The sequence below is a fragment of the Adiantum capillus-veneris genome, chromosome 23 (genome assembly GCF_014529385.1).
Source record: "Adiantum capillus-veneris isolate H3 chromosome 23, ASM1452938v2, whole genome shotgun sequence".
Taxonomy (NCBI): Eukaryota; Viridiplantae; Streptophyta; class Polypodiopsida; order Polypodiales; family Pteridaceae; genus Adiantum; species Adiantum capillus-veneris.
Window position 1 is genome coordinate 87,072,957 of NC_140953.1, and position 288,358 is coordinate 87,361,314.

Consider the following 288,358-nt stretch of genomic DNA (forward strand, 5'->3'; position numbering starts at 1 on the left):
TAGTGTATCCACAGCAGGACCATAATACCAAAGACATACGACAAAAATTGGTGTTGCCTAGCATTGTACAAACAACTAGAGCACACTCTAAAGTAGAAAAAACGAGCACACCATATCTACATGGGCTAGCAAACTTCAAGCCAAAAAACTCCTTTGAACGTTATGACCCTCAAACGCCTTGCACATGCTGCTCGCTAACTATCTGCATATGCCTTGTTTTATGTACATGGTTTCTCCTTGCACTCAATGTTCACCTTGATGTGCATGTCGGTTCCATGCACAAGCATCCCAAAGAGTAGATTTGCATGGAAAAATTTACAAGATGAAACTTTGGTCATCATAGCTCTTCACATGGTGGATTCACTAGTAACAATATTGGCATGTCCTGTGTGCATCACATGGTGCCTTTTACCCCTATATACATATATATGGATCATTCTTTGTAAAATGCACCTTTCCTCCTACCCCCCCCCCCCCCCCCCGAAAAGTACGTGTTACCATACGGAAACCCTCAATAAATCCCATGAGGTTCTTGATGGTGACCATCAATGTGTAGAACCTCAAATTATTGATTGTTCTCTCTCTCTCTCTCTCTCTCTCTCTCTCTCTCTCTCTCTCTCTCTCATGCAACGACTCATAACATGCATTAGCTATACAAAAGAAAACCCATTTCTTGTGGGGGGGTGGGGGGGGTGCTATATCTAAAACATATATATCACATGTTTTCAAGGACTATTTATATAACCCATTAGCTGTGAGTTTTTTACAGATAAAAGGGATCATTTTCTTAAACAATTTGTAAATATTTTTTCAAGATCATTTTTTCAACACCCTTTTGTATGTGAAAAAATGTAGAATAAAATAATCCCTACTAATGAACCCACATGATAGGCATTTTTTAATTGTAATGACCCCATATCCGTTTTCATATTGCATATGTTTAGAAATCAAGAGGAAACCTTCAATGTTTAAGATTGATTTTAAAAAATTCTTGGAAGCATACACACTTTTTTGGGAAATGTGTCAAAGAGGACGTGAGTGCATGAAGCAATTTCATAATTGAAAGGAAGTAATAGGAAGAGCTTGATTTTGTGAGCAAGAGGTTCTTGTCATCTTAAGTGAGTAGAACTTAAGTAATATAGTGGTGGTTATAGCTCGTCTTAAGCTCATTTCTTGTTTGTTATGTAGCTGCTTTCTATTGTCGCTCTCTTCATTCTATGATGAGGATTCCAAGCTGGAAGATCACTGCTTCCAAACCTCAACCAAAGAAAAGGCCTAGCATGAGGGGTGAGCCAAGACACCAAGCCTAAGTTTCATTTATACGCCCGTACAACAAAAATTATACGTATAGTTCAGTATTGTACGTTGTATACCCGTATTGTATGTGTATATCTGAATAAAACATATTTAGATCAAAATATATTATACTCTAATAAAAAAAGCACCGCTATAGTTCGTTCAAACTGTTGCGGTTATGACGCTTGCGATAGAGACAGAGAGAGAGCAAGTAGCAACAAGTAATCATTTTGCTACTTCTTTTTGTTTTTTTCTCTAACTTTGTCTTTGCTAGCATTGTTGTTGTGGAGCATTGCTCACACCTCAGTGTTAGTTTGTAGGTCAAGGCCTCTCTTTGGCTGTGTCACACTACAAAGCGTGAGAGAGAGTTTAGACACCCGTCATTGATTGTGTTGATCCTCGTGTCACATTGCAAAGGGGTTTAGACTATAGATTCTCCATCGCTAACTATTGCTGACCTCCGTGTCACAATGCAGGGAGTAGCTTAAGATGTACAATTAAATTTTCCATCTCTGGCTATTGTTGCTGACCAACGCGTCGCATTGCAAGGAGCAGTTAGGTATCTTAGATCCTTTGTTCCTAGTTGTTGGTGACCATCGCGTCGCACTGCAAGAAGATTGGGTTTAATAGATTCCTCATCTTTGACTATTGTTGATGCAGGGAGGGGTTAGGTATTTTAAATCCTTTGTTCTTGGTTGTTGCTGACCATCGTGTTGCACTACTGCAAGAAGATTGGATTTAAAAGGATTCTCTGTCTTTGGTTGTTGCTGACCACCATGTCGCACTGTAGGGAGAGGTTAGGTATTTTAAATCCTTCATTCCTGGTTGTTGTTGACCACCGCGTCGAACTACAGGTTGATTGGATTTAATCAATTCCCCATCTCTGGCTATTGCTTACCACCGTGTCGCACTGTAGGGAGGGGTTAGGTATTTTAAATCATTTATTCTTGGCTGATTGGGTATAATACATTCCTCGTCTCTGGCTGTTGCTGACCACCACGGTGCACTGCAGGGAGGGGTTAGGTATTTTAAATCCTTCGTCCTTGGCTACTGCTAACTACCACGTCGTGCTGCAGGGCGATTGGTTTGAATAGATTCTTCGTCTTTGGCTGTTGCTGACCATCGTGTCACATTGTAGGGAGAGGCTATATATTTTTAGATCTTTCGTTACTAGTTGTTGTTGACCATCGCGTTGCAGTGCACAAAGAGGTATCATATCATATAGTTGCTCATTTTCAAATGTTACCTGTCATTGTGTTGCTTTGCAAAGAGGACTATTGTAATTTTATAATTGTAAATAAGAATTTTGATTCATTAAATGTTTTTTTATTTTTCTATTTGTAATCATATAAGTCAAAGTTATATATATTCTAGATCTATCTTAATTTTATTTGCTTTGTGCATTTTCAGGCTTCAGTCATGGTAGAGACAAAGTTATCACGTCAGCATCGCAAAATCATTTGTGATGCTCTTATTTTATCTTTCTATGGAGCTTCAAACAATCATTTGTCTCGGGCATTTGATCCACTTCATGCAAAGTTTAATGATTTTGTGATTCAACTTGTAGAGCAGTGTTGGTTGAATTGTGCAATGCATTCCCTGTTTCATTTGACCCAGCTCAGCGCACTAATGGAGTTATGCACAACACAATAAAGCAATTATTAGGCCAAGTCACTAGAAATCTTTGAAAGTATGTTTCATCCATAAATCCAAGCCAAACCTAAAATCAAAGAGAAAATGCAGGTTGTGTCATAGCTACATTCAGCATTGAAGAGCAAGAATAGAGCCGAAGGCTCTTCTAAACATCCTAGGACCAAAGAGGATGTGCCTCCTCCTTCAGATGTTGAGCCCTCATATATACACCTGGACGATACTACATGTACTCCTGTTCTACACTTACTTGGGGACCTTCTATCTTTCACCTGCAAGCACCCCAGTTAGGTGAAGGACGTTTTGCAAATGTTAAATAAGTTTCAGTGGTCCATCCCCTCTTCAAAGACCTTGTCTATGTGCAAAGATCTTCAAGGACCAAATAGGAAGTAAGCCAACTTTACAAGCAGTGCTAGAGGAAGCAACAGCTACTACTGTCCAGCACCGTTGCATGATATTGCCCCGTGCTCTTGTTCGTTATAGCAAAAGGTCCATGTTGATCTTCAAGCTTTGGAATGGATTCACCTTGAGCAGTGGATTCAGGTCTGCCATCATGATGGAAGCAAGCATGCAATCAAAGAGTTTCAGCACACATTTGGAATTGTACAATAGTTCATAGACAACATTTGGCCAATCTGCAATGCTCTTTTGTAGACCATGAAATTTGTGCATAGTCACAAGACCTACACACTAGAAATATTCTACTACATTTTGGCCAGAGAGGAGTGTATGATGGGATCGCGGACTGGGGACAAAGTACACCATCGAACACTTTGGCAACATTTCCCAAGCTCCCAAATCTCGTCCCTCAAACTAGAACTCAATTCGAGCAATGTTATCCATGGACTACCCCTGAACATATCAACATCAATCCTCCTCCTTTCACCAAAGCGTCTAATGTATATATTCTATCATATATTCTTAAATGCTGGTGGTGTGTATTCCATATTTCTATGAGGTCCCCAAGCGCAAAATTTTTGCAAAATGTAAACAAACATCTTACTAGTGGAAAATTCCCCAAACCCTTAGATAGGCATAAAATATGGGATTTAAGTCTTTGTTTGAATGGAGCCCATAATGTTGGCTACCATGTTGTAACGGATTCTGGCTTGAGGTGTGTTGATGATAAACAAGTAACAATATATCTTGTCGTTGATGGTGTCCAATGTGTAGTGTTATTTTAGACTAGATCTTTGAACTTATTTTCAATTAAGTCTTTAAAATTCTTCAAGTTAGGGTTTTAAAGTATTTCAAGTTTGATCTATAAAATCCTTTAAATTGTCTCTCTTTTTTAAGTACATATAAACTTCGCTCATTAAAGTTTATTGTTTTGCAATTCAGATATGGAAGATATTGCTCCCGACTAGAACGCACAACATCCTGATAATCCTTTGCTAAATCATGCATTGGCACAAAGCGGAAGAAATCCAGGTGGCTCAAGGGGATCTTAGGGCTTTGGCTACGTCCCAAGAGGACAAATCAAAACTTCAAGGAAAGCCATTGAATTACAAGCAATGCAATTGTGCCCAAAACATTTTGTACGCAATAGATTGTTTCGAGCTAGTGGAAATGCTAAGGCACCTTCTCCCTTAAAAGTTTCAGATTTGCAACACATTGTAATTGCAAGAAGTATGCTTTCAATATTTAGCCAAGTATAGAGATCGCCACCATTTACTTTGTGCAACAATGCTATGTATTACGGCTCACAGTAGATTGGAATGATCATCTCATTACAGGGGCGTTAGCAAAGGACACCCGATCGAGAAGATTCATGCCCGTGAGGCCAATCAAGAAGACCCTCCTCACAAAAGGGGTTACACATATTTGCTCGAGGAAACAGTGGTCATTGAGCAATTTGCAAACCAAGGCATGGATCTGGCAAGATGTTGCAATTTTGTAAGTCTTATTCTCTCTCTCTCTCTCTCTCTCTCTCTCTCTCTCTCTCTCCGACAATGATAGAAAGTGGAAAGAAAGAGAGACAATGAGAGAGGGAGGAAGAGAGAGAGAGAGAGAGAGAGAGAGAGAGAGAGAGAGATTTGTGAAGCTAGACTCCACACAACTTTTGCATTACAAAATTGATTGTGAATATAGTACAAACTTTATAGCGTATATGCCCCCTCAATCACAGGCACCATGTCATCAATTTCTTTGACATCTGAACATTCCGAATCAATGTCTTTTGGATTCCATTCCATTTCATCTCATTGGAGTTGAACTCATTTGCGATTGCTTCGTGTGTTTCAAAGTACCCAAAGCTTTCTTCAGTAGCACGTGGCCTTTGTTGGCTTATGTATAAGTCGCATGTTACAAAATACATACACTAAGTCCGGAGCTCGTTTTGGACTTAATTGATTTTGTTTTTTAGTATGCATGAAAGTAAATGAAGACCAATTTATTTCACAACTACCACTTGAGGTGGCAACAGACAATACTCTCACAGCCACATGTTGAAGTTCTACTTTTTCTCCACCATATTCCTTCCACCAACCTGGTGCGCTCATCGTCTTAATAGCATCTATATGCCAAAGATCCCCAAACATTCCTTCTCTACTAGTATATGCCGTTTTCTATGTGTATGCCACATGTCCATCCACATTGCCCAATAGTTGGACATAGACTTTCTTGAAATCACTGATCACTTCATTCTTTGAAGATTGATCATGCATCTGGAACTTGTGATCTAAGATGAACCCTATTCCATGTAAAGGAGTATGCAGCTACTCCCATCATCTTTTGACAAACGACATCATCATGGATTTCTCCTTTCCTACATAAGATGTAGTCTTTTATCTTGCAAGAGGCTTCATGCATGTACCAATACATCGTCCAAATATAGAGGCTTATTTATCCATTAATCGTATCAGGTGAGTGAAGGGCTCTGTGACAGTAACAATTTTATCTATATTTCTCTAAAAAAACAAGAGAGTTTACAAGATAGTAGCATTTGGAAGCGGTAGGTTCATATTTGGGATATTTATCAAGCCAGATGTCCCATCTTCTATTTGCCTGTTTCAACAAGGTCTGATTTAACCTGTTGTAGTGTAGAGAGAACGTAATATGCTATCGCAAACCAGATCACACAAAAAAATTATAAATTCTTGGTTGGGGACTTTGTTCTCAAAAATGAGTAAGAAAATCAGTGCTCTCTTATAAACTTCACCAAGTGGTTTGCATCTAGAAGAGTTTGTGTAATAGAAGGAACTTTTCTAAAGTCCTTCAAGAGAAGATTCAAAGTGTGGGTACCACGTGGAACCCATGTAATCTCTGGATACTTTGCTTCATTTGCTTTTCAAGATGCTTTGTAGGTAGATGCATTATTTGTGACAATGGTTGTCACATTTTTAGGCCTCCCTGCTCTTTTGATCTAACACTCATATACACCAGCAAGATATCCACTAGTTTTCTCTTTTAGGGATGAGTCGATCGCTTCAAGAAACATGGATCCTCTTGGACGAATCAACATCACATTAATCAATGGTTTCTTTTCACGATTTGTCCAACCATCTAGAGCAATTGTGCATCCATATTGTGGCACATAATCAAGAGTTGTGCGCTTTAAAATATTCTCCGATGTAGCTTTCACCTTATCTAAATATTATGTATACATCTTAGTGTAATCAGGTACCACAAAACCCTTCTTCATTGTGCTCATTAAAGCATCTTTGAAGATAGGATTTTGAATGATGTTAAAAGGAATTCCACATGCAACAAATGCTTGCGTTCACTTAAGATGGAGTTCAAGAAGCCATTGTTTATCAAATGCCTGATGCAAAGTAGAACCATTTGGTGCAGGTTCTCCTCCAATCCATGCTTCATTTAAGCTTATGTTAACAGAGCTTGTAGTGGGATTAGAGCTACAATCCCCAGCAAACGATGAATGACACCCTTGATTATAAGCAAGGGTCGAGGGAGGATTTTGATCATTCTTGATTGTCATCTCCACGTCCCTAGCCATAAATGGAGCCATCATTTTGGGACCACCCTTTTTTTGGCCCTCAAGATGTACTCTCTTTGCCTTGAGCGCCCACTCAGGAAATTTTCTTCAATACCTCTAGGGGGTTTTGCAAGCTGCCACGTTTCCTGGAATTTTGTACACATGTTCTTTTATCATGTGTGCATTTTCGCTAAAATGATGGTCGCAGGTCTTACACCTCAACTTTGATGTAGTCTTTCCACTTAGCAATTCCTCTACGTAGCTCCACTAATATCCTTTCACCACCTTCTTAAGATCTACAAACTCAAACAACATTGTTTACTAAATACACATCTAAACTCGAGCTCTCATATCATCTACATTACTATATTTGCTATTGTTTTCAAAAAAACATAGATTTTCAACCTCTTTCAATTTTAAATACCAAAAATAATTTTTTTTCCAAGTGTGAGCTTTCACTCTATACCTGAATCATGATTAAAAAAATCACTTAATACATCTTAAAAACTTCCAAGTGTCAGTAAAGTCTACACAAAGCAAGATATCTTTAAATATCCTACCTAAATTATCTCCAAGTGTGAGTGTAACTCTACACACGGCAGGCAATCATAATTCACTAATTATCTAAATCTCTTCTAGGTGTGAGAATTCTTATTACACAAAGCAAGAGATTATTATTTAATCTACCTAAAATTTCTCCAGTGTGAGTATTACTATACACATGACAGACAACCATTAGATAAATCTAGCCTAAGTTACTTCCAGGTGTGAACATAGTTCAACACAAATCAAGTAACTGCTAACTTTAACTATCCTAAATCACTTCCAGGTATGAATTTCCTCTACATAAGGCAAGCAATCACTAACTACTCTACTTAATTTACCTCCGAGTGTGAGATATACTTCACATAAATCAGGTAAATTTTAAACTAAAGACTCCATAACCTTAAAAAAACACTTAAATCTATATTTAACTACTTTAACTTTTTACTCTAAGCTCTAACTTTTTACTTAAATTGATAATTGATTATAAAATTCATAAATAATTTTTTTTATTTTTTTAATATTTTTTTTCATGTTTTAAATCTCACCTAAAGATGAGACAAGGGGAAAGAGAGCTCAAATAGAATGAGAAAAAAAATCGGTTTTCACGTATATAAAGGACTATATTTCGATCAAAATATACATTTCAATCAAAATATATATTTCGATCAAATTTCTAAGAAATCATATGAGACAGTGTTTTTGTTGTGATGTGGCACTGTATAATATGGCCAAATAAAGATAGTTGTCGTATAATACGTCCGTTTAAAGTTTATAATATTGTGGTGTGCACAAGAAGAGAGAGATGTACTCCAAACTAGCTTGCCTCACTATGAGTCGGCAACCTCTTTTATAAGGAGAAGAGAGTTGGTTACATATGCCAAGAACCTACTAGTGTCCTCCCACACTAGGTGGTCGGACACACCTACAAGACCCACACACCACATCTCCCCCCTTAGGGAGAAAAAGATGGACATCTTTTTACAAGTTTGGACTGGGAAAGGACGCGACATGACTGAAGGGACTGCATCAACTCCAACGCCTCATGTGGGGAGAGTGATCTTACGACGACTCGAGTTGGACAAGAAGGTCTGACGACTCAAAAGAAGGAGCATCAACATAATTGACATCTTGCTCGTGCATCAACATCAGGTTGCTATCCTAATGTGATGGACAAGACAAGGAACAACTAGGGGCTGCATCATAAGGATAAGGATGCGATCTTTTTGTGACATACATCTCTCCCACAATGGGTTTAGCATGGTAGTGCTTCTTCAACCAAGATACATGCTAGAAAGAGAATGCTAAATAACGATGGGAAAGTAAATGAACTAACTAAATGTGAAAAACTGAGACAAAAAATTGGTATGATCTGTAGCTTCTAAATTTTTTCGTTGTCAAAAGGCTCCTCTGCAACACCGTTGCGGCAACTCTTGCTGACAAGAAGAAAGCTCCATGCAATTGCAAATTTATCTTGATATTTATTTGAGAAAGGGCTAGAGGTGATCAGAGCCTCGCCACGAAGTTGGGCATGCAATTGAGGCTTGGACAACACCTTGAACTACACCCTTTAGCAGTATCTTCGCTCGCATCCTCAGCTTGCTAGGAAAACTTGATTTAGGAAGATAACTGCTATGATTGCAGCAAACCAGGAGTTGGAGGAGTTCGAACTAAGGTCTCTGACCTGCAAAACTCCATCGGGCTAGCCTGCGAGAGAGCGGAGGCTACAAAAGTGCTTGAGCTCAAGAGAGTTGCCACCAAGACACTGGTGATCAGCTAGCAAATTTGAATGTCGCAGCCTACTAATTTGATCCAGATTCGAGCTTGTTGGTGACGCTCCTCTTGCAGCCCTCCACTAATCAGTAATAGAAAGACGTCATGAGGGAGGGCAATCGACTGTGTAGAGCTTGGTGCGTGCAACTTTGAATGTGAGGTGAGGTCAAAGATAGCTACGACGGGCCTGCAAGAAGATGAAGGTCTGCAAACCAAATGGTCAAAGCGAAGTTGGGTTGCGCTTGCAACCTTGGGTAGGGTCTTCTTTTGAGAGAGAGTGGGAAAAAGAACTAGCAAGAAGCTTTAGCCTGTGTCGAGCAAGAACCCCATGGATGCTAGTGGAAGGAGCAAGAACTCAAGTGAATAAGTGAGTGAGAGAGCGCCGGCCTCCTCCACCAATGTGGTGTGCAAGAAGAGAGAGATGTACTCCAAACTAGCTTGCCTCACTATGAGTCGACAGCCTCTTTTATAAGGAGAAGAGAGTTGGTTACATATGCCAAGAACCTACTAGTGTCCTCCCACACTAGGTGGTCGAACACACCTACAAGACCCACACACCACAATATGTACAACGTATAATGTACAGTATATATGTACAACGTATAATGTACATTATACGTTGTACATATATATTGTACATTATACGTTGTACATATATACTGTACATTATACGTTGTACATATTGTGGTGTGTGGGTCTTGTAGGTGTGTTCGACCACCTAGTGTGGGAGGACACTAGTAGGTTCTTGGCATATGTAACCAACTCTCTTCTCCTTATAAAAGAGGCTGCCGACTCATAGTGAGGCAAGCTAGTTTGGAGTACATCTCTCTCTTCTTGTAGTACAGTATAGCCTCTCCCTACAGTATAACTTAGTACCCAACAACACCCACAAGACACCACAAGTTATGAGAGAGAGAGACTTTGTACAGTTGAGATTTGGAGCAAGTTTTTTTTAGATATTGCCATATTAACGAAATCTTAAAAAAAACTCAAAGCTCGCTCCAAAACTTAGTGCTTGGAGCAAGCTTGTACAGTGAGCTTTGTTTTTCTCTCCCTTTTCACTCCCTCTATCTTCTCTCTCTCACTCCCCTTTTGTCTCTCTCTATCTCTCCCTATCTCTATTTCTCTCTATCTTCCTCTCTCTCTCTCTCTCTCTCTCTCTCTCTCTCTCTCTCTCTCTCTCTCTCTCTCTCTCTCTCTCTCTCGCCCCTACCTAGTAGACAACAGTTCACTCTTTTGATCATAACTTCTTCATTCAAACTCCAATTTTGGTGATTCATAGCCTCAATCAAAGGGCACAATTCCCTCTACAAAATGATGTAAAAATAGAAAATTTCAAATTTATAGAAGACTTTGTTGCAGCAATATTTTTTAAGTGAATAGGTTTGGGAAAGTTGACTCTCATCTCGTATTTTACATATAGTGTCTTCTGACACTCCTAGGGGTTATTCTTCTTCGACAAGGTCCAAGTGCTACCATTGTAAAAAATGATCCAAAATCTCTTAAGTGTGCAGATAGCAACACAACCACTCAACAAACGACATGAACAACCATGATTATGACATACTTGGTATCATTTCAAGAGACCATAAACAAGCAAGGTGAATACTTATGGGCACTTGAAAGGGAGAATAGCACGTTAAGGTTTCTTGTTGTTGAGAATGAGAATCTCAAGAAGAAATTTGAGATGCAAACAACTGCAGCTTGAAGAAGAATTCAAGGAATGTAAACACTCTCTCATGGATTTGAATGCTTTGAAGGAGTGCATGAGAAAAGTGGTGTTTGACCATGCACTGAAAGAGAAGAAATTTGATACCATGAGTGGGGATGTATGTGACATGAAAGATGTATGCACTGTGAGGGCCATGCCAGGGACCGTGGGCTGCATCATCTCCAAATGGATACACCACGATTCTTACATCCCTCCTGCTTGAGACCGACACCAAGACAAGACTCCTCTTGCTCTTTGATGCCAACCAAAGGGGGTGATAACATTCACTTTTTCTCTCATATGAACCCTTAATCCAGAAACACCTTTACCTATCGGTTCAACTTTTTAATCAAAGTCATCACACTAAATTTGAACATCAACCTTCTAGGGTCAACTAGTGGGAGTTCTCTAATTCACCCTTGGTTCAAGGTCATTGACACCTTTTTCTCGCTTATGATCAAGCACAACGAGAGCAAAAACGCCAATGCATTATCCTAAGATGAGTGTATATATAACTACATGAATCCCTCGTTCTCGAGTTTGATTTTTTCTCTATAGATCGGGATCCCTTTCACCGTTATTGACTTAACTTAAGGGACAATATGAAACTGAGTTCAACTTTTCGGCCAACAAGTTTACCCTTTGGAATTCATCCTCCCATTGAACCATTTGATAAATACACATTTTCAAGGTAGTACTATGATACTAGGAAAACAATATTCCAAACATGTTGATCCACGAATATATTTTAAGCATTTGAAAGGAGCATGCAAATTGTTGCATACCCTTGCAAGTGTGCATTTATTAGATGGTTCCCACCTTTTTCTTTTTAGAATATTTTACTTCCTTTTTCCTTCATTATTAGTAACGTTATCTAGTTATCTTTCAAGCAATCACATATACTTCTCCAGTCATATCCATGTCCTCCTCCGAGGACTAGAGAATCTTGTCTCCTCCGCCATGTGTGGAAGCGACGTCTTTATAGTATTTCCAATTCTTTTTTTTCTTTCTCTTGTTTGGGAAAGGCTTATAAAATTAATTTACCTTAACTTTCTTTTAGATTATCTTGAGAAGCACAAAAAAAATCTAACTGATGAAAACAATTGCGAGATAGCCCATTTAGGTTCCTAGCCTTTCCAAGGTTCCTTTTTACCAAACAATTAGAAGATTTACTTAATTAAATCACATCCACCTCCCTTATTTGATGCCTTCTTGGGTTCATTTTTTTGTCTCCTTTTCCCATCAACATTAAGCCTACTCGGATTAAGCTGATTTCCAAACGCATCCGTAGGTCCTCCCACCCGATCGAGACTCACTTCAATCCAATCTCAATTGCAGAGTATTAAATGAGCCCGAGCTCAAATTATAGACCAACAATTATTTTTTTAGCCAAAACAGACCGTCCCTCATTGCATCCCATAGGTAAAACACCTACGCCAACCTTTTCCAAATATGGAAGACAAATTTTACACTTAAACTTTTATGTTATGCCAGGGCTATCCATGTCAAATATCATCGATAAAGTTTTAATTCTAGTTGAAATTTAGATTAGGTTCATTTGAGTTATAATCCTTTAATTTCTATTTTCTTTTAATTTCTACTTAAACAAGAAAACAACAAGTCTCTTAAAAGTTAAAATTTTGTTTCAACGTAAGTTTCAAACTAACCGCGTCGTGGATGAATTCCATTTGTTTTCTTTGCATCATTTGCCATTTATAGAGCATTCCATGGAAGCGATGGGAGTTTTATGTTCAACCACACGGTCATCATTTCTGTGAAGCTATCCCCTTACCCCTCCCTTCTTGGTAGTTGCAAAACAAACTTGAAAGTAAATAAACTTGAAATGAATAATACAGATGCCCTATACAATGACCTTTGCTTAAGTGGAAACCGTGAGTAGTAAACACTAACATTTAGAATGCATCAACTTGTGATCTTAAGATAAATAATCTAAAAATTCCTTTAATTGATTATGCTAGATTAAATGATGGTTTATGCAAGAGTAGAATCCTTTGATGAATGGTAATGTAAGAGTAATTTGCAAAATCATAAGTGGACATGCTAGTGTAGTGAAAGTTGCTCGTGCAATGGAGTATGAACGATTAACAAATTTCTTCTTTAAGATGGGTTTAGGATTACCTCAACTATCATGGAGAGGATTAATCATGTAGCTAGGAGAGGCTTAGAGATTTAGGGATTTTTTAATTTACAAGAGGGTGATAACCTTACTTGGAAGGCAAATCCCCTTTTGATTATGATAAAATTACCCTTCAAAACTCAACTTTGTCTTGAGAGAATTAGATATTAACTTAATTTTATCACTAAAAATCTTTCACATGCATAAAGACAAAGATGTGATCCTTTCATAAGAGCGCTTCATTTTAGAGAAATTATAATGTCTCTTGTGAAAAATAAGGTTACTTTCATATATTTGAATACTTAATTGCCTTTGATTTATGGCAGTTATCTTTATTAAGTAATTTAGGTAAGAGAAAAAGAGAAACTTAAAAATTGATAAGAAATTGTTGCGGGGGTTTAGGGGTAAGCATAATTATTAGTCACCATTCATCATGCATACTATTTAGATAAGTATGATCTCTCGGCACCTATGGATAAAGAGAATGTTTTCTACTCTCTCTAGCTAGGCCATATTAGTCTGGTACTTTAAAGACCTTGAAATAATTAAACTTGAAATAACATTGTAGTTAGTGGTTAGAAACGTTGTTAGTTTAAAAATATAAATAATTTGTATAAATAATTTGTTCTTTTAAGTAAGAAGTTAGAAACGTTGTTAGTATAAATAATTTGTTCTTTTAAGTAAGAAGAAAGCTTGCTTATGGAAACATGAGAGGTTAAGCATGAATTAACTTAGAATAAAAGTAACCCAATTGGTTAAGATGTGCAATAACATGAAGATGATAAGAAAACCTTACCATGGTGTACGTGTGGTAGAGTCTTCTCCCTGCCTTGCGGGAGTATTGAAGAAGTGTGTTGACATAGTCGGCTCTTTCCCTTTTCACTTGGCTTGAAGACCACCAATTACTCTACTTAAAATGAGAGAATGAAAAGATACAAGTGAGATTTAAGCTATGGAAAGCAGCTTGAGGGTGAGGAGAGAGGATAAGGAGAGTGTAATGAGGAGAAGAAGATCAAGGTATGACAAACTTGATTAGGGTTTTGGCCATAGCTTCTCTTAGAGAGGGGGGGGGGTGTAGGAGGGGTGTGTAGGAAGTGTGTATGAAAGAGGCTTATCTATGGCTTTCCCAAGCTTACTCTCAAGTTTGCACCTTAAAAAATGAAGGAGAGAAGTGTAAAATGAAAAGAGAAGCTCTCTTTTTATGCACATTTTAGATAAATGCCTTCACCTATCTCGATAGCTTATCTTCCTTATTGATATGTTTTTTTACTTATCTCGATAACTTATCTTGCTTTTCAATATTTCTTTAACAAGTTACTTATTTTAATCTCCTCTTTTTTTTTTCTTATCTTTTTCTTTTTGTTTTTCTTTATCTTATCTTTTCCTTTTTCCTTATCTTTTTCTTTATGCTATTTTTCTTAAGATAAGAAACTGATTTTTCATACATTGGTTAGCCTGTGTTCCCATGGTGTAAACTTAAAGTGTCTCATGAGAAAATTTTAGTGCTTGGATTTAGCCCAAATTTATCCGGGTTTTTTTTTTAGTCGATGGTTTAGATGCGTTGGTTAAGAGTAAGGACTAGGAGAAGGCTCTTACAAACTCCCAAACAAAAAGGAAGAGTTGTCCTTAGCTCAAAACAATAAAGGAAAGTAGTAAATCTTCATCCGCAAGTTACACCATTACGCTAATTCATTCTTTGTAGTTTGCTCGTCTTTATAAGGTACAATCTATATCATCTCACATCAATTTTACCTCCATCTTTCTCTTTTCTTTCCATCTTTCTTACCAAGAGCTTCTTAGGATTATCTCTTTCAATCCTTTATGGCATCTCTTTCTTCATTACCTTTCTTTACGGACCGGTGGCGGCAGGAGCTCGTTTTATATGTGTCCATTCCTTATCTTCAACAAGCAATTCAATATGTAAGGAGAGATTTTGTGGAGCAATATGAGCACCTGCTGTTTCCTCACTTGAAAACTTCAGTAGCACAAATCCAATGGTGCACGTTTCGTGGCATCACAAGGGTGACACTTTAGGATCGGGATCACTTTTGCAAAAATGTTTGCTTGGCTATGGTTATAGAAGCTTTGGTTTTGGGCCCTCGATATTACTGTGTGCTAAGTTCGATGCATTGTGGGTTCTAAGCGAGTCTCTTTTGCTTGCATAGTTCCTTCCTCATCACAAGATATGCTTTTATCTCCATTTTGGCTTGCCCCTTAGAGGTCCTTTTAGCATATTACCTCATGCTAATGAGGCGGGTATTATGATAGCATGCCGCATTATTCCAGTAAATGAGCTACCTACTAATATGTGCCCTTCTTGTGATAGTTGCTTTTGTGATCATGTGATGAATGGGCTTATTGACCTACAGAAAAAATATATCTTTGTTGTATCTCTTAACAAGTTCATTGAATATTAAGATCCGGGTTCTTGTCTTGAGTCCTTCTTTCTCTGATTTCACCCCACGGAGTCCACTATGTAAAAATTTCATATAGCACGTGAGAATAAGAGGTATTTAATTAATCCCTTACATGTATATTTTCAAGTATTATAGGTACCCCTTATTTATGCATTTTTGTAAAAACATTGGCCCTTATGTATGAAAATTTTTACTTTCTCAATTAAAGCACATATATGTGAATACATTTTTCTATAAATGTATTTAATTATAAATCTCTTTATTTTGTTCACAAATGCTATCTTACATATTTCCTAGTGGATGCCCCGGGGATTTCACTTGACAGATAGAATTAAATTCGTTCTTAGTTTCTTATATCTAGTATTTGTAGAAGTCCCTGAGAGAATTTCAAGCGTAAATAAATTTATTTATATATTTATTTTGCAATTCCATACAGCGACCCGAGCTATAAGATTTAAAGGATAACACTAATCTTGCTATTATTTACCCAAAACAATTGTATTACAAAAGGTTGCATTACTTGAGTGACACAAAAGATAACAAGATGAAGCTTGTACTCATTGACTTCATCAGCTGGAAGATTAATTAGATCACAAAAAGGAGAAAACACATTACAAAAGTTGAGAAAATTGCAAAATAAGACGTTCCTAGTCCTTCTAAGAAGCATCTTTAGTGGGATAGCCCTTATACTGTGCCAAAAGCTCCTGAACCATTTTGTGTAGCAACTTTGGCTCCTTCATATCTAGAATTTTCTCTAACTTCATCCTCATACTCTCCCTTTGTCTTGAGAATGAGGAATTGTTGATTCCGGTCACTAGGATCTAAGGCAGCATAGACATCAGCTTGTTTGTCTATCTCATCCTTTACTGAAATGAAATTTATTGTTGCTGATATAGGGTTGATGGTTGGCCCTAGAGCACAAAAATGAGTGGTAGGGGGAGTTCTTGCTTGGGTTGGGTTTCTTCCTCTTGCTCCAAGGTTTTTAATTTGTTTCCTATTTGTGAATCTGTTGCTAAGAGAAAGTAGTTTTTTTTTTTTGCCACAACCATAAAATATGCCGCATAAACTCCCAAGAGATAGAATTGCTCGGGACTCGCTATAGCTAACACTTTAGAGTCTATGCTTATTGATACCCGAGCACCACCAACCCCTCAAGTTGTCTCTATACCAAATCAGATGCCACTTTCTATAGCACTTGTAAAGGATTTTGGGCGTGACAAGGATCTGAACTTGCTCAGATTTGTTCAACCATGTCCATTTTAGACATGGATGATGATGTGCCTACCCAACTAGAAGAATGGATAATTCAAATGGATTACTTTTCTCTTGCCGGGCTACAATGCAATTGCTCAAGGGATAATGGGGAGAGCTAAGCGGAATCTCAATTGGCCAATCTTGCCAGAGGTGACCTAGAGTTGGGATGAGTTGAAGCATCATCTCAAGGAGCAATATCTTCCCCTAGACTACTCCACCAGATGAATGAGCTTCTTTCTTGCAAGCTAGTGAACATGTCTGTTGAAGCTTACTACGAAGAGTTTTTGTGACTTTCACAACATGCTCCTCTTATGACAAAGGAACAAAAGCTAAGTCACTTCTATTAGGAAATATGACGTAGCTAAATAGATATTTGAGTAGATTACTTAATGGAGAGAGATAGATTTCACACACAAGAGATTATAGAGTAGAGAGAGAGAGTACACACGATATACGTGGTTCACCCAATGTGGGCTACGTCCACGGAAAGCAGCCACTCAATGGCTTTAGTACTTCAAAACAAGAAGTAATTTACAAAGGGATTATACCCTTAATAGAGCTCCCGCCTTGCTTCACTCTCACCACCTCACACTCACCTTGTTGCATCAACTTCACACTATAAAATGTGTGTAGAAATGGCCTCCTTTTATAGACCAAAAGGCCTGCCCTCTCTCATGAGAGGCAGCCATGTGTAGCCTCCCTTGTGTAGATAAGTCCAAATTGGACCCTCCAATCCGCCCATGTGTAGCCGCCCTTGAGAAGACAAGTCCGCTTTTGAATTCGATCACCGGCCATTGAATTCGGCCACCGGCTACCGGCCATTGACTTCCGACCATCGGCCACCGGCCATTGACTATCGACCACCGGCCAACCGATCGGTCGACCACTTTCCGGCTATCATCCAGCCATAATATTTCGATGAAAAGGAATATTCCGACGAAGGGGTAAATCAGGTTCCATACTTAACAATCTCCCACTTGGACATGGAGAAGATTTGGCTCCCGAAGTAGAGTCCTTTCAACCTACCTCATTCGCAAAGGCTCTAATCTCGGCCAAGTCAAAGCATAAGATTATTTTTAAGGGAGGTACCACAACAAATAGGAAACATGAACTCCTTTCTTATCCTAATCAGCCCTACAAAGCACCCAAAGTGCCATTTATTCCAAAGCCAACTGCCCAATCCCAACGGCCACCGCATTTTGTTCATGTGAATGCTCTTCTAGTCACTCAAAGTGAAGGAAAATTGAGTGTTATAAATGCCTAGAACTTGGCCATAAGAAGACCGAATGCCCATAAGGAAATGACCCCAATCTTTCGGCTACCCCATTTAACTTTCAAAATCGCCCCAATCAAGGATAGATTTAAAATTCTATAAAAGGCAGACATTTCAAAAGATGGATTCTCTTTATCTCATCCAAAATATTGGAAAATAATTAATCGTCAAGGAAAGCACTTCTTTAGCATTTTGTAAATGCTAAGTCATTAAGATTTGTTTGGGGTCTTCTTGGACCCTTTAAATTGGACGCTTAGTGAAGTGCTTAAAATGTTAATAAAGGTTTGACCAAGCTAATGGCATAGGCCTGAAAATATATATTTGCATTTCTTCAAAAAAGAAAATAGGTATCAATCATACCTAATCACTAGATCCTCTCAGCTTTTTGGGTGTTAGTGTAGCCCCACATACCACTCCCCCACTTTTGAATTTGAAAATTTCTGTCACTTTTTCCATTCGCCTTTTGGAATATATTTCTCTCTCTACATCCTCTCTCTAAAACAAGTTTGGGGAGTTAGGTTTAGGCTTCTTTTTCCTTCTCTAGAAGCCATAGCCTTCATATCTGAAGCTCCTCTACCTCCCTTACTCTCTCCACCCCTCTATCTCTCTTGTAATAGCTCACCATAGCTCTTTCTCTCTCTATTGTGCATTGGTATAGACCTGCACATCCTTGCAAGCTCCATCTCCATTGGCATCTTCAGCTCCACCTCCATCTCCAACTCCACCTCTAGCTCCAGCTCCATCTCCATCCTCCAACTCCATTTCCATCTCCATCTCTAGTTGCACATGCACCATAGTGGCATCTCCAGCTCCAGCTCCATCTCCATCCTCCAACCCCATTTCCATCTCCATCTCTAGTTGCACGTGCACCTCCATCTCCATCTCGAGCTACAATGTCTATGCAGTACATACCCAACAAGCATTCAAAGTTCAGATTACATGTCGATTTGGAGCAGGATTTTTCAACTTTGCGAAGCAATTGAGACAATGGGTCTATTCCGATATACATGCTATGATTGCAAGGGAGGAAAGCTATTGGCCTTTGGATGGATGGTGCGATTTACCCCCTTGATCCTCAAATAGGTGCATCTCCACCATTTCGCAACATCACGTAGCTCTTATGCTTTTTGGGTGATAGCTACGACGTATTGTTAGGCTATTGCCAAATCCTTTACACTTTGTACTTGCAGGAGCTCTCGACACGTAATCAGATTCAATCAAACTAGACATGCTAGAAGTCGCAAACTTAGCTGAAAAGGAACAACTTTGGGCATCAGCCTTGACAACAAAGGAGCAATTCATGGTGCAAATAGTGAATTAAGGAAGCAACTTGCATAGCAGAAGGTGAATCTTGACAACGATAAAGAAAGCATCGATCGGGTTGTAGAATATTACATGCGTCTTTGGCATTCAACTCAAAATCTCAGATGGTGCGTCGACCTCTTTACTCACCTTCCTATGGGATTCAAAAAGAGACAATGAAAGCGTAGGGCTATGGAGCTCCTTGTTAAACTTGGAGGTTCTCATAAGAGACATGTGCACCAAACAAGGTACTTACAGGTTGTAAGAGTGTAATTTGTTAGTAGAATTTAGTAATTGACTCCTTTTCTATTTTCATTTTTGAAGAGAATGTGCAAAAGCAATTCTAGATTACAACAATATCGACGAGTCGATCAAGGTATCCATACTCTGGTATGGAGTGATGAGAAAGACATTCTAAATATGATCTCTGATCCCACAAATGCTACATTGCGACAACCCTTCAAAAATTGTTGATGAAGAACTTTCAAAATATTATTCCCCCTTGCAACATGCCTATAGTGTGCGACTCTGCTGGGATCAATGATAAGGGGGTACAGAACATTGTATACATGCATAAAAAGGCATCTACGCAGCAAGTGAATGGCTAGATTGATGTTATCAACCCCATACAAAATGGCTATGGAAAGAAAAAATGCAAACAACAACATTTCAACCCTGTTAGGCGGGTACAAGTGGGTGGATGGCAGCATGCCAATGTCCTCAAAGAGTTTTGCTTACAACAGGCTCAACAATTTTTACATTGAAGTAGAAGCACTACAACGAGCTATGATCCAATATTATGATATCACAATAGAGGATGTTAGGTTTCGGGCCCTGTGGTCGCCGATCTCGATCGGCGCACTCGCCCATTACCATTCATTTGTTCATAATGCAAATAAGGACTAGAGAGGATTATTCTCTCTAGTGCTCCACGAAGTGACTATTTCTGCTCCTTCTCCTTTCCCCCCTCTCTTGCACTCACCATTGCAACTCCCACAAGGGGTATCAGAGCTCAGGGAACTCGTCGGCATCCCTGCTCCTACCCGCATGTGCAACGACTCCAAAAAGACTTGTTATTCTTGGGAGATGGCAAGCTCTACAAAATCGAAAAAAGTTGGGATCTACTCAGGCATCGAGCAGTGCAGGTGAGTAGCAAACGCTTGAAGAAATCAAGCAAGAAAAGCCAGTTTGGGTAAGCACAACTTGAAGACACTAAGCACCACCAGTTTGATAGTTTGACTATAGAAAAAAAATTAAAAAATTACTTTGAGCTTTGTGTGCAATCCTTCACTCCCACGGGGCTCTCCCCCCTGCTCGCTCGAGTGTCAACGTGTGTGTGAGAGGGAGAACGACAAATATCTAGAGAGAGAGAGATCCTCTCACCGCCAGAGAGAGTGAGCAAGTGAGCAAAAGAGAGAGAGAGAGAGAGAGAGAGAGAGAGAGAGCAGGGCTTTGATGACCTCGACTTCGGTGATTCCTCTTTGGCTTTTACTATGACATTCCAATTGAGACAATCTCTCCCGGACGATTCCTTCTCACTTTTGTCAGTTGGCGACATCGGCCTTGGCTTTGAGCATTGACGGCTCGACGCATCATTTTTGACACCAATCAGGCAATTTCTCGACTTTGACACTCTTCTTGACATTGGTAAGTGCTTTCGTCCGATGGCGGAAGGCGACATCAGTTTTACTTTTTGGCATCAACTCAGATTCTCGACGACCTCGACGTCTTGACACCTCTCATTATGGATTTTTGACATCCGACCCCGACACGAGCGTTCCTACGGACGAGCATTTTCTTGAGACATGCATGGGTGAGGTACCTCTACCATAGAGGAGTGACACGCGCCATCGGCCTCGAGCGCACCGATTTTGCTCTATGGCACAGTTTTTGGCTTCGACTCTCTTGGTGGCTACTCAACTAGCACATTTCCGTCCGACGATGAGAATCGGCACTGTCATTCCTATTCTACACCAACACGCAGGTACACAAGGGGTTTTTGAGCCCACATACAACAATTTCTCTAGGTTTCTAGACACCTACAAGCACAAAGCCTTTCAGGTGATTTTGGCAATCATTTTGACAGCAGTTTCTTTGCGGACAGATGCGTTGATAGATGCATGTTTGTTTGAGCACACATAGTGCTATTGAGCTCTTTTGAGAGCAGGTATCCCCACAGGGATCCTTTTTTACTACACGCAGCAGTTCTTGGTACATGTTCGTGTGCAAGCACTCATGTACATTGAGTTGCAGATACTGTCTTCTATACTTCTTTTCTGGCACCATTTTGGCTTGACATTTTGGTAGTTTTTTTTTGCCATTTCTAAGATTCGGATCAGAAGAGCCCTTTCTAAGTCTGTGGCTACTCGTTTTGAGTCTGCTTTAGGCTTTTGGAGGGTCGTTGCGTGAGATTTTCTTTGAGCTGGGGTAGTTTCGACTACTGAGATACCTTCAGTGATACACGTAGCTGAAGTTCCCCTCTTATGGTACCCTTGCCATTGGATATGTATTTGTATGGTTTCTTGTGCTTTTGATGCCGAGTTGGTGGCGGTCACACAATAGTGATTTTGAGCAGTCTATGCCCAGTGGTTGTTTTGAGCAGTTTATGCACTTACTTTTGTACTGTCGGGTTTGAGAGTTTTCTCCCCATACAAAGGAGACTCTACCGGATTTTTCTCGCGAGTACATTTTATGCATTCTTGGCACATTCAGTTATTGGTATGAGTTTTTGCTCCTGTTTTATAGGGAAAACTCTGTTGAAATTATCCTAGAAAATTCGCCATAAAGTTTTTGGCCCCCATTCTCTTGAGTCATAGCTGTGAGTAGTGCTTCCAAAAGAGAAAAGTATTACATCAAAAAGTTTGATGGCACAAACTTTGCTATTTGGTGGCAGCGTATGCAAGGTGTTTTGGTTAACAAGGCTTGATAGCACTCGTGCGTGGAAGAAGAGAGAATGTGTTGTTCAAGATTGTTTTGTAGATCTTTGAATTTTCCTTAAAAGGACGAAGGAAGAGTGAGTGTGAATGCGTACTTTTGTTAGCCTCATGGTCAAGCTCATTTTGCAAATCTTTGGTTCTCCCTTAGCCACTTTCTCCCATGCCACATAGGTTTATTCTTGCTTTATCTCTTGTTAGATCTGCAATTCTACCTCACAATAATCGATACTCTGTAGGTAGGTGAGAAGCGCTCCAGTTGTCTGCTACCAACTCGAGCTGAAGGCATTCGAAAAAGGCTAGTCTATTGGATTGTAGCAGTGATGTCAATAGTGTCAGTAGGCCATGGCCATTTGCAGCACCAATTAACAATATACCATCAACCGATCGAGATTAATCAAACCCATTGTTGAAGTGAATTCCATATGGCAGCCTTTGACTTGAGTCTTGCATTACTCCAAAGGTTGGGTGGTAACCTTTTTGTAGGTTGAATGGTTTAGTGTTAATTTGCAAGCTCTTGATGGTGGGATTCGGTCTTGGGCAATGGCCAAGATCATGACAAGTGGCTGATTGTAGGATCAAGAAGCCAAAAAAACTCACAAGGCTCACCTTCAAAACACAGGAGACTCGACAACACCCACAGGCCCCCTCGGCATTAGTACAACTTGACTGATGACTCGTCTGAGAAAGCATTGATCTTTGAATTTGACAAACTGAGTTAAGTGCCACAAACGTCCAGATTATTGTAGCGTTTGCGGGCTCTCGAGCAAGTCCATTAGTTGTCCTGCTCGATGAAACGTCCTACCGTGGGCTCGAGCTCGATGGAGGCGTCAACCTTGTCGCGCCAAGAAAAGTCCATGGCATTGGAGAAGGAGAACCAGTAGTTGTAGATCTGCTGCACTTGCGACGTCGGGGTGGAGCAGCAGTCCAGATCAGAGTGCAGTTGCTGGGAAAGAATGCCATTGCCATTCACAAGAAGTTTTGGACAAATTCTCACAATAATTCCCACATATGAGCTTCTGTGAGGGAGGCACCGCATGCCTAGCTAGGTACGATTGGGGGCAGGGGACCGCCGGCCCGGTGGTCCCTTGCCCCCAATCGTACCTAGCTAGGGATGTGGTGCCTCTCGAGCAGAAGCTCCTGATGTTATTCATTGTATGAAAAAGACTCCGTTTTCCTACATGACAAAAATTCTAAATCTTCTTGTGATTGGCACCTGCTACAAATTCCATCTCTGATTGTTCCTGCGCTTTGGAAAAGATGTTACCATAAACAAGGAAATTATTGCTAGAAGATTCTTTAGCGTTTCGTAGAAGCTGGCCGTAGTAGAGGAAGAAATCCCTCCCCACCCTCAACTTCCTCCTCGGTAATGCAATGAAGTAGACCTCGTGGGCGGCATAGCCTCCACCGATGAGACATAGGGTAGAGGCTCGATATGGGAGAGCTCTATGGTTGGTTGTCGAGGGTGAGGTTGTGAGAGAAACACTGGAGCGGGTCACAGAGGATTTCCTAGGCGTGCATTAATTTCTGGAAGATCGTGCTGCCATCCTCAATGTCGTGGTTGTGCTGCTATCGTTTATCAGAGTGCCATCTGAAGGCGAGCTTGAGATAGGCAGCATGGATGTCCTAGGCTGCTGGCTGTTTCGTCCACCCCTAGCTAGAACACCACACAAGCTCTAATGAGAACCCATGGTATCAACCGTGATATAGAAAAAAAAAGCAAGCATTGCGAGAGCATTAATCTACATGCGAATTTGGTCTTGGGCAATGGCCAGATCATGACAAGTGGTCGCCTATAGGATCAGATAGTGCAAAAAGAGCTTTTGGCTCACCAAGTAAACAGGGGATATTGATTACGAAAAATCGTTTTTTGTATGGAATCATTGAATATTCAATACAACACATGATGTATAAATCTTGGAGTATTGTGTATGCAATTGCATGAAGAACTACAGTGACTTGTGTTCTAATCTCTCTCACTCTCTCTCTCTCTCTCTCTCTCTCTCACGCGTGCATAGGATGTGTTGTAGTCTTGCACTTCATATAGCGGTAAGCATTGGGCAGAGGTGCGATGAAGGAGAAAAATAAGGCAGTTATGGGGTTGATGTATGGTGGGAAGGGTTGTTGCACATTGGAGACCTACGTAGGTGGAGGCGAGAGGGAGGAGACGACCTACAAGGTGGGGAAAGCGAGGTTGAAAAGTAGGGGGGGGAGAATATTTGTTAGTATTTGTATTTTAATTTGAAAGGAGTGAGTATGTGTGCTCAAATGTGTCAGTTTTGGACGGCGGTCGGGTGCGAGCAAGATGGTGATATGGCAGTGTGGTCCACGGGGCGCATTCACACGTCCCCAAAGCTTTTATTGAAGGCAAAAGTGCTCAAAAGAGCAACAACGGCACCGTCTTGCCCCCCATGAGTAAAAGCAAGGCTCATGTATACTAAAGGGAGAGAGAGGTGCCGCACCTGGTAATCACATTTTGATTACAAACCTTGCAATGTGTTCTTGTCTAGACCTTACGAGAGTATTCTAGACCAAAGGGCAACCTTTCTGCTATGTTCTATTGCAGTTTTCAGGACCTTGATCATGATGGATTGTGATTTTGATACCTCATTGGATTGCAACCAAAATTGGTAGGTTAGTGCCCCTAAGTGTCTTAGACCTCCTCCCAAAGTTTTGTAACATTTGGATTTCATTCGAGTGCCGAATTGGTGTAATGATTGATTGTAGGTGACATAGGACATAGGCAAGCTGCCAGATCCAAGAGTGATAGATTTACTAGTGCTAGAGATATTGTCATTCCATAGGTTCCCTTCTTGAGGTCGACACCTTAAGAATCTCCGTGCCCTATCCGAGTCGATTCCCTGAGTATTAACATATGTTAGTGCCAGATAGCTATGCTAAAAACGTTCGTCCCGACGACCTGCTAACATTGGCACTGTTGTTGGGGAATGGTGATCCTTAGGTGGTGACTGACCTAGTCGTAGCTTTTTACTTATAGACCTTTGATTTTGATTTCCAACTCATTCAAGTAGCTAGACACAGGGTTTAGTGCTTGGTAGAGGCTAGAAGTTGGGGACTTGCTAGGTCTACTCTTGAGAGGTATTAAGAGTTGTGAGTGAGACATGAAAGCATTTCATTCTGCACATTTTTTGATGCTTTAAAAGTACTGCTCCATATTCCATTTTTCTTTCAATTTTGCACCAATTAATGGTTTTCAGTCTCATAGGACTCAATTTAGTATTTAGAAGTAGGTTAGGTAATATCAATAGCCATCAAATTGAGCAAAAAGGATTAGAAAAAGAACAATCAATGAGCAAAGAAAGCCGAGCAAAGCCAATTTCTAAGCAATTATGAGCACCACCCTTGATAAATTGATGTGAGGGTGAGACATTGGAAGAGACCCTTCGAACCAACGGCGCTTGCAATTGAGAAGTAAATAGAACCACCTTGTAGAAATGAGAAACCACATGATCAATAGCATAAACATACTCTCCCATATTATTTTCTCTGCGCTCAAGCTTTACATGCTCTCTTGACAAAGTAAGATGACCTCACATGTTTAGATGTGCCCAAAAATGCACCTCAAGTCTTTGGCCTAGTCTTTGGCCCAATGGAATAGTGCCACCGTAGGTAGCTAAGGTCTTTTGCCCTCTCATCTGAATCCCTTCCCTCATCAACCAAAGCTTGGCTTGTTGAAATTCTTGCCTTGCATTAAATGGACTAAAAACATGCATACCAACCAGCAAAAAGCATTGCATGTTAGAACCTTAAAGGGCTTACAGGTTGACATGATGGACCTTTTTTTGAGGCTAATGGGCATGTTCTTTTTACTCGGACATGTAGGCCAAGTTATTAATCTTACGAACTGGAGAGCCTGGACGAGCAATCAGCTTCCTTTAACTCTTCCTAGGCTTGCAAACTGCAACTTTAATGTACTTTTTGTACACACAGGCACACCCAGAGAGAGAGAGAGATCTATGTGTGTATGTGTTTTTGTCCTCTTTGTGAGGGTGATAGAGAGCAATTACATCTTGAACGAGCATGGCCTGAGCTCTCTTACTTTCTCGCTCGATTTTTCTATGGATGGTGTGTGGGAACTATAATCCACACCTAACAATCTTCTTCTTCTATTTGAAACTCAAGTTTGGGATGCCTTTGGTCCCAACCCTGAGTCACCATCTTCTCCAACTCCTGATATTGCTACTTCCTTCTCTATATGGCATGAATAATCCATAGCAATAGTCTTGTTACCATTCTGCTTACACCCTCTCTTTGTCTATCTCTCTCACATGTGTCCTCGTTATAGGCAAAAACAAGTTGTTTGACGATGTAGAGTCAACGACAATTGGCCGCCAAGCCTATGGATTTGTATTGGGTCCTCTCTCTCTCTCTCTCTCTCTCTCTCTCTCTCTCTCTCTCTCTCTCTCTCTCTCTCTCTCTCTCTCTCACTCAGTTTCTGGATGGTTGCTTGAGTTGGGAATTTGAAGAAAGTGGTGCTATATGATGGGTTCTCGTTTAAATCTCAGTTATGCCATCATATAATTAGAGCACCCAGCAACCCGAGGCTTTGCATAAGGGCTATGAGATGGAAGTTGAAAATGGAAGATATAATATAGTGTGAGGGCATGTGTGCGTCTCTGTATATGTGTTTGAGAGAGAGAGAGAGAGAGAGAGAGAGAGAGAGAGAGAGAGAGAGAGAGAGAGAGAGAGAGATGCTCCAGTGTGCAATGGTACCCTAGCCAAGACTAATACCCTATGCGATGGTACCCGTGACCTGTCCCAACATGCGATGGTACCCTAGCCCAGGACTAATACCCCGCGTGTTACCTACCCCAGTGTGTGTGACTTTGCACACTCTTGCTGAATCATTGAGAGCATGCTACCTGCAGCAGCAGTGATGGCGGACTTCACCTGTGATGGAGAACTCCCCCTTTCGTTGGAGGAATTTGTCAGTGCACCCTTCCACCTGCTAGCCACTATCTCACCGCTGCCCCTGTTGTGTTGTTGCTGTTGCTATTTCGCACACTCCTCCACCTGCTCCCCACTATCTCACTGTTGTTGTTGCTCTAATTGCATGTAGAGGCACAATTATCATAAAAGAAGAAGAGCAATTGAGATCCTCAGAGCTCTCAGCTCGATAATGGTGGTCAAAGTCATACGCGCGCGCTCTACTAAAGCCCTTGTGAAACTTGCCGAAACCAGCCTGCGGCGGCACGGACTGGTTCTAGCAGTTTTATGACGATATAGGCCTAGAATGCTCGTCAGCACGCTATACAAAAGCATTAGGCAAAATTTGGACTCACAAAGGGGCCCTTTAAGGAGTTTGACTTTACCTCTCTCTACCAAAACGGGCGCATGGATAAATTTTTGCAAACAAACTCCAAAGTTGGCGGAGGTTTGATAGTTAGAATGTGCTCTTCAAGCTCTATCTACTGATATATAGCACGCCATGAGATTCCTCATATGTTAGAAGATTCTTTTTTTGATTCAATACGTGATCTTCTAACATATGAGGAATCTCATGGCGTGCTATATATCAGTAGATAGAGCTTGAAGAGGAAATTCTAACTATCAAACCTCCACCAACTTTGGAGTTTGTTTGCAAAAATTTATCCACGCGCCCGTTTTGGTAGAGAGAGGTAAAGTCAAACTCCTTAAAGGGCCCCTCATTGAATAAAAAAAAGAATCTTCTAACATATGAGGAATCTCATGGCGTGCTATATATCAGTAGATAGAGCTTGAAGATGACATTCTAACTGTCAAACCTCCGCCAAATTTGGAGTTTGTTTGCAAAAATTTATCCATGCACCCGTTTTGGTAGAGAGAGGTAAAGTCAAACTCCTTAAAGGGCCCCTTTGTGAGTCCAAATTTTGCCTAATGAATTTTTTGTTTTTTAAGGCTCCAACATGTATCTACAATTTAAATTTTTTTATCAATTATATAGAATGTATGAAGATGCAGTGTTATGTGCCTATGATTTACAAGGAAAAAAAAAGAAGGAGTGTATATCGTGCCAATTGCATCTCATGCCGCCTACCAATTTTGGTACTCATCACGCCGCCTGTCAATTGCTTCCTTCTATGTATGCATGTAGTCCATTAGTTTCCACGCAATTGAATGAGGGGCCAAGAGGGGTTGCAAGATTTGGTTTGATTATTTTTAAATTCAAAGTGTTGAGGATTGGCCGTTGACAACAAAATCAAATGGGCAAGAATGGGCAAGGAGGGCGGTTAGTGCACGGAAAGAGAAGCTGGCTTGCTTGAGCTCAAATCTGAGCAACAATCGTATTCTTGTTGTGCATCTCCGCCAAAGACAGTGAAGGAATTGAGGAAGGTTCTGTGCAAGAAAATATGAAGGCTATCAAACATGTGGTACACATCTTATAAAAAGGATTGATTACATAAATCTCCCTGATATGCTCCCTCTGATGGAAGTGCTGTGAGTCACTGAGATTAGCATGTGCCAATGAGACGACCACGAGCTAGGGAGTCGTGCACAAGCAGGGAACACTGCTCAATCTTGTTCTTCGGTGTGGGCACAAGGACTTGAGGGGGAGCCACATCGTCACACAGCTACATGAGGAGGTAGAGGTTGGAGGAGAGTATTTTTTATTTAAAGGTCTATGCTTTTGATAACTAGACTAGATGGGTAGGGTGGTCACTAAAGATGGCTAGCGAAGGATATGAAAGGCCATAATTCAAGGTAATTTTTTCTTGCTTCATGCCCCTCTCTTAGAAGAGGTATCCACTGAATCTGTGGAGACTTCATGCTACATACACTAATTGGGAACAAGGTAACCCTAACCTAGGGAACATAAGCTATCTGCACTCACTACTCCATTGGCGGTTTAAAGAGGTGCAAAGAAAATGAATCGCAAGCTCTACAACTCCCATCCTTGACCGACTTGTTTGGAACATAATGGTTACACTTTTCTACTTGTGCAATGCTCAATTTCTCAAATGCTTCATGGACTCTTACTCAATATAATATGGAATGATGTAGCCACCATATGCATGCACCAAGGAGGAAATGTGTGCACATTAGTGATCAAACAAGTGCGCTAGAGCACAACCACTTAACCAAAGAGAACCATGCAAGGATTAGGCATAAAAAAAAGCATACTCTATGACCACTTATCATCATACTGCTATCAGCTTATTATTTCTCTTTTCCCTTATCAATTTGGAAAATGTCTCTAATTCACAAATAAATTTATTCACGGACTTGCTCATTTTTTTAATTGCTCGAAAAAAATCGCTTGTCGTCTTATAAGACTCGAAAAAAAACTATCAAAACCATATTTTGGTTGCTGAGACCATAAACTCTGAAATCTTAGAAATTTGATGGTCGGAGCTCAAAAGCAAATATGAACAAAAAATATGTAGAAAAAGGGGTGAACCAAACCAAAGAAAGCTGATCTGGAAAGTTTTAAGCCAAAATGTGCAGGAACATGGATCGCAATCCATGACCCCTTGAGGCAACTTAGCTAGAAATTGATACCAAAGGGTACTGTGAGGTTCCAGATCACTAGATATACATTTTTGGTGGAAAACAGACACATCAAACGCATCCAAATCAAGAAATTGGGCTAAGAGTACACAAACCTAGAAAATAGACCCAAAATTGGGGCTTTTTGATTTTTTGGTGTCCAAACTCAAGAATAAGTGGAAATCTAACATTAAAGAGGACAGGCATACAAATGACCAAATTTCATGTCCAAATGAGGTAAAACATGGATCGGGATCCATGATCCCCTTGAGGCATTTGGAGCTGAGATTGAGACAGTGAGTAGCTGACATCTTTTAGGACACATCATAGCAAGAAACAACAAAAAGTTGACCAGATCACCAAAATACTAGTTGCAAGTCAAAAAACCACAAGCAGCCACAAAAAAATTCTTTTGTCGAAGAAAAAGGTTTTCAAATCCAAAAATAAGTGAGTAGGTGGACTTTGTAGACTGCAGGTAGTCACCAGACCAAGCTTGGGGTTCAGATCTGATGAAATATGGATCGTGATCCATGTCCTCATGCTAAATTTTTGGATAGAGACGATACAACCTTGTAGTAGAGACCAATAAAAACAATTTATCCAAAAGCAAGGGTACCAAAAAACTTCAAGAAGAGAGCCAAATAGGATGAGAGTCATTCAAGGCAAAAAATTGTCAAACCGATCTAGAAAATGACTTTTGGATGATCAAAAGGGATTAAAACCACATAAAATTCACATGACAAGGATTAGGAGACTGTGAAAGACACGTGTGCCAAATTTCAAGATATTTTGACACTAGGGTACATGGATTGTGATTCATGACCCAATCACAGAAAGAGCACAAAGTGGTACTAGAACTAGCACTACTCCCTGGGAGCATAGTGGTGGTTTTAAAATTCAATTTGGACTTGATTTGTGCATACTACAAGAAAAATAGGATTTTGTGTCGAAAGTGCGATTGAGCCTAAATTGAAAAAAGAGGAACAACATAGAAGCATTGGTGATGATAGACATGATAGCATAAGTGAACGCAAAAATCGACACGATGAAAAGCTATTGTAGCAAAGATAGTGAAGCAATAGTCAAGGGCTCTTAGAGTATCATGCTGTGCTTGGCAATTCTTTGTTCGATATGCATGACAATTTTAATGATGCCCTTAGAAAAGCACAAAAGTGTGTATCTTGGCTCATGCCCCCCAAATGAGAACTTCATGGATGCATCAAACAAAAATTTTAATGGCGTCCTTAGAATACAACGTTAATACTAATTGAGCCATTCTATTGTAGTGATTGTGTTGGAGCTTATGAACTGAGAACTCAGCACTACAATAAACCCTATACCGTTTATGATGTAGAACATAAAGTTACCTTTGCTTCTTCTTAATTTAAATCTATCTTTTGTATTTGTCTTAACGTGCATTTTGTGTCTGATAGAGAGGACATATATTCATAAGTAGTGGATGTTTTGATTGCACAAGCATGACTCTAGTTCGACAACACTGCAAGGTCCGCTATCTGCATCTAATTCTCCATGCGTATGCGTTTGCAAGGCGCAACACATAAATGCTATGGGGCAGCAGGCACGGCTTTTGTATCTTATAATTTTTTGGAGAGACCATAGTGCCAACTCTCCACCATGCTTTTGTATTGCACTTCTACATGACATGCACTGTATATTTAGCATTTTCACTCTGTGATGCTTCATGGCAAGACGAAATGTTTAACTATTCACATTGCTTTTATGTAGCTTGACTCAAACATTGTTCTCTGACTTGCACAATTGGACGACACTCGTACACGATTATCATGTCAGTAGTGGAGTTTAGTTTTTATAGTCTGTTGATGATTTTTTTATTTTTGGATTTTTCAATGCTTCCTTAACTTTAGTTTAGCTACATGTTTTCCTCAATAGTACATGCTCAATCTCGATCTCGCATCACTATATATTAAATAGATTGTACGTACTTCTTTTATCACAGTTGATTAATTCAACTTATGTACTACAATACTCAATGCACCCCACTCAGTACATCTTTACTTTATTCCTAGGTGCTTGATGTCAATCTACGTATGTCCTTCTTTGGCAATGCATCTTATATATTATAGGCCGTTCTCCTCTGCATAACCGTTTTGTAGCAGGAAGACAATTCTTTATCCTAGTGTTTTCCTCCTCAGATATGTTTTTGCACAAGTTCTGTGATGAACATCCAAGACCCTCCAACTCTGACAACACGTATTCTCTCTCTCTCTCTCTCTCTCTCTCTCTCTCTCTCTCTCGCTCTCTCTCTCTCTCTCTCTCTCTCTCTCTCTCTCTCTCTCTCTCTCTCTCGTGTTCTATGAGAAATAAGAGAAAATTGACCGCTTGATTCAGAGTACGATGGGTGCCTCAAAGATGGATCCCCGGTCTAGAGACTCAATGGCCGATGATATTACTAGGCTGCATGGCAATCTACAAATAAACTACCAAAGTAGGTTAAGGAGTAGTATTTAAGCATAATGATTAAGCTGTAAATTTTGTTATCCCCTTTATTAGCCCACTGTCGTACAGTGAGCCCTATGAGACACAACTTGCTTCGTCATCAAGCCCCAATCTAAACAATTGCTATTGCCTACCAATTGGTTCTACTCATCCGCTCGTGTTCCACAACAAAAGCCGAGCGACAACAATCACAACCAAGTAACCAACTGTGCTCCACAATCTATTAGAATAAGTATGGTAAAGAGCAGTGCCTTAGTCTTACTGCTCAAACAATTGTAGAGAAAATTGGACTATTTTAGAGAATTATTATGTTTAATAAATACACATGTAATTCTTTAATTTTTTTTTTATCAATGCACTTTCTACTTGTTTAGTTCAGTGTTAGATGCTTGATGTTAATCTGTGTATGTCTTGTTATGTTCTATAAAGAGAAGTTGGTTCATGGTATGTCTTGTTATGTTCTATAAAGAGAAGTTGGTTCATGTGATTCATCCTCGATTCACCATTTTTTGGGAATATTTGAAAGTGCTTTAAGAACGTGTACATTGTATTTGCTGTTAAGCTGCATGTTGCGGTGGGCTCGAGTACGTGGATCGTCTCATCAGTGTAATCAAAGGAGGGCCTGTGGATGAAGAAGGCATAATGAAGACAATGGCGCCAACAATGAAGTATTGGGATGATTGGGCCGATGCCAAAGATATGGAGGCAATGTGGAATGACACTGATGTTTGTGCCGAGTGGGTTGCAGCTGGTGAAAAGCAAGGCGTCAAAGTGCACATGTCTCGTAATTCCAGTGGAAAACCTTATGTAACGCTGACTGAGATGATGGTAATATTTTCTTGTTAAACTTCCATGGCGGTTTTCTGTTCTGTATTGTGCTGTTGCCTCACAAGTGAGCCATGAAGAGCTCTTAGATTTATGGGTTTTTTCTTGCTTGCATAGTTCTGTTTTGTTCTTCAAGGACAGTTAGTTGGGTGGCTGGATGAGAGCAGGCAGTTGGCCTTAACTGCAAGGAAGGTGTTAGGGACTTCTGGTCTAGTCAATCTATGCAAGCCTTAGTAATAGGCACCAATTATAGTCTACAAGTTGGGCTTACCCTGACAAGTTCTAGAGGAATACTTGTTGAGAATTCACAAAGATCCTATATTCTTGCTCATTGATCAGATGTGTGTTAGAAGCACTTTTTTTTCCCCACCCAAACAAAGGTAAGTTAGCGTTACGCATTCGTTTCAATAACTGGATCGCTGTCTATGGAAGGGTATATAGTATATGATGCATGGTCAGATATGTTGTGAACAACCGGGTAGGATGGCGAGAGGATTTGCAAAAGCTTGAGCTCACCTCTCCTCCTTTAGAGAGAGAAGAAAAAGAAGAAGAGCTGAAAATGTGGGGAAAGCAAGCTCTAATGTATAAAAAACTGAGCACTCAAGTAGGGTGTGATGCTTAGACTCGCAAACTTTATGGGGGATAAAGTGCATACCTGATGAGACTCCTTGTTGGTGCCCCAACACCCTGTCACGCATCATAGAACATGAAAGCTAAGCTGGATGGAGGCGATAGTGCGGATCACACGCAAGGGGATGGCTCAAGCATGTAAGGATGGAAGTGTGAACCGTTGGATTTCTCCCAAGCTGTGATATATTGGCGTTGTAAAAAAACCTCATTTACTTTGGTGGCTATTGAGACATTATGAAGCAAGTGTAATGCATCCCATCTTCAAAACCCGCTTCTTAATGTGTGCATCTATCCCGAACTTAAGATTTTGCTTTTGTGCATCTTTAAATTTTTTTAACTTGCTTTCTATGCAATTCTTGGAAGTCAATATGAAGGGTGGGTTTTACCACATCTTAGCCATGTACACCACGATTCTCTTTGTCACAAAGTGATGAAGGAAAAAGATCAAGGAGAGAATGCACGAGAGAGAGGCGTTCTTGTAAAAAGGACCTATGTGGCCTATTGGAAATAGCGAGATGAACAACTTTGTAGTTCAAAGTTTTTTCATTTGAGGATCGCAAGAGGGAGTTTTTTTTGTTTTTTTGCAGGGTTGCACTGGAGAGAGCAGGGAAACTTTTGTCTTCCTGTGTCATGAAGCTCCATGCAATCCTCAGCCAAAAAGAAGCTCTCCATGCTCTTCTCAAGGCTCATCTCTCTCTCTCTCTCTCCCCCCGCCCCCAAACCCCCCCCCAAACAAGTCTCCATAGGTATGGCTGCTTAAGTTTATACATAATTAAATATGCAGGTTACTACTTCTTAATGCTTACATATCTTCTTTTCAACGTGATTCTTAATCTCCGTAGATCGTATCACCCACGAGGTGTTTAGGGCCTTGGGATTGAATTCAATGAGGTGTTTTAAGTGAAAAGACTACTCGCAAACTTTGCTGAAAGCTTTTATCTCTTTAATTTGTGCAGTTAAAAGTGTGATTAGCCGGTTGTATTGATCAGAAGCTTTTCTGTGAAAGAAGAATTTATTAATACAAAGTCCTTTCGGAAGGGGGGGGGGGGGACTCCAAAAAGTCCGACCCTCAATTGGGGTCGAATTCTTCTCTCTCTCTCTCTCTCTCTCTCTCTCTCTCTCTCTCTCTCTCTCTCGCGTGGTTTAGGTACATGTATGTTATGTGTGATTGAATCTAAGTTAATGCATGCATTGCAATTGTGATGCTTGAATATACTCAATGTTACACAATTGATTGATTACTCTAGTTAATCTTTAAATTCCACTGTACTTTAATCCCAATTCTCTGACATTGGTATTAGAGTATATCTAGGTTATCTCTTTCTTTTTGAAGAAAGGGCGGTTCTAGGATTGAGCATGAAGAGTTGAACCTTTTAATTAACCATTGTAAGGCCGACATCTGCAAGTTGGCTCCATTCTTTAGGACATTGGCACGCCCGCAATTTGTGACATCCCCCCTTCCTGAAAGAAAGTAATCGTCCGTGATTACAACAATTTTCCGAGGGACATTCAGAGGGACAATTAGTTTACTCTTTTGTTTAAGGAGATAGCTTCTCCTTTCGGCTCTTTTGATCGAGGAGTTGGTTTCTCCTATCAGCTCTTTTGATCAAGGAGTTGGCTTCTCCTTTCGTCCAGATCGTAACTCTTGATATTCCGGCGTAGTAAAATTAGCCATCACACCCAGACCACACTGATCTTCACGGGTGTCTTGATGCACTAAAATTACATACCCAGGCGATCTCATCCAATTAGGAATATTCAGTGGTTGGCACATCACAATGCAACAGAAATGCTCACATATGCATTTTACAAGACATAGAAATATAAAGCCGCCGATGAACACTCCTCTCGCATAACCTAACAAGGTCCGGGCCTGCGGGAGATATTCAACGACTCCCTCATCACTCCTCCCGCATAACCTAAAGAGGTCCAGGCCGGGAGATATAGAGGCCTTTTACAATCAAACGCCCCCCAGACCGCAGCCTGCGTCGTTTGGAGGTGCTGAGAGTAACCACTAATACTCCTCCCGCATAACCAACCAGGTCCCGGCTCGGGAGTCACAACAACAACAAACTCCCCCCGTAAATAACCACAAGGGTCCGGGCCATGAGTAAAAACCACACATCTAAATCATCCAATACCCCCCCCCGCAAATAACCACAAGGGTCCGGGCCATGAGTATGAACAAGCATTCTCAAACATCATTTCTCATTACACTCGGGAGTAAAATCACCAATCATTGAAACCAGTATTAAAATCAGAGTCAAACAATTCAAATCGGCACCAAGACAGGTTCAAAACAGATACCATCCATTTCAAACAAATTTCAAACAGGATAAAAAATAAGTTCTCAAATAGAACTCAAACTTAAGAAAAAAAATCTCGACATCAATCGAGCTCAAAAAGTCGACTGACTTTCCATCGTGAAACCTGCACCAAAAATTAGGGTTAGGTTCTTTCCATAAGGTCGTAGCTGACTGCACCATGGTCCATAGGCTTTTGGACAGATAGTGTTCCTGTGGCGGTGATGATAGTCCCAAGACATAGCAGTCACACCGAACCTCCGAGGTTATCAACAAGAGACATCTACTGAGAGATGTCGAGAAATTTCAAGTTATAATCTGTTAGGGTTTTCCATGGCAAGCATTTCAAGATACCCCACTCTGCCAAAAGTTGCACTCAGAAGGAAGATGTCAGAAACCATATAACTTCGGGCAAAAATTTTCTTGAAAGCTTGCCACAGTCCTTGGAGTGTGCGGCTTGGAGCTGTAGACATCAACATCTGCATGGCACTGCTTTTGAGAAAAACAGTGACTTGAAACAAATCTTGGATCCTTCTCTTGCAAGTGATCTTTTTGGCTTATGCCCTGTAAGACATGAGCGGTGAAGACGGGAGCGCGCCCGATGCGCGATGTAGTAAGGGTAGGAGTGACTAGTAAGTCCGGGGTCGGTACCCGAAGATACTTTCATATAAAATTCCATCAGTCTTTGGTTTGCTTTGTTTGCTCTTTGGTAGGACCGATATGCTTTCAGAAAAGCACACGATTGATGCTCTGATACCATGTCACAAGACGGGCACCACGTGCCAATTGAAAAGAACAGACTGAATAGACTTTTAGCACTTCAATAACAACGGAACTAAGAGACAGAGACGACACGCGACACGGAGTGGCGGAATTCCACCCAAGAGAGTATCGGCCCCAAACCTTGGCGTCCCTTTCGGTATTTCTTTATATTCCATCAACACAGTACAAGCCGATACTCCAGACTCTGCACCTTCTCCAGGTGGCATGCTAGAGAATGAGCCCTTAGCACATATTTAAAGGCCCTTGGCGTATGAAAAGCAGTTTACATGAAAAGCCTTCAAACTCAAAAGCTTCTGGTCCAAAAGCAATGCCCAAAAGTTGCCAGCATAAATCACGAAAATCTGTACAACTGCCACGTCAGCAGTCAGCGCAAAATGCGAAAATCCGTACAATTGCCACGTCATCATGTCAACAGAAAATCCAGAGCGTCCGTACAATTGCCATGTCATCAGCTTTTGCGTGGATCCTGCTTTATTTTAGTTCCTTTATGTCATTGGGGCCCCATCGGACAGGTCCCCATAAGTTGGTAGGACTTCTTCTTCTGTTACTTGTTCTTCTTAGGGTTTAGGCCCCTCGGTCGGCATCTGCAAGTTGGCTCCATTCTTCAGGGCATTGACACTTCAGCAGTTTGTGACAGCCTCTCTCTGGATGAAGCTGATGGCGGCACCAATCTCCCTGTGACTAGAAGGCGGGAGTCCGTGCCAGTGTAGTCACCACCACACCAGCAGCCTCTTTGTTGTCCTTTCCTAAGTCACTATCACTCCTTTCTTCTTGATGCTTGCTTTTACCTTTGTCCTTTGTAGAATCTCTGTCTTTGCTTTTGGATCTGCAATCCCTTAGCCAAATGACGACGCTTTGCACAATCGTAACAACTGTTCTTGGTCTTTTTTCTGGAATCCGAAGCAGCAAGTGCTTCCCCACCTGTCTCAGAAATTTGAATTTTGCCTTGAGTTATCAACATGGCTTCCTCCTCAATGAGAAAAGTGTTGAGATCATCAAATTCCAGTTTTTTCTTCGTGATTTGTAGCCGAAGTGTCCTAGACATAGTTTCATACACCTCGTGCAACTTCATGAGAACCAAAGCAGCTAACTGAGTACTCGTCAGTGCACTTTTCATAGCCCATAGTTGATCATGAATAACTTTGACCTTCATAAGGAATGGTTGCATGGAAGTTCCTCGTGGAAACTGGATGGATAATAACTGTTTAAGAAGGGTGACTGCTTGTATCATAGAATCCTAATCAAATATTTTGACGAGCTTGAACCACATATCGTTGGTAGTCTTCAAAGTCTGAATGGCTGGAGAAATGTCCTTTGTAAGAGATTCCGCAATTGCCAACATTGCCTTCGCATTAGCCGCATCCCACTCGACACACGATTTGAGATATTCGTCATCTTGAAGGCGGATGTACTTGTTTTTTTGAGGAAGAGCACTTAGTACATTTGAAACAAGTGTTTCATTTGTTACGCCAAAATCAGTTATATGCCAAGGAATCCAAATGTGATTTCCTCAAGGAGGAAATTCACTACTTGGGGCATGTTATTTCGGCTGTAGGGTTACACATGGATCAATCCAAGGTGGATGCCATTCGGAGGTGGCCCTCTCCCAAAAATTTGGAAGAGCTCCAGATTTTTTTAGGCTTTGCAGGTTTTTATCGTCGATTCGTTAAAAACTATGCCCATATTGCTGTTCCCATGAAAGATCAACTAAAAGCCAAGGGCAAGACCTTTCAGTGGGGATTAGAACAACAGCAAAGTTTTGACAAACTTAAGGACACATTAGCCACAGCTCCTATTTTGGCTATTGTGGATCCCTTAAAGCCATTCGTTTTGGAAACGGATGGTAGTAATCGTGCGATTGGAGCAGTCCTTCTACAGGAGAGAAGGCCAATTGCATTTGAAAGCAAGAAGCTGGATTCAGCACAGCAGAATTACTCTGCTTACGAACGAGAGGTCTATGCAATCTTGTCTGCTTTAAAGATATGGCGATATTATTTGTATGGTGCACAGTTCGAGATTGTGTTTGACCATGAAAGTATAAGTGGTTTACCCAACAGAGTGATTTGAAGGGTCGCAAGGCCAGGTGGGCTGAGATTCTTCAGGAGTATGATGCCAAGCTACGATATCGCAAAGGGCGTTACAATGTAGTGGCTGATGCTCTCAGCCGAATGCCAGAGATCAACTCTCTCCTTTTCACGGAATTGCGGAGTGAGTTTTGGAATCGGATCCCTTGTAGGACGGGGCTCCGAGCCGTCAACAATATCCCATAAGCCTTTCTGTGAGAACTAGAGTCGCATGATGAAATTCCAATGAGCGTAGTTATTGCCGTTCAATTTGTCGCTGGCGCTCGAGCAAGGGGGGGCCTATGTTGAAGTTGCAAGATCTGGCAATCTGGTAATCCTTCTCGCACTACAGGGGTGGCCGCACTAATCCCAAGCCGCAAATTCTCCAAGCTAATCCACTCTTGTACAATGAGGGGTGTTGGCAATGAGGTAGTGGGTGACCTTGTAATAAGAGCGTTCTATAACGCAGGCAATAGCAAGCCATTGAGAGGGTCTTGGACGCCGGGAGCGTCTCAAAACACAAGAGGGAGACTGGACAACGTCAGACGTAGCGTCTTAAAACTCTGTCGGGAGTGGGGGACTTCAGTGCTGTCACCAAGGAACAATCACTTTCGGGCTGTAGCGTTTCAAGACGCTGTCATGGGCAGCAAGTGCCAACGAACAGTAGCGTCGAGACTTTAGCACGACACGGCGTCTCAAAACACCAATAGGAGCAGTGGGGAGGGGAAACTGGCGCTGGCAAAGGGTTGTGTTTTAAAACGCAGGTAACAGGAGAGTGGGGAAGTAGGACGCCGATGACAAGGGGATCTTCTCAAGCTTCGTGGATCTTCTCCTCTCAAGGTGCAACGTCGGCCTTCACCAAGGTTATTCAACGATACGGCTCTGATACCATGTCAAAGTCGACGATAGGGAAGCGTAGAGAGAGAGAGAGAGAGAGAGAGAGAGAGAGAGAGAGAGAGAGAGAGAGAGAGAGAGAGAGAGAGAGAGAGAGAGAGAGAGAGTCCCCTGAACCAATCAATCTTGGCAATGAATAACTGAATGTGTGATAGAATGGAGGCAAGGGTTGCATACATACCAACCTCAGTAAATTGCCTTACCCAAACTTTGACAAATAAGTAAAATAAATACCTAAGAGCCAAAATAAGTAATGGGGTCACATTGTGCTGTTCACTTGAGATGCCAAAACTCTTAACAAAAGCTCGGAAGGATTTTGTTAGCTTCAAGACAGGCAATGTTACGACTCTGCTCTCTACCTTGATTAATTAAAGGAGTTCAAACCAAGGGTGTGTAAGATCCAAAGAGCTTTCTCTTGATTCACAAAGGGGAATAGTTGCGATTGTTCACACAAAATGGTTATATTTCGTAAGGAACTTCTGATTGGCAAAGCACCATCATTATGTTTAAACATCGGTTGCTTACTCAGAATCCTTGAGAACCAAGTCACCTTCCAGTCTTAGGGCATGTCATCCCTATAATGCTATTTTGACACTGTTCCTTTGTAAAAATCTAGTATCCTGGACACGAAGTCCTCCTTGGAAATCTCTACTTCCTGATCCCAATTCAAAAGCCTACACTTTCAGATCTTTGGATCTACTCCCAATCTCAGGGTGCGAAAACCTTAGGCTGATTTGGTTCTCTTTCCACAAAGCGCTTTTCTCCTGCAGAGGCTCATGCCTTTCTCTTCTCCTAACATTACAGGACATCACATGACAAATCACATTCAACATTCATTAGGATCTCAGACGATGATTTATCGGCAACACAATTAGCAATCGCATCTAGATCCACTCAGGACCTCATAGATGTCCGATTGACTAATCCCTATTGCAACCATGTCTATCGAGATCATTCAGACCAAAATGCTGCAGTCATTTCGTCTATCAGTTCCTGCACTTAAACAAGTCAAGAACAAATCAATATCATATTATCGGGAATTCCAGTTCATAAAGTCATTATAGCAGAATATTGTCAGCTCATAGTATCCTGAAACTCAAAGAGACATCAGTGACTTAATATCAAAAATCGAGGCAATCCATTGACAAAGGAGTGGAGCGACTTCCCTCTTGTGCATACCTGCTGCACGAGATTCCGCCCAAGCTGAGTTCGGGATTCCATTTAGAATAGACTATGCTAAACCAAACGCTGCGAGGTAAAGATTCACAATCCGAGGAGTATCTGCCAAGTCCTCCTCCTCCATTCACTTCGCATCCAATGCGGAATTAGGTCTTGAATTTAACCAAGAACCGTCTTATCGCTTTACCTTTTATCTTTCCATCTTTTTGTGCCAATATCTGTTCTAAAACGAGTATCTGCTCGTTTTCCTCCAATTCGGGTTGCTCATCTGGCTCCCCATCATAGAGCACATCGCTTCAAGAGACTCGCATGAAAAACATTGTGAATTCTCCAAGTATCGGGCAGCTTCAGTCTAAAGGAGACATGATTTATCTTTTCAGAAATCTGGAAAGGTCCGTAGTATCGCATACTAAGCTTTGGAAAAAAAAGCCTCTCCTTTCCCTTTTTCTTTCTCAGGCGTGTCTTCTCAAAACGTAAGAGCACCCAATCGTTCTCCTTCAATTTCAAATCACGACGATAGCGATCTACTGCCTTTTTCTGAGATTTATGCAAAGCCTTTTGGACCAAGTGCTTTAACAATCCCTGTGCTTTATGCCTGTCAAAACTTGACCTTCTGGCATATCAAGCAATTGCGTACAAAATCGTCCACGTCCTTCTTGAGTCTCGGCCAAACAAATAGTATCTCTCCACACCTTTCAAGGTGGTAACAATGCTGCGGTGACGCACAACATGGTTTTTCTCATCAAGTAGCCATCCCGAATGGAATATTCCGTTCCCATTTTGTATTCTACTGAATACATCTCTGTATCTGTGGCGTACTGATCTATCGTATCCTCGAAGCTTCTATGATGTATCGTGGAAATAGCCAGAACCAACGGCTTCTGAGACAAAGCATCTGCCACCGATTTCTTCTGTCCCTGCACATGGACAATCCGGAAGTAAAAGTGTGACCAGATGTTTGCCCACCGCATCTGCTTTTCCGATAGCTGCTTCTGTGACAAGTAGCGTAACTCCAACCATCTGTAAAAACCGTAAAGTTGGCTTCGAGTAGGTAATGTCGGCACTGAGTAAGAGCATGGATAACCGCCAAAAGCTCTTTCTCACATATATGTACTGTCAATTCCGGCCTTGAAAACAATCGGCTCTCATAGGCAATGACATGGCCTTCTTGCATTAAGACCGCATCCAGACTACGATCACAAGTATCACAATATACTTCAAACGACTTTTGCAAAACCGGCAAAGTCAAAACTGGTTCTATAGTCAAAATCATTTCGTCACAACCTCCTAAGGGAATTACGTAGAAATCCTTGTGCTCTAAACACCCTTGACCTTGCAAACGAAGTTTGCCAATGATCGGTGTAATGGAAACATCCCGTCCGGGTGCCGCTAGAACTACCTCCGCCTGTGGCCTCAGCCTGTCGGGCGTATTTCCAAATCGAGCCGCCAATTCAAAGAAGTTGGCCTTGGCTTCTTCATCCAAGAAAAAGAGGGCCACCTGATCTTTCACGTTGCCCTAAAAGCGGCAAAGTTTTGTACTTTCATTCATTTGATTCGGTTCGGGCCCCACGCAATGTGGTGCCAGTTCTGCTTTCATCTGCCTTTTTGCCACGTTCCTCAGCTGCTTTCGAACTCTTTGACCTTTCTTCATCTTGTTCATTCGGTGCCTTTTTAGGGCACTTCGTGGAGATATGCCCAGTTTCCCCGCATCCAAAACACTTCCCCTCTTTGATGTAGAGAGCTCTCTCTCGAAGAGTGAGCTGGGGTCGTGCATCCTTTTCTTTCTTTTCTGGGTTGCTCTTGTTCTTTCTACTTTCATTGTTCGAAGTCTGTTCGGTCCTTTCATCTGTGGGGTAGGTCAAACTGCGTGAGTGAATGGCAAAACCCCGTTTCGCATGACTCATCAATTCCTGAATGGAATCGGAATTTTGCTCTAAGCAGTGATCTTGGATCTTTGTAGGAAGTCCCAAGGTAAACCGCTCAATCTGTTCTTTGAACGAGATCTTCTTAAATGAAGAGGCTGGTAGAAAAGAGCTCGAGAATCTCTTGCAATATGCGTCCAATGAATCTCTCTTGGTCATCTGAAGATGGTTCCAAGCAGTTCGTATGTCACGTTCGTACTCTCGAGTCAACCAGGAAGAAATAAAAAGCCTTTCAAATTTCAGCCATTTAACTGGCGATTTCTTGCTCAATAGAAGTGTGGACCACCAAGTTTGAGCATTTCCCTGTAGTAAGAGGTAGCCCTCCGAATGTAAGGTGCAGCGGAATGAATGTTGAACTTTGCTCAAGATGAGTGCTCCGAACTGTGCTCAAGGTTCCTTTTACTTATGGAAGGGAGAGCCTTCCGTTCCTTTAGTGAGAGAGTGCAATGGACACAAACTAACTGGATAAACACTGTGAATGAAGGTGCTGAGACTGAGAGATAGAGAGAGAAGAATACGACACCAGAATGTTGTCAAACCCTCATCTGAAGGCCCCACTCTCTATGGCGAGAGCGGTCTACTTATGATTGCACAAATCTCTACAATGCTTGGACTTACCGACGATGTCGACGACGAGACGGGCTGAAATCTGAAAATGCTAATGGCTGAAATGTGCAAATCTTTATCTGCTGAATTTTGACTCTATGTCAGTGACGATGTCGATGACGACGATGCAACGACGACGCGTTGAAAACACAGATGCTGAAATCTGCGTTTTCCGGGCTGAAACTGTTAACCTTGCGGAAACTGACCGTGCGGCGAGGAAGTGCTTCGGGAAGGTGAGGTCTGCGAGGTTCGGGACTCGATCTGCAGTGTCTAAGGGCTGAAAACTGAAAACGCTGATGGTTCTTGATGTTCCGTCGCGGTAAATCTGCAAAACGCTGGGGCTGATCTGCAAATAAAAAACGCTAGGGCTGAAAATGGTTCTGCTGTCGCCGGATGGCCTGCAACTGCAAAACACTAGGTCTCTTGTTGAGTCTTCTGTCGCCAGGGATCTACAAGAGCAAAAACGCTGGTTGATCTGGTCCACAAACGCTAGGTGGTTGCTGCGGAGCAAAAACGCTAGGGCTTGGGGTTCTGCTGAGAAGGTGCCTGTTGAACCGAAGCTCTTGCTGCCTCTTCTACCAAATAGTGCTAGCCTAGCTTTGCTTATATACAAACTTAGCAAAATTTCCCTACCTACTTTCCAACAAAAGTCACTTAAAAATAATAAGTGAAAAATGTCAAAAATAGGGAAAATAGGCTAAATGCATTGGAAAATTCCCTTGAAGGATTCTGATGGATCCTGATGGAAATGCTTATGAAGATGCTGTGTGCAACCAGAGATATGCATCTATACTAAGTGTCTGGGCATGCACGGTCTACGAATAGACTCACAAAAGTGCCATATCACTGCTAAATCTAGACTGATTGGATTGACGGAACCCTTGTCGTGCTGTAGCTTGTCCACAAACACATAGGGTTGGATGTGTCACGTGACATCCCCTCCTTTTCAAAGTGAGGTACTGGTATCGGACTGTATAGCGTCGAGGGAGATTGCCAATAGCATCCGGAATCCTAAAAGGGACTCTTCGCCGGCCCACTCTAATGTGTGGTTTGTGCGGTACTTGAACTTCATAAAGGTCTGCAACGCTTGCTTCTTTGGGCCGCGCCGAATGTGACACAAAGTCTTCTGTGGCTCCTTCAATGCTTCAACTTCGTCAAGAGTCCTGCTTCTTTCTTCTTCAAGAATCTCCATGGCTGAAAATTCCTGAAACCACTTCCAACACAAAACCATGAACATACCTATTCCATGTAAAGTGAGTGGAAAAAATCCTGTTGTCCTAATAGACTGTGCATGCAATGTAGATGAACAAATAGACGGAGTGCTAAACCGTTTACTACATACACGCAAACAATGAGATCGAATCTTTCTCTTATGATCTAGAGCAATCAACTGTGGCAATTCACAACGGAAATGCCCATGCTTGGTGCTCATACTTTCATGTGCTCTTTCTATAACTGTGTCGTGCCAAGGAAGAGACATGGAGTGTGACTTCCTTGAATGCATACTTTTCATCTTTTTATTAGAAATCCGCATATATCCGTGCTCATCCATGAGTGAAACGTGCTCAACGTACAATATGTCATGCCTAGGAAAAGGGATGTCACGTGACACATCCAACCCTATGTGTCCGTGGACAAGCTACAACATGATCATGGTTCAATCAGTCCAGTCAGTTTAGATTAGAAGTGATCTGGCACTTTTGTGAGTCTATTCGTAGACCGTGTATGCCCAGTCACTTAGCATAGATGCATATCCTCTGGCTGCACACAGCATGATCATCAGTATTCCCTTCAGAATCCATCAGATTCAGTCAGGGTAATTTTCCAGTGCATTTAGCCTATTTTTGGTATTTTTCACTTATTAATTTAAGCGACTTTCCAACAAAAGTAGGTAGGGCAATTTTGCTAAGTTAATATATAAGCAAACCCAAGTTAGCACTTTCTGGTAGAAGAGGCAGCAGGAGCACATGCTCAACAGGCACCTTCTCAGCAGAACCCCAGCAGTACCCCCAGCGTTTTTGGTCTCCATCCTCACCACACATCAGCCCCAGCGTTTTCCAGTCTGTAGCATCGCCAGCAGTACTAGATCATTGGCGTTTTTGCACCAACATATCCCCGCCATCACCAGCATACCTAGCGTTTGCAGATTTCTCTCATCGCCAGCACCTCAGATTGCATAGCGTTTTCACTAACACTAGGAAGGCAGCCATCGTTTTTGGTTTTCAGCCATAAATGCGGCAGATGTTCAGCGCTTTTCCAGCAGTCCACACGACAGCAGATTCAGCCCTAGTTGGTTGCAGAGGACCCCCATTTTCAGCCCATAAAAACGCAGCCAAAACAGTCATTTTCAGCCACCGAAACAGTCCCGAAATTCAGCAGATAGAAGACCACAGATTTCAGCCTTAAAGTCGTCGTTGTCATCACCGTCGTCGTCATCGGCATAGTCCTAAGTTGCATCAGTCCATTGCATCGTCATTGTACCACTTGTGCAATCATAAGTAGACCACTCTCGCCGATGAGAGTGGGGCCTTCGGAGGAGGGTTTTACAACGTCTCTGGTGTCATATCTCTCTTCTCTCTCTTTCTCTCAGTCTCATACACTTGCACGCACAGTGTCCATTCACGTTGTTTGTGATCATAGCATTCTTTCATTAAGAACGGAAGGCTTTCCCTTCCATAAGAACAAAAGGAACCTTGAGCATAGTTTGGAGCACTCATCTTGAGCAAAGCGCAAACAATCATTCCGCTGCACCTAACAAGGGATCACATAAAGACGCTGACTAAAATACAGGAAACGATCGCGAATGAAACACTTGAACAATGCGTGCGTATCAATCATGCGAACACATAATACTTCCTGTGAGGGTTCTTTGGACCTAGGCTCGAGAGCCAAGATCGGTTCTTCCTGAATGATCGAATCGTCCTGTGAGGGTTCTTTGGACCTTGACTCGAAAGCCAAGATCGGTTCTTCGTGATTGATCGAATCTACAACGAGGTTAGCTTCGCTAGAAAAAGCATCCATTAACACATTATCCTTGTGAACAATCACATCATCTTCATGCAACTCACATGCTTGTGAGAAATCACATCTTGATCATGCAAATCATCATGCTTGTGAAAAATCACATCTTGATAATGCAAATCATCATGCTTGTCAGTGTCATCCAAATCATCATGCAAATCATTGTCATTCAAATCTTCACGCTTCTCAGAATCATGCAAATCATATGTGTCATGCTTTGGAGAAGAAGAGACTGAGAGAGTCTCCTTTTCCCGAATCTCTTCCATTTGTGCCTGAACTTGAGAAAAGTGTAAAGTGTAGCGGAATGAATGTTGTATTTTTCTCAAGATTAGTGATCTTTATTGCTCAAGGTTCCTTTTAGTTCTTTAGGGAGAGAGAGCTTTCCGTCTTGTAGAGTGCTGTGGTCACGAACAAAGTGAGTGGATATTGTGCGTGCAAGTGAATGAGACTGAGAGAAGGAGAGAGAAGAGATACGACACCGAGAGGTTGTAAAACCCTCCTCCGAAGGCCCCACTCTTGTCGGCGAGAGTGGTCTACTTTGATTGCACAAAGGTGTACAATGCGAATGCAATGGACTGATGCAATGGGACTATGCCGATGACGACGACGGTGATGACGACGACTCGACGACTGAAATCTGTAGGTTTCTAATCGCTGAATTCGGGGACTGTTTTGGTGGCTGAAAATGACTGTTTTGGCTGCGTTTTCTTGGGGCTAAACTTGGGGAACAATCTGCAACCTGATTGGGGCTGATCTGCTACTGAGTCATGGCTGAAAACTGCTTTTGTAAAGGGCTGAGATCTGCGTTTTTACCCATGCCGGAAAACGCTGGATAGGCTGAGATTCTACTTGCGTTTTTGCACTGAAAAACGCTGGGCTGAGGGTGCTTGGGTGATCATGCAAGGGGAGGAATGCGGGGGAATCTGCCTGGTAGGAATCGCCAAGGGAGGGATGGGGATGGTGAGGATCTACTGCTGCTGGGGGGGTTCTGCTGAGAAGTTGCCTGTTGAGCGGGAAGCTCCTGCTGCCTCTTCTGCCAGAAAGTGCTAACTTGGGTTTGCTTATATATTAACTTAGCAAAATTGCCCTACCTACTTTTGTTGGAAAGTCACTAAAAAATAATAAGTGAAAATAACCAATAAATAGGAAAATAGGCTAAATGCACTGGAAAATTCCCCTAATTGATGCTAATGGATTTTGATGGGAATTCCGATGATCATGTTGTGTGCAACCGGAGGATATGCATCTATGCTAAGTGACTGGGCATGCACGGTCTACGAATAGACTCACAAAAGTGCCAGATCACTGCTAATCTAGACTTGACTGAACTGACTGAACCCTGCTGTGGTGTAGCTTGTCCACAGACACATAGGGTTGGGATGTGTCACGTGACATCCCCTCCTTTTCAAAGTGAGGTACTGGTACCGAACTGTATGGCGTCGAGGGAGATTGCCAACAGCATCCGGAATCCTGGAAGGGACTCTTCGCCGGCCCACTCTGATGTGTGGGTCGTGCGGTACTTGAACTTCATAAAGGTCTGCAACGCTTGCTTCTTTGGGCCGCGCCGAAAGCGACTCAAAGTCTTCTGTGGCTCCTTTGATGCTTCAACTACGTCTAGAGACCTGCTTCTTTCGTCTTCAAGAATCTCCATGGCTGAAAATTCCTGAAACAATCTCCAACACAAAACCATGAACATACCCATTCCATGTAAAGTGAAGGAAAAAAATATTGTCTTCTCGAAAGACTATGTATGCAATGTAGACGAACACAGAGACGGAGTGACAACCCGTTCATCAAACACATGCAAACAATGCAATCGAATCTTTTCTGTTTGATCAAAATCAATCAATAGTGGCAAATCACAATGGAAATGCCCATGCTTGGTGCTCATACAATCATGTGCTCTTTCGGAAACTGTGTCATGCCAAGGAAGAGACATAGAATGCGACTTCCTTACATACAAACTTTTCAACTTTTCATGAACAATCCGCATACGTTCGTGCTCATCCATGATAGAAACGTGCTCAACATACAATATGTCATGCCTAGTAAAAGGGATCACATAATGATGCTGGCTAAAATACAGGAAACCTTCACGAAACACTTGAACAATGCGTGCGTATCAATCATGCGAACACATAATACTTCCTGTGAGGGCTCTTTGGACCAAGGCTCGAGAGCCAAGATCGCTTCTTCGGGATCTATCGAATCTTCTTTTGGGGGATCTGTGGACCTCGACTCGAAAGCCAAGATCGATTCTTTGTGATTGATCGAAGCTACAACGAGGTTAGCTTTGCTAGAAAAAGCATCCACTAACACATTATCCTTGTGAACAATCACATCATCTTCATGCAATTCATCATGTTTGTCTTTTTCATCCAAATCTTCATGCAAATCATTATCAATCAAATCATCATGCTTCTCATAATCATACAAATCCTGTGGGTCATGCTGTGGAGAAAAAGAGACTGAGAGAATCTCCTTATCCCGAATCCTTTCAACCTTGTCCTGCATATTAGCAATGAGAGATGGAGAAGGAGCAATGTCCTCTCCATGAATGACAATAGAAGAATCACTTTTGGCATTGAGAGTTATAGTGTTAGTCAGAAAATCCATGAGAGCGTCATTAGCACGAAACCATCGAATGCCCAAAATCATATCACATCCTGAGAGAGGAGAAACAACAAATCTTCTAGTGAAGGCAATCTGTTTAATTGCAAATAACACATCAAGGCATTCTTCGGTGATGAGAGCGTCCATACCAGGACGAAAGCCAGAGACCTCGATAGGAGATCTCGGACTAACTTCGAGGCGGGCTCTCTCAACAAGAGAGGAACTGATCACATCATGCATACTACCTGGGTCAAACAATATGACAAAATGGTGCCCCGACGTACGACCATAACATTTAATGAGAGAATCATCAATGGGAGGGTCCTGAGAAACTTTGGGCACAATCGTGTTATCATTCATTGCATTGACAGATGTAGTGGGTGCTGTGGGTTCTTTAGATTCATTCGATTCAAGCTTAGGACATGTTCTTTTTATGTGACCCTTAATGTGACAATGAAAACAACGACCTTCTCCTTAGAATACGTGCTTTGTTCTTCCGAAGTGATGTAACCTCCTATAATTCCTTGTGCTACCTTTTCGTCTGAAGTAAGCTTAGGTTTAGCAGTTGTGTTAGCCTTACCCGTAGATTCATTGGAAGAATTCTTTGATGAGAGACTGTTGGAAGATTGGTTAGAAGAGTTATCATTCTTACCATTCTTACCGTTCTTACCGTTCTGAGGGTTCTAAGAAGTTTGCGAGGTACTGGTGGAAGTCTTGTTCTCCTTAGGCTTTCCCTTGTTGTGCTTCATCTCCTGTGCGAGAGCAATCGCTACCGCCTTGTTGAGATCGATTGGATCAAATACCTCGACATCGTACTTGATATACTCGTCCAATCCAAAGAGAAAAGCCTCTTTGCGCTCTTCATCCGACATGCTTAGTTGGGTACCTAGCTGCAAAACACGATTAGAAAAAGACATGACCGGCATATCATTTTGCTTGAGAGTGCGCCAATCGTCTTTCAACCGTGCAAGGTACTGAGGTGGCATAAACCGCGCCTTGAGCTTGTCTTGGAAATCAGACCAACTAAAAGAGAGGGGCGTGAGATTGTCGGCTGCCTCTAGGTGCGCGGCTAGCTGTGCCTCTTGCCATGTGTGGTACCAATTAATGGCATCACCGGCAAGGTACATAGCTGCTGTCAATACTTTGCTATTTCTTGTCTTCTTAGTTGTCGCAAAATAAGCATTAAATTGATGCAACCAAGAATGAATAATGTAGCATCCATCTTACCGTCATACTTACTGAAAGTCAACTTTTCTGTGACTGGATGGTTGGAATCCGTGTCGTGGCTTGCGCCACTTGACGAACTCCCACGATCTTTGGGTGGTTCGGTCTTCGAGGCTAGGATGTGGGAAATAAACTCTTGATGACGAATCTCCCTTTGAGCCTCTCGTTCATCGCGCTCGCGTTCGAAAGAAAGTCGATTTTCTTCTTGTTTTGCGGCAAGAGCAATGCGCTCACGTTCCTGAGCAAGGCGATTTTCTTCTTGTTTTGCGGCAAGGGTGGCGTTTCTTTCATCGCGCTCGTGGTCCTTGGCTTCTTGTGATTTTGCTTTGCTTGTGAGTTGTGCCAATGCAACTCGATTTTTCTTGTTGTTGTGCCATCATGTCAAACAGCGACTTGACCATCATCTCCATAGGAGTGAGTGCAACTCGTGGCGTAGATGGCGAAGGGGGAGGGTTGAAAAAGTCTCCTGGTGGGGAAAAAACTTCGCCGCCTCTCTCATGCTCATCACTTGTATGCGAAGTATCCATTCCGCTTCGGGTGACGACCATGCACTATAATCTTGGGTTCTGAAGTTCGCGAGGAACTTGGGTTCTTGAGGGTCTTGAGGTTCTTGAGTCTTGAGGGTCTTGGGTTCTTGGGGTTCGTGAGGTTTTCTTTCGCTTGCAAATCACGTTGGAGAAGGATCTTCTCTTTACCTGAGTTCTACCCTTTTTTGCGGGCGCACCCCTTGGTAGCCTTGCGCTCACACCAAGGTTGCTTTTTCCCGCCTCACGTCGATTGGCCGGCCGCTAAGTGCACGGTCCGCTCTCAATGAGTGAAAAGAGACACAAGGGGAGGCTGGACAAGCCCTTCTTTCTTGGGATTCCTGTCACTCTTCAACAAAACACAATTAGGAATCGCCACGCCCAAGCAAACTTGGGTTCGTGCGATCGCAACAAGCAAAAAAAGATCTTGTGGTTCTTTCCTTGAGTAATGCAGAACACTTTCAAAGCTCTGATACCAATGTAAGGTGCAGCGGAATGAATGTTCTATTTTTCTCAAGATTAGTGATCTTTATTGCTCAAGGTTCCTTTTAGTTCTGAGTCATGGCTGAAAACTGCTTTTGTAAAGGGCTGAGATCTGCGTTTTTACCCATGTTGAAAAATGCTGGACAGGCTGAGATTCTACTGGCGTTTTTGCACTGAAAAACGCTGGGCTGAGGGTGCTTGGGCGATCATGCAAGGGGAGGAATGCGGGGGAATCTGCTTGGTAGGAATCGCCAAGGGAGGGATGGGGATGGCGAGGATCTACTGTTGTTGGGGGGGTTCTGCTGAGAAGTTGCCTGTTGAGCGGGAAGCTCCTGCTGCCTCTTCTGCCAGAAAGTGCTAACTTGGGTTTGCTTATATATTAACTTAGCAAAATTGCCCTACCTACTTTTGTTGGAAAGTCACTAAAAAGTAATAAGTGAAAATAACCAATAAATAGGAAAATAGGCTAAATGCACTGGAAAATTCCCCTAACTGATGCTAATGGATTTTGATGGGAATTCCGATGATCATGTTGTGTGCAACTGGAGGATATGCATCTATGCTAAGTGACTGGGCATGCACGGTCTACGAATAGACTCACAAAAGTGCCAGATCACTGCTAATCTAGACTTGGCTGAACTGACTGAACCCTGCTATGGTGTAGCTTGTCCACGGACACATAGGGTTGGGATGTGTCACATGACAAAAAGAGTCGCAAGAACTCTTTCATGTTATGGTCGCTCTTTTCTTTGACGGTGGCTGCCATTCTTTCTTGGTGTTTGCGCTCCTTTTCTGCTTTTCTTTCTGCTCTTCTTTCTGTGTGTCTGCGTTCCATTTCTACCATTCTTTCTGCATTTCTTGCTTCGCGTTCTAACTTCCCTCCCAAAAACATCTGGTCCAAAGTCTCCATAGGAGTTAGGGCAATCCTTGATGTAGATGGGGAAGGGGGAGGGTCGGAAAAACCTCCTGGTGGGGAAAAGTCTTCTTCGCCTCCCTCATGCTCATCACCTCCAAGCCAAGTATCCATTCCGCTTCGAGTGATGACCATACACTGTGATCTTGGGTTCTTGTGGGTACTTGTGGTCTTGGTTTCTTAAGTTTACGAGGAACTTGGGTTCTTGTGGGTCTTGGGTCTTGAGTTCTTGAGGTCTTGAGGTTCTTGAGGGTTTTCTTTCGCTTCCAATCTGTGTTTGAGAAGTATCTTCTCTTCACCCGAGTTCTGCTCTTTTCCGCGGGCGCACCCCTTGGCGGCCTTGCGCTCACACCAAGGTTGCTTTTTCCCACCTCACGTCAATTGGCCAGCCGCTAAGTGCACGGTCCGCTCTCAATGAGTGAAAAGAGGCACAAGGGGAGGGTGGACAAGCCCTTCTTTCCTGGGATTCCTGTCACTCTTCAAAAACATGATTAGGAATCAACACGCCCAAGCAAACTTGGGTTCGTGCGACCACAACAAGCAAAAAAAATTCTTGTGATTCTTGTGGTTCTTTCCTTGAGTGATACAGAACATTGCCAAAGCTTTGATACCAATGTTAGGTGCAACAGAATGAATGTTGAAGTTTGCTCAAGATGAGTGCTCCGAACTGTGCTCAAGGTTCCTTTTACTTATGGAAGGGAGAGCCTTCCGTTCCTTTAGTGAGAGAGTGCAATGGACACAAACAAACTGGATAAACACTGTGAATGAAGGTGCTGAGACTGAGAGATAGAGAGAGAAGAATACGACACCAGAATGTTGTCAAACCCTCATCTAAAGGCCCCACTGTCTATGGCGAGAGCGGTCTACCTATGATTGCACAAATCTCTACAATGCTTGGACTTGCCGATGATGTCGACGACGATGAGGACGACGACGAGACGGGCTGAAATCTGAAAATGCTAATGGCTGAAATCTGCAAATCTTCATCTTCTGAATTCTGACTCTATGTCGGTGACGATGTCGATGATGACGATGCAACGACGACGCGTTGAAAACGCAGATGCTGAAATCTGCGTTTTCCGGGCTGAAACTGTTAACCTTGCGGAAACTGACAGTGCGGCGAGGAATTGCTGCAGGAAGGTGAGATTTGTGAGGTTCGGGACTTGATCTATGGTGTCTAAGGGCTGAAAACTGAAAACGCTGATGGTTCTTGATGTTCTGTCGCGGTAAATCTGCAAAACGCTGGGGCTGATCTGCAAATTAGAAACGCTAGGGCTGAAAATGGTTCTGCTGTCGCCGGATGGCCTGCAATTGCAAAACGCTAGGTCTCTTGTTGAGTCTTCTGTCGCCAGGGATCTGCAAGAGCAAAAAGGCTGGCTGATCTGGTCCAAAAATGCTAGGTGGTGGTTGTGGAGAAAAAACGCTAGGGCTTGGGGTTCTGCTGAGAAGGTGCCTGTTGAACCGAAGCTCTTGCTGCCTCTTCTGCCAAATAGTGCTAGCCTAGCTTTGCTTATATACAAACTTAGCAAAATTGCCCTACCTACTTTCCAACAAAAGTCACTTAAAAATAATAAGTGAAAAATGTCAAAAATAGGAAAAATAGGCTAAATGCATTGGAAAATTCCCGTGAAGGATTCTGATGGATCCTGATGGGAATGCTTATGATCATGCTGTGTGCAACCAGAGATATGCATCTATACTAATTGTCTGGGCATGCACGGTCTACGAATAGACTGACAAAAGTGCCATATCACTTCTAAATCTAGACTGACTGGATTGACGGAACCCTTGTAGTGCTGTAGCTTGTCCACGGACACATAGGGTTGGATGTGTCACGTGACACCGAATCTTGGAGTGCTCTGAGTAACTCTCTCTAGAGAAAGCTATGTCAAATTGCTATATGAAGGCCAAAGCCTTCGAAGCATCTCGAAATCCAAAACGTGTCAAATTTAATTGACTGTCCACCTTCTTTAAACTCTCAAACTTTCTTGCTTTTATCTTCCAAAAATCCATATTGGTGGACTTTGTAAAAATTCTTCTTCCTTGCATAAAATCTACTGTCATTGGAGTCCGAACTATCCGAAGGCGAGTCCTCAGTAGAACTGTCCAAAACTGGGTGAGATTTTGACTTCTTTGCCTTTTTCTTGCCCTTTCCGAAGCTTTGCTTTTTGCTTCGCTTTTTGCCTTTTCTGTCTTCTTCGCTCGAATTAGAAGAGCTAGAAGAATTCTCAGAAGAACTAGGTAATCCTTCAAACCGCACATGCTTCTTCTGCTTTGTTGCCGAGGCAAAAGTAGATTGACGACCCAAATATCCCGGGGAGTCAGTTCCTTTCTTCTGCTTTTTGTCGTGCTTTTCAGTTTTGTTCTGTGCGTAAAAAATTTGAGGAATCCGTGCATCAACTACCTCTTCTAATTCTTGCTCAGTAAACATCCTTGGAGTAGGAGGTTTCTTGAGTACTGGTTTGGGGGGTGGTTCTGTGGTTTGCTGCCACTGTGCATACACCTCGTCGAAGGAGGTCTGGGTCATAAATTTTGCAAATTTCGGGTCCTTCGCAAAATTTAACATCATCTTTCCTGCGTCGTCGATCAATCGTCGACGCTCCATCTCTTCAAGCTCCGCCGGAGTAGGCCGAGGCCGGCCGTACTCCTCGCGTGAATCTTATTCGTGATCTCTTCCCGCATCTCCGGATGCAGAGGAAGTTGACTGATCTTTGTGTGAAGCCTTAAGTGCCGCGTAAAAAGGATCGGATTTCCCGGTAGAAGAGAAATCAGCCGCACTCTGATACCACTGTAACAGACTTTGACACTCCAAGTCGAGATTCTACCGCGACACCACAAGAATTCACTTCAAAACAGTTCATAGTTCACAATTGATTCGACACTGGCCCGACGGAGTTCCGTGCCTAGAGATGTTGGCCCCAAAGACTGACGTCCGTTTCGGTATTTCTTTTTTGTATTAATCTGTTGCACAAAGTACACTAAGTGGTTGGGACTCACTCTCAGACTCTGCGTCCAGATGCTCTGAGAAGTGAGAGCCCAACAACACTTATAAAGAGATTACAAGGGATGCCAAAAGCAGAGCCCCAAAAGCTTTCAAAAATAAAGCATGGCTCTCTCTCACAAGCTCTCTTGAGTAAATAAAGCAAAGCTTTTAAAAAAAGGTAAAGCTCTCTCTCTCTCTCTCTCTCTCTTTCAAGCATTGCGTAGACAAAAGCAACTCCTTGTGTAGAATACAGCTTAGATGAAAAGCTACCCACGCATTTGCTTTTTCTGTACTCTACTGCCATGTCAGCATTCTGCGATTTGCACCGCATTTTCCAGCCAGTCCGTACGGTAGTGCCACGTCATCATCTCTGCCGAGTATTCCGCGGGACTGTCCATGCCAGCCGGGGGTGGGTGTGTTGTGTGTGTACTGGGCAGCCACGTCACCAGTTTGTGACAGTAACCTTTGTGGACATCCCGCCATTCGCTCTATGAGCATCCATCTGGTTTGCAGTTTCGTTCACACCAACCAAGTTGGGGCAGCAAAGGTTATTGTTTGCCGGTAACCAACAAGGGCATCGTTGATCCAATAGGCAGTCCATGGTTTGCAAGTAGATGCATCATCACCATCTTTGTGTTTTGGACATTTCCTCGTCAGCTTGTCAAAGGTGCAGCGGGCAGTCCATGGTTTGCAAGTAGATGCATCATCACCATCTTTGTGCTTTGGACATTTCCTTGTCAGCTTGTCGAAGGTACAGCGGAAAAGGGTGAATCAGGTGATGAACTTGTCTTCAACTGCGAGCAAATCTCCTCTCCGTACCGGGCAACCAATAGATCTCGTATCTATCACGATGGATCTCCTCGTCGTGAAGCTCCTTGCGTACCGCCCACCGAACGGGCACAAAAACTGATCGCACACAATGTCACATCGAGAGGGTGTGCACACTGAAAGGGAGAGGGAGCGCTGGCACCAAGAAGAGAGATCGTTGAGAGAAAAGCGCAAGAGAGAGAGATCGATGGTGGAGAGAGAAAACATTAGAGAGAGAAAGTGGCCGCACACTGCAAACGCTAGCGAAGGAGAAACTCTAGAGAGAGAGTGTGCCCAAACGTTGGATCTTTGCATTGATAACACATGCCAAAAGTTGGGGGGGGGGGGGGGGGGGGGGGGGGGGGGGGGAGAGGGGCGGTCTGCATATATAGGCAAATCTTTGATTTGTCCTATGGGCAACAAAACCCCACGATCCGATAAATGGCCTAATAAATGCTAATGAATATGTAAACTCACTAAAAGTGACCTGACACACATATTTAGTAGCAGAACAGCAGAAGTCTCGAGATTTTGACCTTGAAAACCCCCAAGAATGGGGGTCCCGCCTCATGCACATAGTGATGTGCACTGCCGTGAACAGGTACGTCTATCTCAAGTACGGCTGGGCACAGCCACAAAACAACCCTCACTCCCTAATCTGCTCCTTGGAGATACTGGAGCTAACACCGGACAGGAAACTGAACTCTTAACACCCCCTCTTAGCTCCTGGATGGGAAACGAGTCCAAGGGAGCTGGCATGAGAGGATAATGTCGCCTGTGGAAGAGGTTTGGTGAAGATATCAGTAGGATTATCCGAAGTCGGAATGTACTCTAGTTGGATAGAGCCATCCTTGGTCTTCTCGCGAACAAAATGGTACTGTATCTCTATATGCTTGGTCCAGGTGTGGAACACCGGGTTCCTCTCAATGGCTATACAACTCTGGTTGTTTGAGTACATAATGATCGTCTGCTGGGGAAAGCCGATCAAAAGTAACCTCTGAATCCACACTGAATCACATGTAGAATTGCAAATAGCTCGGTATTCTACCTCTGTGGAAGATAAGGCAACCGTTGACTGTTTCTTGCTGCTCCATGAAATTGCTCCCGAGCCATCTCTGTCTGCCATATCTCCAATCCAAGAAAATGATGAAGCAGGCCGAGATCTGTCATCCGATTTTTGAGAAGGCATACGACAGAGTTCGACCTGGGACTTTCTAGAGGGCACGCTACGCAGGATGGGATTCTCAGAGGCTTGGATCAGAGGGTGTCAGCTTTGTACAGACAGGCTCACAGTCAGGTGCTTTTGGCAGGAGGTAGAGGTGAGCGCTTCATGCTCACACGATCGGTCAGACAGGGTTGTCCTCTTGCCCCTTTTCTCTTTCTGTTCATATGCGGAGGCGATGAGCAGATTTCTTGGTGTCACAGCAGGTTGGTTTGAGGGCTTAGCACTCCCTATTCAGGGAGATGAGCTTCTGGACGTGAGTTTGCCGACGACTAGCCTTGTACTTAGAGGGCCAGGAGGCCAATTTACGCAGATGTGGGCAGGCTTTGGAGACCTTCTGCTGTGCATCGGGCGCACTGATCAACTGGAGAAAGACAGTGGCTTTCTCGTTGGTAGTGCTCCTGTGCCAGATTGGATGCCAGGAGAGGGTTTCAGGTGGATTCCTCCAGGGACTACAGTTCGGTACTTGGGTTGTCAGGTTGTTTGAATTTGTCCCCCGAGCAGCAGATTGCTCCTCTTCTCCTGTCCATCCAGGCAGAAAGCTGTTAACATTGGAGCTCAGCTCGACTTTCGCTGGCTGGTAGAGTAGTAGTTGCCAACAGGTGTTGTTGGCGACTATGTGGTACATCATTTCTTGCTGGATCTTCTCGAGTTCTTGCATCAGCCAGGTACAGAGGCTGATCAGGAACTTCCTTTGGTCAGGTCGCGACACTCAGATTTGACCAAGCCAAGGTGGCTTGGTCGGTCATCACACTTCCTTGTTCTCAGGGAGGGCTTGGGATCATTGATTCCAGCACAACAGAGCAGAGCCCTTCTTGGAAGTTCGTCGTCAGAGGACTTCTTCCAGGCGGGAGCCCTGGAAGGAGTTCTTGTTGCAGAGGCTTCTGCCAAGGTGCCTCAGTCCAGGAGGCCCTTGGCAACCTTCGACCAGATGGATCTTACAGAGTTGCGTCGAGTTGGTTTGAGCAGTGAGACTGGAGGACCGATTCGCTGTGAGTCTGCTTCGTTCTTGGGAGCTATTACGGCGTGGCCTAGAGCAGAGACCTCGCGACGTGCACGAGTGAGCACGCCCCTACTACGCTAGCCCCTCGTCTGGAACCCCATGGTTAGCACTCACTAGAGGCCACTTGGTTGGGAGTAGGCCTCATGTTTCTTACGGGTCCCATGGCAGCAGGTCCACCAGGCGAGCTCTCAGGTGACTGGCTAGAGTTCACAGGTTTGTCAGAGGAGTGCAGTTTGTCCAGCTACAGGGCATGAGAGGGGTTCAGAGCATGTGTCAAGGACATCTCAGAGTCAGTTCCAGCTGGACTGCTCACGCACTCTCGAGCCGTAGCACCCCGATGGATGGGAGCCTTCACACGAATGGAGGTTCTCATTTCAATCAGGGCTTGCTCAGAGACTGTTCCAGCCCTGTTCTTCGAGCTTTCAGGGTGGGGGACGACTACTGAGAGTTGCAGTAGAGGCCCCGCAGGTAGCAGCTCGTGTTGTTTCCAGATGGATCCGAGTTGTGGGCATCTGTGGGAGGACTTGCGTCATAGACCCTGACCCAGGCAGTCTCTTGAGACAGGACACTGGAGGCGATGGGCTTGGGAGTGCTGTCCACTGGCACGAGTATAGTGGGTTCCAGTGTGAGTGGCTATGGAGAGGACCCATACTCTTCTGCCAGACCGCCCACGAGTCCCTTTCTTTCAGTACACTGTTCGGCTTGGACGTCATATACTTGCAGCACAGAGTGAGGCCCGCCCCGCTGCAGCACGTCATTGGCAGGAGGAGGGTCTCAACAGTTGAGTTCTTGGCAGTTTTTGGTAGAGGCTGTGGGACTCCAGACAGCCGAGGCGCGTAAAACTTGTTCCAGTGGTTGGTTGCACACAGAGCCACAGCAGTAGGGAGCTGGCTTGTATGCATGTGGTCTCTCGGCCACATGTACAGCTGTGACCAGTTGGTGGAGAGTCAGCGTCACTGTCTTTGGGACTGTCCCTCGGCCCAGCAGGTGTGGCTACGAGTTTCTTCGGCTGATGCCTGCCCTCTCCACGGCTCGACAGTACACTTTGGGGGCAGCGGCTTGGTCCACCCTCACGGGCCCGGCACTTCAGTTTGAGCTATTTCCACCAGCAGGGGATGATTGTGATACAGGGGGGTCGACCTACACTCCAGCCTGTCTACAGACCTTACTCCTCAGGAGGTGGAGCAGTGAGAGAGCGGAGTGTTGGAGCTCATCAGCGGCCTAGCTCTCTGGTTCATAGGCGGGCCCGTTTGTATCCGTTCTTTGAGGCTCGCCTTGTACCTCCACAAAGACTGTCAGTTTCGTGACTTTTGGCTAGAGCTGATCCTACTCTCCCAGAGGACGCTTGAGGGACTACAGGCAGCTCGATCCGCAAGGCGGGAGAGCAGGTGGCTTTTCCTTCGACTCTGGCGCCACTGGGACGTTCTCACCATGGTACAGGGGGGTGCCCAGATGGCACTACTGGCCACCAGTGTGGCTTCTCTTTTTTTTTTTGAGAAAAAGATCCTTCTATTAGTTAATGAAAACTGCCCATAGGGCTACATCCATCTCTTCAAGAGAGGGCTACAACAAGCATGGTGGGGAGACTCTCCCAATGAAAAAACAGCATATGTACAATGGGGCTAAATCAAGAGATGGGAGGAGGGAAAAGCCACACAGGTGGACAGTAGTGCCATCTGAGCACCCCCTGGACCATGGAGTAGAACGGCCCAGGGCGCCAGAGTCGAAGGAAAGCCTCGCGGCTCTCCCGCATGCGATCGGAGCTGCCCTGTAGTCCCTCAAGCTGTCCTCTGAGAGTATGGATCAGCTCTAGCCAAAAGTCACGAACAGTCTCTGTTGGTGGTACAAGGCGAGCCTCAAAGATGCGGAAACAACGGGCCCGCCAGATGAACCAGAGAGCTAGGCCGCTGATGAGCTCCCAACACTCCGCTCTCTCACTGCTCCACTCCTGTGGAGTAAGGTCTGTAGCAGGCTGGAGTGTAGGTCGACCCCCCTGTATCACTATCATCCTGCTGGTGGAAGATAGCTCAAACTGAAGTGCCGGGCCCGTGAGGGTGGACCAAGCCGCTGCCCCCAAAGTGTACTGTCGAGCCGTGGAGAGGGCAGGCATCAGCCGAAGAACTCGTAGCCACACCTGCTGGGCCGAGGGACAGTCCCAAAGACAGTGACGCTGACTCTCCACCAACTGGTCACAGGCTGTACATGTGGCCGAGAGACCACTATGTACAAGCCAGCTCCCTACTGCTGTGGCTCTGTGTGCAACCAACCACTGGAACAAGGTTACGCGCCTCGGCTGTCTGGAGTCCCACAGCCTCTACCAAAAAGCTGCCAAGAACTCAACTGTGAGACCCTCCTCCTGCCAATGACGTGCTGCAGCGGGGCGGGCCTCACTCTGTGCTGCAAGTATATGACGTCCAAGCCGAACAGTGTACTGAAAGAAAGGGACTCTTGGGCGGTCTGCAGAAGAGAATGGGTCCCTCCATAGCCACTCACCAGGATCCCACTATACTCGTGCCAGTGGACAGCACTCCCAAGCCCATCGCCTCCAGTGTCCTGTCTCAAGAGCTGCTGGGTCAGGGTCTATGACGCAAGTCCTCCCACAGATGCCCACAACTCGGATCCTCTGGAAACAACACTCTGCTACCTGCGGGGCCTCTACTGCAACTCTCTGTAGTCGTCCCCCACCCTGAAGCTCGAAGAACAGGGCTGGAACAGTCTCTGAGCAAGCCCTGATTGAAATGAGAACCTCCAGTCGTGTGAAGGCTCCCATCCATCGGGGTGCTACTGGCTCGAGAGGCGTGAGCCAGTCAGCTGGAACTGACTCTGAGATGTCTTGACACATGCTCTGAACCCCTCTCATGCCCTGTAGCTGGACAAACTGCACCTCCTCTGACAAACCTGTGAACTCTAGCCAGTCACCTAGAGAGCGCGCTGGACCTGCTGCCATGGGACCCTAAGAAACATGAGGCCTACTCCCAACCAAGTGGCCTCGCTGAGTGCTAACCATGGGGTTCCAGACGAGGGGCTACCGTAGGTGCTCCTCCGTGCACGTCGGCTGTCTCTGCTCTAGGCCACGCCGTAATAGCTCCCAAGAACGAAGCAGACTCACAGCGAATCGGTCCTCCAGTCTCCTGCTCAAACCAACTCGACGCAACTCTGTAAAGATCCATCTGGTCGAAGGTTGCCAAGGGCCTCCTGACTGAGGCACCTTGGCACGAAGCCTCTGCAACAAGAACTCCTTCCAGGGCTCCTCGCCTGGAAGAAGTCCTCTGACGACGAACTTCCCAAGAAGGGCTCTGCTCTGTTGTGCTGGATCAATGATCCCAAGCCCTCCCTGAGAACAAGGAAGTGTGATGACCGACCAAGCCACCTTGGCTTGGGCAATCTGAGTGTCGCGACCTGACCAAAGGAAGTTCCTGATCAGCCTCTGTACCTGGCTGATGCAAGAACTCGAGAAGATCCAGCAAGAAATGATGTACCACATAGTCGCCAACAACACCTGGTTGGCAACTACTACTCTACCAGCCAGCGAAAGTCGAGCTGAGCTCCAATGTAACAGCTTTCTCCTGATGGACAGGAGAAGAGGAGCAATCTGCTGCTCGGGGGACAAATTCAAACCAACCTGACAACCCAAGTACCGAACTGTAGTCCCTGGAGGAATCCACCTGAAACCCTCTCCTGGCATCCAATCTGGCACAGGAGCACTACCAACCGAGAAAGCCACTGTCTTTCTCCAGTTGATCAGTGCGCCCGATGCACAGCAGAAGGTCTCCAAAGCCTGCCCACATCTGCGTAAATTGGCCTCCTGGCCCTCTAAGTACAAGGCTGAGTCGTCGGCAAACTCAGCGTCCAGAAGCTCATCTCCCTGAAGAGGGAGTGCTAAGCCCCTCAAACCAACCTGCTGTGACACCAAAAATCTGCTCATCGCCTCCGCATAGAACAGAAAGAGAAAGGGGGCAAGAGGACAACCCTGTCTGACCGATCGTGTGAGCATGAAGCGCTCACCTCTACCTCCTGCCAAAAGCACCTGACTGTGAGCCTGTCTGTACAAAGCTGACACCCCTCTGATCCAAGCCTCTGAGAAGCCCATCCTGCGTAGCGTGCCCTCTAGAAAGTCCCAGTCGACTCTGTCGTATGCCTTCTCAAAATCGAGAAGAAAAATCACAAGGTCCTCCCCACGGAACCGTGCAAGGGCAGAAGCCTCCCAAAAAGTGAAGATGTTGTCAAGGATACTGCGTTCCTTGACAAAACCTGTCTGAGTCCCATGTATAAGGCTCTCCAAAAGTGGCTGAATCCTCAAACTCAGAGCCTTGGCAAGAATTTTGTAGGCTGAGTTGAGATTGGTGATGGGGCGCCACTGTCGAATCTCATCCAAGGAGCCACCCTCCTTTGGAATGAGGTAAATCAGGCCCTCACTCATGCTATCCGGCATCACTCCTGTGTGCAGAATGTACTGAAAGGCACTACAAAGATCTGGGCCAAGCAAGTCCCAGTACTCCAAGAAGAAGCTGGGAGTCAGCCCATCCTCACCTGGACAGCTACCACGAGGGAGGGCCCTAAGAGCCGTGTGCAACTCCTCAAGCTGAAGAGGTAACTCAAGCCTCTGCCGCATCTCCTTAGTCACAAGACAGGGCATTTGTGCCCAAACCTGCTCCCTGCATGCATCCTGTCTCTCTGACTCGGGCTCAGCCGACAGTAGCTCACGGTAAAAGTCAGTAGCGACTGCACGCATATCCTCAGGCTCACAAACAACTGACCCATCGGGTCTCCTCAACTGATTGACCTTGGCATGCGAGTGCCGAGATCCCACTGTCTCAAAAAAACCACCTGTCACCCTGTCACCCACCTGAGTCCACTGAGATGCCTGTCGATGATAGGCAAACTCATGGCGCCTCTCCTCTGTGCAAGCAAGCTCCTGTCGAGCCTGCTGTAACTGCTCCTCCAACCATGGACTGTCTGGATGCTGCTCTTGCATCCTCTGTAGTGAAGCAATGCCTCGTCTGAGACGCTGCTCCTCCTCTCTCGCTGCAGCCCGTCGAGCCAGAGACTCCTGGAGAAAGAAGTGGCTAAGCTGAGCTAGGCCTGAGGCCACTCTGTCTGCAGGTGGAGCCTGGCTGTCCATGCCCTCTGTCCATAGAGCCTCGACCCTCTCTCTGAGTGCTGAGTCCAACAAGACCCGCTCTGGGATGCGAAGCCTCGTGCTCCCACTCCTCTGCCTATCTGCCACTGTGAGAATCACTGGTGCATGGTCCGAGAAGGATGTCCCTGCCAGGATGCCCACTGAATCCCCCAAGTCACTGAAGTGGTCACTAGTGTAGAAGCGATCTATGCGCGATAGATTCACTCCTCCCACTCTGCGGTCCGATCTAGAGAAGGCAAGACTCTCTGGAGGCCTCACAAAGCCAGAATGCTGCCATGTATCCGAGACCCTCAGCGTCATACAAAACCTCTCCCAAGCTGCTAACTCGACTCCATGCACAGTAGCATGGCTGCCTCCGATCCTGTCAGAAGGGTCCTCCAACATGTTGAAGTCCCCTCCTACACACCACTGGTCAACCTGTGGCAAAGACTCAACAATCTGTGACCAAAACTCTGCACGAGCACTCGCCACATTGGGCGCATAGATGTTCAGGAAACCCACAAGGCTACCCTGAACCTGCATAGTAATCCACTGAGCCTTGCCTGGTACAATAATCCCTCTGCCCACAATGGCCTGCTGTAGTGAGTCTGCAATAGTCATGCATACCCCACCCTGGATGCCTCCAGGTCCAAAAGCAGATGACCAAAAGGTATCATAGCGTCCACGCAAAATCTGACCACATCGCCGAATGCGGCTCTCAGACAAATGGTGCTCCTGAAGCATAAGGAGATCAATCTCTCCTCCCACAAGGCAACGCTGAAGCTCCTGACGCAATCGGCCCCGCTGTCGGCCCCGCTGAAGCTCCTGACGCAATCGGCCCCGCTGTCGCTGAAACTGGGGCCCACCTAGTCCCTGCACGTTCCACGAGACGATCCTCATGGGGAGCGAGAGAGAACAGATGCTGCCGCAGCAGCAAGACGAGCTATCTTCGAAGCAGGCTTGGATGGGGAGTAATCCGCATCCGAGCGTCCTCTAGATAGACGAGACTGCAGTGAGTGCCTGGTCCAAGCCCAAGCAGAGCGAGCCGTGCGTAAAGCAACCTCCTCTGTCCAGGAGTCCTCATGAATGAATACATAGCAAGGCAAACACTGCGTATCAGCAAAAAAGTACACCACAATGTGTCTACATCCTGTCGAGTCTGGGGGTGTCACCGCAAACTTGGCCAGTGGCCACAACGTCTGCAGCAAATCTGTAACGCCAAGTTCTCCCATGTGGTGAGAGAACTCGAGAACCTGTGTATGCAACCATCCCACCACTGAGTCGAGGGACCACTCTGTCTCAGTCCTGCCACAGAGGGGGAAGGAGAAACCAACTGCTGAGTCCAAGGCCTCTGTCCCCCTAGAGGCGAGGAACAAAGCGTGGACTCTGAAGCAGGCTGCCTCGTGGTCTTCTGCGGAATCATCGAGAAAACGAGTGAACCCATAGTCGAAAAAATCCCTGCGGCGTCGGAGGTCAATGCTCGTCAGACCACGAGGGATAGCTGCAAGGGAAGATGTCTGAATCTGCAGAGGGGGCCGCATGAAGGGATGACCCTCTCTCGCTAGGCGACTCGTGGCAAAGGCGCTGCCAAGAGATCTCCTAGCCGCCGGCGAGGGTCCAGTCTCCTGAGCCGACTGAGGTACTGAAGCAGGAGGAGGGGGAGAAGGGGCTGGGGGGGGCGGGGGAGAGGAGAAGCGGGGTGGGGCGGCAGAGACATGGGGGGGCGAGGTGGGGGTGAGCGGTAGCAGAGGGCGGGGGAGGGCATGAGGAGGAGGAGGGGAGATCGGAAGGCGGAGCGGCTGGCGAGGGTGAAGCGGAGGTGGAGGCTGGCGAAGGAGGCTCCTCCTGCTCAAGAGGCCCAAAGCGGTTCCCCGTGGGAACCCACTGCTGCTGAGTAGGCACCTGGGGGCCACTCTGAGTGCCAGGCTGTCGCTGTGGCCCCTGGCGTCGACGGCCACGGGCCTGCTGCCACCCCTCCTCCGCTGGAGCCCCAGGCTCGGAGGGTGGCGCTGAATCTGTGCTCTGTGTCGCTGGCTGTGGCTGCGGCCCAGCCTTGGCAGGTTGGGGCTGAGGCTGGGGTGCGGGTCGTGGTCTCCTCCGTGGACAGGCCTTCGCTAGGTGGCCCATCTGTTTGCAAATGAAGCACTGGTTCGGGAGACCCGAGTACTCCACACTCTGTCGAAACCAACCCCCACTCACTCGAGGCAGAAGGATGACCTTCGGGAGCGTGTGGGTATCTCTGACCAAAACTCGAACTGAAGGGATGCCAGCCGCCTTGGCAGCTACTGATGCTGCCGTACGAGGTGTCTCTAGGACTGTCCCGATGGCGGAGCCAATCCTGGAGAGAAGTGGAAGGTACTCCCTCCGTAAACCCGGAAAGCAGACTGAGATGGGGATGTCTGCCTCCTCTACTAGCACATCCGAAGTCGGATCAAAACCATGTCGCCACTGTCGAAAGTGGGCGCGTGATGCTCGGATGGCCAGTGGACTCATAGCAATGACCTTGGAGGCCATCTCGGAAGTCTCGAACTCAATCTGGTAGTACCCCCGTCTGAGAATCTGGACATCCAAGATCTTGCCCACCTCTGCGAGAAGGCGGGCCTGGAGAAGGTCTCGCAGCTCTCCTCTGCTAGGTCGAGTGCTGAGAACCTTGCAGATGACCGAAGTCGCCTGCAAGTGCTCTACCTCTGCGGCAAGGCTCGCTTGCTCTGTCGGCGAAAGAGCAAGTCGAATGGTGGGCTCAGCGGGGTCGGGCGAGGGGGCTTCAGGCGAGTCCCTCTGTGGCGAAGCTGGATGAGGGCGTGAGGCGGCAGCATGGGATGAGGCTGAGGGCGGGTGGCGGCAGCAGGGGGCTGAGGGCGGGCAGAAAGGCTGGAACAGGGCAGCGCGAGGGGGGGGGCAGCGGGGGCTGAGGGCAGCACGAGGACAGCGGGCAGCACGTGAGGGAGGGAGGGAGGGGAGGGGGGGGGGGGGGGGGAGGAGGTGATGGCGATGGCGCAGCATGAGAGTACAGCAGCAGCGAGCTCACATCCCTCTAAACATCACCAGTGTGGCTTCTCCCTGCTCCCATCTCGTGATTTAGCCCCCATTGTACATATCTTTTTCTCACTTGGAGTGTCTCCCCATGTTTCTGTTGTAGCCCTTTCTCATAGAGGTGGTTTGTAGACTTCGTGCAGTTAACATTAACTAATGGAAGGATCTTTTTTCTTGCAAAAAAAAGGGGGGGGGGGGGGGGGGGCGGAGAGAGATCGCCTACTAATAGAAATAGCAACACATGGGGTGCCTTGTTTTTCTGCTGGACTCTTTTTAATAGTGGCTGCCCACTTATTAAGTGGGCGAGTGGACACTTCTGAAAAAAGGTATAAACCTGCCAAAAACCTCAATAAAAACTTATAAGCTGAAAACCATGCTTACACATTCACAACCCAAGCGTCCCTGCACGGAGTCTCATCCACAGATACAATGCTAACATTGATTCCTTTATGGGAAAGCATCTGCTTTTCCGGAAAGCACTCAGCAACTTTCTTTTCAGAAAGCAACTGCATTTTCTCAAAGCTTTAAAAAAAAAAAAAAACGAGAAACAGATCCTTCTATTAGTTACTGAAACTGCCCATAGGGCTACAACCACCTCTTCAAGAGAGGGCTAACAACCATGGACTCTCCTAATGAAAAAACCAGCATATGTACAATGGGGCTAAATCAGGAAATGGGGGGAGGGAAAAGCCACACAGGTGGTCGGTAGTGCCATCGTAGTACACCCTGGCCCAGGACGCCAGAGTCGTAGGAAAGCCTCTCTGCGCTCCCGCATGCGGTCAGAGATGCCTTGTAGTCCCTCAAGCTGTCCTCTGAGAGTGTGGATCAGCTCTAGCCAAAAATCGCGTACAGTCTCTTCTGGTGGCACAGGGCGAGCCTCAAAGATGCAGAAACAATGGGCCCGCCAGATGAACCAGAGTGTCAGGCCACTGATGAGCTCCCAACACTCCTCTCTCTCGCTGCACCACTCCTCTGGAGTAAGCTTTGTAGTAGGCTGAAGTGTAGGTCGCCCCTCCTCCATCACTATCATCCTGCTGGTGGAGGATAGCTCAAACTGAAGTGCCGGGCCCGTGAGGGTGGACGAAGCCGCTGCTCCCCAAGTGTACTGTTGAGCCGTGGAAAGAGCAGGCATCAGCCGAAGAACTCGTAGCCACACCTGCTAGGCCGAGGGACAGTCCCACAGACAGTGATGCTAACTCTCCACAAGATGGTCACAAGCTGCACATGCGCCCGAGAGACCACTATGCACTAGCGAGCTCCCAACTGCTGTAGCTCTGTGTGCGACCAGCCACTGAAACAAGGTGACTCGCCTAGGCTGTCTGGAGTCCCACAACCTCTCCCAAAATGCTGCCAAGAACTCAGCTGTGAGACCCTCCTCCTGCCAATGAGGTGCTGCAGCGGGGCGGGCCTCTCTCTGTGCTGCTAGTATATGACGTGCGAACAGTGTACTGAAAGAACGGGACTTCTGGGTGGTTTGCAGAAGAGAAGGGATCCCTCCATAGCCACTCACCAGGATCCCTCTGTACTCGTGCCAGTGGACAACACTCCCAAGCCCACAGCCTCCAGTGTCCAGTCTCAAGAGCTGCTGGGTCAGGATCTATGAAACAAGTCCTCCCACAGATGCCCACTACTCGGATCCTCCGAAAAACAACACTCTGCCACTTGCGGGGCCTCTACTGAAACTCGTTGAAGGCATCTCCTACCCTGGAGCTCAAAGAAAAGGGCTGGAACAGTCTCTGAGCAGGCCCTGACTGAGATGAGAACCTCTAGTCGTGTGAAGGCTCCCATCCACCGGGGTGCTACTGGCTCGAGAGGCGTCAGCCACTCAGTTGGAACTGACTCTGAGATGTCCTGGCACATGCTCTGCACCCCTCTCATGCCCTGTAGCTAAAGACCCTGCACCTCCTCTGACAAACCTGTGAACTCTAGCCAGCCACCTAAAGAGCGTGCTAAACCCGCTGCCATGGGACCCTAGGAAACATGAGGCCGACTGCCAACCAAGTGGCCTCTCTGAGTGCTAACCATGGTGTTCTAGACGAGGGGCTGCCGTAGGCGCTTCTCCGTGCACGTAGGCTGTCTCTGCTCCAAGCCACGTCGCAAGAGCTCCCAAGATCGAAGCAAGCTCACAGCGAAGCGGTCCTCCAGTCTCCTGCTCAAACCAACTCTGCGCATCTCTGTGAAGATCCATCTGGTCGAAGGTTGCCAAGGGCCTCCTGCCTGAGGCACCCTAGCACGAAGCCGCTGTAGCAAGAACTCCTTCCAAGGCTCCTCACACCTGGAAGAAGTCCTCTGACGATGAACTTCCCAAGAAGGGCTCTGCTCTGTTGTGCTGGATCAATGATCCCAAGGAAGAGTGATGACCTGCCAAGCCACTTTGGCTCGGGCTATCTGAGTGTCACGTCCTGACCAAAGGAAGTTCCTGATCAACCTCTCTACCTGGCTGATACAAGAACTCGAGAAGATCCAGCAAGAAGTGATGTACCACATAGTCGCCAACAACACTTGGTTGGCAACTACTACTCTGCCAGCCAAAGAAAGTCGTGCTGAGCTCCTATGTAACAACTTTCTCCTGATAGACAGGAGAAGGGGAGCAATCTGCTCTTTGGGAGACAAGTCCAAACCCACCTGACAGCCCAAGTAGCGAGCTACAGTCCCAGGGGGAATCCACCTAAAACCCTCTCCTGGCATCCAATCGGGCACAGGGGCACTACTAACCGAGAAAGCCACTGTCTTTCTCAATTGATCAGTGTGTCCGATGCACAACAGAATGTCTCCAGAGCCTGCTCACACCTGTGAAGGTTGGCCTCCTGGCCATCTAAGTACAAGGCTGAGTCGTCAGCAAACTCAGCGTCCAAAAGCTCATCTCCCCGAATAGGAAGTGCTAAGCCCGGCAGACCAGCCTGCTGCGACACCAAAAACCTGCTCATCGCCTCCGCATAGAACATAAAGAGGAAGGGAGCAAGAGGACAGCCCTGTCTGAGCGAGCGTGAAAACATGAAGCGATCACCTCTACCTCCTGCCAAAAGTACCTGACTATGAGCCTGTCTGTACAAAGATGACACCCCTCTGACCCAAGCATCTGAGAAGCCCATCCTACGTAGAGTGCCCTCTAGAAAGTCCCAGTCAACTCTGTCGTATGCCTTCTCAAAGTCGAGAAGAAGAATCACGAGGTCCTCACCACGGAGTCGTGCCAGGGCAAATGCCTCCCAAAAAGTAAAGATGTTGTCAAGGATACTGCGTTCCTTGACAAAACTTGTCTGAGTCCCATGTATAAGGCTCTCTAGAAGTGGTTGAATTTTCAAACTCAGAGCCTTGGCAAGAATTTTGTAGGCTGAGTTGAGGATGGTGATGGGGAGCCACTGTCGAATCTCATCCAAGGAGCCACCCTCCTTGGGAATGAGGTAGATCAGGCCCTCACTCATGCTGTCAGGCATCACTCCTGTGTGCACAATGTACTGAAAAGCACTACAGAGATCTGGGCCAAGCAGGTCCCAGTACTTCAAGAAAAAACTGGGAGTCAACCCATCCTCACCTGGACAGCTACCACGGGGGAGGGCCCTAAGAGCTGTGTGCTGCTCCTCAAGCTGAAGTGGCAGCTCAAGCCTCTGACGCATCTCCTCAGTCACAAGACAAGGCATCTTTGCCCAAACTTGCTCTCTGCATGCATCCTGACACTCTGACTGGGGCTATGCAGACAGTAACTCACGGTAAAAGTCAGTAGCAATTGCACGCATATCCTCGGACTCAGAAGCAACTGACCCGTCTGGCCTCCTCAACTGACTGACCTTGGCATGCGAGTGCTGAGGTCCCACTGCCTCAAAGAAAGCACCAGTCACTCTATCGCCCACCGGAGTCCACTGAGATGCCTGTCGGTGAACAGCAAACTCATGTCGCCTCTTCTCTTTACTAGCAAGCTCCTGTCGAGGCTGCTGTAATTGCTCCTCCAACCAAGGACTGTGTGGATGGTGCTCCTGCATCCTCTGTAGCGAAGCAATGCCCCGTCTGAGACGCTGCTTCTCCTCTCTCGCGGCATCTTGGCGAGCTAGAGACTCCTGGAGAAAAAAGCGGCTAATCTGGGCTAGGCCTAAGGCCACTCTGTCAGCAGGAGACTCCTGCCTGTCCAAGCTCTCTGTCCAAAGAGCCTCTACCCGCTCTGTGAGTGCTGAGTCCAACAAGACTTTCTCTGAGATGCGAAGCATCGTGCCCCCACTCCGCTGCCTGTCTGCTACTGTGAGGATCACTGGTGCATGGTCCGAGAAGGAGGTCCCTGCCAGAATGCCCACTGTCCCGCCCAAGTCACTGAAGTGGTCACTAGTGTAGAAGCGATCTATCCGCGATAGATTCACTCCTCCCACTTTGCGGTCCGCCGACCGAGAGAAGGCAAGGCTGTTTGGGGGCCTCACAGAACCAGAGTGCTGTCAAACATCCGAAACCCTCACTCATACAAAACCTCTCCCAAGTTGCCAGCTCAACTCCATGCACTGTAGCATGGCTGCCACCAATCGTGTCAGAAGGGTCCTCCAACATGTTGAAGTCCCCTCCTATGCACCAATGTTCTGCCGACGGCAGAGACTCAACTATCTGGACCAAAACTCTGCACGAGCACTCACCACATTGGGCGCATAGATGTTCAGGAAACCCACTAGGCCACCCTGAACCTGCATAGTAATCCATTGAGCCCTACCTGGCACAATAATCCCTCTGCCCACAATGTCCTGCTGTAAAGAGTCCGCAATAGTCATACATACCCCACCCTGGATGCCTCCAGGTCCAATAGCAACTGACCAAAAAGTATCATATCGTCCACGCAAGAGCTGACCACAACGTCTAATGCGGCTCTCACACAGATGGTGCTCTTGAAGCATAAGGAGATAAATCTCTCCTCCCACAAGGCAGCGCTGAAGCTCCTGACGCAGTCGGCCCCGCTAACGCTGAAACTGGGGCCCACCTAGTCCCTCCACGTTCCATGAGACGATCCTCATGGGGAGCGAGAGAGAACAGATGCTGCCGCAGCAGCTAGACGGGCTATCTTCGAGGCTGGCTTGGATGGGGAGTAATCTGCATCCGAGCGTCCTCTAGATAGGCGTGACTGCATGGAGTGCCTCTCCCAAGCCCAAGCAGAGCGGGCCGTACGTACATGGACCTTGAAGCAGGCTGCCTCATGGTCTGTTGAGGGGTCGCCAAGAAAACAAGTGAAGCCGTAGTCGAAGAAGTCCCATCGGTGCCGGATGTCAATGCTCGTCAGACCACGAGGGATAGCTGCAAGGGAAGATGTCTGTACCTGCAGAGGGGGTCGCAAGAAGGGCTGTCCCTCTCTCGCTAAGCGACTCGTGGCAAAGGCGGTGCCAAGAGATCTCCTAGCCGCCGGAGAAGGCCCTTCCCTCCTGGGTCGATGGTGAAGGAGTACGAGCGGAAGTGTGACGCGAGAGAGAGTGCGAGAAGAAGAGCATGACGATATGGTGAACTCGCTCTACTGTAATGTGTAGAGCATAGTGAGTTATTATTAGGTTTTTACAAAAGAATATGTGTACATACCTGGCGGCCCGTCCACTTACCTGGGCGACCACATTGGGCTTTATACCCCAACAACCTCCCACTTAAAGTCCAATGTGGTACTTTAAGTGTGAGAGAAGCTACTATACAAGCTAATATACAAGAGATGTAGAGAAGTGATGTACTACCCTACACCTAACTGCTTGCGAGAATGCGCAAAGCTCTCTGAGGGAAGTCCTTTTGTAAGTAGATCAGCAGGATTTTCTGTGGTGTGAACTTTGACAAGCTGAAGTTGCTTATCCTCGAGCATTTCCCTTATGAAATGATACTTCACATCCACATGCTTTGTCTTTGAGTGATAAACTGGATTGCGAGCCAATTGTATAGCACTTTGACTATCACAATATAACACAGGCATCTCTTCTTTGATTCCCAAATCTGTTACTAGTCGATTAAGCCAAATTGATTCTTTGCATGCCTCTGATGCTGCAACATATTCAGCCTCTGTAGTAGACTGAGTAACACAATCTTGTAATCTAGAACGCCATGATACTGCTCCACCAGCCAATGTAAAGACATACCCTGACGTAGACCTTCGGTTGTCTAAGTCACCTGCATAATCTGAGTCTGTAAAACCCTTTACACTTAGCTCCTGACTCCCATAGCATATGCGCATACTCTTTGTAGCTTTCAGGTATCTCAATATTCCTTTCACTGCCTCCCAATGTTTCTTGCCTGGGTTTGACATGTATCGACTTACTACTCCCACTGCAAATGCAATGTTGGGCGAGTAGCAATCATTGCATACATCAAACTACCCACTGCAGACGCATATGGAATCTTATCCATTTCAGCCTGTTCTTCCTCAGACACAGGACAATCTTGTTTGCTAAGTTTCACATATGGTGGCAATGGAACAAATGCCTTTCCCTTCTCCATATTGAAACGTTGCAAAACCTTGTCAATATACTCTGTTTGAGATAACCAAATCAACTTCTTTGATCTGTCTCTCTCAATGCGCATACCAAGTATATGACTTGCCTCACCCATGTCTTTCATGTCAAACGATTTTGCCATCTTTGACTTCAAAGCTGAAATTTCTTCCAAGTGCTTGCCAGCAATCAACATGTCATCCACATACAAAATAAGGATCAGCCAACTACCATCCTTAGCCTTCTTGTATATAGACAGTGATCGAACTCACTACGTTTGTAGCCTTGAGAAAGCATAAACTTGTGGAATTTATGGTCATAAAGACTCTTTAACAACTGGCATACCAAATCTTCCTTGCCTTTCTCAACAAACCCTTCTGGCTGCTGCATGTAAATTTCCACATCTAAATCACCATGCAAGAACGCTGTCTTGACATCCATTTGGTGCAACACCAAATCTAATATGGCAACCAATGCAAGAAAGCATCTCAATGTAGTCATCTTGACCACGGAGAGAAGACTTCATCAAAGTCAATGCCTTGTTCTTGCTTAAAGCCCTTGGCAACAAGCCTTGCTTTGTACTTTGGCTGACTATCATGAGCGGTGATCTTATACCTGTAAACCCATTTACAAGGTAGAGCCTTTTTGCCCTGTGGTAATTTAACTAGCTTCCATGTCTGGTTTTTATGCAGAGCTGTCATCTCTGACTGCATGGCCAATTGCCAATTCCCGGAGTCCTTCATTTGCACTGCTTCCTTGTAACATGAAGGCTCATTGCAATCAGTCAACATGACATAGTTCATAGATGGAACAAACCTATCAGGAGGTCGCGTGATACGTCCTAGATCTACGCACAATAGGTGGCTCAGGCTCAGCCACAACCTGTGGTTCCACTCTATCCTGTCCTTGCTCCTCTTGAGCCCTGACATTTTGTCTTGCACGTGCAGGTCCATCTTCTTGGAAGACAACTCTTCTAATCTCCTCAACCCTCTCTGGTTTAGAATGATATTTGGTTCATTAAAGTGAACATCATTGCTGCGGACAACCTTTCTGGATTCGGGATCCCAAAGTCTGTACCCCATCTCACCAGAATTACCATAGCCTAGAAAGATGCACTTTCTACTCTTTGGCTCAAGTTTGTTCCTAAATTCCTTTGGAACATGAGTATATGCCTCACAGCCAAAGACTCTGAGATGCTTGTATGAGGGCATTTTGCCTGACCATACCATCTCTGGCACTGAATCCTTCTGCAAAACCTTGCTAGGAGATCTATTTATAAGATGAACAGCTGTTGATACAGCTTCAGCCCAAAACCCATTTGGCAGTGTGCATTAGACAACATACTTCTGACCTTCTCTTGTATGGTCCTATTCATCCTCTCAGCAACACCATTTTGAGGAGGATTGTAAGGAGCAGTAAGTTCACGTTTTATACCTTTTGACTCACAAAAGTCCTGAAAGGCCGTTGAAACATACTCTCCACCATTGTCAGTGCGTAAGCATTTAAGCTTCTTGCCACTGTGATTCTCCACGAGTGTCACAAACGTTTTGAAAACACTAAACGCTTCATCCTTGTGCTTGAGAAAGTAAACCCATACTTTCCTCGAGTAATCATCTATAAATGTCATAAAGTAAGAAGCTCCCCCTAGAGATAGGTTAGGCATAGGTCCACACAAATCACTATGAACAAGTGCGAACTGTGTATCTCTTCTACTGCTTCTATGCTTATGTGGCTGCTGTGTTTGCTTACCATACAGACAATGTTCACAGAATTCAAAATCATTAAATGAAAAGCCAGGCAAATAACCAGAACGAGACAAGATTTCCATTCCCTTCTTGGACATATGTCCTAACCGGCTATGCCACAAAGAAACGTTCGGCTGCTCGGTTACATTGATTACATTTTTAGAGACATTTGATACATAAATCATGTAAAGTCCTTCAGACTTTACTCCATGTGCTACTGTCATAGAACCCTTGGATATCTTCCACATGTTCTGTCCAAAAGTGGTGACGTAGCCAGCATCATCAAGTAAACCTGTGCTGATCAAGCTCTTTGTAATTGCGGGAACATGTCTCACATTTTCAGCGTGAAAGAAGAGCCATTCTGAAACTTCAATTGAACATCTCCAACACCTAAGATCTCACATGTCTGCCCATTGCCTAGCCGAACATGATCTTTAGTGGTCACATAAGAGGTAAACCACTCCTTGTTTGGAGACACATGAAGTGATGCCCCTGAGTCTATAATCCAGTCACTCAGTGCATTTCCATCAGATGCTGTAAGAAGAGCTGAGTCCATTGTATTTTCAAGAAGTAGATGTCTCCTGACACTAGACTGTCATCCTCTGCAACAGTGTTTGTCACATTTATTTCTTGAATCTTCACTGAGGACTTGTTCTTCTCACCATGGTCTTCAGCTTTCTCTTTGCCTTTTTCTGCTTTCCATTCTCTGCAGTCTCTTTTCATGTGACCCTTCTTGCCACAATGGTAGCATTCTATGTCACTCTTGCCTTTAGCACTGCGGGACTTGCTACGAGACTGATCCCTCTTTCCACCTTTGTACTTTTCTTTGGTCCTTCCCCTGACAACTAAGGCTGTTCCTTTGCCTTTGTCCATTGTCTTTCTATTGGTTTCTTCAGTAAGCAGACTGCCTTCTACACCTGCTATGGTCAAACCATCTGGAGGTGCAGAATTACTCAAAGCTGTGCGAAAAGTGTCCCAACTTTCCGGCAATGTGATCAACAGGAACATAGCTCTAACAGGTTCATCAAACTTGACACCTTGAGCTGACAACTGACTGTAGATGGTGTTGAATTCATTCAGATGATTGGACATAGGTGTCCCTTCTTTCATCTTCAAGTCAACAAGCTTCTTAAGCCAGTATACCTGTGAAGCTGCACTCTGCTTCTCATAAAGATCACTCAGCTTTGTCCATGCTTGATAAGCCGACATCTTGTCTGCTACATTGAAGTAAACGCTTTCTGCCAAAGTCAGCATAATGGTAGAAAGTGCCAATTCATCCATTTCGCTCCATTCATCTTCGTCCATATCTTGTGGTTTTATCCCCTTGAGCTTTATAGGTTTTATCTGCTTCTTTTGTACCAACACATGCAAAATCTGCTTCTTCCACAATGGGAAATTGGTTCCATCCAGCTTCTTGATATTGTAAAGAGCCGTGTCCTGTGATCCAGCCATAGCTACGCTTCACAGTGGTTTACTTTCCTGGGAAAAATTCGGCAGAGTTTCTCCTGTAAACTAACCTCTGAACCAATATCAACCTGTCAAATGAACCAATAAAGCTTCAGATTCTGCAGAAATTTCGGTAGAGTCTCCTTTGTAAAATGGCTCTGGTGTACTAAAAACAGACAAAAAATAGCTCAAAAAACCACTGTCTCTCTAACACTGTAAGCTGTGGGTAAACCTGTCTAACACCTGTACTGTCTCTCACTGTCCTGTAAGCATAGACTGCGACAATGCCTCAACGGCAGTAAAGCAAAGATGCAATCCCAACTGTCTAACTCACAGTCAATACATCCTAGCTACCTATCTAAGGGTGCTCGAGGGATCGCTCCAAGACCTGTATCACCGAAAGGATCTCAACATTCGAGAATACCTTAGCTCAATAAAACCTCACTCGACCCTCAACAAAGGCTGCAGTAAATCTGACAGTACATAGACTTCCTACAAAGTCATACATTCACAAATTTCCCACTGTATGCTGTAACCGCTGCGGCGGTTGTTAGCTGCATGACTCACAGCCAGCAAACCCTCAACAGACATACATCATCTCTGACAATACATCCCATGTGGAAGTACCTGCAATGTCAGGTTGAAATCTGGAATATCAAGCAACAAACACAAGCTACCTGATGAACTAGTGGATGTCGCCTACAGTCTGTGTGTAGGTGCGCCCGTGTCGTATGTGACACGCCTCCAAGAACTGTAAGCCGTCCTTCGTTGTGTAGATAGCCACAAATCAGCACTCTGGAAGTGCAGATATCCTCAGCACTTGCAGTCGTAGGCCGAAACCCCAAAATTGCAGAGTCGGATCTGCACCCGCCGAGACCACGTAGTCGAAAATGGTGTGCGCAGATCTTTGTTGAAGCCGAACGGTGGCCGAGATGACCTCAGAATGAAAATCTGAGTACACCAAGCCCTTAGGGCACCCCCACAGGAATTAGGGCCGTGTCTTCGCGTGTCGAATCTCACTCCAATCTGAGCAGGTGACTCTGGCTACCTGCAAATGCTGGCCCGAGCCTCGATCCCTAGCTCTGATACTAGTTGAAGGAGTACGAGCGGAAGTGTGACGCGAGAGAGAGTGCGAGAAGAAGAGCACGACGATATGGTGAACTCGCTCTACTGTAATGTGTAGAGCATAGTGAGTTATTATTAGGTTTTTACAAGAGAATATGTGTACATACCTGGCGGCCCGTCCACTTACTTGGGCGACCACATTGGGCTTTATACCCCAACAGACGGTGGAACTGAAGTAGGAGGGGGGGGAGAAGGAGCTGGGGAGAGTGGTGGAGAAGAGGGGCGGGAGGGAGCGGCAGAGGTAGAGGGGCGGGAAGAAGAGGCGGCGGGAGCAGGAGGCGGGGGGGAGGATGAGGAGGAGGGGGGGGGAACTCTGTGGGGGGGGGGAGGGGTTGTCGAAGGTGAAGCTGGGGAGGGGGCTGGAGCAGGGACCTCATCCTGCTCAAGAGGACCAAACCGGTTCCTTGTGGGAACCCACTGCTTCTGAGTAGGCGCCTGGGGACCACTCTTGAGTGCCAGGCTGACGCTTTGGCCCTTGACGTCATCTACCACGGGCGTGCTGCCATCCCTTCTCTACTGGAGCCCCAGGCTCAAAGGGTGGCTCTGCATCTGTGCGCTGTGTCTCTGTCTGTGTCTGCTGGCCAGCCCTTGCAGGCTGGGGCTGAGGCTGTGGTGTAGGTCTAGGCCTCCTCCGTGGACAGGCCTTCGCTAGATGACCCATTTGTCGACAAATGAAGCACTGGTTCGGGAGGCCCGAATACTCCGCACTCTGTCTAAACCAACCCCCACTCACCCGAGGTAGAAGAATAACTTTTGGGAGCGTGTGAGTGTCTCTGACCAAAACGCGAACTGAGGGAATGCCAGCGGCCTTGGCAGCTACTGAGGCTACCGTGCGAGGTGTCTCCAAGACAGTCCCAATGGCTGAGCCGATCCTCGACAAAAGTGGTAGGTACTCCCTCCGCAAACCCGGAAAGCAGAATGAGATGGGGATGTCTGCCTCCTCTACTAGAACATCCGAAGCAGGGTCAAAACCATGTCTCCACTGGTGAAAGTGGGCATGTGCTGCTCGGATGGTCAATGGACTCATGGCGATGACCTTGGACGCCATCTCGGAGGTCTCAAACTCGATCTGGTAGTAGCCTCGTCCGAGTATATGCACGTCCAGGATCTTGCCCACCTCTGCGAGAAGGCGGGCTTGGAGAAGGTCACACAGCTCTCCTCTGCTAGGTCGGGTGCCGAGAATCTTGAAGATGACAGAAGTCGCCTGCAATCGCTCTACCTCTGCAGCAAGGCTCGCTTGCTCTGTCGGCGAAAGAGCAAGTCGAATGGTGGGCTCAGCGGGGTCGGGCGAGGGGGCTTCGGGCGAGTCCCTCTGAGGCGGAGCTGGAGCCTCCATCTGTGTCTACTGCTGTGGCGAAACGAGCGAGCGGTGGAGAGAGACTGCAGACGAGCTCCGAGCACTTGCCCAAAAAGAACAGTGCTACACGAGCCAATGTGCAGGAAGGGTGGGGGGGGGGTGTGTGGAGTAGATGGCTAATGTGCGCAAGCGGGATGGGGGGGGTAAGGCAGCGCGCAGGCAGGCAGTGGGCAGCCCGCGGGGCAGCGAGGAGGGGAGGCAGCGGGCGGCTGTGGGGCAGCGCTCAGGAGTGGCAGGGGATGGGGGACAGTGCGCAGCGATAGGCGAGGGTGGAGGCAGCGCAAGGGCAGCGGGGGGGGGGGGGGGGGGGGGGGGAGGCGATGGCGCAGCGAGGGGGGGGGGGAGGAGCAGTCTTTATTTTCTCAAAGCTTACTCAGAGCCCATCTTCATTCAAGTGCTTGACCATGTGTCGTTTCTCACCGAACTTACGGAACAACTCGTTCGCGATGCTCTATGCCACCATCCCATGAAGCATCAGAGATGTCCATTTTGGATGGTTGAATGCTTCTTCTCAAAGCTCTCTGTCATCCATGGGATGTGACGCATTAGAAGTATCTGTTCTTGGTGGCCTACAAATATTCCCGTTCATAGTGCTCTTGCCATTCCTCTGAATGATGCACTAGAAACATCTGTACTCGGATGTCTCAAGTGAGAAAACCCTCTCACTTCTGGATCCAATTATTTCCAATAACTCATTTAGAATTATATTTATTTTAGATAAAGCTAATCTAGCAACAATATCTATAGCATTGGCATGGCATTTTGTAGCATTGACTTGATTCTAGTGTGTCAAACTTTCTGACTTACATGAGAGAGACTAGATATGTGGTCTTACTGCATCAGGTAGATGTCATGACCAAGAAGATCACTATGTGGGGATATCGACAGATTTGACGAGGATGAGATAGCTAGACTGATTTGGATTTTGGAACGGGATTTTGTGTTGATGCATGCTAGAGAATGTACTGTCTAGTGGTGATGCTCATTGGGATGCATGCATGAAATCAGTGTCTGCTCAAGAATTGGATTGAATTTTGTAGGTGTAATTGCGGCTGATTACCTTTCTATAGGGGGGGGGAGGGGTATGTCACAAACTGAGGCAGTGCATGACTATGGACCGAAAGAGATAGGAGTGAGAGAGTCAACCTAGATGAGCACCAAAAAGCAAGAAAAACTGCCATGAATTGCGGCAGGATCTGCGCCGCAATTCAGCAGGAAAAGAAGATTTCCGTGGAGTTTGCCAATGTGGCAGTTTCGAGCCAGCTGGAAAATGTGGCAGGATCTGCGCCATGTTTTGCATTAGGAAAAGCAGATTTCCGTATAGTTCGCAAATGTGGCAGTTTCGGGCCAGCAGGAAAAGCAGTTGATTGTAATTTCTTGGAACATAGAAGCTGTAAGCTTTTTAAGTGTAAAAAGCAAGGCTAAGGGCCTATAAAAAGAAAGCCTCAGGGGAGTAATTATACAGTTGGGGAGTTAGAGGTGTGGTTCTCCCTGGCTGTTGTACTATAGTTTGCAAATGTGGCAGTTGCGAGCCAGCAGGAAAAGCAGTTGATTGAAATTTCTTGGAACATAAAAGCTGTAATCTTTTTAAGTGTAAAAAGCAAGGCTAAGGGCCTACAAAAGAAAGCCTCAGGGGAGTAATTATACACTTGGAGTTAGAGGTGTGGTTCTCCTTGGCTATTGTATCTTGTGAAGATCAATATATCAATATAAAGAAATACCGAGAGCGGCACCAAGTTACGGGCTAGTGCTTTTGGGAGTGGAACTACACCACTTGGTGTACAGTCTCTAGTGTGGTATTCTCTTTTCAATCCAAGTGTTTCAAATGCTAAACTTGTTTCAAGTTGTTCTTTCTGGTCGGCACGTCGTGCCTTGGTGGATACAACGTCTATCCTGTGTGACCTGCCGCTTTATATACTTATTGCAATGAAAGAGTTGACGAGTCTTGTGGCACCAAAAAATCAGGAATTTATAGTACATTATGCTTGTTAGGGATTCAGACTACATTACGACTGTTAGTTATTTTCTTTACAAGCTTATATGTCACTTGAGGACATGTTGCATATCTAAGTTTCTTTGGAAGTTGATCCATATTGTATATGAAAACAGAAGCAGACACATTGGAGCTGTAACTTTACTCTGCTGTTGATTTTATCTGTTTGCTTTTGGGCTGTACAGGCAATGTCAAATATAATCATCAAAAGGCATTTTGGAAACAAACTTGATCCAGTGAGTTGCTTGTTCCCACTGGCAAGTTGAAAAGAAGTGGATAATTTTGGAACATACATATGCATGTATGCATGTATGTACATATCTTTTGTAGGTGAAGTTTTATCAATTGAATGCCGTATGCCATGAAAGTTCTAGTTTTTAATTTAAGGTTTTGCATATGGTTGTCCTTAATAACAAGCCACCATCTCTCTTTTGCAGTTGATGATTTGTGCCATTGCAGAGGTTGAGAGTAACCGACAACCTCTTGCTTATCGTTTTGAGCCCAAACTTGGAGAAGCAAGCACTGGGCTGATGCAAACACTTCAGTCGACTGCGGAATGGCTTGCTAGGTAATGTGCGCTTGGACTTCGAATGATAACATCCAAGGCTCATTTTGAGTGCCAAAATCTGGTCTCATGATATAAAAATCTCTACATCACTGTGACCTTTCTATCAGTATTTACTAACTTTTTCTACTGTATTGTAAGCCTTCTGATTAAGTGGTGTTGGCTTACGAACTGTAGGGACATGGGCTACACTTATTACACAAATGAGTTATCTCCGTCAATGCTTTATAGGCCATTTGTCAGTGTGTACTTCGGTGGATCTTTTTTGAAGTGGCTTTCCACTTACAAGAAAAAGTAAGGTCTTACCTTTACTACTCTTAATGATGTTGGGAGGAGTTAATTTTTGGATGGTATGTTTTTTTGTATCAGAAAAATTATGCACCCAGGTCTTGCCTAATACGTGCAGGCAGGTGCAAGATTCCTATCTAAACTAAATCTGGAGATTCTTATCTAAACTGCATCTGGCACATCACCTAGAAATGTTATCTAGTACACAAAGTTTGGACCGACAGAAATGCTGCTAGAGGTCCTCTTTGTGCATCCATGACATTGTGTATGCCATTCCCTGGATGATGATGAGTACACCTTGATCATAAGCTTACGCTATAAATAGATGCTGAATCCTATTAGATACCAACAAAAAGCTGCAGAGAGGGAGCCCACTAACTTCACTGACCACTGGTCATCGTCCTCTACGCTTGCTCCTCTGCTGCTCACCCCTGCTCGCCTGTTCGCAGCTTCACCACCCCCCCACCCCAACCCCAATAACCCCCCCCCCCCCCCCCCCCCCCCCCGCTCGCGCTCCCCTCTCTCCTCCCCTTTCACCTCGCCCGCAGCCCCATAACCCGCCACATACGCAGCCTCCCCTCCCCCCATTCTGCCAGTTGGCCTGCACTCCCCCTCCCCTTCCCGTCCATCCCCTTCCCCCCCTCATCCCCTCCCCATTTCCCCTCGACTCTTGTCGTGCTCCCCTTCTCTGTTACGGCCCCTCCTTCTGAGGGAGGTCTTCTGGAGCAGATAATGGGGGTCGACACTCCGTTCATAAAAAATAGCAGACATAGATGGAAGCTCATGCTCCGCCACAAAGGGATTCAGATGAAGCCCCCTTGTCCGACCCCGTCGAGCCCACCGTCTGACTTGCTCTGTCGCCAGCAGAGCAAGCGTGCCTCGCAACAGAGGTGGAGCGCCTTGAGGCCACCTCTCTCATCTACAAGATTATTGATAGCCGTCCCAGTCGAGGAGAGGTACGCGACCTTCTACAGGCCTGCCTTCTAGCAGAGGTGGGGAAGATCATTGACATTCAGCTTCTCGAGTGGGGATACTATCAGATAGAGTTTTGAGACTCCCGAGATGGCGGCTAAGGTTATCTCGATGAGCCTGTTGGCCATCCGAGCAATCAGAGCTCATTTCCGACAGTGGCGCCATGGGTTCGATCCCACATTAGATGTTCTTGTAGAGGAGGCAAACTTGCCTATTTCGGTCTGCTTGGCCTGAGGCGGGAATACCTATCGCTTCTTTCCAGGATTGGTTCCGAGATCGAGACGGTCTTGGAGACCTCGTGTAGGACAGCTACAGCTGCAGCCAAGGCTGTTGGTGTGCCTTCAGTATGCATTTTGGTTCGTGGCTCATACTCTCTCGAAGGTGGCCTTCTACCTAGGGTGAGTGGGGGATGGTTACGCCAGAGGGTGGAGTGTCCGTCTTGGGGAGGCAATTCTCAGGAGTGATAGTGGATGGTGGATTTGGCATCAGCTCATCGGTAGACCATGGCTACGACACACTAAAGCACTTCATGATTGGGGAAACGACGCCATGTGGATACATACTCCTGGCTCCTCGATGCAACCCATTCGCCTAGAGGGAGGCATGGATCCCGTCGTGCAACATAGTTCTTTGTCCCTAGCAACCAGCCTTGAATTGGAACAGCCTACTCCACCTGACGGGTCAGACGAGGATCTGTTGGAATGGTTGGATGCTACCAAATCTATGCCTTGTTATGGAGTCTATTCACTCTTTGCCTGAAGGTACACCCTCTTCCAATGTTCCACAGTAACTAAACCTAATGAGCCACCTAAGCCAGCTCAAAGGTTGAAGGTCACAGAAGCTACTCCCCATGCGCCCTTGGTGGAAGCCTTTGGATTTGGTGAGCCTATGAAGAATCATAGAAGCGGGAAGAAATCTCTTCTACAGGATTTCACCCCCCCTCCCTCAAACATCAGCCCCATTGGTGTGTGCTTCTCCAACTAGGACAAAGCTCTCCTCTGTGTCTAGCGAACTCCTTTCACAGAGCTCCCTCAAGACGGGATACAAAAAAAAAAAAGTATATTTCAAGCTTGATGAATTTCCTGCTCATGATATTTGTCTGCTCATGGACATTCCCAGCCACACCCCTCTACCCTCGCCCCTTCACCCCTCACTACCCCTCTCTCCCTCCTCGTCCCTACCACACCCTCCTCCCTTAGTATCCTCTAGACCCTATCCCCTCCTCGCCCTACCACCCTCACACCCTCTCCCCCCTATCTACCCCCTATCGCCTTGCCCCTAACCTCCCCCTACTCGCTCCTACCCACCCCCTCACACCCTCTCGCCCCTATCTACCCCGTATCCCCTCGCCCCTACCAACCCCCTCCCTTGCCGTCGCCCCTACCCTCCCCCTACTCGCCCCTATTGTCACAAAGTGATGACGTGGTGGACAGTAGAAACCCTAATTTCTGACTGAAACCCTAAAATTCCTGCGAACCCTAAAATCTGCCAGAAACCCTAATTTGCAGCAAACCCTAATTTCAGGCTGAAACCCTAATTTAGAAACCCTAAAAGCTGCCGGGAGTGCCGTGGCAGGGCCGTACGGATTTCCGGAATTTGCGCCGCAAATTGTGCTGACAGCTTTTGGCTTGCTTTTTGGGCTCCACGCCAAGAGAGAGAGAGAACCTGCTTTTTTTTGGTAAAAAAAAAGATACTCTCTAAGAGAGGGAGAGAGAGAACTGAGGCTTTTTAATTTTTAAAAGCTTTTGGGGCTCTGCTTTTGGGCATCCCTTGTACCTTCAAATATGTGGAGAGGGCTTCACTTCTCAGAGCATTTGGACGCAGAGTCTGAGAGTGAAACCCTAGCCATACTCTTGTACTTTGATCTGATTAATATAAAAGGAAATACTGAAAGGGGCTCCAGTCTTTGGGGCCAATATCTCTAGGCACGGAACTCCGCCGGGCCAGTGCAAATCTATTGTGATCTGTGAATTGTTTTGAAGTGGTTATTTGGTGCTGTCGCGGTTGATTCTTGACTTGGAGTGTCCAAGTCTGTTACAGTGGTATCAGAGCACGGCCGATTTCTCTTCTACGGGAAATCCGATCCCCAATTTTTTTCCCGTGGCACCTATGACTTCAGGCAATGATCAGTCGACTCCCTCTGCATCTGGAGATGCGGGCAGGGATCACAACGAAGATTCCGACACGGAGTATGGCCCGCCTAGGCCTACTCCAGCGGAGCAACGAGAGATGGAGCGTCGAAAATTGATTGATGATGCAACAAAGATGATGCTCAATTTTGCCAAGGACCCGAAGATGGCAAAATATATGAACCAGACCTCTTTGGAAGAGGTACAGACGGAGTGGCAAAGAACCACAACACCACTCCCGAAACCCGCTCTCAAGAAACCTTCTGCCTCCAAGAAATATACGGAGGAGGAACTGGAGAATGTGGTTGATGCACGGGTTGCTCAGCTTTTCGACGTGCAAAAGCAGGGCAAAAAGCAAAAGAAAAGCACTGACTTTCGAGGTTATTTGGTTCGTCAGTCGACTTTTGACAGGGCAAAGAAGCAGAAGAAGCGTGTTCGATTTGAAGGAGTACCCAGTTCTTCTTCTTCTTCTTCTTCTTCTTCTGACAGTTCTACTAGCTCCTCAGACTCGAGCGAAGAAGACAGAAAAAGCAAAAAGCGAAGCAAGAAAGAAAGCTTCGGAAAGGGCAAGAAAAAGGCAAAGAAGGCTACATCTCGCTCAGAGATTGACAGTTCTACTGAGGACTCGTCTACAGACAGCTCAGAACTTTTATGCGAACAAGAAGAATTTTATTTTACAAAGCTAACCAATATGACTTTCTCGAAGATAAAAGCAAGAAAGTCCGAGAGTTTAAGGAAGGTGGCCACTCGATCAAGTTTGATACTTTTTTAGGATACTCAGATGCTTCGAAGGCTTTGTCGTTCATACAGCAGTTTGACATCGCTTTTGCGGGAGGACGCTATTCAGAGCACTCCAAGATTCGGAGAGCTGCCTCTTACTTTAAGAGGAATGCTCGTACTTGGTGGTCCACGCTTCTTTTAAACAAGACTGCGCTAGTTAAATGGCTGAAATTTAAGAAGCTTTTTATTTCTTCTTGGTTGACGCAAGAATATGAACGAGATATACGAGCTGCTTGGAACCATCTTCGGATGACCAAGAAAGATACAATCAATGCTTATAGTGAAAGATTCTGGAGCTCTTTTCTACCCGCCTCTTCATTCAAGAAGATCTCGTTTAGACAACAGATTGAGCGGTTTACCTTGGGTCTACCTATAGAGATCCGAGACCACTGCTTGGAACAGAAGTCAACTTCTATTCAGGAGTTGATGAGTCATGTGAAGCGGGGCTTTGCAATTCACTCTGGTAGTCTGACCTACCCCACAGATGAGGTCACGACACAACGAACCGGACAGGCTTCTTGGAATGAAAGTAGAAAAAGAAAGAGCAACCAAGAGAAAAAGGATGCACGACCCATGCTTACTCCTAAGGAGCGGACTCGCTTCATCAAGGAGGGGAAGTGCTTTGGATGCGGGAAATTGGACATATCTCCGCGAAGTGCCCTAAAAAGGCACAGAAAGAACAGAATGACAAGGACGACGAAAGGCCTGAGAGCTCGAGAGCAGCTGAGGATCGTGTACGAAAAGGCAAGATGAAAACAAGACTAGTTCTAGATTGTGTGGGTACTGATCCCGACACCATGGATGAAAGTACAAACTTTGCCGCTTTTTGGTGCAAAGTGAAGGATCAGGAAGCTCTTTTGAAGGAGCCAAGGCCAACTTCTTTTTACTTGGAATTGGCGGCTCGATTTGGAATTACGCCCGACAGACTGATGCCACAGGCGGAGGTAGTTCGACTGGCACCCGGATGGGATGTTTCCATTACACCGAGCATTGGCAAACTTCGTTTGCAATGACAGGGGTGTTTAGGGCACGCGAGGGACGTTCTACTCAGGATCCCTTGGTACCACAAGAACTACGCCGTGGTTAACTACTCGGCCGAGAAAGCGACTTTGATAAATGAAGGGCTTAGAGATTGTACTTGATGAACTTCAGTTTCTTACTCATAATTTTGGGAGAGAACTGAATGATGGATAAAGGTTGAATATGTTTTGACCTGATCAAAAGAACGCCAAGATTTTTCTCCACACTCATGCCGATTGCTTTTCAGAGGGCCTGAAGATCATACCATTGATCTGATGCCTGGTAGTACACCACCGAACCGGCCACCCTATCGTGTGAGCCGAGCACAAAATGAAGAGATTATGAACCAAGTGAAAGACCTCTTGGCAAAGGGTCTTGTCCAGCCTAGTACTTCACCGTATTGCTCTCTAGTGTTGTTGGTTTTGAAGAAAGACGGATCTTGGAGAATCTGCATCGATTATAGAGCTCTCAACAAAATCACCATCAAGAACAAATTTCCGATTCCTCGGATCGATGATATACTCGACAGGTCACAGGGATCCTTGTGCTTTAGCAGGATTGACTTGAACAGTGGATATCATCAGATCAGGATAGCGCCGGGAGACGTCTACAGGACAGCTTTTCGGGCGACTTTTGGGTTATTTGAGTTTTTGGTGATGCCTTTTGGCTTAACCAATGGTCCTGCGAAATTTAACCGGATGATGGATAGGATTTTTCGAGAGTACTGGCTATTTGTTGGCACTTTCTTTGACGACATCATTGTTTTCTCCAAGAATGAGGGAGAACACAGAGATCATCTGCTTTAGGTCGTTAAGGCATTACGAGATCACAAGTTAGTGATTAATGCAAAGAAAAGTGAATTTTTCCTAGCAGAGATACACTTTTTGGGACACATTGTGTCAGCAGCAGCAGGAGTGCAAATGGATCCGGCCAAGATAGAGACTATCCGTGATTGGCCCGACTTGAGGAATGTCCATGAAGTTAGAAGCTTCTTGGGACTGTGTTCGTACTACAGGCGGTTCATATGAAAGTTTGCAGAGGTTGCTTCCCCTTTGCATATCTTGACATAGAAAGGAGTACTTTTTTCGTGAGGACCCACAGAGGTGACTGCCTTTCAGACATTGAAAGAGAAATTGACTACGGGACCTATTTTGATTTTGCTGGACTTGCAGAAGTCATTTGAAGTATATTGTGATGCTTGTGGTCGTAGTCTGGGTGCGGTCTTGATGCAAGAAGGCCATGTCATAGCTTACGAGAGCCGTTTGTTCTCTAGGCCGGAGATGACAACACAGATTTATGAGAAAGAGCTTTTGGCGGTTATCCATGCTCTTACTCAGTGGCGGCATTACCTACTCGGAGCGGATTTTACTGTCTTCATAGACCATCAGAGTTTGTGCTACTACTTGTCACAGAAGCAGCTTTCGGAAAAGCAGATGCGGTGGGCGAACATCTTGTCACAGTTCCACTTCTAGATTGTCCATGTGCAGGGACAAAAGAATGTGGTGGCAGATGCTTGGTCTCGGAAACCGTTGGTTCTGGCGATTTCCGCGATACATCATAGGAGCTTCAAGGATATGGTCGAACGGTATGCCACAGATACAGATTTTGCAGATATTCTCACACGGATATGGGATGGGGAAACAGTAGCTAGATACTCCCTTTGGGAAGGCTACTTGATGAAAAAGACTATGTTGTTCGTTACACAGCCGTTGAGGGAAAAGTTTATGACTGAATGCCACTGTCCACCTTTTACGGGTCACCGCGGCATTGCTACCACCATGAAAGGGGTAGAGAGATACTTCTTTTGGCCGAGACTCAAGAAAGATGTGGAAGAGTTTGTGCGCAGTTGCTTGGTATGCCAGAAGGTCAAGTTTGACAGGCATAAGGCACAGGGATTGTTACAGCCTTTACCCATACCCACTCGCCCCTGGGAAAGTATAGCGATGGATTTAATTTTTTATCTCCTGAGAACACAGAGTGGTCAAGATGGTATCTGGACTGTTATTGACAGATTTAGCAAACAGGCTCATTTCATTCCAGTGAAGAAAACAGTCAAGCCGGATCACTTAGCGAGACTGTTAGTGGCCCAGATTTTCAAATTACATGGCATGCCTGAGACGATTGTCTCCGATAGAGACCCCAGATTTACGAGTTTATTTTGGAAGGCAATTTGAGAGAACATTGGCACGCGGTTGCAGTTCTCGTCATCGTTCCACCCGCAGACTGACGGGCAATCCGAGATTGCCAATTCAGTGGTTCTAGATTTATTGAAGTCTTATGTTTCAGATCAGAAGACTCAATGGGAAAGATATTTACCTTTGGTGGAATTTGCCTATAATAACACGATACACTTTTCAACGGGGAAGGCGCCATTTGAGATTGTTGAAGGTGCTGTGAAGGTTCCACCCTTCCTGAGCACGAAAGATAAGATCTTTGAAGCGGATGAATATATGCGAGATCTGGATACGGCTTTTGCCAAGGTTCGCGAGACTTTGCAGAAGTCTCAAGAACGATAGAAAAAGGCAGCAGATCGCCATCGGCGCGACATAAAATTGAAGGAGGATGATTGGGTGCTCTTACGTTTTGAGAAGGCACGCCTACGAAAGAAAAAGAGAAAGGAGAGGCTTTTTCCAAAGCTTAGTATGCGATACTATGGCCCTTTCCAGATTACTGAAAAGATAAATGATGTCTCCTTCCGATTGAAACCGCCAGAAACTTGGAGGATTCACAATGCTTTCCATGTGAGTCTCTTGAAACCTTTTAAAGGTGATGTGCCTGATGATGGGGAGCCTGATGAGCAACCCGAAGTGGAAGAAAACGAGGAGATCCTTGTTCCTGAACAGATTTTGGCACATAAGGATACGAAGAATAAGGGTAAAGTCCGACGGCGGTTCTTGGTTAAGTTCAAGAATTATCCTGCACTTGATGCGAAGTGGATGGAGCAGGAGGACCTAGCAGATACTCCTCAGATTGTGAAACTTTACCTCGATGCTTTTGGTTTAGCATAGTCTACTCCAAATGGAACCTAGAATTCAGCTTGGCCGGAGATCTGGTGCAGTGGGATGCACAAGAGGGGAGTCACTCCACTCCTTTGTCAACAGATGCCTTGATTTAGATACTAGAGTCACTGATGTCTCTTTGAGCTTCAGGGATACTGAGAGCTGACAGTATTCTGCTGTATGACTTTATGAAATGGAATTCCTGATAATGATACTGATTTGTTCTTGACATCTTGTGAGTGGAGGAACTCATAGACGAAATGACTGCAGCATTTTGGTCTGATTGATCTCGAATAGACATGGTTGCAATAGGGGTTAGTCAATCGGACATCGATGAGGTCCCGATTGGACCTAGATGTGATTGCTAGCTACATTGCCGATAAATCATGGTCTAAGATCCGAATTAATGTTGAATGTCATGTGATGTGACTGTCATTTTGGTACATGTGCTAGATGTGTGTTCCTAGTACGTAGGTACTAACAGTCAGTGTCTGCTAAGATGGTTTATGGCTTTTGTCGGTTTTGCAGGCGTAATCGCAGTCGATTACAATGCTTTCAAGAGGGGGGTATGTCACAAAGTGATGACGTGGCGGACATCAGAAACCCTAAAATTATTGCAAACCCTAAAATTTGCCAAAAACCCTAATTTTCAGCAAACCCTAATTTCAGGCTGAAACCCTAATTCAGAAACCCTAAAAGCTGCCGGGGGTGCCACGTGGTAGGGCCGTACGGATTTCCGTAATTTGCGCCGGATTTTGTGCCGCAAATTGCGCTGACAGCTTTTGGCTTGCTTTTTGGGCTCCACGCCAAGAGAGAGAGAGAACCTGCTTTTTTTTTTGTTAAAAAAAAAGATACTCTCTAAGAGAGGGGGAGAGAGAAGTGAGGCTTTTTAATTTTTAAAAGCTTTTGGGGCTCTGCTTTTGGGCATCCCTTGTACCTTTAAATATGTGGAAAGGGCTTCACTCCTCAGAGCATCTGGACGCAGAGTCTGAGAGTGAAACCATAGCCACACTCTTGTACTTTGATCTGATTAATATAAAAGGAAATACGGAAAGGGGCACCAGTCTTTGGGGCCAATATCTCTAGGCACGGAACTCCGCCGGGCTAGTGCAAATTATTGTGATTTGTGAATTGTCTTGAAGTGGTTATTTGGTGCTGTCGCGGTTGATTCTTGACTTGGAGTGTCCAAGTCTGTTACACCTACATCACCCCCTCACACCCTCTCGCCCCTATCTACCCCCTATCCCCTCGCCCCTACCCACCCCCTCCCTTGCCCTCGCCGCTACCCTCCCCCTACTCGCCCATACCCACCCCCTCCTTCGCCCTCGCCCCTATCTAGCCCCCGTCGCCCCTTCCCACCCCTTTCTCCCCCTCTGGCCCCTATCTAGCCCCCCCCTTGCCCCTATGTGGCCCCCCCTCGCCCCTACCCCTACCCACCCCCTTTCCCCCCCTCACCCCTACCGACCCACCCTTCTCCTCTCACCCCTATGTAACCCAACCCCCTCACCCCTCCCCTACCTACTTTCTACTTTCTGGTCAGCTTACCTCATTGAGCCGGGGTCATTACTTCTTCAGCACATCATTACTTTGTCGATGTTCATGCTGTTCATGTTCAGGTTTTGCTGAGTCTTACTGTTATTGCTGTGTTGCTCATTGTCTTCTGTGTTTGCATTCTGTGGAGTGAGACATCATGCACATTGCGCTGAGGAGCACCCACTATAGAGGGCACGACGCATTATCTCCGCTACAAGCTGCCATGTCATCAATCATTGCAAAACGTAGATTGTCCGTACAACTGCCACGTCAACACCTCTTGCGCAATTTCATCTCCTTGGCTTATTTTTAACAACCTTGTGTCCCTTGGGCCCCATCCGAAAGGGACCATAGGTTGGGTCAACTTATAGAGTCATAAATCATCTGCTAGGGTCTTGCCACGTCATCACTTTTTTTTTTTTTTGTTTTTTGTGACATGTGCCGTACCCTCCTCAATGATGGCTCTGAGTGTCAGAATATGGTAAAGAGTGGAGAAGCCTCTCCTAAAACTGGCCTGTCCCACTGCTCATATGTCCTCACTTTCTGCCCATATGCTCAACTGCTGCTCAAGGATAGATGCATACAACCGTGCCAATGTGTGTCGAATCATAATAGTACAATAGTTTCTAGGCTTTGTAGGATCACCTGCCTTGAGGATAGGCACAATAGTAGACAGTCTTCAAGTCTCAGGTAGACCCTCACACGTGACACGATTGAATAGAATTGCAAGAATCTGTGCCAGCACATCTCTAGCATGTATAAGGTGCTCTGCTATTAGACCATCATGATCATATGCCCTCTTGGGCCTCATCCTGTCAATGGGCATCTTTACCATCTCAGTGGTAAAGAAGGTACTCGTAGATGGGCATGGCTCAGGAGGATCTGGAAGGGGTGTCAGTCCAGGGACTGTATATAAGGATGTTCCATACTCACCCCACACATCAAAAGTAATCACTGGGGGATGGGAGTGTTCATGAAAGAACGCCATGTCTCTCTTGAGTCTCTACTAGAGAGAGAGAGAGAGAGAGAGAGAGAGAGAGAGAGAGAGAGAGAGAGAGAGAGAGAGAGAGAGAGAGAGAGAGAGAGAGAGAGATGAGATGAGATGAAATGAAATGTTATATTTATTATTAACGTCTTCAAAAGGCCAGAGTGACCTATGAGACCAAACTGATACAAATGTGGTGAATCTGGTACAATGTCTGAAAAGTGTGAGATTGTGAAAATAAATGCGAAAAACTAAATACAAAGTATTAGATAAACTTCTTAGGAGCATTCTGGGTGTCTGGCTAGAATGATTCTAATCCTTTGTTGTAGTCTCCTCCGGTGAAGCGTGCTTCTGCATCTCGGTCGTGGTCGTCTCGATTTCCTAAGCTAAGTCGCCCTGTCAATGAGGGTGCCTTTGGTATGAATGTGGGTATTCCTTTGTGCTCGCTTCTGGCCTCTTGCTTCTCCTTCCATTCCTGCTTCTCCCGATCCGAAGAAATCTGTGATCTGCCTCTGAGGTTGTAGTGCTCTTTTTCTTCTCATTAGATTATCCCTGTGCCGATGTAGTTCCAGTAGGTACAGGCCTAGGCACCTTTGATCTTGGTATTGCATGACTCTATCTAGAGGTCCAAAGACTTCTTTAAATAGGCAATGGAAACGCCCACGTATCTCATAGTATACGGTGCAATGGCATATGTAGTGTAATTCTGTCTTTGGCTCCATTCCGCATAACTTGCAAATTCTGCTCTCAGGTGGGATTCCCCTAAATTTGCCAAATTCAATTTCCAGCTGGTGTGAGGATGTACGAATCTGACCAATAGCACATCTCAAACCATGCGACAGGTGGGTATCCATGTAGTTCGGGTGAATCACAAAACCATCTTCAGATAGCTGTAGGAAGTTTTCTTTGTAGTCGGCCATCTTCGTGCCCAATTCTTGTGTAGGGTCTACCCATGTCCTCTTAGTGTCCAACTGTATAAGATCTTGGCGGATGATTTTATTAATCTCCGTTCGTGTGATTGCCAGTGATGAGCCTCAAGAGAGTATTGGAAGGGGGGTAAGAGAGAGTGATGTCTGCTCCTCTGGCTGTCCCATATCTAGTGAAAAGAAATCTGTAATCTGTCTCTAGGACTCTCTCTCTAGCTCTCCCCAGTAAAGTGTCTCTATATTTGTGTAACTCAAGTAGATATAGCCCAAGACATCTCTGATCCCTAGAGAAAGGACCGAAACCCTCTCTGAATAAGCAGCAGAAACGGTCCCGTATCTCATAGTACATTGTCCAATGACATATATAATGTAGCTCTGTCTCTGGCTCTAGCTGGCATGAGCGGCATATCTTGCTGTCCGCTGGTATCCCTCTGAATCTACCAGTCTCAATCTCCAGTTGATGTGAGGATGTGCGTATCTGACCAATCGCACACCGCAACTATTGTGTCCATGTAGCTGGGTTAAATCACAAATCCATCTCCTGTGAGGTGGAGAAGATGCTCTCTGTAGAAATCCATCTTCGTGCCCAACTCTTGTGGTGGCTCTATCCTTGTCCTCCTGGTATCCAGCTGGATCAAGTCCTGATGAATGAGTCTAGTAATCTCCACCCGTGTAAGAGACATCAAGGGTCCCTGAAGAGAGTACTGGAAAGGGGGCAGTCTGCTGTCCATAGTGAAGCCATGCGTCTGAAACCATGATGTCATCTGTGCATATGTGAGAGAGAGAGAGAGAGAGAGAGAGAGAGAGAGAGAGAGAGAGAGAGAGAGAGGTTATATTAACGTCCTTAAAAGGCCAAAATGACCTATGAGACCAATCTGTTACAAAATAGTGAATCTGATACCATGTCTAGGTACAAAAGAAATAGAACAAAATTACTACTACTACTAGAATCCATCCTCATCTGCACTCTGGATGTCGAGAGAGTATGGCTCGAATCTTTTGCTGTAATCTCCGTCGATGCCGTGTAGCCCCTCTCATCAATCGTGGCCGTCTCGATCTTCGTAGCTCTAGTGCTCGGTCGATGAGAGTGCCGGTAGTGGTTGGATGAGTGTGGGCCGAGCTCTGCAGTGATGGCTGCTGCTCTGGCTGTCCCATATCTAGTGAAAAGAAAGCTGTAATTTGTCTCTGGGACTGTCTCTCTCTAGCTCTCCCCAGTAAAGTGTCTCTATATCTGTGTAGCTCAAGTAGATATAGCCCAAGACATCTCTGATCCTCATAACTCATAACCCTGGAGAAAGGATCGAAACCCTCTCTGAATTAGCAGTGGAAACGGCCCCGTATCTCATAATACATTGTGCAATGACATATGTGATGTAGCTCTATCTCTGGCTCTAGCTGGCATAAGCGGCATATCCTGCTATTTGCTGGTATCCCTATGAATCTACCAGTCTCAATCTCCCACTGATGTGAGGATGTGCATATCTGACCAATGGCACACCGCAAACCATGAGATATATGTGTGTCCATGTAGCTGGGTCGAATCACAAACCCATCTCTTGTGAGGTGGAGAATATTCTCTCTATAGAAAGCCATCTTCATGCCCAACTCCTCTTGCGGCTCTATCCATGTCCTCCCGGTATTCAGCTGGATAAGGTCTTGAAGAATGAGTCTAGTAATCTCCACCCGTGTAAGAGACATGGAGGTTGCCTGAAGAGAGTATTGGAAAGGGGGCAACCTGTCCATGGTGAAGCCATGCGTCTAAAACCATGATGTCATCTGTGCATACCAGCATGAAGTGTCCCCTTGAAGAGCTAACTGCCTAGAAGACTCAAGGGCCAGTCTAGCATATCTGTCTCTAGTACTATCCCACAAGGTGTGCACAAAGGAGACCTGGTAATTGCCTTAATCTCCATAGGAGGGGCAACTAGCTCTGCTCGAATGATAGCGTGGGGTACGGAGGACTTGGCTCTGATCAGTCAAGAGAACATAGATACCAAGGGCCTCTACATACGTCTCCAACCATCCTGGCCTACCGAAGGTCCCCATATCTGCACCCCATACAACATAGCTGAGGCTACTAAAGTGTCACGAGGACGTGGCAACTGCTAACCTTAGTTGTTGGTTTGTTTCCAATGATTTTTGTTTAATTTTTGAGACCCTCTTTTTGAAGTTGTAAATGGTCGGACATTGTATGGCCAATGTGAACGGTAGTTTCACCTGCATATGGGAAGTTGGTCGGCATTGGAACTCATAAAGTAAAAGGATGTCTAGGTTCAGTTCAAGATCATGTAGGTACCCCCGTCGCACTTAGTAAGTTGGTGGATACTAGGAAGTGAACTCAATAAAGGTACAATGTCAAGGTGGGGTCACCAAAGGAAAGTACCCGACAACTGGCCTACATTGCATTTTTGGATGCGGTCCCAGTGGGGATTGATGGTTAGATAACCAGTGGGAGTCCAACGGAAGCATCCCCTAAAATTTAGGGAACTGCTATTTTGGGCCACGAAATCTATTCGCGTCATTAGCTTCAGAATGACTCTGCTGCAAAGTCAACCGATGCACCAATTGAGAGATTTTTAAGTAAGAAGCCCAATGCGGGGAAATTGCATGCATGAGTGCCAAGGGGCACTTTTTGACCAATTTACCAAGTCTGGGAGAACAGAACTCGTAATTGACTTTTTGGAGCAGTTTTGGAGGCTGATAACTCTGATTCCAGCCTTTGCTGCGTTTTCATCGATATGTAGGTTTTGGCAGCCATGAAACTCTTCTCTTTTTGCATCTATTTGTTAACAGATACATTACAGGTCGAGCGCAAAAGAGGGGGCGCTCGATTTATGCTGGGGGGATGCCTCATTTGTGAAACCTGTCATAGGTTAAGAGTTATGGAGTGCTTCCTTTCCACTCTATGTACAATGTGGTGCTAGGAGTGATGACCTGCACACTACACAGTGCTCTCTCTCTGCCCTACGTGCAGTTATGTGATGCCCCACAAGAGGGCTTTTCATTTGGCTGATGTACAGCTGTGTGGTTTCATGCTTTTGTGCTGAGGCAAGAGCCTCCTTGAGCAGGAACAAGGGTAGCTAATTGCAAGCAGGCACCAGTGAGGGTCATAACCTCACCGTACAGGTGCATTTTCATCGCTGGTTATGAGCTGTTTTTCAGCCATACGGACACGAGAACCATGGGTAACAGTGCCCCACTGGCAGAGGACAGTTCGGGGACTGTTTAGGGCTGAAAACAGGGCAAAAACCAGTAAATACAGCGTGCTGAATTTACTGTTTTTGGGTTGGAACCAGAGGGTCTATGCCAGTGGAAGTAAGTTCCAACAGGGGAATTGGTTTTGCGCAAGTTTTGGGGTTGTTATGCTGTCGAAATTTGACCAAAACAGGTGGTATCTAGTTGGATACAGGTGAAGAATTCCCAGGACTCTACTTTGTAATTTACCCTCTCAAAGTATAAAGAAATACCGAAAGGGGCGCCAATTTTGGGGCCTACAGGTTGTCGGCATCTGCTCGGAGCATTCTAGCTTTCGAGCTGTGTGTGTACTTCAGTGTTAATTCCCATCGCAGGTTCCTTTTGCAACGTACTCTCTCTCTCTCTCTCTCTCTCTCTCTCTCTCTCTCTCTGTGTGTGTGTGTGTGTGTGTGTGTGTGTGTGTGTGTGTGTGTGTCTGAAGTAAAGTAAAGAATTTCGGGTGAAAGCCAAAGCCTCCCGCCCTACGGGCCAGTTCAAAAGTATCAAAGAGCCATAACTTTGTCCGAGTTTCCTGGAACTGAACCTGCGAACACATCCTCTCCAAGTTTCCCAAGGCCGCATAAGCTCTAGTCAATCTAGTATCTGCTGCTCTCCCCAAAGAAAACCTCGCCCCAATGAGGACAACCGCAAGGTAAGTGTATGCATTTGTATACTCTACTATCTCCCGACCATATGTGAAAGTCTGTGCTGATCTCCTGGTCCACTATGGTGTGGTGTTAAACACCATAAACTTGGTTTTACCAAGGTTTACATATAATCCACTATCCTTTGCAAAACTGTGTAATGCACGCAGCTGTCGCTGCATACCCTCTGGTGAGTCAGAGAGCAACACAATATCATCAGCAATGTTATATTAAACGTCTTCAAAAGATGAAATGAATTGAAATGTTATATTGAATGAAATGAAAGGTTATATTAAATGAAATGTTATATTGAATGAAATGAAATGTTATATTAAACGTCTTCAAAAGGCCAAAATGACCTATAAGACCAAATTGATACAATCCTTGTGGATCTAATCCAATGTTTGGGTACAAAAATAAAATGAAGTATAGTGAAAGATTAAACCAAAAGACTAAAATTGTCAAACCATCATCATCATCATCAATGCCAGAGGATGCTCGGCATCGGGTGTTGTCCAAGAAAGTATTGCATTGGTCTCGAAAGAGCTTTGTCAATGTCCGCCTCTGTAAATAGTCGTATTGGGCGTCTCCCATGTTGTGCTAGAATAGTCTTGATCCTCTGATAAGGCCTCCGTTGATGTCGTGGTTGCCCTCATTGATGTGGGCATCTAGCTCTCTCGAGCTCAGTGGCTCTGTCCACTAATATACCTCTGGTATAAGTGGGCTTTGAAGTCTGCTATGAAGCATGCTTATTTGGCGGTTGAGTCCCTACTCTAAAGAAGCGAGTGATTTCCCTCTGTGAATGTCTCCCACTGCGTGGTCTCCTTAAAAGACTCTCCGTGTGTTTGCGTAGCTCTCGCAAAAACAACCCAAGGCATATGTGATCTTGATATCTCATAACTCTAGCCAACAATTCAAATCCCTCTTTGAATAGAAAGTGAAAGCAGTCTCGTATCTCATAGTATACCCGACAATGACAAATGTGATGTAACTCTATGTCTGGCTCTATATGACACAACTGGCATATCCTGGCTTGCTAGTACTCTCCCAAATCTGCCAGTCTCAATCTCTAGTTGATGCGATGATGTGCGCATTTGACCAATAGCACATTGTATCCCAAAGGATAAATGAGTGTCCATATAGGCCGGTCTGATCATCCATCCTCTGGTAGTTGGAGAAGATGCTCTCTATAGAAAGCCATCTTCGGGCCCAACTCTTGTACCTGCTGTATCCATGTGCTTCTGGTATCTAATTCAATCAAACCCTAACGTATAAGTCTAGTGATCTCTGTCCGTGTGTGGGTGCATCCAAGGAGTACTGGAGGAATGGATGCAGTCTATGCTGAAGCAGCAAGCCATGTGACTGAAACCATGATGTCATCTGTCCATACCAGCATGCTGTGTCCCCCTGTAGCGCTAGCTGTCGGGATGACTCAAGGGCTCGCCGAGCATATCTGTCTCTGGGGAGGTCCCATAAATGATGCATGAAGGAAACTGATCTAGTAAGGGCCTGAACTACGAGAGGGAGGGCAGCTAGCTCGGCTGTAATAGTCTCATGTGGCATTGAGGCCTTAGCCCGAATCAGCCGAGAGATCATAGAGACTAGAGGCCTGTCCATACATCTCCATCCATCAATGCTACTAGATCTGCCATGGTGGTCCATTGAAAGTCCCCAAATCTGAACTAGCTGAAGCCACTAGAGTGTCAAAAAGCGACAGCTTTGTTTGAGGATCCTGCATCTGAACCTGCGAACACATCTTCTCCAATCCTCCCAAGGCTGCATGAGCTCTCGTCGATCTAGTTTTTTCTGCTATCCCCTCAATGAAAACACTGGTCCACTGAAGACTACCCCAAGATAGGTGTGTGCATCTGTATACTCCACCATCTCCTGGCCATATGTAAAAATGGGTGCTGGCCTCCTGACCCACCGTGGTGGTGTTAAACACCATAACCTTTGTTTTTCTCAAGCATGTTGAAGTCTCCCCCAACGCTAGTGCTCCAGAGCATGAATGGCCCCAACAATAGCAGCCCAAAACTGTGCTAGAGCATTCAATTGGTTGGGTGCGTAGACATTCAACAAGCCAGTCAACTCTCCCTGAAAACGGATGGTAAGCCATTGGGGCTTGTCAGGCACAATAACCCTTGTCCACAATAGCATGCCTCAAGGAATCCACAATTGAGATACATACACCTCCTTGGGCGCCCCTAGTGCCAAAGCTTGCAGATCAAAAAGTCACATTCTGACCGCGAAGTAATTCACCACGCCAAATACGGCTCTCGCACAAATGGTCCACCTGAAGGATCAAAATGTCAATGCATGCACCCACCAAACATCGCTGCAATTGCCGACTCAAGCAACCCCGGTAGGCAAAAATTGTGGTTCACTGAGTCCTTGAACATTCAATGATACAAGCCTCGTGGGAAGCTCAGTAAATTGAAGCTGCTATAACAGCAAAACCATCTGATACCGATAGTGCAAAGCGTGCTAGAGGCCAAAAGGCCTTAAGAAAATCAGGCATTCCCAGATGCCTCAAGTGATGCGAGAACTCCAAGACCTGAGTCTCGATATAGCTGGAAACACTATCCATTGACCACTCCTACTGACCTCTCCCATGCACAAGGGAAAAGAGAAGCCAACCCGAGAGTCAATGGCCTCATCCCCGCGAGGTGGTACATGGAAGATGTGAACTTTGATAGGGGAAGAGTGACATCTGCCTTTATATACCCAAAAGCCAGGTGATAGAGTAGTCAAATTTCTCCTTTTTGCGGCTCATGTCAAAAGCTACTGGCCTGTTAGGTATTGTCGAGATGGTGGAGATCTGAAGTTTTCAAAGTTTCGGTCAAGTAAGTTACTCTCATTTATGCATTTTTTAAGAGCAGTTTCAAGTGAAAATTTGCTTTCTTTTAATCTATTTTCATTTAAAAACAAATGATTTATTTATTCTTCTTTATCCTTTGTCTTGTCTGCTTTGCTTTTGTTTTTGTGTAAGCGTTTTAGTCTTTCGAGTCTATTAGTAAGTTCAGACTTTTCTGACCTATAGGTATGTGTGTGCGTGTGTCTCCAATTTCCAATTTCACTCATACTCTTTATCATTGTGTCTACTCTCTTGAGTTTTTTTTTTGGAAATAGAAAGATGAACTTGTTCTTCTAATTAATCAACTTGTAATTTTTTTTTTGATAGATAGAGTTATAGGCAGTAATTGGTTTTGTTGAAATAGAAAGATGAACTTGTTCTTCTAATTAATTAACTCTTAATTTTGGTTTGATAGATAGAGACATAGGCAGTAATTGATTTATATTTCCAATTAAGAACAGCACTCCAGGTGAAAATGTAATAATGACTTGTATTTTGTTTCTTAAATGGACAGAATTCAAAATGAAGAGTTTATGGTTCGAGCTTATAATGGTGGGCCAAATAATGTAACCAGCCAGTCAACATTAGTTTATTGGAATAAGTATCTCAAAGCCAAGCAAAGCTTGCTAGACCAAAGGTAATTCGTGTTTGTTAGTATGTCTCTGCAATTTCATGCGACAAAGTCTAAGTGAGCATCTAGTGTCATAAGCAGGCAATGCTGATCTCTTTCAAGTCAATGTTCATACAATCAACTCTTGATATTCTGAGCCTTGCTCTATGGTGAATATAGCATTTCTGGTCAATGACTTGATGTATGCTACTGAATAGTTTTCACACACACTGAATTGGGGTTGGCAATCACAAAAAGATCCGAAGATTAAGGTTAATACTCGTCACACTCTGAGATTAGTCCTAGCCTGCAAGTCACGCTTTGTGGTACCCCAATTATCAACCCCCGCCCCTTCCCCGCCCCCCCCCTGCCCCCGAAAAAAAAAAAAACAAAAGAAACCACCACCACCCCACACACACACACACATGCCCACACTAGCAAACAACTTGTTCTTCTCACCTTCCCGATTTCTCAAGCTGAGGCAGTTCTAGCAGCACCCAGACCGGATATTGCCATTACACCTGTGATAGGCAAACTTCGGTTGCATTGCCAGGGGTATCTAGGGAACGACGACTTTTAAATCATGCCTTTGGAGGGGTGTGACGTCCTTTTGGGAATCCCTTTTCCACAAGAACAATGTGGTGGTTGAGTACAGGGCGAGAAAAGCAACCTTGAAGAATGAAAAGGGTAGAAAGATAAGGTGAGGGAGCCAGTCTTGTGGCACCAAAGTTGACAAGGAGCGCTTTTTCACCTGTAAAATGACCAAGTTTTCGCTTGCATTATCTTTTTCGCTCAGCTCGATTCACTTAGAGAAAAAGCTTCAGGTGAGGTTGTGCTCTGTAATTTGCCAGTGCAGCATCGGATTGATGCAAAAGAGTAATATTACATACGAGGGCCAGTAGAGCAGCAGTCTTGAACCATTCACGCGAGTGTTGAGGAGTCGACACGGTAACCAGCTCGTCACTTTGACGCACGTGTGAAGAAGTTTGGGCGCAACATTATTGGGGTTTACCTTCACTGGAATTTGGGCCGCCATTCTATTGGCCCCCTTACGTTACCTGATGTAATATTGAAGGGCGAGTCAGTCCCACTTGTATCGGCTTTGGCCATTTCCAGATTAATGAAATCTAGTCTGTTTGTTTACTCGATCTTCTTACATGAGATAGATGACAAGAAAATGTCAAATTTGTCCGACCTTGAGAAGGAACGACAAGAATTTTTGCAAGCTCAAGCTGACTGTTTCTCTGAAGGCTTACCAGGAGAGTTACCTCCTGAGCGTCCTAAAGATCACACTATTGATTTGATTCCGTTTAAAGAAAAGAGTAGACAACAATACAAGAAAAAAACACTAGCATTACTGCACCTGAAATGAAAATGAAGAACATCTTCCTCACTCTATCTTCACCAACAGAGGGTTAATTCTGAATTGAAGTAGACACTTCTTTGCAAGTCTTTACATGGAAGTGACATCTGAATATGAGTCCCAAGGGATATATATGACCCTTGATTTAAGAGCTTCTCATTTTCAAATTAGTCATTTCTTATGTGGATGTATAAAAGCACATACTTCAACATGGAAGTGACATCTGAATATGAGTCCCAAGGGATATATATGACCCTTGATTTAAGAGCTTCTCATTTTCAAATTAGCCATTTCTTCTGTGGATGTATAAAAGCACATACTCCAACAAATAAACACATTTACATTAGCCAACTCCCTATGAAAATTCCATTGGCTTGGAGAAAAACCAGCTATGCTGGACGTCAATGGTTGCAGTTGCGTACAACCTTAAAGCAGGTATCCAAATGTGGCAGGGCCAGGGAGCCCTGGGCTGTTTTCAGCAGATGCGAAGCGAGTGCATCTCTCCAGATGCAATCACCTGTGCTTTCGTCTTGAAGGCATGTGGCACTGCCTTGGTAGACATGTATGCCCAGAATGTTGTCTCTTGAAGTGCATTGATTGCGGGATACGCCCAACAGGGACAGGGCCAGGAAGCTCTGGCTGGCTGTTTTCAGGATGCAAAGCGAGGGCATTTCTCCTGATGTAATCACCTATGCTTGCACCTTGAAAGCATGTGGCACTACTCAGGACTCCAATATGAGCAACGATGATATTGTTAGACAGGGGTTGCGTGCTTAGCACTGCCTTGATCAACATGTATGCCAGATGTGGTGCTCTTGAGAAAGCACAAAAAGTGCTTTTGGAGCTTTCTGTCCGGAATGTCGTCTCTTGGAACGCACTGATTGTGAGGTTTGCTCAACAGCGGCAGCGGCAGGGCCAAAAAGCTCTGGGCATTTCTCGGCAGGGTCAACATGTATGCCAAATATAGTGTACTTCAGAAAGAACAAAAAGTGCTGGAGGAGCTTCTTGTACGGAATGTCAACTCTTGGAATGTATTGATTGCAGGATATGCGGAACAAGGGCAGGGCTAGGAAGATGTGTACTACTTCAGAAAGGATAATGAGTTCTTGAGGAGCTGCCTGTTCGGAATGTTAAGTATTAGAATGCACTGATTACAAGATGTGCCGAATAGAGGCGGGGCTAGGAAGCTCTGAACTGTTTTCAGCTGATGTGAAGTGAGTGCATCTCTCTAGATGCAATCACCTATGCTTGCATCTTGAAGGCATGAGGCAATTTGGAAGACACTGAGATGGGCAAAAGAACTCATGATGATATTGTTAGTCAGGGGCTGTCAAGAAAAAACATTATGCTTGGCATGGCCTTGGTCGACATGTTTGCTAAGTGTGGCAGGGCCAGGAAGCCCTGGGCTGTTTTCAGTATATGCGAAGCGAGGGCATCCACTAGATGCAATCACCTATCCATTTGTCTTGAAGCCATGCGGGCAACAAAATTCACGATGGTATTGTTAGTCAGGGGCTGCTGATAAAAAATGTTGTGCTTGGCCTTGCCTTGGTCAACATGTATGCCAAATATGGTGTACTTCAGAAAGCACAAAAAATGCTTGTGGAGCTTCTTGTATGGACTGTTGACTCTTGGAGTGCTCTGATTTCAGGATATGCAGAACGGGGGCAGGGCCACGAAGATGTAGTGTACTTCAGAAAGCACAAAGAGTTCTTGAGGAGCTGCCAAGTCTTAGAATGGAATGATTGCGGGGTATGCCGATTTGGGGCGGGGCAGCTCTGGGCTGTTTTCAGCTAATGTGAAGCGAGCGCATCTCTCCAGATGCAATCACCTATGCTCGCATCTTAACGGCTGTGGTAATTTGGAAGATCGCGTTTCAATGGCCCTCGAACGCGAAATGGCTGAAACGTCCAAAACATTTCACTTGGTCACTGAAATGCCTGGAGGTGAAACGGCTGAAACAAAACAAAGTTTTGCTCAAAACTTAACCATGCCTTAGTAATTGGTTTTAGCAAGGTGTCCTAACCTTGGCTTTAAGAAAAACACTCTTAAGAGCTTCTCTACTGCGCCCCCCCCCCCACCGCCCCCCCCCCCGCCCCAATTTGAGCTTTGTTTACTTGAATCAGGTTCATAGTAACTGAATTGCAAAACATGTGGGCTTGCTTGTGAGTGAGTTTGTGGTGCATTAGGTTCATAGCATGTAACATGCTATATCTGCAAGCTTGAAACTCAAAGATGTTAAAATTTTAATGAAACACACACACACACACACACACACACACACACACACACACACACACACACACACACACACACACACGTATGTACGCATGCATGCATTATGTACATATTTATATACATACATACGTATACATACGGGTATTGTGTGTATGTACACACTTACGCACACATATATATATATATATATATATATATATATATATATATATATATATATATATATATATATATATATATATATATATACGTGTAAATATATGTATATATACATACATATATACATATGTATGTGTATTTGTGTGTACACACTTTTTTTAGTAAGTGCATTTGATTAATTTACAAGTGGGAAACCTTCAAAGAAGGAAAACCCACAAGAAGAAGTCGATACATCAGGGTGAACACCAATGTGTTCAAATATGAAAAGGTTCTAGAAACAAACATAAGAAAGCTGATAAAGGTCAGGGGATATGTCCCTAGCAGCGAGGGCAAGTCGCAAGGATTGCCGAGGTCGAGCGTCTTGAGTCTGGCGTCTTTGAGTTCATGCATAACACGTCTGCACCATCCCTGCACCTTTGAGCCTCGACACCCCCATTGTACCCGTGAGTTTTGGACGTGGAGCTGTGTGCTGCCATGCCAAAGTCTGTACTGGTTCCTTTGAGTTAGTCGAGTCCCATGTTGTTCAGGTTCTACTATTGAGTCGTTGTTCTATTGTTGAGTCGCTGTGCTCGCTCTGTTATTCATTCTCTACAATGTTTTCAGTGTTTCTATGTTGGAGTGAGATTTCACGCACAATGCACTGAGGAGCACCCACTATCGAGAGAACTACACATTATCTCTACTACAGGTGCTCTCATTTTTGGCACACCCGGTGGGACCTCAACTGAAGTCTCACTCCGTTGCGCCTACAGGTCGAGGAGCTAGCTGGTTTAAGCTCTCGCCTGTGTTGGTCTACTAGTCTCGACTGCTCTGGTCCAGCTTGGTCTCGGCATTGACCATCTTGGTCTGGTCCATCTTAGTCTAGACCAGCTGGTCTAGTCTCTCGTCTTGGTCTAGTCACTCGTCTGGTCTAGTCTCTTGTGTGGTCTAGTCACTTGCCCTGCTCTAGTGGAGTCTGGACCAGTGTTGAGTAAGTTAAAGGTCCTCATGTCCAAAGCTCGGGTGGGCTTTTGCCTACTGCATGACACATACAAGGCAATGAAAAGAGCAATAAAGTCCACTACTGAGTCCTCTGAAGTACTATCATTGGAAGCGCCAACGCTTTGTGCCTAGTAGAAGTCCACCAGCCCCATTACCCCTACCTCCCTCCGCAGCTACCTCCAATCCCTCAACCAGTTTTTCCCTCCCAGATCACCTTCCCCACTATAATTCTCACCCATTGTGTTACAACAACCTCTTGAGCAACAAGCTTAGGAGCAGATAGCCATGGAGGAGCTGACAAGCGTTCTGTCTAAGGTGAGCATCAAGTTTCACACTTTCAAAGGTCTCTCCATAGAGGATGCATACGACCATGCTAGGAGATTTGTATCCCTCTGTAGCATAGTTACATGGGACGGCGGGTCGGGGTCGGGAACGGGGATGGGAACGGGGACGGGACGGCAAAAGTCAGGAAACGGGGACGGGGGTCGGGACGGCAAAAAAAAAAGAATAGTTTTTTTGGCATTTTTTGACCTATACACATGCCACATACATAGAGCATCACTTTGACTACAAATTTACACTAAATAGACCAAAGAACATGAGTCATATAGACGCAAATGTGCTAATAAAACATCGAGAAATGAGGACCCAAAGGGTGGCTTTTATAGCCATTGGGGTGCTTTGAAGTTCAAACATATGGCTATTGGAGAGAAACTAGCCTCTAGAAATGATCAGGTTTTCAAATTTTAAAAAAAGTCCCCTCCCATCCCCTGCCGTTCCCTTCGTCCCCTCCGTCCCCTACCGTTCCCTGCCGTCCTCGGGACGTTTTGCCTGCGTTCCCACTTGGCAGCTCTTTTCCCGTCCGTCCCCACCCGTCCCCACCCGTCCCCGTCCCGGAAATGGGCGTCCCCCGTCCCTAGGGTCCGTCCCCTCCGTCCCCTGTTACTATGCTCTGTAGGGGTCGTGGTCTCAACAGAGAAGACGCCTACCTAGTACTCTTCCCATCAACCTTGGATGGCTTAGCAGATAAGTGGTACAGTCAATTTGCAGAGAACCACTTTACTACTTGGGCCACATTACAAAAGTAGTTCTGTGAAGCTTTTAGACCAAGGGACTTCCAAGAGAAGGTTCTGGATGAGTTGGCGAACGTGATGCTCCAGCCAAATGAGACTTTTGCAGAACTCATGACGAGAACCAACCTCTGGTCGTCAAGCTTCCTCAGCAACCAGGTGAATTTATGGCTAAGAAGTGGGTGGAGAAGGCTCTTCCCAAGACATCTTAGCAAAAACTCTGAGAGAGTCTCCGACTTGAAGCCACTCTGGAGGAGTTTGTCGCGGCTGCTACTAGGATAGAAGGGGCTAGGAAGCTGTTCACTGACTCCCCTCATGTAGAGACCACCTCAGTATTTTTGGAGAGTTCTTCTAATCCTTTGACTTCTTTACGCAGGAAACTTGAAGCCCTGAAGTTACAATGAGCTCTTTAAGAGGAGAGATCATTCTCTCTTCGACAGGAGAAGCCTCCACATCAAGAAGCTTTGAACCAAATCAAGCAGAAGTTGGAGGAGCTCAAGGCTCATCAGGAGTCTAAGGCATGGTCTGGTGTAGCTCCTGCCATTCTCCCGGGCATCCTTCGCAGGAATGCCTGCTTTGAGCTTACTTTCATTTTTGTGAGAAGTCCGGCCATGAGGACAAGGAGTGCTACTGTTTGAAAGGACTGTGACAATTACAACAGAGCCTCGCCCCTACACTTCAACAAGGTCAAAGTTTTTATCATGGTAGTGCACCCTCAGGTCCTCAGAGCTTCTACACATCAACTTCCTACCCCATGCAGTAGGAGTAGAGACCACCTCGTCTCCCCCCTCGCCTGTCCAATCGCCCCATTTTATGCTATAGGTGTGGGCAATATGGGCATTACCAAAGCAAGTGTTCCCTGCCCGAAGGGTCTCTGCCTTATCGTCATTGCCCCAAGGCTAAAGATCACTACAGTAAAGATTGTCCCAAACAACGTGCATCCATGTCTTCAACCATTAGACCGAACCAACAAGAGTTCACATTTCCGAAGATCAACTTGATTGTGGTAAGCACCATTCCTCAACCGTCACCTGCTACACATGTGGTTTCTTAAGGATAGGGTGTTGCAAATGAAGGAGCCCATAGGTGTCCTCACTAGGTCACAACAAGCAGCCTTAGGCCTCAGTCTTCCTGAAGGTCCAACTCTTCCATTTCCTCCTCAACAACCTAGTCCATCTACAACATCCGACAAGCCACCCCTCGGTGCCAACAACTGACCGACCTCTATGATATCTGAGATTGATGGGGCCTTCTTGGAAGCAGTAGCTGACCTGTAGTAGGTCAATGTTCCTGAGCAAGCCTTGCCCAAAAGCGAGAAGCCTACAACAGAGAACACCTTTCAACAAGTATCCCTTCACGACATGCTAAAGCTGGATGCAAATTCTCAAAACGACACTCTAACAATCATTCAATCTCTGTAGCCCAGTGCAGAGTCCAGGGGCGGGCACCTCTCAGTGCAACCCTTTGAGTCTTACATGATTTCATATCCCTCTGCTCCCCTCACTGGTTACAAGAGTCCTCATCTAACTGTGTCTACAGGGGCAAAAATTTTTAAGTGTCATAGTTGATGGGGGATCTGGCATCAACCTCATGCCTGAATTTACTATGCTGGCATTAGGTCTGCAGCCTACTAGGCCCGTGTCACAAACTGCTGACGTGTCAAAGCCCTGAAGAATAAAGCCAACTTGCAGATATCGGCCAAGGGGCCTAAACCCTAAGAAGAACAAGGAACAGAAGAAGTCCTACCAACTTATGGGGACCCTGTCCGATGGGGCCCCAAGTGACATAAAGACATTAAAAATAAAGTAGAACACACTCAAAAGACTTTCCACATCAAAATATGATGATGTGGCACTTGTACGGATGTTCCGCAATTCGCGGTGGATTTTTAGGGAAATCCCGAAATTTTAAGAAAGTGTTTTTTTGGGGTCAACTTTTCATATTTGATGCTTTTAGGATTTGGGACCTTAAATATGAGCCTTGGGGGCCCTCTCTGGCACTCTTCAACGCGCACATTGCAGAGGAGGTGCTCCCCGGTTGTTGTACTTTGCGAATCAGCAGTAATATAAAGAAATACCGAAAGGGGCGCCAAGGTTTGGGGCCAATACTCTCTGAGTGGAATTCCGCCACTCCGTGTCGCGTGTCGTCTCTCTCTCTCTCTCTCTCTCTCTCTCTCTCTCTCTCTCTCAGTTCAATTGTTATTGAAGTGCTAAAAGTCTGTTCAATCTGTTCTTTTCTATTGGCACGTGGTGCCTGTCTTGTGACAGCCCGCCCATTCACAGTGACTTTGGCCAACCCGAGAATTGTTTACCCCCCGGGCATAATCGACAAGGTACCCTTACAAGTGCGGGACTTCACATTCAGTCTGGATTTTGTGGTGGTTCGACTTCCCTAGGTTGAGGACGACTTTCCTTTTGCTTATCAGTAGACCATGGTTACAGCACACTAAAGCACTTCATGACTGGGGCAATGATGCTATGTGGATACATACTCTAGGCACCCCAGTGAAACCCTCTCACCTTGAAGGAGGCATGAATGTAGTAGTTCATCATAGTTCGTTGTCAGTGGAGTCCAACCCCGAACTGGAACAGCCTACCCCACCTGACGGGTCCGACGAGGACAATACTAACACACTAGACGGCACAAATCCAACACTTGCACAAAGACGAAGTCACTCACTGAACTTCCACAGAACATTCAAATCAAATCACATAAAGTCCATCGAGATCTCGGACCATGATCTCTTCGCAATGTGTTTAGCAATTGCATCTAGATCCACACCGGATCTCACTGATGTCGGATTGACTAATTCTTATTGCTATCATGTCCATCTCATATGGAATCTGAACAGACTGAACAGACTTTTAACACTTCAATAACAACTGAATTGAAAGAGAGACGACACGTGACTTGAAGTGGCGGAATTCCACCCCAGAGAGTGTTGGCCCCAAATCTTGGCGCCCCTTTCGGTATTTCTTTATATTGCATCAACACAGTACAAGCCGGTACTCCAAACTCTGCACCTTCTCCAGGAAGCATGCCAGAGAATGAGCCCTAACCTCATATTTAAAGGCCCTAGGCCCCAAAAGCAGTTAACAATAAAAAGCCTTAAAACTCAAAAGCTTGTGGTCCAAAAGCAATGCCAAAAAGCCGCCAGCGTAAATCACGGAATCCGTACAGATGCCACGTCATCAGCTAGCACAAAACGCGGAAATCCGTACAGCCTGCCACATCATCATGCCGACGCAATTTTTGGAATTCTGCCATGTCATTAGTTTTTGCGTGTGTGCGGGTCCTGCTTTATTTTAATCCTTTATGTCACTTGAGGCCCCATCGGACGGGGTCCCCATAAGTCGGTAGGACTTCTTCTTTTGTTACTTGTTCTTCTTAGGGTTTAGGCCTCTCGGCCGGCATCTGTAAGTTGGCTCCATTCTTTAGGCTTTGACACGTCAGCAGTTTGTGATAGGAACTTGAAGCCCTAAAACTACAATGCGCTCTTCAAGAGAAGAAATCAATCTCTCTTAAACAGGAGAAGCCCCCACATCACGAGGCTTTGGATCAAATGAAGAGAGAGCTACAAGGGCTTCGATCTCAGCAGGAGACTAAAGCTATGGTATGGTGCAGCTAGTGTCGCTCTCCAGGACACCCTCCACAGGAGTGTCCCCTTCGGGCTTATTGCCACTTCTACGAGAAGTCTGGGCATGAAGACAAGGATTGCTACTATATCAAGGGATTGCGGCAAATACAACAAAGTCTAGGTCCTTCTCTCCAACAAGGGCTAGTACCAGCATCCAATATGGTTTTCCCCTATGGCCATCAAAATTGCATGCCACCTTTGCTCAATACCACAACTATCCAAGGTATGTCAAGTACATTTCCGTCTCAAAATTTTTATACCCATGTTCATTTAGCGCCTCAGAGCTTCTACACCTCAGCCTCCAACTCCATGCAGCAACAAGAGCAAAGACCACCTCTTCCTTCGTTTTGTCCGTCTAATCGGCCCATCCTATGCTACAAATATGGGCATTACCAAAGTAAATGTCCTTTACCTGAAGGGTCTTCTCCTTGCCGACATTGTCCGAAGTCTAAGGACCACTATAGTAAGGATTGTCCCAAGCAAAGGGCATCCTCATCTTCTGGCCCAACTCAAAACCAACAAGAATTCACATTCGTGAAGATCAATCTGATTGCAGTGAACACCACCCCTCAGCCCTCACATGCTACTCATATAGTTCGGCCACAAGTGGGGGAGCCCGCATGCGTACTCACTCGGACACAAAGTGGGGGAGCCCGCATGCGTACTCACTCGGACACAAAGAGCAGCTCTTGGTCTCATCTTGCCAACAGGTCCATCTTGTCCATCTCCACTTCCACAACCTGACCAAATTGTCGATCCCTTCATTGGTGCTAAGAGTAGGCCAGTCTCTATGCTTTCGGACATTGATGGAGCTTTCATAGAAGCAGTGGCTGACTTGGAACAGGTCAGAGTTTCAGAGGAAGCCCAAATTAAAGGAGCTAAGCCCACAGTGGAAGCAATCCTTTCAACGAGTGTCTCTTTATGAGATGCTCGGGCTAGATGCAACCCTCAGAAGTGACACCCTCTCAGTCATTCAGTCTCTATTCAGAAGTGGCGAGCACCCCCCTGTACAACCAGTCTTACATGATTTCTTATCCAGCTGCTCCCCTCAATGACTACAAAAGGCCTCGTCTCACTGTGTCTATTCTTGGGCATCAATTCTCAGCCGTCATAGTGGATGGTGGATCTGGGATCAATCTGATGCCAGAGTTTACTATGTTGGCTTTAGGTGTGCAACCTACCCGCCCCGCTCCGTTCACTGTTACATTGGCTGACCAGAGGACAGTCTATCCAGTGGGCATAGTAGACAAGGTGCCTCTGAAGGTACAAGACTTCACCTTTAACTTGGATTTTGTGGTGGTCAGTCTTCCCTAGGTAGAGGGAGGGTTTCCTTTGCTTATTGGTAGACCATGGTTGCGGCATACTAAGGCACTTCATGATTGGAGAAACGACACCATGTGGATACATACTCTTGGCTCCTCGATGCAACCAATTCGACTTGAAGGAGGTATGGATCCAGTGGTTCATCACAACTCGTTGTCTGTACAGTCCAACCCCGACCCCGTGCAGCCTATCCCACCTTACGGGTCTGACGAACACCTGCTGCAGTGGTTGGAAGCTACCACATCCATGCCGTGCTATATGGTCTCTATTCAAGCCTCACCTGTGCCTGTAACATCTCTCTCTCCCGGCTCCCCAGGCTGACACCAGTGACCCAAGTCCTACAATAGAAAGTGGGCCAGTCAAAGAAGCGAGGGTGTTAGTCCCTGATGACCATGATTCAAGTGCTCCTCTGATGGAAGCCGTCGGCCTTGGTGAACCTATAACACATCACCGAAGGGGGAAGAAATCCCCTCTGCATGAGTTCGCCAACGTTCCACCTCGTCCTCTAGAATCTCCCGGGTCTAATGTCCCACCCACTCAAAAGCACTCTGCTGTGTCTGAAGACTTACCCTTTGAGGAGCTTCCACCAGGATGGTTACAAGAGGAGTATGCGGAGTTTCCAATTGATCAAACACCAACCCATGATGTCTCGAAGCTCCAAGAGGCAGCTCACTCTTCATTTTTTGAGGCACCCTCTCCAGCTACACCTCCTGACCCGGACAAAGAAGTCAACTTGGGCGACCCTGACAACCCTCAGCATGTCCTCTTAGCAGCTTGGTTATGGGAGCATCCCGCGTTACTCGATCTGGTAGTCTCTTTTATACACTCTTTTAAAGATGTTTTTGGTCGGTCCTACAAGGATTTGGAAGGGATCCCACTAGAATTGGGTGTCCATACTATCTCTCTGGTTGAAGGGGCTAAGCATGTCAGAGGCCGAGCTTACAAGCTCAACCCAAAGTATGCAGAGGCTGTCGCGTCAGAGCTAGAAAAAATGCAAGAGGCAGGGATTATTGTACCTGTGGAGCACTCTGAGTGGTTATCACCGATGGTGATAGCGCCTAAGAAGCAGTCCAATAAAGTCCGTGTGTGCGTAGATTACCGCGCTCTGAACAAGGTAACTATCCCATATGGTTTTCCCACACCTTTCACTGAGCGGGTGTTAGAAGATGTAGCAGGGCATGTATTGTACAGTTTCATGGATGGGTTTAGTGGATACAATCAGTTGGGCATCCATCCAGGTGATGAAATTAAAATGGCTTTCATGACTCCCTTGGGGTATTTTTATCTACACTAGAATGTCGTTTGGGTTGACAAACGCTCCACCTTCCTTCAATCGAGCAGTATATTTCATATTCTGTCCTTTGCTTACTGATCATCTGCGCATCTTCATGGATGATTTTTCAACTTTCTCGGGTGCTCAGTGTTCAACCCCAGTGGAAAATCTAAAGAAGCGTCTCGCTCAGCTCTCTGTTGTCTTTCTCAGATGCAGAGAGGCACGCTGGAGAGGGGGAATGGGGAACACACCCGACACACAAATAACTGCCTCTATATAGCTCAAGGTATTCACAACACCCCTGTCCTCTCGAAAACACCTTCAAAAAAAGCAACTCACACTAGCAGGGCCTCGCGTGCACTTCGCCCAACGCACAAACACTCTGCACAATCCTTAGACAACTACCACACCGATCTTGCGCGCTTCCAGTGCTTCATGATCCATCTTTTCCTCATTAGACAGGCCATCGAACCATAGCCTCGCTTTACAACGAACCAGGAGAGGAAACACTTGTACCGCACCTTCTTCCCTTGACAAACCGCTTTCCAAAACGAACAACCCATAGTTTTGGAGGCAGGTTCCTGCATCTTCAACCCCAGTGAAAATGGGAAATCCCGTCCAAGCCATTACTTCTCTAGCAGCACCTGCTCTTCAAAGGCCGCACCTTTGGCATCACCAAAATCATCACTTCGACTTCAACTAGGAGCATCAGTGCGCTCCTCCGTGGGGGCACCAGAAGATGGAGAGTGGGAATGGGGAACACACCCGACACACAAACAACTGCCCCTATATAGCTCAGGGTATTCACAACACCCCTATCCTCTCGAAAACACCTTCAGAAATAGCAACTCACACTAGCAGGGCCTCGCCTGCACTTTGCCCAACGCACAAACACTCTGCACAATCCTGAAACAGCTACCACACCCATCTTGCCCGCTTCTCGCACTTCCCCAATTCAACACCTCTCTCTCTTTCTCTCTCACACACACAGGGGGCCCGGGGGGACGCACATGCATTCCCTGCATTTTGAACACCTTGACTTGCCATCCTCATTATCTCACTTTGGAGGTTCCCCTGGCCTAAAAAACCGTCTTAAGCATGCATTCTGCTGCCACTTGCCTGCTGAGGTCTCCCACACTAGCTTTAGCCCTCTACCATGCACCTGTCAGCATACATAGCACTGCATTGTACACTTCCCAGCACGGACCAACTTTGGTTGCACCATCATTGCCCACCCCCTTGTTGAACATTTATGTTCAACCACAAACAGACTTATTGCACTAAAAAACTGCCACACAAAAACAAACTCTCTGCACCTCACAAAACCACTTAACGTATGTACAAAACTTGGCATCTGCTACCCGCTGCCTTTGTTCATGCGGGCTGCCCAACCCCCTACTTTTACTTGCCCTCATCCGCCTGGGTTAAACACCTTACATTGGTCTCTTCCACCCACGTGTAACACCTTTGCATAGTGCCACACCAAGGCACATAGCCAACTGCATAGCCATACCTCTACCACTCCAAGCACTCCTTGACAAATTGCCCACTCGCAACCAAGCATCTCCAAGAACACCAAATAGAGCACCCTCGTGCTCACCATCCTGCTCAATCAACAAGCGCGATGTACCTGACCCACCCTCCCATCCATGTAAAGCTAGATCCTCGTCTAGCAGATCCTATACTTGCTCAACAACATACTACACAGCCGCTTTTATCATCATTCCTTTCAACCACCACTCACAGACCTCCTTTGAAAGCTTGGACACAAGCTGGGAATCCGTATTCTCTGCCACCACAGAGTGCACTTGCTGCATAGGAAGCATCTCTATCTTTGGCTCCATGCTTGCCTTCTTATCTGCATTGTACTCAACTCCAACATCATCAAGATCTTTCTCATCAATGGGCCCTTCAAGGTCGATAAGCATCACTTGCTTGTCGACTGCAACTACCTGCTCTTCTACCGCTGCATCATCAATCTCTGCCAAGGAAGAGAGAAACTCATTCTCTATCGCGTCACCCTTGTTCTCTTCCATAGGTACGGCTGCTCTATTCCTTTTGGCAACTCTTTGCACCTGTTGCACCACCACGGCACACTCCACTGCCACTTTCATCAGCATGGCCATTAACATGACACCGCACATCACCTTCACCTGCATATCATCACCTGTAGGCTCCGGCTCCTCCACTTGGTCTCCACTGAACATATCGGTTTGCATTTCACCCTGCTCTTCACACACATCCCTCGTATCTCTACTCACATGCAAGAGATCGAACTCATCATACCTTGACTGAGACGAGTCGGTCTCCCAACTTGTGTCAACATTCAAAGAGCTGCTTTCACTTGGCTCAACCTCGCCCTCTGTCTCAAGCTCGGGAATCTCTCCTAGCTTCATTGCTTCAATGTCATCTGCAAACCGCACTCTTTGACCTTTACCACCCTGTGATGGAGCTTCTATAGTCACACTTGAGCTTGGTAGTAGATCCTTTGCCTGATCGGGAACCACTTGCATATCTTCCACAATCGAAGCCGCTCTAGCTGGCATCCTCGGCATAGGAACCATCCTGTCTTTCTGTAGCCACATAACCCTCGGTTCCTCTCGCACATGCACTTCTCTTTGCACCATCCTTGGCTCGGCTACCACCGCATCAACCTGCTTTGGCATAACTACATCTGGCAAACCCTGTCTAGCTTCACGCTTCTTGAGAATCTTCTTGGTTCGCCCTTTCGCTAGAGCTACAGCCTCTTCGTATGACACCGGGCCATCAATCTCCACCTTATCACGCACTTCCTCATGCAGGCAATCCATGAATTTGCTCAACTTTAAAAACCCAACATTCTCAGCAGCGGTAACCTTTATGAGCTTTCCCCAAAGGACCTCAAACTCCCATAGGAACGCCTTAAAATCCGCTTCCAAGCCTTGCTTCAAATTGTCCAGCCTTCTCTTTACTTCATCCAGCTGCGCATCTGCTACATATTTGCTTCGAGAAGCCGCTTCCAGTGCTTCATGATCCATCTTTTCCTCATTAGACAGGCCATCGAACCATAGCCTCGCTTTACCACGAACCAGGAGAGGAAACACTTGTACCGCACCTTCTTCCCTTGACAAACCGCTTTCCATAACGAACAACCCATAGTTTTGGAGCCAAGTTCCTGCATCTTCAACGCCAGTGAAAATGGGAAATCCCGTCCAAGCCATTACTTCTCTAGCAGCACCTGCTCTTCAAAGGCCGCACCTTTGGCATCACCAAAATCATCACTTCGACTTCAACTAGGAGCATCAGTGCGCTCCTCCGTGGGGGCACTAGAAGATGGAGAGGGGGAATGGGGAACACACCCGACACACAAATAGCTGCCCCTATGTAGCTCAGGGTATTCACAACACCCTTGTCCTCTCGAAAACACCTTCAAAAAAAGCAACTCACACTAGCAGGGCCTCGCCTGCACTTTGCCCAACGCACAAACACTCTGCACAATCCTCAGACAGCTACCACATCGATCTTGCCCGCTTCTCGCACTTCCCCAATTCAACACCTCTCTCTCTTTCTCTCTCACACACACAGGGGGCCCGGGGGGGCGCACATGCTTCACGAACAACACTTTACGTGCCGGCTTCGACTGTTGAGCACACGAAAACCCTCTCCCTTCTTTCTCTTCCTCCTCTCCAAGAAAAAAACCAAGGAACCCTCAAAATCTCGAACCGCTGCCTTTCTTTTTCTTCCCCTTCTCTGTTCAAAGCCAAGAAAAAAAGCTTCTTTTTTTTGGGCAGTAGCGCCACTGCCTCTTAGGCTTAGTCTTCAAAGACTTTTTTTCTTTTTTTTCCACTCCCCTTAACTTTTTAGCTTACACCTCTCCCTTTCCATTTATAAGCAGGAGGATTTAATAATTTGTTCGCACGCCGTCGGTGCTCCCTGTGCTCAGGTAGGCCCAACACTTGTCTCATCAAGTTACTCCCTGCCAGCTTTAAACCTGGAGAGCTTTGTCGCATTCCGAACACTTCACACCCTTCGACTGGCAAGTCGCCAAAGTGGGAAAAATTCGAGTTCGCTCCCTTGCAACGATTGGCTATCAAATTGAAGTGGGCGCATCTCGATGTCCTTGACTCCGATTCAGGTTCGGTCGACTCCGATTAGCATCACAAGCTGCATACTATCCACCAGACACCTGGCAAGCTCGAGAAAACACCAAATGGCGTGTTTCCCAATGCGGCCCAACCGTCTCGAAATTGGCCCCTGTCAAAACTTGATTGTCCATAACTTTCCATCCAGAAGCCTGATTCTCAATCCGAAAAGACCGGCGTGCTCCACAACTCGAGCACTTCCCGTTATGATATCACACCCGCCTTGACCAACCACCTGTGCCCGCCCAATACGGCGAGGATCTGTGAACGCATCCCCCTTCAACCTGCCATATCTTGGACATCCAGGCTCCGTTTGACGAGCTGTCCGGACAAGCTTCTAGAGCATCTCGAGTACCACATTTCGGGACACATTCCTTGCATTTTGAACACCTTGACTTGCCATCATCATTATCTCACTTTGGAGGTCCCCCTGGCCTAAAAAACCGTCTTAAGCATGCATTTCTGCTGCCACTTGCCTGCTAAGGTCTCTTACACTAGCTTTAGCCCTCTACCATGCACCTGTCAGCATGCTATGTGTCAGCATACATAGCACTGCATTGGACACTTCCTAGCACGGACCAACTTTGGTTGCACCAACGCTTGAAGCTCAATCCGAACAAATGTCATTTTTTGGCCACTGAGGGCACACTTCTAGGCCATGTGGTGTCTGCTAAAGGTGTAGCACCTGATCCATAGAAGATAGTGGCCATCTTGAAGTTACCACCTCCCATCAAGTGAAAAGGTGTATAGAGCTTTGTAGGCCATACAGGCTATCATCGCAGGTTTATACGCATGTATGCACAGGAGGCTCAACCACTGACCCAACTCACTAGTGCTACTGTCCCCTCTCAATGGTCCAAACCCGAGGCTGAAGCATTTGCATACCTCAAAAAACGCCTAACTGAAGCGCCTATCCTTGTGGCTCCCGATTGGTCTCTTGTTTTTCATGTGAATACTGATGTCAGTCAATTGGCTGTGGGTGTTGTGCTGACTGAACCTAGTATGGAGTACAACTTGGATCGCCCTGTTCACTATGCAAGTCGCCTGCTTACCAAAGCAGAGCGCAACTATAGCACCATAGAAAGAGAAGGTTTGGCAATTGTGTATGCTTTACAAAAACTTTTCGCCATTATTTATTAGGAGTTCACTTCATAGTTATTACTAATCACCATGCCCTGCGCTATCAGCTCAATAAGCCGCAAGTTGCTGGTCGAGTATGGCGATGGCTACTCTTATTTCAAGAGTTTGATTTCGAAGTGGTACTCAGGCCCGGCAAACATCATGTCCTTGCTGACCACCTCTCGCTTTCACACAGGTGAAGAAGCAATAGGGGTTGCAGATGACTTTCCAGATAGCAGTATCTTTTAGGTGGATACCACTCCAGAATGGTACGGCAATGTATTGCATTTGCTATCTATTGGTCTATACCTGATAATGCGTCTCCACTGCAAAAGAGAAGATTGCTTTTAAGTCGAGGCCATTCACTCTAATTGGAGGCCAGTTCTATAAGTCTGGACCGGATGGTGTTTTGAGACGGTGTGTCTCCCCTCATGAAGTAGAGAATATTCTGGAGGATGCCCACAGTGGACCTAAACCAAGCAAGCAGTCCAACCGTCCTCTGCAGGTCTCTATGGCATGGCTGCCCTTTGAGAGATGGGGCATAGATTTTGTGGGTCCAATTGCTCCCTCGACCCAACCAGGTAACCGGAAATATCTGCTGGTAGCTACAGATTATGCAACCAAGTGGGCAGAGGTACTGACAACAATTGATTGCACTGGCAATACTGTAGCCAAGTTTCTATATGAAAATATTTTGTGCAAGTTTGGATGTCCCCTGGAGATCACCAGTGATAGGGGAAGTCACTTTGTTAATGAAACGATTTCAACCTTGCTCGCCAACTACAAGATTTTCCACCGTAAGTCTTGTTCCTATTACCCATAGCAAATGGACAGGTTGAGAGTACAACTAAGGTTCTGATAGCCCTTTTGGGGAAAGCATGTCATCTACATCCGGCGTCTTGGGCTCAAGCTATCCACGGCACTCTTTGGGCTTACCACACTTCTTTCAAAGCCACGACCAACCACATCCCATTTCAGTTAGCCTTCGGTTTGGAAGCAATGGCACCCTTTGAATTCAACTCAGGATCTCCACGGGTAGGCAGTCTTCGCAAGGTGTGGCATGATCGCCATCTTAGAAAGCCAAAAATTATGCAAGGATCATTGGTGCTATTGTATCAAGCTAGATATCAGAAAAAAGCAAAGAAGTTGGTCCCAACTTGGCAGGGTCCATTCATGGTACAGGAAATTTTACCACAAGGAGCGATCCAGCTAGTAACTTTGGACAATGTTCCCTTGCCGCTGGTAAATGGCTCCAGAATCAAGTGCTATTATCCCTCTGAGTAAACATTTGAGTAAACAATCTGCAGCCGTTTCTACACCTGTAATTGCTATGCCTAATAGGTTCATGAATCTCCCATCTCTCTTCTTTCCATTACCTTCCCACCAGAACCGGTGTTCTGTTATTGTCTCTGCAACACTCTCAGTCTCTGCTATGCTTGTAGACGTATCCACATTTCCTCCCTAGGTATCCTGTCTTTACAGTGTATAAATGGGGTACTTGTCTCGTCTTGACCTTCTTGAAATTCAATCATTCTTTCTCTTAGTGTGAACCACCTTGATGGTAATGCTCTCTATTATCATCAGTGTTGTTTGACGCTCTTACTGAGGTCTCTCTAGTTGAACTCCTCGGCTAGATCTGTAAGTCTCCTCTGATAGTTTCCTATGAAGTTAAAACTCTCTTCATCTTCTCCCTCCTCTAGTGTAACACACTTGGGTCATTGGGAGGTTTTTCTACGTTCCCACCTTCTTTCAGTAGTACGAAGTTGTCTGTCTATAGTTCCCCCTTACTCCCTCCTAAACCTAACTGCCCTCGCCCCCCTACCGTGTGCCCTTGGCCTTGGTGTTTTGAAGCAGATACCTTGCTGTCTTTAAGGCAAATCTAACCTCTACGTATTTCAAGGCAGATATAGTTGCAGTCTCCTAATGGATCCCAACTCCAGGCCAAAGCTTTCCTGTGCTTTGCAACTTATCAATATAAGCCATGTCTAGGTTGCTCTTTGTTAGTACTGCAACGAGCCTGTGATGCCGGGGACGTATGCTGTCCATGCTTTTTGCTGAGTCAAAGTCCCAAACGTGGGATTTTGTCTCAGTGATAGAAGAAAGTGCGACGAATTCACGCAGAAGAGCCCTCTCTATCTGCCAACTCGCCCTACCCTCACAAGTCACCCTCTCTTCCCCCCCCCCTCCCCCCCTTCTTTCCCAATTAGTCCCCTTTTTCCCCTCTCCCAACTCGCCCCTTTTCCCCACTTCCCTAATTCGTCCCCCCCTCTCTTTCCCAATTCGTCCCCTTTTTCCCTCTCCCAATTGGCCCCCCTCCCCCTCTCCCCAACTCGTCCCCCCTCTCTCCCAACTCGCCCCCTCCCCCTATCCCCAACTCGTCCCCTCTCTCCCCCAATTCACCCCCCCCCCCCCCCCCCCCCCCCCCCCCCTCTTTCCCAATTCGTCCCCTCCCCCTCTCCCCAACTCGTCCCCTACCCCTATCTCCCAACTCGCCCCCTCCCCCTCTCCCAATTCGCCCCCCTCCCTCTCCCAACTCGTCCCTCCCCATCTCTCTCCCAATCACCCCCCCCCTTTTCTCTCCCAACTCGTCCCTCCCCATCCCCAACTAGTCCTAGCGCCACCTCGCGCAACCACCTCCCCTTACCAGATTCGTCCGTCCCCTGTTCGTCAAATCTCAATGCAACCTCTATTTTTTTCTTGGCCTTCGTTATGCGTCGTGCTTTTAATCCAAAGCAACCCTAATCACGCACATCTCTCGCCGCTCTACCCAATTCGACCGCTTTGCCCTCTTCGGCTCCTTGCGTTGGATAACTACAGACATATACATACAAGGTAAAAGACTATACAGTAATTGCAGAGTTGTCATATGTATGCAATTGTGGATCAGCTTTTGAGTGTCTGAACATTCTTCTTGGCTGCAAATTGGGAACAACCTCAGTCAGTCAGCGAGGTGTGGCCTATACACATCGGTCAGAAGTTGTGCAATTCCCATGGCGGGTTGCAACAAACCTTCTAGAAAAGCAGGCTTAACAAAGAAGCCACCACCTCAGCCGCTAAGTTCTGCTGAGGAGGAGGATGACTCAGAAACTAGTGGCCAGGATCTGGATGAATTTACTTCCAGTGATGCCAACGATGAAAGTTACAGAGCCTCCCCAACCTCGGAGTCGGATTCAGAAGCTACCTCTGAATCGGACGCGTCTCTAAAGAAACAAATGTGAAAACAGCAGGCAAAAAGAAACGCAATCATCAAATTATCCATCATGAGATCAGTCGGCCGGCTACATCTAAAAGTCGCACACCATTCTCCTTGGCTGTTTATATACAGCCGCCTCGACCATCTCTAAGCAAAATCCTCTCCAAGGACCAGCTACAGACTATGGGTTTCACAACACTGGTGGCTGATGGCGATCTGCCAACTACTGTTCTTGTGGAGATGGTACATGATCTTTTGAAGAACTTTCGCAAGGTCAGGGGTCACAAAATCACTGCTACACGGTTAGGCCATGCTATGGGTATGACCACCTTTCCATTTGTGAAACCTGCTACCTTAACTTTCTCTCAAATTTCCAAGGATGCCAACATTCAGACATGTCAGGAGATGCTCAGTACGGATCACCCGGATTACGAACGAAACAAACAGCTCCTGGCAATCTTTAGATATTACTTTCTGGGTAGAGATGCCATAGAAGATAAGGGAAAATGTGAACTGTCCACTACATTATCCCATTGGGACGGCCTTTACTGTTTTGCTCCACGCCCAATCCTGTGGATTTCACCAGGTTCTTTTTTCATCGTTACAGTCTAGAGCCAAAAGGTTTCGGGCCCAGGTGAAGTCTGTGTAGTTCAGCTTCAAATGTTTTGCAGCACCTCTCTTGACGTGGATCATAAATATACATGTTACACCAGACGAAGCAGATGAGGATACACGAAGTGTGCAGGGGAAAAGGAAATCCTTAAACATTCCTGCTGATCCTAAAATCACGAAGAAAAAGAAGATCAAAGCAAAGGTGGCAAAAGATACAGCAGAGTCTCTACTCTCTTTGCCAATATCTAAGAGCCAACAGACTAAGGTGACACATCTTCCGCGGCGCTCTCGGTCTTCCAACCCTCTCTCTACTGGGCCAGTGTCTACTTCCAAACATCATGACAAGGCAGTGGCTTCTTCCTCGGAGATTCCTCTACCTTCTTCCGCCATATTCACTCATACTGATGCCAATATATCACTGACTCCTCTTGCAACCACCATCTCAGCTCCTACTCCACCAATAGTACCTACTCCTAGCGAGCGCCCTGTGCCGCTTGGGAGTCCTCCAATAGCATCTTCAGGGGTGGCCGACTCTACTTCTTTGCTACACCTTTCGGAGAAAGTATTACAAGACTCCAGGAATACTATCGCCACCATAGAGCTTGGAGCGGAACAGTTAGCTGCCACGCACCAGTGCCCCTCTGCCATATACGTAGCTATGGAGGGATCTCTGAAGGTCGCCGAGAGTGCCATCTCGGATCGGAATGCTACGATTTTCGCATTGCAACAAGCTTTGAAAATAAAGTCAGACATCATTGAAGACCTTAAAGCAGAGGTACAAGGATTTTGGGATATGCTTCTACATGGGGATAGGTCTGCTCAAGCTCAGGCTCCAGTTGGCGTGGGGTTTGGATGGACTGGATCTGGGCCACCATTGCATACTGTAGATCCTTCTCAACACTTTATGGGACTCTACACACAGCCTCCAGTTCAGTACTACAATCAACAATATCCTCAGGGGTTTCAGTCATCGCCATTGTCCCACATGCATAGCGTTCCTTGCTACGACGGTGTTGTTGGGGCACACCGCCATGGCTGTCACTTGCCGTCCTCTGTACACTACCGAACAGGTGTTACCCTCTGCCCTGTAGGAGCTGGCGGCTCCTTTCACAGGCAGCCAGGTTATGGATTGCAGAGCCTAGCAGCCCCTAGTCTAACAGCGAAGTTCCACCATTGATTTGATGGCTCCATCTCCTGATACTGATCCTTCGGGTGCGGCTGTGGCGACTACTCTTTCTCTGGGATGACAGGATGACAGTCTTTTCACCATGGCAGTACAGTAGTCATTTATTATTGCAGTTCAATCTGTTAGCAGTTTCAATTGTTCTCTTACTGAGACGATGAGTGGTTTTGTGGCGGGCAACCTGTAGTAGCAGGGCTATAGTGTCACTTTTACAGGACACAGTAGTATAGTTGGTTTGGTCTGGTTCACACTGGACAGACTCTCTGGGCTGCACACTGGACAGACTCTCTGGGCTGGGCAATGACACGTGGCAGGGATACGGACGTGGTCTAGTGGACATCGTAGCCAGGTCACCACCACCACTCAGTTTGAAGATAGACTTAGATGGTTGACATTTATGAGCCATTGGTGGCTCTTTATGGTTGTACATATGAGTAGTAGCTGTTGAGTCATCGTGATTATTATCTTCTTCATATATGGTCCAGTGTGGTCGTCTAGGGTAGCGAGTCTACACACAGCACGGCTGCACCATCCTTGCACATCTGAGCCTCTCGACACCTCCATTGTACCCGTGAGTTCTGGGTTGGAGTTGAGTGTGCTGCCATGCCAGAGTCTGTATCGGTTCTTTGAGATAGTCGAGTCCATATGTTCTGGTCTGCTGCTGTGTTTGTGTTGATCAGCTGTTATCTATTGTTTCCTTTGTTTTCATTCTGTTTTGAGTGATGATCAACTGTTATCTATTGTTTCCTTTGTTTTCATTCTGTTTTGAGTGAGATGTCACGCACATTGCACTGAGGACACCCACTGTAGAGAGCACGACACACTATCCGCGCTACAGGGACATGAAGATTCTTTCACAAAAACCTGCGTGTGCTGCAAATAGGAGCGAATCCTCCATAGAAGAAGAACCTTTCTGAGCTTTGATACCACTGTAACATGCTTGGACATTCAAAGCGAGAAATCAATAGCAACACAAGAAAAACTTCAAAAATTACTGAACTTTAATGAGAGAGAGAGAGAGAGAGAGAGAGAGAGAGAGAGAGAGAGAGTGAGTTGACACGGCATGTCACAGTTCCGCGCCTAGCAACATTGGCCCCGAAAGCTGGCGCCCCTTTCGTATTTCTTTATCATTAATCATTCCAAAATATAACTCCCGAGGGACCTCTGCTCTCAAACTCTGCGTCCATATGCTCTCCAGAGTGAGGCCCTAAGGGCTCATGTATTCTTACAAGGGATGCCCCAAAAGTAATCTATTTAAAAGCAGTCATTCCCAAAAGCGTCTGCTCCCAAAAGCTGCTAGCGTGAATCGCAAAAATCTGTCGCCAAGCAAGTTCCAGTACTCCAAGAAAAATTTAGGAGTCAAACCATCATCACTTGGACAACTACCTCGGGGAAGTGCTCTGAGGGCCTCATGGAGCTCCTCTAGCTGTAGAGGCAGCTCAAGCATCTCGCGCATCTCCTTAGTCACAAGATAAGGCATTTGTGCCCAAGCTTGCTCTCTGCATGCATGCTGACGTTATGACTGAGGCTCTGCTGATTGCAGGTCACGGTAAAAGTCAGTAGCAACTGCAAGCATATCCTCTGGCTCTGAAGCAACTGACCCGTCGGGTCTCCCCAAATGGCTGACACTGGTGTGCGCATCGCGGGGTCCAGTCACTATGTCACCTACCTGGGTCCACTGAGACGCCTTTCGATGGAAAGCAAACTCAATCCGCTCCTCTATGCTGGCAGCTCATGATGAGCCTGCTGCAATTGCTCCTCCAACCAAGGACTATCTGGGTGATGCTCCTGCATTCTCTGCAAGGAAGCAACTCCCCGTCAGGGACGCTTCTCCTCCTCCCTCGCTGCAGCTAGGCGAGCCGTAGACTCTTGGAGGAAGAAGGTGCAAAGACTGTCCAGCCCAGGCCTAAGAAGACGTGCCGTACACAGAACAACCTCCTCTTTCCAGGAGTCGTCATGAATGTATACATAGCATGGTGGGCTCTTCCTGTCGCTGAGAACTTGGCCAACGCCACAAAGCCTGTACCAAATTTGTAACCCCCAAGTCTCTCATGTGGTGAGAGAACTCAAGGGCCTGGGCCTTCAGCCAATCCATCAATGAGTCTAGAGTCCACTCAAACTGGTCCCTGCCACATAAGGAAAAAGAGAAGCCAACCGTTGTGTCCAGGGCCTCTATCCCTCTAGCTGCAAGGAACAATACATGAACTCTGAAACAATCCGCCTCAAAGTTTGGTGAAGGGTCGCTAAGAAATTATGTGAAGTCGTAGGCAATGAAGTTCCACTTACGACGGATGTCGAATCTCGTCAGTCCACGAGGAGCTATTGCAAAGGGAGACATCTGCACCAAAAGGAGGGTTCGCAAGAAAGGCTGTCCCTCTCTCGCCAAGTGACTCGTGGCAAATGCATTGCCAAGAGATCTCCTAGTAGCCAAGGAAGGTCCTGCCCCATGGGCCGGATGTGGGGAGGAGTGGGAGGAGATGTGGAAGCAGGGGGGCTCGTGGGTGGGGATGGAGGGGGGGGGGGGGGGGGGGGGGGGGGGGGGGGGGGGGGCGGGACAGAGGAGGACTTGGGAGGAGTAGGGGTCTGTTCATGTTGGCCAGCCTTAGGAGGCTGGGGCTGAGTCTGAAGGGAGGGTATAGTCTTTGAGCAAACCCGAATTGCGATGAGGACCTCGAGTCGTGTGAAGGCCCCCATCCATCTAGGCGCTGCTGACTAGAGAGGTGTAAGCCACTCAGCTGGTACTGCCTTTGTGATGTCGTGACACATGCTCTACACCCCTCTCATGCCATGTAGCTGGATGCTTTGAAGCTCCTCTGACAAGCCTGAGAAATGTAGCCAATCACCTAAAGTGCGTGCTGGACCCTCTGCCATGGGACCCCAAGATACATGAGACCTACTACCAACCAAGTGGCCTCTCTGAGTGCTAACCATGGGTTTCCAAACTAGGGGCTGTCTCAGGCGCTCCTCCGGTGCAAGTAGACTGGTGCTGCTCTAGGCCTCTCCGCAGCTGCTCTCAGGAGTGAAGCAGACTCACAGCAAACAGCCCTCCAGTCTCCTGCTCAGGCCAACTCTGCGCATCTCTGTGAAAATCCATCTGATTGAAGATCTCCAAGGGCCTCCAGCCTGAGGCACTCTAGCTCTAAGCTGCTGAAGCGAAAACTCCTGCCAAGGCTGCTCCCTTGGATGCAGTCCTCTGACAACTAACTTCCCAAGAAGGGCTCTGCTCTGCTGTGCTGGGTCTATGATCCCCAACTCCCCTTGAGAACAAGGTAGAGTGATGACCTACCCGGCCACTTTGGCCCGGGCTATCTGAGTGTCGCGCCCTAACCAAAGGAAATTCCTGATCAGCCTCTCTACTTGGCTGATGCAGGAACTCGAAAAGATCCAACAAGATGTAATGTACCACATAGTAGCCAGGTGTTAGTAGCCAACAACACCTGGCTGGCCACTACAAGCCAGAGAAAGTCGTGCTGAGCTCCAATGTAACAGCTTCCTCCTAATGGACAGGAGGAAGGGAGCAATCTGCTACTCAGGAGACGAATCCAAGCCAACCTGACAGCCCAAGTATCGAACTGCAGTCCTTGGGGGAATCCATCTGAAACCCTCACATGGCAGCCAATCAGGCGTAGGAGCACTACCAACCGAGAAAGCCACTCTCTTTCTCGAGTTGATAAGTACGCCTAATGCACAACAAAAATTCTCAAGAGCCTGCTCACATATATGTAGGTTGGCCTCCTGGCCCTCCGAGTACAAAGCTGAGTCGTCTGCAAACTCAGCATCTAGTAGCTCGTCGCCCCGAATAGGGAGCGCTAAGCCACGTAAACCAACCTGTTGTGAAACCAAAAATATGCTCATCGCGTCAGCAAAGAACAGAAAGAGAAGGGGGTAAGAGGGCAGCCCTGTCTGACCGAACGTGTGAGCATGAAACGATCATCTCTACGACCTGCCAAAAGCATCTGATTGTGCACGTGTGTAAAGAGCTGTCACACCTCTGATCCAGGCATCTGAGAAGCCCATCCTGCATAGAGTGCCCTCCAAAAAGTCCAACTCTATCGTAGGCCTTCTCAAAATGGAGAAGAAGTATCACCATATCCTCATCACGGAGGCGCGCGAGGACAGATGCCTCCCAAAAAGTAAAGATGTTGTCAAGGATGTTGTGCTCCTTGACAAAACCTGTCTGCGTCCCATGTATAATGCTCTCTAGAAGTGGCTGAATCCTCAAACTCAAGCCTTGGCAAGAATTTTGTAGGTTGAGTTGAGGATGGTGATGGGCCGCCACTGCTGAATCTCATCCAAGGAGCCCCCTCCTTGGGAATGAGGTAAATGGAGCCCTCACTCATGCTCTCAGGCATCTCTCCTGTGCATAGGATGTATTGAAAAGCGCTGCAAAGATCTGAGCCAAGCAAGTCCCAGTACTCTAAGAAAAAATTGGGAGTCAAACCATCCTCACCTGGACAGCTACCACAGGGAAGTGCTCTGAGGGCCGTGTGGAGCTCCTCTAGCTGAAGGCAGCTCAAGCCTCTGGCGCATCTCCTTAGTCACAAGACAAGGCATCTGTGCCCAAACTTGCTCTTTGTATGCATTTTGACGCTCTGACTGAGGCTCTGTTGACAGTAGGTCACGGTAAAAGTCAGTAGCAAGTGCACGCATGTCCTCTAGCTCTGAAGCAACTGACCCGTCAGGCCTCCTCAAGTGGCTGACACTGGCGTGCGCATGTCGGGGTCCCACTCTCAAAGAAAGCCCCTGTCACTTTGTCACCCACCTGGGTCCACTGAGATGCCTGTCGATGAAAAGCAAACTCATGGCGCCTCTCCTCTGTGCTGGCAAGCTCCTGGCGAGCGTGCTGCAACTTCTCCTCCAACTAGGGGCTGAATGGATGCTGCTCTTGCATCCTCTGTAAGGAAGCAACGCCCTATGGGAGACGCTGCTCCTCCTCTCTCGTTGCAGCCAGGCGGGCCGTAGACTCCTGAAGAAAGAGCCGACTAAGCTGAGCAAGTCCAGAGGCCGCTCTGTCAGCAGGATAGTCCTGCATGTCTAAGATCTCTGTTTAAAGAGCCACCACTCGCTTTCTAAGCGCAGAGTCTAGCAAGACCCTCTCAGGGATGCGTAGCATTATGCTCCCCCTCCTCTGTCTATCTGTCACTATGAGGATCATTGGTGCATGGTCCGAAAAAGAAGTCCCAGCCAGAATGCAAACTCTCCCACCCAAGTCACAGAAGTGGTCACTAGTGTAGAAGCGATCTATCCAAGATAAATTCACTCCTCCCACTCTGCGGTCCGAACGAGAGAAGGCCAGGCTGTCTAGGGGCCTCACAAAGCTAGAGTGCTTCCACGCATCTGAAACCTGCAGTCATACATAGCCTCTCCCAAGCTGCCAACTCAACTCCATGCACAGTAGTATGGCTACCTCCAATCCTGTCAGAGGGGTCCTCCAACATGCTACAGAGACTCTACAATGTGAGACCAAAACTCTGCACGTGCACTCGCCACATTGGGCGCATAGATGTTGAGGAAGCCCAAGAGGCAACCTTGAACCTGCACAGTAATCCACTCAGCCGTGCCAAGCACAATAATACCTCTGTCCAGAATGGCTTGCTGCCAAGAGTCCGCACTAGTCATACATACCCCTCCCTGGATGCTACCAAGTCCAAATGGAGCTGACCAGAATGTCTCATCCCACCCACGCAAAAGCTGACCACATCGTCTAATGTGGCTCTCACATAGATGATGCTCGTGTAGCATAAGAAGGTCAATCTCTCCTCTCACAAGGCGTCACTGAAGTTCTTGATGCAGTCGGCCCCTCTGGCACTGAAACTGGGGCCCACCTAATCCCAGCAGGTTGTATGATACGATCCTCATGGAGAGCGAGAGAGAACTGATGCTCCAGCAGCAGCCAACCGTGCTATCTTCGAGGCTGGCTTGGATGGGTAATAATCTGTAATAGACTTGGACACTCCAAGTCAAGATTCTACTGCGACACAACACAAATTCACTTCAAAATAGTTCACAATTGATTCGACACGGCCCGACGGAGTTCCGTGCCAAGAGGTATTGGCCCCAAAGACTGGTGCTCCTCTCGGTATTTCTTTTTATATTGATCTTTGAGCAAAGTACAACTCCCGCGTGTGCTTACTCTCAGACTCTGCGTCCAAATGCTCTCAAGAGGGAGCTCCCTTGGGTTCATTATAAAGGTTACAAGGGATGCTAAAAGCAGAGCCCCAAGAGCTTCAAAATCAAAAGCCTAAAATAAAGCAATTTTATCTCTCAAGCTCTGCAAAATAAAGCAACTTGCGTATAATTTTTCCCATCAAGCTTTGCGTAGAAATTTCCCAGCTTTTTCTCATCGCAAAATGCTGGAATTTTCGTACTGCTGGCCAGTGCTTTTTGCGGCATGATTTATGGGGGTCCGTACGGAAGTGCCATGTCAGCCTGCAACGCGAAATCTGCCACGTCACCATTTTGGCCAGCTTTCCCATGGCGGGGGTGTGTGTGTACAGGGCAGCCACGTCACCAACTGTACAGGGTAGCCACGTGACCAGTTTGTGACATACCCCCCTCTCGAAAGCATTGTAATCGCCCTCGATTACGCCTGCAAAATAGACAGAGGCCATAAACTGTCTTAGCAGACACTGACTGTTAGTACTGATGCACTAGGAAGACACATCTAGCACATGTACCAATCGACAATCACATCACAGGACATCACAGGACATCACTTGATATCACAGGACATCACAGGACAAATCACATTCAAAATTCATTCGCGGATATCACACCATGGTTAATCGGCAACGTATTTAGCAATCGCATCTAGAGCCACTCGGGACGTGATAGATGCCCGATTAACTAATCCTTATTGCAATCACGTCTATCGAGATCTTTCAAACCGAAATGCTGCAGTCATTTCGTCTATCAGTTCCTGCACTTAAACAAGTCAAGAACAAGTCAGTATCATATTATCGGGAATTCGAGTTCATAAAGTCATTATAGCAGAATATTGCTAGCTCACAGTATCCCTGAAATTGAGGCAATCTTTTGACAAAGGAGCGGAGCGACTCCCGTCTTGTGTATACCCGCTGCACCAGATTCCGCCCAAGCTGAGTTCGGGGTTCCATTAAGAGTAGACTATGCTAATCCAAATGTTTCAAGGTAAAGATTCACAATCTGAGGAGTATCTGCTAGGTCCTCCTCCATCCATTTCGCATCCAATGCAGGATAGTTCTTGAATTTAACCAAGAACCGCCTTATCGCTTTACCCTTGATCTTTTTGTCTTTATGTGCCAATATCTGTTCTGGAACAAGGATCTCCGCGTTTTCTTCCACTTCGGGTTGCTCATCAAGCTCCCCATCTTCGGGCACATCGCCTTTAAAAGGCTTCAAGAGACTCAGATGAAAAGCATTGTGAATTCTCCAAGTATCGGGCAGCTTCAGTCTAAAGGAGACATCATTTATCTTTTCGGAGATCTGGAAAGGTCCGTAGTATCGCATATTAAGCTTTGGAAAAAGCCTCTCCTTACCCTTTTTCTTTCTCAGTCGTGCCTTCTCAAAACGTAAGAGCACCCAATCATTCTCCTTCAATTTCAAATCGCGACGATGGCGATCTGCTGCCTTTTTCTGTATTTCTTGAGATTTTTTGCAAAGCCTCACGGACCTTGGCAAAAGTCGTGGCCAAGTCACCTGTCTACTCATCGGCTTCAAAAATCTTATCTTTCGTGCTTAGGAAGGGTGGAACCTTCGTAGTACCTTTAATAATCTCAAATGGCGCCTTCCCCGCTGAGAGTGTATCGTGTTATTGTAGGCAAATTCCACCAAAGATAAATACTTTTCCCATAGAGTCTTTTGATCCGAGATGTAAGACTTCAATAAATCTAGTACCACTGAATTGGCAATCTCTGATTGCCCTTCAGTCTGCGGGTGGAATGATGACGAGAACTGCAATTGCATGCCAATGTTCTCCCAAATAGCCTTCCAAAACAAACTCGTGAATCTGGGATACTTCTCGGAGACAATCGTCTCAGGCATGCCATGTTATCGGTAGATCTGGGCCACAAATAGTCTCGCTAAGTGATCCGGCTTGACTGTTTTCTTCACTGGAATGAAATGAGCTTGCTTGCTAAATCTGTCAATAACAATCCAGATACCATCGTGACCACTCTGTGTTATCGGGAGATCAAAGAGGAAATCCATTGCAATACTTTCCTAGGGGCGGGTGGGTATGGGTAAAGTCTGTAACAATCCGTGTACTTTATGCCTGTTAACCTTGACCTTCGGGCATACCAAGCAACTGCGTACAAAATCGTCCACATCTTTCTTGAGTCCATGCCAAAAGAAGTATCTCTCCACACCTTTCAAGGTGGTAGCTATGCTGCGATGACCCGTAAAAGGTGGACAATGGCATTCGGTTAAAACCTTTTCCCTCGACGGCTGTGTAACGCACAACAGGGTTTTCCTCATCAAGTAGCCATCCCCAAAGGAATATCCCGCTACTATCTCCCCATTCCGTATCCGAGTGAAAATATCTGCAAAATCTGTATCCGTGGCATACTGATTGACCATATCCTTGAAGCTCCTATGATGTATCGCATAAATAGCCAGAACCAACGGCTTTCGGGACAAAGCATCTGCCACCAAGTTTTTCTGTCCCTGCACATGGACAATATGGAAGCGAAACTATGACAAGATGTTCGCCCACCGCATCTGCTTTTCCGATAGCTGCTTCTTTGACAAGACGTAGCGTAAACTCTGATGGTCTGTGAAAATAGTAAAATTCGCTCCGAGTAGGTAATGTCACCACTGAGTAAGAGCATGGATAACCGCCAAAAGCTCTTTCTCATAAATCTGTGCTGTCAATTCCGGCCTTGAAAACGATCGGCTTTCGTAGGGAATGACATGGCCTTCTTGCATTAAGACCGCACCCAGACTACAATCACAAGCATCACAATGTACTTTAAATGACTTCTGCAAGTCCGGCAAAGTCAAAACTGGTCCTGTAGTAAATTTCTCTTTCAATGTTTGAAAGGCAGTCACCTCTGTGGATCCCCACGAGAAAAGTACTCCTTTCTGTGTCAACATATGCAAAGGGGAAGCAACCTCTGCAAAGTTTCTAATGAACCGCCTGTAGTATGAACACAAGCCCAAGAAACTTCTAACTTCATGGCCATTCTTCAAATCGGGCCAATCAGGAATAGTCTCTATCTTGGCCGGGTCTATCTGCACTCCTACTGCTGAGACAATGTGTCCCAAAAAGTGTATCTCAGGTAGGAAAAAATCACTTTTCTTTGCATTAATCACCAACTTGTGATCTCGTAATGCCTGAAAGACGTGTAGCAGATGTTCTATATGTTCTGCCTCATCCTTGAAGAAAACAATGATTTTGTTAAAGAAAGTGCCAACAAATAGTTTGTACCCTCAAAAAATCCTGTCCATCATCCGGTTAAATGTCGCAGGAGCATTGGTTAGGCCAAAAGGCATCACCAAAAACTCAAATAACCCAAAAGTCCACCGAAAAACTGTCTTGTAGACATCTCCCGGCGCGATTCGGATCTGATGATATCCGCTCTTCAAATCGATCTTGCTAAAACACGAGGATCCCTGTAGTCGATCAAGAATATCATCGATCCTGGGAATCGGAAATCTGTTCTTGATGGTGATTTTGTTGAGAGCTCTATAATCGATGCACATTCTCCAAGATCCATCTTTCTTCAAAACTAACAACATTGGAGAGCAGTACGGTGAAGTACTAGGCTAGACAAGAGCCTTTTCCAAGAGGTCTTTCACTTGGTTCATAATTTCTTCGTTCTGGGCTCGGCTCACACGGTAAGGTGGCTGGTTTGGTGGTATGCTTCCAGGTATGAGATCAATGGTATGATCCTAAGGACGAGCTGGTGGCAACTCGCCTGGCAGGCCCTCTGAAAAGCAATCGGCATGAGTGTGGAGAAAATCTTGGCGTTCTTTTTTGAGGTCAAAACATATTCGACCTTCAATCATCATTCAGTCCTTTCTAGAAGGGAAAGAAACTGAATTTCATCAAGTACAATGTCTGTGCCCTTCATTTGTCAAAGTCGCTTTCTCGACCCTATAGTCAACCACGGCGTTGTTCTTGTGGTACGAGGGGATTTCGAGTAGGACATCACAACCTCCCCAGGGAATTACGTAGAAGTCCTCCTGCCCTAAACACTCCTGACATTGCAAACGAAGTTTGCCAATGATCGGTGTAATGGCAACATCCCGTCCGGGTGCTGCTAGAACTACCTTCGCCTATGGCCTCAGCCTTTCGGGCGTAATTCCAAATCGAGCCGCCAATTCAAGGGAAAAGAAGTTGGCCTTGGCTCCTTCATCCAAGAAAAAGAGGGCTTCTTGATCTTTCACTTTGCCCTAAAAGCGGCAAAGTTTTGTACTTTCATTCATTTGATTCGGTTCGGGCCCCACGCAATGTGGTACTAGTTATGCGTTCGTCTGCCTTTTCTACCACGTTCCTTAGCTGCTTTCGAACTCTCTGACCTTTCTTCATCCTGTTCATTCGGTGCCTTTTTAGGGCACTTCGCAGAGATGTGCCCAGTTTCCCTACATCCAAAGCATTTCCCCTCTTTGATATAGCTGACCCTCTCTCGAAGAGTGAGCTGGGGTCGTGCATCCTTTTCTTTCCTTTCTGGGTTACTCTTCTTCTTTCTAATTTCATTGTTAGAAGTCTTTTCGGTCCTTTGCGTCATGATCTCATCTGTGGGGTAAGTCAAATTGCCTTAATGAATGGTAAAACCCCGTTTCGCATGACTCATCAATTCTTGAATGGAATCTAACTTTTGCTCTAAGCAGTGATCTCCGATCTCTGTAGGAAATCCCAAGGTAAATTGCTCAATCTGTTCTTTGAACGAGATCTTCTTAAATGAAGAAGCTGGTAGAAAAGAGCTCCAGAATCTCTCGCAATATGCGTGCAATGTATTCTTCTTGGTCATCCGAAGATGGTTCCAAGCAGTTCGTATGTCGCGCTCGTACTCCCGAGTCAGCCATGAAGAAATAAAAAGCCTTTTAAATTTCAGCCATCTAAGGGGCACTTTCTTGTTCAATAGAAGAGTGGACCACCAAGCTCGAGCATTTCCCTTGAAGTAATAGGTAGCCCTCCGAATCTTGGAGTGCTATGAGTAATGTCCTCCAGAGAAAGCTATGTCAAATTGCTGTATGAAGGCCAAAGCCTTCGAAGCATCTCGAAATCTAGAAAACGTGTCAAATTTAATTGACTGTCCACCTTCTTTAAATTCTCGGATTTTCTTGCTTTTATCTTCGAGAAAGTCATACTGGTTGGCTTTATAGAAATTATTCTTCTTTGCATAGAATCTGTGATCATTGGAGTTCGAACTATCCGAAGACGAGTCCTTTGTAGGGCTGTATGAAATTGGGCGAGATCTAGACTGTTTTGCCTTTTTCTTGCCCTTTTTAAAGCGTTGCTTTTTGCTTCGCTTATTTCCCTTTTCTGTCTTCTTCGCTCGAGTCGGAAGAGCTAGAAGAACTGTCAGTAGAAGAAGAGAAGAAGAAGAAGAAGAACTAGGTACTCCTTCAAATCGCACACTCTTCTTCTGCTTTCTTGCCAAGGCAAAAGTAGATTGACGACCCAAATAACCCTTCTACTTTTTGTCGTGCTTTTTAGCTTTGTTTTGTGCGTCAGAAAGCTGGATAATTCGTGCATCAACCACCTCTTCTAGTTCTTGCTCTGTAAACATCCTTGGAGTAGGAGGTTTCTTGAGTGCCGGTTTGAGGGGTGGTTCTGTGGCCTTCTGCCACTGAGAGTGCACTTCGTCGAAGGATGTTTGCGTCAAAAATTTTGCCAATTTGGGGTCCTTCGCAATGTTGATCATCATGTTTGTCGCATCATCAACCAATTGTCGACGTCTCATCTCTTCAATCTCCGCCTGAGTAGGCCAAGACGGGCCATACTTCTCGTGTGAATCTTCTTTGTGATCTCTTCCCGCATCTCCAGATGCAGAGGAAGTCGGCTGTCATTTGCTTGAATCCATAAGTGCCACGTAAAAAGGATCCGATTTCCGGGTAGAAGAGAAATCGCCTGCGCTCTGATACCACTGTAACAGACTTGAACACTCCAAGTCAAGATTCTACCGCGACACAACATAAATTCACTTCAAAACAGTTCACAATAGATTCGACACGGCCCGACGGAGTTTCGTGCCAAGAGGTATTGGCCCCCAAGACTGGCGCCCCTTTCGGTATTTCTTTTTATATTAATCTTCCAGCAAAGTACAACTCCCGCGGGTGCTTGCTCTCAGACTCTGCGTCCAGATGCTCTCGAGAGGGAGCTCCCTTGGGTTCATTATAAAGGTTACAAGGGATGCTAAAAGCAGAGCCCCAAAATCTTCAATATCAAAAGCCTAAAATAAAGCAATTTTATCTCACAAGCTTTGCAAAATAAAGCAACTTGCGTAGAATTTTTCCCACGAAGCTTTGCATAGAAATTTCTTTGCTTTTTCTCATTGCAAAAAGCTGGAATTTCCGTACTGCCTGCCAACGCTTTTTGCGGCATGATTTATGGGAGTCCGTACGGTAGTGTCACGTCAGCATGCAACGCAAAATCTGCTACGTCACCATTTCGGCCAGCTTTCCTAGGGCGGGGGGGGGGGGTGTGTGTGTGTACAGGGCAGCCACGTCACCAGTTTGTGACATAATCCGCATCCGAGTGTCCCCGAGGTAGGCTTGACTGCAAAGAGTGTCTAGCCCAAGCCCAAGAAGAACGAGCCGTGCGCAAGGCAACCTCCTTTGTCCAGGAGTCCTCATGTATGTGTACATAGCATGGCGGGCTCTGCGTGTCAACAAAGAAGTGAACCACAATGTGTCTACATCCTGCCGCGTCTGGAGGTGTCACTGAAAACTTGGCCAATGGCCACAGAGTTTGCTGTAACCCCTAGGTATCCATGTGATGAGAGAACTCGAGGGCCTGTGCCTGCAGCCACTCCAACACTGAGTCTAAAGTCCACTCAGGCTGGTCCCTGCTGCATAGGGGAAAAGAGAAGCCAACTGCTGAGTACAGGGCCTCTATCCATCTAGCTATAAGGAATAGTACATGAACTTTGAAGCAAGATGCCTCAAAGTCTGGTTAGGGGTCATTGAGAAACCGTGTAAAGATGTAGGCAAAGAAATCCAAACGACGACGAATGTCGAAGCTCGTCAGTCCACGAGGAACTGCTGCAAAGTGGGACGTCTGCACCAGAAGGGGGGTTCTCAAGAAAGGCTCTCCCACTCTCGCCAATAGACTCGTGGCAAAAGGGTTGCCAAGAGATCTGCTAGCAGCCGAGGATGGTCCTGCCCCCTGGGTCGGCTGCAGGGGAGGAGCGGGAGATGTGGAAGCAGGGGGGCTAGCGGGAGGAGGAGGAGAGGGGGGGGGGGGGGGGGGGCAAGAGCCGGAGGGAGGAGGTGGGGGGGGAGGGGCGGAGGGGAACTCGGGGGGTGGAGGAGGGACTATTGGAGGTGAGGCTGAGGTGGAGGGTGGAGCAAGGACCTCATCCTGTTGAAGAGGGTCGAAATGGTTCCCTGTGGGAACCCATTGCTGTTGGACTGGAGCTTGGGGACCACTCTGAGTGCTAGGCTTGTGTGGTTGCCCCTGTCAACATCGACCACGAACCTGTTGCCAGCCCTCCGCTTGAGCCCTAGGCTCAGAGGGTGGCTCTTCTGTGTACCCTGTGACTGTCTGCTGACAGTGGCCATCCCTTGAAGGCTGGGGCTGAGCCTGAGGAGTAGGTCGGGGTCTCCTTCGTGGACAGCAGGCCTTCCCAAGATGGCCCATCTGACGACAAATAAAACATTGATCCGGAGGCCCGAATACTCCTTGCTCTGACGAAACCAACCTCCACTCACTCGAGGTAGTAGGATGACTTTCGGGAGAGTGTGGGTCCCACTCTGAGTGCTAGGCTTGCGTGGTTGCCCCTGTCAACATCGACCATGAACCTGTTGCCAGCCCTCCGCTTGAGCCCTAGGCTCAGAGGGTGGCTCTTCTGTGTACCTTGTGAATGTCTGCTGATGGTGGCCATCCCTTGAAGGCTAGGGCTGAGTCTGAGGAGTAGGTCGGGGTCTCCTTCGTGGACAGCAGGCCTTCCCAAGATGGCCCATCTGACGACAAATAAAACACTGATTCCGGAGGCCTGAATACTCCTTGCTCTGACGGAACCAACCTCCACTCACTCGAGGTAGTAGGATGACCTTCGGGAGAGTGTGGGTGTCCCGAACCAGAGGCTGCCATGCGAGGTGTCTCCAGGACAGTCCCAATCTCTGAGCCTATCCTGGAAAGGAGCGGAAGGTACTCCCTCCGCAGGCTGAAATGGACAGGTCTGCCTTCTGGACAAGAACGTCGGTAAATGGGTCGAAACCGTGGCGCCATTGTCGAAAGTGTGCTCGAACTACTCGGATGGACAGGGGGCTCATCGCAATGACCTTGCCATCTCGGGAGTCTCAAACTCTATCTGGTAGTAGCCACGCTCGAGAAATTGAACATCAAGAATCTTGCCCACCTTGGCTAGAAGGGTCTGAAGGAGATCACGCACCTCTCCTCTGCTAGGTCGGGTGCCGATGATCTTGCAGATGACGGAAGTCGCTTAGAGGCGCTCCACCTCTACGGCTAGGCTCGCTTGCTCTGTCGGGGAGAGCAAGTCGCATGGTGGGCTCTGCAGGTCGGGCGAGGGGGCTTCTGGAGAGTCCCTCTAGGGCAGAGCATGAGCCTCCATCCGTGTCTGCTGCTAATAGGAATGCGGAAGGAATGAAGGGGAGGCCAAGCCTTACTGGAGAGAGCCCACCAAACCACGAGTGAGCAGTAGGGCGAGTCCTTCGAGCAAAACCGGGGGAGAGGAGATGGTTTCTTGGCTGTGGTCATTTGGCTGCGGTCAATGAGGCAGGCAGCGAGGGGGGCAGAACAGGGTGTGCGGGGGCTGAGGGCAGCGAACGAAGGGGGGGGAGGTGAAGGCGAGCAGCGGGGGTGTGGAGGAGCGGGCTAAGCAAACGTGCTGGCTAGGCGCAGGCACAGGCACAGGAGCGTGCAATTGCAGCATGTTGGCATGGGCAGGCGGAGGCAACGCGCATCAGGGTAGGCGCGTATCGCGAGGGCGGGGGAGGGAGAGGCTAGCGATGGCGAGAGGGGGGTGACAGGTGCAGGTGAGGGGGGCGTGCGACAGCAACAACGAGCTTTTGATAATTGTATCCACCTTATAGAGACTGCTATCTGGAAAGTCGTTTGCAATCCCTGTAGCTGCTTCACCCGTTTGAACGCGACAGAAGTGGTCAACCATAACATGGTGCTTGCCCGCACGGAGGACCACCTCGAAATCAAACTCCTGAGAGAGAAGTAACCACCGCCACACTTGACCTACAACTTGCAGCTTGTTAAGCAGATAGCGTAGGGCATGGTGATCCGTAATAATTGTGAGGTGCACCCCTAATAAATAGTGATGAAATTTTTGTAGAGCATACACAATAGCCAAACCTTCCCTTTCTGTCGTGCTATAGTTGCGCTTTGCTTTGGTGAGTAGTCGAGTTGCATAGTGAAAAGGCCGTATCCAGGTTGAACTCCTTGTTAGGTTGAGTTAGCACAGCACCCACAACCAATTGATTGGCATCTGTATGCACATGAAATGGGAGGAACCAGTCGAGGGCAACTAGAATAGGTGCTTCGGTTAGACATTTTTTGAGGCATGCAAATGCTTCAGTCTCGGGATTTGACCATTAAAAGGGTACAGTAGCACTTGGTAGACGGGTCAATGGTTGGGCTACCTGTGCATACATCCGAATGAACCTGCGATGATAGCTTGTGTGGCCTACAAAGCTCTGAACACCTTTGGGATTGATGGGAGGATGCAACTTCAAAATGGCTACTATCTTCTCTTGGTCAGGCGCTAAACCTTTAGCAGACACCACATGGCCTAAAAGTGTACCTTCAGTGACCAAAAAATGGCATTTGTTGGGATTGAGCTTCAAACTTGCCTCCCTGCACCTCAAGAAGACGACAGAGAGTTGAGCGAGGTGTTCCTCTAGATTCTCTAGTGGGGTTGAACATTGAGCACCCGAGAAGGTTGAAAAATCGTCCATAACTATGCGAAGATGATCCGTGAGCAAATGACAAAAGATGAGATATATTGTGCGTTTGAAAAAAGGTTGAGCATTTTTCAGCCCAAAAGACATTCTAGTGTAAATGAAAATATCCCATGGAGTCACAAAAGCCGTTTTGAGCTGATCACCTGGATGGATGCCCAACTGATTATAGCCACTAAAGACATCCATAAAACTGTAAAGTACGTGCCTTGCCACATCTTCGAGCACACACTCAGTGAAGGGTGTGGGAAAACCATCTGGGATAGTGACCTTGTTCAGAGCACGGTAGTCGACACACACGCGGATTTTATAGGATTGCTTCTTAGGCACTATGACCATGGGTGATAGCCACTCAGAGTGCTCCACTGGTACAATAATCCCTGCTTCTTGCATTTTTCGAGCTTTGTCTTGACAGCTTCTGCATACTTGAGATTGAGGTTGTAAGCTCGACCTCTGATGACAGGCTTAGCCCCATCAACCAGAGGGATAGTATGGACACCCAATTCTGGAGGGATTCCCTCCAAATCTTTGTAGGACCAAGCAAAAACATCTTTAAAGGAGTGCATAAAAGAGACTACGTGATCGAGCACATATGTCATTGTCCGGTATACTATGAGGTACGAGGCCGCTTTCACTCTCTATTCAGAGAGGGCTTTGGACCATTGACTAGAGTCATGAGATATCAGGTCAGAGATGCCTCAGGTTGTTTTTTCTAGAGCTGCACAGACATAGGGAGAGTCTCTTGAGGAGATTATATAGTGGGAGACATTCACAGCGAGATCATTGACTTCTCTAGAGCAGAGACTCGGTAGTCAGATGAACAAACTTCAGAACAGACTTTAGAGTTTGCCTATATAAGAGGTATATTGACTGATAGAGCCATTGATCTTGGGAGAGCTAGACACCCACGTCTACGAGGGACACCACGACATCGATGGAGGCTCCATGAGAGGATCGGGATTATTCTAGCACGACACGCAAGATGTCCAGTACGACTATCTATAGAGGCGGACATTGACGACGCTCTTCAGCGACCGATGCAGTACATCTTTGGACAACACCCGATGCCGAGCATCCTTGGACACTTATGTTCATTTTAGCTTTTAGCTTTTTATCTTTTATTTTACTTTCTGATATATTGTACTAGACATTGTATTAGATCATCAAGATTGTATCAGTTTGGTCTCATAGGTCATTTTGGCCTTTTGAAGACTTTTAATATAACATTTTTATTTCGTTTCATCCCCCCCCCCCCCCCCCCCCCCCCCCCGGCGCCTGGTGCCGCTCATCTCATTAGCTCTCATGTGATTGTACCGTTCCCCATATGCTTTGAGCTGATGTATTATGTGATGAGGACATTGATGATGATGAGGATGTAGGTTAGGCTTACATACCTACCCACTCAAGGTACCCTCATTTATTTTTATCTTTATGTTCCTCTGACACTATATTGTCACCATGGATGTAACCTTTTGGTCTCGTAGGTCATTTTGGCCTTTTGAAGATGTTAATATAACATTTCATTTCTCTCTCTCAGTAGGGGTCCTACTTTAATCTGCAGGGGAGACACTCTCAGTAGTTGCTTGCACACTCTCGTCAGCATTTAGTGAAAGCTGAGAAAAGGGAGGGGAGGGGTTTTCCTTCCACTTGCCTCGCCAAGGGGGGAGTGGAGGCGGGTGAAGATATAGCACCCCCATCTCCAACAAACATGGCCTCTATGAAGAAGACCTTTGCAGCAACATCGGCCTCGATCCCAATTGTCCCATCCCCTGTCAAGCCACAAAACCCTTGGGAAACCTACATCCTTAGAGAAACGAGAAAGTTACAGCAAAAGGTAACAAATTTGAAATCTGACCTTCTCAACAAAGCAGCCCAAATCATGGACCTTTAAGGAAAATTACAAGCTATTGCAACCAAGCAAGAGGCCCAAGAAGCAAACCAAAGGCAACTCAACCATGAGGAGACCTCTAACACACTACCTCTTGAAAGCAACATCCCAAAGGGGAACTTTGATACTCTCGCCAAAGTAGTTTTGAAAGAAATGAAAGGGTAGAGAGCTTGGAGAACTATGTTAGCATTGGTGGCTTGCTAGAAGATTAGTCAGCAGGTACTTTACCAGAATATCAAATAGGGGGACTACATTCTTGATGTAGAAATACTCAAATAAAGACTCAACAGAGTTGTACCATTCGTAGGTCTTGGTGAGCCAACTGACATTGAAGTTAAACGTAAGCAAGCTAAAGTTTTCTGTTATGACCTACATGAGAAGATCAAGTTAATGAAGCAAACTAGATCACTACAAGGAACAGCAGTATGGACACCCTCAACAGGGCCAAAAAGTTGGCTAAAGTTATAGAAAGAAGGAAAGAAGGCAAGTGGGCAGTTTACAGAGGAAAAGCTGTGATCTGAGATTTCAGGAGTACACCACTTGTCTCAAAGACATGGCCTTAGGTTTTTCACACATGTAGACACATTTATGCACATGGTGATTTTCTACCATTGTAATGTTAAGCTCTCATGAATCATGAGAGCCTTAAGGATATGCTTTTACTCTCGTCTTTTTCCTTTTTTATGATGTCCAAAGTGGAATGTAACAAATGATGTATTTGTTTGTCGGTCCTATAGGTCGAGTTCAGCATCCAAAGGACGTTAATAAAATTTCTTTCTTTTCGTGTGTCTCTCTAGTTAATATTTATTATGTAGTTAATTCTTTAAAAAAAGCTCGCTCAGAGCTAAAAAAAAGCGCTCGCTAGAAAATGCTCGCCCAAGAATGTCATTCCTGCCTATGGAGGGGGAAGCAAAGGAGATAGCATTTGACAAAGACCTGTTTTACGAGTCCTATTATGGCTAGGTTGTGAAAGGTGAGCCTTGATAGGCATGTGCATCCTTGTGGTCGATCCTAAAAGTTTATTTTTTTGTATTTTGGTTTTTCTTGACATAACTAATTGCATATCTTCTGCAAGGGTAGATTTCTATTTAAATAGACAGATAGTTCCCTTGCAGAGTGTTCTCTTCTTATTGTTTTGCAGCAAGGGCCTTCTCAATTGCTTCAGGAAAGTAGAAGAACCTAACCTTGATTCAAACTCACCTCCAACAACCCAGCAAGCCTCAAATTCTTTGACTTCCTCAGGTGACAATTGCTTTCAAATATTTGAATGCTAACTTTTTCATTACCAGGGCCCAATTAATTAAGGCAGTATATTTTTAGGGGAGTTTGTTCACCATTCTTTTGATGGATTGCAAAGCAGAAGATTGGATCAAACCTAAGAAAGATTCATTCTCTTAAGCACAGGGTCTGCTACTATCGCCTTTTTATAAACTAGAGCCTTTAAGGAGAATTTCGTATTTACTGACGTATTACATTTGTGACCTCCTAAGAATGAAGGCGTGATTGCTTCAAAGGCTTAGTGAATATTTGCTTGATACTTTACTATGTTAAGTTTTTGTTCTTGTATGTTCTCTGAATATTCAATGCGCCACAATGTTTCATGTTTGGTGTTTGCAGGTTCATGATGTTCTTGCTGTTGCTTGTACATGTTCATAGCACAGTTTTCCTTTGTAACTGTGGCATATTGTATTTTGGGGCATACCTTCTTTTGTGTGAGAGACAAATTTTAGAATCCAGATCATCCTTGTGCTCATATTAAGACGACAGAATATTGACTGCCTCAAACAATTTTGTGAACAATTCTGAAGAAAGAGGATTATTGATCAAGGTACCAACCATGGCTAATTTTGGTGAACACTCACTTAGATATTGCAGGAATGAAGTGGGTCTATTGGGATGAAAAAACATCTCCAGAAGATATGGCCACTTTGTGGAGGCATGAAGGGGTCAAAAGAGAATGGTTGAAATCTGGGGAGCAGATTGGAAAGGTGCGCTTTGCACGTGATTCTGAGCTCAGACCTCATCTAACACGAACAGAACTTAAGGTAATCAGATGTGCTTGAATGGAATAATAAACCTATGTCTAGACTTTCATTTATGTATACATATGGATTGCTAAGGGAGCATGGCAAATGTGTTAATTCCTAGAACCACATTAGGACTATCACACTAAATGATAACTCGTATCCGCTATTGGGCACTAACAATGATGCTGGTGGCAATATTATATTTTTTTGTCAGTATTATGCAAGATGAACTTCATCCGTATATTGTCTTGCGGATGATAACCATGGGTTTATAACATGCTCTCTTTCATTTGTGAATTTGGGCTTCTCTAGGATTCCCTATGCATGGGCACATGCATGTGTGCATTCCTCTCTGTGCTTGTGTGCATTGATGAGCCTTATTTTAAATGCAATTTTTATCTTAATATGTGTGCCTCCTTTTATGGAATCTTTATGTACACCTCTTTTCATGTGTTTCTGTTTTATATTTATCAAGCTTAAATTTAGCACCACTTTTGAGACTTCGCTTAGGAGCGGAGATCCGATTGTGCCTAATATCACACTGAATGGGTGTGCCTACAATGGCAAATATACAGAGTCTATGAATTAGAAACAGGAAGAGTGCATGCCCCTAGGGAACATCAGGGTAAAGCAGGGCACCCGGTTTTTACCCAGGCTTTTGGGACTCTACATTGATGAGGACTTGGACTTTGTGGAATGTGAGGCCCAATGGAAAAAAATCTAGCTGGAGTATTGATACCCATCCTATTATATGGGAATTACATTGTGCTTATTTTAGACTCTTCGGAGGGATTATAAAAACATTTGTTACAGTCGTGGATAGAGATCTCATAATTTACCTTTGTGAAACCAAAGTTAAATGTGAGTGCTCTCCCTTCCTCACTGCGAGCTCTTTCCCTCCCTTACTCGCACCCTGCTGTCATCATGACCTCCTTCCTGCTCGTTGCACAGAGTCATGTTGTTCCCTCACGTACTCGAGAGCCCTGGAATTTGATGACATGTCAGCATTACTCTCCATCCAACCTTGTAACTCCCTTTGAAGGGCTTCTGGACCTTGTTGGTACCTTGTCCACCCAACCCTATGAAATTACCAAGTGGGTTGCCCAACAGTCTATCCCATGATGTCAAATCTCTCTGGGTGCTGCTTATCTCTTTGTGCACTCAATCAGTGTGTTCTTTGGTGTCTTTGTTTCTTGCCATATGGATCCTTCACTTGTGTTATGGTTCATGACTATTTCTGTTATCTTCATGCATCCGTGTAAACTATATTATTGTCTACTTTTCAATTACTTGTATGGTTCCTTCATTTTGTCCCGATCAGTGCTGACAATTTCTGGACATACATTATTTTTACTTGAATTTTATGTTCACTCATCTCCATCTCACTACCAATAGCTCGTGTCCTCTATCCCCTTGCAGTCATTCCTGTCCTTCCCTTCCATTTCTTTCTGGCACATCAAGTCTTGAGTTCCAGTCTTGTTGGATAGTAGTCTCTTAGAATTTTTCCTACGTTGTCAAGGAGATTTTTTGGTGGTGGTGGTGGTGGTGGGAAAAGGGGGGGGGGGGGGGGGGGGGATATTTGTGTGCGTGTACCTTGCATTATGAAGAGGAAGGCATCTCCAATGAATCTGCTTGCTAGACACCAAAAAGCACTAGCCTGTAAATACTTGCCAGAAAACCACCTCCAAGAGGAATTCCTACTAATGTTATCGTTTTGTTTGGATTTGTGTCAAGGCAATTGCAGAGGCAGTGTTGTCGCAGCATTTTCAGGGAGGAATTTTGAATGAGGTAAAATTCATGTTTGAAATTTTTTCAAGCTACTTCATGCCATGTTTGCCTTTGAAAGTTAGCATTCTTTTTCTGAAAGACTTAAAATTATTCTGGAAGATTGGCCCTGACATCCCATCTGGTGGCAGCATGTGCATTCTGAACTTTATATGTCTCATTTGGGCTGGGAGGGTACATATGGCTAGCTGCTATGGTGCGTGAACACTGTTGGAGGACCCTAGTCTCTGAAGAGGAGCACATTTATGAGTCTAGAACCCAATCTTGAATAAGTTGGCTGGATATCAAGTGACCACATGCTCAGTTGCTTACCTGTCTCATGGTTGCTTTAAGCCTTGGGGGCAGGTCTTGTTAGCAGATTTTGTGATGGATAGCACCGGAGTAAGCTGGCATATCTTGATTCACTGCATGGCAGCAGCCAAAAAATAACTATGGACTGAAAGAGGCTGGTGGATGCAGCCTTTGGAGCTTATGCCTTCACCAGGTTAAATTGGGGCTTCTATTGCTATTAGTGGCGGTCAAAGTTAGGGTTCACACATAAATTGACGTCATACATGATGGGGGGTTACGTGGGTTGTTGAAAGTGGAGTGTGGGGAATTTTCCAATGTAAGCTCAAGTGGATCAAGGTCTTGGGACAACTGCCTGATTTGAGATATTAATAGGCGTGCTGACAAATTGTTCATCTGAGAACATAGAGCAATGAGGAGGTGGCAAGGGTCCTTTGGCGACGAATCGGACCCGATGAAGGTCCACCGCCACCGGCACCGGGTAGAGAAGAAGAAGGAAAATGAGGGTCTTTGGGTCGATACCTTTGCGTGCGGGCTTGGCTTTATGGTTGAATTGCCGATCCTTTTCCTCAAGCTCCTTCCTCTTCTCGATGGTTACGTTAATGCAAAATCTCACCTCATGTCCCGACACTCGAAGAAAGTGTGCCCTCACTTTGTCATGCCCCCCTTTCTGCGTGTAAGAGCATAGCTTGCATGCCCATGCACTGTAGCAGGCTACAGTGTCACTTTCACAGGACAGTTAGTTTACAGTTGGGATTTGGTCAGTTGGTCTTTGGTTTGGTCGGTTCACACTAGACGGACTCGTTGGGCAGAGACACGTGGCGGGGATAGGGTGGTCTAGTGGACATCGTGGCCAGGTCACCACTGCCACCCAGTGGGGATAGACTTAGATGATGTTCCTTTTTGAGCCGTTGGTGGCTCTTGATGATTGTACATATGAGTAGTCGTTTTGGGCAAGTGGCATTATCTTGTACGTAGCCGTCTAAAGTGAGTCGATACACAGAGCACGTCTTCACCATCCCGGCACATCTGAGCCTCGACACCCCCTTTGTACCTGTGAGTCCTAGGCTGGAGCTGAGTGTGCTGCCACGCCAGAGTTTGTATCAGTCTTTGAGATAGTCGAGTCATATGTTCTGGTCTGCTGTTGTGTCTTTGTGAGCTCTGTTGACGTCTATTGTTTCCTTTCTGTTCAGTCTGTTTGAGTGAGATTGTCACGCACATTGCACTGAGGACCACCCACTGTAGAGAGCACGACACATTATCCGCGCTACAGGTGCTCTCATTTTGGCGATCATGGTGGGACCTCAAAGGAAGTCTCACTCTTGTGGAGATACAGATCGTAAAGCTAATCAGGTGTTACCTGGCTCCGCACACTTGCTTGCACTGTGTAGATAGTCTGCTGGTCTGGTCCTCTCTCGCCCTGGTCCAACCAATCCTCGTCCTCGTCCTCGTCCCTGGTCTTGGTCTAGTCCTCGCCCTGGTCAAGCCCTCCTCGTCCTGCGAGCTAGGGGGTCTAGTCACTGGTCCTGGACCAGGCGGTCTAGTCACTATCCTCACTTGTCCTGTTTTAGACCTGTGTTGTTCACTGCATGACACATACAAGGCGGTCAGTTGAGCATCAAAGCGCACTACTGAGCCCTCTGAAGCACTATAACCGAAGATGCCCTATGGTATCTAGTAGAAGTCCATTAACCTCATCAACCATACCTCCACATACGACATCCCCCATTCCTTCATCCTGTTCCACATCTTCCAGATCACCTTCTCCAGCAAAGCTCTCTCCTATTCTGCTACAACAGGCTATTGAGCAACAGGCTCAACAAGGGGCCATGGAGGCGTTGGCTAGTGTGTTGGCCAAGGTAAACATCAAGTTCCCCACCTTCAAAGGACTCTCCTCGGAAGATGCAGACGACCATGCACGGAGGTTCGTATCTCTCTGTAGAGGACGTGGTCTTAACAGGGAAGATGCTTATCTGGTACTTTTTCCATCCACCTTGGACGGCTTAGCAGACAAATGGTACAGCCAGTTTGCAGAGAATCATTTTGCAACTTGGGCAGACTTAAGACAACAGTTCTGTGCAGCTTTCAGGCCGGGCGACTACCAAGAGAAAGTGTTGGATGAGTTGGCCAACATGGTGCTCCAGCCAGAGGAGACTTTTGCAGAGCTTATGACCAAACCAAGTCTCTGGTTGCCAAGCTTCCCCAGCAACCCGGTGAATTCATGGTTAAGAAGTGGGTGGAGAAGGCGCTTCCGAAAACCTCTCAGCAAAAACTCCGGGAGAGCCTCCGACCTGACGCCACTCTGGAGGAATTCATCGCAGCTGCTACTAGAATAGAGGGGGCTAGGAAGCTGTTCAACAACTCTCCTCACATAGATACTCCCTCTGTGTTCTCGGAGGTAGTCCTGCTGATCCTTTGAATTCCTTGCGCAGAGAACTCGAAGCCCTCAAACTACAAGGCGCCCTCCAAGAAGAGAAATCAATCTCTCTGAGACAAGAGAAACCATGGCACCTTGAGGCTTTGGATCAAATCAAGAGAGAACCAGAAGAGCTTGGGTCTCAGCAGGAGACTAAAGCTCTGGTATGGTGCAACTCTTGTCGCTCTCCTGGACATCCTCCACAGGACTGTCCCCTTCGAGCTTATTTCCACTTATGCGAAAAATATGGGCACGAAGACAAGGATTTTACTATATCAAAGGATTGCGGCAAATACAACAAAGTCTAGGTCCTTCTCTCCAACAAGGGCTAGCACCTGCATCCAACATGGTCTCAACCTATGGCCATCAAAACCCGTTGCCTCCTCTGCTGACAACACCCCCTATGCAGCAAGGTATGCACAACAACTTTGCACCCCCTCGCTTTTATCATGCTAGTACTCCCTTAGTTCCCCAAAGCTTCTACACCTCAGCCTCCAGCACCATGCAACAACAAGAGCAGCGACCACCTCGTCCCCTGTTTCGTCCGTCTAATCGGCCAATCTTACGCTACAGATGCGGTGAATATGGCCATTACCAAAGTAAGTGTCCTTTACCTGAAGGGTCTTCTCCTTGCAGACATTGTCCGGAGTCTAAGGACCACTACAGTAAAGATTGTCCCAAACAAAGGGCATCCTCATCTTCCGGCCCGAATCAAAACCAACAAGAGTTTACATTCCCGAAAATCAATCTAATCACAGTGAACACCACCCCTCAGCTAGCACCTGCTACACATACAGTTCAGCCACAATAAGCAGCAGAGCTTGCTGGGGTGCTCACTCGAGCACAAAGAGCAGCCCTGGGTTTAAGTTTGCCAACGGGACCATCCTATCCAACCCTTCCGCAAACTGTTCAAAATGTCGCACCCGTAAGTGGTGCAAAGAATAGGCCAATCTCTATGCTTTCGGACATTGATGGAGCCTTCCTGGCAGCAGTAGTAGCTAACTTGCAACAGGTCAAAGTTTCCTAGGAGGCCCAGGTTGTAGGAGCTAGGCCCACAGCAGAAGCAATCTTGAAGAACACCTTTCAGGAAGTGTCTTTATGAGATGCTCCGGCTAGATGCAACCCTTAGAAGTGACACCCTCTCAATAATTCAGTCTTTGTACCCTAGTACAGGGCCTAGTGGCGGGCACCTACCTGTGCAGCCCTTGGAGTCCTACATGATTTCATATCCAGCTGCTCCCCTCACCGACTATAAAAGTCCACGTCTTACTGTATCTATTCTTGGGCATCAATTCTCAAGCGTCATAGTGGATGGTGGGTCTGGAATCAATCTAATGCTCGAATTTACCATGTCAGCCTTAGGTCTGCAGCCTACTTGCCCTGTTCCATTCACTGTTACATTGGCAGACTAGAGGACAGTCTACCCTGTGGGCATAGTAGAGAAGGTGCCTTTGAAGGTACAAGACTTCACATTTAGCTTGGATTTTGTGGTGGTCAGTCTTCCTCAGGTGAAGGGAGGATTCCCTTTGCTGATTGGTAGACCATGGTTGCGGCATACTAAGGCACTTCATGATTGGGAAAACGACGCCATGTGGATACATACTCCCGGATCCCAAATGCAACCAATCCGGCTTGAAGGAGGGATGGATCCAGTGGCTCATCACAGCTCATTGTCAGTACAATCCAACCCCGACCCTGAGCAGCCCATCCCACCTGACGGGTCTGACGAGGACCTGCTACAGTGGTTGGAAGCTACCACTCGATGCCATGCTACATGGTCTCTATTCAAAACTCACTTGTACCGCCGGTAACACTCTCTCTTCAAACTCCTCAGGAGGACACAGATGTCCAAAGTCCTACAGCGGACAGTACAACAGTCGAAGAAGTAAGTGTGTCAGCCCCAAATTCTCATGCTTCGAATGACCCGCCGATGGAAGCCCTCGGTTTTGGGGAACCTATAACACATCACCGAAGGGGGAAGAAATCTCCTCTGCATCCACTCGCCAAAGATTTCCCCCTTCTTGTAGCATCTCCCAAGTCGGACCCCCTATAAAAGCACTCTATCATGTCTGGGTCTGAAGATTTACCCTTCGAGGAGCTCCCACCAAGATGGTTACAAGAAGAGTATGCAGAGTTTCCAATCGATCAAACACCTGCACATGATGTCTTAAAGCTCCAGGAGGCAGCTCACCTCTCATCTTCAGAAGCACCCTCTCCAGCTACACCCCGGGACTCGGTCAGAGAAGTCAACCTGGGAGATCCTGAAAACCCTCAGAGAAGTCAACCTGGTTATAGGAGCATCCCGCATTACTCAATCAGGTAGTCTCTTTCATACACTCTTTTAAAGATGTTTTTGCTTGGTCCTACAAGGATTTTCCCACCAGAATTGGGTGTCCATACTGTACCTCTGGTTGAAGGGGCTAAGCCTGTAAGAGGCCGAGCTTACAAGCTCAACCCGAAGTATGCTGAGGCGGTCAAGTCAGAGTTAGAAAAAATGCAAGAGATAGGGATCATTGTACCTGTGGAGCACTCTGAGTGGTTATCACCCATGGTGATAGCGCCTAAGCAGTCCAACAAAATCCGTGTGTGCGTAGATTACCGTGCTCTGAATAAGGTAACTATCCCATATGGTTTCCCAACACCTTTCACTGAGCGTGTGCTCGAAGATGTAGCAGGGCATGTATTGTACAGTTTCATGGATGGGTTTAGTGGATACAATTAGTTGGGCATCCATCCAGGTGATCAGCTGAGGTGATCAGCTGAAAACGGCCTTTGTGACTCCCTGGGGTATTTTTATCTACACTCGAATGTCTTTTGGGTTGAAAAATGCCCCACCTTCTTTCAATAGGGCGGTATATCTCATCTTTTGTCCTCTGCTTACGGATCATCTTCGCATCTTCATGGACGATTTTTCGACCTTCTCAGGTGCTCAATGCTCAACCCCAGTGGAAAATCTAGAGGAACACCTGGCTCAGCTCTCTGCTGTCTTCCTCAGGTGCAGAGAGGCACGCCTAAAGCTAAATCCTAACAAATGTCATTTTTTGGTTACTGAAGGCACACTTCTAGGCCATGTGGTGTCTGCTAAAGGTTTAGCGCCTGACCCAGAGAAGATCGTGGCAATCTTAAAGTTGCCACCTCCCATCAACCCAAAAGGGGTATAGAGCTTTGTAGGCCACACAGGTTATCATCGCAGGTTTATACGCATGTATGCACAGGTGGCTCAACCCCTAACCCGCCTAACCAGTGTTGCTGTTCCCTTTCAATGGTCAAAGGCAGAGGCTGAAGCTTTTGCATACCTTCAAAAACGCCTCACTGAAGTGCCTATCTTAGTAGCTCCTGACTGGTCTCTCACCTTTCATGTGCATACAGATGCCAGTCAACTGGCTGTGGGTGCGGTGCTGACTCAACCTAGTAAGGACTACAACCTGGATCGCCCTGTTCACTATGCGAGTTGCCTATTCACCAAGGCAGAGTGCAACTATAGCACCACAGAAAGGGAAGGTTTAGCTATTGTGTATGCTCTGCAAAAATTTCGGCACTACTTATTAGGGGTCCACTTCACAGTTATTACTGATCACCATGCAACAAGCCGCAGGTTGCAGGTAGAGGATGGCGATGGCTACTCTTATTTCAAGAGTTCGATATCGAAGTGGTACTCAGGCCCGACAAACATCATGTCCTCGCCGACCACCTTTCTCGCGTTCACACTGGTGAAGAAGCAACAGGGGTTGCTGACAACTTTCTTGATAGCAGTCTCTTTAAGGTGGATACCACTCCGGAATGGTACGGCGATGTTTTGCATCTGCTTTCTACTGGTCTCTACCCAGAGAATGCTTTTCCCCGGTAGAAGAGACGCCTGTTGTTGAAGTCTAGGCCTTTCACTCTGATTTGGGGCCAGCTATACAAATCAGGGCAGAATGGTGTTCTGAGGCGGTGTGTCTCCCCTCATGAAGTCGAGTATATTTTGGAGGATGCCCACAGTGATCCCACTGGTGGCCATTACCCTGGTCATATTACTGCACAGAAGATTCTCCGGTGTGGCTTATGGTGGCCCTATATTTTTTGCGATGCAATTGCCTATGTAAAGGTATGCGATGTATGTCAGCGCTGTGCCCCTAAACCAAGCAAACAGTCAAACCGTCCTTTGCAGGTCTCTATGGCATGGCAACCCTTTGAGAGATGGGGCATAGATTTTGTAGGTCCAATTACTCCCTCTGTCCAACCCGACAATCGGAAGTATCTCTTGGTGGCTACAGATTACGCAACAAAGTGGGCAGAGGTACTAGCAACAACGGACTGCACTGGCACTACGGTAGCCAAGTTTCTCTACGAAAATATTTTGTGCAGGTTTGGATGTCCCTTGGAAATTACCAGTGACAGAGGGAGTCACTTTGTGAATGAAACAATTTCAACCTTGCTTGCCAACCTACAAGATTTTTCACCGAAAATCTTGTTCCTATTACCCTAGAGCAAATGGGCAGGTAGAGAGCACTAATAAGGTTCTGATAGCACTCCTGCGGAAAGCATGTCATCTTCATCCCTCGACTTGGGCTCAAGCTATCCACGGTACACTTTGGGCATATCGAACTTCTTTCAAAGCCACAACCAATCACACCCCATTTCAATTGGCTTTCGGGTTGGAAGCGATAGCACCTTTTGAATTCAACTCAGGTTCTCCGCGAGTGGGCAGTCTTCGTGCCAATGGCGATTTGGGGTCGGCATCTGTCTCTCGTCTTTTCCTTTTGGATGAAAGCCGAAGTTTGGCTTCACAGGCTTTGGAAGCAGAGCAGCTTCGTCGTAAAGCCTGGCATGATCGCCATCTCAGAAAGCCGCAAATAACACAAGGAGCACTGGTGCTACTTTATCAAGCCAAGTTTATGAAGAAAGCAAAGAAGTTGGTCCCAGCATGGCAAGGACCATATAAGGTGATAGAGATTCTACCCCACGGAGCTGTACAATTAGCCAGTCTTGAAGGAGTTCCATTGCTGTTAGTCAATGGATCTCAGATCAAATGCTATCATGCTTAAGCTGCCGCTCAAGAGTCTAATTGGTCTACAATCATATGTTGAGCTTGCCGATTTCTGAACCTTTAAATAACTTCAGAATCACTATCTTCGGCATCCTTGCTGTTCCTTTTCATCTTATCTCATACACCCCCTCCTTAGACAGCTCTCCTTCTGCAGACTCTATTAAGTTCAATGGGTTTGATTCTGGAATTGGATAAACTCTACCCTTCAATCTCTGTCTGTCTCCCTGTGTAAATCCCTTCTGTGTTGTGTGTGTAGAAAGATTCTAGTCTTGGGCATAACCTATTCTCCTCAATCTCGACTCAGTTCTTTTTCACAGCTTTTGCCTCTCAAGTGAAACTCAGTTCTTTTGTTATGCATAAATGCCTTCGGATCCTTGAGTGGGGGTATTTATGAAGGTACTTCGCGTTTATCTGCCACTACTGATTCTTTCTCAGTACCTTGCAATTATCCATGCTTTCTATTAATCAAGTACATAGATTGGTCGTAGCTGAATCTTTAAGGTCTCCGGGATAGTTTCCTAAGCGTTAAAACTCCCTGTTTATTTTCTGCTACCCTCGACCTTGTCTCTCCTCTCAACCCAATTCCCTAGCCCTAATCCTCGCCCTAGCGCTTTCCCTCTCTCCTCGCCCCTCGTCCCCTTACTCGCCCTCGTCCTCTAAACCCTCGCCCCTAGCCCTAGCCCTACCCTTTCCCCTCGCCCTCCCCTGTCCCCTATCCCCTCGCCTCTCGCCCTTGTCCCTCCCCTCGCCCTAGCCCTAGCCCTCCCCTATCCCCTCGCCCATAGCCTCTCGCCTCTCGTCTTTCCCTCCCCTCGCCACTTGCTCTCTCCCATTCCCTATACCCTCACCTCTAGCCCCTCGCCCTCGCCTCTAGCCCCCAAGCCTCTTGCCTCGCCCCCCTCACCCTCGCCCTCGTCCTAGCCCTCCCATTCCCCTCGCCCTCGACCCTCCACCTCGCCCTCACCTAACCCCTCGCCCTCGCACCTAAAGCCCCTCAAGTCCCTCGCCGTCCTCAGCCCTCGCCCTCGCCTCCTCGATGATGCGCCAAAGGCAATCAAAAAAAAAAAAAAAGCAAAGACCAGAAAAGCATATTAAAAAAAGAAAACATCTAGAAAGCGAAAGCTTACTTACCCGGCTTTAGCTTCAATTTAAAAGTAAATCAGCCTCAACTTCTTCATATCAGAAGCGCCAAGCGTCCTCCTGACTCCAACCTCTTCCCATAGTCAGGGTGCCTCCCAAGCTCCGTCACCCTGCTACCCAAGTTTCTCAGTGGAAGTCCTTGCAACAGTTTATAAAGATGGTTCGTACTCGGAATAGAGAAAAGCATCTCCAATCAGAGGAAGAGTCCTCTACCTCTGGGGATAGCTCTGATAGTAAATCAGACTATGCTCCTAGTTCAGAGCAGCTTTCGGAGGAATCTTCAGAGGAAGATTCATCCCAATCAGTCCAATGCTGAGAGGGTCACCACTCTCCAGGTGCCTCGCCCGTCTGGTGCCCTCTCCAAGGTACCTTTACTAATGATATATCATTTACAGGCGCCGAATCCGGCACTCAAGGATGTGTTCTCTCAGCAGCAAATGATACACTTGGGTCTTCAAAATTTGGCTCAGGCCGATTTGTCTTGCAATATCTTTACTACCAAGCTAAGTTTCCTCTTGCTCACTTTTCCAAAGCTGAATGGTACTACACTTACAGTGGAGGATATCGGACAGCAGGCTATGGGAATATTGACTGTGCTAGCACCTCTGCCCCGCAACCAAAACCTTCTCGAATCTCTCACCAGAAGAAACTGCAAATGCTTGTCAGGAACTTTTGTTGGACTCACATCCAGACTATCACAGGAGTCGGCTGTTGTATTGAGTGTTACAGTATTATTTTTTACTGCGCGCACCGGAAAGAACAGGGGTTCCATCTTCTCCGGGTTCTCCAGCAATATGCGATGCTTTTTTTTGTCTCTACCACTGCCTACCGTATCCATTTCACCATCTGCTGTTTAAAGCGCTACACGACAGAGCAAAGCGTTTTCGGACTCAGCGTAAAGGGAAAGCGGAAAGGTTCAATTGCTATGCAGCCCCTATTATGTATTGGGTAGTGCAGATTATGCAGCAAAAGACAGATGCAACAGCAGTTCTCACCCTTCAAGATGATCCAAAAGAGCAAGACCATTCCAAAATGGCCAAAGGGAAAGGCATCTTGTGCAAGAGGGCAAAGGTACAAAAAGATTCGTCTGAGCAGCTAGCAACACTACCCTTCTGAGAATCACAGGTCAAAATCTGTGACGTCCATACTACAACACCAACAGTGCGTATGTCTACTTCTGTGGCCACCTCAACTTTCACAGCACCTCTTGTGAGTAGTGTTGTAGTCACTAAAACTCAACCTCAAGTTGTGTCGCCAGCACCACATACTACTCTTAGTGTAGGGGCACCTAGGGGACTGCAGGGGCATCTAGCTCTGGGACACCTACATCTGAAAAGCATGACATATATGAGACTTTTGCGCCTCAGGCCGACAGACTTTTAGAGGCGGACAGAAGAGCCATTTTGATGATTATGAATGTAGCCCTCTCATTGCAAGGTACCAACGGTCTGCATCGCGCTTGCTATGACGGTATGACAAGGGAAGTGCAAGCTCATCTTCAACGAGCGATGGATAGGGACAATTTCATTGCTACAGCTCAAGATCGCATAAGAATCTTAACTCAACAGGTAGTGGACCTCAAACATATTGTCCACACTCAGCAAAAACAGTTAACATAGGCAAATGATATGACCGCAGCAGTTCAGGACCTCTGTCCTGTGGTACATACACTATGTCCCTCATTTGCAAAATACCAAGCTGTAGCCATTTCACAGACAGTTCCAGCTACAGCTACAGCTACAACTACAACTACAACCCCGGTTTCTCCCCAAGTTCCTGCTATGGCAACACAGACACAGACGGACGTTTCCAAAGCACATTCAGGGGATTCTCAAACAACAGAGAAGCAAATCCTACCAATATGGAGTCTAAGCCAGTAGGATTGGTCTCATCACAATTTCATGGACCCTCTATGGCCTCCCCCTCCCAGTCCCCATCCTTTCCTCAGCACTTCTACGGCTTCCCTGGATTCCAACAACCTATTCCACCCTCTCAGCCTGCCCAGTCTTTTCCTGGGTTTCCACCAGCTCCACCTACTCACCCTCACCCGACACAGCCTGCTGCTCATGGGGTGGCTACTCCATACCCGATGTACCCTTCTCATGGCCACTACCCCTCACCATACACTTGGCCTCCATCTCCTTATCCACCTTTCTATCAGCCTCCTCCATCATCCGACCACCAACAGTAGATCGCCGATATTTCAGTTCTTGAGTTCCGCTCTCCGGGACGGGCAGCGGTCTTGTGGCGGGCAACCTGTAGCAGGCTACAGTGTCACTTTCACAGGACAGCTAGTTTATAGTCGGGCTTTGGTCAGTTAGTCTTTGGTTTGGTCGGTTCACACTAGACGGACTCGTTGGGCAGAGACACGTGGCAGGGATAGGGTGGTCTAGTGGACATCGTGGCGAGGTCACCACCGCCACCCAGTGGGGATAGACTTAGATGATGTTCTGTATGAGCCGTTGGTGGCTCTTGATGATTGTACATATGAGTAGTAGTTTTGGGCAAGTGGCATTATCTTGTACGTAGCTGTCTAGAGTGAGTCGATACACAGAGCACGTCTTCACCATCCCGACACATCTAAGCCTCGACACCCCCATTGTACTTGTGAGTCCTGGGCTGGAGCTGAGTGTGCTGCCACGCCAGAGTTTGTATCAGTCTTTGAGATAGTCGAGTCATATGTTCTGGTCTGCTGTTGTGTCTTTGTGAGCTCTGTTGACGTCTATTGTTTCCTTTCTATTCAGTCTGTTTGAGTGAGATTGTCACGCACATTGCACTGAGGACCACCCACTGTAGAGAGCACGACACATTATCCGCGCTACATGTACGAGAACCTCTGGCCGCCGACAAGGTGCTCTCTGAGGTCACTTCGTCCCACCACGACCATTCCTTTGCCTTTTGGGTGTTGCTCGCATGAACAGAAGAAGAAGAGGCCATGGATAATTGGATTATCCGAGAAAGAGAGAGCTTGATCCTTGAGGGTTTGAAAATTGAGAGAGAGAGAGAGAGAGAGAGAGAGAGAGAGAGAGAGAGAGAGAGGGCTTGAAAGTTGAGAGAGAGGCTTGACTCCGTTCAAGCCTTGAGGGCAAGCCCAAGGGAAAGATCTTTAGAGCTTGAGGGTAGAGCTTGAGAGCAAGCCTCAAGGGAGAGAGAGCTTGATAGCAAGGGAGAAAGAGAGCTTGAGAGCTTGTTGCACTTGTGAAAGGGGTGAGGGGGGGGGGGCAATCTATAAGGGCTGCCAGAAAGAAGACACTCAGAATCTACCCGTTTCTTCCCGTTTATAGCCGTTGAGGACTGTCCATTGCCCGGACGTTCTGAGACGTGCCGAACCCGCCGTTCCGATGACTGTCTGCCTGCCGGAACGCCCAGATGTTCCGGGATGTTCCCTGGTTCGGAAGCATGCCGGAACGCCAAGCCCGATTTGGGAAACGACGCCATGTGGATCCATACTCCTGGCTCTCCAATGCAACCAATTCGACTCAAAGGAGGTATGGATCCAATGGTTGATCATAGTTCTTTGTCAGTGGAGTCAAGCCTCGACCTGCAAACAGCCTACCCCACATGATGGGTCTGAAGAGATCTACTACAGTGGTTGGAGGCTACCACATCGCTGCCATGCTATGTGGTCTCTATTCAACCCTTGCCTACTGATCCACCCTCTTCCTCCCCTGCTCCAGCTGAGACCAATGTGCCACATCATCTAGAAGCCAATGTGAAAGTCACTGAAAATCATGCGTCTGTTGCCCCCTTGATGGAAGCCATCGGCCTCGGTGAACCTATCACACATCATAGAAGGGGGAAGAAATCTCCTTTGCAGAGTTCACCAGTGTATCACCTCTCCCCTTAGCCTCCTCTGTGTCTGACTCCCCGCCCATGCGAAAGCATTCTGCTGTGTCTGAGGACTTATACTTTGAGGAGCTTCCACCAGGATGGTTACAAGAGGAGTATGTGGATTTTGACATTGATCAAACACCAGCCGATGTCTCCAAGCTCCAAGAGGCAGCTCAATCTTCATCTTTGTGATGCACCCTCACCAGCTACACCTCTTGACCCCATTAGAGAAGTCAACTTGGGTGACCCTGACGACCCTCAGTACATCCTCTTAGCAGCTTGGTTATGGGATCATCCGCGATCAAGTAGTCTCTTTTATGCACTTCTCTAAGGATGTTTTTACCTGGTCTTACAAAGATTTGGAAGGAATCCCACCAAAATTGGGTGTCCATACTATCCCTCTGGTTGAGGGGTTAAACCAGTCAGAGGCCGAGCTTACAAGCTTAACCCTAAGTATGCAGAGGCTGTCAAGAAAGAGCTAGAAAAAATGCAAGAAGCAGGGATCATTGTCCCAGTGGAGCACTCTGAGTGGGTATCACCCATGGTCATAGCGCCTAAGAAGCAATCCAATAAAATCCGCGTGTGCATTGACTGGCGCGCCCTGAACAAAGTCACTATCCCAGATGGTTTCCCCACACCCTTCGTTGAGCATTTGCTCGAAGATGTGGCAGGGCATGTACTTTACAATTTCATGGATGGGTTTAGTGGCTATAATCAGTTGGGCATCCATCGGGAGATCAAGTCAAAACGGCTTTTGTGACTCACTGGGGTATTTTCATTTACACTAGAATGTCTTTTGGGCTGTAAAATGCTCCGCTTCTTTCAATCGCACAATACATCTCATCTTTTGTCCGTTGCTCACAGATTATCTTCGCATATTTATGGATGATTTTCAACCTTCTTGGGTGCTCAATGTTCAAAGTTCAAACCCAGTGGAGAATCTAGAGGAGCACCTCGCCCAACTCTCTGCCGTCTTCCTCAGGCGTAGGGAGGTACGTCTAAAGATCAATCCCAAACAAATGCCATTTTTTAGTCACTGAAGGTACACTTTTAGGCCACGTGGTGTCTGCTAAAGGTTTAGCGCCTGACCTAGAGAAGATAGTAGCCATCTTGAAGTTGCTTCCTCCCATCAATCCCAAAGGTGTTCAGAGCTTTGTAGGCGACACAGGCTAGCATCGCAGGTTCATCCGGATGTATGCACAGGTAGCCCAACCATTGACCCGTCTCACGAGTGCTATTGTACCCTTTCAATGGTCAAATCTCGAGGCTGAAGCATTTTCATACCTCAAAAAACGTCTAACTAAAGCACCTATTCTAGTTGCCCCCGATTGGTCCTCCCATTTCACGTGCATACGGATGCCAGACAAGTGGCTGTGGGTGTTGTGCTAACTCAACCTAGGAAGGAGTTCAACCTGGATCGACCTGTTCACTATGCAAATCGACTACTCACCAAAGCAGAGGGCAACTATAGCACGACAGAAAGCGACGGTTTGGCTATTGTGTATGCTCTATAAAAATTTCATCACTATTTATCGGGAGTGCACTCCACAATTATTACGGATCACCATGCCTTGTGCTATCTGCTAACAAGCCGCAAGTTGCAGGCCAAGTGTGGCATTGGCTACTTCTATTTCAGGAGTTTGATTTCGAGGTGGTCCTCTGCCAGGCAAGCATCATGTCATGGCTGACCACCTCTCTCGCGTTCAAACAGGTAAAGAAGCTATAGGGATTGTAGATGACTTTTCAGATAGCAGTCTCTTTAAGGTGGATACAACTCCATAATGGTACGTCGATGTCTTGTATTTGCTATTTACTGGCCTGTACCTAGAGAATGCATTTCCCTTGCAAAAGCGAAGGTTGTTGTTGACCATTCACTCTCATTGGCGGCCAGGTCTGCAAGTCAGGCTCAGATAATATTATGAGGCGGTGTGTCTCTCCCCATGAAGTTGAGCATATTCCTGAGGATTCCCACAATGGTCTCATTGGTGGTGTTGCTAAATTGGCTTTATCTGACAGAAAAATAATTCTAAATGAATTATTGGATTTATAAGTGAGAGGGTTTTCTCACTTGGATCAACAGAAAAAATAATTCTAAATGAATTATTGGAATCTTAAGTGAGAGGGTTTTTCTCACTGGAGACATCCGAGTACAGAGTATTCCTAGTGCGTCATTGAAAGTAATGACGGGAGCACTGAGAACGGGAATATCTGTAAGGCCACCAGGAACGGGTACTTCTGATGCGTCACATCGGATGGGTGACAGGGAGCATCAGTAAGAAGTATCCGACCATCCGGGAACGGACATCTCTGATGCGTCATAGGATGGGTGACAGAGAGCATCGTGAAGGGGATTGTACCGTAAGTTCGGTAGGAAAGGACTAGGTGATAGGTATTCCTGATGCGTCACAAGGTGGATGACGGGTACATCGGAAAGGGGATATCCATAGTCGAGAGGAAATCCGAACTGGAAAAGAGGAATACGCGTAAAGACGCAAGCACAAGAATAAAGATGGGTTCTGAGAAGCTTTTCTTAAAAAGCGGAAAATTTTAACGAGTTTTTTAACGCGAGGAATCTATGTCTGCATTGTATTTGTGCGTGTGGTTGCATCCAGGGACGCCTGTGAAGTGTTGTGAAAAGCATTGTTTTAAACTTATAAGGTTTTATTGAGTTTTTGGGCATGTGCAGACCAATTTAAAAATATGCCGGCCGTCCACTTAATAAGTGGGCAGCCACTTAGAAAATAAAGCAACAAAACCAGCCAGCGAATTCTCTCTCCCTATTTCGGGTAGAACAGAGGGGGGGGGGGAAAAAAAAAAAAGTCTGCGATCTCTACGTGAGCAGCTATTCATACCATGGTCAAGGAGCTATAAAAGCACCACATGTCCTCACTGAAAAGGGTTTTTTACCAACGCCAGCAAGAGGAGACTCTGCCGCCAGAAGACGCGAGAGATCGCGCGAGACTACGAAGCACGGAAGTCGCTTTTCCTGTGCAAGAGCGACAGGTATCTATTGTGGATTCGCCGTACGAATTGTTGTCGCGTGTTTGTGTGTGTGTTTGCAGGTACTTCATCGCGAAGGAGAAGCGAGAAGGCTTCGGCCTACGCTTGGGAATTCCGGGAACGGAATTCGGAAATTGTCTGTGGAGTCTGGGCATAACGCACTTCCTTGAAAGCGACAACCACTCACACCCCTTTCCAACTAGCCTTCGGCTTGGAAGCCATAGCTCCTTTCAAATTCAACTTGGACTCCCCTCGAGTAGGCAGTCTTCGTGTTGATTTGGGTATGAGCTCTGCCTACATCTACCGTCTCTCCCAACTTGAAGAGAGTCGCTTGTTAGCTTTCAATTTACTCCAAGCGGAACAGCTCCATCGTAAGGCGTGGCATGATTGTCATCTTCACTAGCCGAAATTCAAGCCCGGATCATTAGTGCTACTCTATCAAGCTCGCTACCAAAGGAAATCCAAAAAGCTCCCAGCTAACTTATCAATTGTTGTTAATCAGCAGTATCTCCAAAAATGGTTCGCACTAGAAATCAGGAACAACACCTCCAATCTGAGCAGGAGTCCTCGACCTCCTCTGGGGATAGCAGTGAAAGCAAGTCGGACTATGCCCCAAGTTCAGAGCAACTGTTCGAGGAACCCTCCGATGAAAATTCGCCTCAATCAGTTACTCTCAGCAAGGTGACCACTCTCTAGGTGCCCCACCCTTCTGGTGCCATCTCCAGGCTACCCCTACCTATGATATATCACTTATAGGCCCCCAACCGAGTGAAGGATGTTTTTTCTCAGCAGCAGTTACTACACCTTGGTCTCCACAATCTGGCTCAGGCCGATCTATCTTGCACCATTTCCAATGCTAAACTGAGTGCTCTTTTACTCACTTTTCCCAAACTAAATGGAGTTACTCTTACAATGGAGGATATTGGGCGTGTGATGGGGATATTGAATGTGCCTGTACCTTTGTCCACCACTAAAACCTTTTCCAATCTCTCCCATGAAGACACTGCTAATGCGTGCCAAGAGCTGTTGATACACTCACATACGGAGTATACCAGGAATCAGCAGCTGTACTCCAGTTTATAGTATTACTTTTTACTGCGTGCACCGAACAAGGGAGTGGTTCTTTCTTCTCCAGTTGTGTGTGATGCATTTTTTTGTCTCTGCCACTGTCTGCTCTATTCTTTTCACCATTTGCTATTTAAGGCGCTTCAGGACAGGGCAAAGCGATTTCGGACCGAAAGAAAGGGGAAGGTTGAGAGGTTTAATTGCTATGCAACCCCCATTATATATTGGGTAGTGCAAACTATGCAACAGAAAGCAGATTCCACTGCTGTCTCTAATCTGCAAGATGATGCCAAAGAGCGGTCAGGTTCATCTAGGGCGCCCAAAGGGAAAGGCGCTTTACACAAGAGGGCTAAGGTAGAGAAGGACTCGATCGAAGAGCTGACAACATTACCATTCTCAAAATCACAAGTTAAAATCTTTGACGTGAGGGCCGTAACTCCAACAAATGTGAGCGTGACCACTTCTATGGCCACCTCTACCTTTACGTAGTGTTGCAAGCGCCCAAACACACACTCCAGTTGTGTCGGTAGTCCCACCTACTCCTACTCCTAGTATAGGGGCACCTAGCTCTGGGTAGCCTGACCCATTGGCCAAATTTTCGCCCCAGGCCGATAGACTTCTAGATGTGGACAAAAGAGCAAGTTCAACTATTTTAGATGCAGCCATCTCCTTGCAAGGTACTAACGGCCTGCATCATGCTGTATATGAGAGGATGCAAAGGGAAGTGTGCAACCACCTTCAACGATCGATGGATAGGGATGCGTTCATTGCTCAGGCTCAAGATCGCATTAGAATTCTCACTCGACAAGTACAGGACCTCAAACATATAGTCCATACTACTAAAAGAAGCAAATGATATGGCCGCAGTTCAGGAACTTTCCCCTATGGTCAGTTCAATGTGTCTCTCCTACGCTCAACATTAGTCTATAGCTGTTTTACAAACAGCTACAGCTACATCTCTCACAACTACAACTCCAAGTTCTACTCATGTTCCTGCTATGGCACTACAGGCGAACGCTTCGAAAGCTCATTCGGGGGATTTTCAAGGAGCCGAACAACCACCACCTACTATGGAGTCGGGGCACCTAGGGTCGGCTTCCTCACACTTTCACGGACCCTCCGTGGCCTCCCTCTCCCAGTCCACCTCATCCCATCCTGGTCCCTTTTACAGCGGCTTTCCCGGCTTTTCACTAGCTGGTCCACCTTCTCACCCTACCCAGTCTGTTGCTCATGGGGTGGGTGCTCCCTATCCAATGTAACCTCCCCATACACATGGCCACTATCCTCCACCATACACCTGGCCTCCATCTCCTTACCCACCTTTCTACCCGCCTCCCCCTCCATGATCCGACCACCAATAGATAGCACCTCCTGGGCGTCTTCACCCGCTAGTGTACATAGGAGTAGACCTTTTTGCATCTCTTTCAGTCCCCCACTCTCAGGGACGGGGAGTGGTCTTGTGGCGGGAAACCTGTAGCTGTGGGATACAGTGTCACTGTACATGGAAAGATAGTTACAATTGGTCGTGGGTTCACACTTGGTGGACTTAGACACATGGCAGGAGCGGTGGTTTAGAGGATATCGTGGCCAGTTCTTCTCCGCCACAGTTTGGGGATAGGGCAGCTGGAAAGTCAGAGATATTTAATGATAGCTGTTGGTTGCCCTCTTGGGATTGTATATATTTCACATTTTCTTATGTCGGTATAGATGGTTCTAGATGGTTTATGAGTCTCGAGTCTAGCATCGAGTCGGGTCTACATCACACACAATACCCTCTCTGTACATCTTGAGCCTCGACACCCCCTTGTACCCGTGGGTTCTGGGCTTGGAGCAGGGAGTGTGCTGCCATGCTAGAGTCTGTACTAGTTCATTTGAGTTAGTGGAGTCCCATGTTGTTCAGGTTCTAATGTTGAGTCTGTTGTTCTATTGAGTTACTTGTTTGCTATATTGTTCATCGTCTATAGTGTTTTCATTCTGTTGGAGTGAGATTTCATGCACATTGCAGTGAGGAGCACCCACAGTAGTGAGCACGACATATTATTCCCGCTAAAGAATTTAAACCCACTAGGTAGAGAATTCAACCTAAGGATACTTTTTTAATGAGAATTCTCCACCTAGAGGGCTTGATGAGAATTTTTTGGAGAGTGTTTGACGCATAATGTATTCCGCTGATTATTTTGGCACAAGATATGTGATGTGCGGTGGTTTGTCTATGCCCTTTTTGTTCTTGATGTTCCTTCTTCCCAAGTTGTTGTGTACTGAAGTTCAAGCCCTCTTGGTGGAGAATTTAACGTAAGGATAGAGTGCTTGATGCATGAGGGATTCTGATGGTATTTTGGCACAAGATATGTAATGTGAGGTGCTTTGTAGAGGAACTTTTTATTTTTGATCTTCATTCTTCCCAAGATATTGTGTGCTTGAAGTCAAGCTCTCTAGGTGGAGAATTCATCCCGATTTTTGTGAACTCAATTATACTAAAAATGGTGATTGTTGTTCTTTTCTAGACCTAAAGATGTTTCAAATTCCCTTGGCTTTGAAAGCAGATATTTAGACACCGTGAACCAGAGTTTGCCAATCTAAACATGAGTTGCATGCTTGACATGCGCATTTCTGTGTCTTTGCTTTTGTTGACCAGTCTTGTTCTTGTCATGAACTAACTCTATACAAACCTATTCTTGGGCACTGGTGGCGTGAGTAGGGTCATTGGAAGTGATGCTGCCATTTTTACAAGGCTGACCCATTATAGTTGTAGCAGAGATAATGTGTCGTGCTCTCTACAGTGGGTGCTCCTCAATGCAATGTGCGTGAGATCTCACTCCACAGAATGAAAACACAGAAGACAATGAATAACAAAGCAACAACAAGACTCAGCAGTGGTACCTAAACAACATGAACATCGACTAACTCAAAGAAACCAATACAGACTTTGGCATGGCAACACACTCAGCTCCAAAACTCATGGGTACAATGGGGGTGTCGAGGCTTAACTGTGCGGGGATGGTGCAGACATGCTGTGTATGAACTCAAGATGCTAGACTCTAGACGAATGACCACACCAAGTAGATGATAATTATGTATATCCGACGATTGAAACCAACCACACATGTATCCCTAAAGAGCCGCCAACGGCTAGCAGAATCCAGCTAAGCTTTTCTCCAAACTGAGGTGGTGGTGATCTGGCCATGGTGTCTACTAGACCACCATCCGTACCACTTGCCACGTGTCACTGCCCAGCGAGAGTCCGTCAAGTGTGAACTCCAATCCAACTGCAACTAAGCTAAGCTTTTCTCCAAACTGAGGTGGTGGTGATCTGGCCACGGTGTCTACTAGATCACCATCCGTACCACTTGCCACGTGTCACTGCCCAGCGAGAGTCCGTCAAGTGTGAACTCCAATCCAACTGCAACTAACTGCTTGTCCTATGACATTGTAGCCCTGATATAGGTTGCCCGCCACAAGACCGATCATCGTCTCGGTGAGAGAAAACATTAAATACGGCTAGGTGAACCAAGGATCCGAAGGGACTGCATATCCGAGAAAACATCGAAAAATTCGACAAACTGCAAGATAATCGAAAGGAAAGGAATATCCTTCATAAATGCCTAGCCAGATTCTTCAGCCAGCGTAATCTTCTTATGCGAAGCCAGTAGATTAGGGGCAAGAATAGTAGGATAGGGTCAAGAAGAGGGGAAAGAAGCTAGATAGAAGAGGGTAAGGGATTGAGGTGGATAGGTAGGGATGAGGGAAAGAGAGGGAGTAGGTAGGGGCGAGTGGGGTTGGGTAGGGGTGAGAGGGGTGGGGTAGGGGCGAGTGAGGAGGGGGTATAGGCGAGAGGGGGTGGGTAGGGGCGAGTGAGGAGAGGTAGGGGCGAGGGGGTGGGTAGGTAGGGGCGAGAGGGGGAGGGAGGGTGGTGAGGGCATGGTCTTGGGGGGGGGGGGGGGGGGGGGGGAGGGGGGTGAGTAGGGGCGAGGGGAATGACGGGTGGGTAGGGGTGAGCGGGTGAAGGTAGGGATTGAATGCCCGAAAGGTGCCACACTAAGCTAGAAGATGTTGAAGATGCCAATGCTGTCTATAACGAAAAACCAGACAAGGACACATGTAAAAGACAACCACCACCTTTTCAGTTCCAAAGCACTGTAGGCTGCAGAGGATGACTAGAATGGCAATAGAGATAAAGACAACATATTCTTCTTGTAAACGTCCCTTTGGAAGCTCATCGAAGGGAAGTTCATTGTATACAGAGGAAAGATTTTGTTTAGTGGGAGAGTCAGACACCGAGGAGGCTGAGGTGAAGGCTTGCACTACCTCTATGACCGTCACACTCGTTACTAGCTCGGGTGGCACACTTGCTGCTGGCTCACGGGGCTTACTCGGTTCAACGACAGTAGAAACGTTGGAGGAGAAAGTATCTTTAGGTAGAGACTGAATAGAGACCCCATAACAAGGCATAGACTTGGTAGCGTCCAACCACTCCAGTAGATCTTTGTCTGACATATCAGGTGGAGTAGGCTGTTCTTGTTCAGGGTTGGTTTCCATTGACAAAGAACTTTGATGCACTACAGGATCCATGCCTCCTAGGCGAATGGGTCGGATTGGGGAGCCAGGAGTATATATCCACATGGCGTCATTTCCCCAATCATGAAGCGCTTTAGTGTGGTGCAGCCATGGTCTACTGATGAGCAAAGGAAATTCGTCCCTCAACCTGGGGAAGACGAACAACAACAAAAACCAAGTTAAAGGTGACATCTTGTACGTGCAGAGGCACCTTGTTCACTATGCCCACTGCGTAGACCGTCCTTTGGTTGGCCAGTGTAACTGTGAAGGGAGCAAGGCGGGTAGGCTGTAGACCTAAAGCCAACATAGTGAACTCGGGCCGCAGGTTGATGCCAGATCCACCATCCACTATCACTCTTGAGAATTGCCGCCCCAAGACGAACAAAGTGAGACGAGGGCTTCTATAATGAGTGAGGGGAGCAGCGCGATGGGATATCATATAGGATTCTGATTGTTGCACTGGGAGCTGCCCCCCACTAGGACCTGCTCCGGGGTAAATTGACTAATGCTGGGGAGACGAACCACAACAAAATCCAAGTTAAAGGTGAAGTCTTGTACGTGCAGAGGCACCTTGTCCACTATGCCCACTGCGTAGACTGTCCTCTTGTCGGCCAGTGTAATTGTGAAGGGAGCATGGCGCGTAGGCTGTAGACCTAAAGCCAACATAGTGAACTCGGGCATCAGGTTGATGCCAGATCCACCATCCACTATCACTCTTGAGAATTGCCGCCCCAAGACGGACACAGTGAGACGAGGGCTTCTATAATCAGTGAGGGGAGCAGCACGATGGGATATATCATATAGGACTCTGATGGTTGCACTGGGAGGTGCCCCCCACTAGGACCTGCTCCGGGGTAAAGTGACTAAATAACTGCAAGGGTGTCACTTCTAAAACTCGCATCTAGCCGCCGCAGCATGTCATCGAGCAACACTTGTTGGAAGGTGTTCTTCAAGATTGTTTCTGCTATAAGATTTTCTTTTTCTACAAGTGGTTTCTCAGGCACCTTAATTTGCTGTAGGTCGGCTACTGCTTCTAAGAAAGCTTCATAAACATTTGAGAGCAGAGATGAGGATCGTTGCTTGGCACAAGGGGATCGCTTGTCGACAGCTGGAAGCGGGGTATCCATAGGTGGGATCGTGGGCGGAAGAGGGGAATTGGTTGGAAGGTTGAGACCTAAGGATGCCCTCTTGGCCCAAATGAGAACACCAGTGGGCTCTTGTACCTGCTTGAACTTGTCATTAGGGGCCACCACATGAGTAGATGGTGATGATTGAGGGGCGGTGCTAACTGCAAGGGTGTCACTTCTAAAACTCGCATCTAGCCGCAGCAGTTCATCGAGCAACACTTGTTGGAAGGTGTTCTTCAAGATTGTCTCTGCTGTAAGATTTTCTTTTTCTACAAGTGGTTTCTCAGGCACCTTAATTTGTTGTAGGTCGGCTACTGCTTCTAAGAAAGCTTCATCAACATTTGAGAGCAGAGATGAGGATCCTTGCTTGGCACAAGGGGATCGCTTGTCGGCAGCTGGAAGCGGGGTATTCATAGGTGGGATCGTGGGCGGAAGAGGGGAATTGGTTGGAAGGTTGAGACCTAAGGATGCCCTCTGGGCCCAAATGAGAACACCAGTGGGCTCTTGTACCTGCTTGAATTTGTCATTAGGGGCCACCACATGAGTAGACGGTGATGATTGAGGGGCGGTGCTAATTGCTATCGGATTGATCTTGGGAAAGGTAAACTCATTTTGGCTTTGATTTGGGCTCGAAGTCGTGGATGCACGAAGTTGGGGACAATCCTTACTCTAGTGATCCTTCACTTCAGGGCAATGACAGCAGGGAGGGGACCCTTCTGGCAGGGAGCATTTGCTTTGGTAATGTCCATATTCCCTGCATCTCTAGCACAGAATGGGCCGATTCAATTGGCAAGTCGACGAAGAGCGAGGTAGTCCTTGCTCCTGCTACATGGAGGTGGAGGTGGAGGCGTAGAAGCTTTGAGGGGATGAGGGAGCATGGGCATGATAAAAGCTTTGAGAGCGAAAAGTACTCTACATACCTTGCATAGGAGGGGCCGTCAGCAAAGGTGGCATGTGGTTTGGATGGCCATAGGGAGGAACCATGTTGGATGCAGGTGCCGGCCCTTGGTGAAGAGTAGGACCAAGATTTTGTTGTATGTCTCGCAATCCCTTAAGGTAGTAGCAATCCTTGTCCTCATGTCTAGACTTTTCACAAAATGGCAATAAGCCCGGAGGGGGCATTCATGTGGAGGGTGCATAGTAACATGGAACAGCGGGTCCGGGTCGGGAACGGGGCATAGTTACAGGGGACGGAGGGGACGGGGCCTAGGGATGCAATGGCCATAACCGGGCCGGGGACGGAGGGGAACGATAGGGAACGGCCGGATTTTCATCTGACCGGCGGGAACGCAGGTTGCCGGGGGTAGGGACGAATGGGAACGGGCAAATTTTTGAAAAGTTGAAAAAATGACCGTTTTTAACGGATAGAGGCAGCCAACACCTATTTTTTTGGGGGGGGGGGCTTTGGCCCTTGGGAGGCTATAAAAGCACCCTTGGATCTTTGGGTCTCTCAAGTTCAATGAAAGCTCAAGTGACAAGCCTCTCCTCTCTACCGTCTACTATCTAGACTCTATGCCGTACGGTCTACCTTTGGGTGCTCAAGCTCTACCCTTGAGTCTCTCTACCCACTCTCTCGCTCTTCTACCCTCTCAACTTTGAAGCTCTCTACTCTCTCTCGAGTATCCACACAAGCTCTCCTCTTAGCTCTACTCTCTCTCCACCATCATTTCATCTCAAGCTAACTCCACTTCTCAAGCCGGCTCTTCTCGAAGGAGGCCTGCGGTGCAAACATGGTCGCGGTGGGATGAAGTCGACTCTACTGTGCGTGGTAAAGGTGGCGGTGCAAGACCATGGACATGCAAGCTACGCCGTACAGGAGAACGGGTGGTGCAAACAATGTGCAAGCCTATCTTCTTCATGAACCCGGTCACGAGGTGAAGTTTTACCCTCGAGTATCTCCCGAGAAGAGGTTGGAGCTTCTTGAGAAGCTCGTGGTGTATGAGGTCGCGGAAGCGGCCAAGAGGAGCCGTTTTGTTTCCGTTGATTCCTCCGCCATGGCGACACTGCGAGAGCAAAGGGAAGCCAACCTTGACTCCACCTCTCGAGCGTTCAAGACAACTGCTTCTACACCGTCCTCTTCCATTGTGCATCGCCAAAGCACCCTCAACGAAAATTGGAATCCTAAATTGAAGGAAGAGGTGGATAGGTCGGTTGCCCGATTCTTCTTCCACGACCACATTGCTTTCCATGCCTCGCGGTGAGTTTTCTTGGCATATGCACATTGCAATCTCCCATTTTGTATTCATTATGTGTCTCGACTCTCGACTCTCGACTCTCCATACTAGCACAACATGCTCTATTTTGTGTGGATAGGTCTCCATACTTTCGAACCATGGTTACCAAAATAGGGGAATATGGCTCCTCTTATGTGCCACCTTCATCGGAGAGGCTTCGCACCACCCTCCTTGACAAAGAGAAGCTTGCTATGGAGCAAGCGACCCAAGCAACAAAGGTTTTGTGGGAGACCAATGGTGTCTCTCTCCTTGTAGAGGGATGGAGCAACACCCGCAAGAGGTCCATCCACGGAGTGGTGGCCTACTCTCGGGGGGAGATGTACTTTGTGGAGTCACATGATGCATCCGACAGTGGCAAGGCCTTAGAGATGCTTGTTGCAGAATGGACAAGCACCATATTTATCATTGGCCCGGAGAATGTCCTTTGTATGGTTGCATATGGAGAGGCGTCAAATAGGGCAACTGGGGCTATCATTGAGGGCATGTATCCCAGCATCCATGTCACATTTTGCATGGCGCATTGCCTCAATAACCGCCTCAAGGACATAGGGAGCTTGTCATGGATTTCACCTAGCATTGGTGACGCCTCTCGAATTGTCTCCTTTGTGCTCAACCATCAAAAAGTGTGCCATTAGTTCTCAAAGAGGAGCCACTTTTCCTTGCTCAAATATTCAGAGACAAGATTTGCATTCAATTGGCTTATGCTAGGCCGCTTGTCTACATGTGGCGGAGCCTTAAGGGGCCTCTTTCTTAGTGATGAGTTCCAGGCCATGCCGGAGTCTACATCAGCAACAGGATTGAAATGCCGAGAATGGGCCGACGACGCTGCTTGGTGGGAGGAGGTGAAGACTCTTGATGCCATGGTCAAGCCTTTTCTACACCTACTTCGAGTTGTGGATGGCTTGCAGCCATGCATCGGCAAAGTCTACGAAGCCATGCATCGGATGATAGAGACACTTGAGAAGCTTGTGCCTGACCCTGTTTAGTATACGGAGATTCATGGCTTGTGTGAGTCGAGGTGGAATGGATACTACTCTCCACTTCATGCGGCATCTTATGTGCTTGACCCTGAGTTTCAGGGAAGGCGTCAAGAGACCGACAAGGAGGTGAGCAAAGGATGGCGGCTTGCATTGGAGCGCCTTGAGCCTAGCAGTGACACTAGGCGCAAGATTAGAGACGAGCTATTCAACAGAGGTAAAAGAAGGGCTCCTATGGATGTGTAGATGCACAGGTTGATCGTAGCAAGATTGGCTCGGTTTTGTGGTGGGAGGACTATAGAGGAGATGGCCCACATTTGCAGCGCTGAGCTGTTTGTGTCCTTAGCCAAGCATGTACCACTAGTTGCTTGGAGCAACTATGGAGCGTGTACAACCACATTGCCTCTAAGAAGAGGAATCGCCTTGGGGTCCAGAGGGCCAATGATTCGGTGTTTGTGAGCGCTAACTTGCGCATGCTTGCCAAGAGCGTCACACACAAGGAAGATCCCCTCACTGAGTGGGAGATGGCACAAGAGAATCCATCTATGGCCGAGACACTTTTGGAGGAGCTAGAGGAGGACTTCGAGCCTCAATGCGAGCCTCGCGAGGCCTCATATGTAGCTAATGACCTCGACTACGACGATATGGAGATTCAGCAGGCGAGCACTTCGGAAGTTTGATGATCATTGATCACTCTCGAGTCTAGAGTCTATTGCTCTAGAGTCTACCTAGCCCTTTGTACTTTTAGCCCTTTGTACTTTTTGTTATCCTTGAGGCTTGTCCTTTTTGAGCCCTTGTGGCATGCACTTTTCATTTTGTATCCATCGATGTTTTATTAGCACATTTGCGCCTATATGACTCGTACTCTTTGGTCTATTTAGTGTAAATTTGTGATCAAAGTGATACTCTATGTGTGTGGCATGTGTGTAGGTAAAAAAATGCCAAAAAAATCTTCTTTTTTTTTTTGCCGTTGCGACCCCTGTCCCCGTTTCCTGACATTTGTCGTCCTGTCCTGTTCCCAACCCCGACTTGTCGTCCATGTAACTATGGAACGGGGACAGGGGTCGAAACGACAAAAAAAAACCAGATTTTTTTCGCATTTTTTGACCTACAGACATGCCACACACAATGCTCACTTTGACTACAAATTTACACTAAATAAACCAAAGAACATGAGTCATATAGACGCAAATGTGCTAATAAAACATCTAGAAATGAGGACCCAAAGGGTCGATTTTATAGCCATTGGGGTGCTTCAAAGTTCAAAAATATGGCGGGCGGTTCGAGAGGAACTGGCCGTTAGAGACGATCAGTTTTCAAATTTTAAAAGAGTTCATTGTTTGTGACCGTCGTTGCTTATCGTCCCCTGCCGTCCCCAGGACGTTTTGGTTGCGTTCCCCACACCTGGCAGGCAGTTTGTCGTCCGTCCCCACCCGTCCCCGCCCGAAATCAGGCGTCCCCGGTCTCTAGGCTCCGTCCCCTTCGTTCCCTGTTACTATGGGAGGGTGCCCTGGCGAGCAGCATGAGCTACACCAGACCACAGCCTTAGACTCCTGCTGAGTCCGGAGCTCTTCTAGCCCGCGCTTGATCTGGTCCAAGGCCTCTTGATGAGGAGGCTTCTCCTGTCGAAGAGAGAATGATCTCTCCTCTTGAAGAGCTCGTTGTAACTATAGGGCTTCGAGTTCCCTGTGTAAAGAAGTTAAAGGATTAGAAGGTCTTTCCAAAAAAACTGAGGGGGTCTCTACCTGAGGGGAGTCAGTGGCGTCAAGTCGGAGACTCTCTTGGAGTTTTTGCTCGGAAGTTTTGGGAAGATCCTTCTCCGCCCACTTCTTAACCATAAATTCACCCGGTGCTGAGGAAGTTTGGCCACTAGAGACTTTGTTCTAGTCATGAGCTCTGCAAAAGTCTCTCATTTGGTTGGAGCATCAGATTGGCCAACTCATCTAGGACCTTCTCCTGGAAGTCCCCTGGTGTGAAAGCTTCACAGAACTGTTGTCATAATGTGGTCCAAGTCGCAAAGTGGTTATGTGCAAACTAACTGTACCACTTGTCTGCTAAGCCATCCAATGTGGATGGGAAGAGTACCAGGTAGGTGTCTTCTCTGTTGAGGCCACGACCCCTGCATAGGGAAACAAATCTCCGGGCATGGTCGTCGGCATCCTCTATGGAGACGCCTTTGAAAGTCAGAAACTTGATATTCACCTTAGCCAGAACGCTTGTGAGCTCCTCAATGGCTGTCCGTGTAAGAGCCTATTGCTCAAGGGCTTGCTGTAACACAATTCGCGAGAACTTTACTGAGGGTAACCGAGGTGTAGAATTGGTTGAGGGAATGGAGGTAGTCGCGTGAGAAGAAGGTAGGGGTAATGGCGCTGGTGGACTTTTGCTTGGCACAAAGGGTTGACGCTTTCTGTAGTAGTATTCAGAGGACTTTGTCGATCCTTGAACTGCATGTGTCATGCAGTAATCGAACCCACCCAAGCTTTGTGCACTAAGAATTTAGATTGAGGTGGTCCAGACTCCACTAGACCAATGCGAGTGACCAAGATGAGCGACTAGACCAAGACGAGTGACTGGACCGGGGAAGTAACTAGTCCAGGACGAGTGACTAGACCAGCAGCTGGTCGAGATGGTTGAGAGGAAGCTGGACTTGGACCATAGCAGGCGATACCAACAGACCAACACAGGCGAGAGCTTAAACCAGCTAGCTCCTCAACCTGTAGGCGCAACGGAGTGGGACTTCAGTTGAGGTCCCACCGGGCGTGCCAAAATGAGAGCACCTGTAGTGGAGATAATGTGTCGTGCTCTCTATAGTGGGTGCTCCTTAGTGCAATGTGCGTGAGATCTCACTCCACAGAATGAAAACACAGAAGAGAATGAATAACAGAGCAACAACAACAAGACTCAGCAGTGGAACCTGAACAACATGAACATCGACTAACTCAAAGAAACCAATACAAACTCTGGCATGGCAGCACACTCAGCTCCAGCCCAGAACTCATGGGTACAATGGGGGTGTCGAGGCTCAACTGTGCGGGGATGGTGCAAACGTGCTGTGTATGAACTCAAGATTCTAGACTAGACGAATGACCACACAAAGTAGATGATAATTATGTATATCCGACAACTGAAACCAACCACACATATGTAGCCCTAAGAGCCACCAACAGCTGGCAGATATCCCAATCCAGCTAAGCTCATCTCCAAACTGAGGTGGTGCTTATCTGGCCACGGTGTCTACTAGACCACCATCCGTACCACTTGCCACGTGTCATTGCGAGAGTCCGGCCAGTGTGAACTCCAGCCCGACTGCAACTAACTGCTTGTCCTGTGCCAGTGACACTGTAGCCCTGCTACAATAGTTGCAGCTGTTAGACCATGGCTAGGGATTTTGATCAGCATTTTTTGGAGGGGGTACGATACATAATGGCTTGTGCACATGGGACTTTCAGATCTTCCTACATCAAAAGCGGGCTTGGGCTGTCTCAAACGGCAGAAGGCGTTACCTGAGAACAGGTTTGGCTGTATTTTCTTGGGCAGGTCATTGATGACTGCATGAAGTCTTCTAACAAGTAGACCAGGTTGGACAAAAGAGAAAGGTCGGAAGGAAGAGATTAGAAAAAGGAAGTGGTATGGTTATTAGGTGCTATGAAGCTTTATTGATTTTACAAGAAATCTGGTGAGTGGCTATTCTGTATAAAGCTTATGACCTAATAGCGCCCTACGGAATTAATTTATACATTTGTATCTGATGCAATATCTTTAAACTGTAGGTGTGTCCTTGTTTGCAAATGGCAAGAAGGAAAGTTTGGCTTCCCTTTCAATGATGGAGTTTCTGCAATCATGCTTTCCTTTTTTTTAAATCCTGCTTTTACTTGTGCCATTTAATTGCTTCTCTTTTGCAAGAGCTATTTCAATATCACTAACAGCAGTATCTCTATTAGTGAAGTAATGTGATGCTTAATCATTGTCATGTTTATCATGTGAGGTATAACATTTGAGCTGCTCTATTTCTCTGCAGGAGATGCTATGTGCAGTTGCAGAGATTTGTAGTAGACGTCTTCTGTATAATGTGGAATCTACAAATGGGTTGTTGAACCTCTCCCTTTCTACAGCACTGTGGCTGCATAAGTATATCTCTTGCTACAGTTTCTCAAACACGGTTCCCTTTACAGTCATTTCTTCTTTGCACAGTAACATCTTCTAAACTTTATGTCCATAATGTCAATATGCGATTACTTATGGGACTTCCCTCAGGTGCAGCAGAGCTGGCTCAGAATTCTTTGCTTGATGGGATTATCCTTCCAGACATGACTTGCACTCGAGAACAGTGGCTTAATTCAGCTCTGGTCTGTCCAAAAATTGGTTCAGTCTGGTCATGAGCTACTAGACGGGCTATACCAGATTTCCAGACATGGCTTACACTCAAGAACAGTGGCTTAATTCAGCTCTGTCTGTCCAAAAATTGGTTCGGTCGACAATAAAGTGGCTCGTTGCTGCTCCTGCGCGCTCCCCTCCCCCCCACCGCGTGCTCCTGCTCCCCCTCGCCATAGCCCCCCTTCGCCTTCGCCCTCGCGCTGCCCCCTTGCGCGCTGCCCCTTGCCTGCGCGCTGTCTGTCCGCGAGCGCTGCTGAGCTTGCACCCAGCCTGCGCGCAGCCCAGCCAGAGTGCAGCCCTGCCAGCTGCCCCCCTCTTGCTCGCTGTCCGCTGCCCTCGCCTCTCCAGCCCCTTATCCCCCCTCCCCCCCCGCTGAAGGCCTCTCTTGAATTGCCTGGCAGTGGATTCTCAGTTGGATTCTTCTTGCCGAGCTCTCAAGCGTTAGCCTTCTCGTACGCCCTTCTCCTTCAGAGCAGCAAACACTAATGGAGGCTCATGCTCCACCTCAGAGGTCGACTCCTCCGAAGCCCCCTCGCCCGACTCCGCTGAGCCCACCATTCAACTTGCTCTTTCACCGACAGAGCAAGCGAGCCTAGCCGCAGAGGTAGAGCGTTTGCAGGCTACCTCGGTCATTTGCAAGATTCTCGGCACCCAACCCAGCAAAGGAGAGCTGCGTGACCTTCTCCAGGCCCGCCTTCTCGCAGAGGTGAGCAAGATCTTGGATGTCCAGATTCTCGGACGGGGGTACTACCAGATTGAGTTCGAGACCTCCGAGATGGCTTCCAAGGTCATAGCTATGAGTCCACTGGCCATCCGAGCATCACGCGCCCACTTTCGACAGTGGCGACATGGTTTTGACCCGACTTCGGATGTGCTAGTAGAGGAGGCAGACATCCCCATCTTAGTCTGCTTTTCGGGTTTACGGAGGGAGTACCTACCACTTCTCTCCAGGATTGGCTCCGCCATCGGGACTGTCCTGGAGACACCTCATACGGCAGCATCAGTAGCTGCCAAGGCAGTTGGCATCCCCTCAGTTCGAGTTTTGGTCAGAGATACCCACACGCTCCCGAAGGTCATCCTTCTGCCTCGGGTGAGTGGGGGTTGGTTTAGACAGAGTGTGGAGTACTCGGGTCTCCCGAACCAGTGCTTCATTTGCAGACAGATGGGCCACCTAGCGAAGGCTTGTCCACGGAGGAGGCCACGACCTGCACCTCAGCCTCAGCCCCAGCCTGCCAAGGCTGGGCCGCAGCCACCATAGCCAGCGGAACAGAGCACAGATTCAGAGTCACCCTCCGAGCCTGGGGCTCCAATGGAGGAGGGGTGGCAGCTGGCCCGTGGCCGTCGACGCCAGGGGCCACAGCGACAGCCTGGCACTCAGAGTGGCCCTCAGGTGCCTACTCAGCAGCAGCAGTGGGTTCCCACGGGGAACCGCTTTGGTCCTCTTGAGCAGGAGGAGCCCCCTATGCCAGCCTCCACCTCCGCTTCACCCTCGCCAGCCGCCCCCCCCTTCAGAGTTCCCCTCCTCCTCCTCATCCTCCCCCCCACCCTGTGCTCCCGTCCACTCCCCCCCACCTTGCCCCTCTACCTCTTTCACCCCACCCCGCTTTTCCTCCCCTCCGCCCCCCCCCCCCCCCCCCCCCCCCCCCCCCAGCTCCTTCTCCCCCCCCTCCTGCTCCAGTTCCACAGTCGACTCAGGAGACTGGTCCCTCGCCGGCGGCTAGGAGATCTCTTGGCAGCGCCTTTGCCACGAGTCGCCTAGCGAGAGAGGGTCAGCCCTTCTTGCGGTCCCCTCTGCAGATTCAGACATCTTCCCTTGCAGCTATCCCTCGTGGTCTGACGAGCATTGACGTCCGACGCCGCAGGATTTTTTCGACTATGGGTTCACTCGCTTTCTCGGTGATTCCGCAGCAGACCATGAGGCAACCTGCTTTAGGGTCCATGCTTTGTTCCTCGCCTCTAGGGGGACAGAGGCCTTGGACTCAGCAGTTGGTTTCTCCTTCCCCCTCTGTGGTAGGGCTGAGACAGAGTGGTCCCTCGACTCAGTGGTGGGATGGTTGCATACACAGGTTCTCGAGTTCTCTCACCACATGGGAGAACTTGGAGTTACAGATTTGCTGCACACTTTGTGGCCACTGGCCAAGTTTGCGGTGGCACCCCCAGACTCAGCAGGATGTAGGCACATTGTGGTGTACTTTTTTGCTGATACGCAGTGTTTGCCTTGCTATGTATACATTCATGAGGACTCCTGGACAGAGGAGGTTTCTTTACGCACGGCTCGCTCTGCTTGGGCTTGGGCTAGGCACTCACTACAGTCTTGCCTATCTAGAGTACGCTCGGATGCGGATTACTCCCCATCCAAGCCAGCCTCGAAGATAGCCCGTCTTGCTGCTGCGGCAGCATTTGTTCTCTCTCGCTCCCCATGAGGATCGTCTCGTGGAACGTGCAGGGACTACGTGGGCCCCAATTTCAACGACAGCGGGGCCGATTGCGTCAGGAGCTTAAGCGTTGCCTTGTGGTAGGAGAGATTGATCTCCTTATGCTACAGGAGCACCATCTGTCTTAGAGCCGCATTCGGCGATGTGGTCAGATTTTGCGTGGACGATATGATACCTTTTGGTCAACTGCTTTTGGACCTGGAGGCATCCAGGGTGGGGTATGTATGACTATTGCGTACATATTGCAGGAGGCCATTGTGGGCAGAGGGATTATTGCAGGAGGCCATTGTGGGCAGGGCTCAATGCATTACTATGCAGGTTCAGGGTGGCCTTGTGGGCTTCCTGAACATCTATGCGCCCAATGTGGCGAGTGCTCGTGCAGAGTTTTGGTCACAGATTGTTGAGTCTTTGCCACAGGCTGACCATTGGTGTCTAGGAGGGGACTTCAACATGTTGGAGGACTCTTCTGACAGGATTGGAGACAACCATGCTACTGTGCATGGAGTCGAGTTAGGAGCCTGGGAGAGTTTGTGTATGACTTTGAGGGTCTCGGATACATGGCAGCACTCTGGCTTTGTGAGGCCTCCAGAGAGTCTTGCCTTCTCTAGGTCGGACCGCAGAGTGGGAGGAGTGAATCTATCGCGGATAGATCGCTTCTACACTGGTGACCACTTCAGTGACTTGGGGGGATCAGTGGGCATCCTGGCAGGGACATCCTTCTCGGACCATGCACCAGTGATCCTCACAGTGGCAGACAGGCAGAGGAGTGGGAGCACGATGTTTCGCATCCCAGAGCGGGTCTTGTTGGACTGAGCACTCAAAGAGAGGGTAGAGGCTCTTTGGACAATGGGCATGGACAGCCAGGCTCTACCTGCAGACAGAGTGGCCTTAGGCCTAGCTCAGCTTAGCCACTTTTTTCTCCAGGAGTCTCTGGCTCGACGGGCTGCAGCGAGAGAGGAGGAGCAGCGTCTCAGACGAGGCATTGCTTCACTACAGAGGATGCAGGACCAGCATCCAGACAGTCCATGGTTGGAGGAGCAATTACAGCAGGCTTGACAGTAGCTTGCTTGCACAGAGGAGAGGCGTCATGAGTTTGCCTTTCACCGACAGGCATCTCAGTGGACTCAGGTGGGAGACAGAGTGACAGGTGTTTTTTTTGAGACAGTGGGACCTCGGCACTCACATGCCAAGGTCAATCAGTTGAGGAGACCCGATGGGTTAGTTGTTTGTGAGCCCAAGGATATGCGTGTAGTTGCTACTGACTTTTACCGTGAGTTACTGTCGGCTGAGCCCCAGTCAGAGCGGCAGGATGCATGCAGGGAGCAGGTTTGGGCACAGATGCCTTGTCTTGTGACTGAGGAGATGCGCCAGAGGCTAGAGATGTCTCTTCAGCTTGAGGAGCTGCACACGGCTCTTAGGGCCCTCCCTCGTGGTAGCTGTCCAGGTGAGGATGGGCTGACTCCCAGCTTCTTCTTGGAGTACTGGGACCTGCTTGGCCCAGATCTTTGTAGTGCCTTTCAGTACATTCTGTACACAGGAGTGATGCCGGATAGCATGAGTGAGGGCCTGATTTACCTCATTCCAAAGGAGGGTGGCTCCTTGGATGAGATTCGACAGTGGCGCCCCATCACCATCCTCAACTCAGCCTACAAAATTCTTGCCAAGGCTTTGAGTTTGAGGATTCAGCCACTTTTGGAGAGCCTTATACATGCGACTCAGACAGGTTTTGTCAAGGAATGCAGTATCCTTGACAACATCTTCACTTTCTGGGAGGCTTCTGCCCTGGCACGGCTCCGTGGGGAGGACCTTGTGATTCTTCTTCTCGATTTTGAGAAGGCATACGACAGAGTGGACTGGGACTTTCTAGAGGGCACTCTACGCAGGATCGGCTTCTCAGATGCTTGGATCAGAGGGGTGTCAGCTTTGTACAGACAGGCTCACAGTCAGGTGCTTTTGGCAGGAGGTAGAGGTGAGCGCTTCATGCTCACACGATCGGTCAAACAGGGTTGTCCTCTTGCCCCCTTTCCCTTTCTGTTCTATGCGGAGGCGATGAGCAGATTTTTGGTGTCACAGCAGATTGGCCTGAGGGGCTTAGCACTCCCTATACGGGGAGATGAGCTTCTGGACGTTGAGTTTGCCGACGACTCAACCTTGTACATAGAGGGCCAGGAGGCCAATCTACACAGATGTGAGCAGGCTTTGGAGACCTTCTGCTGTGCATCGGGCGCACTGATCAACTGGAGAAAGATAGTGGCTTTCTCGGTTGGCAGTGCTCCTGTGCCAGATTGGATGCCAGGAGAGGGTTTCAGGTGGATTCCTCCAGGGACTGCAGTTCGGTACTTGGGTTGTCAGGTTGGTTTGGACTTGTCCCCCGAGCAGCAGATTGCTCCTCTTCTCCTGTCCATTAGGAGAAAGCTGTTACATTGGAGCTCAGCACGACTTTCGCTGGCTGGTAGAGTAGTAGTTGCCAACCAGGTGTTGTTGGCGACTATGTGGTACATCACTTCTTGCTGGATCTTCTCGAGTTCTTGTATCAGCCAGGTAGAGAGGCTGATCAGGAACTTCCTTTGGTCAGGTCGTGACACTCAGATTGCCCGAGCCAAGGTGGCTTGGTCGGTCATCACACTACCTTGTTCTCAGGGAGGGCTTGGGATCATTGATCCAGCACAGCAGAGCAGAGCCCTTCTTGGGAAGTTCGTCGTCAGAGGACTTCTTCCAGGCGAGGAGCCCTGGAAGGAGTTCTTGCTGCAGAGGCTTCGTGCCAAGGTGCCTCAGTCAGGAGGCCCTTGGCAACCTTCGACCAGATGGATCTTTACAGAGTTGCGCCGAGTTGGTTTGAGCAGGAGACTGGAGGACCGATTCGCTGTGAGTTTGCTTCGATCTTGGGAGCTCTGACGGCGTGGCCTAGAGCAGAGACAGCCGACTTGCATGGAGGAGCGCCTACGGCATCCCCTCGTCTGGAACCCCATGGTTAGCACTCAGAGAGGCCACTTGGTTGGGAGTCGGCCTCATGTTTCTTGGGGTCCCATGGCAGCAGGTCCACCGCGCTCTAGGTGACTGGCTAGAGTTCACAGGTTTGTCAGAGGAGGTGCAGGGTGTCCAGCTACAGGGCATGCGAGGGGTGCAGAGCATGTGTCAGGACATCTCAGAGTCAGTTCCAGCTGAGTGGCTCACGCCTCTCGAGCCAGTAGCACCCCGGTGGATGGGAGCCTTCACACGACTGGAGGTTCTCATTTCAATCAGGGCCTGCTGAGAGACTGTCCCAGCCCTGTTCTTCGAGCTTCAAGGTGGGGGATGATTACAGCGAGTTGCAGTAGAGGCCCCGCAGGTAGCAGAGTGCTGTTTCCAGAGGATCCGAGTTGTGGGCATCTGTGGGAGGACTTGCGTCATAGACCCTGACCCAGCAGCTCTTGAGACTGGACACTGGACACTATGGGCTTGGGAGTGTTGTCCACTAGCACGAGTACAGTGGGATCCTGGTGAGTGGCTATGGAGGGACCCCTTCTCTTCTGCAGACCGCCCAGGAGTCCCCTTCTTTCAGTACACTGTTCGGCTTGGACGTCATATACTTGCAGCACAGAGAGAGGCCTGCCCCGCTGCAGCACGTCATTGGCAGGAGGAGGGCCTCACAGTCGAGTTCTTGGCAGCCTTTTGGCAGAGGCTGTGGGACTCCAGACAGCCAAGGCGCGTCACTTTGTTCCAGTGGCTGGTTGCACACAGAGCCACAGCATTAGGGAGCTGGCTTGTGCATAGTGGTCTCTCGGCCGCATGTGCAGCCTGTGACCAGTTGGTGGAGAGTCAGCGTCACTGTCTTTGGGACTGTCCCTTGGCCCAGCAGGTGTGGCTACGAGTTCTTCGGCTGATGCCTGCCCTCTCCACGGCTCGACAGTACACTTGGGGGGCAGTGGCTTGGTCCACCCTCATGGGCCCGGCACTTCAGTTTGAGCTATCTTCGACCAACAGGATGATAGTGATGCAGGGGGGGCGACCTACACTCCAGCCTGCTAGAGAGCTTACTCCACAGGAGTGGTGCAGTGAGAGAGAGGAGTGTTGGGAGCTCATCAGTGGCCTAGCTCTCTGGTTCATCTGGCTGGCCCGCTGTATCCGCATCTTTGAGGCTCGCCCTGTGCCACCAGCAGAGACTATTCGTGACTTTTGGCTAGAGCTGATCCATACTCTCAGAGGACAGCTTGAGGGACTACAGGGCAGCTCCGACCGCATGCGGGAGCGCCGCGAGGCTTTCCTTCGACTCTGGCGCCCTGGGCCTTTCTACACCATAGTCCAGGGGGTGCTCAGATGGCACTACTGTCCACCTGTGTGGCTCTTCCCTCCTCCCATCTCTTGATTTAGCCTCACTGTATATATGTTGCTTTTTCATTGGGAGAGTCTCCCCATCATGCTTGTTGTAGCCCTCTCTTGCAGAGGTGGATGTAGCCCTATGGGCAGTTTTCATTAACTAATAGAAGGATCTTTTTCTCGGAAAAAAAAAAATTGGTTAGGTCTGGTCATGATCTAATAGATGGGCTATGCCAGATTTCCCTTCATAGACATGGGCCCTCCATATCTTTGGCAAGCATCACATTCTTTGCTATAGGCAATAGCATCTCTTAACAAATACGGCCACCACAACCCACTCTGCAAAATCTTTTGTGCAGTAATGTGACGAGGGTAGTCCCCACTTGACGGACTACTGTGAGCATCCTCCAAAATACTTTGGTCTTCATGAGGGGAGACAGATCTGCGTAAAACACCTTCTAGGCCAGATTTGTATAGATGGCCTCTAACCTTTGTTAAGGGCTTTAACTTCAATAACAACCTGCGCTTTTGCAAAGGAGAAGCATTGTCAAAGATCCCGCAGTATCACATGTCACTGAATACGGAAAAGGGTTCTTCTCAACACAACACGAGAATGGAAGATGCAATTGACTTACTGTCTCAAGATTGGATGGATGGGGGTTCAACACCTCTATTACAGGCTAATGAGCCAACACCATCACACATTATGAACACTTTATTCCAGCATTTGGACTTATGGTCAGCTCCTCCAGTTCATAAACGAGCAGGAGCAGATGCAAGATGGATGAGACCCGCATTGCTTCCAAGTATCAAAGACCGAATAGGCCACGCACAGCGACTGTTTGGGCCTTTTTGCTCAAGTTGATCCATACAAGTAGAGGACAGTATCATTTAAGGCAGATCGGATTGGGGTGAGGTTTGCCATTAGGCCTTCATTCTTCTCTATGGTGGAGCACGATGATGGTGGACCGTTGCCAGTATTGGCTCCCTGTTCGGCTCATTTTCTAAATGCAAAAAAGATTCTTTTGTTAGTTTTCAATCTACCAAGTAGACTATATCCCCCCTATCAAGAGGGTACACGGCACAAAAGAAAAGGGATACTCTCCCATATCAATAACATATGTACTATGGCTAAATCATAAAATAGAGGGAGCAAGAAAAAGACACGGAGGTGCAAAAAATGAGCTAAGTGTGTGTAATTCTCCACCCAACCTTAGCTTATACACGAAAAGCTCTTGCCCTTCTAAAACAATCCATGAGACCTTACCCTTGAGGCTCCACTGAAGCATCCTCGAATTACCCCTTGGCATTCCTAACCCACGTTTGCAAATCTTCCTTCTTATAGGCTCCCCCAATCGTAGGCCAGATTCCTAGCTACTTGCCGCAATCCATGGCTAATCTTGGTGCCTCCATCCTTGTTTGTTGCAAGTCACACTTACATGCCAAGCCATCCAGCCTACTTACTCACTTGCTCTTGGTCCATCTTTTGGATCTATGCCGACCCTGGCTTGTCTTGGATCTAGTAGATTCACTGACCTTTCACTGCTTGTCACTTTGTAAATACTCCAAGTTTACTTGATGTCTAACATTCTCACCCCCTTAACTTAGGTCATTGTCCTCAATGATCACTTTGAAGGGTGTAGTTAGAAAAGAAAAATTTTGAAGTGTGCAAAACATATGCCAAACTAAGCAAGATTAGTTATGGTCAACTAACCATCTTCTAGCTTGGTTTTTTGTCCAAAATTGGACCTCATATTGTCCTTGCAATATCTACAAACTATATAGCTATATTGAGGACACTAACGACCTAGTAGTCAAATTTAACAACCCTATCAAAGATCATAAATTCTTCTATAAGAAGATTTTTTTCATGATTGTAGTGGGTTTTGAAATTTGGAGTACTTGTTAGTCTATGACTATTATGGAGTAGAAAGTTTGTTATTATTTTCTCCACCCCTTTAAAAGATGCATTGTCCTTAATGGTAGCTAATTACCTGAAAGCTTAAGTTGTTGCTCTTCTAAAAGGATATTTGATAGATGTGTTCTCTACCACACTGTAAAGCAATCCACTTAGCAAAGGGAACTCATCTTCCGAAGATCTTGGTTTGCTCGCAAAAAACAAAGAAAATAATAATCCAATGGAAATTCCTATTGAGCTACATAAATACTCAATAGATGTGTCCCATACCACATTGTAAAGCAATTCATGCAGCTAAGTGAACTTCTCTTTCAATAACACGAGCTCGCGTGACCCGCCCTTCTCGACCCTTGAGATCGTCCTCTTCTCTACGTGGCGTGGAGCCCTCCATTGCTGCCAGTGAACCCTCTCCCTCCTACCTTGTGCGAACCTCTGTCCCCTTTCCCCCTCGGCACGCTTCCCCCCTTCTTCTCTAGCACACTCAGTTCTTCCGCTTCTTTATAGCATCTTCTCAACCTCTTGACGGCTGCGCTGCCCTCAACCTCTTGATGATGTGGTAGTGTATGGATTTACTAGCATAGGCATATATTATGCTGAGATCTTGCTTTTTGGATGTCAAATTAGGAAAGCAACTGACTTGAATTCCAAATCAAGGAAAGAACGAGACGCTCATTCCAAGTCCGCCCACACAAGCTTTTAGAGAGCTGACGCCTCCACCAACACAAGAAGAGCAAGAGCAAGCACTCCATTCTACTAGAGAAGTCAGAACACAAGAGCACATGATGATGTCGGGCATTGTAGAGCTAGAGAGAAGGGAAAGAGAGCGAACCACTGAGGGAAGCATGTAGGAAGATACTGCTGTCCGAACATTAATGTGATTAATAAAGGAGTCTTCCTCACCATTATCCTCTCTGTCACATTTTGCCATACAAAATGGGATGCCTATCTGAGGGGCAAGTGCTTCCACTCTGTCTATCTTATCTGTAGTGTTATTTCAAGTTCAACTTGCAGCTTTTCAGTTTAGCTAAGTGTTGCTTCAGTGTTTTAGTTTTTACTGCCTTGTTAGGGTGACTCGCTGGTTTATTTTGAGCGATGAGATAGCCACTCAAGGCATCAATGAAGAACAAGAACAAGGAAGGCACAAGAGGGCAGCCCTGTTTGATAGATCTGGTCAATGCCTCCCCCCCCCCCCCCCCACACACACACACAGCAATCAGCATTGTTATAGTGCTGCAAGCCCCCTTCTCCGAGAATCCAAGAAGCCCATCCTCATAATAGTCCCTTGAAGAAACCTCCAGTCGACCCGATCATAAGCTCCTCATCATGCATATGGGCCCTAGCAGTGGCCTCCCAAAATGAAATGTTGTTGTCAAGGATGTTGCACTCCTTGACAAACCCAATCTGCATGGCATGAATCCCAAGGAGTGGCTAGAGCCTACACCCTCAAACTTAGAGCGTTCATTAAAATTTTGTGATAGGCCTCCATTGTCTGATCTCATCTAGAAACCCTCTCTCCTTGGGGGTGAGGTATATTATTCCCTTTGTCAAGTACGTGTAGCTCACTAGTAAGTATCAGCAACGACTAAGTGGAGCCTACAAATCTTCTGAGCTAGCACTTATGTGCACTACCAAGTGAAAAATGTAAGCATCCTGAGAAAAAACCATGATAATTGAAGTAAAAAATAATCTGTAATGACAACAGTTTAGCACTTTAAAGTACAGGAACCTTTCTAAGGAGCAATGTTTTCCTTTGCAACAGCTCACTTGGATACAAAGCATATAGTATTCATGTAGTGGAGGATTTATATAGACCTTTTGTATCAATGTACTTCGCAGCATCCTACATGTCATGGTTGTCCACGTACGAGGGCAGGTAAGTTCTGATTATTGTCTAGATCAACAGACTGTCTATTTACTGCATAAAAGATAACATTAAGGATAAGGGATAAAATTTTGTGGTTTTTCTCCAGGCAAAGAGATGATCGATTTATTGTCAAGGCATATCTAGTAGGTCCTCAGAATGTACATGCCCAGATTGCAGGGCCATACTGGTTGAGATATATAGAAGCCCTGGCACAATATCAGCAAGACAAGCGAAGGTTAGAGACATGCTCTCTTTCAAAAACAAAAAGACTTACTTCCAGGGAGATGTAAAAAATTGGAATCATTGTCGGACATTCGTTTTTCTCAATTTTTTCTGTCAATCAAAACTTTTCTTATCCCATAAGTTGTTGAACAATAGGAGGTTGACACCGTGAGCTAAAGTAATGTTGAATTGAAAACATCAGTTTACCCAACCTACTTCAAATGTGTTCAAAATATGTCCCACATTTTGGGAACTTTCAGCTGGTTTTTTTTCCCCATTTTCTTGCCATTAGAACCCCCTTATCTTTTGAATCAATTTTTTGTGCATCAAGACTGAATTTGTTACCAAATTTGTTGATGGTAGAAGAACAAATGACATCATGCTTATTCTACGGTGGTATTTGGAATCTGGATGCATCACAATTAACTCTCCTTTCATGAGGATAGAGACCTTATAGTTAACCTTGGTAAAACAAAATTTATGACCATCACCACACAAGCATGGGTAACCAAATCATAACCATAATGTAGCTGGACTACAGTGTTACTCTACACGGAAAGACAAGACAGTTGTAGTTGGTCGTTGGTTGTGGGTTCACACTTGGTGCACTTGACACGTGGCAGGGTGTTGGTTTAGAGGACATCGTGGCCAGTTCTTCTCCGCCACAGTTTGGGGATAGGTGCAGCTGGACAGTATTTGAGTTATCTGTAGGTTTCCCATTTGGGTTGCATGTATGCTCACATTTGCTGGAGTTTGGATAGACTGTTCTAGATGGTTTATGAGTCTTGAGTCTAGCGTCGGTCGAGTCTACATCACACACTGCACCCTCCCTGCACATCTTGAGCCTCGACACCCCCATTGTACCCGTTAGTTCTGGGCTTGGAGCAGCGTGTGCTGCCATGCCAAAGTCTGTACTAGTTCATCTGAGTTAGTCGAGTCCCATGCTGTTGAGGTTCTACTGTTGAGTTGCTTGTTTGCTATATTGTTCATTGTCTACAGTGTTTTCATTCTGTTGGAGTGAGATTTCACGCACATTGCACTGAGGAGCACCCACAGTAGAGAGCACGACACATTATTCCCGCTACACATAATTAACATTTCAAGGAGAGTTGTGTACTTATGAGTCTCTTTTAGAGGGCCACAGTTGAGGGAGAAAAGGCCGGACTTGAACGCAGCTTTGCAGCTGTGGGAGCACTTGAAAGTTGAGAGACAATGTGAAGATATATACAATATAGCTTCAATGGCCATGCACAAAACTATGGTTGCTTGGTATGTTGATTACATCAACTCTTCTCTATGGTACAGAACTTTGGGGGCTGAAATTGGCCAAAGGGAGACTATTATGACGGGATGGCAGCATATGAAAAGGCTTATTGTGCCGATGATTGCACACATGATCAATTAAGTCATCAATACCACATGAGATTGTGAGAGCAAAGATGGGAGCAGAGATGGGAAGTGCTCCAAAGGCCACTCAGGCACTATTTTGAGCTTTTACATTTTTTCACATGATATGGGAGCTATCCTTGCAGTGATATCTTTAGCACTTACATTCTCCAAGAAACTTGGTGATGAGGAGGGAGACACCCAATCTTTTTAGGCCCATATGTGCACGTGGGCTTGACATGGCCACAATATCAATTCACTATCTTCTTTGATTACAACTTGACTGGCCTTCCCTCGATCTTAGTTGCAGGGATTTGAATCAGGTGATTCGGATGGATATTGTGAAATAAGACATAAAGTAACGTGGAGCAGGCCCTCACAGCCACTCCGCCCAAAAATAGTGCACTACTAGAGACATTGTCTACACCCCTCTCTAGAGGGGTTTATCGTACGGTATTTCACATGGTGTCTGAGGTACCATTAGCCAGATGCATACATTCTCACACACTCTGAGATCAGAGACACGTTGATATGAAAGTATATTATGAGATGATCACATATGCAAGATGTGTCATCATGTGTGAATTCAGAGGAGCACCATACAGGCCATTGTACTTTCTATAATGGAATCTAATGGAGGTACTATTGCCTTTTTCATGAAGGCTTTGGACCATTGTGATAGATTAGTTAATGCGGAAGTGTACTCCCTAATCACCAATGATTAGCGCTAGGGTATGAGGGTGAAGCCTTAGATTAACCATGGTGTTAGGGTTAGGGTTAGAGAGATGGTGATTAGGGTTAGGTTATGCCAAGAGCAAGAGCATAGAGAGAGAGAGAGAGAGAGAGAGAGAGAGAGAGAGAGAGAGAGAGAGAGAGAGAGAGAGAGAAATGAAATGAAATGATATATTAACGTCTTCAAAAGGCCAAAATGACCTATGAGACCATCAGATACAAAGTGGTGAATCTAATACAATGTCTGAAGTACAAGTACAAAAAGTAGTGAAAGTAAAAATGAAAAACTGAAATGAAGTGTGAAATGTGAGATGTGAAAATGTAGAATAGGCCCTCAATGACAATCTGGGTGTCGAGCTAGAATGCCTCTGATCCTCTGCTGGAGTCTCCATCGATGTAGTGTGCTCCTGTGTCTCGGTCGTGGTCGTCTCGATCTCCCAAGCTCAATCACCCTATCAATGAGGGTGCCTCTGGTATGAATGCGGGTACAACCCTGTGCTGGTGGTTGGTCTCTTGGCTCCCTCGATCCAAAGAAATCTGTGATTTGTCTCTGCGACTGTCGTACTCCATGTCTCCCCAACAGACTGTCTCTATGTCGGTGTAGCTCAAGTAGATATAAGCCAAGGCATCTCTGGTCTTGATACCTCATGACTCTATCTAGGGGTCCAAAACCCTTCCTGAATAAGCAATGGAAGCGCCCTCGTATCTCATAATACACAGTGCAATGGCATATGTAGTGTAGCTCTATCTCTGGCTCTCTACCGCATAGTTGACATATCCTAGCCTCTGGTGGTATCCCTCTGAATCTACCCGTCTCAATCTCCAGCTGGTGTGAGGATGTGCGAATCTGACCAATAGCTGTAGCGTGGATAATGTGTCGTGCTCTCTACAGTGTGGGTGCCCCTCAGTGCAATGTGCGTGACAATCTCACTCAAACAAATGAAAACTCTCTCAAACAAAATCAAACACAGAAACAACGGATAACAACACAGAAACAATGGATAACAACAGACACAATAGTGGACAAGAACATGTGGACTCGACTAGCTCAAAGAACCATGTACAGACTCTGGCGTGGCAGCACACTCCGCTCCAGCCCAGGACTCACAGGTACAAATGGGGTGTCGAGGCTCAGATGTGCAGGGATGGCGAAGCGAAGAAACCACCTACTTAACAGAGTGAGACTTCAGTTGAGATCCCATCGTGGTCGCCAAAATGAGAGCACCTGTAGCGCGGATTATGTGTCGTGCTCTCTACAGTGTGGGTGCCCCTCAGTGCAATTTGCGTGACAATCTCACTCAAACAAATGAAAACTCTCTCAAACAGAATGAAACACAGAAACAACGGATAACAACACAGAAACAATGGATAACAACAGAGACACAACAGTGGACCAGAACATGTGGACTCGACTAGCTCAAAGAACCATGTACAGACTCTGGCGTGGCAGCACACTCCGCTCCAGCCCAGGACTCACAGGTACAAATGGGGTGTCGAGGCTCAGATGTGCAGGGATGGTGAAGCAGTGCTCTGTGTAAGACTTCCTCTAGACAACTACATGCAAGATAAGATAGATCTTCCCCAAAACACGACTACTCATATGTACAACCCATAAGAGCCACCAACGGCCCATAAATGTCTAGCCAGCTAAGTCTATCTCCAAACTGAGTGGTGGTGGTGACCTGGCCACGATGTCCACCTAGACCACCGTAGGTACCCTACCACGTGTCACTCCCAGCCCAAAGGGTCCGTCCAGTGTGAACCAGACCAACTGTAGCTAACTGTCCAATTGCCTGTCCTGTGAAGTGACTGTAGCCCTACTACAGGTTGCCTGCCACAAGACCGCTCACCGTCTCGGTGAGAGGAAGACTGAAACTTTGAAAGAAAACTACTAGTATGTACAATGGTGAGTTCCTGGATCTGTCATCCAAGAGATAGAGTGGTGGCCACTGCTGCATCCGAAGGATCAGCCTCTGGAGGTGGGGCCATCAAATCGATTGTGGGGCCTTGCTGTATGCGAGCTCTCCTGTCAGTAAGTGTGTTTCTTGAGAAATGACCAGCCACCTGCTGCTGAGCCGATGGTAGCACCTGTCCTGTAGTGTACTGAGGACGTCGAGTAACACAGCCATGCATGTGTGCTCCAACAACTCCATCACAACAAGTCATATTTTGCATCTGATGCAATGGTGAAGACTGAAACCCCTGAGGAGGAGGATACTGTTGTTGTTGGTTGTAGTACTGAACGGGAACTGGAGTCTGTGAGTAAAGTCCCATAAACTGTTGAGAAGGACCCGTTGCTGCATGCTGCACTAGTGTACCTGCTCCAGTCCACCCATATCCCATACCCATCATCGTAGGCTGCGTTGCCCTATTTTCCTGTAACAACAATTCTCTAAATCCTTGTAGTTGATTCTGAAGGTCACTAATCACTTGAGACTTTAACTTCAGGGCCTGCTGGAGTGCGAAAATAGTGGCATCCCTATCCGCGATGGCGCTCTCAGCAACCTTCAGAGCTCCCTCCATAGCTGCGTAAGTAGCTGCGTGACGCTGGTGTGTGGCTGCTAAACGCTCTGCTCCCAGCTCAATGGTGGCAATGGCTTGCCTAGACTCCTGCAATATATCCTCCGATAGCCGGAAAAATGATGTAGAGTCCGATCCTGTAGAAGGTCCTGTAATAGTGTCAGGGTGAAGAGAGCTGGAGAGTGGTACAGCTGGTGGGACTGCTGGTGGGACTGGTGTGACAAGTGGCACTGCTCGCGGTGGACTAGGAGCATGCCTCTCTGTCGAAGTAGAGATGGTAGGAGTGGTTGCCGCAGGACTAGGCATAGGAGAAGAAGCAATTGCCACTGGGACATGGGAGCTAGTCACTGTGGTAGGTGTAAAAATAGCAGCAGTAGAGAGAGGAACACACACTGTAGAAGTCACAGTTGTGACATGCATAGTGTGATCTGGACCACCTGAACTTACCATCGAATCAGTAGTGACCGTATGTGAGGAACGTCGAAGTGGTTGCTTCACTCGAAGTTGTTGGCTTTCGGAGACTGGCAAGGATACTAAAGATGCTACTGTGTCCTTCACTACCTTTGCCCTCTTTTTCTTTGGCTTTTCAGATAGATCCTTTGTTTGTTCAATATCTTTCCCTTTTCCCTTAGAGCTTTTACGCTGCATCGCCGCATCCACATCCATAGGACTAACAGGTATATTAATCACCCAGGCCAACATCGGAGCTACGAAGCATTGAAAGCTAGATTGCACAGATTGCACCTGAGCTCTGAATCTTTTAGCCCGAGACTGTAAAGAGGTAAATAAAATTTGATGAAAGCCACATGGGATGGTGTGGATGAGGCAGTATAGGCCTTCGCAGTGCGAGAATATAGTAGGCACGTCACATCTGGCCTTGCCCTTGCCCTTGCCCTTGCCGACTTTAGGATCTCTGACCCAAAAGTAATACTTGAAAATGGACCAGAGCTGTTTATTCCTTGCATAGCCAGCATGATTCGTACTGAGTAGTTCTTTGCATGCCTCGATTGTCGCATCTTTCGAAAGTTGGGAATATGTGCGCGTAGCCGGTTTCACTGCAGGAAAAGTTGTCATCCCCAAGGCGTTACCTATTCGTGTAGCAGTCAGTGGGTGTCCTCTGACTTTGGGAAAAAACTTGAGGAGTGCATGCACCATATCCATGGGAATATCCGAAGGCAGATCGATGTCTGCTAATGCTGACAATCCTAGCTTGTGTAGCTGGTCTTTTGATAGGACTTCTCGAAGCGACGGATGAGGCTGCTGCAGATGGAAGTTCAATGTGAACTTGGTCTGGGTCTTGGAAGAAGGAGGCCGAGGAATTGGATGACCCAGTACCTGCATGATGGCTTTTCTCTTCTTTTGGTTCTTTACAGCTTCTTCTTCTTCATCCTCTTCCTCTTCCTCGTTGCTCGAAGACTCGGAGTCGGAAGCAGAGCTTCTGATTGCTAATCGATGGATGCAGGCAGAATTGGGCGAGGGGATGCGTATAGGATAGGGGCGAGGGAGTAAGGGAGGTAGGGTCGAGGGATATTTAGAGGATAAGGGCGAGGGGGTTGAGGGTAGGTAAGGGCGAGGGGGAATAAGTGGATAGGGGCGAGGGGGGAGATAGTGGATAGGGGCGAGGGGGAGAGAGTGGGTATGGGCGAGGGTGATGAGGGTGAGGGAAATAAGTGGATATGGGCGAGGGGGGAGAGAGTGGGTATGGGCGAGGGGGTTGAGAGTGGGTAGGGGCGAGGGGGAAAATAGTGGATAGGGACGAGGGGGGAGAGAGTGGGTATGGGCGAGGGGGAAAATAGTGGATAGGGGCGAGGGGGTTGAGGGTAGGTAAGGGCGAGGGGGAATAAGTGGATAGGGGCGAGGGGGGAGATAGTGGGTAGGGGCTAGGGGATTGAGGGCAGGTAAGGGCGAGGGAAGTAAGGGAGGGTAGGGGCGAGGGGTTGGTATAGAGTAGGGGTGAGTGTGTTTTTGGAGAGGTTAGGGGCGAGGGGTTTGGGGTTGGGATAGGTAGGGCGCAACGATCACACTCGGTACAAAGTGATAAAAGTGATAGCAGAAGCAAAGAGAAGGTACAAAGTGCTAATTTTTGAGCAGCTACAAATCTCGAGCAGATAAAAGGGAGGGTAATTTTGACTCATTATGAGATTAAGGTTCCTACAGCAAGGCTGAAAGTTTAATGGCACCAAAGGTTTTTGACATAAACTCTGCCATATTCTTCCCATAGACAGTATGGCATTGGGAGTCTCATCAAGTCAAGTCCTTGATTACACCTTGTTCATTATCCCAATTTCCATCTAAGCAGAGTCCCCAAGAGTCCCCAAGCAGATTCCACTTGTCAAACTGAACAAAACCACTCCGACGAGAAGCTTGACTGAAAGCTTAACTGGAAGGACCTTAATACTTAACCGCAAATAACAAGACATAGCAGAAATTGAGACAGTAACAGAGCATCCATTCTGGTGGAAAGCTAGTCGTGAGGAGAGCATAACTGAGACAGTAACAAAACACCCATTCTGATGGAAAGATAGTGGGGAGGAGAGAGATAGGACATAGAACCTACAGATGGCGGGATAGTTGCAGACCCTTTACTCAGAGGAGTAATAGCACTTGATTCTGGAGCCATTTACCAGTTGCAAAGGAACGCCTTCCAAAGTGAGTAACTGGACAGCCCCCTGTGGCAAAACCTCCTGTACTCTAAAGGGCCCTTGCCAAGCTGGAACCAGCTTCTTTGCTTTTTTCAAATATTTTGCCTGATAGAGTAGCACCAATGTGCCTTGCATTATTTTTGGCTTTCTGAGGTGGCGATAATGCCACGCTTTGCGACGAAGTTGTTCCGCTTGCAGAGCACGAGAAGCTAAAAGGCGGCTTTCATCCAATAAGGTGAGACGGGAGATAGAGGCAGATTCCATGCCCCAACTTGCACGCAGACTGCCCACCCTAGGGGAACCGGAGTTGAACTCAAATGGAGCTATGGCTTCCAAACCGAAAGCGAGTTGAAAAGGCGTTTGATTCGTTGTTGCTTTGAAAGATGTGCGGTATGCCCAAAGAGTGCCGTGCACAGCCTGAGCCCACGATGCTGGATGGAGATGACATGCTTTTCTCAGTAGGGCGATCAGAACCTTGTTGGTGCTCTTGGCCTGTCCATTGGCTCTAGGGTAATAAGAGCACGATTTGCGATGAAAAATCTTGTAATTGGCCAGCAAATTTGAGATCATGTCATTGACAAAATGACTGCCTCTATCACTGGTGATCTCTAAGGAACATCCAAATCTGCATAAAATATTTTCATATAAAAATTTGGCCACTGTATTGCCAGTGCAATCTACTGTTGCTAGTACCTCTGTCCACTTTGTTGCATAGTCTGTAGCCACTAGCAGATATTTGCGATTACCTGGTTGAGCCGGGGGATATATTGGTCCCACAAAGTCCAAACCCCATCTCTCAAAAGGTAGCCACGCCATCGAGACCTGCAAAGGACGGTTGGATTGCTTACTCGGCTTTGGCCCACATCTCTGGCACACATCACAAACCTTAGAATATGCTATTGCATCCTTAAAAATGTAGGGCCACCACAGACCACTCTGTAGAATCTTCTGAGCAGTGATGTGACCAGGGTAATGGCCACTAGTGGAACCATTGTGGGCATCCTCCAAAATATGCTCCACCTCATGAGGCGAGACACAACGCTTCAGAACACCATCTGGTCCCGCTTTGTAGAGTTGGCCCCCAATCAGAGTGAAAGGCCTGAACTTCAACAGCAATCTCCTCTTTTGCAGTGGGGATGTCCTCTCTGGGTACAGCCCAGTAGATAGAAAATGTAGGACCTCGCCGTACCATTCCGGTGTTGTATCTATTTTAAAAAGACTGCTATCTGGAAAGTCATCCGCAATCCCGGTAGCTTCTTCGCCTGTGTAAATGCGAGAGAGGTGGTTAGCCATTACATGATGCTTACCAGGACGGAGTACCACTTCAAAATCAAACTCCTGGAATAGGAGGAGCCATCGCCATACTCGACCTGCAACCTGTGGCTTATTAAGCAGATAGCGCAAGGCATGGTGATCAGTGATAACTGTGAAGTGGACCCCTAGCAAATAGTGACGAAATTTGTGTAGAGCATACACTATAGCCAATCCTTCCCTCTCTATGGTGCTATAGTTTCGCTCTGCTTTGGTGAGCAGGCGACTTGCATAATGTACAGGGCGATCCAAGTTGAACTCTTTGCTAGGCTGAGTCAGCACAGCACCCACAGCCAGCAGACTGGCATCTTTATGCACATGAAAAGGTAGGGCCCAATCCGGGGAAACTAGAATAGGCGCTTCAGTGAGACGTTTTTTGAGGTATGCAAATGCTTCGGCCTCAGGTGTTGACCACCGGAAGGGAACAGCAGCACTGGTGAGCCGGGTCAATGGTTGAGCCACCTGTGCATACATACGTATAAACCTGCGATGATAGCCGGTGTGGCCCACAAAGCTCTGAACACCTTTGGGATTTATGGGAGGAGGTAACTTCAAGATGGCCACTATCTTCTCTGGGTCCGGTGCCAAACCTTGAGCAGACACCACATGGCCCAACAGTGTGCCCTCTGTGACCAAAAAATGACATTTGTTCGGATTGAGCTTCAAACGTGCCTCTCTGCACCTGAGGAAGACTGCAGAGGGCTGAGCAAGATGCTCCTTTAGATTTTCTACTGGGGTCGAACATTGAGCACCCGAGAAGGTGGAAAAGTCATCCATGAATATGCGAAGGTGATCAGTAAGCAGAGGACAAAAGATGAGATATACTATGCGATTGAAAGAAGACGGTGCATTTTTAAGCCCAAAAGACATTCTAGTGTAGATGAAAATACCCCAGGGAGTCACAAAAGCTGTTTTGATTTGGTCGTCAGGATGTATTCCTAATTGATTGTAGCCGCTGAACCCGTCCATAAAACTATACAGTACATGGCCAGCGACATCTTCGAGGACTCTCTCAGTAAAAGGTGTCGGAAATCCATCCGGGATTGTGACCTTATTCAGAGCCCGATAGTCGACACAAACTCGAATTTTGTTGGACTGCTTCTTTGGGGCAATAACCATAGGAGACAACCATTATAAGTGCTCTACTGGTACAATAATACCTGCTTCTTGCATTTTTTCCAACTCGATTTTGACTGCTTCTGCATACTTGGGATTCAGTTTGTAAGCCCGTCCTCTGACCGGCTTAGCCCCCTCAACCAGAGGAATTGTGTGGACTCCTAGCTCTGCTGGGATTCCTTCTAAATCGTGGTAAGACCAGGCAAACACATCTTTGAAAGAGCGCACGAAGGAGATTACCAGGTCGAGTAGAGCGGGGTGATCCCATAACCAAGTGGCTAATAAGATGGGCTGATGGTTGTCAGGGCCGCCTAGGTTGACCTCTCTGACTGGGTCAGGCGGTGCTATGGTGGAGGCTGCGTCAGGTGGAGAAGACTGTGCCGCCTCTGTTAGCCTTTGGACATTATGAGCTGGCGTCTGATCAATGTTGAAATCAGCATACTCTTCCTGCAACCAACCTGATGGAAGCTCTGCAAATGGTAAATCCTCAAATACCTCAAAGTGCTCCGGCATGGGTGGAGAGTCAGATGGAGTAGAGGCTAAGGAGGGAGCTGGGGTGTTGGCCAACTCTTGCAAGGGAGACTTTTTTCCCCTTCTATGGTGGGTTATAGGCTCACCCAGGCCGACGGTTTCCATCAAGGGACCCTCTGAAGGATGGGCACCAGAGACTGGTCCACTTGGTTCTGACTCACTTGAGACTGGTCCACTTGGTTCTGGCTCACTTGGCTGACTGGGATTCTTGGTCTCAGGTGTAGCTTCAGATGTAGGATCAGGGGGAGAGGGTGAATCTGTTGGCAAAGGTTGAAGAGAGACTACATAGCATCGCATCGAAGAGGTGGCTTCTAACCACTGCAATAAGTCTTCATCGGACCCATCGGGAGGGACAGGCTGCTCCAAGTCAGGGTTGGACTCTACTGACAAAGAGCTATGCTGAACGATTGGATCCATACCTCCTTCAAGACGAATTTGTTGCATTGGAGAGCCAGGAGTATGTATCCACATGGCGTCGGTTCCCCAGTCATGAAGTGCTTTCGTATGTCATGGCCATGGCCTACCAATCATCAAGGGATAACCTCCCTCTACCTGGGGAAGATTAACTACCACAAAATCCAAGTTAAAAGTGAAATCTTGTACCTTCAGAGGCACCTTGTCGACTATGCCCACTGGGTAGACTGTTCTCTGATCAGCCAATGTAACAGTGAAAGGAGCAGGCCGGGTAGGCTTTAGACCTAAGGCCATCATAGTGAATTTGGGCATCAAATTGATTCCAGATCCTCCATCAACGATGACGCCGGATAGCTGGTGCCCAAGAATAGATACAGTGAGGCGAGGACTTTTATAATCGGTGAGGGGAGCAGATGGATAGGAAATCAAATAGGACTCTGAGGGCTGTACAGGGAGGTGCCCGCCACTAGGCCCAGCCCCCGGGTACAGAGATTGAATGACTGATAGGGTGTCACTTCTAAGTGTTGCATCGAGCCTTAGCATGTCGTATAGTGACATCTGCTGAAAAGTATTTTTCAAGATGGCTTCTGCTGTGGGCTTGGCGCCTCCGAACTGGGCTCCTTTTGTGACCTTAATCTGTTCCAAGTCAGCCACTGCTTCTAAGAAGGCTCCATCAATGTCAGATAACAAGGAAGTTGGTTTGCTCTGAGCAATTGGGAAGGACTTGTCCTTTGGGTTAGGTAGACCAGAGTGAGGAAGTGGAGACTGGCGAGGTGGACCTGTGGGTAGATTGAGACCAAGAGCTGCTCTTTGTTCGCGAGTAAGGACACCAGCAGGCTCCTCCACTTGCAGAGGCTTAACCACATGAGTAGCAGGTGAAGGTTGAGGCACGGTGTTCACAGTAATCAAATTTATCTTCGGAAAGGTGAATTCGGGCTAAATCTGAGTTGAGCCTGAAGACGTGGATGCCCTTTGCTTGGGACAATCTTTACTGTAGTGATCCTTCGAATCAGGGCAATGACGACAAGGAGGGGACCCCTCGGGTAAAGGATACTTGCTCTGATAATGCCCATATTCTCCGCATCTGTAGCAGAGTATGGGCCGATTGGAAGGACGAAACGGGGGACGAGGTGGTTGCTGCATGGAATTTGAGGCTGAGGTGTAGAAACTTTGGGGAACTGAGGGAGTACTGGCATGATAAAAACTGTGGGGTGCAAAGTTGTTGTGCATACCTTGCTGCATAGGGGGTGTTGTCAGCAGAGGAGGCAACTGGTTTTGATGGCCGTAGGGTGAGACCATGTTGGATGCAGGTGCTAGCCCTTGTTGGAGAGAAGGACCAAGATTTTGTTGTATTTGACGCAATCCCTTGAGGTAGTAACAATCCTTATCCTCATGTCCATCTTTTTCACAGAAGTGGCAGTAAAACCGAAGGGGGCATTCCTGTGGTGGGTGCCCTGGAGAGCGGCATGAGCTACACCAAACCATAGCCTTAGTCTCTTGCTGACACTTGAGCTCTTCTAACTCGTGCTTAATCTGTTCCAATGCCTCATTATGTGTAGGCTTCTCTTGTCTAAGAGAGAAGGACCTCTCCTCTTGAAGAGCTCGTTGTAGCTTTAGGGCTTCCAGTTCCCTACGTAAAGAAGTTAAAGGATCAGTAGGACTACCTTCCGAGAACACAGAGGGAGTATCTATTTGAGGAGAGTTGTTGAAGAGCTTCCTAGCTCCCTCTATTCTAGTAGCAGTTGCGATGAACTCGTCGAGAGTGGCGTCGGGCCGGAGACTCTCTCGGAGTTTTTGCTGAGAAGTTTTGGGAAGCGCCTTCTCCACCCACTTTTTAACCATGAATTCACGGGGTTGTTGGGGAAGCTTGGCCACCAGCGACTTAGTTTTCGTCATAAGCTCCGCAAAAGTCTCCTCAGGCTTGAGCACCAAGTTGGCCAACTCATCCAACACCTTCTCCTGGTAGTCACCCGGCCTGAAAGCTGCACAGAACTGCTGTCTTGAGGCTGCCCAAGTTGCAAAATGGTTCTCTACAAATTGGCTGTACCATTTATCTGCTAGGCCATCCAAGGTGGATGGAAATAGTACCAAGTAAGCATCTTCTCTGTTCAGCCCACGTCCCCTATAGAGAGATACAAATCTTCTTGCATGGTCGTCAGCATCTTCTGAAGACAGCCCTTTGAAGGTAGGGAACTTGATGTTCACCTTGGCCAAAACACTAGCTAGTGGCTCCATGATTCCTTGCTGAGTCTGTTGCACAATAGCTTGCTGTAGAAGAATAGGAGAGAGCTTTTCTGGAGAAGGTGATCGGGAAGATGGGGAACCTGATGAAGGAATGGGTGATGTGATATGTGGAGGTATAGGTGATGAGGTTGAAGGATTTCTACAAGGTGTCAAAGGTCGTCTTCTGTGATAGTACTTCAGAGGGCTCAGTAGTGGGCTATGACGCTCAACTGACCTCCTTGTATGTGTCATGCAGTGACCTCCAAACCAACCAAGCTTTGGGCAAGAAAACCTTGAACTGACTGAAGACTGGTCTAGACTCTACTAGACCAGACGAGTGTCTAGACCAGCTGGACCAGGGACGAGGAGGACTAGACCAGGGTCTAGACCAGACAAGTGACTAGACCAGCTAGACCAAGGTCGAGGGGGTCTAGACCAGAGACGAGGGCAAGTTGGACCAGGGCGAGAGGGGACCAGACCAACAAGGCTAGAGACTTCGACTGCACAGGCGAAGCGAAGAAACCACCTACTCAACAGAGTGAGACTTCAGTTGAGATCCCATCGTGGTCGCCAAAATGAGAGCACCTGTAGCGCGGATTATGTGTCGTGCTCTCTACAGTGTGGGTGCCCCTCAGTGCAATTTGCGTGACAATCTCACTCAAACAAATGAAAACTCTCTCAAACAGAATGAAACACAGAAACAACGGATAACAACACAGAAACAATGGATAACAACAGAGACACAACAGTGGACCAGAACATGTGGACTCGACTAGCTCAAAGAACCATGTACAGACTCTGGCGTGGCAGCACACTCCGCTCCAGCCCAGGACTCACAGGTACAAATGGGGTGTCGAGGCTCAGATGTGCAGGGATGGTGAAGCAGTGCTCTGTGTAAGACTTCCTCTAGACAACTACGTGCAAGATAAGATAGATCTGCCCCAAAACACGACTACTCATATGTACAACCCATAAGAGCCACCAACGGCCCATAAATGTCCAGCCAGCTAAGTCTATCTCCAAACTGAGTGGTGGTGGTGACCTGGCCACGATGTCCACCTAGACCACCGTAGGTACCCTACCACGTGTCACTCCCAGCCCAAAGGGTCCGTCCAGTGTGAACCAGACCAACTGTAGCTAACTGTCCAATTGCCTGTCCTGTGAAGTGATTGTAGCCCTACTACAATAGCACATCGCAGATCATGAGATAAATGAGTGTCCATGTTGTTCGGACGAGTCACAAACCCATCCCAAAAGTTGGACAAGGTGCTCTTTGTAGAAAGCCATCTTCGTGCCCAACTCCTGTATCGGCTCTACCCATGTCCTCCTAGTGTCCAACTGTATAAGATCCTGACGAATGAGTCTAGTGATCTCCGTCCGTGTGACTGGCAGGGAGGGTGCATCCAGGGAATACTGAAAGGGAGGCAATCTATCCATGCTGAGACCATGCCTCTAAAACCATGAGGTCATCTGTGCATACCAACATGATGCATCTCCCTGCATCACTAACTGTCTAGAGGACTCAAGAGCCAGTCTAGTATATCTGCCTCTATGTGTATCCCATAGACTGTGCATAAAGGACACTGATCTGGTAAGAGCCTCAATCTCTATAGGAGGGGCGGCTACCTCCGCTCGAATAATCGCATGTGGTACCGAGGCCTTGGCTCTAATCATCCGGGATATCAAAAATACCAAGGGTCTCTCCATGTTCCTCCAACTGTTATGATTCACAGATGGTCCCCAGACTTGGACCCCATAAAGCATAGCTGAAGCAACCAAAGTATCAAAGAGCCATAGTTTTGTTCGTGGTTCTTGAAACTGAACCTGCGAACACATCCTCTCTAGCCCTCCTAATGCCGCATAGGCTCTGGATAGTCTAGTCTCTGCTGCTCTCCTCAGGGTAAACCTCGGTCCCGTGAATACCACCCCCAGATATGTATATTCATCTGTGTACTCCACAGTGTCCTGGCCATATACGAGTGTAGGTGCCGATCTCTTGACCCACTGTGGTGTGGTGTTAAACACCATAACCTTGGTTTTACCAAGGTTCACAGACAGTCCACTATCCTCTGCAAAGTTGTGCAATGCATCCAAATGTCTTTGCAAGCCCTCTAGCGACTCTGACATTAACACAATATCATCAGCATATAATAATAAAGGGATCCATGTCCCTGCCAGCTGAGCGCCTCTGTCACCCTCTCTGTCAATGTAGTCAGAGACCTCATCTACATACATACCAAAAAGTGTAGGGGACAAAGGACACCCCTGTTTCACTCCAATAGTGGAATGAACAATGTCAGAAATCCCCTCAGGAGTGCGTGCCTGGCCAGTCACTGAACCGTATAAGGCCATGATCCCCCATATGATCTCTGTGGGTACTCCCAACTTCAATAGCCTGTGCATCAATCTGGCCCTTGGCACTGTGTCAAATGCCTTGCGGAAGTCCACAAAGCAACAATACATCCGTCCCCCATGTTGCCCGACCCTCCTCAATAATGGCTCTGAGTGTAAGAATATGGTCCAAAGTGGAGAAACCCCTCCTGAATCCAGCCTGTCTTGCTGCTCGTATGCCCTCATTTTTTCCCATTTACTCAGTTGCTGTTCAAGAATGGATGCATACAACCGTGCCAATGTGTGCCCTATCATAATAGTACGGTAGTTCCTTGGTACCGTGGGGTCCCCTGCCTTGAAAACAGGTACAATAGTAGATAATCTCCAAGACTCGGGTAGTCCCTCACACATGACACGGTTAAACAACCGCGCAAGAACCTCTGACAGTAAATCTCTAGCATGTATCAAGTGCTCTGCCACCAAACCATCATGATAATATGCTCTCCTAGTCCTCATCTTGTCAATGGCGTTCTTCACCATCTCAGTGGTAAAGAAGGTACCAGTGATTGGACATGGCTCTAGAGGGTCTGGTAATGGTGGTTGCCCAGGTACTGTATATAATGATGCTGCATATTGACCCCAAATCTCAGGAGAGGTAATCACTGGAGGAGGTGAGTGCTCATGGAATAGACGCCAGGCCTCACCTGAATCTCGGCTCAAAAAGAGCTAATACAAATCACGTTCCATCTGGGCTAAAAAGGCCCGCTTCTTCCGTCGCACTAAACGCCGAAGGGCAATCCGAGACTGTCTATATGTAATGACTCCAAGTATAAGCTCGCTCTGAATCTGAACTCTCATCTCTCTGCACTCCTCATCATACCAACTATTATGAAGCATGTTCCCAGAACGTCTTCTCTGATCTGGTTGAGTGTGTGGGCATGCCTCTGTTGCTGCCCCATGCAAGATCTCTGTCAATAAAGTGGTGATCTCCTCCACTGTATATACAGGCTCGGCTGCCCCCATCCGTCTGTAAATCTCTTCCACATAGACTGAATCCGTCTTTGGTGTAAAAGTATACCGTGTGTGTGCAATCCTCCGTGGTGTCTGAGAGACACTATACTGGAAAGAGACTGAAAAATTCAGGAGAGCATGGTCCACTGCTACTCCAAGAGGCCTAGGGCCCACACTGAGATCTTGAATATGAGAGATGAAGCTCGGTGAAGTCATGACATAGTCCACTGTACTGGCCCCATGTCTGTGTGGAAAGCATGTGAATCCCCCAGACGAAGGAAAAATCTCTAGACCATTAAGTATGGCCAGATCATGCGTAGTTGTCATCTCCATGAGATATCTCCCATACTCTGTGTGCTCTTTATCCCGTGAGTGTCTGTCAAGTCCCATCTCCGATATATCCATCTCTCTAAGCATCTCCTCCGAGGTATCATAAAATACCGTTTGGGAGTTGGCCGTCCTAGCATTAAAGTCTCCCAAGAGAATGATATCTCCATCTCTAGAGAACTCCCATATGTCAGCATCAAGTATAGAGAAAGGGGATTGCCCTCTAGGTGAGGTATAGACTGATGTGCTAGGGGGAAAGTAACATATAGCAATGTATAAGAATCTGCCTGTCTCAGCTCTCAGTCTCACCCACATGTATCTCGCCTGGTCATCTCTCCGGACAATCTGTAATAGCGGCTGCAACTCTTCCTTGAATAAGACTGCTACCCCTCCTGAACCTCGACTTCCATGCTGGGATCTAGCGTCTAGCCGACAAGCTGTCTCCCATAAATAGCCAGTCACACTTGGCATCAACTGTCCAGATTTTTTATGTGTCTCCGAGTAAAAGACAATGTCTCTATTTCTGAAGCTATCTTCAAAGGCACCCACATCCAGCCTATATGATCCATTACAATTCCATGCCGCCATCCGGAGTGTGGTCCCATATGTCTCGCACCGTCATGCTGTGCATTTTTCCAAAACCACTACTTTCCCTCCTCTGTAAAAGGCAATTTTTCCCTTCTCCCTTGCTGCCTTGATCTCTGGCATCAACTCTTGCATATGTGCTATTTGTGCTAAAGTAAGGTCATCCCCCATAAATATTCCAGTTTTCTTAAGTGCTGGTCTCTTCTTCAGAAATTCCTTCCTTATTTCCAAAGTCGGGAAACGCAAAATAAGTGCTTTCTCTTTGACGTTTCCCTTCTCATCCACTCCCTTCTTTCCTACTCTCCAAGCACCTGTGTGCATAGGTTCCGGGATGCCCATGCGCTGCAAGAGTTCCTTCACTTCGTCTTCTACATTTTCGGTGTCTTTGATACCAGTAATACGCACATGGAGGGCTCTAGTCCTCCTCTTCTGTTCCTCCTCAATGGTCATATTGATGATGGTAGAAGTTTGTGCAGCTTCTGGCATCCGGGCCTTTCCTTTCTTTGCACCTTCAATCCATTTTTCTGCTTCGTCCTTTTTATCCTATGTTTTAGAAAGGCGCTCCGCCCATGAGGAAGTCTCTTTCGAGTTTAGTTCTTCCCCTTCGCGCAGAGTTTTCACCTGCTCCTTAATATCTTCTAGCTCCTTTAACATCGAGGGCTGATTTCCCCCTTCCGTTTTGGGCATAATTTTGCTCGCTGCAAGTTCCCCTTTAAGCTCTTCAATCATTGCATCTTTTTCCTTCATGCACTTTTCCACATTGGTTTTCCAAGATTCAAAGCTTGCAATTGCCTCATCCAACTTTTTCTCCATAATACATTCCATTACATTCACTTCTGCCCGCATTAGAGCCTGCATCTCCCCTTTCACAGAGAGATACATCTCATCATGCTTACCAAGCATCGCTTTATCGAATTCTTTCCTCATATCTGAATACATAGAATTCTTATAACTCTCTGCATTTGCGTACATCTCTTTCCTGATGTCATCTCTCATAAAGCTGAGCTCAGATTTAATCATCACTTGAACCCTCTCCATCATTAAATCATCTTGGATTCTGACGGTTTTCCCTGCCCGCAATGAGCTTGGCGAGAGTATGCTATCTCTGTTCCTCCGCTTGAAAGTCGCTTTCATTTTTTGTGGCGTGGTGAAGCCACTTGCATCACCATCCTCGACTGGTTGGTCCATCCGAGAGAGAAGAACAAAGCGAGCACTGAGTCAAGGCCCTCACAGCTGAGGTCTGGCCTCCGCCCTGGTTGGCCTTGCCCTCGTCACCAAGTCCTCGCCCTCGTCCTGGCTGACTTGACTGCTCTCCTCCTCGCCTTGGCACTGGTCTCGTCTGGTCGCCCTTGGCTCTTCTAGCCCTCTCCCTTGGTAGGCAGCTAGCTCTCGCCCTTGGCACAGCTCGCCCTCGTCCTTCAGAGGTTAGGGCCCTCGTCCTCGCCCTTGGCAAGCTGCTCGCCCTCTTGACACAGGACCACCAGCTCGACCAAGTCCACCTGCTCGCCCTCGACCAGGTCCAGCAGCTCGCCCTCGTTCCTCGTCCAGCACAGAGAGAGAGAGAGAGAGAGAGAGAGAGAGAGAGAGAGAGAGAGAGAGAGAGAGAGAGAGAGAGAGAGAGAGAGAGAGAGTATAGACACAATGATAATGCTCTATGTGCAAAGATTGATTAGAAAATAGCCTCTCAAATAAGCTTGGTACTCCACATCCATTGGTTAGAGAGGTTGCATCCTTCTCCTATTGGACCATGTCATCTTCTCATCCATCGTAGTAGACTAGGGATCTTTCCCATGTGGTGCCACTAGCGTGGGCTTACCCTAACAATCGCCCCCTTCAGCCAAGCTAGGGGCAAAATACAAAGATGTCATAATTTCATTTCATAGTGTACTCCAAGGTTCTACTTATACATCTAGGTGTAGTACATGATTCATCATGGCGGTTCTCATAACGGATTCAGCGCCTATGGTTCAATAGTACTCATCCTAGGCTCACAAGGTAGACCTATGGTAATACGAAATAATTCATGTCATAAAGTTTTAATTCATTGAAGAAGAGAGGTTGTTGTTGTCACCCCCTTCATTGTCTTCGTCTTGTTCTTCATGTCGTGGACATTGTCATGTATCGCCGCCGTCATTTTCATATAGTCATGTCGTTCTTCTTCATCAGTCCGGCTTGTTGAGGATACAATCTCTATGGCGAATGCAGTAAAATACAAATACATTTCATGTGTAGTGCTCGTATGTGTGCTCATGATTATGGGCGGTCTTACCATACACACATTGTGTAGACAATGTCTAAAACCCGTGTTCATGTACATAGTGCCCTTGTGCACATGTAGTACATACATTTCATCATGTGCATGCATTACGATTGGAACGTGCTTGTGGTTAAGGTCATGCTTAAATGCTTTGAAGTGATCATTTCTTGTCAGCTTCTTGTTGCTCGACGAAGTTTGGGCCTTGGTGTGTAGAGACGAGGCCTTAGTGCAACTTTGTTGGGGAGGGGTGGGGTGAAAGCTGATACAAAGGGGATACAAACGGGGGGGTGAGCTGATACAATGGAGTTCTCTGACAGTAGAGGCATCATATACATATACACCAGTATCCAAAAGGACGGCTCCTATGTTCTGCCAGTATGGTATGGATCCTCTGTCGCAATGTGCGTCGATGTCGAGAGGGCCCTCTCATCCATGGGCGACGGGACCTCCCCAACTCTATCGCCCGATCAAGCAGTATGTCTCTGGTGCCTTTGTTGCTGCTCTATTGTGGGGGCTGCTCGAACTCCTTTGTCTGTGATTGAAAGAAATCTGTAATCTGCGACTGTCGCTAGATCTCTCTCATTGTGCCCCTCTTCAAGAGGTCCTCTCTGTGTCTGTGAATCTCCAGTAAGTATAATCCGAGGCAGCTCTGATCCTGGTATCTCATGACTCTAGAAAGTGGTCCAAAACCCTTTCTGAACAGACAGTGAAAGCGGCCTCGTATCTCATAGTATACTGGGCAGTGATATATGTAATGTAGCTCTGTCTCGGGCTCTATCTGACACACCTGACAAATCCTGGACTTAGCGGGTACTCCTCTAAATCTGCGTGTCTCGATCTCTAGCAGATGTGAGGATGTGCGTATCTGACCAATAGCACATCGTATCCCGTGGGATAGTTGAGTATCCATGTATCCTGGTCTGATCACAAAACCATCCTCCGTAAGCTGGAGAAGATGCTCTATAGAAAGCCATCTTCGTACCCAACTCATGTGTACGCTATATCCATGTCCTCTTTGTATCCAACTGAATCAAGTCCTGTCTGATAAACCTGGTAATCTCTGCCCTAGTGAGGGAGATGGACGGTGCATCCAAAGAGTACTGAAATGGGGGTAGCCAATCCATACTAAAGCCATGTAACCGAAACCAAGATGCCAAACACAATGATAATGCTCAAAGTCCAAAGATTGATTAGAAAATAGCCTCTCAAATAGGCTTGGTACTTCACATTCATTGGTTAGAAAGGTTGCATCCTTCTCCTATTGGACCATGTCATCTTCTCATCCATCCTAGTAGACTAGGGATCTTTCCCAGGTGGCGTCAGTGGTGTGGGCTTACCCTAACACATTGCAATGGATTTTGTAGAGCAACACGTCCATGACCACAAGGACCTCTCTTACAATGTCCTTACCATAAGTAGCTTCAATCATCATTGCTCGCCATCAAAGGAGTACCGCATGACGACTTCAACGGTTTCTTTCTCTTGAGACAACCGTTGGTGGTGATTTAGTGTTGAGGAGAGACTACTCCTATGATTTTCTTGTTGTATCCCGCAGCTTTAGAGTCTTCAAAAGATTTTCTTTTTCTATTCTAGCTAGGAATTTAGTCAGGAGTCAGAATTACGCTACACTTTTAGGCGACTTTTAATGATGAGAGATGTCATCATTGATTGCATTTTGTTCTGGTCTCATGGACTATTTTGGCCTTTAATATATCTTTCTTTCTTGCATTCTTTTTCTTCTTCTGAAGCATCTATGTTTGACCTTTTGAGTCAAGCAGAGAGATGAACTGTTACACACAGAATGTAAGATAGCATCCGTCTCTCCAGATGTTATCTCTCAAGTTTTACGATAAGACATCATCATCACCAAGGAACACTTTGGCCTTTGGCATACATTGCTATATCTTTCTTTCATAGAAAATGGATGCGGGATTTTGTTGGTGTTAGCCTGTGACTTTTATGGATTTTAACAGATGATGCTGTGTAATAAAAATTGATTCTCATCAACCTTCTGTATCAAGGAGTAAATCATGCTTTGCTCCCCTTTATGTGAGAAAAATAGGACAATTATATTGCCTTAGCTATTGATAGCACTCTTACTATCATTCTACACAGGCTTGATACAAATAATATAAATTAAGCTCTTCATTTAAAGCAATCAACAACCAGTTTCTAAATTACAAGAAGCGTTGTATCGACTCTCAGCATAAATGTGCGAGCTGAGATTCATTTTTGAGAAGCATCTGAAATCTTAATCATGCATGACAAGTTTGCATCTTTTTTGTTGTAAGTTGATGGAAATAGGGGGGCAGGTTACAAAGCAGAATATGTCCTTTTTTTCTTATTTGGGGTCATGAGAAATTGGCGGGGTTATGCACTTAAATGGTGGCTTCTATGTCCCTTTTGTCAAACAAAACAAAAATGAGCCAAGAAAAATGCAAGATGAAAACCTATGTAAGCAAGAATTCTGGGGTTGATCTGACCTATTGCGATTTGTGTGCAGTAACCATAGGCTGTGCAGCGTACAATGAGCAGACGGCATGAGGAATTTCCAATTTGTGGATTGACACAGATTCAAACAAGTAGAAGGACTGAATGAATGACAATCAGGAACTCCCTCGACTATGTAGTCAACAACTTGCAGAGGTGCTCGATTCTTTTCTGTTGACTTTCTCCCATTGATGAGAAAGAATTAGAACATGTTTTGAGCCGAGTTTCCAGTTAATGTTTCTGTACATTCTTCAATTTTTCATTTTTTGTATAGGCTCAAATATGAATGGGTGCATACTGTCTCCTCTCTAAGAGAAGAACATGCTTTTGAAATTGGGGACAATGTGTGTGGTGTTATGTATTAAGAGTGAGACTCCAGGTTCTTCCCATGCCATTGGCAGGCCACATTCTGTGCACGGTGTGAGAAAGTTTAAATGGGTTCCAACTTTTAAAAGCTGGTTGAATGTTCTAAAAGTACGTCTTAGCTCTGAACTATTCTTTTAAATGGTCACTGAAGAGTGCACTATTCTTTTAACTGGTCACAAAGTAGCATTTAAAGAGATTTGAGGGGAATGTTCTCTCTTGTTTATCATGTACCTCATGTCTATGTATGCTCACGAACATTCTCTCTTGTTTATCATGTACCTCATGTATATGTATGCTCAAGAACATTCTCTCTCTCTCTCTCTCTCTCTCTCTCTCTCTCTCTCTCTCTCTCTCTCACTCATAACAGGTCTTGAGTTAAACTCTCCTCGTTGGCTAGATCTTTAAGGTCTCTTGGGATAGCTTCCTACGTCGTTAAAACTCTCTTCTTCTCATGTGTGTGTGTGTCTCCGCTCTAATAAAAAGAGGAAAATGGTATAACCTTTCTATCACCCAAGTGTCGTAGATTGGTTATGCCATTTCCCTTTTGAATAACAGGTCTTGAGTTCAACTCTCCTCGTCGGCTAGATCTTTAAGGTCTCTTGGGATAGTTTCCTACATCGTTAAAACTCTTCTCTCTCTCTCTCTCTCTCTCTCTCTCTCTCTCTCTCTCTCTCCCCTGGCAACCGTTTTTTTGACCTAGTAGACAGCAGTTCACTTTTTTTATCAGAACTCCGATTTGGACGATTATAGCCTCAATCGAAGAGCGTGACGCCCTCTACGCATTGATGTTGTAAAGACATAAATTTTCAAAGTTATTGAAAGCGTTTCTGTAGGAGCATTTCTGAAGTGAACAGGTCCAAGAAGTTGACTCTCATCTCTTTTTTACATACAGTGTTTTGCGGCTTTTGCAATGGTTCTTCTTCTTCAATAAGGTCCACAATCATTGTGGAAAATTATCCAAATCTCCTAAGTGTGGAGATAGCAATACAACCACTCAACCAACGACATTGAAAACTATGATCATGGCATACTTGGTATCTTTGCAAGAGGCCATAAACAAACAAGGCGAAGATTTACGGGCACTTGCAATGGAGAATGGCACGCTAAGGGTACTTGTGGTTGAGAATGAGAATCTCAAGAGGATAATTGAGATGCAAACATCACGTTTGATGCAACTTCAAAAGGAACTCAAGGAATGTAAACTCTCTCTTGTGGACTTAATACTTTGAAGGAGCTTATGAGCAAAGTAGAGCATGACCATGTATTGAAAGAGGAGAAATTTTGAACACCCGAGTCCGGATGTATGCGACATAAAAAATGTATGCACAAACTAGTCTTGGGCAGATGTGTGTGATAACAATATGATTCCTAATTCCTCACTCATGCAAGCTATGGCTCAAACAAAGAATGTTGAAAATGTAGATGTGGAGGAGTTGAAGGAACGGGAGCGACGTTCCAAGAACGTTGTTATTCGTGGAATTCCCGAAGAGAAGTTTGATACGTTTCTTTCTCTTGTCATTGTTATCGAAGATTTCTTCAAAATCCCACTTTGGCATGTCCGAAGGTATGGTCTATAGAGCACATAGAGTGTGAAAGCAAGAAGCTCCTTGCTCGAGAGGAAGGCCAATTGTATGCATCATGTCGGATGATACCAAACGAAAGATTATCCTTGATAATAGTTAGATCTATTTGAGGGATACAAAATGTTTCATATGTGAAGATCGCACTATTAAGAAGCAAAATATGTGTCACAAGGCATATAAGAAAAAGAATAAGAAAAACAAGGAGATCTCTCACAATGAAAATGTACCAAGGAGAAGGCAAGTTCTTCGAGCAAATAGGGATGTGCGAGCTATAAAAGCCGATAGTCTACTTCTTGTTGAAACTTGGGAGCATGATACACAAAGGATTAACGGCTTGGAGGATTACAATGTACATTCATTGATGTGTTCAAAGAATCTCAAGCAACAAAGAGAGCAAGGAGAGGTATCATGTATGGCTAAGAAAGGACTCAAAGATCTTGTATCAATCGTGAAAGATGACTAGTACAAATGTTATGTATGGCTGAAAATTATGACATCAAAAAGTGTGACGTAACACGGAAGAGGCAAGTACATTGATAATGAAAAATACAGAGTACGCAAAATAAATAGATGAAATAAAGAGTTTGTATGGATAATAATTACAAAAAGAGCATAGCTTGTTTCATAACCTCCCAACCATCCCCGAGCTATCTCAATCACGCTCTCACTCTCTCTTTCAATCTCAATCTCAATCTCTAGATGGCAACAACGATCATAATCGAAATTGGGACACGATCACAATCCCAATATCATGACACCTTGCACAGATCTTGTTTTACACATTGGTTTCTGCATCATCTACAAAATAGCCAAAAAAACATACTCGTGCAACCAAATCAACATGATAATCAAATTCAAAACATCATTTTATACCATCATAAAAGAGAATAATCACTTTTTGATTAGATAAAACAATAGAGATATTATTTGTGTATATCTGTTTGTAAGTTAAGTTGTTGCTGCTTCTAGGTTATCCTAATATTGCTGGCAATTTTTTTCTGTCATAACTTGGTCAAACGAACTCAGAACATAGATTTCCATGTACTTAAAACGATGGGAACATGTCTGGTCTACAAGGCATCGAAGATAGAATTACTAAAAACGTCTTTCTTTGGCTGAAAATACAACTTTTAGGTCACAACTCATAAAAACCCTATTTTTAGGTCTCCACTACTTTTTCAACTTATTTTAAACCTACCCATGAATTTTAAGCTAAAACACATAAATATAAAACATTGATATTAATAAAAATCTAAATTTTAACTATGTTTTTATTATATTGTTCATAGACAGATTATCTTATTCATTAATCTTTATCAAATATGTCTTTAGTGTATTAGTTTCAAAAAAAGAGAATATATTTTCTCTTTAATATCTTAAACTCATTCATATAAGCTCTATCTAATAGACTATTCAATAATCTTTCAAATCGTGCTAAACGAAAGATATTTCTTACTACATTCTTCTCGATTTTAAGAACTTCTAGTTCTATTACATTCTCCCCTTATCAAAATTAACTCTGTCCTCAGAGTTAGAAAGTGGGGTTTTCAACATTACAAAACATCAAATTCAATCTAAGAGGCATTTTTTACATGATACATCTCACTTAACGAAAAGCTTAAGAAGAATCCTACTTCTAAGCTGTCTAACTCTACGATCAGATTGATTTCTAGTTTTGCCTTCAGAATAACTATTTTACTATCTCATATCTTTTGTTTAGAACAAGATTATCTATAAAATTATATATTTTAGGTATTCTCATAAAAATTTGATGTTTCAAACAGAATTTTACAGACACACATAAGCAATCATGATAATATAAGTTACCCTTATGTAAACAAAATTTTCTCTCAAACATCTCTCATGGTTTTGGGTGTTGGCTATTCCACAATTGTCTTGATTTTATCAGAATCAATATGAATGTCCTTTTTTGAAATTATCCTTTCCAGATATACAATTTTTTTTTCTTTGACAAAGAAACACTTACACAGGCTGGCATACAATTGATGTTCATGCAGTACTTCAAGAGTTTTTCTTATATGCAATTTATGATCCTTTTCATTCTTAGAATAAATAAATATATTATTCAAAAACACCCAAATAAAGTCATCAAGATATCGATGAAATATATCGTTCATTCAACACATAGATATCACGGACGCATTAGTCAAACTAAAATCCAACTATAAACTCGAAGGACCCATATTGTGTACGAAAAGCAATTTTGAAAATAACTCCTTCCTTGATTCTGATATGGTGGTATCCAGATCAAAGATCAAACTTTGAAAATACGTGCACACTCCTAAGTTGACTTAGTAACTCATTTATGTGCGAAATGTGATATTTATTTTTAATGGTTTGTTTATTAAGATCATATAGTCAACACACAGCCTATAAGTCTCATCCTTCTTTCTCTGAAAAAGAACAGTGCTACCTCAAAGAGACACATTAGGTCTGATTAACCCTTTTTTTAACAATTCCTTTAGTTCGAGTTTAAGTTCCTTAAGTTCCTCTATATTGAATCTATAAGGAGATCAAGAGTACGATTCAGATTGTGGATATAGACATATCCCATGGTCTAGTGATTTAAAAGGAGGCATACATGGCGGGTCATGAAGAAAATTATCCTTCAATTCATCTAGAAGCTTTTTTACATACAATCATTTTTAATATTCTATTTCTTATGTTCATCTTTAACTCATTTGTAAAGGTCATAAAAGTCTCATACTCTTGTCTAAGTCACCTACAATCCATCAAAAGATGATTTTCAGTCATTTAATTAATACGAATAATAACATCATGCATACCTATGTCTAATGACATAAAAAATTTCTATGATTCTAACCATTCAAAGAAAAAGATAGATTTTTAATTAATTCTTTTGTAAACCTTTTATTATCAATAGTTAAGTTCACAAGTCTTTTAATTTCTCAATTTAATTTCTCAGTCAATTCAAAGGACAAGAAGTCAAATCAATTAAAAAATTCAATTTTAGGTTTTTAAGTTTAAGCATAAATTTAATCACAAAAGCTTTTAAATGATGTACCAAAGACATAAAGCATCACAAAGAAGAGATAGATGATTTACCTTTATCGTCCGCATCGCCAAAAGTCTCCAATTGAACTATCTTGGTACGTACTGTCTTATCGATCGCTTTGCTCGAGCATTCAAAAGTCTAGTGGTCTTGTTCGCCATGGTCAAAGTATATCCAGATCTTTGAGTTCTCCAATTCATGCTTCTAAATCTTTGCATATCTTTCTTACGCCATCAAACACATTGAGCTTAGCCTTCTTGAAGAGTTATTTGGTTATCGCTTCTCCTACATTCTCATCATCATTCACCAGTTTTTTTTTTGCTTCTTCTCCTTTGATCATTTAACTATACTTTCATCTTTTTCTTTCTTCACTCGGTTCTCGTATTCTTTAATCGATGTCGCAGAATCGAAACTGCTTTGATACCACTTGTGATGCGATACGGAAGAGGCAAGTATATTGATAATGAAAAACACAGAGTATGCAAAATAAATAGATGAAATAAAGAGTTCGTACGAATATAATTACAAGAACATAGCTCGTTTCATAACCTCCCGACCACCCTCGAGCTATCTCAATCACACTCTCACTCTCAATTTCAATCACACTCTCACTCTCAATCTCAATCACAACCACACTCTCAATTCCAATTTCTTGATGGAAACAACGATCATAATCGGAATCGCAACACAATCACAATCCCAATATCATGACACCTTGCATAGATCCTATTTTACACATTGGTTTTTGCATCATCTACAAAATAGCCAAAAGAACATACTCGTGCAATCAAATCAACACGATAATCAAATTCAAAACATCATTTTGTACCATCATAAAAGAGCATAATCACTTCTTGATTAGATCAAACGATAGAGATATTACTTGTGTATATCTGTTTGTAAGTTAACATGTTGTTGCTTCTAGGTTATCCTAATACTGCTGACAATTTTTTTCTCTCATAACTTGGTCAAAAGAACTCAGAATATAGACTTCCAGGTACTCAAAACGATGAGAATATGTCTTGTCTACAAGGCATCGTAGATAGAATGGCTAAAAACATCTTTCTTTGGCTGAAAACGTAACTTTTAGGTCGCGACTTATAAAAACCCTATTTTTGGGTCTCCACTATTTTTCAACTTATTTTAGGCTTACCCATGCATTTTAAGTTAAAACACATAAATATAAAACATTGATATTAAAAAGAATCTCAATTTTAACTACGTTTTTATTATACTGTTCATAGACAGACTATCTGTTATTCATTAATCTTTATCAAATATGTCTTTAATGTATTAGTTTTATAAAAAGAGAATATATTTTCTCTCTTAATATCTTAAACTCATTCATATAAGCTCTATCTAATAGATTATTCAACAATCTTTTAAATCGTGCTAAATGAAAGATATGGTCTACTACATTCTTCTCGACTTTAAGAACTTCAAAAATTAATCCAATTACAAAAAGAGCACTCATTTTTGTAGCCAGCTACTACATTCCTCATCATGATTCCATCTTTTATGCTTGTATAGATAGCGATCAACCATTTTTTGTAAAGAAAGAGGATGCAAGAGAGCTACACAAGACAAGCACAAAGCACACAGATATGGAAAGCGTTTTCTTCTTCGTGCAGAAAAGAGAGTACAAAATGACTTAAGTGCTAAAATTGAAAAGTAGCACATATGTACATGCGGTCACTAAGTGTGAACTCGTTAGAAGCGTACTAGGCTGGCACTATAAGTGTAGTCCAGCTGTAGAATCACTGGCAGAGATCCTCCGTGTCGGTCACCTAACGCACCAGTGAGTAAATCACGTAAGCGGCCAAGACTCGTAGTGGATGCCAGCTCAAGATGTAGAGCTCGACATCTCAACACTCCCCTCGAGCTCTGCATGTTGCAGAGTCCAAGCATAGTCCGAAAACGTCGAAGCTTCTCAGCTCTGAGGGCCTTGGTAAAGATATCCGCTATTTGCTCCTCTGTGCTGACGTAGACCAAGTCGATGTCTCCCGCCAACATTCGCTCTCGAACGTAGTGATAATGGACCTCTATGTGCTTGGTCCTGGCATGGAACACTGGGTTCCTAGCCAATTGGATGCTGCTGAGGTTGTCATAATGAATGACAATCTGCTGGTCCACCTGCACTCCCAAGTCCTCAAGTAATGTGCGTAGCCAAGCTACCTCGCACGCCGTAACTGCTGCACCTCTGTACTCGGCCTCTGTGCTCGATAAAGCAACCGTAGGTTGCTTTTTGCTGCTCCAAGTAACAGCAGCACTCCCCAAAGAGAACATGAAGCCACTCGTAGATCTCCTATCAACAATGATACATGCCCAATCTGCATCTGTATACCCATACAATGCTAATGGCACATCTGCTGCATAGAACAATGCGTAGTCAAGAGTCCCTTGCACATACCGAAGTGTGCGTCGTACTCCATCCAAATGTGGCTTCCTCGGAAGCTGCATGAACTGACTCTCCAAGCCTACTATGTAGCTCAAGTCTGGCCTCGTGATAGTCAAGTAGATTAGACTACCCACAATCTTCCTGTACATCTTGACATCCTCAACAACATCACCCTTTTCTGCACTCATCTTTGCATTCACATCCAAGGGAATAGAAATTGGCTTACAATCAGCCATACCATACTTTGACAACATGTCCAAAGCATATTGTCTCTATGACAGCCGTACACCCTCTGGAGTCTTGATCACCTCAATGCCAAGAAAGTAGCACAACTCGCCCAAATCTTTCATTTCAAACTCCTGTTTGAGAAGACCCTTCACATGGTCAATCTCCATAGCATTGTCACCCACAATAATATGGTCATCTACATATATGGTAATGACCACAATCCCCACATCACTCTCACGTACATAGAGTGAATGATCAGCATGAGCTCTCCTAAACCCAATACTGACAAGATACTTGGCAATCCTGTCATACCATGCTCTAGAGCCCTGCTTCAAACCATACAAAGCTTTCATAAGTCTGCATACATAATCTGGGTAACCTGGATCGACATAACCAGGTGGCTGATCCATATACACTTCCTCTTGCAACTCACCATTCAAGAAGGCATTCTTTACATCCATTTGATGCATAATCCATCCTCTAGATGCAGCCACTGCTATGACAGCTCTCACAGTCGTCATCTTTGCCACTGGAGCAAAGGTCTCCTCATAGTCTATGCCATACGTCTGTGCATAACCCTTTGCGACTAGCCTTGCCTTGTGACGCTCAATGTTATCATCAGCCTTATGCTTGGTTTTATACACCCATTTACAGCCAATAGCTTTCTTGCCATTTGGCAATGGCACCAACTCCCATGTGTCGTTTGCTTCCAATGCAGCCATCTCTTCATTCATTGCGTCATCCCAATGCACATTTCCAACTGCATCCTCAAAACATGTGGGCTCCACATCCTGTATCACCTTAGCCATGTAGGCTTGGTGATGCGCTAGATACCCATCATAAGTCAATTTCTGATTTGGATTTCTGACTCTATTAGATCTGCGCGGTCCTGGGTCACTCCTTTGCCCTCTAGAATCTTCTTGTACTTTCCTTACACCAGGTGTCCTGACAGCCGGAATTCCAAATTCCTCATCAAGACTTTGTTCAGATTCATCTGAATCCATGTCTACATGTGAAAAACCTGATGATGCATCAGCCATAAAGGGAGGTTCATCAACCTTTTCCTTTCCTTTTCGTGATACGTTCCCTGTACTTGCTGGTGGAGTAACCTGCGTACGTAGTCTACCATTCCTAGGCTTCTCAACAGAGCCACGAGAAGAGGACTCTTATGGTCCACTCAAAACCTGTGACTGTGGCCTCACATTTTGTACAACCACATCATCTTTTACATCAGCCCCAATAGTGCCATGTGCATTACTGTACCAGCTGCTCATCTCATCAAAAACTACATCTCTACTCACTCGTAATTCTCGTGTAGTAGGATTGTAGCACCTGTATCCCTTTTGTTCAAGGGAATATCCCACAAGAATACATTTCTCTGCTTTAGGATCCAATTTCCTACACAACTCATATGGTACATGCACGTAAGCTATGCAGCCAAACACTTTCAAGTGTGCCAAATTAAGCTTTGTACCTGTAAAATTTTCCTCAGGCGTTACTTCATGCACCGCAATTGTAGGTGTCCTGTTCATAATGTACACAGTTGTATTTATAGCTTCAGCCCAGAAATGATGAGGCATGTTCTTCTCATTCATCAATGCACGTGCAACCTTTGCAATGTGTCTGTTTTTCCTTTCTGCGACCCCATTCTGCTGTGGAGTATATCTGCATGTAAACTGCCTGTGTATACCATGCATTTGCAGAAAATCTGAAAAATCGTTGGAGAAGTACTCTCCCCCTCCATCTGACCTCAATGTATTGATTTGCATATTTGTCTCCTTCTCAATCATGACTTTGAAGTCTTGAAAGTGACCTAACACTTCACTTTTGTTACGCATGAAGTAGACCCATACTTTCCTTGTATGGTCATCAATGAAAGAGACATAATACCTGCATCCATGTATACTTGCAGTAACGGTTGGACCCCAAACATCTGTGTGTACCACCTCAAGTGGCTTTTTACATACATGCGCTCATGTGAAAATGAGCCCTTTGACAGTTTTCCAAACTGGCATGCTGCACATACTTTATGCATACCATCCACCTTGAATTTGGGCAAACCTTTTACAATCTGTTTTGATTGCATGCTGCGCAATCTCTGCTCATTGACATGGCCAATGCGTTTGTGCCAAATGTCAACATCAGCCACAACACCTGTGCCCTGTGCAAATAATGCAGCTTTTACCTCAGGCATGTCTACGTTCAGCGTAAACATTGTGTCCACACATTTGCCCTCTGTGATCAGCTTACAGCCATTTGGATTGAAGCGAACCTGCAAACCCTGCTCAACCATTTGTCCAACAAAAACAAGATTCTTTGTAATGTTTGGGACATGAAGTACATCTACTAAGTACTTTGATTTCCCACTCTTCGTATTTAGAGGTATGTCCCCTACATGAGCAATGGGGTGAGATGTGTCATCTCCTGTCTGCACATAGCCTGACACATCTGGTTTGCGCATATCTCTAAACCACTCTCCACGAAACGTCATGTGATTAGAGGCACCTGAATCCACATACCAAACATCATCTTGGGTGGAATTCTCAGCAGTCATTGTATTCATTACATGCTGCATAACAAACATGTGCTCGCTTTTGCTGTCATCTGCATCTCTGCTAGTAGATGCATAGTTGCCCTGTTCTCTCTTTCCACTTGCTTTTCCCTTTGGACAATCACGTGACATGTGACCTCTTTCACCACAAGTCCAACATTCTCTGCTAGCTGCACTATGTTGCTGCCTGCTTGATCCTGCACCACGACCTCTTTGACTCCCCCTGCCTTGAGACTGGTTTCCCCTGCCACCTGTATTGTTTTAATTTGATTGACCTTCTTGAAATTGGCCCCTGCAACCCCTTGGGCCTCGACCACGACCTCTACCTCTACCTCTGTTGGAGTTAGAAAAGAAGGCCTGTTCAGAATTATTTCTGCCATGAGAAGAAGATGTGTCAAGGTTCTTCTCCTCAAGAATAAGCATAGAAATCAAATCTTGGAACACGGGGATGTCGTCTCTTGTATTCATGGAAGACCTGAAATGTACATACTCATCTCCTAGACCATCCAAGCATGCACGGACAATGTCATCGTCTTCCACTGAGACTTTAATAGATTCAAGAGCCTCAATGATACTCTTGATCTTCAAGGCATAATCATTGATGGAGAGGTTGTTCCTCTTAACCTGATTTAGCTCCGACTTTAGTTGAAGCTTCCTAGCCTTGGTGTTCACCTCGAACACTTTGCCTAAGTTTTTCCATGCAATGGCAGGGGTTTCAGCATCCTGTAGATAGCCCATCATGCCATCTGTGATGCTCATAGAAAGACAATACATCACTTTCCTCTGGCCTTGTTGCCAGTCCCTCAAAGCTTTCCTTTGTTCTGCTGTCGCATTTGCCTCGGGAATCTCTGGTTCCTTTTCATTGTTTCCTTCTACATAGTCCCAATAACCTTTTCCTTTTAGGAAATTTGTTATTCTGAACTTCCATGCAGGGTAGTTATTTTTCTCAAGCTTCTCAGTGACAATCTGACTGAAACCGTCAGACATCTTGAAGCACTAAGACAAAATAGCTGCAATCTGCAAAAACCTGCAAATCTGCTGAACCTGCTATCGTGGTACCTGTAACGCTTTCTAAACTCAACGATTGTCCACAATCAAGCGTACATACAACCACTATACTTGTACAGTAAATCTCTGTGTACTGCACTTTGGAAACGTGTTCAGAAACTTGTACGAAAAACCCCTAAAAAATTTTCGGCATCTGGTCGTGGATTGCGAACGAAGGGATTGTGATGCTCTTGCTCTCTTAGCCTCTCTTGCCTGCACCATGCTCTGATACCATGTAAAGAAAGAGGATGGATGCAAGAGAGCTAGATAAGACAAACACAAAGCACACAGATATGGAAAGCTTCTTCTTCTTCGTGCAGAAAAGAGAGTGCAAAATGGCTTAAGTGCTAAAACTGAAAAGTAGCACATATGTACATGCAGTCACTAAGTGTGAACTCGCTAGAAGCGTACTAGGCTGGCACTATAAGTGTAGTCCAGTTGTAGAATCACTGGCAGAGATCCTCGTGTCGATCACCTAACGCGCCAGTGAGTAAATGTCGTAAGCGGCCAAGACCCGTAGTGGATGCCAGCTCAAGATGTAGAGCTCGACATCTCAACATTTTTTGATTAGAAGAGGACATTGGTTATTTCAAAGGCGAAGGTGATGTTATTGTATTTGGAAATATGAATGCTCGCAAAAACATTGCAACATCATACTCAACATTTTGATATGCCATACATTTAAACGGAGTTGGAGGAAGTTCTCTTGTATGATCGTACTTCAATGGATGAGAAAGAAGCGGATCACTACAAAAATTTACTTTTACACATGTGTAATAGCACGGGTATGCTCATTGCCAATGGTGTATCTTTTTGGAGTGGAACCAATGGATTTACATGTAGAAAACATAATGGGGATAGTGTGATTGACTATATGCTATTCTCCGAAGCCATCATGTATCTCACAAAGAGTTTTATGTTTGGTCAATGGACCTCGGAATCAGACCATCAAACCTTATGTATTGACCTTGCATGTGGAGAAGCAACTAAGCATGATATTCTCAGCCAAAAGAAAGAGAAGTTATCACTATGTATGGATTTCAAAAGAGATCAATGTACATTGAAATGGTTGAGCAAAAGTTATGGATGACAAAGCTTTAATATGACACACCATTGAAAACTAAATGGGAAGCTTTCAAAAAAGTTATTTGTTCTTGTGCCAAAGAATTCTTTTTCATAAAGCATCTCCATGGTATCAACAAAGATAGATCACGCAAAAGGTGGTTCGATAAAGAATGTCAAGATGCTTGAAAGTCCTTGATAAAGCTTGATGCAACTGTGGACAAAGACAACTATCAAAGTCATTTGCATACATGCAAGGCATTGATTCAAAAGAAGAGAAGAAGATGGAAAGTAAAGCAACAACTTTTTCAAGTCCAAGAAAAGGCACGTGCATGTGGAAGATTTTAGAAAAACTTGAGGGACAAGCGGGTTGAGAATTTTGGTAAATTGAGTCTTATGGATATGTACACACATTGTAGGCAATTATATGAGCAACCAAATGCTAAAAAATATCATTTTATGGTTCACTTGCATGTATGCCTTCTTTATTTACTATTGAGGATGTATGATGTGGGCTTGAAAAGTTGGCCACTCGTAAAGCGGGAGATCTTCAATGTATCAAGTTGGAGATGATCAAATAGGCGGGAGATTTTACCCCATGAGTGGGTGTGTGATATGTTCAACCTGCACTTCAACATGGTATGCCTTATGATTGAAGTATTAATTGGGTTAAGCCTTTGCATAAAGGAGGGGACGTAAAAAATATAAACAAGTACCGGACTATAATGATTGGGCCTCTTATGATGGCAAAGCTATTTGGATGCATAAGGGAGATAAAATTGAGTGATTGAACTGAAGAGAATGGCAAGCATGCAAAAGGACAAGCAGGTTTTCGCCAATGCCATAACCCCATTGATCATTTTGTCACTCTTCGTGTTCTCACGGTGGTTGAAAGACAAGCGATTGTCTTGTTGTTTTGTGGACTTCAAGAAAGCCTTTGATATAATTCCACATAACAATTTGTGGAGAAGGATGGAAGAACTCCAAGTTTCAAGTGATTTTATGTTTGTGGTTTCTCGAATCTATGAGAAGGTGATATGTCAATTGCGCATGGAAAGAGGAATTTCAAAAAAATTGTGAGCACTATTGGGGTTAAACAAAGATGTCCATTGTCACCAACTCTATTTGGTCTATGCATCGATCACTTGGAACAAATGGTACTTAACTTTATGCAAGAGGAAGGTATTGAAGAGGTCACTATTTGCAGTGCGATAATCATGCTTTTGTTGTATGCAGATGATGTAGTGTTTCTAGCACACACTTTAGAAGATGCACAAAAGCTTATGATTGTGCTTGAGAACTTTTTCTTGCATAGTCGGCTGATTGTGAATGAATCCAAAACCAAGGTTATGCTTGTGAAAACCAACGATGAGGAGAAGCCATGTATTGTGTACAACAATGAGACACTTGAAGTTGTTGAGAGCTTTAAATACCTTAGCCTTGAGGTTCCGTCCAATCACAAGTGGCATAAATGTGTTATGCGTTGTTTGGAAGCGAAAAAGAGAGCATATCATGTATTCAAAAACATGTGTAATGCAGGAAACATAAAGTGTTGGGTTCTCAAGAAGTACCTTTTTGATGCATTGGCGACACCGGTTCTTCTTTATGGAGTTGAAGTGTGGGGCGGGAGCATCTTAAAGTCTACTTGGAAAGAGTTTAAGAATGTCCTAAAGCGTTTCCTTACAAACGTCCTCCAAGTTAAGACACAAACACCATATATGCTCCTACTTCTTGAGTCGGGATCTCATGGAAAGGATTGAGGAGCACATGATGAAGATGCGTCAAAACCCCTCATATCGACTTCTTACAATTGTATGGGAAGCAATCAAAAAAGGTCAAAAAACGTGTAAAAGCAATATCTTAAGCACGGGATGGATGCAAGATATAAAGAAGTGGTTTGAGAGATGGGATGCATTACACTTGCTACATGATGCTTCAAACAATTGACTCCCAAGTGAATGAAACTTTTCTACAATGCCAATGTATTACGGCTTGGGAGAAACGATGGGTCACGCTTCATACTACATTACACCACCCATATTGTCCCCAACTAAAAAACCATGTTCTTCACTGAAAGAGGAAACCGTACTCACACTTACACGCTTGATCCTATCCCCTTGTTGGCAATACGCACCATCGCAGCCATCCGGCCTAGCTCCCATTCCCTTCAATGCGAGACAGGGCATTGGGACTATGGAGAAGAGTCAAATCAATTGTGCACATTATGGTCACTGCAAGTTCGAGATTTTGAGTACTACACACTATTAGAGTGCTCAGATTTTGGTCTTATCCGAACTTGCTTCTCTTACATTTTTAGCCATGACTTATACCTACACATTTTCCTCTCCCAGCCACAGTGTGGGCTCTCCATTGTGACTCTCATCACCACAATTCTGGAGCATCGAGAGTCACTTATCAGTCATACACATATTACATCACATGTAACTTTGGTCCCATAGGTCATATTTGACCTCCGAGGACGATAATAAAATCTCTCTCTCTCTCTCTCTCTCTCTCTCTCTCTCTCTCTCTCTCTCTCTCTCTCTCTCTCTCTCTCACACACACACACACACACACACACACACACTCTCACACACACATAAGGATTTGGATCACCTTGGCCCGACAGACATGATGCCCGGTGATTGATGAGATTCGCCAACGACCAATAAGATAGACCTCGTATGATCCAACCTTGCCCATTTTGCATTAGCTCTTTCATCCTTTTGTATCAACCCTTCCATGATTTATATCAGCTTTGTATTAGTCGTTGCCCCAACCCCCCCCCCCCCCCCCCCCCCCCCCCGCGCCCCCCATCCCCTACTCATAGCTCCTACAATCCCAGTGTGGCTGCTTAGCTTAGCTCACATTCAATAGTTTTTTTTTACACATTGTGTAAGATCACCATGTTGTAAATTTTTTTGTCTCATAGGTCATTTTGGTCTATGGAACAAGACATCAATATATGTTGTAGCAATCATCCTCCTAGGGAACTTCAATGCCCAAACAGGCAACTCTCAGACAGTCTTCTATAACACTTTAGATGAGATGCTTAGAGAGCTAGATGTGGGTGACTTGGGGCTTAACATATGCTCACATGATAGAGAGTGGGAGGTACCACACGCAGATGACCACCACACATGGTTAGCCATAATTAATGGCTTACAGTGATTTCATGGAGCGGTTGGTTTTACATGCTTTTCACACACACGGGGCCAGTACAATGGACTATGTTATGGCACAACCGAGATTTATTCCTTGTATTCAGGCTTTCATAGTGGAAGCCAGACCAGTCGGCGTAGCAGTGGATCATTCTCTTTTGACATTGTCCGTTTCATTTCAGTATAGTACAACCCATACATCAGCAAGAGGCAGGTCACATACCTGCTATACATTTACAGTAGAGACTGACTCGGTTTATACAGTATAGCAGGTCACATACCTGCTATACATTTACAGTAGAGACTGACTCAGTTTATACAGATCTCTTTATACATAGGAGATCTATAGCGGTCTATGTGCAACTGGTCCTAGCCTCTCAGTGGAGGAGTGCACCACTTTACTGATTGAGACATTGCATGGTGCAGCATCAGAGGCATACCCACACACTCAGTCGGATCGGAAGCGACATTCTGGGAGCATGCCCCAGAATAGTTGGTATGATGAGGAGTGCAGAGAGATGAGAGCCCAGCTCTTGGAAGTTCTTCGTTTAGGAGTCATCACTTACAGAAAGTCTCGAATTGCTTCTCGGTGCCTTGTGCGATGGAAGAAAGGAGCTTACTTGGCCTAGTTAGAGAGACTTGTATCAGTTGTTCTTGAATAGAGACTCAGAAGAGGCATGGTGAGTCTTTCATGAGCACTTCCCTCCCCTAGTGATTACTTTTCCTGATATGTGAGACAAGTATGCGACATGATTATATACGGTTCTTGGACAAGACCCCTTTCCATATCGTACAGAGCCATGGCCACCTACCAGCACCTTCTTTACCACAGATGGTACAGAGATCCATTGACAGAAGGAGGATCAGTAGGGCATATGATCATGATGGTCTAGTAGGGTGATATCATGAAAAGGTGGTGCAAAAAGTAGTGTCCTTGACACTTCTTTGTGAGGCACCTATGGATGATGCTTTAGCACACTTTTGAAGACGTTCTTGTGAGACTACGCTTAATGTTTATTTTTTTGAAATGTTGGCTCCAATCACTTTAACGATTTCTTTAAATGTATGTTCGTCTACCTTTCATGCATGCTACTATAGCTAAGCACCTCTCTCTCTCTCTCTCTCTCTCTCTCTCTCTCTCTCTCTCTCTCTCTCTCTCTCTCTCTCTCTCCCCCCCCCCCCTCCTTGCATCTTGTTTAGCAATCTACCCTCATCTCTCCTTCAAGGAAATCTTTTGGTACTCTTGGAGCACCAATATAAACCCAAATATATTTTACTATCACCATTGCAAGCACCATAGGTATAGTATATACAAACTCTTCAACCACAAATATATACTCATGGATCTCCTAAACACTTAGAACCATGAAGAATACCTTCACCTTGGGTAGAAGCTAGCATGAGGTCAAACAAGTACTTCAAGTATACATAAAAGAAAAAAAAAAGTGCATTGGGCCAAAGTGCATAGACCCAGGTACTTTAGTACTACCAATGTTGCTACATGTACCTTGTACAAATATATTACATTAAAGATTACCTAGAGTACCTACATGTAGATGTTAGTAATACTACCATGTCAAAGGGGTTGGTGCTCAAAAGCACCAATGTAAACTCATAAGTTCTATTAGGGTCCTCCTGGACAACGAATATACATTAATGATAGTTTAAAACCACCTTTGTAAACTCATAGTTCCTTTACAACCATGACAGTACATACCAATAGCCTCTCTTCGGCTACTTGGAAGCTTCAAAAGCACCTTGAGATTAGATAGAAGCTAGCGTGCGACCACCAGCTTGTACTTTCGAAATATAAACTCTACGTATATAGATACTTTAGATGTACTCTGTGAGGTACTTATTAGAGTGTCAATTTCAAGGACTTAGGTACTTTGCAAAAATTGGTACTTCATATAAAGTAACATTTACAGTGGCTTAGGTACTTTAGTTCCTAACAAAAGGTTTAAAAAAGTACCATGTTAGGTAGCATGTTCAAGTTGCAATGACTTTAACCTTGTCTTCATAGCCTCAAAGTCTTGATGAGATTTTCTTTTCATTGGACAGGTGTAATTTTATAGGAGATTCCAAATGAAACATTCACACATCAAGATCTTTCTCATATGTTTTGAGGGATTGAAGCCTTGGTTCATTCGCAAGTTGAAGGATAGGTACACTTGTTGTTGCATTGCTCACATACAGATGATATACTTCAAGGATGCATTCAACCATATGAGACAAAGCAAGACAAGAGTGCATAGTAGAGGGTGTGGCTGCAAGTGTCACGTATGCTTCACAGAAGAGAATCTATGAAAGTGTATGTTTGGTGGATACGAGCGAACAAGCGTATGCACACCAAACCCGGTGGATACTCTATTTTTTCTTCAAAAACCCTGTAATTCTGCCTAAAATGAGTTGTAATCATAGCGAGATTAGAACATACTCCTTTTTATTTTCTTTGAGTCTACCCCTTGTAAGAGGCCAGATGGCCATGGGAAAGCCCCTAACTTTTAAAGTCAAAACCCTTAGTTTTGAAAGGTGGATTATCATTAGCTTGGAGAAGAAAACGTGCACTGCAAAAGTTTCTTGTGACTACAATTTGTAATCATCATTTCTTCTGAATGGGTAACCAGAATTCTATTCCGAAAAGTACATTGTGTTCCTTGTCTCTTGCTCTTCAATCTAAGTGTAATCATTTCCAATTCTACTGTGGTTCACGACGAGTCGTTTGTGAGCTAAATGCATTGATTTGGGAGTTAAACTGGTTGTTTTTTGATGTTTTGACCTTGGATAAGTGTTTCTATGCTTAAGGTAGATCTTTCCAAGTACTTCTGTTTCAGTTTTCTACACATTTTTTGTGTTGGATCGTGATTTATGTACCTTCCCACATGGTGACAGGACTTGGTAGGATTGAGCCCATAAGTGTTGTAATACCTCTCCTTAAGTTTCGTGACATTCCAGATTCGTTGGATACCGAAACGGCGTCATTGTGTTGAGTGTTGAGAATGGATGCATACTGATTGTCTGACTAGGAAGTGGTTGATTTGATTTTGTTGTAAGAACGAGTAGTCTTTGAGTTCACTTTGGTGAGATTGACACTCTCATTAAGTCTCTGTGTCCCACTTCGAGTCGCTTCCTTGCATATTGACATTATGTTAGTACAAAAGAGCTATGCTGCAGACGTCTTTCGTGGCGACCCGCTAACATTGACTCCGCTACCGGGGAAACCGATCCTTAGGTGGTAAGTGACTCAGTGTGCAAAAAAAAAAAAAAGAGAAATCTCCCTTCAAGGTTTTGATACCCGTTTTGTTTACCCATAGACAGTGAAGCAGCTAGACGTAGGTTTAGTGCTTAATAGCGACTGGAGTCTGAGACTAACCAGTGCTTTTCCTTAAGAGCAAAGAAAGTTGTGAGTGAGGTACAAGATAGTATTTCGTTCTTTGATTTTTCACATGCTTGGAAAGGGATGTTCCACCACACACATTGTTGTTATTTCTGTATTGTTAAGTTCAGTTATGTTTGCACATTCATTTCAGTTGCAGGAGTAGGTTAGGTAAAAAATTACACCATCATTTGTGGCCAAAAGGATCAAGGGAAAAACTGTCAAAAACCTTATTTTGGTGTTGAAGAGCATAACTCGGGAAAATTGAAAAAGTGATGGTCAGAGCTTCAAAACTGGACCAAACCTAGTAAAACTTTCAAGAAGGGGATAAAAACACTTGTTGAAAAAGACTGTGCAAAAACCTGTCCAAAATCTTGCCCAACATGGATCACGATCCACGTACCTTTTTGGAAAAATGTGCTAAAATTATTTCCTTTGCTTAGAATAGGCTCTCAGGCATCAGAACATTGAGTTTGGTGAGAAGAAGAGGACCAGAAGATCATAAAAATCAAGATTGGGGTGAGCATACCAAAAACCTTGGAGAAAAGAGGAAAACAAAGAAAAATTGAACTTTGAATTGCCCAAATTTAACAAGAGATGAGAATTGGGACCAACTAGAACCAAGGAATCCACTGAACCAAATTTCATGCCCAGATGCTTCCCAACATGGATCGTGATCCATGTTTCAGGTAGACATCTGACATCAAGATTTGACCAGTGTACTCCTGATTATTAGTTGAGCAACTTTTCCAAAAGGAGCCATAGACAAAAAGTGAAAAAAGCTGGTCAAAATACCAGAAAGGGAGTGGTTTGCAAAAAAACCGCAAAACAGACACAAAACATTTCTTCTCACTTGGAAAAAACTGACCAAATCCAAAAATACTTGGGGAAGAGCATCATCATCCCTTGTGTGATCAGCTCACAAAGTGTCAGTCCAAAATCATGCCAAACATGGATCGCGATCCATGTATCTTTTTGGAATTTTGAGCTGATAAAAGACAAGCATGGAACTGATAACAATTGGAGCACTTTCTCCTTAAGGACCCTTATCAGGAAATCTCAAAACATGGCAAAAGGTGACAAAAATCAGGTCAAGGGAGAAAACCATTGACATAAACCCTAAAATTGACTTTTGTCAGTCCTAAAAAGCTTTCAAAGCATTCAAAACCCATATAGGCAGCATCACTAGGCAAAGGACTAGCTGTGGGACAAAATTCAGTGTATTTTGACACAAAGATACATGGATCACGATCCATGTTCCTCTGACACAAATTGACACCAAACTAGTACCATAACTAGAGAGTATCACAGAGAGTCTAGTGGTCCTTCCAGAGTTGAAATTGGGTGCAAGAAACCCTTCCAAAAGCTCAGAACTGGCAGGAGCTCAGGCAAAGTGACAAAATCAACTTAGCTTCCAATCCAGAGATTCATTTCTAAAAAACTTGATACCATAAGATCCCTTAACCATGCTGAAGCTGAGGGTATCAACAAAAGTTCCAATGGCTTCCCAACATTGATCATGATCCATGTACCTCTAAGCCAGAACAGAGATAGAAACTTACCACACAAGGAGCTAGGCCATAGCAACCAGGTGCTTCTTTCAAAATTGTTGAGGTTGTGTAGGGAATTGTGTGCCAAATTTTGTCAAACAAAAGCAAGAATTGACAAGGGAACAACTGTAAGCTTACAGCTATCAAGCACATTTTTGGCAAGTTACAGGTACTAGAAGATACTATCCAACAAGCAAGAACAAAAGGAAGATTCAAACTATTTAATGAGGTAACTCGGTTTGGATTTTTCTTGTTACCCATTATTCATGAATCTGCGATAAGGAAGATTGTAGCAGAATAGGAACCACAACATCTTTAATCAAGGGAGTAATCACTCAACAGAAGAAAGTGTGAATCAGAGACCACTACCGCCTTTGGAACCCATTTTAGAGGAGAGTTTCTCTGACACTTCGTCTGAGAGATCATACGGTCTCATGACTGAAGATTCTAACAAGTCAAACCCTAAGGGAACCTATTCGATGGGTGCAGGTCCTTCACAGTCCACATCTAATGTGAAGTTGTTGTATCTGAAGTTTCAATTTGAAAATGTGCTTAAAGCCAAAATCTATAAGGATGGAATGGACCGCTACTGTGTTAAGTTGGAAAATAGGCCGAGCAAGTTCAGAAAAGACCTTGTAGATGTTGATTATAACGGAGATAGGTATTTTGACCAAGAGGGAATGATGTACTTAGTGGTTCATAATCCGTATATTGTGGATAAATGGGGAATGACCGGCACCAAGGACAAAGTAGATAATGAACCGACCGATGCACCACCCAAAATGGAGAAACAAAACGCGGTACTCATACGCACCAATGAGACTGAGCGCCTTAACACAGACAACACATTTGTGGGGCTTTATAAGTTCAATAATGGAGACCAAACACTCTATTACAGATGTGACGAGCCCCGCATCAATTAACCGACCAGAAAAACTTATATATTTACACTTACACGGAGGGTAGAAGTATTCAGGTGGTCATAATGGACAAGTATGGCCGAAAGTACTCCCCAATGGACGAGAAGGAGTTAGAGAGATGTAAATATTTTGGAGGAACACTCCACCAATACTATGTAAATCCAGAAGCTGAAAAAACCATGACTACTCACTTCAAACCTGAGACTGTACTTGAGAGTCCCTTGAGAACAAGAGTGGAGGATTCTTATGGACATGAACGAGTTCCTAGAACAGAACCCTTAGGGTCGACGATGATTAGGGCTTACACATAGGGGCAGCTCTGTTCCTGAATTCACTTACACCACTGGAATCCGTCTAACTATCACAAGAGATCGAATCGATGAACGTAGGGCGGATAGGATACCACTATTAGTACCAAGAGGAGATTACGAACCAAGATAATCCATCCCAAGGGCACCAGGAGTTGTTAGAATGGTTGCAGAGGCCAGGCGTATGCGACCATCCCAAGTGGCAAAATGCTTACCAAAAAATTATAATGGATCTGGCAATCCGTATGCCCATGTTTCAACCTTCAAACAAGTATTGAGAGCGGAACAGGTGACTGATTTCCACACTCAATATGAAGGATTTGGATTGACATTGGAAGGTAATGCCCTGACTTGGTTTCAACCATTAAACAGCTTAGAATTCCCAAGTATTGAGCAACTTCTTTGAGAATTCGCTGAGGAATTCTCAAAAAGAAGGATCAAGCATAACATGGTCTCTGAGATTTATGCATTTAGGCAAAAGGAAAAGGAAAAAGTGAAAGAAGCATCGCTTTGTTTTAGGCAGTACATTGAAAGATGCCCTGCTCGAGAACTACCTCAGGATGAAAGACTATCAGTCCTCTTCATAGAGGGACTGCGAAATGACACGCTCAAGAAGGACTTGCACGTGAAAGCATGTGTCACCTTTGAGCAAGTCACGAAAGAGGCATTGTATCTTGTAGATAACTGCAAAGCATATGGGGAGGTGACTGAAGACACAAATCAGGGGACTAGTAGCACCTCTTCAACTACGAGTGAGTCCATGACAAAATCGGGAGGGCAAAACCCAATTGTACCAAACGTTGATCGAGTGATCAAGAAAGTGATCAGGAGGATGAACCAAGGAAACGGGACGAACCCAAACACACGACAACCGCCCACCCAAAAATGCGATACTTGTGGAGGTGACCATCCAACCCAGTGGTGCAACCTTCAACAAAGGCCAGGAGCTAACGCACAGCGGATATTGAAATGGTGTGCTAAAAAACAAAATGGACAAACCATGAAACTCACGAATGTTTCTACAATCAGAACTATGTTAGAGAGAGACAATACGATGGAGGAAAACAACTTCCACCCCCTCCAAGGTACCAAGTGGGGGCAAATAACGCAATCTTGGGTCAGAACTGGTGTTGGGACATCAACCTCCTTTACCCCAGGAAAATAGGGCTATGGTAAGGATTTCTCAACCCATAGAACCACCATCTGATCAGAGTATGATCTAGGTAATCTCACACCTAGAAGATTCAGACAGTACTTATGAAAGGTAAAGTGATAGGAATGCATATGCTCCGGAGGGATATAATCCATGGATAATTCTAGAAGAAATGCCTAAGCCCTCATACATAGCACAACCAACCAAAAATCATTACCTGGTCGATGAGAATATGCTAATGTTTATGGCAAATCAGGGCTACAAACCTAGAGGCTACCCTCCTAGAACAGGAGAACCAATGGGAGCTCCTCAAGCTTCTCCACCACCAGTAGGACCATGCTATGAATGCGGTGGGGATCTTTGGGCTAGAGTGTGTCCAAACAAAGGAGAGCGGGTGAAATTTTTTGGATTCTGCAACGGATGCACGACGGACCATCTTATTCCACACTTCTCAAAAACCCCAAAAATAAAGGAAAAGCAACCATGAACAAAATAGGGACTGTTTCAAGCTCAAGTGGATCAGAAACAAAACGGAACATTCCAATAAAAGCGGTCACTAGAGCTCAAGCACATGAGGTAGCAAAGAGTGTCTCGGCCAACCAAACAGAGATAGACAACTTGTCTGTCCGAACCCCTAGAAAATCCTGGAAGGCAAAAACGAAAGAAGATAAAAGCCAAAAGAGAAAAGAAAAAAACGGCATTGGAAACCAAATTGCGAAAAACGGAGAAAAAACTTCAAAGGGAAAGAGGCCTTAAGGGCAACAACGAGACAAAGAAGCTGTCAGAATTGCCATCCGGGGGGTCATCCTAGTAGACAAGGTGGTTGAACCCTTGGACGCAATTCTGAAAGCTTAAGAAGCAAGGCTAAAGCCTAATCAAACCCAAGAGGATTTATGGTTAACGTACCCTCATCCAGGGTATGAGAAAGAGAGGCTAAATACGTGCAAAGAGCACATTCAAGCCGCTCAAGCGCTTATGGAACCATCAGTTCCTACAACTTCAAAGACCGAGATACTCATACAAGAAAAGATTCGGGAGTTAGATGAGAGGAGAATTGAAGTGAATAACCTACCCAATCTCGTCGACGAAACACCTTTGGACACGAGGGTAGTAGCCAATACAACAGATGGAACGCATTCTCAGGTACCACTACCAATTCCGGAGGTAGAAGAACAATGGCCTCAAGAGCTATGGAAACAGATCAGGAATAGGAAGGACGGAAGTTCCACACTTGTGTATGCTCCTATCCCGGAAATCCACCTGGAGCATGAGCTCTACCCAAATTACATCCAATCATTGTAAGGAGATGCAAACACATCGATATCGGAAGACATTAAACCACAGTCGTTGAAGACTTTACCTTCATTTATTGGTAACCCTGAAACTCGATCAGAGGTAAGGAAAGTTCCATCTCAATGGAAAGCCAATCCTAAGATGATGGACACTAAAACTCTTCATGAACTGATGTCATCACCTATCCATTGTACACTGACTTTGTCAGAGTTGTTGAACATTAGACCGCATCTTTGGGAAGAGGTCGCAAAAATTTTGGAAAAAATAGGGCTTGTAATTCCTTCAACCGAGGTTTCTCGAAACACGTTAAAAACACAACCCTAGAAGCAGACTAAACTTAAGCCAGTGCTAGTCAACAAGGTAGGGACTATTGTGAAGGTGAAGAAGGAAATACTACCCTACCGATAGAGTACAAGGATGTAAAATCGATAGCGATATTGGATATTGGAGCCGGAATTTCCCTCTAGCCACCAAAGCAATGTGGAAAACATCAACTAGCAGATGGGTACCTGGAGAGACCTATTGGCATCTTGGAGCAAATTGTAGTAACCTCTTGTGGAATTGCATACAAACACACCTTTGCTATCATGAATTTCGATGAGAGTAGCAATTTCGACATCATTCTAGGCAGACCATTCATGCGTCAGCTCAAAATGGTCCAAGATTGGGGTTAGGACTATATCTATCTGAGGAACAAGGATGTCACTACAAAAATTAGTGTCATCGATCATAGCTATAAAGACATAGACAGAGCCCAAGGAGAAGACCTGCAGTCCACAACTGACCCGGAAGGAGGAACACGGGCCTAGCTCCAGAACAAAGCTTACCAATGGACAGGAGAAGCTTCGGATTCTGGAAGTCTAAAAAAGGAAGACTGCATTCTTGATAGGACTGCAAAAGATGAAGCATACATACCAAAGCCTTTTCCAGAGGAGATGTTCGAACCGTTTGGATGGCAGCAAATACTAGCTACTCTTGATGTTTGTGTCAACGAAGTGACCCTCACCAAATTTTGTGATGAGGAAGGGTACGATACCATTCCATTCCAGATGATGAATGTTTGTCTAACTCCGAAGACTGAGGAAGACGTACCTGACAAAGAAAGGGTGGCAGAGTGATGATGCATAGTGGACAAAATCTTTGTAAGGGACCTTGTCCAAACAAATGACGAAGAAGAGTTTCAAGACTCAACTGATAGGGCGCTAGAGGATAAGGCGGACGATGAGCTGTCCAGTAGCTCGAACCAGAGCATCAAACGAAAGGATCACCGAGTGATCTACTATGATTTCCCAAACCAAAACCCTCGAAGACAACGCAGGTATCGAGATAAATGCAGAAACAACCACAACAAGCACCACGAGGACTCAGCACCTCTGTTAACCGACAAAACGTAGTACTTGAGATTAGTCGAAGCGACTGACTGTCTCAAAAACAGGATATCAAAGCGATACATGAAACATGACTCAACCAAAACATCCTCAAAACATAAACCAAAAAACTGTCTAAGTTGTCCAAAATGGAACGTAAAGTCAAATACAATGATTTAAAACGGGCATTGAAAGAAGTTTGGACAACCAAAATGGAAAGTGACGAGGAATCAAATGATGATAAACTCGATGCACCATCCCACTATAAGAACCATTCAGGATAGGAAGATAGTGGTGCAAAAACCCAAACAAGATCCCAAAGAACCAGGAACTTCATATGATGGGCCTGAAAACACGAAACGCGTCAACTTAGCAGAACCCGGAGAGGAGCCTCAACCGGCCTATATTGCCACGGACCTTACTGAAGAGGAAGAGCAACTTCTAGTCGATACGCTCAGCAATATAAAGATGTCTTTGCATGGTCTTACAAAGATCTAAAGGGGATAGATCCTGACATATGTCAGCACACGATTCTCTTTAAGAGCGATGCCAGACCACAGAGACAACATCCTTACACGTACAATGAAACTTTTGCACAGAAAATCAAGGAGTAAATAGACAAATTAAAGGACGCCGAGTTTATCTACGAGATTGAGCACACGGAATGGGTGTCCCCGATTGTGGTGGTACCCAAAAAGAATAGAAAACTACGGGTTTGTGTAAATCTCAAGCAAGTAAATACAGCCACCATTAGAGATAACTATCCACTGCCAATAACTGATCATGTTATTGAGAGGGTAGCAGGGAAAGACGTCTCTAGTTTCTTGGATGGGTTCTCAGGCTACAACTAGTTGACGATTAAGGCGGAAGATCAGCGTAAGACCGCTTTTGCGATAGAGTGGGATATATTTGCATATAGGGTAATGCCTTTTGGCTTGACCAATGTCCCAGCCACATTTCAAAGACTAATGACCCACGCAGTCAAAGAATATCTCATACAATTTTTGGAGATCTACATTGATGATCTTTGTGTTCATTCCCACCGATGAAGTAACCAACATCAGTCATCTGGGTAAAGTCTTTGAAAAATGCAGAAGGTATCGTATTTTCTTAAACTCGGAAAATGTACCTTCATGGTGAGACAGGGTAGAATTCTGGGCCACATAGTGTCAAAAAATGGCATTTCAACTAATCAAGAAAAGGTGAAGACAATTGCTGCACTACCAATACCAACAAAGATAAAAGAAGTGCAAGCATTTATGGAGCATTGCAGATACTACCGGTGGTTCATATATATGTATGTTGTACACCCTCATAACTAAGTTTGAATGGACGGAGGAATGTGAGAAGGCTTTCCAAAAATTGAAGCAAAATTTTATTTCAGCTCCAATTTCGCAAGCCCCTGACTGGAGCAAAATCTTCCATGTCCATGTGAATGCGTCAGCCTATGCCATTGGGTGCATATTAGCCCAGCCAGGAGAGAAGAAAATGGATTTTCCCATTTGTTACTCCAGTCGACAACTAAACAATGCAGAGAGAAATTATACCACTATGGAAAGAGAGGGCCTTGGAATGATCTATGCTGTCAAGAAATTTAGACACCGCCTTCTAGCAAACAAGTTTGTCTTCTTCGTGGATCACCAAGAAATGCTATATCTAGTGAACAAACCTTGCAACACTGGAAGAATTGTTTGCTGGTTTATACTGTTTTGCTTGAGTTTGACTTCACGGTGGTTGTAAAAAGGGGACCACACACTAGAGAGAAAATCATCTTTCACGGCTATTTCATGGGGAAGCACCTACGGGTGTCGATGATGAACTTCCTGATTCATATCTGTTCAACATAGAAATGGTGCCGCGATGGAGCGAAGAGGTTATGCCACTACTCACAATCGGCTCTTTGTAGATAGAAAGACAACCATCAATGATCCATCCAACACGGAATCTCATCCTTTTTGCAAGACGGATGTACAAACTCGGTAAGGATGGAATACTGAGACTATGTGTACAACCCGAAGATACCACCTACTACCTCAAACAAGCTCATATACAAAACACAAGATTTCACACTGGTGAAATACAGACAGGCCAACGGTTACAAAGACTGGGCGTCTACTGGCCAAACATGGAATACAATGTCCATAAATATGTAAAATCCTGCGATAAATGTATCAAACAGTCACCAGTGGAACATTCCACAATGTTTCGAGTAGTACAAGTACCAAAATGGAGTGCTCACATCATTGAGTACTTAAAAAACAAAATCTTTCCAGAGAAATGCGACAAATCAAGAAGGAAAATTGTTGAGGAAGAGGCCAAACACTATCTACTCATTGTCAACCAACTATATAGGCGATGGAAAGAAGAACAATTACGGTTGTGTGCTAAAGAAAGCGAATATTACGTCATACTAGATCAAGCACATGCGGGACAACTCAGAGGACACTTCTTGTCGATAAACGGCAAAGCTAGTGCTAAACTCAGGTATATGGTGGCCGACCGGATTCATGGATGCAACAGCATACGTCAAACGATGTGATGAATGTCAACGCACGAAACCACCCCTGTGGAGAGATGTGCCAATGAGGCCGATGATGGGAGTTAGCGCTTTTGCCAAATGGGGCATTGACTTCATTGGTTCTATCAACCCTCCAGGATACAAGACACAAGCACAATACATTATCGTAGCAATAGATTACATGACGAAGTGGGCGGAAGCCAAAGCAACCCAAAAAAATGATGCAAGGACTACAACTCGGTTCCTTCTCGAAAACGTCTTTACGTGGTATGGACTACCAATCGAAATAGTAAGCGATAGAGGAACACAGTTTGTGAACGACGTCATTGAGACTCTCCTTCATGAATTCATGGTGGTCCATCAAAAGTCAGCACCCTATCATTCGCAAGCCAATGGACAGGCAGAGAGCACCAACAAAATCCTATACACCGTGCTCACCAAAATAGTCAGTGACTCAAGAAATGATTGGGATCAAAAATTACACACCGCTTTATGGGCTTACCGTGTACCTTTTAAAACTTCCATTGGCACGACTCCCTTTAACCTGGTCTTCGAAATTAATGCGATACTATCATTGGAATTCCTAGTCAAATCCCTCATGGTGGCAACACAAGTAGGATGGAGGGGCCACGAGCTATCGAAGAGACTAGAAACCCTAGAACAGTTAGATGAAACTAGACTCAAAGCGATGGCTGAGATATATGCTCAAAAAAAGCAAATGAAAGCTTTGCATGATCAACATGTGATTGGTAAGGAGTTCCAGAAAGGGGATTACGTTCTCATGTACACCCTGAAACAGCATTCCAAAAAACTCACGTTCTCATGAACACCCTGAAACAGCACTCCCAAAAACTCAAAAAGCAAGAAATGGGGCCTTTTGTGATCCATGATATATCGCAAAGTGGCACCGCTAAACTTGCAACATTGACATTAGAGGAGATGCCTAACTGGACGAGTGGTTGCAGGTTAAAGAAATATCTTCTTCCGCTAAACTAGATGAACTCGCAACACTCCATGCAACAGCTCAACGCAGATGTCAAGCACAAGACATTCGGGAACAAGGACAACAAGAGGCCAAACTAAGAATATTGAAACACAGGGAAAAATCAAACTTCCAGAGGAAAGAACAATAGGCAGTGGCTAATTAGCATGCTCCGATAGCATCCATACAAATGGCGAATACATGGTTAGGAGGAATGGATCTGCGTATTCAGTTACAACTTGCCGATGGCACCACCGAAAGAGCGTTAGTGGATACAGGGGCTAGAGCTAATGTAGTTAACTACTCCACTTTCAAAAAAATCACACAGGAACCTCTAATGCCAAACACTATTGGGTTCAAGGTCGCCAACAGAGGTACTATGGACAGTCTAGGCCACATAAATTTTCCAATCAACATTGAGGGAACAGTGTATCCACATCAATTTCATGTGGTCAAAGATCATCAGCTCAACGAAGCAGTTATTCTAGGCATGCCGTGGATGCGCACTTATCAGGAGACACCAAACTGGTAGGACAACACTTTACGCATCGAACATGAGGGCCAATATTTAGCCACGTCATTCGTACAAACGGACTATGAATGGGAACCTCTACCTTCGCCACATGCGACAGCTCCGCAATCATCCATCACCAAGGTTACAAAAATACGGGTCAAGAAATCAATCATGGAAACCAAGCCCAGGAAATTGTGGATACCTTAACGCCAAATCAATACCCGTAAACCTACATTGCCTACAAAAAATTTAAACCATCACGAATAACCCACCACTGTTGTCAAACGGCCTAAACCAATGGACCACTCTCTTCGATATCCAACCACACTCAAATGGGTATGGCAAACCGAAACAACATCGCCTTCACGATGCCTCTTCTAGTGGATCCACCCCTAGGGAACTTCGATGGCAACCCAAAAAATGCCAACAACCGACACCATCGGCAACATCAAAACTTTTGCAGTTCACAGTCAAACATAGAGCCCGCCTTCTACAATTACTATTGTTCGGGCTACGCAGCTTCCAAGGAACCTCGCCACCAGCAGCCATTGAACATATTGTTCACCACCTATCTCTTGCATAGCAAATTGCTTTCCCACGCATATCCTCCATGAGCATCATAGAGCCACACTATACGGCTATGCATAGACACGTGCTTTATTCCCATGCACTCTGACACATGCTCGTCGGACGAATCACTTTAGGAAGGGAGGAAAAGCAGTTGGAGTACCACTTGTATATACCATTACTATCATCCTATTTCTTTTTTTTTCGTTTCCTTTCTTTCCCGTTTCCTAAAAAACACAAGTTTTCGGAGCTTGACAGACTCTTAGTTGGCATAATCATGAGCCATATCGTCACGATCTAATACCAGAATAAGAGTATGTAAATAAGGGAGGTGATACTAATTTTGGCTAATTTTGGCCGACTAATAATCATTGTAAATAATTTTCTTTTACAAAAACGCAAAAAAATGATAGGTAATCAACAAAGAATTGGTAAGTCGAGCCACGAAAGTCAGAATCGACTTTTGAAAGCAAACGCCAAAACTTCAAAGCAAGGACTACAACCATGGCAAATATGGAAAAATTCAACACAAAATGAATTTTGGACCAACTTCTGAAGGATCAAAACGCAGATGAGACGCCATTTGTAAACCGAGTGTCAGAATGATGAACGGTTCGAACCGCAGGCGATGTGTCCAACAAGATATGAACAATGAAGGTAAGTATAAATGGGGCATTCCGGGTAGACTAGGATCATATAGTCAAAAGAGGGCAGCAGAAGCTCATTTGCATTCACAGAGAGAGAGAGAGAGAGAGAGAGAGAGAGAGAGAGAGAGAGAGAGAGAGAGAGAGAGAGAGAGAGAGAGAGCCACAGGAGCAATAGGGTTTTGGAATTGCTTCTGCCTGCTGCGACCACCTTGGTGGATTCACTACACCAGATTTGACAGGTATGATCATTAACCTTGCAAGAGCACGTGTGTGTGACCCATACTGCATCAACAGTACCAAAACAACAAATCAAAGCAATACAAGGTCACAAAATCGGCAAACTCACAGGGCCAATGTGGGAGTCCAAAACCCATCAGAAACAAGAAAAACTTCATCAGTAGACCCCAACTACCTGGCAAAATTAGCCAAACTAAGAACAGTAGGAAAAGGTGTTGGAACATGGATCGCAATCCAGTTCCCAAAACCCTAAAATCAAGAAAACTTCTACAGGAGCAACTATAGAGGCCCAGGAACTAGAGGCCCAGGAACAAATCCCCATGACTCTTTTTGCAAAAAGCTTCCCAACATAGATCGCAATCCATGTACCTTTTTGCCAAAATCAGGATCAAAGAGGTTCACTAGCTGTACAATGTACCAATAGTCTTGGGGTTGCAAAATGATCACAAACAATCAGGATCAAAGAGGTTCACTAGCTGTACACTGTACCAATAGTCCTGGGGTTGCAAAATGATCCTGGGGTTGCAAAATGATCACAAACAATGCTCTAAAGATCATCAGATCCACCTGGATTGCTACAGTCAGTTTGTAAATGGTCTTTTGGTCAAAAGTACTGCTAAAGTAATTTGAAAAACTTCAAACTTTCCTCGAATTCTATCAACAAGCAGTTGTAACCTAAGAATGGTGATGGGATCAAAACCAAGCAAAAGTATACTTGCAAAATGGTGAAACTTGCAAGATTCAGTTTGCCTTCCCAAAAGAATTCAAAGCCTGGGAAAACTTTCCAGGAAACCAAGCAAAGCTATGAACTACAGACCTCAACCATCAGAAATCAATGCAAGGAGAGATTTGAAGCAAAACATGACTGCAAAAGTGGTGGCCAAAAATAGATTTGGTCAAAACGGAAAAAATATGGCCATAAACTAAGAAATGGGGCAAACTATGAAAAAACATGTCCAAAGTTGAAAAAAATTCACCAGTGTACTAGGAAAACCTATAGGAACCAATGTGCACAAGAACTGTGTTCAAATGCTTCCTAACATGCATCGCGATCCATGTACCTTTTTGGCCAAAATAAGTAAAACCCATGCCATTTGATTCACTATGATCAAGAAAGCCAAGCCATGAAGTGTCAAGCCATTTGAATCCCAAAAACCCACTTTCAAAAGCCAAAATCTCTGAGTCTGTACATGATTTCCAAAATTTAGCCCAAGTGTCAAACCATTGATCCAAATCCCAAACTTTTTGGACCAAGTCATAATCAAGATTTACCCTACCAGATGGTATCAGTAGTTTTCCAAAATATTGTCCAACATGGATTGCGATCCATGTACCTTTATCTCTAAATCCAGAGAAAATTGCTCAGTAGCATCCCCTTATGCCTAGGGACAACTTCCCAAAGTTAGAATTTTAAAAAGCTTTTCAACATGGATCGCGATCCATGTTCCTTTTTGCCAAAATCTATCTGTTTCATTACAGTTTTGTGCCTATAGTAATCCTAGGTGCAGTGGTGAAATTTGGTCAAATTTGGAGTAGTTTTGACAGAGTTAAGTTCACTTTTTTATTTTATGGTCAAGTTTACACTTTCCGATAATTTTGATCAGTGGCTAAAATCTGATTTCACTTGCAAATGGGCAACAGGATGCCTCGAAGGAAAGCACAGAAGGAGTGGCATGTGGCACCCTATGAGATAACCGATATCTCATCAAATGAGAAAGCTCACCTCACAGAACAAGTACTTGAAGCATTTCCGGCAAACATTTTCATTGGAAGGTTCCAAGCCGCAGACGGAGAAATTGTAAAGGCCACCATCTTTCCCCAGGAAATATGGACTTTGCACCATAATCCAGAAGTGCAAGCAGGGGTCATGTGTTTACACCTCGACAATTTCCTAAGACTGCCTCCTTGGGGAACAGATTTCAGACGGGCTCACGAGCTCATAAGCACAATTCAGTACAATGGGGAAGCAACTCTGACAGACAAGGACGGGACAAAGACCATATTAGGTAAAGTGGGAAAATCCCAATTCCCAGGTTGGACAACTTTCAATATATCATGTATAAAATATAGAGATTTTGTCAAAAATTTGAGTTTTCTTAAGGTCTCATTCCACTTTATGCACATACAATACACAATGAAAACAACTAAAATATCATGGTTTCAATCAATTGGATTATTAGGAGAGGAGTATATTGCATCCATTATCGTTGTCTATGTTCTAATGTCCTACCTACAACTTATCTCAACATGGAGAGCTTGGTTTCTAGGTCCACCACTTGTCCAAGTTAATGTAAAAGTGACTCAAGGTTCACAACTTGTGAAAGCAAGGATCCATTGAGGAATACAATCCACTTGGCTATTTTTCCTTAATTTATTGCATGTGACATTTAAGCAAGGTCCACTTCTAATCTATAACTTCTTAATTTGAGGCACGGGGCATACATAAAATATGTAGCATATGCTCTATTGCCTCATAGGAAGGTTGGTTTCAAGGTGCACTTATCCATGCTAGCCTATCTTGGAGAAATGATGGAGCTTTCTTCTCTCCTTGTTTCAATGGAGACTAGCTTGGACAAGTGGTGGACCTTTGCTTCTCTCTATGTTTCAATAGAGTTAGCTTGGACAAGTGGTGATCTTGGAACAAAACCCCCATGTAAAACATATCATGGGTATTCCAAGTGATTAGAAAGATTACCATTTAAGATATAACCTTATAGGTTGGACAACTAGATCTTGGCTTGGAGAAATGGTGGACCTTTGATTCTCTCCATGTTTCAATGGAGTCTATCTTGGAGAAATGGTGGAGCTTGCTTCTGTCCATGTTTCAATGGAGCCTAGCTTGAACAGTTGGTGGACCTTTGCTTCTCTCTATGTTTCAATAGAGTTAGCTTAGACACGTGGTGGATCTTCAAAATAAACCAACTACTATCAATGTTGCCTAGCTTGGACAAGTGGTGGAGTGTTTCTCTACTCCATGTTTCAATGGATCTTAGCTTGGACAAGTGTTGGACCTTAAAACAAAAACCCCATGTACAACATAGAATGGATTTTCTAGATTTCAATGGAGTCTAGCTTTAACAAATGGTGGAGCTTGTCTTCATCCATGTTTCAATGAAACTAGCTTGGACAAGTGGTGGACCTTGTAACAAACCCTCCCATGTACAACATATCATTGGTTTTCTAAGTGATGGGAAGGAATACCATTCAAGATATAAACTTATAGCTTGGATAAGTAGTTGACTTTAAAACCAAATTCATCATAATACAATGAAATACAGGTCAGCCAATTCCTAAATCTTGAGACCAAACCTCCCATGCTATTAGAGATAATATATTGGATAAGTGGTGGACCTTCTATTATTTTCCCATGCCTAGTTTAGACAACCGGTACACTTTGCAGCTATAAAGGTTGGACGAGTTGTGGAGCCTTGTTTCTATCCATGTTTTAATGGATCCTAGCTTGGACAAGTGGTGGACCTTGGAAAAAAGCTTCCATGTACAACATATATGAGGTTTTCCATGTTTTAATGGAGCCTATCTTGGACAAATGGTGAAGCTTTCTTCTCTCCATGTTGATTTTGGAACTACCTTAGACAAGTGGTGGAGCTTTTCTTTTCTACTCTTCATAATACAATGAAGTATATGTTGGTTACATGGTGAATCTTAAGGCCAAACCTCCCATTTTACTAGAGATGATAGGTTGGACAAGTGGATCAACCTTCTATCATTTCTCCATGACTATATTGGACAATTAGTAGACATAACATCTCTCTATGTTGTCTAGAGATGAGCTTGGACAAGTGATGGACCCTGCTTCTCTCTCCCCTTGGTTTACTAGTTTGAAGACTCAGTATATATACTTTCTTAGATCTAGCTTGAACAAGTGGTGGACCTTGCATCCACAATCTTAATTCAGTATAAAAAAGTATATGAAAAAATAACATAGGAATCTTGGTTTGAAGGTCAAGCAATTAGGTTCCAAATGCACATAATAATATATTTTCCACCCATATTAAAAGAAAGTTAAATATGCAAATAATAATATATTTTCCAAATGCACATAATAATATATTTTCCACCCATATTAAAAGAAAGTTAAATATGTTATTACCAAATTGACAAAGGTAACGTCCAAGAATTATATCTTTCCATCTTGTCAGATCTAAATCTTCATCAAGGCGACATGCATGTATACATCAACTTTCAAGCCATTCAAGAATACATGCACTTAGATTCCATAGTTTTGTTTTCAAAGTCTTTTAGATTCTAAAACTCTTTCACATAAAGTATGTAATGACAAAATTCTTGAAGCAAACATTTGTGCCCAAGAAAAAGATCCCTCTCACATATTTAAAGTCCATGAATTCTCTGATCCACACTTACAAGTTTTATTTTGACATCAAACATCAATTCTTTCATAGTTCCAAATAAATGCAACCTCGATATGAATTGACAAAAAATGAATTTCTTTTACTATATGACCCAACATAGGCCCCAATCAAATAAAAAATGAGTCCCCAAAAATTTGGGTGCACTCTAGCAATACATCAGAGTTCCCTTACAATAGGATGCACTCCAATAGTACATTGAAGTCCCCTTAGAGTAGGGTGCACTCCATTCAAGTGTTCATAAAATTGACACACCTTTTATAAAAAAAAAAAAGACTATATCAAATTATACAAATGTTGAAAGATACACACTAGAATAAAAAAAGCATCTTATAGCCATATTTATTCAATGCTTTCGTGTTGACAAGTACACACCAAGGACATAATTTGTCTCAGAATCACTATACTGATTTACAATTGTGTTATATGTATAGACTCTCTTATCTCTTGCATACAACCATCCTACCAACCATGGAATTATGGTTCTCTGCAAGAAGTTTTGAAGTTGCTCGGAAGTTTGCCTCCACATCTTTGGAAATATAAGATATGTCCCTGGCATGTTCCACATCACCCTATATGGAGTGTCATCAAAAATTAAGGTATTGTTTGCATCCAAATCCTCAAATATCTTCCAAATATCACTCAGATTTTTGTGATAAACCCTTGTAAATCCTAACATGATATTTGGATTTTGGCAATTTTTGTTACTCATAAACACCTTGAACTTGGTATACTGCTCAGGAAAACACTTTTGTGTGATGCGTTGCACCCTTGTTAAGTTATAGCAACTCCATATCCATAGCTCAAAGTATTCAGCACAAAAATCCAAAAAACTTTGTGCGTCTGGTCGCACCACATGATAAACTTCATCTTTGTCCTCCACAAGTCGCATGTGTTGAGCCCAAGATGGCATAGAATCTCCATGTTTCATTTCAACTGTCTTGAGAAGTAACCCCTCTAGATCCAAGATAAGTACTCTTTTGATGTCCTTGAAAGCAAGTGGTAGGTGATAAGGAGGTGATTCATTCCTTGGACAAGGTCTTGGAGGAGGTTGGATGGGTAATTCAATAGTTTTCTTCAATTTATGCCAGCATATAGCCAATCCATTTTTCTGTAATGGTTCTGAAATTAAAGAACAAGAACACTTAATGCAAACACAACAATAGACATGATTTTTACATTGTCTACCCTAAGGTTTTATTAGATACCAAAATCCATCTATGATCTACTCATTAATAGAAAGAAAGTCAAATTAAAATCCTGACTCTTTTTTATGCTACACTCTCTCTTAGTCTCAATACCATGGAGTTCAACTAGATTTAAGTCAACTAATAACTACTACTTGTTGTTAAAGGTATGCTTGAAGTGTATATGGCTTAACCAATGCTCTAGTGTAGAATGGGTATTTAGGTCTCAAGGTCTACCACTTATCCAAGCAAAGATCCATTTAGATATGGAAACCCAATTTTTCTTAATATAATGATATAGAGTGGACAAGTGGTGAATCCTGAGACCAAGCCACTCATGCTACTAGGGATAATAGGTTGGACAAGTGGTGGACCTTGAATGTAAACCCCCCATGTACAAAGTATCAGGGGTTTTGGGTATTTCAATGGACTCTAGCATCTTGGAAACATGGTGGAGCTTACTTCTCTCCATGTTTCAATGGAGTCTATCTTGGATAAATGGTGGAGCATCATTCTCTCCATGTTTCAATGGAGCCTACCTTGGACAAGTGGTGCATGTTTGTTTCTCTCTATGTTTGAACATATTTAGCTTGGACAAGTGGTGGACCTTGGAACAAAATCCCCATGTAAAACATATCATGGACATTACAAGTGGTGAGAAAAAATACCATTCAATATATAACCTTATAGGTTGGAAAAGTGGTGGACCTTAACACCCAATTATTATTAATATAATGACATAGAGTGGACAAGTGGTGAATCTTGCGACCAAACCTACTAGGAAAAGTACGTTGGACAAGTGGTGGACCTTGAATGCAAACCCCCCATGTACAAAATATTACTCATGCTACTAGGAATAATTTGGTATTAAGGTCCATGTTTCAATGGAGCCTAGCTTGGAAAAGTGGTGGACCTTTGTTTCTCTCTATGTTTCAATAGAATTTTCTTGGACAAGTGGTGAACCTTGGAACAAAACCCCCATGTAAAGCATGTCATGGGCATTACAAGTGGTGAGAAAAAATACCTTTGAAGGTATAACCTTATAGGCTGGACAAGTGGTGGACCTTAGCACCCAATTCCTCTTATTATAATGACATATAGTGGAAAAGTGGTGAATTGTGAGACCAAACCTACTAGGGATAATAGGTTGGAGAAATGGTTGACCTTGAATGTAAATCACCCATGTACAAAATATCATGGGTTTTGCGTATTTCAATGGAGCCTAGCATCTTGGAGACATGGTGGAACTTACTTCTCTCCATGTTTTAATGGAGCCTATCTAGGAGAAATGGTGGAGGTTCCTTCTCTCCATGTTTCAATGGAGCCTAGCTTGGACAAGTCGTGGACCTTTGTTTCTCTCTATGTTTGAATATGGTTAGCTTGGACAAGTGGTGGATCTTGGAATGAAACTCCCATGTAAAACATATCATGGGCATTTCAAGTGGCGAGAAAGGATACCATTTAAGATATAACCTTATAGGTTGGACAAGTGGTGGACTTTAACACAATATAATGACATAGAGTGTACAAGTGGTGAATCTTGAAACCAAACCACTCATGCTACTAGGGATAATAGGTTAAACAAGTGGTGGGCCTTGAAATAAAACCCCCTAGAGTGTTTCAATGGATCCTAGCTTGGAAACATGGTAAAGCTTGCTTCTCTCCATGTTTCAATGCAGCCTATCTTGGATAAATGGTGCAGCATCATTCTCTCCATGTTTCAATGGAGCCTAGATTGGACAAGTGGTGGACCTTTGTTTCTCTCTATGTTTAAATAGAGTTATCTTGGAAAAGTGGTGGACCTTGGAACAAAAACCCCATGTAAAACATATCATGGGCATTACAAGTGGTGAGAAAAAATACCATTCAATATATAACCTTATAGGTTGGACAAGTGGTGGACCTTAACACCCAATTATTCTTAATATAATGACATAGAGTGGATAAGTGGTGAAATTGGGACCAAACCTACTAGGGAAATAGGTTGGACAAGTGGTGGACCTTGAATGTAAACGCCCCATGTACAAAATATCACTCATGCTACTAGAAATAATTTGGTATTAAGGTCCATGTTTCAATGCAGCCTAGCTTGGAAAAGTGGTGGACCTTTGTTTCTCTCTATGTTTCAATAGATTTATCTTGGATAAGTGGTGTACCTTGGAACAAAACCCCCATGTAAATCATGTCATGGGCATTACAAGTGGTGAGAAAAAATACCATTCAAGCTATAACATTATAGGTTAGACAAGTGGTGGACCTTAACACCTAATTCCTCTTAATATAATGACATAGAGTGGACAAGTGGTGAATCATGAGACCAAACCTACTAGGGATAATAGGTTGGACAAGTGGTGAACCTTGAATGTAAACCCCCCATGTACAAAAAATTATGGGTATTGGGTATTTCAATGGAGCCTAGCAACTTGGAGACATGGTGGAGCTTATTTCTCTCCATGTTTCAATGGAGCCTATCTAGGAGAAACAGTGGAGGTTCCTTCTCTCTATGTTTCAATGAGCCTAGCTTGGACAAGTGGTGGACCTTTCTTTCTCTATATGTTTTAATAGAGTTAGCTTGGACAAGTGGTGGACCTTGGAATGAAACCCCCATGTAAAACATATCATGGGCATTTCAAGTGGTGAGAAAGGATACTATTTAAAATATAACCTTATAGGCTGGACAAGTGGTGGACTTTAACACATATTTCTTCTTAATATAATGACATAGAGTGTACAAGTGGTGAATCTTGAGACCAAACCACTCTTGCTACTAGGGATAATAGGTTGGACAAGTGGTGGACCTTGAATGTAAACCCCTCATGTACAAAATTATGGGTTTAGGGTATTTCAATGGAGCCTAGCTTGGAGACATGGTGGAGATTGCTTCTCTCAATGTTTCAATGGAACCTATCTTGGAGAAATGGTGGATCATCCTTCTCTCCATGTTTCAATGGAGCCTATCTTGGACAAGTGGTGGATGGAGTTAGCTTGGACAAGTGGTGGGTCTTGGAACAAAACCCCTTTGTAAAACATAGCATGGACATTACAAGTGATGAGGAAAAATATCATTCAAGATATAACCTTATAGGTTGGAAAAGTGGTGATGGACCTTGATAAGTGGTGAAGGATACCATTTAAGATATACCCTTATAGGTTGGACTAGTGGTGGACCTTAACACCCAGTTATTCTTAATATAATGACATAGAGTGGATAAGTGGTGAATCTTAAGACCAAATCACTCATGCTACTAGGTATAATACGTTAGAGAAGTGGTAGACCTTGAATGCAAACACCCCATGTACAAAATATCATGGTTTTAGGGTGTTTCAATGGAGCCTAGAATCTCGGAGACATGGTAGATCTTGATTCTTTCCATGTTTGAATGGCACCTATCTTGGAAAAATGATGGAGGTTACTTCTCTCCATACTTCAACGGAGCCTAGCTTTGACAAGTGGTGAACCTTTGCTTCTCTCTATGTTTGAATAGAGTTAGCTTGGACAAGTGGTGGACCTTTGCTTCTCTCTATGTTTGAATAGAGTTAGCTTGGACAAGTGGTGGACCTTGGAATGAAACCCCCGTGTAAAACATCTCATGGGCATTTCAAGTGGTGAGAAAGGATACCATTTAAGATATAACCTTATAGGTTGGACAAGTGGTGGACCTTAATACATAGTTCTTCTTAATATAATGACATAGAGTGTACAAGTGGTGTATCTTGAGACCAAACCACTCGTGCTACTAGGGATCCTAGCTTGGACAAGTGGTGGACCTTGGAAAAAAGTCCCCCTGTACAACATAGATGAGTTTTTTCATGTTTTAATGGAAGAGAGATTCGACAAATGGTGGAGCTTGCTTATCTCCATGTGGATTTTAGAACTAGCTTGGACAAGTGGTGGAGCTTTGCTTTTTTACTCTTCATAATACAATGATGTATAGGTTGGTTACATGGTGAATCTTAAGGCCAAACCTCCCATCTTACTAGAGATGATAGGTTGGACAAGTGGTCAACCTTCTATCATTTCTCCATGCCTATAATTAGACAATTAGTAGAACTAGCATCTTTCTATGTTGTCTAGAGCTGAGCTTGGACAAGTAGTGGACCTTGCTACTCTCTTCCCTTGGATTATTAGTTTGAAGACTCATTATATATACTTGCTTAGATCTATATAATTACTCATTAGTTAGGTTACAAGTGGGTATGTAATTTGTTAGCTTCAAGGGACTTTGAATATTGAATAGTAAGACCAAGTGCTGGTTTGAAGATCTTTTGCTTATCTAAACTAGACTCTAACTCAATAATAAGTTTCATAAGTTCCACGAATTGTCCTATCTAGGCTCCAAAAGAGTCTTAATTGGTTTGTGCTAGATTATAACTTCCTTGATGGGGTAGAATCCTAGAAAAATGAGGCACTATAAGTTTTACCTTAGCTCAAATGGATTTTTCACTTAAACTCGACTGCAATTTGGCTATCTAGTCTTTGTCTCGATGGAGTTTAACACTAGATACATAGTAGTGATATTTAAGCTTCATGTCTCTTCACTTGATCGAGATATGAGACCATACTTTCAAGGTCACCACTTGTCTTACCTAAAGACCAATGTGAGACATGGGAGCAAGAAAGCCATCCGATATTGTTTTAAGGACTATTACATAGGCAATCAATAACTTAAGTAAAGAAAAAAAACTTGGATCTTTCACAATTAATAACTTAAGTAAAGCCAAAAAGACTTGGATCTTTGACAGTTTTTTTCAAACTAAAAAAGCACAATCTCATGCTAACAAAACTATAAATCACAATTGAAAGGTTTGAACAAGAAAAAGATCAACAATCTTAATAAGACGGATACTTTTCATTTCATTTGATGATTACAAACTAAAATAAAGTCTCTCAAGAAATTGATAAACAAAAAATGTAGGTGACTGCTTCATTATTTTGAGCAAAAATATCAAAATCTCTATTGATTGAGCTCCATCTAGTAGTATCCTTTGTAAGATCCTGCAAGAAGGAATAAAAAGAAAGATTTGTTAGATACCATGCACATGAGTGTTCAAGCATGTGTATCAAGAATATATGACATGTCACTAGTACCTTAGGGTTGCTTTCTATCCAGCCTTAGAAGATTGTTCTCAGCTTTCACCTTATTTATATAAGCCTTTGCTGTGGTTGCCTTCAAAACTCCTTTTGTGTTACAACCCAATTGCCTAGCTAAAGTGGTCAATTGTGACGCCTTCATGCTTTCAATGGGTGTACGCTCCTTTGCCAAGATCTCTTGTATTTGGGCTCTTCTCATTTCATTGCGGTGGCTTGTGTCACTTGCATCTTCAATGATAGTTTCATCTCTGTCACCTTTTGCAGGTGGTATTCTTCTTGTAAAGAACACCTTAGCTGACCAAACATCATTTTTCTGCTTCCAATACTCCATGATTTGTTTGTATTCACTATCATTTGTCACTATAGGTTGTCCATAACGATTAGAAGCAATTAAATCACGCACATCCCTTCTCTCATCAAGCTGAATCAAGTATGGCAGTAGCTCCTCCAAGAGCATATTGTCAACCATCTTCTCAGCATCAAATTGTGGTGGAAAAATGCAATTGTTTGCTGGTGAAATACATCCCTTGTAAGGAGAGTCATCAATAAGCACTGTTCTTTGTGGATCACATTCAAACCCCATGGCAATTTTGGCTAGAGGCTTGAACATTGCCTCAACGTTTGGATTGTCGGGTCTAAACAATTTTTGAGTTTGAGCGGTGTAGCAAACATCTTGCGACCAAATTGCAAAGAAAGGCAATGTATCCTCAGCTAAGTTGTTTAGTGCTGCAAGGATTTGATACACATTATTCCTAGTAGCTGTCGACCATTAAACCTTTGTAAAATAGTCTTCAAGAATTGGATGCAACCTGGCCTGAGTATAATATATCTTTTTGAATCCATTTGCACTGAGTTGTGGTGTGAGGATGGTTGAGGGGAACGTTTCAACAATAGACCATTTAAATCCAATATAATTGTAAGCATGGATTTCTCAACATCTACGCTACATGACGTAGTACCAATTGGCAATAGCTCGTGAGTGGACTTTTCAGTCTCTTTTGATGTATGTTGCATTTTTGAAGCATCGATTTCTTGGTTCTCATTATTGGAAGCTTGCTCAAGTTGCACAACACTAGACTCTAGTATAGAAATATCATCCATCTTGGGCACTTTAGAAACCATAGAATCTATGGATTCTATAGTTGTTGACTGAACCATAGGAGCGTTATCCATCCCAGTTTGTGAATCTAAGAAAACACACACACAAATGGTATCTCAAAACCACTAGAATTTTATTCACCATATTTATATGTAGAACTCCTAGTAAGAAATTTATTTAAGGTAAAGTCGTTGTTAGAATCCTTGCAACCATTTTCAGCATTCGTACACCAAACACCACTTGTCTAAAATACAATCTACTAACTCAACATTTTCCATCCTACACTTTATTAAAGATGAGTACTTAAAGTGAAAACTAAAAGCCACCCTTGTTGAGGAAACATGGATACAAGGTCCACCAAATGTCCAACCTAGACTACAAGAAAATAATTAGAGATTTGGCTTAGATTTGGATTCAAAGGCCACCACTTATTCAAGTAAGATAACTCCACTTGTTTAAGACAGTAATGTTTGAAGCCCCACCACTTGTCCAACCTAGACATTGATTAAATTTTGGTAAGATTTATCACAAATCTAGAGTAGAATCAAGATTCTATGGCCAAGGTAGTCAAATATGTTAGACAACACACAAAGCATAAGAGCACTCTAGATTCTCGTTGAGCATAAACTAAACAATAATCAAATGTTATATTCACTTGAGATTTCATCCATGAAAAATGAAAATGATGCATGTACTTGAGATTTCCATCCATGTACAATACTTTACAATGTCAAGTAAAGTTATAGTCAGCAAACAACTCTTCTCCTGCTTCAACTTGACAAATAGTCTCAATGCATACATGGCCATATTCTTCTGACTTGATGTGTGAAGAGGTGCATTTATGCCAAGGTGGCAAATTTGGATCAAATGTATAGCGTACGTTGGGACAGACATTTGTACTGTGAGAACTATTTATATAGCCCGACACGTTTCCTTCTTCTACACAACCAATAATGTATGATTGATCTTCCTCTTCTTCTATGTTTGGATCCTCTAGAAGAGAATATTTATAAGCTCTTGGAAATATTTTGCATATCTTTTTCCAGTCTTGAAATCTATACTTATGCCCTCCATAGTTTAGAATAGTCAAACCACTTTCCAGGGTAGTATGCACAAATAGCCCATAACCAGCTCCTTCAATACATGAAAGTCGCACTTCAAAATCCACACCGTTAATATGGAAAATTACATCTTTGGGAATAGGAAAAGTTGGTGTCCCAAAAGGATCTTCATGCCAATCATAGTGTGAAATACATCTAGATTTTATATCACTTAACTCCTTTGTGTCTGCAAAAAGAAGAAAATATTATGCATAAAATAATGACAATATCAAAGAAAGATATCATTATTTTATAGTCCAATAGGTCCATTGTATGGAAGACTTAGAGTGCCTCTTACATGGTGCCTCCAAGGTTTCCAAAAAATAAAATCATTGGAAAAAAAAGGCCACTGTGTCTCCAATCTATTGCCCATTTGAAGCATAGAGAGAACCAAGGTCCACCACTTGTCCAAGCTAGACATGGAGCATTGACACAAGATCCAACACTTATCCAAGAACCCTATAGTATATGTGGTAACATGGGATGCATTGATGCAACAAAAGTAGTCTAGCCTCCTCATCCATCTCTTTTTTCTTGTAGCCTAGAGGGATTAGTTTCAAGGTCTATCACTAGTCAAAAACTACACATAGAACATTGATACAAGGTTCCACCACATGTGAAACCTATCATCTCTAGTAGCATGGATGGTTTGATATCAAGGTTCATCGCGTGTCCTACCTATACTCTATTGTAGCATATAGATTCTGGTTTGGTGGTACTACACTTGTCCAAACTTGGCTTGTTGTTGATATCTGGAGGTAATCAAGGGTCCTCCACTTGTCCAAGTTAGGCATATAAAACAATTGCAAGGTCCACCATGTGTACAACATATGATTGATTATAGCATGCATGGTCTTATTTCATGGGCAACCATCTTCTCTCCAACATGTGTCCAACCTCGGCTCCATTGAAGCATGGAGAGAAGCAAGGTCCACCACTTATCAAAGCTATTATTTTCTCCCAGTGCTTTCAAAACCCATAATACGTTGTACATGGGGGGGGGGATTCTTGTTTCAAGGTCCACCCCTTGGCTAAGATTGGATCCATTGAAACATAAAGAGAAGCAAGCTCTACCATTTGTCCAAGCTAGGAGCCATTGAAACATGAAAACCCCATAATATGTTGTATACGAGGGGTGTTTTTCAAGGTCTACCACTTGTCTAAGCTATGGTCCATTGGAACATGGAGAGAAGCAAAGCTCCACCACTTTTCTAAGCTAGGATCCATTGAAACATGGAGAGAAGCAAGCTCCATTGTTTGTCTAAGCTAGGCTCCATTGGAACAAGGAGAAAACAAGCTCCACCACTTGCCTATTATTGCATAGAGATTCTGGTTTGAAGGTCCACCACTTGTCCAACCTTGCCTTCATGTATGGAGATAATCAAGAGTGCAATGCTTCTCTAAGCTAGGGACATAAAAGAGTTTCAAGGTCCACTACATATACGATCTATGATGGGTTGTAGCATGGGAGGTTTCATTTTAAGGTTGACCACTTCTCCAGCTCCGCTTGTCCAACCTCAGATCCATTGAAGAATGGAGAATAAAGGTGTACCAACTCTCCAAAATAGGCAGGACAATCTCTATAAAACCCATGAATTGTTAATATATGCTATGCTGTGGAGTTTTGTTTGAAGTTCCACTCCTTATCCAAGCTACAATCCATTGAAGCATGGAACTAAGTAAGATATATCTCTAGTCCAAGATAGGATCCATTGAAACATAGAGAGAATCAAGGTCCACCACTTGTCCAAGCTATGCATGGGTAATTGATATAAGGACCACTACGTTTTCACCTATACTATGCTCTATCATGGATGGTTTCATATCCTACCAATTTTCCAACCTATTTAGTAGGTTGTATTATGGGGGTTTGGTTTCAAGGTACTTCACTTGTCTGAGGTGGGTTCCATTGAACCATGGAGAGAAACTATGTCTACCACTTGTCCGAAATATGCTCCTTTAAAACATAAAAACAAGGTCCACCACTTGTCCAAGCTAAAGTTTCTCTCCATTGAAGCATGGAGAGAAACAAGGTCTACCACCTGTCCAAAATATGCTCCATTGAAACATAAAAGCAAGGTCCACCACTTGTCCAAGCTAATATAACAAATGGGTGTTGGTTACAAGGTGTACCACACTTGTCTAAACTAGTCTTCATGCAAGGTCTACCACATGTCCAAGCTATATGAGCTTGTTTTGAAGGTCTACCACACCTCTTGAAATTAGGATCCATGTAAGGTCCACCTTTTGTCAAGCTATGCATTTAATGAGTACTAAAACTAAGTAAATTGCAGTACTTAAATACCTTTCCAAGCTCATTAAGATTTTGGTCTCTAAGGCCGGCCACCACCACATGTCTAATCTATGCTCTAATTGATTACTTATGCTATTTCTCTCAAAGTCCAAACATAAGCTCCCTTCTAGCAAGGTTAGTTTAAATTTAGGCTCCAGCACCTGTCTAAGCTAGGTTCAATTTATGAAGCATCACCATTTAACCATGCTACGATCTAATGTATCATATCAAGGGGGTATTGATAAAAGGTCCAAAACTTATTGAGTTCAAGCTCTTAAGTAATTAAGTCTTTGTGAGTATTAAATGTTTTAGTTTTAGTCTACAGATCCACCATTCAAAAACTCAAGTAATTTACTATTTACATTCAAACCTTGAATGCTTGAGATAAAAAATACAAGCTCAATCAATACTATATAAAGCAAAATCTAACATTAAGAGTATCAAATCAGTAACAAGAAACACTAACATGCACAAGAAACTCAAAACATACGTGTCTCCATTTCCAAAAAGTCCTCCATTGACAGAGGATGGTGTTGTTGTTGTTCTTCTTCTCTTTGTGGAGAGCACTCCTCTGTAACAGGCACAATGTCGCCTGATTGCGAAGTGGATTGTTGAAGTCCAGCCCATTTTTCTATATCTTCATGAGACTTAACAAAGTCTAGCAGCATGGTCTCCATGCTTTTTGCCTCCTCCACACTATCAATTAAGCAGATGACTTCTTTTTTCTGTTGTATTCCTTCTTGTGCAACCAAGGAGCCATCACCAAAAACATCAACAAGCTTGCGGTCTTCAAAACAATATGTACGAATGTAGTGCTTGACCAAAGCTCTTTTTTTGGCCTCCAAATATTGCAAATCTGACATATCGTTATCTGCTACTTGAAGAAGAGAACAATCAATTGGCATGGGATGTTCCTCTGATCTTCTTCTCAGGTCTTCAAATGCATTGCCTTGTCCCAAGAAGGCAATAACTGTTAGGAATTGAATTGCTCCTTTGCAAGGAGCTGATGGAAAGTGATGCAATGCACCACAACAATGGTAGCTCAAATTATCTCCCATGGCGTGAAAGGCACATTGCAATTTTGTGAAGTTAGTGAAATCCACAAATGCAAGAAAGACAAATCCAGGATCTGTTGACCCTCCAGCAATAGCCAAGATCCCATCCAAAGCATTGTTAAATGTCTCCTCACTCCACTTCAAATTGCCTCCAACGTTTTTTGTCATATCTAAAACACATAAGCCAATAGGCACTTTATTATTGAAGTGGCGCATCAAGTAGAGATTGCCTTCCATTTGTAGGCTCACCACATAGATTGACCATGGCAAATCTCTAGGCTCAGTTTTCTCCTTTTGAAGGTGAATTGCCCATTGCATGTATTTTATTGCTCCATCTGGAAAAGCCATTTTCTTTGTTCCACGCGTCAAACTAGATCTGATCCATTCCTCGCATAGCATTAAAATTGTTTTATAAACAACATCATTGATGTTATACATTTTGACCACCTCCTCCCAGTCTTTACATGGTGAAGACTCATTCAAATTGTTGAAGCCTTCAAGAAGTGCATCTTGAATCAATTTGTCTTGCTTCAACTGCTTGATTCGATCATACATGTCAGTTGCATCACCATCCTTTGCACTCTTTGACAGTAAAATCTTCTCATCTCTAATCTCTTCTTGAATAGTCTTTACCTCTGATTCCTCAAGGCCACAAAGATATCTAAATACAGTTGTTGGGGGTTTCTTATTCTCCTCTTCTAGATTTTCAATGATTTCTATCCAGCAATCATAAACTAAATCAGAGTAGGTGACCATGTGTGCCTGTTTAGCAATCCAACTTGCTGCTGCACTCATTCTTGCCAATCGAAGAAAACCCTGAAAAGAAATAGAGAAATAATTAAACTATTGAGCAAGATTTGTTAATTAAACACTATCAAAAAGACAAAGAAAATAACTTACATCCCATCCGGCACGAGATGCATGTCCCTCTGCAATTCCACTTGCTGCCTTTGGTGGTCGTCCTGAGAAGATCCATTGACTCCGTAAATGTCTCAATATTTGGCTGTAAGGTTGCTTGACATACAATGCCTGAGCCTCCTCATTTGCAATGGCAGATATAGCAGTTGCAACAAATGGAGGAGCATTCACAACAATGCGAGCCTTTCTAAATTTATACACGCTAATCAGTCTTTCAAAGATCTCTTTGTTGTTTTGTTCATTGTGAAGCAAAACTTTTGCAGCATAGATTGAATGCTGCCCATCAAGAATCCAATAATGATAATCTTTAATTTTTTGCTCCTCTACCTCTTCTACTGCCAAAGGAGTCCCCTTCTTTGATTTTGCATTTCGAACAGGCATCAAATATGCACATGCTGCAGGCTTGGTCGTACTCCGTGAAAATCCAAATAACACACTTTCAGCGTGTTTTTTATCCATAATACGTGCATTATAGTGATCAGGAGCAAGCCAACAATTTTGAATAGGGATATCAAATTCCCTATATTGGAAAGGAAAATAATTTATGTACTTATTCATTCCACCTGTATCTTTTTCTTGTCCTTTCATGGCCTCAGCTTCTAAAACATCTGGATCCACAATTCTCATCTTTGACATTGAACCCTCTGTTGATGAGGATGCCAAAGATGCCTTGTCTACATCCAAAATGGAGCTAGTTCGCTTAGCTTCTACTTTCTGCACTTTTGCTTGCTTCTTTGTGGGATGGTGGTCGTGAAGCTTTCACACCGCTTTTTCGTTGTAGTGTGGCAATGATGAGCTTTTGAAGTTGATCTGCTGTGATTTTGGATTTGATTCTGCAAACTTCCATCCTCGAGAAAACATTGTCTCTTCTTTGTTTCTAGACATGCGCTCCAATGCATATGCTCCTGGAGATAGTTGAAATTCTAGATTCATTGGAACTAGAATGTCAATGCATTCCACCTCTGGATGACTATCAACTACAGAGACAGATGCTTCCACAACTTGTCCAACATCTTCAAACAAGCTGTCATTATCCTTTTTGGCAATAAATAGATGCACCTTATGAAATTGTGCACCCTCTATACCATGTATGTCCAAATACCATTTCCTAAGATCATTGCAAGTATAGTCAAACTGAGACAGCAACCCTTGCAACCTATTTTTTTGGAGCCATCTTTCTGAAACAAAAAAAACCAAATGTTATTTTAACATATACTTTTTTGTAATGGATTAAGTTTGTGTGAATACAAGTTCCACCACTTGTTCAAGCTAGATCTAAGCAAGTATACATAGTGATCATTTAAGCTAGTAAACTAAGGGAAGGGAGAAGTAAGGTCCACCACTTGTCCAAGCTTAGCTCTAGACAACATGGAGAGATTGGAGGTCTACTAATTGTCTAATATAGGCTAACTATATTGAAACATAGAGAGAAGCAAAGGTCCACCACTTGTCCAATCTAGGGTCCATTGAAACATGGAGAGAAGGATGCTCCACCATTTGTCCAAAATAGGCTCCATTGAAACATGAAGAGAAACAAGATGCACCATGTTTTGAGATGCTAGGCTCCATTGAAATACCTTAAACCCATGATATTTTGTATATGTGGGGTTTAAATTCAAGGTCCACCACTTGTCCAACCTATTATCCCTAGTAGCATGAGTGGTTTGGTCTCAAGATTCACCACTTTTCCACTCTATGTCATTATATTAAGAAGATCTGGGTGTTAAGGTCCACCACTTGTCCAACCTATAAGGCTATATCTTAAATGGTATTATTTACCACCACTTGGAATGCACATGATGGGTTTTACATAGGGGTACGGTTCCAAGGTCCACCACTTGTCCAAGCTAACTCTATTGAAACATAGAGAGAATCAAAGGTCCACCACTTGTCCAAGCTAGGCTCCATTGAAACATGGAGAGAAGGATGCTCCACCATTTGTCCAAGCCAGGTTTGATTGAAACATGAAGAGAAGCAAGCTGCACCATGTCTCCAAAATGCTAGGCTCCATTGAAATATCTTAAACCCATGATATTTCGTACATGGGGGGTTTACATTCAAGGTCCACCACTTGTCCAACCTATTATCACTAGTAGCATGAGTGGTTTGATGTCAAGATTCACCACTTTTCTACTCTATGTCATTATATTAAGAAGATCTGGGTGTTAAGGTCCACCACTTGTCCAACCTATAAGGCTATATCTTAAAGGGTATTCTTTCTCACCACTTGGAATGACCATGATAGGTTTTACATGGGGGTTTGGTTCCAAGTTCCACCACTTGTCCAAGCTAACTCTATTGAAACATAGAGAGAAGCAAAGGTCCACCACTTGTCTAAGCTAGGGTCCATTGAAACATGGAGAGAAGGATGCTCCACCATTTGTCCAAGATAGGCTCCATTGAAACATGAAGAGAAGCAAGCTGCACCATGTCTCCAAGATGCTAAGATCCATTGAAATACCTTAAACCCATGATATTTTGTACATGGGGAGTTTACATTCAAGGTCCACCACTTGTCCAACCTATTATCTCTAGTAGCATGAGTGGTTTGGTCTGAAGATTCACCACTTTTCCACTCTATGTCATTACGTTAAGAAGATCTGGGTGTTAAGGTCGACCACTTGTCCAACCTATAAGGGTATATCTTAAAGGGTATTCTTTCTCACCACTTGAAATGTCCATGATATGTTTTACATGGGGGTTTGGCTCCAAGGTCCACCACCTCTCCAAGCTAACTCTATTGAAACATAGAGAGAAACAAAGGTCCACCACTTGTCCAAGCTAGGCTCCATTGAAACATGGAGAGAAGGATCCTCTACCATTTGTCGAAGCTAACTCTATTGAAACATGGGGGGTTTACATTCAAGGTCCACCACTTGTTCAACCTATTAATGCTAGTAGCATGAGTGGTTTGGTCTCAAGATTCACCACTTTTTCACTCTGTCATTATATTAAGAATATTTGGGTGTTAAGGTCCACCACTTGTCCAACCTATAAGGCTATATCTTAAGGGTTATTCTTTCTCACCACTTGGAGTGACCAGCATAGGTTTTACATGGGGGTTTTGTTTCAAGGTCCACCACTTGTCCAAGCTAACTCTATTGAAACATAGAGAGAATCAAAGGTCCACCACTTGTCCAAGCTAGGGTCCATTGAAACATGGAGAGAAGGATGCTCCACCATTTGTCCAAGATACACTCCATTGAAACATGAAGAGAAGCAAGCTACACCATGTCTCCAAGATGCTAGGCTCCATTGAAATACCTCAAACCCATGATATTTTGTACATGGGGGGTTTACATTCAAGGTCCACCACTTGTCCAACCTATTATCTCTAGTAGCATGAGTGGTTTGGTCTCAAGATTCACCATTTTTCCACTCTATGTCATTCTATTAAGAATATATGGGTGCTAAGGTCCACCACTTGTCCAACCTATAAGGCCATATCTTAAACTTTATTCTTTCTCACCACTTGGAGTTACCAAGATAGGTTTTACATGGGAGTTTGGTTCCAAGGCCCACCACTTGTCCAAGCTAACTCTATTGAAACATAGAGAGAAGCAAAGGTCCACCACTTGTCCAAGCTAGGCTCCATTGAAGCATGGAGAGAAGGATGCTCCACCATTTGTCCAAGATAGGCTCCATTGAAACATGAAGGGAAGCAATCTGCACCATGTCTCCAAGATTCTAGGATCCATTGAAATACCTTAAACCCACGATATTGTTTACATGTGGGGTTTAACGTCAAGGTCAGTCACTTTTCCAAGCTATTATCCCTAGTAGCACTAGTGGTTGGGTCTCAAGATTTACCACTTTTCCACTCTATGTCGTTATATTATGAAGATCTAGGTTCTAAGGTCGACCACTTGTCCAACCTATAAGGCTAGATCTTAAAGGGTATTATTTCTCACCACTTGGAATGACCATGATATGTTTTACATGGGGGTTTGGTTTCAAGGTCCACCACTTGTCCAAGCTAACTCTATGGAAACATAGAGAGAAGCAAAGGTCCACCACTTGTCCAAGCTAGGCTCCACTGAGACATTTAGAGAAGGATGATCCCCCATTGGTGGAAGATAGGCTTCATTGAAACATGAAAAGAAGCAAGTTGCACCATGTCTCCAAGATTCTAGCATCCATTGAAATACCTTAAACCCACGATATTGTTTACATGTGGGGTTTAACGTCAAGGTCAGTCACTTTTCCAAGCTATTATCCCTAGTAGCATGAGTGGTTTGGTCTCAAGATTCACCACTTTTCCACTCTATGTCATTATATAAAGAAGATCTAGGTGTTAAGGTCGACCACTTGTCCAACCTATAAGCGTATATCTTAAAGGGTATTCTTTCTCACCACTTGAAATGTCCATGATATGTTTTACATAGGGGTTTAGTTCCAAGGTCCACCACTTATCCAAGCTAACTTTATTCTTCTCATAGAGAGAAGCAAAAGGTCCACCACTTGTCCAAGCTAGGCTCCATTGAAACATGGAGAGAAGGATGCTCCACCATTTGTCGAAGCTAACTCTATTGAAACATGGAAGGTTTACATTCAAGGTCCACCAGTTGTCCAACCTATTAACGCTAGTAGCATGAGGGGTTTGGTCTCAAGATTCACCACTTTTTCACTCTGTGTTATTATATTAAGAATATTTGGGTATTAAGGTCCACCACTTGTCCAACCTATAAGACTATATCTTAATGGTTATTCTTTCTGACCACTTGGAGTGACCATGAAAGGTTTTACATGGGGGGTTGGTTCCAAGGTCCACCACTTGTCCAAGCTAACTCTATTCAAACATAGAGAGAAGCAAAGGTCCACCACTTGTCTAAGCTAGGGTCTATTGAAACATGGAGAGAAGGATGCTCCACCATTTGTCCAAGATAGACTCCATTGAAACATGAAGAGAAGCAAGCTGCACCATATCTCCAAGATTCTAGACTCCATCGAAATACCTTAAACCCACGTTATTTTGTACATGGGGAGTTTACATTCAAGATCAACAATTTGTCCAACCTATTATCGCTAGTAGCATGAGTGGTTTGCTCTCAAGATTCACCACTTTTCCACTCTCTATCATTATATTAAGAATATTTGGGTGTTAAGGTCCACCACTTGTCCAACCTATAAGACTATATCTTAATGGTTATTCTTTCTCACCCCTTGAAAGACTATATCTTAATGGTTATCCCTAGCTATTATTGCTAGTAGCCTGAGTTGTTTGGTCTCAAGATTCACCACTTTTATTAAGAATATGTGGGTGTTAATGTCCACCACTTGTCCAACCTATAAGGCTACATCTTAAAGGTTATTCTTTCTTACTACTTGGAGTGACCATGATAGGTTTTACATGGGGGTTTGGTTCCAAGGTCCACCACTTGTCCAAGCTAACTCTATTGAAACATAGAGAGAAGCAAAGGTCCACCCCTTGTCTAAGCTAGGGTCCATTGAAACATGGAGAGAAGGATGCTCCACCATTTGTCCAAGGTAGGCTCCATTGAAACATGAGGAGAATCAAGGTGCACCATGACTCCAAGATGCTAGGCTCCATCGAAAAACATTAAACCCATGATATGTCGTAGATGAGGGGTTTACATTCAAGGTCCAACACTTTTCCAAGCTATTATTGGTAGTAGCCTGAATGGTTTGGTCTCAAGATTCACCATTTTTCCACTCTATGTCATTATATTAAGAATATGCGCATGTTAAGGTCCACCACTTGTCCAACCTATAAGGCTACATCTTAAAGGTTATTCTTTATTACCACTTGGAGTGACCATGATAGGTTTTACATGGGGGTTTGGTTCCAAGGTCCACCACTTGTCCAAGCTAACTCTATTGAAACATAGAGAGAAACAAAGGTCCACCACTTGTCCAAGCTAGGGTCCATTGAAACATGGAGAGAAGGATGCTCCACCATTTGTCCAAGATAGGCTCCATTGAAACATGACGAGAAGCAAGCTGCACCATGTCTCCAAGATGCTAGGCTCCATCGAAATACATTAAACCCACGATATTTCGTAGATGAGGGGTTTACATTCAAGGTCCACCACTTGTCCAAGCTATTATTGCTAGTAGCCTGAGTGGTTTGGTCTCAAGATTCACCACTTTTATTAAGAATATGTGGGTGTTAAGGTCCACCACTTGTCCAACCTATAAGGCTACATCTTAAAGGTTATTCTTTCTTACTACTTGGAGTGACCATGATAGGTTTTACATGGGGGTTTGGTTCCAAGGTCCACCACTTGTCCAAGCTAACTCTATTGAAACATAGAGAGAAGCAAAGGTCCACCCCTTGTCTAAGCTAGGGTCCATTGAAACATGGAGAGAAGGATGCTCCACCATTTGTCCAAGTTGGCTCCATTGAAACATGAGGAGAAGCAAGGTGCACCATGTCTCCAAGATGCTAGGCTCCATCGAAAAACATTAAACCCACGATATGTCGTAGATGAGGGGTTTACATTCAAGGTCCACACTTGTCCAAGCTATTATTGCTAGTAGCCTGAGTGGTTTGGTCTCAAGATTCACCACTTTTCCACTCTATGTCATTATATTAAGAATATGCGCGTGTTAAGGTCCACCACTTGTCCAACCTATAAGGCTACATCTTAAAGGTTATTCTTTATTACCACTTGGAGTGACCATGATAGGTTTTACATGGGGGTTTGGTTCCAAGGTCCACCACTTGTCCAAGCTAACTCTATTGAAACATAGAGAGAAACAAAGGTCCACCACTTGTCCAAGCTAGGGTCCATTGAAACATGGAGAGAAGGATGCTCCACCATTTGTCCAAGATAGGATCCATTGAAACATGACGAGAAGCAAGCTGCACCATGTCTCCAAGATGCTAGGCTCCATCGAAATACATTAAACCCACGATATTTCGTAGATGAGGGGTTTACATTCAAGGTCCACCACTTGTCCAAGCTATTATTGCTAGTAGCCTGAGTGGTTTGGTCTCAAGATTCACCACTTTTATTAAGAATATGTGGGTGTTAAGGTCCACCACTTGTCCAACCTATAAGGCTACATCTTAAAGGTTATTCTTTCTTACTACTTGGAGTGACCATGATAGGTTTTACATGGGGGTTTGGTTCCAAGGTCCACCACTTGTCCAAGCTAACTCTATTGAAACATAGAGAGAAGCAAAGGTCCACCCCTTGTCTAAGCTAGGGTCCATTGAAACATGGAGAGAAGGATGCTCCACCATTTGTCCAAGGTAGGCTCCATTCAAACATGAGGAGAAGCAAGGTGCACCATGTCTCCAAGATGCTAAGCTCCATTGAAAAACATTAAACCCACGATATGTCGTAGATGAGGGGTGTACATTCAAGGTCCACCACTTGTCCAAGCTATTATTGCTAGTAGCCTGAGTGGTTTGGTCTTAAGATTCACCACTTTTTCACTCTATGTCATTATATTAAGAATATGCGCGTGTTAAGGTCCACCACTTGTCCAACCTATAAGGCTACATCTTTAAGGTTATTCTTTATTACCACTTGGAGTGACCATGATAGGTTTTACATGGGGGTTTGGTTCCAAGGTCCACCACTTGTCCAAGCTAACTCTATTGAAACATAGAGAGAAACAAAGGTCCACCACTTGTCCAAGCTAGGGTCCATTGAAACATGGAGAGAAGGATGCTCCACCATTTGTCCAAGATAGGCTCCATTGAAACATGACGAGAAGCAAGCTGCACCATGTCTCCAAGATGCTAGGCTCCATCGAAATACATTAAACCCACGATATTTCGTAGATGAGGGGTTTACATTCAAGGTCCACCACTTGTCCAAGCTATTACTGCTAGTAGCCTGAGTGGTTTGGTCTCAAGATTCACCACTTTTATTAAGAATATGTGGGTGTTAAGGTCCACCACTTGTCCAACCTATAAGGCTACATCTTAAAGGTTATTCTTTCTTACTACTTGGAGTGACCATGATAGGTTTTACATGGGGGTTTGGTTCCAAGGTCCACCACTTGTCCAAGCTAACTCTATTGAAACATAGAGAGAAGCAAAGGTCCACCCCTTGTCTAAGCTAGGGTCCATTGAAACATGGAGAGAAGGATGCTCCACCATTTGTCCAAGGTAGGCTCCATTCAAACATGAGGAGAAGCAAGGTGCACCATGTCTCCAAGATGCTAAGCTCCATTGAAAAACATTAAACCCACGATATGTCGTAGATGAGGGGTGTACATTCAAGGTCCACCACTTGTCCAAGCTATTATTGCTAGTAGCCTGAGTGGTTTGGTCTCAAGATTCACCACTTTTCCACTCTATGTCATTATATTAAGAATATGCGCGTGTTAAGGTCCACCACTTGTCCAACCTATAAGGCTACATCTTTAAGGTTATTCTTTATTACCACTTGGAGTGACCATGATAGGTTTTACATGGGGGTTTGGTTCCAAGGTCCACCACTTGTCCAAGCTAACTCTATTGAATAATAGAGAGAAGTAAAGGTCCACCACTTGTCCAAGCTAGGGTCCATTGAAACATGGAGAGAAGGATGCTCCACCATTTGTCCAAGATAGGCTCCATTGAAACATGAAGAGAAGCAAGATGCACGATGTCTCCAAGATGCTAGGCTCCATCGAAATACCTTAAACCCACGATATTTCGTAGATGGGGGGTTTACTTTCAAGGTCCACCACTTGTCCAAGCTATTATCGCTAGTAGCATGGTTTGGTCTCAAGATTCACCAGTTTTCCACGCTATGTCATTATATGAAGAATATCTGGGTGTTAAGGTCCACCACTTGTCCAACCTATAAGGCTATATTCTAAATGATATTTTTTTTGACCACTTGGAATGTGCATGATATGTTTTACATGGGGTTTTATTCCAAGGTCCACCACTTGTCCAAGCTAGATCTATTACATATATATTATACATACAATATTCAACTAGATTCCCTACCTATCATGTCCAGTAGCATGGATGCTCTAGCTTGAAGGTCCACCACTTGTCCAACCTATACTCTCTTATGTAAGGGAGATCTCGCTATAAATTCAAAACCTTCCCGCCTAAATTTAAAATATCCCTCCCAAATCTTAAATATCCCGCCTAAATTTTAAACTATCCCGCCCAAATTTTAAAATTCAAACTTTTTTATAAAAATTTAAATTTTACTACTTAAATTTAAAATATTCTACGCAAAATTGATTTTAAATTCAAGTTTACCACAAAAAGATATCATTATACCACCTAAATTCAAATATGCAAACCTCAAATCATTATATTGTACATAAATTCAAACAAATTCAAATTAACAAGCCTAAACTGATATTAGTTTGCATAGATATGAATTTATCACACCTAAATTATGTCACCATGTTAGAGAGAGTGGTTAGAGAATTTGAACAAGGTCCACCACTTGTCCACCTAGATACCAAGAAGGATTGAGTGTACAAGGTATTGTTTGGAGGTCCTTATAGTCCATTGGTCTTAAGGTCCACCACTTGTGGTAAGGGTCACCAAAAAGTGTATATATTCATCCAAAGAAATACACGTATTTTTGGTCTACATGTCCTAGTTTAAACCATTTATGTCCATTAGGTGTATCACTAAACAACACTACTATTTTTGAGAAACAGAAGTTACAATCATATCTACAAATGGATTAGAGGAAAATCAGCTCAGCATACATCCAGAACTCGCTACAAGAATCGACTTTAACAGATCACGCAAGTAAGTCTTCCATTCAATTTTACTAGTATTACAATGTGTTAGTTATTTGTGATATTTATGTATGTATATATACTATGTGTGCATATCGTAATTAAGTGTAATTGTGTATCTGCATTATGTATGAGTATTACAATGAAATAACACAAATATACATACATACACATAGATAACACAGACGCACACATACATGAGCATGTATTTTCAAGAGAGAGATAGCAAATACAGAGATAGATAGATAGAGAGAGAGAGAGAGAGATAAATAACTGTTTTTTAGAGAGAGGAGAGAGAAAGATAACAGATTTCACTGTGTTTATGTATGTGGAAGAGAGGAAGACGATGTATGGGAATATGTGCACGTATTTTCAAGAGAGAGACAACAAGATAACAGATTTCATTGTGGTTATGTATGTGGAAGTGAGGAAGACGATGTGTGGGAATATGTGCATGTATTTTCAAGAGAGAGACAGCAAGATAACAGATTTCACTGTGGTTATGTATGTGGAAGAGAGGAAGACGATGTGTGGGAATATGTGTATGTGTGCGGGGATACGTTTAAACTATGTATCTCTGTCTTTTGACGAGAGAGTGTGTGTGCAAGAAGAGTTACAGAGAACCATCTTCTCTATATGGAGAAAGACAGAGAGTGAGAGAGAGAGAAATACCTGTTTTTTCTCTATTCATGAGGTGTGCAATGTCTCCTGAGAAGACTGCCCGATCCTGCCCTTCTGGAAAGCGTTGTGTACGCTGCTGTTTCTTTGTCTTGTGCGCGAACTTTCAATCCTGTGCACTCCACCTGTGTGTTGTGTACGATGCCGAGCTTGCTCCTCTACGCGCGCGTATACTCCAACTGTGTGCGATCCGTGTGCGCTTTCTGTGTTTTTGCTGCTCGCCTGCTTTCTCTGTGTGCGTTTCTCGTGCGCTCTCTGTGTGCCTAATCTTGATAGGGTTTATTAGAATGCCACGTATGCTACAAGTCCATGTTTTATCATAGGATTAAAAAAAACAAAAGCAATATAAAAAATTAACCAATTCACACGGCCAAAATTAAAGAAATCATGGTTGAAAATATGAAAAACATGCATAACTCTATACTAGGAATTCACTTTTAAAAAAAAAAAATCTTTGGGCGCTGCCCCTCGACCCCGCCCGGCAGTCGCGCCGGGAGGCGACAAGGGGCTGCCGCCCCTTGACCCCGCCCGGGGCGCTGCCCCAGGACCCCGCTCATAACAATATCCCAAAATCAACCTCCCAAGCCCCGCCATCGAGAGCGCTATATTCCACATCCCCATCAAGAGCGCTACCCCCAAACCTCACGTGGAAGCGCTGCCTTGTCACCCCATTGTGGCATTGCCCTAAGACCCCGCATCTGGAGTGCTAAATGGGAACATTCTTCATTAGTGAAATTTTGAACATAAATTATATTAGCATATACTTAAATATAATACAAATATTAACATATTAGCTATACTACTAATTTACTATAGCAGTTCTAGATTATGTCCCATACTATATTTAAGGTGCCAAAGGTTTGGCCTTATGGTCCTAGATTTAGCCAAGTGGTCAACACATATAGGACCAAGTGCACACTGTGCCACAAAACTTGGCCACCACTTCACTTGCCAAAGTTTAGGCCACATGGTCAATCCTAACTTTCCAATGTTCTTATTATGTCACCTTTTGCCTCGTGGAAAACCTAGGCTTGTTTTCACATACTCAGGCACTTCAAGCCACAATAAATTGTCATTACTCTTCAACAACCCTTTTGTTCAAGTCTTTGAAAAAACATTGTTTAAGGCCACCCTAAACCATTTTCATTTAGGGGTGTCTAAAACTAGCTTTTTGGCAATTCGAGAAGAAAATGGTCAAAGTTTTATACTTAGTTTTAACCACTTGACCAATTCAAATATTGGAAAGCAAGGTCTTGTAATACTTTTCTTTGGACATCACACATTAAAACTAGGTCCCTCACTTGTCCAAGCTATGCTCTAATACAATAAAGGGCTTTTGGTTTCAAGATGCACCACTTTCCCAACCTTGATTCCATTAAAGAAGCTAGCTCTACTTAGACATTTAATAGCAAGGTCTTGCAGCAGTTCAGATTGAACATTTTCCATGGCAGCTAGGTCCACCACTTATCTAAGCTATGCTCTAATAGAGTAAGGGGGTTTTGGTTTCAAGATCCACCACTTGTCCAAACTTGATTTGGGAAGCAAGGTCCTATAATAGTTTGCTTTGGACATTCACCATTACAACTAAGTCCACCACTTCTCCAAGCTATGTTCTAATACACTAAGGAGGTTTTGGTTTCAAGGAGAACCACTTGTACGACTCTGTTTTTGGAAGTAAGGTCTTTACATAGTTCACCTTGGACCTTGGACATTGGATACTACAACTAAGCCCACCACTTGTCCAAGATATCCTCTATATATAGCCAAAGGGTTTGGGTTTCAAGATTCACCACTTTTCCAACCTTTCTTCCATTAAAGAAAGGAGGGGCTTTATAACTAGGTCCACCACTTGTCCAAGCTATGCTCTGATATGGAAAGGGGATTTTGGTTTCAAGGTCCACCACGTGTTCAACCTTGCAAGACTCAAGGGATACTTGGACATTGGAAAGCATAGTCCTATAGTAGTTGATAGGTGGCAGTGGGTATTACAACTAGGTCCAACCTATGCTCTCATATCGCAAAGAGGCTTTTCTTTCAAGGTCCACCACTTGTCCAACCTTGCTTCCATTAAAGAAATGAGGGGCTACGTAAACATTGGCAAGCAAGGTAGCAAGGTTCTAAGGTGTTTCACCTTGGATATTGGGCATTATAACTAGGTCCACCACTTGTCCAAGCTATGCTCTGATAAAGAAAGGGGATTTTCGTTTAAAGGTCCACCATGTGTTCAACCTTTCTAATATAGAAAGGGGATTTTGGTTTCAAGGTCCACCACGTGTTCAACCTTGCAAGACTCAAGGGATACTTGGACATTGGAAAGCATAGTCCTATAGTAGTTGATAGGTGGCAGTGGGTATTACAACTAGGTCCAACCTATGCTCTCATATCGCAAAGAGGCTTTGCTTTCAAGGTCCACCACTTGTCCAACCTTGCTTCCATTAAAGAAATGAGGGGCTACGTAAACATTGGCAAGCAAGGTAGCAAGGTTCTAAGGTGTTTCACCTTGGATATTGGGCATTATAACTAGGTCCACCACTTGTCCAAGCTATGCTCTGATAAAGAAAGGGGATTTTCGTTTAAAGGTCCACCATGTGTTCAACCTTTCTAATATAGAAAGGGGATTTTGGTTTCAAGGTCCACCACGTGTTCAACCTTGCAAGACTCAAGGGATACTTGGACATTGGAAAGCATAGTCCTATAGTAGTTGATAGGTGGCAGTGGGTATTACAACTAGGTCCAACCTATGCTCTTATATCGCAAAGAGGCTTTGCTTTCAAGGTCCACCACTTGTCCAACCTTGCTTCCATTAAAGAAATGAGGGGCTACGTAAACATTGGCAAGCAAGGTAGCAAGGTTCTAAGGTGTTTCACCTTGGATATTGGGCATTATAACTAGGTCCACCACTTGTCCAAGCTATGCTCTGATAAAGAAAGGGGATTTTCGTTTAAAGGTCCACCATGTGTTCAACCTTTCTAATATAGAAAGGGGATTTTTGTTTCAAGGTCCACCACGTGTTCAACCTTGAAAGACTCAAGGGATACTTGGACATTGGAAAGCATAGTCTTATAGTAGTTGATAGGTGGCAGTGGGTATTAAAACTAGGTCCAACCTATGCTCTTATATAGCAAAGAGGCTTTGGTTTCAAGGTCCACCACTTGTCCAACCTTACTTCCATTAAAGAAATGAGGGGCTACGTAAACATTGGCAAGCAAGGTAGCAAAGTCCTAAGGTATTTCACCTTGGATATTGGGCATTATAACTAGGTCCACCACTTGTCCAAGCTATGCTCTGATATAGAAAGGGGATTTTTGTTTCAAGGTCCACCACGTGTTCAACCTTGAAAGACTCAAGGGATACTTGGACATTGGAAAGCATAGTCCTATAGTAGTTGATAGGTGGCAGTGGGTATTACAACTAGGTCCACCACTTGTCCAACCTATGCTCTCATATAGCAAAGAGGCTTTGGTTTCAAGGTCCACCACTTGTCCAACCTTGCTTCCATTAATATAGCAAGGAGGATTTGGTCTCAAGGTTCACCACTTGTCCAACCTATGCAAACCTTTTTCATGTTGTAGCATGATTTTTGGTTTGAAGAGTATTTTTCTATAACTATGGATTTAACAATGTAATCTTTTTACTTACAGGATGGACTTTGAATCTGGGGAGAAAGTACATATGATACTTGACAATGAAATCGTTGGTATTGGTTGTGTGTGTAGAACAGATCCAGATTCCACTTGTGGTGGTACAAAGATAGGGCTGGGAAATGTCTCCATACTAGTGGAGGAATGCTTGAAGGATATGGTCCTACCTTTTCCTACAATGGATACTTCATCTCTCCAAGGCTCATTATGGAGTGTTGTTCGATGGTCAAAGCTTCTTTTGCAATCTTTTGTATTAAATGGGAACTTAATTGATCCACACGAAAGCTACAATGGTGATGAAGAACATGATCATTCTGATCCTCTAGTTACAGATGCAATACCTATGACAAGCCCAGAATTTGAAGCAATGATTCGAGAGTCTTGGAGAAATCAGAGGGTCCTTTTAAAAGATGACACAATGATGCAAACCATGAATGAAGGGACCATCTTATATGTATTTCCACATGATTATGTCAACTTTCAGGAACTTGGTCCTGATTGTGTGGGTGTGGGTATTGAAAGAGAAAATGCAAGCATTCATGATGTGGTTGAAGTGGGTAGCATCACTTTGCTAAAGTGGCCCATCAAGCAGACAACAATGTTGAATGGGAGCCCATTACAACGCTTTGTTCCTGTTGATGGCATGCATGCTACATATGAGGATGTATCCAACGATGGCAATGTTGGAAAAAAACTTGATGGGAGTAATGTTGTCCAGTTGTCAAGGAAGAGACGATACACTTTCATGAACAGGACTCAAAAATCAAAAGCAGCACCAGCTTCGACTTTTTACCTTTCAAACAAATCAATTCAAAGGGTATCATGCATTGATTGTTGTGCACAAAAATGCTGCCAATTTGCAGATCGTGATATGGTGACAAGGTTACGACAACAATTTTGGGGAGAGTCTCAAAAATCACGCACTAATTATGTTTATGATGTTCTTTCTATATGTTATCAGAAAGATGAGAAGTCACGATACCAATTCAGGCTAAATGGCTCTATTGTTTGTTGTAGAGCATGGTATGAGCTACATGGAATACCAAAGACATCATTTTATCGATACAAGGAGAACTTTGAAAATGGTGTGCGCCAATATGTACATGGGAACACATGTACATTGAGAAGGGGACTTCAACATACTAGTTTAGCAAGAGCACTACTAAACGAGTTTGTGGAAAATAACTCTGAGAAAATGCCACATAGAAGTAGAACACTGCTAGATGGCTCAAGAGAGACTCAATTGGTGATTCCATCAACATACAAACAAGTGGATATTTTATGTGAAATCAACACGACACTTGACCAAATGGGCTATGAGAAGAAGCTATCCCAATCTTCTTTTGGTAGAATTTGGAACAAAGAGTACCCACATGTCACTTTAACAAAGACGAGTGAGTTCTCTAAGTGCAATATTTGTAGCTCAATCAAGGCAAGGTTAGAAGCTAAACCTTCTCTTGAAGAGAGAGCTCTTCTCTTGAGGGAGAGAGAAGTTCACATGGCACAACAAAAGAGTTGCAGAAGCCTATATTATGCATGGCGCACGTATTCAGAAACTCAACCACAAAAATATGTATGCATAATCCATGATAAGATGGATCAAAAGAAGACTGCCATTCCTAGATTACGCATTGTTCCCAAGGGTGTGGATTCAGGATATAATCTGCAGGTGGCATTGATTGGCATGATCACTCATGGACATGGAGAAGGTCATTACGGACACTTTGTCTTGAATGGTTTGTGGCCAGCTGATCCAAATCTTACAATTGGCTCAATTGCTAATTGTTTACATAACCTCGAGAGGATAGATAAGCATCCTCTTGGTGATCTAGTAACAAATGGACTTCCAAGGAGCAATATTTCACTACTACATGCTTTGAACTCAAGGGATGCTTTGGACTACCATAACTTGAGTGATGGAAAAGAGCCCATTGTGCAGTCGTCAGAAATTGCAGAAGAGGAATTGGGGTCAACATTTCGCAGATTGCCAGAGAACTTGTTGCTACAATTGGATAATTGTGCAGGGGAAAACAAAAATCGATACTTATTTGCCTATTTGTCAATGCTTGTTGCAAGGGGTGTTTTCAAAACCATCCAGCTGGGATTTTTAATGGTTGGGCATACACATGAGGACATAGACGCCATGTTTAGTAGGTTTTCAGAGAAGTTGAGAGTTACACAAACCTATACTTTGCCACATTTGATGGATACATTACGAAACAGCTCATCTTCATCTCCAGCTCCATTTTTTCTCACAAAGATCCCTGATTTCAAGCAATATTGTGATGGCTATCTTTGTGATGGACAAGACATACTTGTTGGACATTCCAAACCGCTTCAGTTCAGGTTCTTTATGCAAGATGAGACACCAATGATGCAATATAAGGCACATGTAGGTGTATCAAGTTGGAGTGGAAGTATTCGCCTTTGGAAAACAGACACAGAAGGCAAGCCAATGTTACCACATGGAGATCCACCTCTAGTACAAATGGCGGAGTATGTCAAGGCCCACGAAGAAGTCATTTTGGGGCTAAAGAACTATATAAAATTTTGGAAAAATTTAGGGAATGGTTCAAGTATTCCGCGATATTATAGACCCGTGATAGATTATTGGAGTAAGGTAATTGAAGAGATTGGAAAAGCAATCATATCAGAGGGAGTCTTGTATGAAATGTTTTGGCCAAAAACTCAAGAATATTCTCATCTACAAAGCACTACAATGAATTTGCAACAAGGAGCAGAAAGATTCCTAGGCCTTGAAGAGTTGAATGATCATTTTTGTGGGCCTCAACGAGATAGGCCAAGGGAAGAGTTTGACCCTATGTCTGATGTGCACCAAGGTGACTTTCTTATGCTTGTTCCGAGTGACACAGAAATCTATCCAGTGTGGCTTGCAATGGCTTTATCTGACATTGATAATGAGCCTACATCACCAAACTACAGAAAACTCTTGATTCAATATTGGGCACCTTGCGCGAGAAAAAGTGGGATGACAGATACTCAAGCTTACAGTAATTGTTGGAAGGGTTATTGGGCTGTCAACTATAAGGACCCACAAGTGTGGGAAACTATAGATGCAATTGTTTGGTCCTGGAGACCCAACAAAGAAGGACCATTTTCTAGAATAAAGATTCCAGAAAGACATGCTCTAAAAGCCAAAGAAGGCCTCACTCGTGCACATCAGCCACACTTGGATCAAAGTTCAGATATGGTATCAAATGTGGAGTAGAATTATGTGGAGCTTCTATTGTGACTATACTAGTCAATTTGTAAACAAAATCTTTTTTGTATCTTCCTTTGTTTTATGTAATTTATAGTTATTATTCAAATCCATGTGTTGTACATCCTCTTGACTTTTGGTGTTTATCAACACCACAATCCTATGAGATTTTCACTTTATTTACTAGCCACACACCTCAATTTTTCCCACTTTAAGTGGAAAATTCCCAAATTACATGAATTCGGTCGATTTGGAGATTCCCATAATGTGAGATTTTTACCAAAATACCTAATATGGTCTTGACAGTCGTTAAGGTAAAAATTACAGCTAAAATCATAAATGAAGCCCTCCATCTATCGCAAGGGACGCACAACCTCTTGTAGAAGACGAAGGCAATCGACAATGATAAGGACTTTTTGAAGCAACGTGGTCACAAGCTGACATATCAGGACCTGATCTACTCAGAAACAAAACTGTCATTGCGTGTTATATCCCAGCATTTCAATGTACAGAAGCCACCCAAATACATTGAACCTTTGTTGCATATGGCAGTGGTGATGGCGATGGGTTTGGCTGAAGGCAGGGTGGGCGACTTTGGCAACTACCTTCTTGACACAATTGTGGAAACAAATCTAAAGGGCGGTCAAGGAAGTAAAGCTTACATGAACGGAGGACCCATGCTCACACGAATAGCCTAACAAGCATTGGCATGGTATGATTGATGATCTACCACCTGCCGAAGCACAGATAAACCTAATCCATAGGTCCAAAAGAGCCGTGAGACCAGAGGTGGCAGGACCTTCTACAAGACTAAATCCTGGAGTCAAACAAACGAGGCAAAGTACACCTCTAAGGGATTCGGATAGTGAGAAAACAGAGTCAGATTCTCAGAGCATCCAGGAGGAGGGATCCAATCCACGAGATACTCCTTCTGAGTACCACTCTTTGGAACAAGAGAAGGATACCTCTTACACCCTAGGATACACTCGATTAAAGAAAAAGGCTACACATTTGGTAGAAGCTATCCCCATCACTCATACCCGGAGGACAATGGAAGAGGCACAAAACTCCGCCAACAAAAGAAAGATCACCAGCAAACCCAAGAGACAGAAGCGGACGACGAGAAAGAAGATGATGAAGTTGAGGATGTTCCGCTGATACGCAGGCAAACAGAGGCCTTGGAAAGGATCAAGCAACAAAAGATGAAGGAAGCTGAAGAGAAACGAGAAAATGCCAGTGCCATGCGCCAAAGAATTCACAATGAGCTCAAACGGAAGATGGAGCAGCGGTAGCAAGAAGAATCCAAGAAGCAACGCGTCTATGATTTAGAATCATCTGACAAATCTGGAAAAAGTAAAGAGGAGAAAAGTCTCTCGCAGGGAGAGGGACAGCACGAGACACAGGAAGGACAAGACAAAGACCTCAGTTCGCCCAAGGATGCTGAGACAGTTTCAGAGAGGTCAAAACAAGAAAAAGGGGAAAGTGCAGGACAATCGGAGCAAAGAGTCGACGAAAAGTAGACGGAACAGCAAGTCAATCAACAAAGGGAATCACAAACAAAGCCTGCCACGACATTTGACGCAAAAGAGGATTCAAAACAAAAGGAAAAAGTAGGTTGAGACGGTCGAGCATTCAAATCAGCAGGGACCAAGAACGCAACGCACTCAAGCAGCCATAAAAGAAGGAGCAGAGATGGTTAGCTTCTTTGATATTGACAGTCACCTAGAGCAGATCAAACTGCAATTCCAATGTCAAAGATCTCTTTATAACCTCAGGGATATGGAATTAGAAGATAACAAAAAGGAGGCATCTCAAGCAGCAGCAGAATCCGAGCAATTGAAGCAACAAATAGAGGCACTGAAGAACGCACAAGTCCAGGCGCAATCGGAGCTGCAGAGAGAGAGAATGCAAGCTACTATTATAAAGAAGTGCAACAATTCAATGAGGTGAACTCAGCAACGAACAACAACACCTCCAGGAGGAGCTAACCAGGGAAAAGGAACAGAATGAGAAGCTACAAGGCTCGTATGCCGTGGTTAGCAGGTCTCTCACTCAACTTTTGGCAATACAGAAGACACCATCCTCTTTGACTATGCCTGCCGGCTCTACTTCCTTGAGCCAGGAGATCAAAGAGTTAAAAGAAGCCCTGGAACAAGAAAAATATGATAGACAGATCATGATAGCAAGTCATAGGGCACTACAAACAGGCAAAGGATGAGGAAATTGAAGACTTGAAAAAGCAGCTGGCTGAGGCAAGAAAGGAAATAGAGGATCTGAAAGCAAATCAAACAAAGGATCAGCAGGACACAGGAGAAAGATTCGATCACTTCGAGTTTGAAACTCAACAAACGGAGATGGCAACTACAAGCACTAGAAAAGGCACGCAAGAGTCTGCAAATCCAACCACGACATCCACCTCGGAGTCGGCAAAAGATGAAATTCAGTGTTTGATCTCAGAAGTCAAAGACCCATCACACAAGGCATATCTGCAATATAAAAAAGTGATGGAATCAGCAGCCCTCCTCATGATCACTCTAGATGAGTTGGCAAAAAAATTTGGGCACGAAATGATCGCACTACCGCTGATGCGGCAAGAAGTTCGATTATGGCAGCAAAAAATGCTCCCAGAAATTGAACCAAACAGTAGAGGGGATTACAGAGAGGTTCCAATTACAGCTCTTCACATTGAAACAATCCTTGACAATCAACCCCTCTGGAGAAATAATTGGTTCGATCAACGACCTACTGACGAAACATATTACAAGAATGCACCCCAACATCTCAAGATCGACCCCACTTACTGTCCTATCAATAGGCAGCGATCATGGGACAGTATTTACAGTTGGCAAAGCAAAAGACCGGCAGTGCTGAACTACCTTGTAATAGCCAAGCCGATCAATAACAACCCCCCATCAGAGAATTACATGGTTCAAACTCTGAAAGGAGTCATCAATATGATGATGCTGGTAAACATTTCAAAAATGCTCATTATGAGCATTACAGCCTTCACAGACATTGAAGCGGCAAAGGATCCATGGCAGGTGTTTGTCGAGGGCACACGGGGTATCTGCTGGAACATGGAGACTGAAATTCCCAGCAGAAATATTATCATGGGATTATATGCAAGAGTCATGTTTCTGCCATCTCAATACATGCAGACCTTCGAAGAAGCTTTCATGACATGTTTCTTCAAAGTGGACTCTTCCATATTCAATCCAATGATGAAAGATCTGACAGCCTGTCACATCGCTTATCAGAGCACCATCACAAATAATCCCTTCAGAGAACTGGCAACCAAAGTCGATGTGCACGTATGTCGCACGTGTCAATGCAAGCAACTTGCCGATACACCGTGTGCGAGCCACAAATGGCTCCAAGCACACAACAAGCCTAAACTAGTAAGCTCACAGATGACGTTGGTGTGTGTCACTCACCGCTCTACGCTTCCTGTTGTGGAGGATTCCTCACCGTGAAGAAGAGGGAGACGCCGCTATGCCGCGCTCAACCGCCTCACCGCCGTGGTGCCGCCACAATGCTCGATCGCTCTCTCTCTCTCTCTCTCTCTCTCTCTCTCTCTCTCTCTCTCTCTCTCTCTCTCTCTCTCTCTCTCTCTCTCTCTCTCTCTCTCGCTCACACACACACAGAAGGATATGAAGAAGAAGAAGATTGAGATGGAGCAAAAGCACTCTTCAATTGCACAAATGAGAGAATGAGTGAATTTTACGTTTAGTTGACTTTTATATGAACTCGCCCCATTCACACTTGGGCGCCCATGCTTAGCCAACTAATCCCTTGAATGTTCCAGTTAGAGTGCACCTCTCATCGGCGATCACTCTTACCCTTTTCCTATTGGACCAACAAGTCCGGTACCTGACTCTACCAAGTAAATAATACAGCGTCCGTCGTAGGTGATAGGGTGTCCGTGAGTCGTGAGGGTTAACATGCCCCCCTTCCTGATGTAGATTCCGTCCTCGGAAGCTATTGAGTTGCAGCTCGTTCGTCGAGGTGGAAGAGCATTTGAGATGAATGTCCTTAGCCTTCTTCAGTCACTACAAAATCAAACAACATTGGCATAGTAATTGCATTCTCATATACAATTAAAAAGCATATGCAGTTTTAGGCAGACAAATTGATTGGTAACAGAATCTTAAACCATTTGTCAGCAATAAACATTTCTTAATTTTAAACCATTTCTTAATTTTCTCTGGTCAATTAAGTTGTTTAATCGCGAGAGCCAAGTAACCATGTCCAAGGGCTGACTAGAGGCTATACCTAGAAGACCTTGTAGTTAAGCTATGATAAAAGGAATTTCTCATGAAATCATCACCTAACTGATTACTTTTTCTTTGACCCCCCAAAGTCTTTTCACATTGTTTCAATTTTGATGTGTGTGCTTATTTTGAATGCCTTGGGTTTTTTTCTTTTCAAGGAAAAGCGCCCACACTGGGAATCTCTAGGGCTCTAGTACCATAGGCGATACATGTGAGTGAAGTATGAAATCAAGCTGAGATTTCTCTTCCAGCTTAAGATTTTACATTGTGGCACTTTGATTTTTTTTGTTTGTTCTTTTTCAGCATTTTAATTTTGTAACTTTGGGGGATCATATAACACTGTTACACCTCGCCAGACTCATCACACTAGTAAACTTCCTTTATAATACTTAAGCTAAAGGTCAACAGGGACTAAGCCCACTAGAAAGCCCTAGTACATTTCACACAATGCTACCTAAATCGGACTAAGAACCTAAGTAACCATTGATTATTAGGAAGGCATTCCCCATGGTATTAAGAGAAGATCTCTAACACCTAGCTTGGTCAAACTAGCTTGATCGGACTGCTTGATTTTAAAACCTAGACAAGTGATTATGACAAAAAATTACATCAAATTTAATGTTTGATACTAAGCAAAGGCACTGAATATTTGCTACCAATCACAATTAAAGCAGACAAACACGGATGCAAAAAGATAAGGGGCAATGCTAATGGACAAGAAACACCTGTTTGTGTTGATGGTCACGCTTGATTTGAAGTGTGAACGAGAGAAAGATTCCATGACGGTACAAATCCTAACCATAGCAACACGTTCCTGTACACACGAGGAAAAACAAAGAATACCTCTAGGAGGCACATCAGTGGGAGAAAAGAACTTTGCTAATCACTAAACTCTCAAAGAGAAACACTTCTATTGTACTAATCCTACCTACCCTCCATCACTCGAGTGATGGAGGATTAAAGGTGTTTGATGACATAGGTTTCTCTTTCAGTGTACCGGATGTGAATGTGTAGGTTTGGGTCAATGTTTTGACTTTTATTATGCACACTTGTTTGCTAATTGCTCTTGCTCTTTACTTTTTTTTCTTTTTTGTGAGTATAAGGCTTTATATATGCATTCCCTAAGATTGGGGATTGAGATGTCAGGGAAAGAAGGTTGAGAGGAGAGTGAGTGAATGATGACTGTCAGCAAACACTCTCCCCTTCCTTGGGTAGATCATACCGTTTGAAATGTGCTCGTCACCCTTTGAAACCAATTGTTCCAGTTGGTACTAGGTGAGGATTTTTGCCAATAGTTTTCTATTACCTTAGGTGCCTCGTCGAGTTGCAAGGGTAATAAGGTACTCTCCCAGGATCGAACTTGAAGTGGTTCAACAGGTGATTCTTGAAAACTGGGAGGTGTGGATTCCTTTGTAGCTTTATGGATTTCCACTATTGTAGGTGGAGGCTGTGGAGAAGCTTTTACCTCTATGTATGCATTACATGAGGAGCTAGAAGCTTCATGGGACTCCCCCCTTCCTGAGCTAGGTGGAACAAATCGTTCTTTCTTCGGTACCCAAACTAGCTCTAGAGCGAGTGTGTAGCATTCTGTGATTTTTTTCTTTCCACGATCGACAATTCATTTTGGAGCTATAGGATTGGGCTCACATGGGTCAGATGACAAGTAAGAACACAATCTACGTTTTGGCACCCAGATTTGATCATTTCCTTGATAGTAGCCTTGGGCTTCCAATAGTTTTTTAGGAATCTACCGCCACGTTTTCTTACATTTTTTGGAGCGAGTGGGACGTTTCTTACCAGGCCTCTGTTTTTTAGCACTAGCAACTGTCGCTAAAGAAGATTTAGGGACCCACTTGTATGTTTTATCTGTTATATGAGGATGAGTCTTGTCAGAAGCTATATGCATTGCTTGTAGCATATTAAAGGGTACGGGCATTTCATCCCTCTCAGGTGTTACCCAGGTCATCCCCCTGTTTCCCCAAGTGTCTATGGTTGCTGCTAGGTGGACCCGATCCACATTGTCTGACTCAGTCATCCCAGGTAGTACATCCATATAAGGAGAATCTTCTCCAACATCAGTGTCCGCTTAACACGTGTAACAATACTACAATGGGGCCGAGTGAACTGTTGTGTCAGATCTACGATCAATTATAAACCTGTTTCCTAGAGGATGTGCTCAACCAGTTACAAGATCCACTCGAATGACAGAATCTTGGAACTGCAAGTAGACATGGTTTTTAGACCAGTCATGCACCATTTTTGCTTCCCTCATGAAAGGACGTCCTAAGATCATCTCCGATGCCATAGTGTGTTTGGAGAAATCCATAACAATGAAGGTAATCCTTATTTTATGTCCAAAGACCTTGATCTTGAGATCTTCTAGCATCCCAATAGGTTTAACAATAGACTCATTGTCCATCTTCACTACTATGGTTGTGGTCGCAAGGTGAGGTCTTCCCATAGTTTCCCAGCAATTTTTAGTCACAATGCTAACCCCAGCGCCACCATCAAGGATTCCCTTCACAGTTAATCCCTTAGTAGTGATTGGTATGGTCGCATTGGATTCATCACCCTCAAAGTATTATCCCAATTTGTTATCAGGTATTTCTATAACAAGGTTCTCATCTAGGTTGGGTTGTGGATCTAAGTGTTCCTCCGCATCTCCCCAACTCCATCCATCTGTGCAAATTGTGGTAGCCCAAACTTTAGTTCTCCATTGAGGAAGGCTCGAAGAGCTGAGACTAGCTCAGGGTCTTTATATAGTTTGGACATGATGGTGGTTCTAACTTCTAAAGACATGAAATCCATCAATTTGGCTATGTTTAACGGCACCTTCTGGACCTCCGTCCCTTGACGTGGGGAAGATGGGATCTCCATTTCTTCGATAGGATCAGGTAGTCCCTCTGTAAACATTCTTTCCATCAAGAAGTGAGTACGCCCACTTTCCCATGACTCTAAGTCACTTTCTTCGTGGATGACACTAGGTATTGCTAGGGGTCTATGGACTTGGTGAGGTTGTTGTTGCGTAGGGAACATTGTGTCTATAATCTGGATCTGCCTAGGTGCTGGTTCTAGATCCCTTTGGGTATCTTCTACCAAACTCCTTAAGTGCTTGACTCGCTCAATCTCCTCTGTAGGGTTTGTATAAGTTCCTATCTTCTTCTTGGGTCCCTACCATTGTGGCTCATGAAGATCTTCCTTGTTGGTTTCTATCTTAGTAGTCGTTTTGGTCTCCATGGTTTCACCTGAATCAGAATCCTCTTCAGCGTCATTCATATATACGGGGTCGTCACCAGTCCCTATGTTGGTCTTTGAACTGGGGTCTGACTTCGCTGCTTTTTGTGATCTCTTCCTTCGTGTTTTCTTCTTTTTCTGAGATTGGACAATTGATGTCGTGTCTCTTTCCTCAAGAATATAATATTGTTTTTGGAGCATCGATCGTGTGAGTACGTTTACTGGTACCACAAGTGTACTTTGTGATGGCTCCTCGGTAGCTTCAATCAAGTTTAATGGCGTGATCTTCGGTGCATTTGGATTATTTGGACATTGGGCAATGAAATGATCTATGCCACATTGATTACACATGAGTATCGGCATTGTAGACGTGCTCACTTGATTGGTTTGCATTAGTGTGGTGTTCTTTTGTAGCCTAATACGACCCTCGGCTACATGATGTGGACCTCCAACTCATAGCATTGAAGAGGTGGTCTCTTAGCAGTGCAATTGATATTTGGCCTCTTGTCACAAGAACAGCTACTTGATATACAGGTTTGACTTGTCCCCAATAGTCCTCCATGTAGTATTGTGGGCTTTCTTCAAGCACATCCATCCCATAGGCAATATTAGGATCTATATCTTCATCACAACCTTCCAAACTAGAAATAGATGACTCACAACCCACTTGATTCACAGAAGTGATTCTCGGATGTGGTGGTTGCGGTCCTAGCACTGGAGGTGGTAAGGGTGTTGTTTGAACAACATTTTGGGCCCTAGGGACCATGTGTTGTGCTGTTTGTTCAAGAGGTGGGGCCGGCATTAATGCAGGCACTCAAGGTGTGTCTGTCCATGCTAAGGTTGGTCTATTGGCCATCGCATGCTTAAATACTATTCAATCCTTAGCTTGATGACCATACCTTCCACAGGCATTGCAATTCCCATTGAATTTTACTCTAAAAGTAGGACATTCACTGGTATTATGCGGTCCATAGCATGCTGAGCACCATTGTTGCTCCCTTCTTGGATACATATGATTGTTTTGCAGAGCACGATTATCTCTAAGACTCTCTTGAATAGCCTTGGTGAGATCTGCTATAGTCATCTCAAATATCTTTGGCTCCTTAGCAATAGACTTTAGGGTCATTGGTTGATGCCCTGATGCTTGCGAGCTAATAGATTTAGGCTCAATAGACACTCTTTCTCCTTGAATCATTAAATTATCCTCCAATTCGATCGCTTTGGTGGTGACTGCTTTCCAAGTGGTGATACCTCTAATGACTAGGCCATTGTAGATATCCTCATGTCGTAATCCCCTAATGAATCTATCAAACAGTTGATTATTATTGAGCGCTCATTTGGATTACAATGAGAATTCAAATGCTTCAAGCGACTAATAAAGTCTCTCACCGACTCTCCTTCCTCTCGTTGGGCTTTCTGGAGCTGAGAGGCTACACCCCAAGTACTCCCTCTCGTATGTATTCTTTTAAGAACAGTCTCCTAAGAGTAGGGTAAATCGTTTTTTCTTCCACCTTTAGGGTTCTATACCAATCCCCAGCCTTTCCACTTAAGATTAGGCTTAAAGCATTGCTCTTATGTAGGTCATTGTGTTCTCCTAGAGAATCACATATTTGTTCAAACACTTCGATATGCTTTCTCACATCCCCGTCTCCACTAAATTTTTGTGTGAGCTTGGCTATTTGTACTGCCTTACTTCTAGGCTCTCTATCAGGCGTGTTACGCATATTCTCAGCAATAGATCGACCAATAGCTTGAGCAAATGTTGCCAAGTCACCTAAGTGAGCAGGCACCGTGGGTGAAGGCGCTCCAGAGACTACATGTGGAGTAGGTATTGGCATCGGGCTTGGCGCATAGGAAGCCCTTGGATTCCACATTTGGTACGATGGTGTGCCATGTGGTGGTCCATAGTTCATATGTGTGGCCCTAGGCATAGCAGACGTCGGATGTGACATGCTAATGCTAGCCGGTATAGTCCCATGGAAATAAGAACTTGGGTGTTGTGGTTGTGGAGCATAGGTTGTTGAAACAATGGGAGGGGTAGGGACTACATGAGTGCGATGACCCATAGGTGCATACGATTGGTACATACTTGTAGGTAGCAGGCATTGAGCTACCATGTAGTGGTGCTTTACTAACAAATGAGGTTCATGGCGTGTTTCTCGGCATGCCCATCATTGGGGTAGGCATGGTAGCCATGGTGTCATCAAGGGAAAGATGAGCTAGACTTGGAAAGGTGAAGCTATCACTTGTGGGCTCAGATTGCACTGAGACCCCTGGCGAAACAACATATAGGGGATCCATCGGACTTACCGAGGGAGTCTCCATTTGTGATAAGGTCGGTTGTTTAGCCTTTCCTGTATCCAAGAATCTCATGAGACCCGTTGAAGGCATATTGATCCCCTTGTTCTGTCTCTCTAACTCAATGAACCTATGTATGACCTCACAAACTCTTTGTTGTTGATCCTCCACAGTAGTAGCACCCATTGTGGATTGCAGGACATCTAACCAACCCACGTGATAGGTGTGACATGTGTATAGATCGATCAAAGTTTCTGTTTGTAGTTCGTACTCCCAGTTCTCATTTAAGAACACTCCATCTAGGATTGAGGTGCTAGGGGTGTCCTTTGAGCTAGATGCAATGTTGCTTTCTAAGGGTTGGTCCTTAGCGGTTGCTAAGTCAAGAGCACTCGATTGCTCTCTTAGCAAGGATATTGGCATAGAGGCTTTCGCTTTTAACCTCTTCGTTGCTCTGCCTTGCGTAAGCTCTCAACTTTCTTTTCCCTCGCTGCAAGGATATACCACTTAACCTCTTGCACTTCGGCAAGGCTTCTACCATCGGGTAATATGACTTCGGAGGGAATAACTCTGAAGAGTCAGGAGGTGTAGTGAATGACGTATTCACGTGCACATTCTCTAAGGGTATAGGGTCTACTTTGGTCACAAATGGAGAATTTACTTACCCACCCATTTACATCATTAGCTCCATATTCGGAGACAGTGGCTCTACTAAAGGTTTCCTTCAAGCGGCTATGCACGCTCGGCCCGGACCGCGGGCCCATGGCATGCATGTCTTGGCTTGAGCTATCGGGATTAGGCATTGGGAAACCCTCCATGACGTCTAGTCAAAGGAAGAGTCACTAGCCGCTATGTTCGGGTCTTGGTTTGTAATGCCTTGGGTCCCCACCGAGGGCCTGGAACCTAAAGTAGGTGGATATTGAGGACTCGCATAAGTCAAAATTCTCTCTAGTTGCTCCGTCTCTAGCACACGACCAGAGCGCAGATGCATGTGCTTTGGCACATGCATCTCTAGCACACGACCAGAGCACAGATGCATGTGTCTTTGGCACCCTACAAGCATCGGCGAATAACCTCAAAGGTTAACCGCTTACTTTTTTAAGCGTCCGTTTTTACTCGTGTTTTTTACGTTTTTAATATTTTTTAATGATCGGTTTTTTTTATTAAAGTGTGTGATAGCTCAAAATGAGTGTATCACTCAGAGGGTCGCGGTGTGCTTTACAGCACAACGTTCGGTCACCTGAAGCTCCGTTGGTCCTCAAAAAAATCGATTTTTAGCTACGTGTGAAGCTAAAATTCATAATTTTAAAGGTCGATAGATGCCTAAGCCTGAGTGTGAGCTTGGACTTGGGTCTGGGAGATATTCCCGATCCCGGTCCTACCTTTAAAAAAATTATTTTTTTATAAAAAAATTATTTTTTTATAAAAAAAATTATTTTTTTATAAAAAAAATTATTTTTTTATAAAAAATTAATTTTATTTATTTATTTATTTATATTTTTTTAAGGATAAGGTTTTCGCGGCCTGCGCGAGAGCACACACACACTCTACCTACCTACTTTCAACTAATACACCTACTGTTACACACTAACACACGAGCTATAGTAGCTCTCACAAATCTACTTCCTACTTACTGTACATTACATTACACATACCTAACAACCTTAATACTAACACCTTACACAGAGAAAAAACACAGTACCTTTCAAAACTCCATTAACAAAAAAAAATACACAGTAGTAACACAAAATCCTTCTTCTCAGCACACACACCCTCCTTCCTTACCTTTCCTACAATTGAAATTGCACCACAAAAGAAGCACAAAGTGCCATTCAATCTTAGTGTATGGCATTCCCCGGCAATGGTGCCACAAATGTGCGCATATATCGCACGTGTCAATGCAAGGAACTTGCTGATACACCGTGTGCGACCCACAAATGGCTCCAAGCACACAACAAGCCTAAACTAGTAAGCTCATAGATGGCGTTGGTGTGTCACTCACCGCTCTACGCTTCCTGTCGTGGAGGATTCCTCGCCGCGAAGAAGAGGGAGACGCCGCTATGCCGCACTCAACTGCCTCGACGCCGTCGTGCCACCGCAATGCTCGATCGCTCTCTCTCTCTCTCTCTCTCTCTCTCTCTCTCTCTCTCTCTCTCTCTCTCTCTCTCACGCATACACACACACACACAAGGAGACGAAGAAGAAGAAGATGGAGATGGAGCAAGAGCACTCTTCAATTGCACAAATGAGAGAATGAGTGAATTTTAGGTTTAGTTTACTTTTATATGAGCTCGCCCCATTCACACTTGGGCACCCATGCTTAGCCAACTAATCCCTTGAATGTTCAGGTTAGAGTGCGCCTCTCATCAGCGATCACTCTTACCCTTTTCCTATTGGACCGACAAGCCCGGTACCTGACTCTACCAAGTAAATAATACAACGTCCATCGTAGGTGATAGGGTCTCTGTGAGTCATGAGGGTTAACAGTCGAGATCGAAGCCAGAGCGCAAAAGTTCAAAAATCTCACTGCAACACTCGAAAGAAGGCACTAATGTGAACTCCCTCAGTTGCAGCTTGCACGAGGGCGTGCAATGAATAGGAAGGGGGGAATGTTTGGTGGATACGAGTGAACAGGCATATGCACATCAAACCCGGCGGATACTCTATTTTTCGGTAAAAATCCTGTAATTCTGCCTAAAATGAGTTGTAATCATAGCGAGATTAGACCATATTCCTCTTTATTTTCTCTGAGTCTACCCCTTGTAAGAGGCCGGATGGCCATGGGAAAGCTCCCTAACTTTTAAAGTCAAAACCCTTAGTTTTGAAAGGTGGATTATCATTAACTTGGAGAAGAAAACGTGCACTGCAAAAGCTTCTTGTGACTACAATTTGTAATCATCATTTTACCTGAAGGGGTAATCAGAATTCTATTTCAAATAGTACATTGCGTTCCTTGTCTCTCGCTCTTCGATCTAAGTGTAATAATTTTCAATTCTGTTGTGGTTCACGACGAGTTGTTTGTGAGCTAAATGCATTGATTTGGGAGTTAAAATGGTTGTTTTTTTATGTTTTGACCTTGGATAAGTGTGTCTATGCTTAAGGTGGATCTTTCCAAGTACTTCTGTTTCAGTTTTCTGCACATTTTTTATGATGAATCGTGATTTATATACCTTCCTAGATGGTGACAGAACTTAGTAGAATTGAGCCCATAAGTGTTGTAATACCTCTCCTTAAGTTTCGTGACATTCCGGATTCGTTTGGATACCTAAACGGCGTGATTGTGTTGAGTGTTGAGAATGGAAGCATACTGATTGTCTGACTAGGAAGTGGTTGATTTTCTTTTGTTGTAAGAACAAGTAGTCTTCAAGTTCACTTTGGTGAGATTAACACTCTCATTAAGTCTCTATGCCCCACCCCAAGTTGCTTCCTTGCATATTGACATTATGTTAGTATAAAAGAGCTACGTTGCAGACGTCCGTCGCAGCGACCCGCTAATAGTGTGGAGCTACTGCACACTGTACAGGGATTTAATATTTATGTAATTACAACAAAAAATTGTGTGATCACAAGGTCTAATTGACACATTTACATGATTACACTCAACATGATCGCAAAGAATACGGTTAAGGGCAACCTGGAAACCCACTAAATTCCCGCCGGGATTTTCCATTTTTCTTGCAGGCCTGCCAGGGATACAAAAAATCCAACGGGCTCACAAAATTATATATATGCGGGCCCGATCGGGCCCGCTGCTTGTTATTTCTTCCTTTCATCTTTAGAGAGAGAGAGAGAGAGAGAGAGTCGACCACCTTTGCAGATATTTCGAGAGGAGAGAAGAAGAGAGGAGAGAGGGATAGAGGGGGTCATGCGGGAGCGTGCTCTGCGTCGCAGTGTACGGTAGCAGAGTACCTGACCACACAATCCGGGTATGTGTGTGTGTGTGTGTGTGTGTGTGTGTGTGTGTGTGTGTGTGTGTGTGTGTGTGTGTGTGTGTGTGTGTGTGTGCGTGCGTTGTGTGTGTGTGTGCCTTTTGTCGTATTGCACGGTAGTAGGTACCTTACCACACAACGGGAGTGTGTGTGTAAGCTGCCCTATGAAACAGTGCTTATCACGGGGGCATCACCTCGATGATGCGGGAAAGATGGTGTCCTGGTGGTAAGTATTGGCTTATTGTCTGGGTACTGCGTCGGTAACGTGGCGAATCTAGTATCCTTATGGTAAGTCAACCTCTCGTTCTCTTACCCAAAAAACATATGGGCATCGATCAATAACGCGGCTATATGATGTTCGTATGCTAGCCATTGTTTCTCCTTAGATTCAGGCGACACTCAATCGATAACGTGACTAATAGAGTGTCATTTATTAGAAGCATCTATTTTTACATAAATGTGGCATCTTGGTCGTTAACCCGGCCGTACGAACGTCATATAATTTGTATGTGCATGTGCAGTTAATTTTTTAAGTATTAAGAATATGAAATACTTGGTCGGTATTACGGCTGTGAAGAGTATTTCGTATACAAAATATATGAATTGTTTGATTTTGTTATTTTTAACTGTCCATTTGAAATTATATACTAGCTAATCATATTCAAAAGAATACTTTATTCATCAACCAATCATCGCTATTTTAAATGCTCCATTTATATAAATTATATGCAAAAAAGTATTTGCACATCAATTGCATATTAAATTTTCTTTTTTTATCTTTCAAAAGGACCTCAAGCATTATCGCTATTTTTATTGCTTCATTTACATAAATTCTCTGTAAAAAAGAATTTGCACACAATTTGCATGTTAAATATTCTTGTATCTTTTTTTAGAGCATCGATTATCATCGCTTTTTTTATTGCTACATTTACATAAATTCTATGTAAAAAAGTGTCTGAACGCTAGTCCAATTTGTATACTTCCAATGTTTTCAATGTTTTTGAAGTTTTTAAGTCGGTGTGTGCTTTGTTTGAACTAGTATGTGCGTACGGAGAAAAATACAAGTTCAAATTCAATATATGTTGAAATGTGTGAGACTGTTAACATGTATTGTTTGATTTGAATTAAGTTCTTATAAACCACTTGTTTGATCTGCATTTTACGCGTGTAACAGATTGCAATTTTAAGTGAAGATTGTTTTCAATTTTTATTAATATTTTCTTACACATTTCTTAAAGTCTTCAAGTGGTGGTTAAGGGTTTGTCTGAAATAGTGTGAGAGTGTTAGTGTGATTCGTAACCATGAATTTGTATTTGATATACTGTTTTTTATTGTCCATTGCAAATATGATGCCAGATCAAAAGAAAAGTATTATGCGTGCCATTGCCATTCGTAAAGAATGTATTTTGGCAATCTCATCATGTGCAGATGATCACATACAACAAATTAGTGAAAGCGATGTCTTTATCAAAGACCTCACTAGCACTATATGGGAGAACACAGAGCGCAGGTTGCAAGTTGAAGGCCAATACGAGTTGTTGATTCCAGCAGGGATTCGAGAATTTGACCCCCACCACAAGGTTAGGATAGTGTTGGGCAATATGAAATTATGTTGCAGAGACTTAAAGGAAGGTATTTCACCTGCCTGCGACATGTCAAAATTAGAGCTCTAGGATAAATTGTGGGAAGAACAGAAGGTAAAGATGAAGCGTGTGAAAGCGCAGGACCAGGCAGCCTTACCCAAGAGATTGAAGATAGCCCAAGATGCGTAAGTAGCTTTGGGAGTTTGATCCGATGCCAGCGGCACCGGCACAATCATGCACACGGCTTTGAATGCAAAGTGCGCTCATCTTGTCAGTATCCCTCAGGAAGCATTTATAGAAGGTATGAGGATTGGAGCAGGCTCCTTTGGTGTGTGCACATTGTACACCATCAAAGGCATCTCTTTTTTTCCAGACCACATTACATATGTGGGAAAATATTACAAGGGAGGGAGAGAGGCAAAATTTGACAGATTACAGAGCAAGGAATGCAAACGCTTCACCCCTCCTACAGTCGGACTCTACAGTCGTACTCTACAGTTTTGGATGCACAGAGAGCAAGGAATGCTGAGATGGATAAGCGACCGTGGATTTCTCCCGAACTATACGATCCACGGTGCACATATGCATGCACAAAAGCGAGTGAGATTTATGCATTGGGCTACCTATTTGACATGCTCGCAGAATTTTGGAGTGCAGCCATAAAAGTCTATTTTCCAGAAGAAGTTTACACCCGAACAAAGATGTTATGAGGGCTATTCGAATTAAAGTAAATTGTTGGATGAAGTTAAAAGAGCGGGAACAAAGAAGACATGCTTCTGACATGTTGATATTTTTCAAAGAACATTTAAAGACAGACCCTAACCATGTCCAACGTCCCCTTGTTGAACTTGCACCATCATTTTATCCGAGTTAAACCTTGTCTAGGGTATTCTATTTTCTATTGAAGTGTATTATCTGGTTGAAGTGGTTCACCTAATTGAGTCAATTATCTTTAGTCATTTCAAATTTGTCATGTTGAGTGTCAGTATTTCAAATTTGCCTTGTGGTTCAATTAGTCGCTTTTGTTGTGGTTTGATTTAGTGGATTCCGTGGTCTTTTGTAGTGAACAAGAAAGCCGTGCTATATTCTGCATCTGTGAGACTGTTGAATCATGAGAATATATATTTTCCAATGATATTGAATATTTGTCTATCTTTTGATTGCACCTCTA

General features: G+C 44.9%; 1 protein-coding gene across 3 annotated transcripts; it reads left to right on the forward strand.

Annotated features, from left to right (window-relative positions):
* The first annotated feature begins 32,676 nt into the window (after positions 1-32,676).
* LOC147428117 (transglycosylase) lies at positions 32,677-207,137 on the forward strand. 3 transcript variants are annotated; one of them, XM_086496308.1, is made up of 12 exons: positions 32,679-33,017; positions 80,616-80,666; positions 80,868-80,998; positions 81,173-81,289; positions 99,874-99,996; positions 141,348-141,448; positions 142,073-142,251; positions 143,968-144,021; positions 173,698-173,807; positions 184,462-184,575; positions 184,673-184,801; positions 206,678-207,137. In XM_086496308.1, the coding sequence occupies exons 1-12, from the start codon at positions 32,832-32,834 to the stop codon at positions 206,703-206,705; spliced, it is 1,323 nt and encodes a 440-aa protein (XP_086352434.1). In that variant the 5' UTR covers positions 32,679-32,831; the 3' UTR covers positions 206,706-207,137. The 3 variants fall into 3 exon arrangements, with proteins under 3 accessions (XP_086352436.1, XP_086352434.1, XP_086352435.1); XM_086496309.1 differs by having other exon boundaries at positions 32,681-33,017; positions 142,082-142,251; XM_086496310.1 differs by lacking the exon at positions 80,616-80,666 and having other exon boundaries at positions 32,677-33,017.
* Positions 207,138-288,358: the final 81,221 nt, after the last annotated feature.

Excerpts from the sequence above, each read along its gene's own strand:
- LOC147428117 (XM_086496308.1), top strand. The coding sequence starts at position 32,832 with ATGAAGACAATGGCGCCAACAATGAAGTATTGGGATGATTGGGCCGAT. Across the intron at positions 33,018-80,615 it reads TAACGCTGACTGAGATGATG|GCAATGTCAAATATAATCAT; the intron begins GTAATATTTTCT and ends TGGGCTGTACAG. Across the intron at positions 173,808-184,461 it reads ACAGCACTGTGGCTGCATAA|CTCACTTGGATACAAAGCAT; the intron begins GTATATCTCTTG and ends CCTTTGCAACAG.